The sequence below is a fragment of the Eulemur rufifrons genome, chromosome 29 (assembly GCF_041146395.1).
Source record: "Eulemur rufifrons isolate Redbay chromosome 29, OSU_ERuf_1, whole genome shotgun sequence".
NCBI classification, from domain to species: domain Eukaryota; kingdom Metazoa; phylum Chordata; class Mammalia; order Primates; family Lemuridae; genus Eulemur; species Eulemur rufifrons.
The window spans coordinates 12075882-12364239 of NC_091011.1; the positions used below are offsets into that span (position 1 = coordinate 12075882).

At 43.4% G+C, this 288358-nt stretch overlaps 1 protein-coding gene across 1 annotated transcript; it reads right to left on the bottom strand.

Annotated features, from left to right (window-relative positions):
- Nucleotides 1–1550: 1550 nt before the first annotated feature.
- HECW1 (HECT, C2 and WW domain containing E3 ubiquitin protein ligase 1) lies at nucleotides 1551–220220 on the bottom strand. The gene is made up of 27 exons (XM_069461989.1): nucleotides 219902–220220; nucleotides 208642–208749; nucleotides 180239–180333; nucleotides 148019–148094; nucleotides 139413–139582; nucleotides 118103–118245; nucleotides 113594–113694; nucleotides 110717–112051; nucleotides 105675–105776; nucleotides 99992–100142; nucleotides 93019–93158; nucleotides 83961–84082; nucleotides 81554–81739; nucleotides 70044–70178; nucleotides 63677–63782; nucleotides 62728–62824; nucleotides 56419–56502; nucleotides 55744–55853; nucleotides 51546–51666; nucleotides 50680–50793; nucleotides 49839–49991; nucleotides 20541–20639; nucleotides 19679–19808; nucleotides 12102–12248; nucleotides 10435–10549; nucleotides 8280–8478; nucleotides 1551–1662 (listed from the first exon to the last, which is right to left on the bottom strand). Exons 1-27 carry the CDS (start codon nucleotides 220188–220190, stop codon nucleotides 1551–1553), a joined length of 4740 nt encoding a protein of 1579 aa, XP_069318090.1. The 5' UTR covers nucleotides 220191–220220.
- Between the last annotated feature and the right edge of the window lie 68138 nt (nucleotides 220221–288358).

Here is a 288358-nt window from a genome sequence, read left to right on the forward strand (position 1 = left end):
AAAGCAATGTGACACTTAAATAGTGGGGTCTCTTTAGCTTTTCTTTTCCCAGTGAAGAAAAACACTTTCATTTATGACACATTTCAGACAACATGGATAACAAGGTTAGAAAAATAGCAAATGGCCGTTATGATTGGGTTTATTTCAAATGTAATGAAGAGGTTAGGCTGTCTTTGGAGCCTGCAACTGTTTTTCTGACAACACTGTTTTCTGAGATATGTTTTTACTGAATGCTAAAAGAAACTGGATATTTATTTTGACACAAATCAGTGTGCCTTTGGGGTGTCATGTTTCTGCCCCCGAGGATTGCTACGGATGAAGGAGAAGTACCATGTTGCCCTTGGCCCCTAACAAGCACCATCACTCTCTGCAGCTTCTTATTTAGTGTGGACCCTGTGGACAATCACATGTGAAGGAACTTGAACACCACGATCCAGAAGAGAGAAAAGCACGAAAAAACCAATATCAACGTTAAAACAAACAAACAAAAAAAGAGGTTTGTCTGCAAAGCAAGTAATACCTGGCTTTAACAAAAGTCATGAGATCATCTATACATTTTTTTTCCTTTGTGAAGGAGAACTGTCGCTAGACTAAACAAAACAAAACAGTACAGAACTCAGGTATTCAAACCAACATAACGTGTCCTTCTTCCCTTTCTCCTGTTTTCATCACCACATTCTATACACGCAGTGGGGGCTGAAGCCTCATCCTTCAGGCTACATTAGTCAAGAAGGTTTCCTTCTCGGACACGCACACAAGTGTGTGCTTCCTGTGTGGTGCGTATCACTAGGGTGCTCCCCTCCTAGACTCCTCTGAACTCAGGTTGAGCCCACACTGCCCACAACCACCGGGGTGTACGGTGGTGCATCAGCAGCAGGTGTTTTTCTTGCAGTTGTTAATTGTTGGAAGTGTCATATTTGCACCATATGTCTAGGCTAGTTCCAGCTGAGGGGACTGATGCCACATGTGATTCATGAGTTGAATGTATAAAAATTTCAGGTTTGCCACTGCTGTCCTTTGGATGGAGAGTATGCACAGGGAAAAGTGGAGAGGGAGGAAAACAAAGACTTGATCAGCTCCTAGTTCTGGATTTGGTTGTTGGAAATTATAAAAAATGGTGGCTCTGCTCAGAAGACATGGGTGTATAAAAGCTTGGAATGCTTAATGCTCAAATTTCCCCTTAAATGATAGAAATGGAAGTAAACATTTATTACCATTTGGTCAAGTGTAGCGTAACTTGCATTCATATTTCATTGTTAATAATGGAGGTATGTGGAGATATACACAGACCTTTAGACAGCTGTTTTTTTTTTTTAATATTGCATACAGGCTAGCAGTTCATTGAAAACAGAGGAGAGAAGCCTGAAGGTTAGATCTTAGAAGAAGGCAGTTCTTCATGCACAGCTTTTGTCAATCCTGATTTGGTTTGAAAATAAAAATCATGGAATACCAAAATCAAAGGAGAGTTGATTAAGGGAAAGGGAAGGGTGGATCATCCCAGGAAGGGTGATGTCACTGGCCAGGAAAATGCCAGGCGAGGTTCCATGTCCTCACTCAAGTCCAAAGGTGCTGGTTTCTTCTACTGCTGTTAACAGCTTTTCATACAACATGGAGTATGAGGGATATGGTGGAAGATCCAGTCGGTTGAAGCATGTGTGCGCCCTGAATGGAGGAGAAAGATTGGTAAGAGTGTTAGCTTCAGTGATACAACTGGCTTTGGACATATCTGTGAGTTAGTCTGAAGCTGGGAATCAAAGAGGAATCAAAAATGAGCAGCACCAGGACTTAGGACCCCCATCAAACATTGCAAACTAAGAGCTACAGCCTTCCAGAATGAGTAGACCAGTTGGAAGAATGGAATGACTGGAAATGGGTGGTTTGCCTCTGTAAGCAAACTGCACTGCCCTAGAACTACACTAGCAAACTGATGATAAATGCTATGGTATCAGTCTGATTTTGTACTTGAGATATGAACCTTGATGTGGTTAGCAAAGGAGGCAGAATATAATTAGAGTTAAAGGATTATATTCCTAAGTCTTCTTGTCTGGCTCTGATTTCTGAGCCTCTGTGAACCATGTGTATCTGTTTAGAGGAGCCCAGATGCCCTGGAATTCTGAGACCCAGTTCTCCATTCAAGTCAGATGTGCCCTGGAGACAAGTCTGACTCCCCTATCCCCGCAGAACAAGCACAGCTAAAGCTGAAGGGCTGCATTTCCAAGAAAAGCTGCTCTTGAGACAGGCCGCCCTAGAGCCTGGAGTGTCCTCCTCGAGCCACTGCCCTAGGTTCTGCCCTACTCGTCATGTGCTTCCTCTTGCAGACCCACGCTTGCCAGCATCTGCCTTCGACCAGGAACGTCTTCCCTGCCACACTGCTCACACCCAGGTGGGCCTCCAGCAGGGAGCACACGGAGGCTGGCACATACGGATTCCCTCCTAGGGAGCCTCAAATCACCTGACTAGCTGCTCCCTGCCAGTTCTTTATTTTTATGGAAACTTTTGTTGATGCTGAGTCCTGTACCAAAGTAGGGAGGAAGGTGGGTGGGTGCAGCTGAAAGTTCATTTCATGCCTTTTTCTTCCTGGAAGGAGTGGTGTGTTGAAATGGTGTTTTGAGACACCAACTGGCATAGAAAAGGATGCTCTCAAATCAAATCACAAAGCAAACACACAAAGCTAAACTCCCTTCGTTAGCATTTTATTTGGGAATATTAAACTCTTATTTTACTTAAAATACCCGTACAGGACTTGTGTATTATTTATACCCTTGTTTTGAATTCTATAAGTCGGAGTACCAGATCACTGCCTAGGCTGATGCAGCACTCAGGTTATAGGGGGAAATTACTTTCGGGGTGAGGAAGATGGGAAGAGGGGAGAGGGAAGGTGGACTTTCCTGTACAGGGAGAATCTTGGGAGGCTGCTGGTGTTTTTGTCTGGCAAGAGCCCTCTCATTGCCCTTGGGGAACCATCCCTAACCCAACCTCCTTCTCTCATCCCCTCCCTTCTCAAGCTCCAAGGGTGGGCACGGTACAGCAGGGTGTCTGGTCTTAGACCTTAAAGAACTAACTTGGAAGAAATATAAAAATAGACAGAGATTAGCAGAGTTCTTATATTATTATCTAAGATTCAAAGAGGCCTATATTTACTTCAAAAGCAAATAATTGAAACATTCTACCTAAACATGAGTATTGGTTTGAGTGAAAGGGAACTCAGTACATTGAGTGGGATGATGATTAAAATGACTCTTCTCTATGTTTAGAAAGATGGAAACTAGAACATACGCTGGGCGGTGGCTAATCAAGTTAAGTGGGGCAGAAAAATCCCGAGTGTGCTTTCGAAACGAGCTGAGTTAGCCAGGAGCAAGGTAAGGGCAGACATCATCTTGGTTTTCTTCCTCTGGTCATTTTAACTGGCACTCATGAGTGGAAATATCACAGAAACAAAATCTCATATTTACAAATTAGTTGGAACCAAACTAATTCTGTAAAAGATAATTTCTGGGCACAACCAGAAAGAATGATCAAATAGCACCTAGTCTGGACGCCTACAGTTTCTTCACTAGTTGCTCTCACTGCATTTATCCACAGCCGTGGTTGACTCCCTTAGGTAAATTCCAGTTTGTCACTGGAATGAACGAACACAACCGAATCATGACTTGATCCGGCATTCCTGAGTGCTCGCCACCCTCCAGGTGTGGTTCTGACGGCACAGAGCACCTGCTCACCTCATTCCCTGGGCACCAAACCCGGCGCTGCCAGGTGGTATGGGGCAGCGCAGCAAGCCCAACACGGCCTGGAAGACTCTGTTTTGACCTCAGTCTAGCCACTTACCAGCTTTATGACCCTGGGAAAGTCAGTTAATCTTTCTGAGCCTCAGTTTTCTCACTTGTAAACGGGGATAATAATACATGCCGTGTGCACCTCAGAGGGTTGTTGGGAGGATCAACGCTAGAACACACCAAATGGCTTACGTAACCTGTGACTCACCATTTACACAATAAGATTCTCTTACTGATGCAACCATGATTGCAATAATGATTTTAGGAACCATGTCATACTTGTGGCGACTTAAGTCTCTGGCCGTTTCCGTGTGACCTACTGGCAAATGAGTCACTCTCATCTCATACTTGTGCAACGGATGTTTTGAAATTCTGCAGGGATCTCTTCGACCATGTCAAATTCCGCTCTGTTGGTGTCAATCTAGCATTCCAGCATCTGGAGATAATTTTGGATTTGGATTGTGCCAATCACTGTATCGTGTACCCTTCTAAATTGTGTCATCTACACAGCTGATCTCCCTTTTTTTCAAGTTATTGAATAAAATGTTAACCAATACAATGCCAGAGAAAGAGTCACTCCTCTCCACTACAGACCACGTTAAGGTCGGCACAAAATAAACAAGAGGCAGCCAGTTGTGAAGCCAATTATGTAAGTCAGGTCTTCCCTTCTTGCCGGTCTTCTTCCACTGCCTAACTACAGCCTCGTTCTCTTCAGATGGGCCTTGCTGCCTTCCCTGCCGAATCTACTCTTTTTCAGGTCTGTCAGTAACCTCTCGATCCCCAAACCCAGAAGCGCATGCTCTACCCCCAGCTGCTAGAGCTCTTGAAAGCATTTGACAGCTCTTCCTCTTGGATATCTCCCTCCCTTGGCTTCTCTTTGGTTTCTCAGTGGCTGCCATTTTCACTCCCGAGCTCCCTGAGGGCTCCCTCGAGCCTCCTCTGCAGGTCTTTATCTTCTACGGAGCAGGGTTTCTCACCTTTGCACTGTTGGCATTTTGAACCTGATAATGCTTGGTTGTGGGGGCTGCCCTGTGCATAGTAAGATGTTTAGCAGCACCCTTGGCCTCTACCCAGTAGACACCAGTAGCACCACTTCCCCACAAACAAAAATGTCTCTAGACATTGCCAAATGTCCCCTTCCCCAACCCAACCTTGAAAACCATGGCTAGTGAGTAAGCCAACTGCCACCTTAACAAGGCCTCCCACTCCACCCTGGGCCTGGGCTCTGTTTACATCTGCAGTGAAACACATTCATACCAGAATTTTGTTTGCAACTTTTAGGCCAGTGATTTGCCCACGACCCATAGCTCTGATGTCCTTGGCCCCTGCCCCCAATGTGAACTGCTATGGTTTCCTCCTCTCCTTTATTCTTTCTCCACACTGCCCTGTGCTATGTCTATTCTGACCCGTTCTCCATGCTCCTCTTTCCTTCCAAACCCTTCCTCTGTCCCCTCTTGAGCCCTTGTTCAAAGTAAGGAAACTCTCCCACCGCCTTAAGCTCTTTCCACATGCGGCCTGTGTCCTTGCTCCCTTTTGCAGCCCTCAGGGGTGGAGACCACCCACAGTTCCACGTGCTGCAATGTGAATGAACATTCTTCTCACTGCCCCCGTCTGTTCCAGATCATGACTTTGCAATCCTTGATCAAAAATTTATGTTCCTTTGAATCTCATGCCATTTAGATAATTTTTGAAAACTGTAGGTTTTGCCTGGCATTTCACTTTAATGAAATAGGATAGAGTGAAAACAGATTGTGTTGCAGTTAATAACGGTAAAGTGTTGTTCTGAACAATTTGTGTTTCAGATACACACACACACACATGCAAATGAACACATATGCATGTCCTGGATTGTGACGCAAGGGATATTTCTTTTTATGGGCTATGGTTTAAAAATCTCCTACTGAACCTCTCAACTTCTAGCTAATTGCATTTATTAAAATCTCTAGCTCTTGGCTTAAATCTTCCTTTCCATTTCTAGTCCTCTGTACAGACTGTGTAGCAGCTACATCCACGTGGACAACTGGTTTCACACCTGAGCCCCCCCACCCCCGCCCGTTCCTTGGCCAAGGAGACTTGTCCCAACTCTCATATACTTCAGCAGTGGTGGCAGATGAAGTTTCTTCACTAGGCACTATCAAATTATATCCTGGAGATTTTAGGAACCCTCAGAGTCCTTTTTCATAATCCTCACACATCTTTTAGAAGGCCAGGACTTGGATTGACATAAGGTTTTACTGAGCCTGGGCTATGGCCGGGTTTTGCTGGGACACTATTTGGCACTCTCATTTGGAAAGCCTTTCCTTTCTGTGGAGGGACGATCTGAGCAACGAGTAGCTCCTCAGGGCGTTGGCCATGTGCACCATGGGTCACAGTCCCTGGGAAGCCTGGGCCACCCCGAGCCTGCTTGGTGCTGCTGCCAGCTCAGGGCTGCCTGCCACATGCCGTGGCCTGGCCACGTCTTCCTGAACTGCAGTTCTTGGGAGTCAGAGGTTATTTCTTTCTCTCCACACATAGATGACATTTCCTGGGTTCTTGCATCTTTAGACCCTGCGCAAGGGAGACTGGTCAGGGGTTATAACCCAGGGGGTCATGTTCTCTGTCCTCCCACAGGTGTTTGCTTCTTGGGCCCTCCTGTCCTGGGACGAGGTCCCTGTTGCCCCCAGGGGCTTGCAGAGCAGTGGGCTTTTTAAGGGTGCCTTGGCCCAGATGTGAAGAACCTGTTCATAGGCTCGATGTCTGCCTTATAGCTCACTGTGTGGGTTAATAGCATTAATGTGTCTTTCAAAGCTTCCAAAGCAAATATGTAAATTACACTCAATCTCTGACCCCAGATGACAAAAGCAATGATTCTCATTTCCTAAAGAATCAAGCAGGGTCTCCTTAGTGGGGTCTTTTCTTTGTGGTCTACCAAATTATCCTTCTCAGTCGGATCCCCTGTGATACTGCCCTGGACACACCCTCCTGCCTGCTCGGTGCTCCTTCCTGGATGCGTGCTGGCCGATTCCCATTCCCAGGCTGTGCTCCTGCTGCTGCTTCAGCCTGGAAACCTCCCTATCCGTTGCCTCCCAATGCTCACCTAAACTCCAGTTTCTCTGTGGCATCGTCTCTGAGCAACTCAGTAGGGCTTAACTCTCTGTTCCACATCCTCACAGCACGTTGCTCTTAACCCCTGGTGCTATAGTCAGTCACTGTCAGGCTGCTCCCCCTGGACTGTGGCTCCTACGGGCAGGTACGGGCAGGTGCGAGGCTGCATCCAGCCCCTCTGGAGCTGCGCGCCATAGGGGTAGGCTACCAGCGAGTGATGACTCACTGCATTTCTCCAAAAGAAAAGCAGACTGTTGCCAAATAACTTTATTCTTGAAATCTATCCTTAAACTAGACTAACGGAAGTTCTGTCGTTTTAGTCTTATTTTCTTGCCAGACTTAATTCACTAGGTTCAGCTGATGGTGGGAACACCCAAAGGAGACAGACCCTGCGAGTTGAGGGTCTGCTGAGCTGAATGAAGCCTGCACCAGGGTTTTTGGCCTCTGTCAACCAGCGGGGAAGGCCCACCAATGCCCACCGACACCAGGCCACTGTGTGCAGGACGCTGCGAGCCTGGGGAAGCTAGATGAAAGCTGTGGTCCAGGAAATCCTTCCACAATGAGGATTTAGCAAAGGTAGTTGGGTGGCCACGTAGAAATAGGGCTCAATGAAATGCAAATCTTCCTTTATAATTAGAATACATCGTATTAGAAGAAGATAATAGGGATCAATCTTTTCTTCTGCATGTTGAAGTGTATTTATTACTATAGTCCCGACCCAGAAGTGTCTCTATAGTGCTCCTTGTTTCACCCATCAGGAACCTGCCACCCAACGTGGCATAGAAAGGACCCAGGAAGTGTTGAGGCTAAACTCACAGTGCAGGGAATTTATTCTGCAAAACTGCCTAGAGCCCTGGTGCCTCCTTTTCCACATTTATTCCACAATAATCTCTTGATAAGCTCACTATGTAGAAGTCACTGTAGAGACCCAGAGATACACGTGGTCTCGTCTTCACACGTTTTACAACTTGGTAGGAGAAATATGGCACATGTATAAGTATATGGCGTATGCATCAAGTGGCACGCCGCAGAAGCACAGCCTCCTCGGCCTAGAGGGGTTACTTTGGGCTTCCAGCATCTTCACACCAATATCTTTGCCTCCCTCCTCCCCTGTGTTAGACACTTCTCTTTAAATTAAGTTGGGCTATGTACAGATTGCAAAGCTTCCTGCAACGGACACATGGACCAAGATATCACAGCCCAAGTACCATCAATCATTAAAACCTCTCTAAAAATATAAAATATAGTCTCAGTCCAAGTCACAGAGACACTTCCCCTACACCTTTCACTAGTAATTCAAGGATCAATACTTTGGATGACGGGAAAGAATCCCATCCCAAAGGATGGTCGCCCCAACTCAAACAGCAAAGTATACTTTGCCCCCTTCTGTGGGTTTCCCAAAGGTTGGCAGGAGCTCTGTACCTGGGGAGGGACGTGATCTTCCCCCATTTCTCTATGCAGAAACGCCGAAGCCCATTGCTCCCTCGGAGGGCCGCGAAGCCTTCGTAGGGCACACTGGATGTCCCCGTGACAAACTGAAGCAATCTCAGTCTCTGCTCGTTATTGAAGCGTTCCACCGCGGCCCAGAACCAGCGGATCACAAGGTGCCCATCGTGATAGCCTGAGTGGAGCAAGGGCGGGAGGAAGAGAGGGTGTGGGTGGGCGGGTGATGGAGGGGAGAGAGAGCACACACGTATCAGGATGGTAAGAGCAGAGCAGCTGCTTTTGATCTGCTGGTTTCTCTAACGACGCCCTTTAGATAGGACTAAAAAAATTGTGTCACTAGGTCAAGTTTTAAAGCAATCAGATTTAGAAAATAGTCGTTTTGTAAAAGGACTTTATGTTCTGGGGGATGTCCTCAGAGATATCTGCTTTCTATTTAAACAACTGGGACTCCGCTTGACATATCCCTGCCTCAAATAAATGTCAACAAGGAACAGCAGGCTTGGTAGAGACACAGCCCTCTATGGATACAGTATTTCATCATGTTTTCTTTGCTCTGATGTCTTGGCTCTTGGCAGCCACACACCATGGGCAAGTCGAAGGCTTAAGAAGGGCTGGAGGGAAGCAGTGGGTGTGGTGCACAGCAGGTGCCCTGGGCTGGGACACGCTGGGCCCACGGGAGAAGCCCTGGGTCCCTCTAACTGTAAGTTGGGGAGACCAAGCTTGGATCAATCAGTTAAGGTCAACAATTCAACCACTGACCGCCAATGCAAGAGGTACTAAAAGATGGGAGGAATCTATGTGGGCTGGGGCAGAAACAAAGAAAGCTTCAGGAAAGAAGGAGAGGGTACGTTCAGTATGTGAAGGGTTTGTGCAAGTGGAGGGAAGGAGGAGGACATTTCTGGAAGGAAAAATAAAGAATAACAAGAATGAGGAAAAAATATGCAGGGAACAGTAGGCCAGCAGCATAGAGGGGGTGTCTGGTGAAGATGGAAAGGAAAATTGCTGGGGTGTTAGGGGCCTGAACAGCCAGGCAGAGGCATTTTGACTTGACACATTAGGTTGGTGATTTTCTATGGGGCCAGAGGGCCTGGAGGTCCCACAGGAGCTTCTCAGGACTGAGTGTACTGGGAAGACAAGGAAAGCTGGGGTGGTGCCCCAAGCTCCCTCTCTCCGATGTCCTGATTGGGGTTTCTCTGCAATATTATACACGAAGGAAGAGTTTTAAGGCTAAAAAACCTTTGGGGAAAAAAATCTCTTCTCTAAGTAATAAGGTGCTTGTTTTGTGGGTAGGGAAGTGGCCCAGTGAAAATAATTTTCCAGAAGATGAGTTTGCCAGCTGGCAAGGTGAATAGTTAGCAGGGGTTAGAAATCGGATTAGCAGAGAGCACCGGTAGAACCGTGTGGTGACAACCCAGGATTGAGGCAACGAGGGATCCAATTCCATAGGAAGGAGAGACACTCCCCTGGCAGCGTGCAAGCTGCCCAGGGGCTGGTCCCTGTATGGAGTGTCCCCTGTAAGCCTCTGCACCAAGTCAGGCCAGAGACTCCACCAGTGGGGACGACTGTCATCTGAAGGAAAGTTCAAGTTGGAAGTTGGAGAAAGCACATACAAGTACCTGCTTTGTACTGAAGTAGGACCAAGTTTTACGTAGTCTTCAAAAAGTGATGAGTTATATATACATACAATGGGATATTGTTCAACTATAAAAAGGAATGAAATAGTGAAACACGCTACACCATGGGTGAACCTCAAAACAATATGCGAGGTCAAAGAAGCCAGACCCAAAAGACCACGTTTTGTATGACTCTATTTATATGACACATCCAGCATAGGCCAGTCCATAGAGACAGGACGCAGGCTGGCAGTTGCCAGGGCTTGGGGGAGGGGAGAATGGGGGTCACAGCAGCTGCTTAATGGGCATAGGGTTTCCTTTTGGGGTGATGAGAATATTTTGGAACTAGCTGGAGGTAATGGTCACACAACATTGTGAATGTACTAAATGCCACCAAATCGTTCACTTTAAAACGGGCAATTTTATGTTACATAAATTTCACCTCAACAACAAAATTTTTTAGAAAGTGCTGGATTGTGTTTGTGACAGTTGTATCATCCCGACTCCCGCCAGCTCACCTCCCCGGTACTCGGTGTTGTTCCGCCAGTCATTCAGGTCGATTTCTGCAGTGCCGGCGATCACCAGCTCCAGCTCCCTGGCATCGAACACGGACACCAGCCTTGAGTCTACCACCTGAAACAGAGGTACACGTCCAAAAATGTTCTTTTTTTCAACATGCAATCGTTTTTAAGTTCAAAATTATTGCTATGGTCTGAATGTTTATATCCCTTCCATCCCCCACATTTATATGTTGAAATCTTCACTTCTGAGGTGGTGGCTTTAGGAGGTGGGGTTTTTGGGAGGTGATTTTGTCATGAGGGCCTCATCTTCATGGGACGAGTGCTTTTATTAAAGAGGCCCAAGAGAGACCCTTCGTTCCTTCCGCTGTGTGAGGATACAGTGAGAAGGCGCCAACCAGAGGGTGGCCCTCACCAGATATCAAATCTACTGGTGCCTTGATCTCAGACTTGAAATTTCTGCTGCTTTTGAGCTATCCAGTTTATGGTATTTTGTTAGTAGCCTGAACAGACTAAGATAACCATCAGCTTAAACATTTTAAAACACAACCCTTCATGAGCTGGGAACAGAAATAAGGTCCTATGCTTTTTGCTACCTCTGATGTTCCCTCTCTGAATGATTTTGTAAACAAACCTGGCTTGGCTTTCTGAAGTCGCATGGAAGTTTCCAAACAACATTCCATTTTAAAGACAAAAAGTCCAGATCACTCTGAAGTGACTTAATAGCTACTAGTATTATCATTTCACTTGAACTGTATTCTCTCTTTCACAAATATGACTCATTTCCTAAAATTGAACATTCTATATTAAAACAATTGTATTTTCCTTCCCTTCTCAAACCACAGCCCTAAGATTAAGAGTCCCAAGCTCTGAAGATTGAGCTAGCCAGGCACGAATTTGTATTTTCCTTCCCTTCTCTCTTCACTTCCTTCCTCCCTCCTTCAAAGATCTGGGAGGCCCCATTTTGTCAGGGCCCTGTATTCTGGCTTTACATGTTGTGCCAAATGACCAGGCGCACCTGAGCACCTGAGATGGTACCTCGTCTCATCAAATCAGGGGTGGGCAAGACCATGGCAGACACTGTTCTCCATTATGGCAGGGAAAGGGAACCTTCCAAGACCCAAGACCCAAAACAACATTTACAGCCTCTTGTTTCTGAACTGGAAAAGTTTAAGGACATCATTTTGTGCACAGGAAGTCTAGCAGCTGCCCGTCTTCTCGATTTACCACTTAGCATGGCTCATGTGGCACACAGTGATGTTATAACAAAATAGTGATGCTGCAGAGTGGGCAAGACACCCCCACTGCCTCTACTGCACTTATTATTGTTTCACTGAATGAAAGGAAACACCACCTGCACATATGTTGGCAAGAGATGCTGGATGTTTTCACACCAGGGGCCTGCCAACACCAGTTTTTTTAGAGTACTTTTCACTTACAGCAAGAGTCGGGTTTCCCAGGCAACTCTGACCCCTGGGCCATCCACCCCATTGGGTCCTCGCTGCACCTTGCTCAGTTGTACTTGCGGAGCCCTTTGCCCACCTTGGTTTTTCCACTCTGCTCTCACCACCTGAGATGCTGGTCCCCCGGGGAGCCTCCAGGAGTAGAGGCCCCGTGATGAAGCCCTCGGAAGCCCCCTGGCCTTTCTCGAGCCACCGGTGCCTCACCTCGTAGAAGCCGCGCACCAGCGCCTCCGTCTGCTGCACCACGCCGCGCTCCACCCGCCACTTCACCATCCTCTCGATGTACTCCTTCTTGTTCTTCTCCGTCACCTGCGTGTTGGCTCCTCCAGACTTCAACTCCCTTTCCGTGACCTTGTAGGAGACAGGAAGATCGCGATGCTTGCCAGTTCAGCTTATCCCCCAGAGAGCCGCACTGATTTTAGGAGAGTGATTGTTTGTAAAAGTCCTCTTCACACAGTGCTATTCAGCGTTATTACCTCTTTGGTTCTTTTCCTTTTCCTAAAGGTCACTAAAAAGGCTTTGGGTGTTCTAAGCTGATTCTTATGCACCTTGGAAGGGCTATGTTTTTTGTTTTATAAGGAAGAAACAATTGTCCTTAACTCAAGAGGCATACTAGAAATAAAAGGAAAATGTCCCAGGTTGTCCCTAATGGTGAGGCTGAATGTCCCAACACTACAGTCACATACTTGACGTCCCCAAATCTCAGTTAGACCAAATTCTTAATGGCTGCCAGCTTCCCTCCCACAGCTGACCAGGAGAGGCAAAATGGCAGAGGGTAGGAAGATGGTTTTCACCACCAGGTATAAGAGTGGCTGAAGGGTGACACCCTGGGCAGCAGGAACACGCTGAAGCACACAAAGAAGGGCATTGCCACTTAGTATGGCGAGGCATGTTTGTCAGGACGAGCTTGAGTCATCGGGAAAAGTTATGATCTGTGCACTATCTTTTCAAAGGCAAGAAGGTAAACAACATATCAGACATTTTTATCAAAATGTGTTAGTGTTTGAAGAGGGTAATCCTCAGTTATCTGAAATTCACTTAAGGGTTCAGCTCAATGCTATAAGACAAATGAGGCATTACTGTACTTAGTTACCGGTTTAAAAAATACATAGATATATATTTGGCACTTGTGGACCCAGGTACCTACACAAAACAGTCCACCAGTAATCTAATGGTTGCTTTTTCTCCCATCACTGGGTGATCAGTGTTAATTATAAAATATTGGCCAATTACAAAATACTAGTTGCCACCCAATATCCATATTTTTTGGAACCTCTGATCTTTAGCTGCTCAGTTAAAGACTATATTTCCCAATCTCCCTGCAGCTAAGTGTGGCATAAAACTAAGTTCTGGCCAATGGGCTGTAAGCAGAAATGTTGTATGGCACTTTCAGAGGGTCTGTGTGTTCCTTTGTCCTGATACTTTGAGCACAGTCGTGATGGCTGGCACGCCAGAAGGAGCTGGAAGGAGCTTGGTCCCAGAGAATTCCATCAGAGCTCCCAAACCAGCCTTGGATTGCCCGCCTCCAGACTTTTATGTGAGAAAAAAAAATAAACTTCTATTAACTTCAGCAGGGTCATTTTGGGCTTCTTCACTAGAAGCTGAACCTAATCCTAACTAATACACCTAAGGAAAAAGCCCACAGTGTAGAAAAAGCATCTATCTGCTCTCCACTGCTAATAACTTGCCAAAAGAAGGGCTGCAATTCAATCTTCTAAAACCAAAGTCATTGTTCCTGGTGACCTCCTTTCGAAGAGAAATAGGATAAACTTTAAACAGATACACATTGACTCTTGAAAAACACAGATCTGAACTGTGTGGGTCCACTTATATGCAGAGTTTTTTCAACAAATACATTAGAAATTTTTTTTGAAGATTGCAGTGATTTGAAAAAAATTCAGATAAATTGCATAGCCTAGAAATATTAAGTAAATTAAGAAAAAGTTAGGTATGTCATAAATGCATAAAATATATGTAGATACTAGTCCACTTCATTATTCATTACCATAAAATACACACAAATCTGTTATAAAAAGTTAAAATTTATCAAAACTTATGCACATAAACACTTAGAGACTATACATGGCGCCATTCCCAGTTGAGAGAAATGTGAGCAAACATAAAGATGCAGTACTAAGCCACAGTTAGTATGAAACTAACTGTAGTACGTACTGTACTATGGGAATAATTTTGTAGCCACCTCCTGTCGCTATTGCAGAGAGCTCAAGTGTTGCGAGTGTCAGCTTAAAATGCTGTGTGACGCTCGCTCCTCATCTCCACGTGAGCAGGTCGTCTCTCCAGTAAATGGTGTGTAGGGTTGCAAAGTGATCTCCCTTGGTTCCCGCATAGTTTTCATCGTGTTTAATGCAATACCATAAACCTTGAATAACACCACAGGACCCACATGAAGTGCCACCAGTGAGGCTGGAAGTGCTCCCAAGAAGTAAAGTCACGACATTACAAGAAAAAATTGAATTGCTTGATTTGTACCTAAGACTGAGGTCTGCAGCTGTGGCTGCCCGCCATTTCAAGATAAATGAATCCAGCGTAAGGACCATTGTTAAAAAAAAAGAAAGGAAATTTGTGAGGTCATCGCTGCAGCTATGCCAGCAGGTGCAAAAACCTGGCATTTTTTGGTGAAACATCTTTTCATCTCATGTAGAAAATGCAGCTTTTATTGGGTGCAGGATTGTTGTAAGAAAGGCATAGCTATAGACCTGATTCTGGGAAAAGCAAAGTCATTATATGAAATTTGAAGCAAAAGGAAGGTGAAGGATCTAAAGTTGGGGAATTTAAAGCCAGAAAAGGATGGTTTGATAATTTTAGAAAGAGGTTTGACTTAAAAAATGTCAAGATAACAGAAAAAGCAGCTTCTGCCGACAAGTTCCCAGATACCATCATTGAGGAGAAAGACTATCTGCCTGGACAAGTTTTTAACGCAGAAGGAAGTGCCCTATTCTGGAAAAAAAAAAAAAAATGCCACAAAGGACATTTATTAGTAAGGAAGGGAAGCAAGCACCAGAATTTAAGGCAGGAAGGGATAGGCTAACTCTACTGCTTTGCACAAATGCATTCGGGTTCGTGATCAGGCTGCTCTTATCTATAAAGCCTTGAAAGGAAAAAATAAACTCCAGCTGCCAGTCTTTTGGTTGAAGAACAGGAAGGCCTGGACAACGAGAACCCCTTTTCTGGATTGATTCCACTGATGCTTTGTCCCTGAAGTCAGGAAGCACCTTGCCAGTAAGGGACTGCCTTTGGAAGTTCTTTTGACAATGGAATATACCCCTGGCCACCCAGAAACCCATGAGTTCAACACCGAAGGTGTCAAAGTGGTCTACCTGCCCCCAAACACAATGTCTCCAATTCAGCCTCTAGATCAGGGGTTCCCAAGGACCTGTAAGGGTCGTTACACTTGGTGCTCTCTGGAAAGGACTGTCGACTCCATGGAGAACCCCAACAGAGAGAACATCGTGGAAGTCTGGGAGGATTACATGGTTGAAGATGCCACTGCTGTTATAGAAAAAGCTGTGAAAGCCACCGAGCCTGAAAGAATAAATTCCTGCTGGAGGAAGCTCTCCAGTTGTTGTGCATGACTTCCCGGGATTCACGACAGAGCCGATCAGGGAAATCATGAAGAAGATTGTGGATAAGGCAAAAAAGGTAGGGGATGAAGGGTTTCAAGATACAGATCCTGGAGAAATTCAAGAGCCGACAGACACCACACAAGAGGAATCAACAGAAGACGACTTGATGGGGATGAGAGCTTCCGAACCGGTGCCAGATGAGGAAGGAGACGTAGAAGCCGCAGTGCCAGAAAACAAACTGACATTAGACAATCGGGCAGAAGGGCCCGATTATTCAAGACTGCTTTTGACTTCTTTTGTGACGTGGACCCTTCCATGATATGGGCAGGGAAACGAAAGCAGATGGTGGAAGAAGGACTGGCAGCATATGGAAACATATTTTAGAGAAATAGAAAAGTCAGACCAAAATTATGAAGTATTTCCCTAAAGTTATACCAAGAGTGCCTGCCTCTCCTGCCTGCCCTTCCACCTCCTCCGCCTCTTCTGCCTCTGCCAGCCCCGAGACAGCAAGACCAACCCCTCCTCCTCCTCCTCAGCCTGCTCAATGTGAAGACGACGAGGGTGAACACCTTTATGATGATCCGCTTCCACTTAATGAATTATAACATATTTTCTCTTCCTTATGATTTTCTTAATAACATTTTCTTCTCTCCGGCTTACTTTATGGTAAACATGCAGTACATAATACATACATACAAAATGTATGTTAATTGACAGTTGATGTTATCAGTAAAGCTTCTGGCCAACAGGATATTAGTATTTAAGGTTTTGGGGAGTCAAAAGTTATACTCAGATTTTTGACTGCCCTTAACCCCTACATTGTTCAAGGCTCAACTGTACATTATTCTAGATCGACAACACATACTTATTTCTATCACTGGGAACATTTAAACTTCTGAGTTGTTCAGTTCCTAGTTCCTACACTTTACACACATAAAGGATTGTTCTTTTGTATCTTCAATGTTATTTTGTTCTCTAATGTTATGCATTTGGTTATTTGTTGTTGACTTTATTTTCTTGAATAGATAATATGTGTCTGTGGAATACAATTCAAGTGGCATAAAAGGCCATGAAATGAAAAGTAAATTCCTCTCCCACCTCATCTCCCAGCCATGCATTCTCCCTATCTGCAGAAAGTCACCTCTACTCCCCTCCCAGGGAGATTCTATGCCTAGCCTGGGGAATACGTATATATCATCTCTTTCCCCCACCAAACAGTAACATATTATATACACTGTTCTTCACTATCCTTTTTTTCTCTTAAAAGTAAATCTTAGAAACTGCGTTATACCAATTTAGACCTGCCTTTTTTTCTTTTTCTCTTTTAAGACAGGGTCTTGTTCTGTCACCCAGGGTGGAGTGCAGTGGCCCCATCATAGCTCACTGCAGCCTAGAACACCTGGGTTCAAGCGATCCTTCCACCTCAGCCTCCCAAGTAGCTGGGATAATAGGCACGCACCACCACACCTGGCTCATTTATTTTTTATTTTTTTTGTAGATATGGGTGGGGAGTAGTCTCTCTATGTTGCCCAGGCTGACTATTTTTTGTTGTTGTTAGTGTATCCTTTTTTTTTAAAATACAGAATCTCACTCTGTTGCCTGGGCTAGAGTGTTGTGGCGTCAGCCTAGCTCCAGCAACCTCAAACTCCTGGGCTCAAGCGATCCTCCTGCCTCAGCCTCCTGAGTAGCTGGGACTACAGGCATGCACCACCATGCCCAGCTAATTTTTTCTATATATTTTTAGTTGTTCAGTTAATTTCTTTCTATTTTTAGTAGAGACGGGGTCTCGCTTTTGCTCAGGCTGGTAGTGTATCCTTTTTATTGTTTATGATTTATATGTAAATTGATAGGCTGGAATGTTTCATACTTTTTAATAGCCACATGTGATTTCACTATTCCATTGTGTAAATGCATCATTTATTTAACCAGTGCTCTACTACTGGACACTTAGATTGTTTCAGATATTTTGCAACTATCAACAATACTGCAATGAAGATCCTGATACATTTCATTTCAATAGGTGTGAATATATCTGTAGGACAAATTCCTAGACGTGGATACTGAGTCCAAGGCATGTGATCTGAAATATGGACAGATAACACCAAAGTGCCTTTCACAGACAGTGAACCGAATTTCTGCCTACAATGCACGGGAGGGCCTGTTTCTCACCATTTCCAAATTACGATATTACTACATTTTCTGATTCTCAACATTCAGATATGAGAAAATGGTATTTCATTGTAGCTTTAATTTACATTTTTAAAAATTGTGAATGAGGTTGAGTATCTCCTCATATTTCCTTTTCTGTGACTATCTATTTGTATTCTTTGATAATTTTCTATTGGACTGTTTGATCATTTCTTAGTGATCTGTGGGTCTCTTCTGACATTAAAAGAAATAGCCTTTGTCTGTGTTATGTAGTAAATATTATGTCACTTTCACTTTGTTTATGGTGTATTTTGCTCTGCAGAATTTAAAAATAATTTTATCTGACTATGTCAATCTTTTCTTTTATGACTTTGAGAGTTTGTGCCATATCTACAGCAGCCCTCATTACTGTAAGATTAAAAATAAAAAGTGTTTCTTTTTTCTTTTCTTTTCTTTTTTCTTTTTACACTCAGTTTTTTGATCCAGCTGGAATTTACTTCAGTGTAATGAGTTAGGTTAGGGATCTAACCTAAAATTTTTTAAGATGCCTACACAGTTGTTTTTATACAATTTGTTAAATAATTGTGTATATTTTACAAATTTACCCTCTACAATAGGCAAATGTGAAACCTGGGCTAAAAGTAGGCATGCACAGGAAATAGTGTATTTTACCTGTTCATTTAGAACATGGCAGGACAGTTAAATGGGTGCCATATTTTTGAACATGTTTAAATGTGCTCTCTGTGGTTGTAGGAAGAGATATTTTTTCTCAAATATGTAAGACAGCATTCTTCAGAGGCATGTTTACACAAAGGAAATACAACCGAATAGTGACATTTTCCAGGACCTATCCAAGATTCTTGACTGAGATGTGGATGCTGGATGGTCTGTCGCATTCAGTGGGTGACTCTCGCCCCCGGACTCAGCACACTGTCTACCTTCGTGCAAAGTGCTTGTGAAGTGTTCTAACAAGCCTCACGCCAACCCTGTTACAAATTACCACGTCATGGGCTTTTGGTTCTCTAGTAAATGATGTTCTCAAAACCTTGATGGTTAAATCTGCTCAGGTTGTGGTTATTTTCTGTTAAATCTGTAATCCATTTGCTCAGAAGACTCAACATTATATAAATGCTAGTAGAAAAGCTTTATCTTACTAAATAGTATTGAGATTTATGAATTTTGGAGGAGCAGATAACTAGACGTAATGAAAAGAATTATTTTTGTAGTTGCACACGTAACAGAAATACCTTATATATGTATGTCATACTTTACAAAAATGCTGTCTGATCCAATATCACAATTTATTTTCAATAAATTTTGTAAAGTAGATCCATGTCATAACAAGAAAAAGAGGGAAGAAGACATGGGCTGATTTATTAAAGGAAGTAGTTCCCAAAGAATTATATTTTGAATGAATGATATTCCTTATTCTTTAGTTCAAAACCAAAATCCCATTATCATATGATCTAGCAATCCCACTTCTGGCTATATATCCAAAAGAACTGAAAGCGGGGACTTGAACAGATACTTGTACATTCATGTTAATAGCAGCATTATTTACAGTAGGCAAAAGGTGGAAGAAATCCAAATGTCATCAACAAATGAATGGATGGATGGATAAACAAAATGTGGCAAATGCATATAATGGGATATTATTCAGCCTTAAAAAGGAAGGAAATTCTGACACAGGCTACAATATGGATGAACCTTGAGGACATTATACTAAGTGAAATAAGCCAGACATAAAAAGCAAATATTGTATGATTCCACTTATATGAAGTATCTAGAGCAGTCAAATTCATAGCAACAGAAAGTAGAATGGTGGTTGCTAGGAGCTGGGGGGCTGGAGAAATGAAGAGTATTGTTTAGTGGATAGAGTTTCAGTTTTGCAAGATAAAAAATTTCTGGAGATTGGATGCCCAACAATGTGAATATACTTAACATACTGAAGTGTACACTTAAAAATAACTACAGTGATAAATTTTATGTTATCCACATTTTCCACAGTAAAAAACAAAATCCTTTTCCCAAGTCCCACATCACACAAACCTGTCCAAAAACCTCTTCGTTAACGGTGAAAGTGAGGTCTAGGATATCCGTGATATTGTTGTCCTTCATCCACTGCAAGCTCTGGTGGAATTCCTCGTCTAGATATTCCAGGTCACTCAAGTCACAGGGCCTGGGTGAATTCAAAGGGAGAAAGGCAAACAGAATTACGGAACAAATGGCTGCCCGGACCTCATTCCAAACCTGGTTATGCCGCTCCTCGTTAAAACACTGTAGGCTCATTCTAACAGTTCGACAATTTTGAATACATTGATGAATCAGTTTATTCATTAATTTTAGTTCATTCAATAATTTTCCTTTGAAAAGAAAATGTTAAAATATTTACATTAATAAACAAAATAATTATTGACTCATGGACTCTTTCCTTGGCAATTAAAGTATCACTTTAAAACAATTAAGTGATAAACAATTCTACTTAATAGTTTAATGCCATGTTTGTAATATTATTATAATTTCTTTTTGAGACAGAGACTTGCTAATAATATGTTGCCCAGGTTGGTCTCAAACTCCTGGGCTCAAGTGATCCTCTGGCTTCAGCCTCCCAAGTAGCTGGGATTACAGGCATGGGCTACTGTGTCTGACCTGTAAAACTATTATAATTTTTATATAAACTGATTCATACCTATCATATGACATTTTGACAATAGAGTCTTCCCCTACATCAACATAAAATCCCCAAATGTGCTAAAAGGTGTTTGTGATATCTAAGTACTCAGGACCACCGTAAACCTAACAGGAATGGTTAAGGCAAAACAGGGACAAAAGGGTCAGAGGCGCCAGAGAGGCCAGTGCCCTTGTCCTGCAGACAGGGCTGGGGTGGGCCCACGGTCTGCAAAGCACTTACAGTCTCAGCAGTGCCTTGTAGAAGGGCCTCGTGAAGAAAGCGTCGAGGAGGTACTGGTGGATCAGAGCCAGGCCTAGGATTCGACCACTAAATCTGAACCTGCAACACAGACCAGGCAGAGAAATTTAAGGGTAAGTGGAAATTTGCATTACAAAACATTTCAGTTCGCATTTGTATTGAATGTGTTTCCTTACAGTACTCATCTTAAGCTGCTTAAGGAGTTTGCCCATGGATGGTGTGGGGGAGGCAGTTGTGTTCGCAGCTGGTGGGGAAGAGTTACACGGACTCACAATGTGGTAAGAAGAGAAGCTGAGTGAGCATTACTGTTTAATATTGCCAGCCACATACAAAGACAGAGCAAGGTCACTGCTAGGAAGAACTGGTCAGGTAGACCCGGCCTCCTCCAGATGTAAGTGCTTTTACTGATTTAAATCCTTGTCGGGGCAATTAGCTCCCTGAAATTCTTGCTGGTGACTTGCTTAGCTAAATGCTAGGCTGCCTGGAGCTGGGTCCCATCGTTGTTCTGCTCTTAAAACAGCCTCTTGCCTGCTGGTCTGGCACCCTGCGGTTTCCCCAGCACGTGGGCGTTGCCCATCTCTGGCATCTACCTTCCTAACTGGAGTCTCCCTGGTCTCCTGTCTAACTAGGTTTTCACCTAATCACAGACTTAGTTGTGACTTTTCTTAAATCCTTCCTGCTGGAATTTCTAACTAACCCATCTCTAATGCCTTTTATGAGACTCTTTTTAGACTCAAAGGATTTCCTATTCAGTAACTGTTATAAGAATGGTAAAATGAATAGATGATCTGACCCTACAGAATGAGTGTAATGATATTTATTTATTTATTTATTTATTTTTTTTGAGACAGAGTCTCACTCTGTTGCCCAGGCTAGAATGCAGGTAGCTCACCGCAACCTCAAACTCCTAGGCTCAAGTGATCCTCCTGCCTCAGCCTCCTGAGTAGCTGGGACTATAGGTGCACACCACCATGCCTGGCTAATTTTTTTATTTTTTGTTGAGATGGGGTCTTGCTGTTGTCCAGGCTGGTCTTGAACTCCTGGCCTCAAGTGATTCTCCCACCTCAGCCCCCCAAAGTGCTGGGATTACAGGCATGAGCCACCACACCAGGCCTCAGCAATAGATATATTTAACAGTAAAAATACACAAGGATGCTGGTTATCACCACTCTTTACAATATTCTATCAGTTCTGGTCACTGAAGTTAATTATAAATGAGTTGGAAACAGATTAGAAATAACTTTTATCGAATGCCTACTGGGCCAAAGCCTGTCATTCACAGCCTCCTGCTGACCCTCGCAACACTCTGTTTTATGGTCACGGCCATCTCCATTTCACAGGTTAAAAAACTGAGGGTCAATAAGTAGCCTCGGGCGAGTCCCAGGGGGATGACATGCCACATCTCTTACCCTGGAGAGCAAGGGAGAGGCTACTGGTCTGGACTCTGCCAGGCTGCCTGGTGTGCAGGGGCTTAACCTCCCTAGTCTTCCTTTCCTCTTCTGGAAAACCTCACCCTTTCAATGTTGCCTATTATTAATATTATTAGTAGTCGCATTTTATGGTGGCTATCAACACCTCCTGTGCTAATTAGAAATGTTTTGGTTCAAGTAATCTTCAGTTAGCTTACAACAAAGGGGGAATTCATTATAAGGCCATGGGGGTGTCTCAAGGGACCCAGGGTCAGGAATGCAGCTGGGCCTCAGGAACACAAGGGGCGAGAGTGACGTCACCCTCCTGCACCCAGCCTCTCCCCTTGGCTCCTCTCTGCGCCCTTCTCCTCTCTCAACACCCACTGTGGTTTACATCCTGGAGTTCCAGCACCAGCGTGACCAACCTGACACTCTCTCTGACCTAGGTCCACATTTTCAGCACGATTCACGGACTGTTCTCACTCAGGTTGGGTCAATGATGGGTGACCGGAGAGGAAATCTCAGTCTGGTGTCTTGCTCAGTACTTTGCAGCTAGGACCGCCATTGCTTGCCACCCAAGCAGGGGTGGGATCAGATGGCATGCAGGAGAGGGGTCTTTCCTAGCACCGTAGTGCAGACCACCAACAGAGAATTGTTTATTTGCTTCGAATAGGGTAGACCATAAGATGGAATTTCTAAAGGCAAAATTACACTGGTTTCATTGGCTGACGTGGGCAAAGAATAGGCCCTAGGTATTTTTTCATAACTGTGCAAGTAAGCTATGATAATGTGGTTTGTCCTCATATAAACACAGACAGGATGGCTCTTAGCCAGCCCGGTATATACAGCAAAATATATTCCAGAGCGATGAACTATGATCTGGGATGTGTTTGTATAAAGCACAATACAGAGACTATACAATTCAAATCCAAAACAATAGCTTAAGCAGCACAGATGGGAATGAAAAAGCCTGTATCATTGATGAACTGCTGTAGGGTACAATTCTATGAATGAGAAACCACCTAGCAATTGTGTGTCTCCGGGAAGTTGATTGCATTTGTTGTTAACACAGGTTGAAAATGTGTAGGGAGTCTGACAGAGAAAGAAAACATTTTTCTTTAGTTGCTGGATCTAAGATTAGCATGTCCACATACATAGTAAGGAGATAGCTGAGGAAACTAACCAGATAATTTAAGCAAAAAAGTGCTACATTCTGATCTAAGTTACCTGGCACAAATAAAGAAATCTGAGAATAAATTAAAGTAAGACCCCCCCCACCCCCCCCCAGAAGTAGCAGAGCCCCTCCCCCTGCCTGGGGTGTGCGGGTGTTACTTTCATAGCCAGGCCCCAGGGCCCCAGGTGAGACCTCTGTGTGTGAACTTGCAGGGCCTTGGTCATTTCTTCCTCTGCTGGGGTCCCCAGAGGAGTCTCATCTGATGCTGCAGGCCAGCCCTGCTCCCTTTTTCCTGGCTGTCATTCTTGAGGCCATGCTTGAATGCAGCTTCTATTGTCTCAGCCTCTGCAACTGTGTGGTCCACGTGCCGCAGGCTCCAGGGCCTTTGCTGCCCGCCCAGGCTGCCGTCAGACCCATTCTCCTTCCTCCCTGTGCCCATTTTTCCTTTGCCGTAGGGAAAGCCTCCTGCGTTGACCTGCTGTGTTAGAGGGCCTCACCACGGAGCTGCCTGGCCCTGAGCTTTGAAGTTTCCTCACTGTCCTTTAATCCCTAGGGTGGCAAGTCCTGGTGGGTTTAGGGAACAGCGACCACCACTCATTCACATCTACCCCTCTGGCTGAGTTGGCCACTCCGGCTTCCTGGGCCATTCTTCTGCTTCTCTTGGGCTGTACTGCGCCTGAAGAGCCCCTCCTTGGAATTTGCTTTCTGCCAGCTCCCCACTGCCAGTACATCGGACATGCCCACGTGTGCGTGAATTCCAGCGATGGACACCATTCGACTTCCCTTCACAAGAGTGGCCTCTGTCCCCAGCAGGTGCAAATGCGTACAGCGTGCCGCTGGCCGAGTATAAGAGGAGACAAGGCATGTCACCCCCCTGGAGGTGGACAGTGGGTCTCCATCTTTTCTCCAATCCAGCCGCCTGACATATATGACACCCCGATGTGTCAGGAATGGAGCCTCCCTGGGCAAAGGAGGCGAAGAGAGTTTCTCCTCGGGCTCTGTTTTGGGTGCAATTTAAAACCTCCCAGGAGATTCTGAAATGCCATCACCGTAAGACATATTCCTGACTTTTAAAAAACACATAAATTATATTTTCTCTATTTATTTACCAATTAGATATGTGTTTCCACAGAAACCCATTTAGACCCAAGACACCACAGGAAGATGAACAATATAGAGAAATACCGGGAACCCACATTTACCAGAAAAAAAAAAAAACCTTTCTGCTGAGAGTCAGTCAAGTCCAGGTCTCCTTGGTGAGAATGCATGGGCTGTTTGCCTTCAGGAACAGGTCACAGTTAGATTTCTCAACCTACCCACTGACCACGTGGCTGCGGAAACATCCCTTGGACTCTGACACCGGTTATTTTCCTACCCTGCTTTCAGTATGTTGCAAGGTTTTGTTTTTGGTATCACCAACCCCTTCCCTCCTGCCGAAGGAAAAAAAAGTGGAATTGGGTATTTTTTAGTCTGAAGAAAAATACAACCAGTGTAGAAAATATCAAATAAAAACAATGAGTCCACTCTATCACTGAGGCAACATCTGTGACTCTGAGGGGCCTTTCCCCTTGATGCGAGCACGGTGGGCGCGAGCACGGTGCACGCTGGGCCGTTATGCCCACAGCAGAGCACAGCACAGCATGGATCTGCAAATGGGGGTTTTCGCTGACTTTAACAGACTGCAAAATATTTCATTCTATGAATGCTTTACACTTGGTTTGGCCCTCTCCCCTCTGATGGAAACCTAAGTGTTTTCCATCATTACCCCCCTGGGCCCTGGGGGAGCCCGGATCCAGCACGCAGCCAGTTCACTCTGGAACCATCGGGCAACTCTGGGAACGGGCAGATGCCACTGTCGGAGCACGCACAGGAACGCCTCACCAGATGTCTGGGAGACAAACTGGATCTGCTGCTGAAGAAAGCAGCTACAGCCACTTTGAGCTTTAATAAAGATGTAGAGGGCAATTATGGCAGGAGATCTGAAAGGAGCCAATGTTATTGGCAAGGATTTATCATAGTTCCATCTGGGTTTTGTACATTTCAGTGAGAGTTCAAAAGGTAATGGAGTTTCACACATTTCCCCAAGTGGCTTAAAGTCCCAACAAAGACTTGACCCTCACCCTGAGTATATGACTGAGTATATAACCCTTTGGGCTGCTTGCCAATAATCCAAGAAAGGCAGAGTGGTGTGCAGGATGACATCGCGAGGTCTGATGTCAGGCTGCCCTGACTCCATTTGAATCTTCTGACCTCTGCAACTTTGGGAAAACTGTTTAAGATCCATGGGCCTCAGTTTACTCACCTGTAAAATGGGGTACATAATGGTATCTACTGTATAGGGCAATTGCTAAGATGCTAAAAGACTTTGTACAAGGACTAGTGGAGGTCAGTCCATCTGGGAGTTTAATAGACTACCATCCATAGACTGGCATGTCTGGTTTCTTATACCAGACTCAGAACCCTAGAGCTAAGCACCCATCCTAGGTTGAAGGGTGAGAATGTGGACCGGACCTGCAGTGGCTAGCCTGCAATTTCCTACTGCAAATTTCTGATCTGCTTATGTATCACAGTGCCTGGCACAGGTAAGAGCTCAATCAAGATTTGTTGAATGGGGCCAGGAGTGGTGGCTCACGCCTGTAATCCTAGCACTCTGGGACGCTTGAGCCCAGGACTTTGAGACCAGCCTGAGCAAAAGTGAAAGCCTGTCTCTATTAAAAATAGAAAAAAATTAGCCGGGTGTGGTGGCTTGCACCTGTAGTCCCAGCTACTTGGGAGGTTGAGGCAGGAGGATTGCTTGGGCCCAGGAGTACAAGGTTGCCGTTAGCTATGATGATGCCACTGCAGTCTAGACTCAGTGACAGAGTGGAGACTCTGTCTCAAAAAAAAAAAAAAAAAATTGTTGAATGGAATTAAATTGAAAATTATCAACTGGTTTTATCCCAGGTGAGCACAACGATACAAACATGCTGAAAATGTCTGAAATATCATACACCATTTGAACCCTGTTTGATTAACTAGGTTAATTGCTCAAATTCCCCATATCTATAGTAGGTCTCCATCCAGCAAGATGGATGGAAAGACCAAACTGCAGAGGAGAGTTTTAGGTGCCTGAGTTGATGTGTGGGAAGATGAGGTGGATATTTTGCACCAAGAGGCTGAAATAGCAGGTCTCTCCTTCCCTTCCTCGCTCCCTCTTCAATCTCTCTAGTGAAACTTTGCATGAGAGCATGTTTTAGCAGGAATTAGCATGTCATGATTTCAGTGTATTTTTCAATCGATTCTTTAAAGGAAAGCAGTTTTCTTAATGACAAGAAATGCAGTCGGGAAGCAGGTGAAGGGAATCTCTCACTCCCAGGCCGGCACTTATGCAGGGGAAGCGGCAGGGCTTGCCAAGTGGAGACAATAAAAGACCTAACGATACCCTGGAAGCACATTTTGGATGGTGGAACAAAAGACTTTTAAAAGGCTTCTAGTTAATCCCTTCATATGAAAGTGATACCAAAACAGAGTGAAACTCTCAGTGCAGCAGCCGGGCAATGTGCCAAGTCTGAAAGGCTCTGCTGTGGCGTTTCTGGCAGTTTGATTTCCTGGCATTAAACCTGGGCACCTAAGAATTGTTTCAAGGTGTCTTCTGGTTCTGGTGACCTTCTTGGTCTCTTCCTGACCTGCTGCCTCACGAGGTCAAGGTATTAGTCTCTGTCTGCTTGATTCTCGGCTTCTGCATCTCTTGGTGCATCGCACACAGCTCAGTGAGAGTGCCACTCCCTGCACCAACTTCAGACTTGGGAGACCCAGAGCTGGTCCCAACTCCCGGCCATCCTGTCTGGAAAGGGACCAGACAGTGTACTGGGGCGCGGTAAAGAGGCTGGACATTGGTGATAATGTGCTTGGCTCTTGCTGCCTTTGCAGAGGGCATGGGGCTGAGGCAGATGCAGGAACACCTGGCAGGAGAGGAAGGTCTGCTCAAAACCCTGCACACAGTCCCCAGGCTTAAAAGTCCTCTTCCAACTGCCATGGCATCTTCTGGAGCACAACCATCTGTCGGCACCAGCATGGCACTGGCAAATCCTGGGGGCTCAAAAACACCTTGTTGGATGCTGAAGGAGGCCAGACATGCTGCTGTCACTGTGTCCACTTCCGGATGCCCCCGGGACACCATCATAATGGACTGTCTCCCAAGCCATGATGCTGGTGACCGCACCCACCTATGCATTGCTTACCGCCTGCAGGTTGACAGCCAGATGGTTTGTGTTGGCTGAGTGCTAGAAGATTCTCTCTGTAGCAGTCACATTTTCCATCCCTGATACTTCTTGGATCTTCCCCAGACACTCTTTCCCTGGTAATGGACTGGACCCACCAGGCCTAAGGTCCTTTGCGGTTCTCAAGAGACTACAGCAGGTTCTGCAACCTCGGCACAATTGAGGATTGCTGTTCTGTGCATTACAGGATGTGGCCAGCATCTCTGACCTCCACCCACTAGATGCCAGTCGTTGCCCCAAGTTGTGACAACCCAAACCATCTCCTGACATTGCCAAATGTCCCTGAGTGGTGGGACCAACACCACCTCCCCTGAGAAGCACTGGAATACAGCGTAGAGTTGGGGGGAAGGATATCTAAATAGGTGATTCTATTCTCCTTTCTAACTGACACACTTGCCTTTCCTGAAAACTTGAGGAAGGCCATCTGGGCCCTCGGAGGCAACGGAGGTCATAAACTCCAAGGCTTTGTGCCCCACTCTGCATGTCTGAGCAGTTTTTCATTGCTCCCTGAATCTGTACGTACTCCTTCCTACTCACCAAATATCATTATAAACTCCCACTAAGTACCTGGGCTGTAAGTTCTCTTGGGGAAATGATGGGAGGGGAGAACGAGTTCTCCTGAATACGCCAGGGAGCATCAGCTTTTCGGAGGGGCTGATGTATAATCTGAATTAAGAAACAGAGTGAGCTTCCTGGAGAATGAGCATGGCAAGCTGGGACAACAACCCCCAAGGTAGGAAGATGTATGGTTTGTCCGAACAAGGCAAAGATGCCGATGGGGCTGGACCCCAGACAGAGAAGGGAAGGAGGTAGAACAGGAGTTTAGAGAGATTCCCAGGGGACAGATCATGCAGGGTTGGGCAGGCCCTGGGAAGGACTCCGGGTTTCATGCTAAGTATGATGGGAATTCACTGGAAGTCTCAGGCAGGGTCTATGGAATGAACGGAATGATGTGTTCAAATGGACATGCTGGGTGCTGCACGGACAGAGGCCAGGCTGGCAAGAGTAGGGACAGAGAGACGTCTGGAGGCTCCTGGGCCCACAGGGGAGGGGATGGTGGCTTCCACAAGGGGTGGTAGTGAAGGTCAGAGGGAGCCAAGGGGATTTACTGATGGATTGAAGGGGAGAGGTGAGAAACGAGAGGCACCGAGGACAGTCTCGGGCCAGAGCAATTGGGTAGATGGTGGCACCATTTACTGAGATGAGAAACGCCAGAAGAGAGGGTCTGGAGGAGAAAACTGAGAGTTCTCTTTCAGACAGAGTAGTTTGTGATGCCTAGTGAATATCTGCACGGACTGGTGAGCAGGCAGTTGTCCCCAAGTGTCAGTTCCTCCAGAGCAGGGCAGGCTACAGAGGTCAGCGTGGGGCCGTTGGGATGCAGACGGCATCTGAAGCCGTGCAGCTGGACAAGATCACAAGCAAGTTTGTGAGGATGGAGAGGCGGCCCAAGAGCTGAGCGTTAACTGACACAGCATTCCGGGATCTGGAAGATGGGGGCAGCAGTAAAGTACGTGGAGAAGGCAGTGAGGTAAGGCGGGAACCAGGGGATGGGCATGCGGTTCAGGAAGGAGGCTGAGGCCTGCCAGGTGCCTCAGAGATTGGGTGACAACAGGAGGTCTGAGGGCTGCCTGATGGGTTTGGTGGCAACCCTCTTGAGAGCTCTTTCCGTGGGGTGCAGGGGAGGGGGGGTGCAGGGGGAGGCGGGGAAGGGGAGGCTGGAGGGAATGGGGGAGGGGCAGTGGAGAAAGTGAGCGCAGATAACTCTCTCTTGGAACCACCTGGAAAGGGGAACGGTGAATCTGCGTTGTGAGCGGAGGAGGGTGTGACATCAGAGGCGTTTTGGGGTTTTGGTTTTTCAATGTGAGAGAAACTGCCGTGTGTTCACACATTTTTCAATTTCAACAAACTTACTGAGTGCCTACTATGTAGAGGTGTATACAAAGATCCCAAGGTACCCATTCCTTCTGAGGAGTTTAGGGGACAGGGAGGGGAGAGACACAGCGGTGCAGCGTTTCGTTGCCATGGAGCAGTGCTGCAGAAGACGAGGGCACGGGATGCTGTGAAAACACAGAGGAGGCAGGCGCAGCCTGGCTTGGGAGGGACTGACCCTAGGCAGGGTTTCGGGACCACTGAGGTGAGCCTTAGAATTAGCCTGGAAGAATGAACAGAAACTAGCCTGCTTAAGGAGACAGGCAATGGCCTCTCAAGAAAATAAAATCCTATGAGGAGACAGGCGAGGAACAAACGGGGTGTGTTGAGAACAGCATGCGATGCACGAGTACTGCAGCACAAAGCCTCGTGGCCAGATGCAGGATCAGGCTACAGAGAGAGGAGTGGGCGGTCTGGAAGGTCTTATTTTTCATGCCAACAAATTCAGCCTTCAAACTGGAGATGAGAAGGTCCCCTTGACGAGTCTAAATGAGGGAGTGACATACTTGGTTTGGCAATTTCAGAAAAATCAGTTGCCCATTTTTCAGAAAAATCTGCTCATGTGAAGGGCAGATTTTAGGAGGGGGCAGATTGGAGGATATTACAATATGTCCAGGTGACCGTGAGGAACATTTTGGAGGAAAATCAGCAGGACAGAGAGCTCTGTGTGAGCGGAAGTGAAGGAGGGCGACAAGAAGTGGCTGGTGGGAGAGATTAGACGTTAACTTGCAGGAGGACCAAGGTGGAGAGGTGTCTAGTGGGTATGTGGATAATGAGGTTTGAAGCTCCACAGAGAGGTCAAGGCTAAAAATATAAATATAGAGTTTATAAAACTTTGATTACATTGGTATATTTTATATAAATTTATATTTTATATAAAATTGTATCTACCTTTCCATCCACCCGTGCATCTACCCATCCGTAAAAGAGCATGGGAAAACTTAAGTCAAAATAATGATAGTATTTATTTCTGTGTGGAGATATATTCTTATGTGTATTAAATTTTTTATAATGAGTGTACATGACTGATGTGATAAAACTATGTTTATGTACATACAATAAAAACATAAGGAAAGCTGGGTGACAGTGGCATCTCAGAATCTAGGGGTAGAGTTTCAAACAGGAGTTTGTACCTACAGTAAAGTGTCCACTAAAGTCAAGAGTGGTAACAGCTCACTGGGTTTGTGGATTAGGTGGTCTCTGCTGCTCATGAAAGAGCAGTTCTGGTGATCACAGAATGAGATTTCAGCAGGTGAAGAAGTGAGCGAGGGGCCAGAAGCAGGGAGAGCATCAGGTGTAACGACAGGTGAGAAAGGGGCAACTGCAGGAACAGAGCACGGGGGAGGTGGAGACAGGTGGGTGCAGGGCCTGAGTGGGTGGGTCTGCCTTGAATGGAGGGAGGGACTCAGGGAGGGTGTTGAGGTGGGGTAGGTTTTTGTATTCGGAGTGAGAAATTGAGGGGTCACCTCAGTGTTTCTATTTCAGTAGGGTCCGAAGTCCTCTCACAGCAGAGGAGACTTGGCTGGTAGGGCTTTCAGGACCATGAGATGGAAGATGCCCCAGGAAAAGGACTGGTCACCTTTGCTGTAGAACCTCCTGAGATGGGAGAGTGTGATGCAGAGTTGTACCATCTCTCGGGATTATTTCCTTTTCTCCAAGGCGTGAGGTATAGGAAACCGCTCCCGCATTGAATGTGGGAGCGTGAGTCACAGTATTGATCCACAGCAGCGTTTCGCCCATCAGACAGGGTGCAGCGTGTGGGGGGAGGAATTGTGTGTGCCAGGAAAGGGGAGCTCAGGGGGCCTGGGGCGAGGCAGGCCCTGCCAGACCAGCAGGTGGCAAGTCCATGGTGTGCACGAGCTTGTGAGCAGCTGCGGTGGGGGCAGAAGGGGGGACGCAGGCTGTGGAAGGATTGACAGTGGGATTTTAGAGTTTCAGCCTCTGACATGGCACAGTTCTGGGTGATAATGAGGTCGGGAGGCCATGTGGGAGCAGGTGGCTGGAGTGGAACGTAGGTCCAGGCTGCTGGGGTTGGGTAGGCTCTGTCTATTCTCTATACCCAACTTTATTCAGCTGATGTTTGGGGGGATGTGTAAAGAATCCCCTCCCCTACATGCCACAAAACTTGTTTAAACACTGCAGATGCAAGGCATGATTTGTATTTGGTTTTCATAGCTTCCCTGTGTGTAGAAACAGTTTTGCAAATTAGCTGAGAAAACTTGACGTTTTCTTCATCTGCCATGAAAGAGACTGTGCCAACATGAGATAATGACAGGATATTATCTTCAGATTGCTAATTAGCAACCGAAACGAATGTCTAGCCCTGATGCTGCCAAGTCCCCTCTATTAATATCTGCCCTGCAGGGGACGGAGCGGTGAGAACAGAGTGCCTTTTCCTCCACATGGCGGCCAAGCGTGCCGCTCTCTCCTAGAGAAAGCCCTTCAAGAAGCATTGTGTGGACCCCACCATACGTCTGACTATGCCTGGTTGCAAATAATGTACTTAGTATTGATTGGATTCTAAAACTTCAATTCAAAGGGAAATATAGTTATTAATAGAAGAAAATTGATCATATGAAACTGTGGGTATTTTTGGACCCATCCTTCTGGTTAGCCTGTGTGAAAATTGAATGTGTCAATCATTTCTCGACAGATCATTGTGATTAACTTTGGTTAATGTGGAAAGGGGCTGAGAAGTGAAGGTCTATGAAAATAAACATTCTTACTAATATAAACATAGAAAATATTACCCCCATCTTTGATTCCTGCTGTGTTCAGATGTGTTCAGGTATGTTATCACTCTGACTCTGGTCAGAAAATAATAACAAAGAAACTCAAAGATGCTTTCATTGACCTCTAATGGGTGTTACATCCTCAAACTCCAAGTATTCTTTACTGGGAGAGTCCAAATATCTTGTTCTGCCATATCACGGACGCTCATGACTGAGATTATATCTACAAGTCATCATGTGCTTATTCATTAGGTCAGTCAAACAGCTGAACAGTTTGACTTGGTTCATTTTGGTCCATGAACCAAAATATAATAGCTCAGCTCTCAGTTTAATTTTTTAGCCATTTAACTTTCTTGCTATTTTGCTATTGTCAGAGCCTTGGTCACTAGCTTTTCAGGTTGACTCCTCTGTGAATTTGCCTTGTGAGCTCAGGCAAACTGTTGAAATTTTCCTCATCTCAGCTTCCCTGTTATCCTTGGGGGAATACTGTGGATTTCTTCTTATAGGCCTCCGGGGGTTGCTGGGAGGATTGGCGAATTCTCTGTCAAAATATGGTGGATTCTCCAGATAGACACTCCAAAGGTTCAGAGGGAAATGCAATACTGCACTGTTAAACTTGGAACTTCTCATGATGGAAGGTACATTAATGGGTATCTCTAATGGGTTGAACGCTGGCCCCAAAAAGATATGCCCATGTAACCATGGAACCTGTAAATGTGACCTCATTTGGAAACAGGGTCCGTGAAGATAAGATCATCTTGGATTATCCAGGCAGGCCCTAATCCAATGACAAGTGTCCTAAGAGACAGAGAGGGGAAGACACAGAAACAGATGACAAGGCCACGTGATGACAGAGGCAAAGGGTGGAGTGACACAGCCACAAGTCAAGGAATGCCTGAAACCACCAGAAGCTGGAAGAGACAAGGACGGATTCTCCCCTAGGGCATTCAGAGGGAGTGCAGCCTTGTGACACCTTGATTTTGGACTTTTGGCCTCTAGAACTAAGAATGCCCAGCTCGTGGTAATTTGCAACAGCAGCATCAGGAAAGTAACATATGCCCAACCCAAAGGGTACCCCTCCTCCTTATTTGTCTGGAACACTTTCCACTGAGCATATTCTCTTGCAATTTGTAACTTGTTCCACTAAAGTCGTATATTTAATTTCATGCAGGAAGAGAATTGATCTAGTTTTAGAATGCGACATGGTATTTTGTTCTATGCTTAGAATTATACAGAACATTTGACCAAAAAAGGCTGCTTGCCTGGATAACTAAAGTGCTCTGAAACCCGCTATGTCCTCAGCTAACTGGATAATCTAGGAAGGTAAAGGTTTAGAAGGTTTTAATTATCCGAGCTGCACAGACCAGAGAACACAGGGATGGCAATGTCACTGTGCTCCAGGCAGAACCCACAGTGCCTTACAGACCCTTTAAATGTTGTGTCCCCCCCTTACTGGTGACTCAGTATTCAGTTCACAGTATTTCTCTAAATATGAGTCAGGTTAAAAAAATCAACTTGTTGTAACCCAAACAACTTTTAGAATTTCCATTCATTCATTCAGTCTTTCCACAAGTCATAATGAGGCATCTCCCATAAGCCAGGCACTGTGCTAGCTGCTGGGATACTTAGTGAACATAACAGACAAGGCCCTCAAGGTCCCATGGAGCATACAATCTAGTGACATTATGCTTCAGGAAAATATTAGAATTATTTAAATACGACTTAAGTTTAAACTGAAATGGCATTCTGTAATTTTCACACGAATGGCAAAATAATAGCTTTCCGACAGTGTTGAGTCGCCATGATACACAAAGGTGTATGTACCAAAACCATGAGGCTACCAGAAATACTTGAAGCTATTTAAGTATTTAGTTCTGAGTTAATTGCATTGATGGAGGGAAAATATGGGATGCATAAGCCAAACGATATACTAAATCAACATGATATTGAAGTTTGTGACTATGTTCTGACCAGCTTTGTTGTTTTGAAGATTTATGTACTGATTATATTCTTCGTATATAACAGAATTAATTCATATTTTTTGAGATCAGAATATAAAGAGAAAGTCCCTGGAGGTCTGGATAGCAGGGAGAGCCAATCTTGGAGACTATGTTTGCTATTCCTCGTCTGAAAATGGGAAGCCTTTCCCACCCTTTGTACTCCCAAAGATCCCAAGGCTTAACTGTTCCCAGTCTATGCTGGAGGGTTTATCTCCTGGGTTATATCACATACCTTCCTAGCAGTCTACAGTCATTTCCATTTATATTTCACAATGATATTTCTGATCTTTAGATTTATACCTCTCCATCAATCATCCCCCTTCTCAGATCCTGAGAGTATTTGGATACCTTGATTCTGTTCTCAATTAGATTAAGATTGTACTTCGGTCCCTGGTCCACCTTTGCATATGCTGTTTCCAACACTTTTTTTGCACAGCTCTATTATTCTCGACTTAAAAAAATCCACGCGAGGTGGGTTACATTGATCCCGTCTCTCCTGTTATTCCCATTTCTGTTGCTATCAAACTCTTTTCCCTTCCTTCTTCCCCTCATGAAGTTGAGGCTAAACAGAAAATAATCCTCCATATTTTCACTAATTTGCTTTTTAAACCTCTTTCAATAGACAAAAAGTCTTTCGAAGACAATATGTTGAGCCTATTTGGCATTTTAACCATCAGAAAATGAACAGATTTCCTGGAAAGTGCATCTTTCAGTGACTTAAACAATAGTTCCAATTTTGTTAATTTTTAGACTTAGAGTCAAGCCTAGGGGCTTCTCAGCCCTTCTATTGGCCACATATTCTAACTGATTCTTGTGCTTGATACTGTTACTGGAGTGCTTTCATTTCCTCTCTCCTCAAAGCAAATTTCTAAGGTGGGCAGCATTGATTTTCATTTGTGTAATCAAGCCAAAGGTATTCATCAAAAAGAGTTTGAGTTGACAAGTAAGGCATATTTTTTAATACCCATTTTATGTTAGGATGCTGAAGTAAAGTAATGAAAGAGTCTGCTCAAGTTAATGAACTCTGATTCTTTTGAAACCCTTCCTCAGTTTAAATCCTAACACACCAGGGAAATCTGGAGACTTGTAAATGGCGTGTCCCGCCCCTGTGTAGGACACAAGCTCCTTCCACCCCCCACTGAGGGTTGCTTATGCAAATTTTGCTGTAACTGCTTTTCCAATATTACAAGCACACAGGAAGGCTAAAGGTGAACGAATAGCCTAAAATCCTGGATCTCCAGGGTCCCGAGTAGGAACTTTTAACAAAAGTCCTTTCCATTTTAAGTTTGCATGGGCACATCACAGCCTCGCCACTCTTCTCTTCCCATGTATGAATAAGGGATAATAATGTTGACATTTGCTTACCTGCCTCACAAGAGAATTAAAAGAAAGTGTAATTTAATGTTAATAGGTTCTCTGAAGATGAAAAGCTCTTCATAATTGCTAAGTTCTATTATATTAAAAAAAAACCATCTCAAAGATATTCCTCTTTCCTTATCCTCATAACTTTGATTAATTAAAAATAATTATCCTTTCTTAATCTCATGATTTAAGTATATAAGACCTTCATGATGTTCCCACGTTCTGTATGTTTCCACACTTTACTCAATGTTATTGCTTTCATTTTTGGACCTTTTGTATTTTCTAAATTCTCATGTGTTGGAAAATCTAGTGAAAACCTGTTGTGTCAGCCTGGGGTAGATTTCATTTCTGGGTGTGAAAATTGCATGATTGCAAAGATGTGAACAATTAGCTTTCTTCTCATACTCTTTGAAGGGCTCTGGAAGCTGCCAGCAGCTAAGGCAGTGTTTCTCAAAAGGGGGGCGGTGTGTTGACCTTTCCACTGGCATCTGAATCCCAGGGGTGCTTGTTAGGATATAGATGCCCGGAGTTCAGACTCTATGGCCCTGGTTATGGGAACCTGCATTTAAAGTAGGTTCTGCAGTTTCCGACTAAAGTTTGAAAACCACTGACTCCAAGTCCCGAATCCTGTTTTTATAATGGGAAAAATAGCCTGACGGTCAGAAGTGAAGTTTTTTGCCTTAGGCATCACCCACTGCATTTTCTACATGGAAGCAGGAGAAGGAAGAGGGGACAAAGACTGTCTCTTCTAGCAGCAGAGAGCTGGAAGGGCTCTATGTGGCCTCCTCTCACCCCACCTTCCTGCAGCCACGGCATCCTCACCTCCTCCCACCCACCAAGTAGATGGGAGTCTTCTTTTTGTCTATCCCCTCCATGTGTCACCAGCCTCTCCCTCCCTCTGGTTCTTTGCTTTCTGTGTGTCTGTCATTAACAAGTGTGTCTGCAGTCTGCACTTGTCATTTACTTCTCTCAGTCCCAAGGAAGAAGGGGCTGATCCTTTTCTCAAAGCTAATCTCTCCACTTGGGCTACAAGTCCTCTTTCCCTGCCCCGCTTTGGGCTCTTGTTCCATCAATTTTTTGCTCTTTCTTATAATTCAAGACTTTCCCGCTCTTCTAACATTGTCTCCTCAAAAGCCTTGCGTCCTTCTAGCTGCCCTACACAGTGAGCTCCTAGAAAGAACAGTTCTCAGGGCTATTTGTTGCTAGTGTTAAAAAAAATAAAATCAGAACTACCTTTGGAAGGTGCACGCGCAGTATACATAGTGCTAAGTGCCAACAATAATAATGTCCCCCCGTGGAGCTGCTTTTGGAATAAACATTAGAGAAGTGGAGTTTTGATTCTTCACAGTCCCCTGTCCTCCTTGCAGACTCGCACCTCCCTGCTCCTTGCTTCCATGCCAAGCCGGGCATTGTTTTCATTCCCTCGGCTCAGAGCATACTTGTGGGCTGAGTTCAGGGTTTGGCCCGAGGCTAGTTTCCTATCTCCACAGCTAATAGTGGGTTAGGCTTGGGCTCTGGTATCCCCAGCAGTGGTTAGTGCTGTAATTTTTCCCTCTTGGTCTGCCGGAGGACTGAGGCGTGCTGTCTGGCACCCCTGCACAGCTGCAGGCCTGCGTGGGGGGCAAGGTGGGCAGGTGAGAGCACACAGCGCAGCTAACCTCCTGCCCTCCTGAGCAGCCCACAGCCACTCTGTGGGAAGCCTGCCGGCAGCCCAGTTCCCTGAGAGATGTGGCCTCTGTCTAAGCTTTGCTCTCTGAGGCCAGGAGGCAACTGTCAGGAGAAGCAAATGAATAAAGCAAGTGGGAGATTCTCTTCTAGATGGACTAGAAGGGAATCAGAATATGAGCTCAGTGCACCGACTGCACCGAGGCTCTCGCCTGGTCAGTATTTGAAGGCTCAGCTATACTGGTCCAGTAACCAGAGATGTGTAATATACGAGTGCCTTAGTCCATTCCTGCTGCTGTAACAGGACATCACAGACTGCATAATTTATAAATAATAGAAATTTACTTCTCATAATTCTGAAGGCCAGAAGGTTCAGTGTCTAGTGAGGGCTGGCTGTCTGCTTCCACGATGGCATCTTCTGTGTCCTCAAATGGAGGAAGTGGAGGGAAAGGCCCCTGGGAGCTCCCACCCACCTCTGTCATAAGGGCACTGATCCGCTCAGAAGGGTGGATGAATTTTGGAGGGATACAAACATGTAACCATAGTAATGACTTATTCCAAGGTTGAAAATGTTTTTATAAAAGTATAGGCCTGTAGAAATATTTTCAATTCTGCAAAAATTTTGCTGGATCCTTTTCTTTTTCTAACCTCTTTTCTTATGGGTGTATGAAAACAGTGGCACTCAACAGAGTGATTTTTTTCACCTAGGTGACATGTGGCAATATCTGGAAACATGTTTGATTGTCGCAACGGGGGATGGTGGAGATGGTGCTACTGTACTTAGTGGGCAGAGGCCAGAAATGCTGCTAAACATCTTACAATGCACAGGACAGGTCCCTATGGTAAGGAATTATCTGGCCCCAACCGTCAACAGTGCTGAGGTTGGGAAGCCCTGGATTGAGGGAACCAGTTTAGCTTTTCTCTAACACCTTCAGCTGTCCCTATAAAATACGCATGTCCATTCAAAGGAAGAATGACAACACCTAGCATTTGTTAAATGCCTACTGAGTGCCAGTCACTCTTCTTGTATCTTTACAACCAAGAAGCAGAACAGACGCTGTTATGGGATAAACTGTGTCCCTCAAAATTCATATTTTGAAGTTACCCCCAGCACCTCAGAAAGTGACCATGTTGGTAGACAGGGTCTTTCTTTCTTTTTTTTTTTTTTGAGACAGAGTCTCACTCTGTTGCCCGGACTACAGTGCCATGGCGTCAGCCTAGCTCACGGCAACCTCAAACTCCTGGGCTCAAGCAATCCTCCTGCCTCAGCCTCCTGAGTAGCTGGGACTACAGGCATGTGCCACCATGCCTGGCTAATTTTTTCTATATATATTTTTAGTTGTCTGGTTAATTTCTTTCTATTTTTAGTAGAGACGGGGTCTCGCTCTTGCTCAGGCTGGCCTGGAATTCCTGACCTTGAGGGATCCTCCTGCCTCGGCCTCTCAGAGTGCTAGGATTACAGGCGTGAGCCACCACACCTGGCCTAGACAGGGTCTTTAAAGAGGCAATTAAGTTGTTATGAGGTCATATGGGTAGGTCCTAATCCAATATGACTGGTGTCCTTATTAGAAGAGAAAACTAGGACACATACACATGTGTACAGAGAAAAACCGCGTGAAGACACAGGAAGAAGATGGTCATTTACAAGACAAGGAGAGAGGGTTCAGAAAAAAACTAACCCTGACAACACCTTGATCTTGAACTTCCAGCCCACAGAATTTTACAGAGTAAATATCTGTTGTTTATGCCACCCAGTCATGGGTGCCATGGTACTTTGTTATGGCAACACTAGCAAACTGACACAGGCACTGCCTTAGTATGTTTATGCTGCTATAACAGAATACCCCAGATTGGGTAATTCATAAACAATAAAAACTTATTTCTTACACTTCTGGAGGCTGGGAAGTCCAAGATCAAGGCACCAGCAGGTTGCATATCTGGTGAGGACCTTCTTGCTATCCTCTTCACATAGCAGAAGGGAAGAAAGGTCACAGAAAGGGGAACAAATGCTATGTCTTCACATAGCAGAAGAGCACAAGAGTGAACCCACACCCTCAGCCCTTTTGTAAGGGTCCCCGTCCCATCCATGAGGGCTCCACCCTCATCATTTAATCATCTCTTAAAGACCCACCTCTTCATATTATCACATTGGCGATTAAGTGCCAACCCATGACTTTTGGGGGACACATTATTCAAACCATGGCAGGCACCCTTATCTCCTCTTTATGGACAAAGAGGCTGAGACTCAGATAGGTTAAGAAACCTGCCCAGGGTCACACAGCAACTAAGAGATGGAGCAGAAATTTAAACCCAGGTTTGCCCTTTGCAGTGTGGCACTGTGCCTCCGGAAGGTGCACCTTAGGAGGGTGCTGCCTCCCTGCCAGAAACCATGCTGGCTCCAGAGGGCAAACAAAGACAATCAAATGCTGCCCTGATCCAGTTGCAAAGAGGACACAAATGCTTATAATGTGAAGTAGCCAGGGAGAGAGGGAATGAGAGGTGCAGACAGTAGACTAGAGCAGTGGTTTTTTTCAAACTGTTTTGCACAGCAGCATGGCGATGGGGAGGAGGAAGGAGTTTGAGGGGTCAACTGGTCAGCTGCCCCTCCTTCTTGCGGGAGACCCGCTCCACTCTCCCCTGTTCTAGATATTGGGGTTGAATGCACATTTCACTGGGAAACAAAGTTCCAGCTAAAAGTGTTTGAAAACCATTGTTTCCTAAAAGAAGTCAAAAGAAGATAAACACATTTATCTTGAGAAGAAGGTTCAGGAAAGAAGTCATGAAGAACTCACAGTATTTTAAATGGATTTTCAGGGTGGGTGAAATTTGGGCCCGTGCAAATGAGAGAAGAAACAATCGGGCACGTTTGGGGCACGTTTGGGGCAAAGCCCTGAGGAAGTGAGGGGAGCACAGAGAGGAGCTGACCCAGAGGCAGATGGCGTCTCAAGGCAGGCGGTCTCTGTGCTTTGGCTGTCCCGAGAATCTGAGGAATCAGGACTCCATTTTATAGATAATGAAGAATTATTAAAGATTTTTGTGCTGAGAAAGCGGGGAGGGGCAGCAAATGGGAGAGGAAGGGAAGAGCCCAGAGGTAGGGAGCATGGGAGGTCCGTGCACGTCTGGCATTGACAATGTGCCAGGAGCTCATGTGCAGGGCGGTTCGTAGGACCCGGCAGCAAGTCCTCAGGTGGGTAGAAATAGAGCATTGGGAACTCGTATCTAAGGCATGTTTCCCCCTAACAATTGAGCTAAGGCATTTGTATCGAATCGCATCTTAGCTATTAGAGATTTATTTACTTTTTACATACACATAATTTTTATATAAATTCATACACATGATCATACACGCTTTTTTAGCATCATCGGTTCTGGCTTCTCCAGGTTTGGCTGGCTCTTCTCACCTTGCCTTATCTCCTGTGACCCAGGCCGACAGTCTACGATGTGCCCTTCCATGTTTTCCATCTGAATAATGTCCTCACATGCTAACGTGTTTATATTCGTGTACCTCTATCTATACGCACACGGGTTTGGGTCATTGTTTTTCAGTTTTTGAATCGTATTGTTCACACTTTTCTGCTTCTTTCTTCTCTGAACACTGTCTTGAGGAAATCCCTCTCCACCCTCTGGGAAGGTTCTAATTCAGTCTCTTTATGCCTTGTAGCAGCATGCAGGGTGGATCTGTGTAATGAATGTAATCAGTCTCCTGCTGATGGGCATTTGCATAGCTTCTAGGTTTGTGCCTTTAAAGACAATGCTGAAATAAACACCCTTGTCTATTTTGTCAGGGCTGTACTAAAGCTTTTAAAACCAGACTGCGTGGTTTGATCCCTAGTTCTGCCATTTACTAGCTGTTAGCTTGGGCAAGTTTTAAACCTCTCTGGGTATTGGTTTCCTCATTTGTAAAACAGAGGGATCATTATAGGATGAGTAATTCATGTAGAGCCCTTACAAAGACACCTGCTGCATAAGGGCTCAATAAATATTACCTATTAGAAAAGTCTTTAACACTAGTGCTTTTGTTTTTATGAGATAAAATTGTGGGTTAAAGAGTATATGGGTTTTAAAATTTTAATATGTATAAAAATGCATGTTTCTGCCAGCAATGCTTGAGAGCATCCTTTTCCTTATGTCCCCTCCAATAACAAATAACTTTTTAATTTTTGCCAGTTTGATAGTTACAAAATGATATATAATTGTTACTTTAATTTGTATTTTCCTAATTATTGGCAAAATTGAAATTCTTTTTATGAGTTTGTTGATCATTTGGATTTGTTCTTCTCTAAACAGCTTTTTCATGTTCTTTGCCAATTTTTCTAGGGTTTTTTTCCCAACTCTTCTTTTTCTTCCAAGTTGTAAAAGCTCTTTGAAATCTGTATTACAGATTTTCAATCTCTGATTTTCCTGAGTTGCAAAGATTCATTTTCCAAATCAAAGCTTGTCTTTTGATCTTGTTTATGGTATTTTTGCCATAAAAAGTATTTTAATTTTTATATATTCAAATATGTTTTTCTTTTCTTTTATAGATTCTAGAGTTTCAATGTTGCTTAAAAAGGTCTCTATCACTCAAGGTTTCTTGAGTTTGTTTTATTAATATATTCTCGATAATCTTCTAGAATATGCATAAAATCTCCTAGATTTTCCTAAAGAAATTTTTTTAATATGTTAATTTTTTTAACTTAGAGAGGAATCTAACATAATTTTCTTTTGGTTGCACAGCCACTTACAGTATTGGCAGCATTGACTACATAGTTCATTCTTTTCCTACTGGAAGTTTCTCATGAGTTCTGAAGATAGCAGGGTTCAGAAATGAGCAGAACAGGCAAAGTCCCACTGTGTACATTTATGGTGACTTCTCACCTAATTTTTGCCCCATAGCTTCTCTGGGGCATTGCTAGGAAGGCTACTGAGATTCAGCCAGAGATGGGACCAGCAAAGCTCTCACAGGTGTCCAGAAAAGTACCTGGGAGCTGCTGTTGGGAGTGGGCTGGGGCTGGGGGAGTTTACCTGAGCTAGGCTCAGATCAAAAGTCCACAGTGAGCTCTTCTGTCAGGAAGCCCTTGGAGACTGAAGGGTCATGAGACATCCAGGAGGATCTTATAATATTGTGGTTTCTACCTACTAATTCATGACTCTGCAGATGTAGCAAGGGATATTTAAAGTGTGTTATCCAGGATTTCTTAAGTTCCATAAAACTCTACAATTATACTTAATACCCATTTGGCCAAACTCTAAACATGCTCAAAGGAGCTTCCCTCCTCCCCCACCTCCCCTTGCCAAAGACCTGAAAACAGATTTCTACCACCCAAGTAGTATCTGCTTGGAAAGGAAGAGAGGTCGGGGCTGGGGCGGAAAGCTGGGAGTCTACTTTTCTTGCAGTTAGCAAAGGGTCTTGGGCCCCTCTTGGAAATTTTGGTTTGAGAGGCCCGAAAGTGTCTGGTTGTGACGCTGGTAAGGTTAGATTGCTCCCCACCACTGACACAAAGTAAGCACACAGCCTTTCTGGTGGTTGCACAATAAACGGCATCAGATTTGAAATCTGGCTTCTGAAAATTCTTCTTACACTGACAATTACATAAAGAATGACTCATAACACAGTAACTTCTTAAAATGGTACGTGTCAGTACAGTCATGCGCCTCATAACGACATTTCGGTCACTGACAGACTACATATATGATGGTGGTCTCATAAGATTATAATGGAGCTGCCTTAGACAGGTGTACCATGTTTAAATGTTTTATACCATAGTTTTCTGTACCTTTTCTATGTTTAGCTATGTTTAGTTACACAAATATGTACCATTGTGTTACAACTGCTGACAGTATTCATTGCAGCAACGCGCTGTACCAGACCGCAGCCCAGGAGCAGCAGCCATACCTTACAGCCCAGGTGTGCAGGGGGCTACACCTAGTTGGTGTGTGTAAGTGCACTCCACCATGTTCACACAATGACAAAATCGCTTAATGACGCATTTCTCAGAAGGCATCTCCGTCATTAACTGGCACATAACTGTGCTTAAAACAAACAGAACATGTCTGACACTCCGGTACTCTGCCTAGAAATAGAGAGGGAACTCTCCTATGTCAATTGTTTAGACTTCAGTGCATCTTAGATTTGCTCTGGGAAAAGTGGCATTCAGAATGATTGGGACAACATTTCCAGTGGTGATTTCAGAGAGTACAATTAGTAGGAACTTAAATGACATTCAGCAGCAAGTGAAAAGCTCCAAATTTATTTTTACTGTTTTTCTAAATCCCAAACATTCTGAACTAGAAATTGAAATGAGATTGAAACTCTCATTAAGCAAGAAGTTTTAACTGAGGAGCATCCTATCCATCCATCCATCCTTCCATCTGTCCATCTTCCCTTCTTCCCTCCCTCCTTTCTTTCCTTCCTTCTTTCCTTCCCTCCACTGTGTTTACTGAGTGCCAAGTTTGTGACAAGCTACAGGAAGACTCCAGTCTCACAGGGCTTACATTCTGGCGGAGAAACAATAATGAGTGTTAAACATATCATATAAATACACTTTATTTAGATAATGATAAAAAATTCTGTCACTATAATAAAGTAGGATGTTATGTTGGAATGTTATAAATGGACAAGCTATTTTTAAATTGAGTGCTCAGGGAAGGCCTGTAGAGAAAGGCATGTTTGAACTGTGATGTGAATCTTTCCTATGTAAGCATAATAATTTGAAAATATATATGTATTTTTTCAATATTCATACATTGTATTAGATGTAAAAATAAATTTGGACCTTTTCACATTTCATTTATAGTTTTGTTGTTTATGCCTCCTTTCAAAATATATGAGCATTTTTACCTGGCATTTTCTTATATATCATTTTATAGCAAGTGGAGAATTTTCAATGATATCAAGTTTTAGCAAATATTAAAAACATTGAAATAACACATCTCAAGCATGTGAGGCTGTAGCCACTATGAATCTGGCTCTCTCAGATTATAAAGAAGTGCCATTTAACACAGAGGGTACCACAAAAAGAAGGAATGGTAGATTGATTTAAAAAAGAAGTTGTCTTTGCACTGGTAAGTATTTAGGTAGAATTTCAGGTGATTACTAGTGTCATTTTAAGCTATTTAGCTTTTCATATACTTAATCTCCCACCGTTTATAATCTGTCACCAAATTTTGCTCATTTGCTCATTGTCCTTCCAAAATATCTTTCCATTACCATTGTTTGTGCCTTATTTTGATTCTTTATCCTCTCTTCCATTCAGAACTGTGTCAACAGCCTCTTAAGTGACAGCCATATTGCCCACTCCAATTCATCTTCCACTTGTAAACAGAGTTGACTTTCTGGTTTCAAATACCGATCTGATCAGGCTCTTCCTCTGCTCTGCAGACGTGCCTGGATCCCTGTCACCATCTTCATGATAAAACCTGAACTCCCTGGAATGCCATCAAATGCTCTTCCCTATCTGACACCAGGATGCCTTTCCAGCTTCTTTCTCTATTTTGAGGCCACACAAAACCAACATCTGTTTGCTCTTCCTTCCCTCCTGCTGTGACTGTAGGGGGAGAGGGGGGCCTCTACCTGGAAGTCTCTTCTCCCCTTCTCTGCCAGCCATTTATTTTCACTCATTTTCAAAGCTCCTTGTACCTAATGCTTATTAAAATGCAATGTGACCAGTGCTATAATAGGGGTATGGATAGTACTGATCACATTGTATTGTAATTTGCCCAATCATATACATGATTTTGCCTTAGTAGGGGGGCCAGAGCCTGATGCTAGAGCCAGGATGCCTGGGTTCCAATCCCAGCCTGGTCCATGACTATCTCTGTGACTTTGGTTATGTTTATACCTCATTTTTCTCATCTGTAAAAGTAGGATAACTCAGTATCAGGGTTATAATGTTAGATGGACATGCCTAGAACAGTGCCTGATATATTTAGTAAGTTCTCCATAGATGCTCTATTATTCAGTCTAATTATCAACTTATAGAAGTTAATATCCCAAAGAGAGATATATATATATGTGTGTGTGTGTATATATAGAGAGAAGTTTATATCCTGAAAGGTATAAAATACAATAAATATTAAAAGAATACAAAGAGTAGCATATGAGTACCTCATCAATATGCAAATGACATCATCATAATAAAAGAATGAAGATATGAATTTGGAATAGTATTTCAAGATTTCTGTCACTAAAGACACATAAGTTTAGCAAACAGTGAGACTTCTAGTGGATGAGTTGAATGTTCTGAGTTGTACAGGCTCCTGTGGCTAGTGTCAGCTCCCCCCTCCCCACCCTCCACGGTTCCCCACCTTTTCCTGCCCTGCTCTGTGACCCTGGGGACTGCCACCGTGGGCTGCGATATCTGAGAACCTTTGTCCTCTGGCTTATGGTTGGGTTTGGCCAACGGGACTGGGGTGGAGGAAGAGCACTGAGGTGCTATTTCCTGGCCTCGCCCTGCCTTGGGCAGTCGGGCAGGGGCTGTGTCCACGGGTGTCCCCAGCTCTGGTGGGAGCCCCGTGCAGGCTCCCGCTCTCAAAGAGCTCTTCTGACTCAATCTCCTCTCTCTAATTGGGCCTGAGTGTCACTGCTGATGACTTTGACAGGGTCTTTATGAGTTCAGAAATTCAGTGGTACAAATCAGTAATGAAATATTACTAGCAATTATAGGAAGTCCCTTTAGGCCAAAGGCAAATGAACAACAACAAAAAAAAAGATTTTTGTTTCAGTTTACTTAATGTGTGTAACACAGAATTTTCACTATATGTATTCATACTGGTATCACTCAACACTTGACTGGGAAAAAAAGGGACGTTGGTGGAATCACTATGCCCTGTTCTGGCGGTTGATTCAGCCGGCTGTATCCCATGGATACGAAGCCCCTGGGAGCACAAGGCCCCAGAATTGAAGTACCTCCTCTCAAAGGGACGCTTCCAGGGGAAGGGCACAGTGTCGGGGGTTTCTCCACTGATGTCTTTGGGTGGTGCCTGCAAGCGGCTGTTGTAGAAGCACGTGCAGGGTGAGGAGGAGGAGGCCTTCCCTCCGTCACAGGCAGCATTCCGGCACCCTGCACAGTGCACCCAGGAGTGCAGAGCTCCTAAGGGATGTGAGCATTCAAATATCGCTAACATTGCAGGGGCTTTGGAACCACAGACGATAAAGAAAAGTATGAACTTTGAGCAATGAGTCTGCACGTGGAAGGAAGGAGAGCTCTATTTATTTTAACAGCCCTGGTACAAGGAAGAGACTGGCATGACTTGTGCAAAAACACTCACTTATGCACCAACAGTCAGTGAGAGGTTGTTCTGAACACCTTGAAGTGCCAGGCATTGTGCTAGAGTAAAATAAGACACACCATCTCTGCACCTGCAGAGTTTATCTTCTAGATGGGAGTCAGAAGAAACGAACAAGCGTACAGGACTCAGAAGAAGGTCAGCGGAGTTAGATAAAGAACCAGAATAACAAGGCAAAGAAAGGTAAAGACAACCAGTGCAAAGATGCCTTCTCCCGCCATGGCCAAGTAACGTGTCAATCCCGAGTGGTGTTTGATCCTTGGAAGCTGCCCTATCTCTGCATGTTTATTTCTGGTCTGTGGTCATGTTTATTTCTGTTTCCAGAGTGAAGAGGAGGTGGGCAGGGTGTGGTGTCCATGAACACATCACCCTCCTCTCCCCAGGCTGCGTCCTGCCCTGGCTTGTCCTGTGTCAAGGGACAATCTCCAGCTTTACAAAGTCAGGGCTGTGCCCATGAGAAGCCCTGTCTTCCTTTGGTCTCTCTGTTTCGTCATGAGTGATGTGCAGGTTATGGTGGTTGCCATCTTCCTCGCAGCCCCCATGAATCCGTGACGGACGCCTTGGAGTGAGGGAGGGAAGAGGGCCTGGCCCAGGGATCTGGGATCGGCAGCGTCCACCCTGCTGGTGGCACCAGGCAGCTAGTGGAAGAAAGTCGAGTCTTGGGCAGTGAGACTTGAGAACTCAGGATTCTGGTTTCCTCGGTGTCATGGACCTCCCGCCTGCAGCCGCAGCACCCACTCCCTGCTGGTCTGAGCCCTCCTGGGTGCCCATTGCTCAAATGCTGGCCAAAGAGTTTAAAGAGCACTCGGGGGAACAGGAAAGGCAAAACCTGTGTGTTTTATTGGTTAAACCATTTGCCACAAGGCACAAGGATGGCTTATAGCAGGAAAATAAGCAAAAGGGTAACTGCAGTGTTACGGTTTTGTTAAGACTTCCCAAAGCTCAACAGGGCTTCCTGTTCAAAGCTAGACTCTGCCCAGGCAGCTTAAGTTCACTCGGCCCTGGCTCTGCCTGTGCAAAGACAACCAGTTCCCCTCTCTCAGGAATTCTGAGCCCTGATAACAGAGTGACTCCACATGGAGGTTCCCGATACAATCTGATGGCTGTCCCAGTGGAGGCGTGGGGGCTTGTTCTGCACTCCAGGCTGTGACTCTGGGGACAGAGGTGTTGTGAGCTGGAGCCTTAAATCAGAGGAGAGGTCTCCTGCTCACTTCGTAACAACTCGGCATCCAACCAGTGGCCCTGGAAGGAAGCCTCATCTCCACGAAGCTCGGTTCTGATGGCTAGTTGCTCAGGCAGCCACCTGCAATTTTGTTTCCAGGACGCGTAGCAAACATTCTCAACAAGAGTGGGAACATCAGCAGATGAAAGTCAGCACGTTGCTGCAGGGCCAAGTCCTCGAGCAAAGGACACAGCACTTAACTGGGACTTTGAGGGCAGGAACCTCTGAGCCCTCAGTAGGGATCCACGCAGAGAACTTTGCTAATTCTTACAACACCCCCGCATGCCACAGTTTCCTTCCTCAGTGCGAGAAAGTATATCTGACACATCTACACAGCCTCCCCGGCCCCTCAGTGCAGAGAGCAGTGGAAGGCAGCAAAGCAGGGTGCAGAGGGGGCTGGGCAGCTGGCGAGGCGCCTTCGCCATGGAAAGTGACCGAGGCCACTCCCAGCAGGCTGGCCAGCCGACACGTGGGCCACAAGCCCAGCGTCTTCTATGCTTTCCATGAGGCCTTCACGGGGGCTCTATTTTGTGGCCACACTGAAACACACTCGACTCCATGGTTTCCTTGGGAACATCCCATTCACCTCACTGTGACATTCGTCCGGATGCCCTTTGCCACCCTCCTGTCTTTATGCAGGATGCATGGGCTTCGCTCCCCACTCCCTGGCCCCCTGCCTTGGGCAGGGTGAGAGAGTTTTCCCTGGTGGTTGAATACAATGCCAGCTTATGTATGTATCTCAGGCTGACACACGTGTGTGTATATTTATGTGTGTATATATGTGTGCACAACTTAGCATTTACGCGACAATATTGTAATCATTGATTTACTCATGCGTTCCTCCCACTACTGCTCCTTGGGGGATGAGACCTCGCTCATTTCGTCTTTGTGTCCTCCCAGCACACAGTAGGTGCTTCATTTGTAACTGTTAAATTCGTGAAGGGATTCCCCATAACGCCTAGCAAGTCCCTATAATAATCAGTCTTCATCGACTGCTGGTTCCAATCCGTGACCTCCAAGACACCATCTTAAGTTTCCTGCTCACAAGCTGAGAGAGAACGGAGGGATGACAGCGTGTGGCCCGTGTACCGTCCATTAGGGTGTACGGGAAACAGCACTCGCCACTGCCGGCTGGAGCCTCGAGAATGTGAGCTCAGGGAGCACTCAACTCTCAGGGCCACACACCCCTCCTGTGCAGCCCTGCCTGCTCGGCCCGCCCCTGGCCGTGTGCTTCTGCCTCTCAGGCTTCCTCATCCGCCTGCTGGCAAGTTACAGGAAGAGGAGCGACAGCGGGCAAGTTTTGTTTTATCTTGAGCCAAACACTTGATGTGCACACACTCTGCCTCAAGAACTTCAGAGCTGAGGGTGTGTTTGGAGGGAGAGGGCGTGTGCAACAGCTGGAAGCCTCAGCAGGCTGGCCACACGCATGCTAGATGACCAAACTGTTGAGACTCGCCTTTCAGCCCAGCAGGCCCAGGCATCACCCCAATGCTCCCCTCAACAGCAGCACGGATCGGCTGTGTCAGAGAAGAACCCGTGTTAGCCGGCTCAGGACTCATTTCCCTGTCAACAGCAGGAGCTCCTGCAGTCAGAGCAGGGGTAGTTTTCAAGTCAGGCATGGTGGTGATGCAGCAAGTGCACGCACCCCAAATGTCCCACGCAGCTTTCTGGAGATTCCTAATATCTGCATCTGAGGTACCTTGCCCACAACACTGCACATAATTGACTGATACCTATCTTCTTATGCACATCAGTAAGTGGTAAAAGAATGCCCCGATACCAGACAACCACAGACATATTGGATTTTCCAGTCAGAAGAATGCTTGAGATCATCTGACCCAACGACCCAACAGTGGGATGCACAAGCCAGTGTCCACAGTGCTAACACCATTGGCCCAGGGTCAAAGAATTTCAAACCCATGGATTCCCCCACAAAGCCCCCTCCACTGGAGACCTTTATGATATTAGTAAAATCAACATTCATGGCCTATGTCTACTTATCTTAGTGTCTTCTCAGTAGGCAATTATTCTATCTTACCCCAATTTGCAGCTGATATACTATCAGTGTCTTTAGTAATCTGTCTTGTGTTCTGGGTGAAGACTATCAGAGTCTTCCTTCTAGGGTGCTCTGTTCACTCTCACCACCCCTCATAATGCTTGCCTTTGCTCTGAACACTGTGGCTTTCCAGAAATGCTGCTGACTTCTGACTAAGAAAGAGTAGAACTTTCACATGTAAGAAAGTGAAAAATACAGATCTTACCATTCAAGATGGTTTTCTACAAACGCAGACATGGGGCTGATCTGCACTGTGTAAGTGTCATTTGCGGAGTACTCAAAGAGTCCGTAGTAAGGGTTGAAGAGCTCCTGAGACAAAAGGAAGAAGAACTCTCGGGAAGGGCCGCTGTAGTCCAGGCTGCAAAGGAAGCAGAGGTCCAGGAAGCTCATTCTGTGCCCGGAGCTGGGGGCCTGTTTCTTACCCAGAGCCTAGTGTGCCCTTTCAGAGTCGGGGCTGGGGGAGCAGAGAGCGGCCTCTACTCTTTGGAGTGGATCCCAGTGGAAGCATCAGTTTGCTTTAGAAAATGAGGATGCAGTAATTGGTTTGGAGATGTGTCTTAACCAGATGTCTATGAGTGAACTCTTACGGCAGTTTTCCTTAACCTTTTCTTTTGATCATCTAACATCTATGAGCTAAAACATACAGCTGGCCTAATAAAAACACGGACTTTGCTGTGGGAGACATCAAAGTATTTCCAGCAACAGTACACGTGTGCATGCGTGTGTGTGTGTGTGTGTGTGTGTGTGATGAATTGAAAAGGTTTCCACGTTTATTCCAATATGCCCTCCTAGGTGGGCTTGCCCTCCTAGGTGGGCTTGCCCTCCATGATTGAGGTGGTTTTCCATGAAATCACTGAAATTATATGAAAAGCTTGGTGTGCAGTTGTACACGTGCACTTGAAAGACCTCCTGGGAGGACATGATCAGAGTCACCTGGGGGCAAAGGCTTACGGCCACCCTGCTCCTTCTGGGGAAATATCACCCCAGATCCTGGGGCTCTGGTCTACCCGCACGGAGGCGTCTGTATAAAACTCCTGGTGCCTCACCCCTCTTCTCCAACAAAGGTGACGTAGAGCTTGTTTCTCTGGAGCTCTTTCCGGGAATAGGCCATCACCTGATTGAAGGTTCCCTCCAACAAGTGATCCCGACGAATAATGAGCCTGAGAAGGAGAAGGGGCGGTGAGCACGACCCTGAAGCCAGGATGTGGACCGTGTTCCGTGTGTGTTGAGAGTGCCCGGGTTTAGGGTCTCACTCCCCAGCCTCCCCAACAGAGAGGAAAGAGGAAGATGCAGGTTCTGCCAGTTCAGCAAGGGACTTTCTTAACACTGTTTTCAAAACATTGGGAGCACAAGGAAAACATGGACACTTATCACACATTCCATCATATTGGACAACTTTTCAGATTCTTTTTTGGTCAAGTCATAAGATGTCTCAAGTTGGATTCCTGAGTCTGGGCTTGGCTTTTCAAGATGGAAATAATAAACCCAGAAGTGAAAAAAATAAACATTTTACTTAGACTTCAGTTACAAAGTTACAAAGGGTCCAGGAATTTGACTAATGAGGTAAAATATTCCCCAAGAATAAGTAAAGGGAAATACAAGATTTTTGACTTAGTTTAAGATTCCTTGTTTTCTGAAAACAAGGTCTATCATTAATTTTTCTATATGCCTTTGTCTAAAATCTACTTTTCTTTCTCTTTCTTCTTCCCTCTCTTCCCTTCCCTTCCAATTTCTTAACTTCCTTTCTTGTTTCCTTCCAACTTCCTAACTTCCTTCTTCCCTCCCTTCAGGCCATAACTGCTACCACACCAGGGGATTCAATCTCCAGAAAAAAATCAGAAAGGTATAGTAGGGGAGGAAGGGATAGAAAAATCTGCCACCTGAGTTCAGTGCCAAGCACTGGAGCACTCACTTAATTTTCCCTGGACCCTGACCAAATCCTTTGGCTTCCAGTTTTCTGTAGAAATTGCGGAGCTTGGCCTCGAAGTCTCTCCGGTAGGGGGAAGGGGCTCTTGCACTGGCTCTCTGTAAACCTGCAGAGAGAAGCACACGGCCCGAAGGCCATCACTTTCTACTGAAGAACAAATATGCAGAGGACGGCAGAGCAGGAGCTAACCCGAAGCACATTCGGCCATCTTCATATTTTTCGTCTTCAAGAAGTTCCCCTTGATTTCCAACACTCTTTCAGTTACTTTCATAATAAACAGAAATAATGTACAAAGAGAAAAATGAATTCTAATGGGGATAAATATTTACGTCTTCTACCCACATTATTTTGGGTTGTATTTCTTTTAAAAGTACCTTGATCAGCATTTTTCTTGGTTTAATTGTACTTAGATAACCTAAAATAATTAATATGAACTGAACTAGATTAAGTGTTTCTTGTAAGTTGCTACAAGAAATGATTGAAAATATAATGAGGTAACTAGGACTTTAATATATGCATTTGTCATGCTTCTATATAGATACTGATGCCAAAATAAATATATGTGTACACTAGGGCTCAGAGCATTTAGGGATTTATATTAGAGTACCTTGCATCATAAGAGTAAAGCTTACAATAATTATAATAATTCATTAACTCTATATAGAGGAGAACTTTCATATCATTTAGAGTGCTTTGTAAATGCTTTACCACCTTTAAACACATTTAATGAAAATAAGAGTGGAAAAATAACATTCCTATTCCAGTTTTACAGAGGGCCAGAATCCGCTTGCCCATCCCATAACTATTTAGTGGTTACTGACCATATTCCAGGTATTAAGTTCAGAGTCTAGGGAAGACTGATACCAGGGAACTCACAGACGTGAGTATACAATTACAAGTTGAGATGATTGCTACTCATGAAGGAAGAGAATCCAGTTCTTTGATATTACAGAACACGCTTGCCAAGTCTGGGATCTGTGGGGGAAGATCATGAACTTGGTCTTTGATGGTGAGACCTTCGACTGTTTGATTGGAGAGAGATGTAGTTTGAGGGAGTAGAAAAAAAAGCTGGGATTGAGGCTTCAGGATGGTAGGAAAAGGAGGATGAGGCCGCGGGAGTGGCCACAGAAGTGGACGAGATGCCTAGAGTGGTGTCCCAGAAGCCGACAGAAGAGGCGACGTAGCGGAGGGCAGTCAGTGACACTACATCTGTGGCAGGAACAGGAGGGCTAACCTGAGGGCCTGGCGACCTTAGCGAAGACACCTCCTGTCAGTACAGGCGGGCAGGAGGATGAGATGAGTGAGTTTGGAACCTGGCAGGTCTGGCCGGCTGGCAGGCTGCTGGACAGCCTCAGCCTTCTCTGGGAAGTAAAATGGGACATGATTTGCTGGGAGAGACGAGGCGGTGGGGGCTGGAAGTTTGAGGGAGACATTTGAAATAATAATAGAGAAGACCAAAGAAATGGGCTAGAATTTTCTTTTGGGTGTTCAAGGCTCATGTGAAGTGAGAGATGACTGATTTATAATTAATAATCTGCCTGCCAAGTGAGTTTGCCCCAGAGTGCCTGGCCGCGGATGGGGAGGAAGCGGCTAGGAAGGTTGATCTCGGGGTGAAGTTCTGCAAGAGGGTGCAGGCGCAATGGGGAGACGGCAGCAGGGGAGGGCAGGGCGCTGGCGGGGAGGTTACTGAATGAGGAGCCGCAGAACCTGTGCTGGGTAAGGGGAAGACATTAGACAGGAAAGGAGAGAATTCCTGCGCTGAAGGCCTGAGGAGGCCAAGGGAGGGCAGCAGGGAGAGGAGTTGAACACGCATGTGCGAAGGGAAGGGGACCCTTGAATTAATGATTTTAGATGATGACGTGGTGTGGAATGTGGCTGGGGGTGGGTGTTTGAGGCGGGGGAGGAGAAAGTCACTGCAGACAAGGAAACCCAGGCGCTGGGAGGCCAGGAAACCGAATGGGGGTCCTTGTGGATGTTAAAGTCATCCAGAATGATGGAGGGACCTGCTGGGGAAGGAGAGGAGGACTATGAGACGGGTGCCATCTGCTTTGAGAATGAGAAAATGTTGGTAGGCGACAGCAACAAGGAGAGAGGGAGAGGGGAGATGCAGCTAAGGGTGTGAGTGAGGAAGCGTGGGGGTCCCAGATCCACCCAGACCCCGCCACACCTGCGGTGCAGGGGAACCAATAGCCACCACTTGCAAAGAAGGACACAGACAGAACTAGAATACAAGTCTGTAAGTGCAAGTATGATTTTCTGTCCAGCAGATTACGGTGCATTTTATAACATTATGACTTTCACTACTGTTGGTGCTATCAGTATCCCCATAATCCCTGCTGTACATTGTTTTCTAATAATTTATGCTTTACAAAATACTTTGGTGTAAATGTCTATGATTCACTATCTCTGTAACACCCAGGTAGCTTTCATAAAGGTCTAGGATAATGGGAATTATAAAATTTAAAATCAAAATATTTGGATTGCATTAATCTAGGATTCTGTGGTCAAAGCTGGAGAGCAAAGAATTAAGTCCTTTTGACAAAATGAGTTGGATGATTGCTTAGATTCATGGCATTAGCAATGTGTCTATCAGGAAAGTTGATTCCTTTTAGAAAAGTTATCCTCATAATTTTTATGTAGCAAATACCTCTTTATTCTCTCTTATTTTTTCTATTTGCAATGTGAAACCTCTCTCATATAATAATGTTATTTTCAAGCTCTGCCACCAAAGGGTGAGGACCAAAGCACAGAGGCATTATCAGGCTGGGACAATCTCTTCAACAACGTGACAGAATGTCATGCAGACCAACAGCTCCCCCAGACGGAAGGCTCTGCTCCCCCCAGGTCGGCCTCCCTGTGAAGGCTGAGAATGTCGGATTGTACTGATGTTGGCTCTAACAGGGCTCCTGCTTCTGTTTTCCTTAGGCAGTGGGGTCTCATTTGCGTTTTATGTCAGAGGTAGCCAGCATGGCATTTCCTTAACAGTGCCATTGGTACACTCGTTTGGAGGAACTGACAACAAGGAGATACGATCTTAAAAACAGATTTTAACAACTAGCAAAACTACCTCTAAGAGATAGTTAGAATGACACAACTTGGAGGAACCGCACTAAAAGACATTCTAGTTTTGGAGACTGTGGTGGTACTGAATGACACAAACTCTGAGTGAGACACCCCTTCTGACAGACAGCACATTGCTAAGTTCCGTTCTCTTCTGAATTAATTTCCCCACTGGCTTCAAAATCTCAGCCTGGACCCTGACCCTGAAGGTTGTGAGATAGGAAGTTTTGAGATTTTTCAAACTAACCTCTTTCGCTTTTATAGTGAAACAATGTGAAAATGTGATAATGCAAGCTGACAATGTGATAATGCAAGCCAAATAAAAATGGAAAAATTCTGCAATATCTGGATCCAGTTTGGCGATATGGATTTGATCTAAGCTCTTTATCTCGATGAATCCAAAAAATCTTTTTTTCCCCCACTAAACAGTTCAACATATATTCCCTCATTTGGAATGGAAAATACCTACAGAGTGTTTATATCATAAGTTCATTCTCATACATAAGGAAAACTTAGGGGTAACGATTTCACATTATGTAAGAAAATTCTTTGGGATCTTTGTGGAGATTTAACAATAGCACCTAGTAACCATGTTACCAAAATTGGTGTGCGATGGAGTTCTGACTCATAAGGCAGATCTTTTCAGAAAGGGCGCTTCTCTTTGAAATGCTTGGAGATTGCCTATGGAATGCAACAGCAATTTGGAGCAAGGATGGAAAACTTTTCCTGTAAAGGACCAGATAGTAAATATTTTAGCTTTGGAGGCCCCATGGTTCTGTTACTCATCTCTGCTGCTGTAGTGTGAAAGCTGCCATGGAAAATGCATACATGAACAGGCATGGTTAGGTTCCAGGGACACGGAAATTTGAATACCATATAGTTTTCATGTGTCATGAAATACTGTGTTTAAAAATTTTTTTTCAATCATTAAAAAATGTAAGCCCCGTTCTAGCTTGAGGGCATTACAGAAACTGGCAGCGGTTTGTCAACACCTGATGCGGAGAATGCACTGCCAATCAGGGAGTTGGGAGGGACGAAGGAGAGAGGACACACACAGTCGCTCTTCATTTTCCGCCACTGGTGGAAACACACGTGGCCATTCGCAGGCACCGTCAGCAGTTACCTGGGGAGTTTTGAGGTGAGGAACAGGGTGAACAGCGGGGAGAGAAGCTGTACCCAGGGTGGAAGGCAGCCTGCAGGGGGACGTAGGACATGATCTCTTCTTCAAAGAGACTGCAAATAAAAAAAAAAAAAAAGTTAGTTCTGTGTCCCCGAGAAAATGTTCACAAATTGAGGCTATAGCAGTTACAGTTCTCACAAAGGAACAAAAGCAACTAGATTTAAATGTAGTATACAAAGATAGGCACATCATGCTTGCAAATTATTATTATTATTTTTTGAGACAGGGTTTCCTTCTGTCGCCTGAGCTAGAGTGCAGTGGCGTCATCACAGCAACCTCAAACTCCTGAGCTCAAGCCACCCTCCTGCCTCCGCCTCCAGTGCTGGGATCACAGGTGTGAGCCACCACGCCTGGCCTCAGTGTTTTTGTTAAACCCTGTTTCGTCGTCAACAAAGTCCCCACCAAGTACTTTATGTTGCTCCTGCTACCTCAGTTGTAAATCTAAAGAGGATGACAGACAGCAGGGAGAGGGGTGGAGACCCCACTTTGGTGGCAGCCACTAGAATCCTCTAGAACAGGTGGTCAGTGGCTCAGTCCAGGCCCCTTTCAGGCTGGCTGTGGTGGAGGAGAACTGCCCAGGGGAGCTTTTCCAGAACCACTGCGGGCTCAGCTCCTTACCTCAGCAAAATGACCAGATCTGCGTCACAGGACAACTTTTCCAGCCCGTGGTTACCCTCAGTCCGAATGTAATGGATTTTCTCCCTAGAGTCATGGGGGAAGGAAAAGAAAAATTACACACCAACACATAAGCGAAGGAACAGATCTTTTTCTGATCTCTGTTTGCTCTTCTGATACAGCTGAAAAGCAAAGCCCCCCTGCTCAGTGTGTTTCGCAGCGTTCCAGGCTCGCGTTGCAGGCTTGCACGATGCGCTACACGGGACGGCTGTCCTCGGGCTCGCACAGGAGCAGAAGCCGAGGGCTGCGGCCACGTCAGGTCCTCAGCTAAGACAGGCAGGAGTGGGGCTGGGTGAGCGAGAGCCCCTGACAGACTGTTCTGGTCTCGTGGTGTACCGGAGGCCATGGAGGAAAGGCCGAGTGGTAAGTGAGAAATCTGTGGCTGATGGGAAATTCATGGGAAATTCATGATGCCACACTGGGCACAGAGGGGACCTGGACCCCAAAACCTACGAGTCTCCCAGCACTTTTGTCTCTAGCTACAACTCGCCTATTCTGATGAACCTCTAACTCCAACCTGGAAAATTATTTCAATCAGTGTATGGAGAAGTAGCATTTATTTTGATCAAGTTAACTTTGTAGTGTGCTTCCCTGACATTATTCAAATATTGCAAACACTGTACCCAAGAATCTTTCCATTGCGTGCATGCTTCAATGGAGTTCAATGTTTTGCCTTTCCTGAGGAGATGCAGCAGAAATCTGGGAAAACTTAAGGACTGATTTAAAAAAAAATATTTAACTTTTTTGGTTTAACCATTTTTATTTTGAGACGATTTTAGATTTACAAGTAGTTGTACAAAGTAATACAGGGGGATCTTGTAAACGCTTTGCTCGGTTCCCTCTAATGGTAACATAGGGACGGTATTTTAAAAATCTATTTTCAAAAATAGTGTAGATACAACATTTTCCTTTCTATGATTATATTAATGTGAATCCAAATCTTCATCATAATTTGTATTAAATATATTGTCCGGAAAAAGTAGAATCAACTTGACATTTGGGGTTGGGATTTTTTTTTCCCAACAACCCTTTCCAAATGAGTTGTGGGGACTTTTTCAAAAGGCAAAGGAAGCTTTTTAGCCTCTACAAAGATACACAGAAAGAGATTAAGCAGAGAAAGGCATCGTGATCCAACCTCGCAGGGGTAAAGTAGCACTGCAGTAAATGCCATTCCCAGAACCTGGAGCGGGGGACGGTGTGTGTCCATAGCTGCTTCTCTGACTGAGGATGGAAAAGGGAGCAGGTGGGGGCCCAGCCTGGAGAGCAAGCACTCGCCTCCCCATGTCCCTGCTGCTCCCTCTGCCGGAGTCCTTGGGCCCCTGTCCCTCCATTTCTCCTGTAAATTCTCATACTGCCTCCCAGCCCTCTTGTTTGGAAGATGCTCTGGACGTGCTCCTCTAATTTGCTGACTTCGGCCTCAAGAGCGACTCTCAGATTTATAGGCTCTCCCAGTGATAGTGTCCCCTGTGGCAGGTTATCCTGATGCCCCAAAGGATCCACATCTGGTTACAGCCCTGGCCTCCCTGCCTGGGGGAGAGAGGGACAGCACATTCCAGGGATCACCTTGATGTCCAAGGCCCCCGGGGAAAAGAAGTCCAGAGAGGGCCAACTCCACTAGAGCAGCAACGTGCTGTCTCCAGTCACAGAAAGCAGCACCCAGGACAGTCGCTCTATCACGGCACCACCGTATGGACCACATCCATGTGTCAGGATGCCAAGCAGTTTTCAGAGAGTTTTAGCGGCTCTCCATCAGACATTGTACCGTCTGTCATGTCTATGAACTTCTCACGCAGACTTAGTGGTGTGAGGAACCTCCAAGTGCCCCTGGGGCTCTGTCCCAAGGACACTGAGAACTGGGGCAGATATCTGAGCGTGGGAATGCCATCTGTCTCCTACATATATTTCTTGGCCATCAGGAAAACTCCAGTGCAAACCCTCCTGAGCCCTCAGGACAGTAGAGCCACCTGCCTCCTTGACATTTTGACATCTCCACTGTGGCCTCAAGACCTCAGAATTCAACATCCACAATGAAATCCTTGACACTCTTCCTCTACTGAAGCCACTTTCTCATCCGCTCTTTCCCATCTCAGTAAATATCACCACCATCCACCTACCTGTGCAAGCCCCATACATGACTGTCATTTTTAATTGATCTCCACTCTTCACCCCTCATGTTCAAGCTGTCATCAACTCCTGTGGTTTCTGTATCCATAGTCACCCCAAGCTGCTCCCTCCTCTCCACCCGTGCATTGCCATCATCTTTCAGGTAGATTAATACAGTCGTCTCTTACATGGTGCCCCACTCCACCTCATGCCCCTCCCCCAGCCTATCTGGTCTCCACTGAGCAGCCCAGGTGGTCATTAAAAACACAGGTGCAATCATATCTCTTTCCTGCTGGAAACTCTTTAATTGCTTCCCAAATTAAACTACACCTCACATAAAACCCCAGCTCCTTCCCATTGCTGATAGGGCCTCCCTCTCCAACTTCACCGCGGTCTCTCCTACCTCTCCAATCTACCCCTGAGCCACGCTGGCTTCCCTTCATTCTTCACCCACATTAAGCTTTTCCTGCCTCAGGGCCTTGGCACACTCTGTCTCTCATCCCTACCTCCTATCTCAGGGACAACTCCTCATCCTCGAGGTTTTAGCTTCACTGCCACCTACTGGCAAAGTCAGCCCTGTATTCTGTTTAGGATGTAAGTCCTCTTCCTCTGCACCAGCGTGTTATCCACTATCACTGAATTCTGATCATGTCCTTCATGACACTTACATTATGTAGCTACATATTTGGCTTAAATAAATAAACTCAAGGCTTGTCTATTATCTGTCACCTTCAATAGACTGTAAATTCCATCAGAATAGAACCTATGATTGTTTTGCTTGCTACTGCATGCATAGCCCTAGGACAATCCTCATTCAGAAGAGCTGCAAAAGGAAAGAATGAATGAATCAGGACCACTACCACGCCCCTTAAAGATAACAGATGCCGTCAACTTTTGGGTTCTCTGGCTCCATCCCCTCCCCCAGTGTGGCTTCCTTGTGAGTCACTGCTTGCTGCCTGCTGGGCAGTTTTTTGAGAACTCCAACCCAGCCAGCAACTGGCCTGTGAACCCAAGACAGAGAATCCATGGGTCCCTGAGAATAGCAACTGCTGAACAGGGTCACAGTCTGCACTTGGGGACCCCAGAGGAACCAGTAAGTTCTTCTAGATGGGATCATGGGGACAGATGGTTTTCTTTTCTACTCTTGGATCTTTAAAATGGATCTAATTCATTCTCACACCACACTCAGGGGCAGCTAGAGAGGTGCAGTCACAGAGAGCAGTGCCTGGCTTCCTGGTTCTCTTGCACTTGACCTCCTGAAGAGCAAGTTCTTACCCTTGTCTTTCTGCCTTTTTAATTCCGTGGCCTCACAGTTGGTTTTGGATAGTCATAGCGGGCCTTCTGTTTTTCATGAGATATTTGCATTCTCGAGCTGGGGTCCGTAGTTCTTTAGAGTCCATTAACTGTTTGAAATTATATGCAAAGATTTATCTTTTTTTTTTTTTGAGACAGAGTCTCACTCTGTTGCCCGGGCTAGAGTGAGTGCCGTGGCGTCAGCCTAGCTCACAGCAACCTCAAACTCCTGGGCTTAAGCGATCCTACTGCCTCAGCCTCCCGAGTAGCTGGGACTACAGGCATGTGCCACCATGCCCGGCTAATTTTTTTATATATATATATTTTTAGTTGGCCAGATAATTTCTTTCTATTTTTAGTAGAGACGGGGTCTTGCTCTTGCTCAGGCTGGTCTCGAACTCCTGACCTCAAGGAATCCACCCGCCTCGGCCTCCCAGAGTGCTAGGATTACAGGCATGAGCCACTGCGCCTGGCCCTAAGATTTATCTTAATATGTAGTGGAGAGTCCATAATAGCTTTCGTCAGATTCTCAAAGGAGCCCATAATCTTTAAAAGGTTATTAGTTTCTATACTGGACAATTTCTGAGGCTCTTCCAATTCCAACATGCCCTGATTTCAAGTACCCCCAGCTCTGGAAAATCATAATCACACGATTCCACACTGCAACAAAACCTTTAAGGTTTTCTAGATTTCGTTATAATGTGAAGTAGTGCCGAAAATTGTTTACTTCCCTTTGGAAATACACTCCACTCTTTTACACATGGGATTACTTTTAAAAGTCTTTTCTAACGATTAAAATCGGACTCTAGTGCCTTTGTTGACTTCAAATTCCTCCAAAAAGTAAGCAGTGTGCTCAGGTATTAGCGGCAGAATCACTATTGTAAAGAACGTTCAAGAGCAGCCATGTGTCAGAAACTCTTCAGGTAATGCAACTCCCCTGGAAATCCCTTGAAAATTCCCTGAAGTTGTTAGTCCTGTGAGTCGGACCAACCCACGAATAAATGGCCCAGAGGACAGTATGGCACTGCCGTCCACAGTGGCTCAGTAATGACACTTGGGCAGGTAATTGTTAAGAGCTGAACATAAACGAAAGTGACCATTACTCACGCTAAAGACCTTTCATTCACTCCAGAAGTAATTAGTGTTTTGATGGAAGACCAGGTTCTGGTGGGGCCTAGCGGATACAAAGATAAGGAAGAGAAAGGCCCTGCTCTAAAGAGCTTGTGGTGCTGCAGGGAGACACAAGTCACTGACAGAAAACGAGAGCTCTGAAAATATCTTAGAGGTACAAAAAGCATGCTACTAAAGCAAGACAAAAGAAATATTAAAGTCTGCCTGGATCACTGAACTTTTGCATTTGATCTGGGTCTTTAAAACGAGATGAGATGCCCTTCACAGAGAAGGCATTCCAGGAAAGGCCAAGGCAGGAGAGTACATGGCCTGCGTGGTGGAGGTGGAAGATTCTGGAAGGAAAAACTTAGCACAGGATGGAGCGTTAGGTAAAGGCCAGACTTTGGAGAACAGGAAGATTGTGCTTAGAAACCTTGATTTCATTTCATATATGATGTAAGCCATGGAAGCTTTCTCAAAGGGCAGGAGGGATGTGATTTGATCTGTGCTGTAAGAAGACAGTTCTGGTTATGGCAGGGAGATAGCCGGTATCTTAGGAGAGACCCCTGCAAGTCCAGGAGAGAAACAATGAGCACCCAAGCTTGGGCCATGGCAGGGAGAAGAGAAAAGGAGGGCTGGAAGAGAGAACGTGAGGAGGTGAATGCTTAGATGTGGAGGTGAGGAAGAGGGAGGATGGGGGTTCTAATTCACAGAGTAAAAACACAGGGGAAAGAGGTGTCAGTGAGGGGGCTGGGGAAGAGAAAGAGTAGCGAATGATCAATCTAGCGGGAGTGGCAAAAATCTGAATGGCAATGAGGTGACTTGAAGGTGTCAGGGATTCCCTGAGGAAGTCAGAGTCTCATGGGTGTCATCCAGATTGGAGACTGCCCCATACGGGAAGGGAAGAAATAAAGGCCTTTAGTTGACAGATTCTCACCTGCCTTGCTGAATCCTTTACACACATCCTCATTTGAGCGTCTTGGCCGTGCCCACATTGTGACCCCATGTCAGGGATGAGGAGGGTAGGGGATTGAATCCCATGCCGCCATCATGAGTCCCTGAGTGCTGGAGCAAGAACTCAAACTCCAAGGGGGCTCACTCTTAACCACCATGCATCTGCAGCTTTTGAAAGTTGGGTAGCAAACTGAAGGGGAGAGATGTCTGAATATTCGGGGGCGGCGGGGGGGGGGGGCGGGATTTAAGTACCAGGGACACTTTATCTTTTTATCACTTTAGGTGGCTATTCCTTCCAAATGAAGTGATTCAGAGCTTCAGAGGCACTTGTTCAAAAATGACCCTAACGAACAGCAGGAGTTAAGTAGTTAGAGCATATATGATACTTTTTTGTTTGCTTGTTTATTTTTGAATATGGGCACTCAATATTTGCTTCACCAGTAAACAATTATATTTCAAAATTAAAAATAATTTATGTGGCACTTTACATACATAATTTTTGAATAAATACTACTTGTTCCCTTTCTGTGCTTTCCTCCAAATCAATGGACATCATTTCAGCATCACATAAATAATATGCAACCTGATAAGACGACTATCTCAGATTGTGCTATTTCCCAGAACACTGGAACCTCCTGAACCCTTTATTTTGAGGATTTGAGCTATTAATATAATTTAAATGCAGGAGTAAAATGCACCATAAGCTTCTGCTCTCTCTGCACAGAGGTGTTTTCCCACCAGGAAAAATAGCTGGACAGACCTGGAGTTCCAGGGGTGAGGGATGAGTCCTACCTGAGTGTGTGGTTTCTTGCCAAGCTTGGCTGACGCTCTTGCAGCATTTCAAAAATGTTTGGCTGGCGAAGAAATGCCACAATCTTGTCATTATATGCTGAAACAGACAAAAGCACAGGGTTGTGGTTGAGTCTGCAGCCCAGAGATCATTTCTCTGATGATTGGAAAATGGCCGCTTGATACCGGGATTAATGTAGGAGTTTGAAGGGCAGGCAGCATACTCATCAAAAACATGTACGATCTTGAGGGTTTTAAAAAATGTGACATAATAGCATTATTATTTTTAAAAGATCAAACTAGAAGTGAACCAGATCTAAGTTAATCACCCTTAGTACTTCAGGAGCTCTGCTGGGTGTTAACGCACATCCGTGTGGACAGCTGAAGCAGACTACAGTAGCTCACCCTGAGAGAGTTCTCTCTTCCTTCTAACTTTCCTTGGTCATTTTGCCACAGTTAGGGTAAAAGATTCTTTATGAATTCAAAGACACCCATGCATCGATCTCCCGGTCGTGATAATGGAAATGCCCCAATCCATCCAGACTCTCTCACCTCATTTCCCTCCATACAAGTGGCGTGTGTTTTGGAAAGAGGTAGCAGAGGTTAGGAGTGAAGACTGTGCAAACATTTCCCATATACACATGGAAAGAAAGGTGTACGTTAAATACTGTATTGAGCAGCAATAAAATCCACCACTTCATTTAAACTATGCTCTTCCCGACTGAGTTAACAAATCAATGAGTGGAATACAGAAGAAGGGGCGGGGGCTCGGGAGAGAGTAGGGAAGAGAGAAGTGGGGAGGAAGGGAAGTGGGGGGAGTAGACCATACCATAAAAGAAAGGAAAGAAAACACAGAATCTTGCATATTAAAGGAGTCATGATAAAAAAAAAAAAAAAAAAAAAGAAGGCTAAGTATCAGGTAGCCGGGAATTCAAAGCAGCGTGATACATACCCAGTGGCAATGACTCATGTTGATGTTGGCTCCGAATAGCAGCTACTAGGCTGTGTCCTGGCCTGGCCAGTAAAGAGGCTCCTCTGTTTCTAGAGACTTCTGAAGCCTAATTTTAAAATAAAAGTGTAAGCATTGGAAATCTGTCATCAATTTCAGATGGTCTTTTGATACCAAGTTTTCAACATAAGAGGCAAAAGATCCTGATGTGACCTAAGTTAAAAAAAGTAATACAGTTATGACCTTCAAAATGATGGAAAATAAGAAAGTTTTAAAAAATGACTAAGTAGAGTGGTTGATGTTATTATGGATGGTTTTTAAGAAACTGATTGTGCCAAATGTCATGAGTGTTAATCAAATTAATACACAGAATAGCCTAAGACACATATCTCATCCTGAATATGCTAAAGAGGGATAAATTCTAGATAAATATTATCAGTAAGGTAGACTTATAACCCTCCTTTCCAAGAGGCAGCATTGAACTTCAGTACTGAACGTGCAATGGACTTGTTCTCTTAGACAGTATTGATTACACTCAGGGCCAGTCTCTGTTGAGTGCCTTTTATTCCATTCACTGTGCTGGCTTCTCTTCAAGTAGTATCTTGTATCCTAACAAATTCTGCAAGATAAGCATTATTAGCTTCCATGTACAAAATAGGGAATCTGAAGATCTGAGAAAAATAAATTTTCCCCCAATTTTCAACTGTTAAGAGAGAGAACCAAGATTCTAACTATAATAATACTTGACTGTAAAGCACTTGTTTACTCCTCCCATGCTAGCAACCTGCTTCCAATATCTTGGTTGGCATTTTGAAAAAACTTCACGGGATAAATAACTTGAGAGAGAGAGAGAGAGAGAGAGAGACAAGAGAGAGTCCCTGGTGGCCTCCCTTTCCCCAGACATTCTCTTATGATTGGGTAAAACCCAGTTGCAGTAGTGACTACTTTCAGGATTTCTTTTTCTTTTGATGTTGATAGCTTTAATCATAATTGTAAATGTGAAAACTCCAAACATTTAGCTCTCCAGACAAAACAAAATAGATATCCTCAGAAAATAGTTTTCAGTACTGGTAAACAAGCTTCTCTTCAGCATTGCAATTTGGAAATGTACACTGGTGGGTTTTCTTAAAGCTGTGATTGAAAATTGCATGTTTTACACGCATTTGGGTTAATAATCAGCTAACGCTTTCTCTGAAGATGCTGGAGACTTGATGATAAAAAAAATTAGCAAGTTCATAGGAAAAGCCCAAAGGATGAATTTACATTTATCTCTAGATTTCTTTTGTGTTCTAAAAATAGATCATTAACAAAGTTTTTAGAATTACAGTAAGGAAACAAAAGAAAGATGTTTGTTCAATGTTTCTATAATAGTAAAAAGCGGGCAACAAACATAATGTGCAAGAAAGGCTTGAGTTAAATGATGGTAGATCCACATGACAAAAGATGATAGAAGAATTTTAATGATGTGGGAGTTGTGAACAAGGTACTGTAATGGTAACGTAGAACACAAACCATAGACAACATGACCCAATTTTTTACTTCCATGTGTACCACTGTCTCCAGATGGGAAATCATGCTTTTCCATCTGTGTCTGTGTTTTCTCCACTCATTCCATGTTGTCAACACAGTCATGCGCCACTTAACGATGTTTTGGTCAACAACGGACTGCATACAAAGTGGTGGTCCTGTACGATTATAACGGAGCTGAAAACTTCCTATTACCTAGTGATGCCGTAGCTGTTCTAACATCGTGGTACATCTGCATTTTTTTAAAAATAATAAATTTAGTGTGGCCTAAGTGTCCAGTGTTTCTAAAGTCTACGGCTGTGTACAGTGATGTCCTAGGCTTCACATTCACTCACCACTCGCTGACTCACCCAGAGCAACTTCCAGTTCTGTAAGTGCCCTATACAGGTGGACCTTTTTTTATCTTTTATACTTTATTTTTACTGTACCTTTATGTCATCAGAGCCAATGAAGTGACTTTTGCAACCAAAGAAGCTCACTCCAAAGAATGACTAAGAGTGACTTCTGCTTCTAGAATGAGAAGTTTCTCTTCCCGGCCAGACAGTTGCCCTTTCCTGAGGCCATCACTGTTAAGCCTTTTTGTGCGTACCTTCCAGAATGTTCTATGACCAATGATTTTTTCTAATCTGACCAAGGTAAGGTGGTAAAAGCAAGAAAAATATGTGCTCTGCTTATCCTTTCTTATTAATGCTAATTATATACTAATTGCAGTATAAATAAACAAGGCAAATTTGTTAACCTTTAGTGATTCCCATACTGATACGGAGATGGGAGCCAATATTCATAGCCCTATATGTTCTTTCTGTTTACATCCAATTTCATTTGGATATTAGGAGAAGAGGTAAGTCCTACTTTGTTGGCACTTGAATATATTGCAGATAGATGTGTCACTGCATTAAAATGCAAGTCAAAATGTCAAATAATGATCTTTCTATGTATAAATACTATAACGTGGCATTCAGGAATCTGCCTGAAAAATTTCCAGGTGAGGTAAAAGATAATCCAAAAGATGTTTAACAATATCACTATTTATAATCTATTATTGGGTTTTGAGGGGAAATTTTACCATTTAGGACCCTTAATACAGAAACTCATTTTAATTTTGTCCTTAAGCACAATTTATAAAAAATCAACTGCTAAACAACAGTCAAGAGAATGACTTATGTAGATGAACAGAAAATATCGCTATCTAAAGTTGTGGTCTAAGAAACATCTATAGCTAATTCCCCACTGCCTGTGATATAAGACACAAGAAACAAGGGATTATGAAATAATCCATCAATTATTCCTGAGTCTCATATTTCCCTCTGTTTAACTGCAATTTCTAATCAGAAATCCTGCTGCTGTTACACTCATTGTCAGTTTGTCTAAAGACAAACCTGCCATCCTCCCTACCCGTCCGTCTCTCCTGCTCCCCTTACCTATGTGCTGTCAGCGGGGCTGTGACTCTTAGTCACATGGTCCTGAAGGCTTGGAATCAAGCCTCACAGACTCGAGAATCACAGGACTGGAAAAGTCATTAAGGTCATCTGTTTGCAGATGCAGAAACTGGGGTCCCTAGCAGGGGAGGAGTGCGCAGTGGCCCATAGCTCCCTGTGCCCCGCCGACTGCAGGCCTGGCCACGCTTTCCTCCACACTGCCCGAGTCCCCAGCCCTCTTCCCACAGGCTGTCCTTTGTTTGCTGTCTCTTTGTCACCCGACTGGGGGCCTTATCTCCTTCCATGTGGCCTGGGGCAGTGGTCCCCAACAGGCCTCTCTCTCAAATCCCCCTTTGCCACAGTCCTACCTCTTCTCTTTTTCACCTTCATCGTCTTCTTTTTAAAATACTAGTTTACACCGAGTGGGACTTAGGAAGTCTGAGCTGTGGTCCCGAACTCCCTGCGTGGCGTGAGTTCTTGATATTTCAGTTTCCTGGACTGTAAAATACGATTCCCGACTGCAGTGGCACTGTCATCTGGGGGCGTGTGGAAATGCTTGGGGGCTTTTTGTTTTGTGTTGTTGTAATGAACTAGTGAGGTGGGGACACTCCTGACATTTAAAGGATGGGATCAGGACAAAAATGTCCTGTGATATTACATTACAATTGTACTCATCAGAAAATTGTCCTGCCCCAAAGGCCAGCAGTCTTTCTCTGTTGGGAAACAATGGGTGAAATGATCTTTAAAACTCACTTTTTACATAAAAATCATCATATTACTTTCCTCAAATTCATTCAATGGGTCCTAAAAAAAGTTCCAACTCTTCCACGTAGCATTCAAAGTTTTCCAAAAACCAAGACACAGCAAGTGCGAGCCTGCTACTCTGGCCGCGCTGAACTCTGCGCCGTCTCTCTGTGGACCTGTCTGGGTCCCACCTGCACCTGTGCTTACGCTGCGCTCTGAAGCTGCCCTCCCTCCTCCTTTGCTCCAGCTAGATTCTACCATTTTCAAGTTCTAGGTCAGGTACCTTATTTTAAAAGATAATTTTCCTTGGCCTCTTTTGAACTTCCGTGGCACTTGTCCTAACTTCTCTCTCTTGGCACTCAATCATATTCTGATTTCTCTTGTTACTTAACTCTGTATTTATTTTTGATTTGGTTACAAAAATACAATACAAACCTCTCCAAGGCGGAGATTGCCTCATACTTCTTTGCATTCCATAGCGCTCAAGGCAAGCCATGCACTTGGTCAATGTGTGTTGAGCAAAATCACATCACAGCAAACACAGTCAACATTTCCCACCGCCCGCTCTCTGTTTTTTACACCAGAGTCCCTCCTGTCTCCTTATCCCTAGCTGTGGGCTCTCGCAGCAGGAGGAGCCAGATATTTGTTTTCTTAGAAGCTGAGTCGTTTTTATTTCTGGTGGCTGCCTCTGGACCAGATAGTCTCTGCCTCTCAGCTTCTCTTAATATTGCTTTCCTCGGTTTCCCCTTATGTCAGTCCAAAGCTGCTGGAAGAGAGGATGGGCAGAGGGATGGGAGAGGTCTGAGAGTCAGCTGGGAATGGATGCATTAGGAAGCAGACAGATGCCTGATGTAGATTAATGCCCCTTCATCCTTATGTGTTAGAGTCTTCCAGCTAGTTCCTGGCTGATGCAGGTGGCACTTTACCATGAATGTCGATATTAAATGAGCTGTATTTGGGCTATTCAATCACATCAAACACATACATGCTTTAAAATAGGTAATGCACATGGTACCCATGACCTCAATCTTGTTCTTTCAGTTAGAAAGGTTTTTAATATTTATATTTTCCGGTTGGTTTCTTACAATTATAAGAGCTTTGTATCTTTAGGGAATTCATCTTACATCGGGTAATTGATGTTTTTGTTTTATGGACAGCGAATCTGTCTGCAGTACTCAGCTTCTTTATCATGTGTAGTTACCCTATGTTAATACTAAAATTGTCTTAATAATATCGAAGAGCTTAGACATTTAAAATGGCATAATTCAAATGGATGCAGAAATGTGAACTTATTCACTATAATCATAAGACTAAATATCTCGTGCTTTCTGAAGTGTTATGAAAGTACCACCAGGGAGGGGGACTGTGCATGTTGAGCTGGGAAGTTGGGATGCTGCTTTCTGCAGTCTGTGAACAAGTCTGCATCTAGAAGGCCCTGACACCCACATAGTGCTTGGGGGGTGTGTAACACTCCCTCTCTGCCCGGTCACCCACATTTTATGTATATGCAGAAGGAAATACTTAACACCTTAACACGCTTTTTGCAGTATCCTGAAACAACGATACCTAAATTTATTTTATCACACTGGCATTAAGCCATGTGTGACCTTGGTTGGAGACAGTTGCGTCCTCAGAGTACACAAGTACACAGAGGATTACTCCTGAAAAAGTGGTAAATGACTGGTCCCATATGCCAACAACAGGCTCTTCCCCTGAGACTCATGTTTGCTGTCTGGAAGAGACGCTGTCAGTGGTTCATTATCTTCCCAGTCTTCTGAGGTGTCCACTGTGGCTCTTCCTGGGGGCTCACACATGTATATTCCTTTCCTTCCTGTATCACTGTTTGGATTTTTTTGACCTCATTTTAATACAATTGTATAAGCTGTTTTTTATGGGAAATGGTTCTCAGAAGCCACATCTCTTGAGACCCTAGTAGTTTCCCTGAAAAGAAGGCACAGGTACTTGGGAAATGTCAGTCAGGGCATAAAAAAGGATTTGCTCCTAATACTGTCAGGAATGAACTAGAAGTAGTAAAAAGCTATGTTTTGAGTTTTGGCATGAGGAGAAAAGACAGGAAAGGGTATGGGATATCGAGGCCGTAATTCAGAAAGGCAGAAAGTGGCAGCCTTCATGCTGTAAAGAGCTGCCGTCTTTCTCATGGAAGAAGACACAAAACCAGGGAAGAGCACGTGGCAGGAAGGGAACGGAACGTTCACGTGGCCTGGTTACTTTCCCCCGGTTTCTAGTCCAGGAGTACTTTACTGCATTCTTCTCCAGGATCGTGTGGAGAGGTAGAAGTTTAAAGGCAGTCATACGCTGTGCAGCAGTTCCATGGTCTTTCCAGTGTTCACACGTGCCTGGCAGGCCTTGGGAAGCACCGCTCCAGCCACAGGTGTAGGGATCACCTGTACTGCGTTTTCCGTCTCCTTTAAACTAGACAGGTGTTCAGTGGTGGTGATCGTGATGGACAAACGTGAAGGCAAAGGAAAGTCATCTGAAGGCAAGTCTAGGGAGGTAAGTGAGCAGCCCAGAGTCGTCACTCATTCTCCTACGGAGCAGTAGACGTATGGCTTTGTCTCTTCCAGAGCAGGTGACCCTAGATCCCAGCCACCCCCACCCCCCACGGAAGAGGCAGGGACTGTGCACCTGTGAGCAGCGGAGGAGGGGGGTGCGGGGGTTACCTCTCCTGCGCTGTAGCTGCGGAGCCGCTGGAGGTGCTGCCGGTGAGTCAGATGGTTGGGAAGACGACCGTTCTGAAGAGGGATTCGGGGGTCAATGAAAGTGGTAGCCCGGCTGTTGTGGTCCACGAAAAAAGACTGCAGACAGACCAGTGAAAGAAAGCACCTGTGAGCACGGGCGGAACGGAGGGACTAACATAAGGGACGGCTGCGGGGCTCAGGGCTGTTCCTGCCCAGCTTCCCCCGCCCCAGTCCACCTTTTTCAATCTACTCAAAAGTCACCTAGCTCCACGGGGCACAGGGACACTGTGCCTCTGTCTGCTCAGCAGCTGAATGAAACGATATCAGTCACTGATAAACACTTTCCATTGTTTGTGGAGTTTATAGAGTAGCGGTTGTAATACTCTATTCAACATGGAAAATAAGAGAAATAGAGCCTCCGATGGATAAATCACCAAATAAATAATTTTGGTGATTTTTTTTCCCCAGTGTTGTCTTTTCCTGTACAAACACATACATATTTTCTCCACATCAGGATCTACAATTCGATTATGGAATTTTTCGCTTATTTTATGAGCATTTCTCTAAGTTATTAAATACTCTTCTAACAGAGAATTTTAATGAGTGTATGATATTAAGTTTGATGGATATGCAATAAATAAATAATAATTTCAGTTGCCTTCATTGTTGGACATTTGACTTTCTTATTGTTTTAAAATAATGCTTCAATAAACACTCTTGTACATAAATCCTTGAGCCATGTCTGATTACTGTATATGTTCCAATATATTGCAAAAGTTGTTCTTTAAACTTAAAATGACCTCTTATAAAAGAGATGGTTATTACTGTTTTCCCCAAAACCTTTGTACTATAGAACAATCTTTCAATTACTCTCTTTTGAACAAATGTAACATTTGGTGAAGATGTGTTAGCCTTAAATGATCTTAGTCAATGCTAATTTTAGATATTTTTAGACTCACCTGAGAGAAGCAAAGAAATTTCATACAGATTTAGAAGGTAGGAGCTTGTAATTTCAAGTATCTGATGCCATTGTAAACAAGCATTTTAAAGAGCTCTATAAAAAGTCATACAGTGGTTTCATTATTGAGATAAAAAATATCCCCCCTTAGGACAAAAGTAAACACCAACTCTCCTAATACCACGTGCATCAGTATTTGTGGCTTGTGAAATTTCCCCAGATAGCATCCCACACAGATTCAAAAGGGGCTATGTCCACCTGGACGTGAAGATGACATGCCCTGAAAAACTGTTAGATAACTGAAAAAGCGACACCAGTGATGTCAAAAATATGAATAAAGAATCTGAATAAGACTGAAACTCGAGTGGAAGAAAACCCCAAATTTATCAACAGATTTACCTGAGATTTTCAATATACAAGTATAAGGTGCATTAATTAGTATTAAAAGTAGATTTTTTATTATTCAAATACATGCCTAGAGGTTTATAAATTAAATATATTCCTTATGTTTGAGCATATATGGTGATTTTTTAATATAAATTCCTAGAAGTTGAATTAATTATTGGGTCAAAAGAAAAATATTTATGATTATTGATCCATATTAACATGCTACCTTCATGACAGTTGTGCAGATTTCCCATAATATCATTAGTCCATGAATCCGTCTCTGTGTAATGCTATCGCAAATGCTGAGTAATTTTGAAAGAACTCTTAGAATTGTTAAATGGCAAAAAATGTTTAATTATAATTTGCCATGGAATTTACAAGAGGAAAACATTTTCTCATAGGCTTATTGGTCAACTTTTTCCTTAGAGTATTGTCCAGTATGTATGTTCCCTTTTTCGTTGTTGTTGTTGGGATGTTAAAGTTTTCTTATTTATTTATACATCTGCTTAGTTACACATCTGCCTTTAAATCTGCTTTTGACTTTTGTTTGCTTTGTTTTTTAATACACAGAATTTTTAATATTCCTGTGTATTTAAATCTCTTAATCATTTCTCTCTCGAGGTCAGTTAAATATTTATATTTTTCTAGCTTTATTTTTGGTGACTTAATTGTTAACATTAAATCTTTAATCTTTCTGAAACTTTTTTTGGTGTAATGTCAAGTTGTAGTTTGATATTTTTCTCAAAGAGCCCATTTTTCCAAATCATCCATTCTCTATTGTTTTATTACATACAAATGTCTTATAAATACTACTATCTATTTGAGGAATATTTTATCTGTCCCAGTGGTTTGTGGGCTTTTCAGTGGTATCACGCTATTCCAGTTATTAATGTCTGTAGGGCAAGTTTCCTCTTTATATTTTCCAAGATTTTCTTAGGTATTCTTGTCTGCTCATTTTTATTTTTACAGATGGACTGATTTTAATTTTATTATGTTCCAAAATAGTTCTACTGGGATTTTGTTTGGAATCATCTTAAGACTATAAACGATTATGGAGAGAATTCATTCTTTATGATAGTCAGTGTACCTGTTTCCCATTTCTGAACATGTCTGTTAAAGATTTTTTTCCTTAGTAAAGTTCTGTAATTGTCTTCTTGAAAGACACGTATTTCTGGTTAAGATGGTTTATAGGTATTTAATATTGTCTATTGCTCTTCTGAGTGCTTATTTCCCTATAATATCTTTTTGATTTAATCATAATCTATTATTTATAATTTATTTAAAATCATTTCTTATTTAATCCTTATTAAACTTTCTTTAAATCACAGAGGGCAGCAGCATATGAGTGACAAATGTACGGTCCAGACTCTAAGGCTAGGGAAGCCCAGAGAATTGGATGACGGGTTCTGTGGAGATGTACATAGTGCTTTTATTTATTTATTTGTGATTTTTTTATTCATATGCTGTAAAACAAACCATATGATTCAGTAGTTTTTAGTGTATTCACAAGGTTGTGTAACCATTACCAGTCCTTTCTTTTTTTTTTTTTTTTTAATCTTATTTCAGCATATTGTGTTATTTCCCTGTAATATCTTATAACCCATCATTGATGGTACCTAGGAAAGCTATTATTTGTGTGTTTATTTTTTGTCTGCTAATTATGTTAAAGGCTTCTGCCAAATAAATTACTCTTTTAAATATATTCTCTTTGACTTTTATGTGCAAATAATGTTAATTTTGTCTCCTTCTTTACAAGGGCTTTTTCTTTTTACTTCCTTTTCTGTAATATTGGTAAGAACTTCTAGAACAATGTTAAATAAGAAGTGGCATTTGCAATTTTTTTTGTTCTTGATTTTGATGGGAAAACTACCAGGGTTCAATTGTGAAATATATGATGTTGTTCATTGTTTTAAGAGAGCCTTTAATTAGGTCATGAAAACATATTTATATTCCTACTTTACTAGGAGTACCTGTTTGTTTTTAAAATATAAACCTGAATTTAAATTTTTTTTTTAAGACAGAGTCTCACTCTGTTGCCCCGGCTAGAGTGCCGTGGTGTCAGCCTAGCTCACAGCAACCTCAAACTCTTGGGCTCAAGCAATCCTCCTGCCTCAGCCTTCTGAGTAGCTGGGAGTACAGGCATGTGCCACCATGCCCGCCTAATTTTTTCTGCATATATTTTTAGTTGTCCACATAATTTCTTTCTATTTTCAGTAGACACAGGGTCTTGCTCTTGCTCAGGCTGGTCTCGAACTCCTGAGCTCAAACAACCCACCCGCCTCGGCCTCCCAGAATGCTAGGATTACAGGCGTGAGCCACCACGCCTGGCCTTGAATTTAATTTTTATCAAGCACTTCTCTAGCATTTCTTAAAACCATCAACTGAAATTCCTCAATGGTTTACATACTATTGGTTAAAATACCAGTGATCACAGATTTATTAGTAGTAAATGATCCTGCATGTTTGGGAGAAAATCTATTTAATTGTGGTGGGTCATTCTTTTAATATACTGTCCAATTTAACATTTCATTTTTTAATAGGAGCTTTTTGGAATGCAAGTGAGTTTTGCCTACAGTTTTTTTTAAATATTCCAAATTCCTTATACTTTATTTATACTTGTGTGTGTGTGTTTAGTGCTACACAATTTTATCACGTGTAGGTTCTTATATCCACCACCATAGTCAAGATACAGAAAAGTTTCCCTAACACAAGGATCCGTCACGTTGCCCTTGTGTAATCACATTCACTTCCCTCCCACCCCCTTCCCGCCCCTAATTCCTGGATAGACACTAATCTGTTCTCCATACCTGTAATTTTATCATTTCAAGAATGTCATATAAATGGAATCATACACTGTGTAATCTCCTGGGATTGGCTTTTTCACTCAGCATAATTCCTTGAGATTCATCCAAGTTATTACATTTACCCTTTTTTTTAAAAATTGCTGAGTAATATTCTATGGTATGAATGTATCAGTTTGTGCTAGTAGTTTTTACTTTTTTTCTGGTTTTATTAGCAAAGTTATGATTGCTCCATAAAATAAACCATGCAGTTTCCATTTTTTCCTACTTCTGGAGTACATCATAAAGCTATCTGGGATGGGGCAAGTAAATTTATTGATGCATTTTTCAACTTATTCCATGACTACAGGTCTATTCAATTTTTAATTTTTTCCAAGTCAATTTTTAAAAAAATAATTAAGATACTTTATTTTTGTTATTTTATCTCTCGAGTCTCTCTTAAAATTTTTTTTTTTTTTTTTTTTTGTAGAGATGAGGTCTTGCTATATTGTTGAGGATAGTCTTGAGCCCCTGGCCTCAAGCGATCCTCACACCTCAGCCTCCCAAAGTGCTGGGATGGGTGTGAGCCATCAAATCCAGCCTCCAAGTCAATTTATAAAATCATTGATATATTTTTTAAAAGTTATCCATTTCTTCCAGATTTTCTAACACTGATGTCAAACATTTATATAAATATGTATGCATTTTCTTCTTTTAAAAAAAAATTCTCCTATATCTGTTATACGTCATTTCTCATTTCATGGTTTTATTTATCATTTTCCCTAGATTAATTTATTACTCTTTTAAAACAACTCTTAAATTATTTCTTTTCTTTTTTTTTTTTTTTTTTTTGAGACAGAGTCTCACTTTGTTGCCCAGGCTGGAGTGAGTGCCGTGGCGTCAGCCTAGCTCACAGCAACCTCAAACTCCTGGGCTCAAGCGATCCTCCTGCCTCAGCCTCCCGAGTAGCTGGGACTACAGGCATGCGCCACTATGCCCGGCTAATTTTTCTATATATATATTTTTAGTTGTCCATATAATTTCTTTCTATTTTTAGTAGAGACGGGGTCTCGCTCTTGCTCAGGCTGGTCTCGAACTCCTGGCCTTGAGCGATCCACCCGCCTCGGCCTCCCAGAGTGCTAGGATTACAGGCGTGAGCCACCGCGCCCGGCCTAAATTATTTCTTATGTGATTTTTTTAATTCATAGATTTTTGAGTTTTGAACAATTATTTCCAATAAATTTTGAAATAAATTTCTGCTATAATTGTTGCATTTTATTTTTTCTCTAAGTTCTTGATTTGTAAGCTTATATTTTGTATTTATTTTTCTGGTTCCATACTAAAAACATTTAATGCTACTAAATCTTTAAGTACATCCTTTCCATTTTTTTTAAAGTATTGCTCACGTGTATTTTCAATAATTTCTCAATGGTTTCTAAGTCTTTATTTTAAATCCAATAGTCATCTAAAACATTGTTTTGAATCTCCAATTGGCAAAATTTTTTGTTTTTATCATTGTGCTTAAATTTGTTATTTAAAATTTAACTTTATTGCTTTGTGGCCATAGGATGCCACCTGATTATTTTCTGCTTTTTTGTTTTCTTTGTGGCATGGAATGTTACCACTTAGGATCTTGAAAAAAAATTGTAAGCACTATTTTATTGGACTTTTTTCCTTTTTATTATGGTAAGATATACATAACATAAAATTTATCATTTTTACCGTTTTTTAAGTGTCCCGTTCAGTAGCATTAAATAAATTCTCATTGTCACGCAACCATCAGCACTATCTCCAGAACTTTTTCATCTTTCCAAACTGAAACACTGTATCCATTAAACAGTAACTCCTCGTTCCCTCCTCCTCCAAGCCTCTGGTAACTTCTGCTCTACTTTCTATCTCTATAAATTTGACTGTTCTACGTACCTCATATAAGTGGAATCATATAATTCTTGTTCGTTTGTATCTAGCTTTTTTCACTTAGTATAATGTCTTCAAGGTTCATCCACATTGTAGCATGTTTCAGAATTTCTTAACTTTTTAAGGCCAAATAATATTTCATTGTATTATATACTACATTTTGCTTATCTGTTCAGGTAAGCTCTATTTTTAACATAAGAATTCATGTTTCATTAACACAAAATTGTATCATTCAAATCCTGACTTATTTTGTCTATTTAATCTGTCAAATTGATGGATACGAAACATCTTCTTATGACTATATTTCTTTCATTTCCTTTTATATTTCTCCTTGATTTTTCTTTCATATATGTTTTATAATACAGGTAATATTATTTGGCTCATAAGGTATATAAATATATCTTTATCTTAATTGTGCCATTGATTAATATAAAATCTTTCTTTGACCCCATTTAATGATTATGGATTTGAACTCTCCTTTGTATTATATTAATACACCACCACTGGTTTTTTTTGGTATTGTCTTCATATTATATTAATATTTATTCTTTTATTTTTAAACTTTCTGAATCATTTCTTAGGCATGTCTTTTTATAAGATGGATCTATTTGTTACCAAATCTGAAAATGTTTTCTTTTTGGTATGTGAGTTTATCCCGTTTCTACTGATTGCCATAACTATTATGGTTGGCTTTATTTTTGTTATCTTATTTTTATTATTTCCATTTCCTTTGTGACTTTTTTTGTGTTTTGCTATATATACTCTATTTTGTTTGATTTTATCTTTTGGAGGAATTTGGAAAAGAAAAATCTTGTTTTAAATGGTATAAGGAGTTGTCTTTTAAGTTTGTCAGATAACTATACTTAACCTTTGTTTTTCAACTTACCTAGTTGGACTCCCCTTGCACCCAGCTAGTAACTTAGCACAACTTTCCCTCCCCTGCTCACCTTCTCTCTTTTCACTTTCTCATCATTTTTATTCCAGTCTGGGGATATTAATCCAGATTGTTATTGTACAACTATTCCATTTTTATCTTTTCCCATATTTTTTTAGGCTTTTCTAATATATTGTAAAGCATTTTACAGCAATTATTTTTATTTATATTTATGTATTTGATTGATTTAAATACTCACTGTCAGTCCTTCTTATACTATGATTTCCCCACTATTAATGTCCTGTTTTGCTTCAGTAGTGATCCCTCTGGAGAATGGCTCTCGGTGTTTGACCAGGGCGGTAAAAGGGCAGGGAACCCTGATCTTGCACAGGAAGTTGTTTTTCTGTCTTCACACATGAATGACAATTTGTCTCTACATAAGAACATTGGGCTGCAACCTTTTCTCATCAATATCTTGGAGTCATTGCTCTGTGGATTTCCCTAATATTTTTAGATGGGAAATTTGAAGATTGTCTGATTTTTATTCATTTGTAGGTAACTTACATTATCATGCCTGCATAATAAGATTTTTAAAAATCTCTGTTTAAAGATATTCCAGAACATGTGTGGATATAGCATTTATTTTAATTACCTTTACTGTAACTCAATGAGCCCAATTAATCTGCCCATCTGAATAATTTATTTTAGATCAGCAAAGTTTCATTTTTAATATTTAATTAAAATTAATTTAATTTAATTAATATTAATATTTAATTATTGCTGCTGTACCTATTATCCTGGTTTCTTCTTCAGGAACCTCTATAAGTCATTCATCCAACAGAGATTTATTGAGTGTCAACTATATACCAGGCACTATTCTTGGCCCTTGGGGTTTCATCAATGAGCAAGAGAACGACCCCTGTTCTCAAGGAGCTTAAATTCCTGCCAGGAGAAACAGACAATAAGCCATAAACCTAATAAATATGTAAATTATATGAGGAAGCACATGGGTTAGTGATGTGGGGAAGGTTGCGGTACTAAATTGGAAGGTTAGGCGGTTAGGGCAGCCCTTATGGAGAAGATACGTTTTTTTCCTTTTTTCAGTTTTTGCACTTTTTTTAACTTCACTGATTGAAATCTGGTTCCTTCCTTCTGCTTTAGGGGCTGTTTCCAAGTTCATATGCTCTATCGGTGATTTGATTTTAGCGTCAGTTCTGCTCTGTTTATCCCTGTGCTATTACCTTTTTTGCTTTTCCCTGCAATTGTTTTTTTTGAGACAGAGTCTCACTCCGTTGCCCAGGCTAGAGTGCCCTGGCGTCAGCCTAGCTCACAGCAACCTCAAACTCCTGGGCTCAAGGGATCCTCCTCCCTCAGCCTCCCCAGTAGCTGGGACTACAAGTGTGCACCACCGTGCCTGGCTACTGTTTTCTACTTTTAGTAGAGATGGGCTCTCGCTGTTGCTCAGGCTGGTCTCGAACTCCTGACCTCAAGTGATCCTCCTGCCTCAGCCTCCCAGAGTGCTAGGATTACAGGTGTGAGCCACCACCCCGTCCCCCCTGCAATCTTAAACGTCTGCTTTCAACTTGCTGTCTTATGTCTGCTTCGTCTCAGCTTGTTTTCTGTTTGTGGCTCCTTCCTTCTGCTTAGTAGAAGTCATGTGCCCCTGTACCGTTTTGTGGATGATGAATAGATATCTTTTAAACATTTCTTTCTGTTTTCTGAAGAAAATTACACTTCCTGAGAAAAAAATATGCTTTTCTGTTTCCTTCACGTAGCAGCGCCTCTTCACAGGCCCCTTCTCATTTTATTCGTTCATTCCTTCATAGAAGCCACCTCAGTCTCATTCATGCCATAAGATAGGACCCCGGTCCTGTAGCCCCACCACCTCTCCGATAGTCCCCGCCCCGGCTCAGGCTGGGAGCCAGGTGTGAGGCACACGTGCTGTTTCCTCCAAAGTTGGGCAGGAGGCTCCGTCCTCCTTCCTCAGACTCTGAAGAGGACAGGTGAGCCAGGGGCCACTTTGCTGTTTGCTCCAGTCTTCCTAAAGTGGCACAGCTCTGAGCCCCTTGCCTCTGTCCCCACATTCGAAGACAGCAAACAAACAGCTCTGCCTCAGCCCTTCTCCTCCCTACCATGGTGCATCAAGCAAAGATTGTCACCTTTGAGAGTGCAGATAAAGCAAGAAGCAGATTGGCCATGGGAGGGGTGAGGAGATGATCTTGGTATTCTGGATCCTGCTCCGGCCAGCTATGCAGGTGGCTTTTGCACAGTGAGCTAAGGTCACAGCGATCTTCGGTGCGCTGTGTTCCTAACCCTCCGTCTCCTGTGTGGCACATTCTCTCCAAGTTAGGGTGCTAAGCCTGTAAGTTATAGTCCAGCAATATACTTCTCAGTAGATTCCCATCATTCCTAGGCTTTCACACTCAGATAGTCTTTTATTTCTGCCATGTGCCAGTCTTGATCTTGAGTTATTTCCACAGACATTAAGAGGAAGAATGGTAGAGATTACTAATCTGTCATGATATTATCAAGGATTTCCTGATTAACTTATTTATTTTCACATCTGGTTATAAAATAGGCAAGGTAGGCATTCTTATGACATTTTAAGGCTCAGAGAGGTGGAGTGACTGGCACAGGGTCATGTGTTTAGACAGAGGGACCAGTCCCTGCATTTTTTCCATTATCCTCCATTGATCCTCTCTGACCACCCTGTGGATTGTGATAATACATTTCAAATTTAAGGCTACTTTCCCCAGCAATTCACAGTATGGTCTGCCTCTCAGAAATTCTGTCAACTTTGTGTTTGTGTGTGTGGTTTCAATTAGTAAGAAATCAGTGAGACCATTTGTGTGTGTGTGTGTGTGTGTGTGTGTGTGATGGGGTAGTTACACAGCTCATTTGTGTCTTAACTGAAAGTAGAACTCAAATCTTCCCATTTCAAATTCAGACATTTTTCTTCATTATATCTGATACCATCTCACTAAACAGAATTAGGAGAAAGTTTCTCTTGCCAGAAATTCCCTATTACGCATCCAAAATGGAATAAAACCCTCAGTGTCTGTCTCAGCCGCTGTGCTTGTCCGTTATTGTGATGACCAGGATGCAACATATCACCTGCCATGGGTACCATGGAGAAAAAGGGCTTATTACATTTGGGGGCCTCCCTGTCATTCCACGGGGCTCCCTGTTGTCTATATCCTCCCTCGAGAGCTGCAGTCATGGAAATCCAAGGTAATGAGCTGTTCACATTAGCGTGTGCTATCTGCACAATAAACATAGCCTTTCTGCTCACTGATTCGTGGTGGCGTCCTTGTGGCATCTTGGTTAAGCAACCAATGTAAACGTGGATTGCCAACAACCAGCAGGTGCACCCCTGCTCTGGTAAGATGCTCCTTTCTTTCTGTTCCGCCTCAGGCTTTATTTCCCACCCTAATACATATCAGCAAGTCCCCACCATACAAATCATCGTCATTCTCCCCAGAAAGGCCACATCCAGTCAATGGGGAGGTCCCAGGGGGCAGACTCTGGGTGTGGTGGCTTTGCTATGACATAAGGCATGCTGTCCCCTCTCCCCCGAATCACATCTGACCACTGAGGAGCAGGTCCTAGAGACTCATTTTGTGGATGGATGGGCATTAATGGGCACATTCTTTTCCCACATGCTCCAGAGAGTCCAGGTTCTGAGGGGTCCATGGGAGAGAGATTCATGGCTCTCAGGAGACACCCCATCAGCTCCCGTTGGGGAACTGAGGCTTTGCAGTTCACAGTCACAGAGGAAAGGAGCCGTGTAATGCGGCTTCCCACTCAGAGACGTGTCTGCCAGCAAAGCTGCTGCTTCCTTTGACCGTGAAAGTGGGAGGGACTCTCTCTAGCAAAATTCATAAAGGATTACACAGGGACAGTTCCTTAGTAAATTACTCGGCCTGTCCTATAAATACCTTGCGATGAGTGATGAAGATTAAGAACAAACATTCTCACTTCAGCACTTAGCCAGGCTTCTGGAGCATTTCTAGGAAGGATCAGTGTGGGTTAAGGTCACAAAGAGGCAAAAAGTAGGCCAGGAAGATGGCACAGGCCCAGCGCACCCAGCCCTGCTTGTCAGGCTGTTTTAAGGATAAATGAAGGCTTATTAGGGAAATCACAATAAGTAGTCTAATAGTGTCGGCCCTGTTTAACCAATATGTTCATCCCCTGAGAATTAGCTGTCTAAGGAGGCAAAACAATAGAAAGGTCACTGAACAGTGAACACTGAACTGCTTCCACGTTCCAAACCTAAATTTGAAAAGATACAGACAGTAGTTCTGAACTGGGGCGGGGGTGCTGTTGGCATCTGGTGGGCAGAGGCTAGGGATGGTGCTAAACATCCCATAATGCACAGAACGTTCTCCCTGCCCCTATCCCCCCACAACAGTGCTGAGGTTGAGAACCCCTGACGTGGACAGTCATTGGCACCCCTCCTCCCGGCAGCGGACCGCACATCTCGGAGACACGAGCCCCCTCCCCTCCCACCTAGTCCTCACTGGTCTTCTCCTAGGTGACGGGCCCATTTGATGAAAGCCCCCGGGGTCACACTCACCTTTCCCTGCTGGTCCGTTTTGATCTCCCAGCCTCGGGGCAGTTCCAGCCGAGTGTCTGCGAACATGTTGATGAAATTCACCAGGTCCCGGTTGTGCTGGTAGCGTTCGAAATTGCGGGCGTCCCGGCGGACTTTCAGGATCATGTGCTTTAAGCAGGTGCTACTGGTGAAGACTCGGTAGGCACTCTGGGAGGGGGGACGGGGAAGGGAGGGGCAGTTAGGGAAATCACAGACCAAGTGCGCTGTGAGCACCTTAACATGGCCAAATGTGATCGCAACACAGAGATTTCTTGAGAGCTGGAGATAGAGGCCTCAGGAGCAGAGATCTTGCTCAAGCAGTAAACTTGGGTCATCAACACACATGGACCTATTTGTGATCCCAATTCTACCTGACTGCCCGACAGCCCTGGACACCGTGGCCCTCCCTGTGCACCTCGGCAACCTCCTCCCACTGTCTCTGCGCGCAGCCCTCTCTCTCCTCCACGGTGCCTTCTCTGACTGCGAGCACTGCCTTTGGTCCCTTATCTGCCTAAAACAGGGTGAATTAATTTAGGGGCCCTGGGGATTTAGGCCTGGACTTCAGACGCCTGCCATTCCTTTGAGTCCCATGTAAAAACCTGTGTGTGTGGAGAGGCTGGCGGATGAGAAGGAATGAAGAAAGTTTCAGGAGTTTCTAAATGTGCCAAATGACAATTTTATGGTACACGAGCCTGGGGGTGTGTGTGTGTTTGTGAGTGTGTATGTGCTGAAAGGACAGACTGCACGTAGCCGGAGAGCACTGGCCCCGTGGCTCCCGCAGGTGCAGGGCCCACCTGGTGCCTGGTGCTGGGGGCGTCAATATCTGCCCCGCTTGTTCCCCTGGGAGGCTGCTCTGGATGTAGCCACTGGACGTCCCACAGGAAATAACCTGCTAGAAACTCATCTCCTCCTCCCCCAGCCACACCCTTTGTCACCTAATCCAACTGCTGCACCTGCCTGACTGACCGAATCGTGCCCAAGGCAGAAACTACTCAGTGTTTCCTGAGTCCTCGTCATCCGCCCACCTGTGATCACAGGGGACCCCAATGCTACTGACTGCATGAGAAATGTCCCTGAATTGAGCTGCTCCTTGCCGTGCTCCTGCCCCTCCTTAGGTCAGGCCGGCTCATCTTTCACTGGAGCGGCTGAATCAGCCTCTGTCTCGGCCTCCTCAGTCTCTCCCACACTCTGCCAGAGGAAATGCTCCATCAACCCCCTGCTGGGCAGCCTGTGCCTAAGACTCCTGCGGGTTCCTGCTGCCGTGGAAACAGCCCCAGGATCCTTCCTCCCCCCCACCTCCCCCTACTCTCTGCTGTGCTGCCCTGCTGCTGATCCTTCAGCGCTTTCCCGCCTCCTGCCTGCCACCTGCACTCAGCCCCAGGCCTGCTCATAGCAATGTCCTGTCCTTTCTAAAGGGCTGTCCCTCTGCCTGGACTTCTTCCTGTCCACTCTCAGCCTTCGGGGCTCTCTTCGGCCCTTCCCCCAGGCCCACCCCACCCCTGTGCTCCCTGGAGGCCCCAGAACGCCTCATCCTCCCTCAGTTCAGGCCTGGTCCTGTCCCATTGGGCCGATCTTTTTATAAATCGTCGCTCCGCAAAACAGGGAGTGCCTACTGCTTAGGTGTCACCCTAATCTGTCTCCGTGACTCCAGCACCCGAATCTCAGCTGGAACCACAGAACATGTTTATCGAATGGAAGGATTAATGAATATAGCGATATCATGCCACTGCTTTCTTGAAAGTACCAAAAACATGCAATGAAAAAAACCCTACATATGTAAAATCACATAAAATCTAACTTCAGCATGATATTTGAAAAACGTATATCAAAAAGAAACCTAGTTATTTATCTAGGGGAAATCTGCTTTGAAATTTCTTTGGTGAAAATGATTTTATAAAATATTCCAAACATTTTATAAAATGTTCCTTGAGTGCGGCCTTTTGACTGAATCCAAATTTTATTAAAAGAAGTTCTGTGAAGTCTGGATTCAGTCGAGGGGCCACACTTGGGGATCTGGAGGGCCACATGTGGCTTTGAGGACACAGGTTCCCCACTCCTGGTTCGGCTAAAGGAAATCTGGCTACTTCATAATCTTGCTTCTTTAAAATTTTAACAATAATAAAAACACACATTTGTTCCCAAAGCTCTTCCACTGACATTAACACATTTGAGTCTAACAGAAACCCCAAAGAGGCAACAGCATTTCCAGGTCCAGCCTTCTTCCTTCTTGGGTGATTCACATATAGTTAAAAGAGTGGACTGAGCTGTCTTTTTTTTCTTCCTTGCCTGGGATAAAATTCTACCCTCTTTGAGCTATCAAACGACTTTACAAAGCTGTATTGGGTCTTGAGGAGCCAGGCCAGTCCCCTTTGTATTCTGGAGCACTCACATAATTGGCATGCAGCACAGTGAAGAACTCGGGGTTCGTGATGAACTTGACCGCTGGGGACTGCAGCAGCAAGGTGATTTTCTGTGAGTTCACCGGAGAAAGTGACCCGTCTCTCCTCAGATCTAAAAAAAGTGAAGCAAAGTCATTTCAAACTCAGTACTTCTCTCTCCACAGCAGCGGCACACAAGCCTTCACCCACACAGCGGGCTGCTGTTTTTAATAGTGATATAACCAGGTGTCATACGTCATATGTATGTGGGTTAAGAATCACTGTTTTCTAATAGTGTTTGTGCAAACTTCAGTTAGGCTCAAGTCCTCTAACATCACCTCCCTTTTATCCCAATGACTTTTTTCTTATTTTCTTTACAAGTTGCTAACCACAATATGGTAGATTTGTTTGCAGAAAGGGCCACAATTCTTCCCCTCTTCATAGCCACATCCAGTTGCAATGGGACTTTGCAACTCCTCCCCTTGGTGAATTGCAGCTGGCCTTGTACCTTGTTTCAATCAATAGAAATGGCAATGGGTCAGTTCTGAGTCAAGGTTTCAAGAGATCTGTGTATTGATTTAGGCAGAGCAAGATGGCCAAATAGAAACCTCCAGCAATCATCCTTCCACAAGAACACCTAATTCAACAACTTATCCATGAAAGCAAGCACCTTCAGAAGAAACAAAAGTCGATCATACTACCTGGTTTTAACATTATATCAAGAAAAGAGGCTCTGAAGAGGGCCGAAAAGACAGTCTGGCATTGCCTACGCCACCCCGCCCCCATCCCCCAGCAGTGCTGCCTCAGCACATAGAGTGGAGAGAGAATCTGTGTGCTGGGAGGGAAAGTGAAGGGACTGTGGGGCTTCTAATGGAAACTCAGGGCCACCCTGGCACAGGGGAACACAGCACAGGACAGAATTCTGCTGGCGCCCACGGGGACCAGGAGGAAATCCTCTGTCCCAAAGCCCAGGTTCCAGCTAGCCCCACCACTTGCAGAACAGCCTGGGGCCTGGGCTAAATTCCTAGGGCAGTTGGGCCACAAGGGCTGCAGTCCGTGGGCAATTCCTGTGGCTGTGCTGACTCAGAGCCAGCGGACTTGGGGTACACATGGTCCAGTGAGAAACCAGCAGCTGTGGCCAAGCTGGTGCCTATGTCACCAACTATAGGCAGTGTGGCTTACATAGGAAGTCTTCTTCCATTTGAGGAAAGGAAAGGGAAGAGCTCAGAGGACTTTTATTTTGCAACTTGGGTACCAGCTCAGCCACAGTAAAATAAAGTACCAAGCTGACTCTTGAGGCCCCTGAGTCCAGGCCTCAGTTCCTGGACAGCATTTCTGGACCCCCCCTGGGCCAGAAGGAAACATAATGCCCTGAAGGGAAGGACCCAGTTCTGGCAGGATTCACCACCTGCTGACTCAAGAGCCCTTGGCCTTAGAATAAACATCAGAGGTAGCCAGGCAACAGTCACCACTGGCTTTGGATAAGACTGGGCTGGCTCTAGGTGTGACCTGGTGCTGGTGCCCACAAGGGAGTGCCCACGTCACTTCTCCCCCAACTCCAGCAGCCCAGCACAGAGAGTGAGGGAAGAGAGTGGGAGACTTTGCCTGGTAATCTAGGGAATTCTCTTGTATCTTGCCCAAGCTCACCAAGTTGGTACCACCAGGAATCTGCAAGAGTCACAGCATTATTGGGCTTGGGGCATCCCCAGTGCTGATATAGCTGCAGTGACCAGAGACTTAGATCACAACATTCAATTCCATTTGAGTTATCTGGAAAGTCTTCACAAGAAGGACAGGTTCAAACAAGCCCAGACTGTGAAGATTAAAATAAATACCTAACTCTTCAGTGCCCAGATATCAGTGAACATCTACAAGCATTAAGAACATCCAAGAAGACATGACCTCACCAAATGAACTAAATAAGGTACTAGTGAGCAATCCTGGAGCAGTGGAGATAGGTGACCTTGCAGGCAAAGAATTCAAAATAGCTGTCCTGAAGAAGCTCAATGAACTTCAAGACAACACAGAGAAGGAATTCAGAAGCCTATCAGAGAAATTTAACAGAGATTGAAATAATAAAAAAGATCAAACAGAAATTCCAGAGCTTAAGAATTCAGTTGACAAACTGAGAATGAGAAGAGAGTCTCTCAACAGCCAAATTGACCAAGCAGAAGAGAGGATTAGTGAGCTTGAAGACTAGCTATTTGAACATATACAATCAGGAGGGAAGGAAGGAGAGAGGGAGAGAGAGAAAGGATAATAAGAATGATGCACACTTACAAGATCTAGAAAACAGCCCCTAACGAGCAAATCTAGGAGTCATTGGCCTTAAGAGGAGGTAGAGAAAGATTGGGGTAGAAAGTTTATTTAAAGAAATAATAAAAGAGAACTTTCCAAAACTAGAGAAAGATATCAATATTCAGGTACAAGAAGGTCATAGAACACCAACATATTTACCCAAACAAGGCTACCTCAAAGCATTTAATAATCAAGCACTCAAAGGTCGCAGATAAAGAAAAGATCCTAAAAGAAGCAGGAAAAAGAAAAAAGTAACATATAAAGGAGCTCCAATACATCTGGCAGCAGACTTCTCAATGGAAACATAATAGGCTAGGAGAGAGTGGCATGACATATTCAAAGTGCTGAAGGAAAAAAAACCTTAACCCTTGAATATTATATCCTGAAAAAATATCCTTCAACCATGAAGAAATAAAGACTTTCCCAGACAAACAAAAGCTGAGGGATTTCATCAACACCAGACCTGTCCTACAAGAAATGCCAAAAAGGAGTTCTTCAACCTGAAAGAAAAGGATGTTAATGAACAATAAGAAATCTTCTGAAGGTGTACTACTCACTGGTAACAGTAAAGACACAAATACAGAATACTCTATTGCTATAATTGCAGTGTATAAACCATTTATATCTAGAGTAGGAAGACTAAAGACAAACCTATCAAAAATACCAACAACTGTTTGAGAGATAGATAGTATAAAAAGATATGGATGCAAACAACAAAAAGTTAAAAAGTGGGAATGGATGGAATTAAAGGGCAGGATTTCTGTTAGATTTCTCTTTGCTTGTTTATTTGTTTTTTTGTAAGCTGAAATGTCATATGTTTAAAATAATTGGTTATAAAATCTGTCTTGGAAGCCTCATGGTAACCTCAAATCACAAAATCAATAGATACACACACACACACAAAATAGAAAAACAAGAAATTAAAACAAATTACCAGAGAAAATCACTTTTAACAAAGGAAGATGGGAAGGCAGTAAGAAAAAAGAGAGGACCATAGACTAACCAGAAATCAAATAACAACATGGCAGTAGTAAGTCCTTACCTATCGATAATGACATTGAATGTTAATGGACTAAACTCTCCAATCAAAACGCATAGAGTGGCTACATGGATTAAAAAGACAAGAAACAACTGTATGTTGTCTGCAAAAAATACACTTCACCTGTAAAGACATACACATAGACTAAAAATAAAGGGATGAAAAAAGATATTCTATGCAATTGGAAACCAAAAAAGAGCAGGAGTAGCTATACTTCTATGAGATAAAATAGATTTCAAGACAAAAACTGTAAAAAGAGACAAAGAAGGTCATTATAAAAGGATAAAGGGTCAACTCAGGAAGAGGATATAACAATTCTAAATATATATGTACCCAACACTGGAGCACCCAGATATAGGAAGGAAATATTATCAGAGCTAAAGAGAGAGATAGACCCCAACACAATAATAATTGGTGATCTCAACAACCCACTTTCAGCATTGGACAGATCATCCAGAAAGAAATTTAGAAACATTGGACTTAATCTGCAGTATAGAACAAATAGATATTAATATTTACAGAATATTTTATCCAACAGCTGAAGAATTCACATTCTTCTCCTAAGCTCGTGGACCATTTTCAAGGATAGACAATATGTTAGGCCACAAGACAAGTATCAAAAAATTAAAAAAAATTGATATCATACCAAGTATTTTCTCTGACAATGATGGGATAAAACTAGAAATCAATAACAAGAAGAACATTGGAAACTATACAAACACATGAAATTTTTTTTTTTTTTTGAGACAGAGTCTCACTCTGTTGCCGGGGCTAGAGTGAGTGCCGTGGCTTCAGCCTAGCTCACAGCAACCTCAAACTCCTGGGCTCAACTGATCCTACTGCCTCAGCCTCCCGAGTAGCTGGGACTAAAGGCATGCTCCATCATGCCCGGCTAATTTTTTCTATATATATATTTTAGTTGGCCAGATAGTTTCTTTCTATTTTTTTAGTAGAGACGGGGTCTCGCTCTTGCTCAGGCTGGTCTCGAACTCCTGACCTTGAGCGATCCATCCGCCTCGGCCTCCCAGAGTGCTAGGATTACAGGCGTGAGCCACCGCGCCCGGCCATGAAAATTAAACAATATGCTCCTGAATGACCAGTGGGCCAATGAAGAGATTAAGAAGAAAATTAAAAAGTTTCTTGAAACAAATGAAAATGAAAACACAACATATCAAAACCTAGGGGATACAGCAAAAGCTGTAATAAGAGGAAAGTTTATAGCAACAAGTGTCTGCATCAAAAAAGTAGAAAAGCTTTAAACAAACAACTTAACAATGAATCTCAAAGAAGTATAAAAATAAGAGCAAACCAAACCCAAAATTAGTAGAAGAAAAGAAATAATAAAGTTCTGAGCAGAAATAAATGAATTTGAAACAAAAATACAAAAGGTCAATGAAACAAAAAGTTTTTTTTTTAAAAAGATAAACAAAATAGACACACCTTTAGCCAGACTAAGAAAAAAAGGAGAAGACCCAAATAAATAAAATCAGAGGTGAAAAAGAAGACAGTACAGCTGATACTGCAGAAATTCAAGGGATCATTGGAGACTAATATGAGCAACTCTATGCCAATAAATTGGAAAACCCTGGAAGAAATGGATAAATTCTTAGACACTTATAACCTACCAAGATTGAACCAGGAAGAAATCCAAAACATGAATAAACCAATAACAAGTACCGAGATAGAAGCAGTAATAAAAAGTCTCCCATTAAAAAAAAAAAAAGCCCAGGACCTGATGGCTTCACTGCTGAATTCTACCAAGCATTCAAAGAAGAACTAATACCAATCCTACTTAAACTATTCCAAAAAATTGCGGAGGAAGGGATATTCCTAAACTCATTCTATGAGGCCTGTATCACCCAGATACCAAAACCAGACAAAGACAGAACAAAAAAAGAAAACCATAGGCCAATATCTCTGATGAGCTTAAATGCAAAAATCCTCAACAAAATACTGGCAAACCAAATTAAAAAATACATTAAAGATATTATTCACAATGATCAGGTGGGATTCATCTCAGGGATTTAGGGATGGTTTAGTATATGCAAATCAATCAGTATGATACATTATATCGACAGAATGAAGGACAAAAATCATAAGATCATTTCAATTGATGTTGAAAAAGCATTTGACAAAATTCAACATCCCTTCATGGTAAAAACTCTCAAAACAACTGGGTATAGAAAGAACTTACCTCAACACAATAAAAGCCACATATAACAGACCCACAGCTTGTATCATACTGAATGGGGAAAAAGTGAAAGCCTTTCCTCTAAGATCTGGAACAAGACAAGGATGCCCATTTTCACCACTGTTATTCAACATAGTACTGGAAGTTCTAGCTAGTGCAATCAGATAAGAGAAAGAAATAAAGCATTGCTTTGGGTAATATGGACATTTTAACAATATTGATTCTTCCAATCCATAAGCATGGACTATCTTTCCATTTTTTTTGTGTCCTCTTCAACTTCTTTCATTAATGTTTTATAGTTTTCATTATAGAGATCTTTCACTTCTTTGGTTAAGTTTATTCCCAGGTATTTTATTTTATTTGTAGCTGTTGTATATGGGAGGTAAGTTCCTTCTATACCCAGTTTTTTGAGAGTTTTCCCATGAAGGGATGTTGAATTTTATCAAATGATTTTTCAATGTCAATTGAAATGATTTTATGACTTTTGTCCTTCATTCTGTTGATTCAATGTAATCCCCATCAAATTACCAATGATATTTTTCACAGAAATAGAAAAAAATAACCCTAAAATTTATATGGAAACACAAATAGCCAAAGCTATCCTGACAAAAAAGAGCAAAACTGGAGGAATCGCATCACTTGACTTCAAATTATGCTACAAAGCTGTAGTGACCAAAACAGCATGGTACTGGCATAAAAACAGACACATAGACCAATGGAACAGAATAGAGAACTTAGAAATAAATCCACACATGTATAGTGAACTTATCTTTGAAAAAGGCACCAAGAACATATAGTGGGGAAAGGACAGTCTCTTCAAAAAATGGTGCTGGGAAAACTGGATATCCACATGTAGAAGAATGAAACTAGATCCTTATCTCTCACCGTATACAAAAATCAAACCAAAATGGATTAAAGAGTTAAATATAAGACCTGAAACTATGAAATTACTAAAAGAAAACATTGGGACATTTATCTGGGCAAGGACTTCATGAGTAACACCCCTAGGACACAAGCAACCAAAGCAAAATTGGACAAATGGGATCACATCAAGCTAAAAAGCTTTTGCACAGCAAAGGAAACAATCAACAAAGTGAAGAGACAACCCACAGAATGGGAGGAAATATTTGCAAACTACCTGTCTGACAAGGGATTAATAACTAGAATAAATAAGGAGCTAAAACAACTCACTAGAAAAAAACCAAATAATCCAATTAAAAAGTGGGCAAAGATCTGAAAAGACATTTCTCAAAAGAAGACATACAAGTGGCCAACAGGTATATGAAAAATGCTCAACCTCATTAGTTGTCAGAGAAATGCAAATCAAAACTACAATGAGATATCATCTCACCCCAGTTAAAATGGCTTTTATCAAAAAGGCAATAACAAATGCTGGTGAGGATGTGGAGATAGGGAAACCCTTGTACACTGTTGCTGGGAATGCAAATTAGTGCAACCACTATGGAAAAGAGTATGTAAGTTCCTCAAAAAAATGAAGGGTAGAACTATCATATGACCCAGCAATCCCACTGCTAGGTATGTATCCAAAGAATGGGAATTCAGTATATTGAAAAGATACCTGCACTCCCATGTTTATTGCAGCACTATTCATAATAGCAAAGATATGCAATCAACCTAAGCGTCCATTAATGAATGAATGGATAAAGAAATTGTGGTACATATATATGATGGAATATTATATAGCCACAAAAAGAATAAAATCCTGCCATTTGAATCAACATGGATGAAACTGGAGAACATTATATTAAGTGAAATAAACCAAGCACAGAAAGACAAATCTTGCATGTTCTCACTCGTATGTGGGAGCTAAATATTAAAAACAATTGATCTCAGAGACAGAGAGTAGAATGATGATGAAGCAGGGAGGGGGGATAAAATGAGGGTGGTTAATGGGTCCAAAAACATGGTTAGATAGAATGAACAACATTTGATAGCACAACAAAGTGACTATAATCAACAAGTTATCGTATACTTTAAAATAGCTAAAAGAGTAAAATTGGAATGTTCCTAATACAAATAAATATTAAATGTCTGATCTGATGGATAGCCCCATTACTCTGATTTGATTAATTCACATTGTATGCCTGTATCAAAACATCACACGTACCCTATAAAATATACAACTATTATGTAACCATAATAATAAAAATAAAAAAATTTTCAAAAAATAATAAAAAAAGAGATGTGTGCCTCCATTTTCCCTCTTGTATCCCTGCCACCACTGTGAGGGATGAGCTTGGGCTAGCCCACTGCAAGATGAGAAGCCCCGGGGAGCAGGGACAAGCCACCCTAGCGGAAGCCATCTCAGAGACGCCAGCCCACAGCTGATGCGACAGGTGACAAGGACGGACACGTGAGCCCAGCAGCGCCCTGAGGAACCACCCAGCTGAGCTCAGCTCAAATTGCCAACCAGTAGGACTGTGGGAGAAAGGAATGGTTGTGAGTTTCAGGCGCTAAATTTTGGGATGGTTTGTTACTCGGTAAATGCCAACCGATCCAATACAAACCCAGAAATAAATTTTCTGTTTCTTTTTCCTCATGATTCTAATGACTTGATCATTGTACCACAACTCTCTGAGAAGCTTGAACAAAGAAATTATTTATGGAAAAACCTAAACTAGTCAGTTTAGTTAGTATACCTAGCAAAATAAATAGAATAGAGGCAATCAAAACCATCGGTGTGTACGTGCATTCATAAAATCCCACAAAAACGTTCAATAGTTGGCACTGCCATAGACAGCTGCAACCTGGTAGGATTGGAATCCCAGGGCTGCGTGCCCAGACTGTCCTCTGAGCCTTCTTTTGTCAAATAAATCTGTCATAATTTACTGAATTTAAAAAGAAAGTAGATTATTAGAATGTTACTGTGATAATCTTATATCATTATAGGTACAAAAAGTGACAGCCGGTCTCATGCCTTTTGAATATCCTTGTCTGAGTTCCACTCGGGCAGATTCAAAGCAACGAAAACTAGGAAAACCAGGCCCAGGGTGGATGCCTACTGTGCACTCTCAGATGTGAGCACAACGGAAACCTCTTCGCCCTCAGGCTCCTCCCTCGGGGGAATTGGATTTTATTCTAAATGCAAACAAGTAATTATTCCTAGTGTTGTCACCTGGCTCCTTGAAATAGACTGAACTTTTATTGCATGTTTTATTTATAAGTGGAAAATCCTTAGGACACCAACAAATACATTTACTCAACAACAGTTGATTAAGCCACTGATGAAGTTGTCTTGCCGCACAATTACCACAGCAAACAGCCCCATCCCAGATCCAGCTGCTTCCCTGCTTCCAGACCCCGTGCCACCGTGGTGGCTCCCTTCCCTGTTAACCCCCTTCCGAGTCCCCTGGTGGGAAGCTCTGTCCCCTCTGCTTTACCCTGTGGTCACCAAGATGCCTCTTTCTCCTGCACCCTGGTCCTCTGCATCGCCACCAGGAGGCAGGGTGAGGGACTTGCACACCTTGTCACACAGCCACGGGATGCCACCCCAGGTGTCTGGGGACCCCTCTTCCGATACCTAAGCTCGACTGGGAAGATTCGGCTTCTGAGTCACTCCCTCCACCTCCACCTCCTCCTGCCGGGACTTGCTCGCAGATTTGGCTGCCAGAATCTTCCTCAGGCCTCTCTGTTGCAATGGTTCGCTGGATGTTTTGATACCTTTCATTAGAAAACAGAGAGGCAGGAGTTAACTTTTGTTTGTTTGCTTGTTAGGGGCCGATGCTCTGAGTCAGAAAATTGGAGAAATCTGTAAAGAACTGTCTTGAGTGTCGGGAAAGAAATGCTTAAAATTCGCACAAGATAGCGGACAACAATTAGCAAGACAAGTATCTCTAGATGATTTGACTCCTTTTTGTTTTGTAAGCTATGATGAGTTTCAAGCATGGTGACTTTGAAAAAATCAGCACAAATAATAGCTAATCATGCAAAACAGCTTGTGCCCGTAGTAAACAAAATCAGGCTAAGTCTAAAATAAAGGTGTGGGAAGTAAATTAAAATGTTACAGCTAAGATAACAAATTACCTCTACATTATTGCAATAAGTCTACGAACTGGAATAATAGTTCTGTCACTTATTTTTATTTGACAGGTACTCGATCCGGCTGGGCAGAGGTTGTGGAAATATTACATCTAAAAGCATGCTGGCAAACAAATAAATGTTTTCTGCTTATCTGAAGGCTCATTTTATTTTTCTTCTGAAGTTGGAGATTTAGTCAGTGGGCTGGCCAGCTAGCCACCTTGTCAAGTACCGAGTTCCTATCAACCCTTCCAGTGTGCGCAGGCTGTGTGGGGCTTTCAGAGCAAAGAGAGGATTTGAACACACTGTCGAGATGCAATGAAGCAATGAAGGGGGACTGGCGCAGAGACCATAACTCCAGCAACCTGAAAGGCTGTCTCGGACAAGGCAGAGATGTAGGGGGACACAGACAACGAGACTCCTAAGGTTTATAAACTTTGAAGTTGGAGTATGATCTTGTCAGGCAGCTTGTTGGGAAAGAACATTTTCAGAAGAGAAACAAGCTGTGCAAAAGCAGGGCACCAGTGAAGAGCCCTGAGGAGCTTGGTGGTGGCGTCAGGACCTGTGGGTGCTGCACGGAGACCAGCGACCAGTGGAGAGGGAGACGGGGTGTCCCTACAGGGCACCCAGCGACAGTCTGGATATTATTCTTCTCCGAGGCCACAGGTCCCCCAGCCTGAGCTGCTGCAGCCTGTAGGACTTGTTAAAACACACACTAATTTGGTCTCTGATTCAGTAGGTCTGGGGTAGGGCCCAAGAATTTGCATTTCTGACAAGTTCCCAGGTGATGCCGATGCTGCTGGCCCAGGGACCAACTTTGAGAACCACTGCTCTCTGCGACAAGTAGCTGCTAAACAGAGAGGCAGGGCCTGATGGACACTAAGAACGACCACCTGGAGTTGCAGAGAGCAGCTGGGGGCTCCTGCAACAGTCCAGGCCGGAGATGCTCTGGCCTGGCCTGAGCAGGCACGGCCGGCCAGGCTGCCTTTCCAAGCATCTGCCAGTGGTGGGGGTAGCCACAGCCTGTAGGGAACAAGATCAGCTCTACCTGCCGGCAGAATACTCACAGACATTTCCTCAACCTGCCTGCCCTTGACAGCTTGCTCTAATTCCCTATTCACCGGCAGATATCCAGCTGCCTAGCTCCTCTTTGCTCCGCTGCACTCTCTTCTCCCTCCAGGCAGCTCCTGTGTCCCCTCCCCAGCGACTTCTGTTCGCCCATGTCTCTCAGCCTACCCGATGACTAGATGACAAGGGGCCAACTTCCCTCTTCCTCAGGGCACACAGCCTGGAAGGAAGAAGGGGCCGAATTCAGGAGCTATTTAGCAGCAGAATATGTGATAACTTTGCAAGTAGACTCCTCGGGATTTGGGGCCTGACTGGATAGGGAGGTTGATGAATAGGGAGGAGACCATTATGAAGTTCAAGGTTTCTGCTGAGACCAGGTAGGCAGAGCTGCCGACCCTGAAGAAGAGCAGGTAGAAGGTGGGTAGCGTGGGTGCTGATGTGGGTTTGGACGTGCTGAGCTGCAGGTCCTGAAGGTCATGTGAGCCCCACTGTCCAGGGGAATTATATGGGTCTGGTGCCCAGGAAAGCAAGGACGGGGCAGGGTGACGGGGGTGAAGAGGAGGAGGATGAGGGCGAGACTCCAAGCAGCAGGGAATAGCCAGGTCTCCAAGTACAACCCAAGAGGGCACGAGGGGATGCAGTGTGGCACAGGTGAGGTTCCCCTGCGGCAGGGCTTCCGCAGACCAGCGCCCCATTCTTTCCTTGACCCAACAGCGGAAGGTTTTCTCAGCGAGGTCTCCAGACCGTTTGCAAGAGGATCATCAGAATGATTGGTAAAATTATAGAAACTGAAGCAACACTGAAAGCTGCATGTCTGACGAGTCCTTCAGGTTGTACTGCCAACGTCTAGGCTTGAGGCGCTAGGGGCTTTCTGTAAGCCTGACTTTACCTGGACTCCTGTCAGAAGCGGTTACTGGGAGGCATTTCCTGAGGGGGCCTCTTACCACCAAGTGTGGAAGGGGGCGGGATGAGTGGCGTGAGGCTGGAATCGCAGCAGGAAAGATTTGTGTTAATTTGCCACCTCCACAGGTCTGTGGCAAGGAGGTGGTGGAGAAGGTGGAGGTGGCCCTCAGCGACCGTCTCCCTGCTGGAATATGGGTAACGGCCATGGCAGGAGGGTGGGGGGGGGGGCCCAGTGAGAAGCTGCCTAGTATGTAACCTTGACCGGGGAGAAATGGGGCCTGCCAAAGACCAAGGAAGCTGCTACTGGGAGGATTCCCTAAATGACTATGGCAGATTGCATTTTCCCAAAATTGACTACCTTTTTAGATCTACATGTTCTTGTAGAAGCTTATCACTCTTCTTCTAAGAGGTAGAATCCATGTTCTCGCCCCTTGGGCCTGGGAGGTCTGAGATACCTGAGACAGAGCTGCCTAGCTGGGCCCAGCCAAACCAGACCCATGAAAAATAGTGGTAATTATAATAATAAATGATTATTGTTTTATGCCACTACATTTGGGGTAGTTTGTTCAGCAATGGATACCAGGAACAGGACTTAGATAAATATCAAAATGTCAAGTTTGTAGCCTTTCTTTTCCTTCCAAAGTGCAGTGACCATGACAGAGAATTTTTATCTTAATTGACGATGAAAATGTCAAGTCATATCTTAAATGACGATGAAAATGTCCCAAGATAATTCACATTCCTCAGGTGGACCTTGATTATCTCACGCCTTCCTGGGTCAGCAGCCTGCAATTCCAGGTGTCCCCCACCCCGACCTTTGCTAAAGGGCAGGGGCTGTTTGGGGAAGCAGGACACATAGCCCTTGGAGGAGGGACCTCTCAGCGAGGGCAGGACTGCGGTCTCAGAGCCTCGCCCTGCTTCAAAGAGGACAGAGAAGGTCGGAAAGCCGGCTCCCTTCTACTCCATCAAGAATTATCCATCAATGTCTGCTGGTACTTATTTTTTTTGGTAGTAAAAGGGTAAATATTTATAGCATATAAAGGGTTCATGGAAATTAGTAAGAAAATCAGCTAGAATATCTAATTTGTAAATGGACACACACATACACACACACAGTCACAAAACCAAACAAGGAAAAAAAGCTTTCCAAAACCAAGCCAAACCACCCAACCAAACAGAAAAACAAAAAGCCCAAGAACCGACAATTCACACGGGAGAAACTACAATTACTAAAGAAAAATTTATGGAAAAAGAGTTGAGCCACAAGTATTATAAAATGTGTCACCAAAGTACTTGGAGCACCTCTTAAATGACAAAAACAAATCAAAAGATGAGATGGAGGTGAAGGTGTTGGTGTTGGTGAACCTGGAGGACCACAACGCCTAATTTAGGAAACAGTCAGCCATTAATATCAAATACCCAAACCACATTTATCTCCCTTGACCTGCTCTTTTGGGAACAGAACCCTAACAAAATACAAGACAAGGTGATACAGGTCCTTGGTGGCTGTATCGAAAATAGTGATAAAAGCCATAAGCAAATCATTCAACAGCATGAGAAATGAAGTTAATCAAAATACAGCCATTCAATGGAATACTACACATGCATTTAAATGTTAACCTGAAGACTATGCAGCAATATGAAAATGCTTACAGTGTAGTAAGTAAAAAACGAATGTGAAACTAACTATATATTACCCTTATAACTGCGTACGAATTATGCATGCATATGGAAATTGAAGAGGGGTACATTATTTTAAAAAGCTAAATCCTTGAGGTAATAAGACTGTATGTAGGTCACTTTTTTCCTATTTAAAACTTCTATTTCCCTTAATATTATAATAATTTTATACAAATAACTAAAAAAATCAAATTTTAGTTGATTATTTAAAGTAAGAATACATATGTATATTTTCTGCTTGGTCAATAAATATTTGTGAAAGTAGAATTAATTGCTTCTGGATATTCTTAAAGTACAGATGTTAACTCAGGAAACAATCTTGTACTGAGTCCTGTGAAACTGCTAGCATCACACCAGGTGCTGGCAGGGAGAGGGGTGCCAAGAAGAAGTTAAGAACTGTGACGGAGGCACATTCGTGAGGTTTGGGGCAGGAAGCTGCTGGCTCTGGGGGAGGATTCTGGGAAGGCATCGTGGGTACGTGACGTTGAGTTAGGCCTATAGGATGAGGAGGTCTGTTTCAGGTGGGAGCAGGCAGCGAGGACTGCCCTGCAGCGGGAGCACGTGGCCAGGCCACAGAGGCCTGGCAGAGTGTGTGGTGTTCAGGGAGTGGCCGAGTTTGAACATGGTCCGTCCAGCCTAGCACACAGCTTACGTGTTGCTATTGTGCACTCTGCATTTCAACATATGTCTCCTTACACAAACACGTTTGCTCTTTCTTTTTAAGCCAGTCAAATTTAGCAGTGGCCAGAGTTAAGGGAAACTCCTTGCAACACTGAGAAATATTTCCCTATTTCTGTGGGCCAGTGATCATTGTAAATTTCTCCTGATAACTGCAGGTTATCAAAAACTGACCCTTGCGTGTGGTGCCATGGGAGACAGATAAAAGGCTGGTAGTCTACTTTCTGTGGCTGCTGTTACCACGTCAAATCACAGAAAACTTTAAATGCTTGAAAGCAATAGGTTAAGGTTAAGTATTGAAAAGCCTGGATACTGATCTGAACGTTACCTGACCTTCCCTAAGTAGGCTTTTTCACAAGAAATAAGCACTTTCTAAAATCGCTAAATTCCTTTTCTTTTTATCTGTCCAGATGGATGCGGCAAAAGCAACTTCCTCCTCTGCAAAGTCCAGCTGCCTCTCCCAGCGTGTTCAGCTCCACTGGAGGGCACAGGAATTTACATATCAAAGGCTGCAAAACTGCTTTAGAGGCCCGGATCCAGGTGGATTTGGCATAATGTTGATATTATGCAAGCTGACCACCACCATAAACTTACATGGACATTTAGGCCATAGGTCAAGGTCCTTCTGCTTCAGATTTATTGCTTGTTTTGTTTAGTGCTCCAACAGCACGTCTTGTAGATACAGCCTGATGATCCTCTCCCCTGCTCTCAGTCTGCTGAACAGTTTCAGCGCATCTGTTCTGGCAAGACAGACCTAGAAGCTAATTTGTGCCTGTGGAATCGCAACAGGATCTCTGTGTAAAATGAGCAGCTGTGGCCTTTACATTTTCAGTTATTGGAGTTTTGCTGCAATCACCATGAAAGGTCTGTCCCATGGATTTTTGGTGCATTCATGTCTAAAAATAACTGGGTTATCAAAAGTTCTTCCTTGTAATATGCTCGTTTTGGTGGGAATGCATGTAGAGAAGTATGCTACCGATGAAAGTCCTTTATGGTTCTTGTTAATGACTTAAACACAGCTGCTGATGGGGGAAAAGTGGAGAGCAAATGCTTTCCAAATGTTCAAGTAATAAAAGCATGATTTTCACCTAAAGCATACTTCTCTGTGTACAACAGTAACCAGAAGTTCAATTTTTTGTTTCCATATGTTTTTAATAGGACTAAATTGCCCACTTTTTTTTTTCTTGGCTGGTACAGTTAAGTTTCAAAGGTGTTTGCTATCAATAGGTATGTTCCCCAAACCCAGTTCTTTCTTCCTTTTAATCCCTTGCAACTTTTCCTTCACCTTCACAGGGACACAAAAACAAGATGCATGTGGGTGCAGTTACAACTGAAGGAAGTCTCGGTCTGCATTCCTGGCAACTAAAAGTATCTCGAAGCCACTGCCCTGGCCTTAAAGAACAAGATGTTGGACGTGATGCTTTGGACTAGCTTAACACACATGCGGTAGGCTGTTTGGGCTTCATTTGTAGGTTCAAAAACAAAACAACATCTTTAGAAGTTCGATAGTTAGGGTCTAGTTTTTAAATGAAACAATTCTCAGAAAAATGTTTTTAAGCATTTCCTTTTCTAAGACGAAGGCTTTCTAAGAATTATTATTTATGAGCATATAGCAATTATGGGACCAGGGTAGAAATGCATATGGTGATTTATGGGACAGTTTTTTCTCCAGGCGGAGTTTAGTATTCTTTTGGAACCTAGCCTTGGAATGTTCTTAACTGTTTGAGTTCTGTACCCTTTTGAGAATCCTGTGATGGATATGGACCAATCTGCCAGAAAAATATGCATACATGTATACATTTGCATATAATGTCTGGAGAGTTCATGGAACACTGACTTCCTTGGTGAGTATCTTGAGGGGCTGTGGGTACATGGGCCCTGCTTAAGAACTCCTGATTTCGAGCCCGGGCCATTAAGAAGTTAAGAGGATTTCCCATCTTTAAATGACAATCCAACTTAACTTGTCACTTGCCACCAAACTCTAAATCTAGCTTTCCAAGTACCTAGTATGAATGGGTTTCTTAAGATACTTAATTACTTTCCAGTCTCCTCATATAATCTGAGCAGAAAAATGCAAGAGAAGTTTCTTTAGCTGCTGCTCTCCTTGCACTGTGGTTAGAGGAGCTCATTGCACACTGATCACCAACCGCCTGTTGAGTTGCTCCATCTGCTGGATGGACCCCGATCTCCGCATCCCATCCGGGGTGGCTGCTGCCGTTGGACGCTGCCAGGTGGTTGTGCGGTTCACGTGGTCCACATAAAAGACCCGCCCATGGCTGTCAATTCGAGCTTCCCAGTCTAGTGTTTAATAAAAAGGCAAAAAGAAAAATCAAGGACAAACTACTGACCCATGTGAAACACATACCACTCCCAGGTCTTCTGCAGGTAGAACTCACCGTTGGTTTGTGGCTGAAGGCCAGACACTGTCCACAGCACCTGCCATGGCTTCTGGGGCATTGGCATGGTATCAGGCATTCCGGAAAAGAGTTTAATGAACTTAGATTCTCTGCTGGGCCATTTTAATTTTTTAAAATTCACTTGTATTGTTACTGCTCTGTTGCCCAGGCTAGAGTGCAATAGCACAATCATAGCTCATTATAACCTTGAACTCCTGGCCCCAAGTGATTCTCCTAACTCGGCCTCCCAAAGTGTTGGGATTACAGGCGTGAGCCGCCATGCTGGATCCTCTAGGCCATTTTAAACAGTAAATGTGGTTCCCTGACCATGACCTAAGTTAAAATTCTAATAACTTCTAATGAGGCTAATGCTTAATTAATTTATTTCTTAAAAGATTTTCTTCTTCTCTGTCAATCTTTTTGTCTACTCAAGTGACAGCTGTGGAAGACTGAAAACATCCCCCAGCGGGAGCTGACACTGTGATGCTGGAGGATCTTTTCCTTGCCAAATCTAACAGAGGGTGACTAGGTTCAGTGGAGAGAATAATGGCCTTTGTATTAAAACCAGCGTTACCTACAGTCCTAAAATACTGTACCTGCTACTTTAGATGACCTCTATCTAACGGTCAGCAAGCTTAATCGAGTGCCATTCCTCTTGAGAGGGCCAGTGGAAGGATTTGGTATCTAGGGTTTCACAACATTCTTTTACTAGGTGGTAAATTAACAGTGCATATTCACCTACCTGCCGCTGCCAAGTATCTCTGACCAAACCAAACCAAACCTGTACCAACTAGGAAATACCCCTTTGTTGATAAATCACCATCCCAAACAGTAGAGGGAGCCCAAGATAAAGAAGAGTTCAGTTCCTTTGCTTCCTAAATTAGAAACAACAAAACAAAACCACAAACTAAAAGGTGGAAGCAGAGATGACACACTACATCGTACATGTAGGGGCTGAGGTGGGGTGAGGTGGATGGAAAAGCCCTCAAAACCGAAAGAGCTGGAGGTAATGTGTTCACGTCTGAGCTTCACGTAGAAGAGCAATGTCTGCTGTGCAGAAACGGGCAAAGCTTTCAGAGTCCACACATCAAATTGTGATGGAAATAGCAGCAGCGTGATTAAAATTATGCTGAGGATGCATTAGCCTAAAGAAGAAAAAGCAGAAATGGCTGCAGAGGGAGGGAAACTATCCAGCCTTTTCAGAGAGAAAAGCCATAGCTTTTGGGAGTAGTCAGATATTAACAATTCTGTTGAAAACGTATCATTCAGGTAATGACATAGCAACTCTCAATTTTTTTCAATGAAAAAATATATTTGGCATATTTATAGTTTTATATGTATATGGTATATCTGTTTGTGAACATTACGTTGACCTGAGGGATTGCTGAATATTGTCCAGTGAAAACCAAAATACCAGGAAACACCAAATTTAGCTCATAGGACAAATTGAAGGGAAAATGTAGGCAGTTTGTATTAATAAGTTCTAGGGGATTTTGAATACAATCAACGATTCAGTAATGCAGCTGTCAAGTATTAGTTGTATATGGTAATTAGCTCATTGATAAAATTGTGTGTACATGTGATTACTAGGTAATTAATCTTTGATCCAAAAATTTTTAAATTTTAATGGGTCACAGACTAATGTTAGTTAAAGCCATTGGACAATTCTTTTTCTTGAATCTAACATGACTATCATCCAACAGAGAATGAACATTAATCTTTGAAGAGCATCGCGCTATTTATTTTTATTTATTTATTTATTTATTTTTTGAGACAGAGTCTCACTCTGTTGCCCGGTCTAGAGTGAGTGCCGTGGCTTCAGCCTAGCTCACAGCAACCTCAAACTCCTGGGCTCAAGCGATCCTCCTGCCTCAGCCTCCCGAGTAGCTGGGACTACAGGCATGCACCACCATGCCCGGCTAATTTTTTGTATATATATATTTTAGTTGTCCATATAATTTCTTTCTATTTTTAGTAGAGACGGGGGTCTCACTCTTGCTCAGGCTGGTCTCGAACTCCTGACCTCGAGCGATCCACCCGCCTCGGCCTCCCAGAGTGCTAGGATTACAGGCGTGAGCCACCGCGCCCGGCCAACATCGTGCTATTTAATTCAACTGAACAAACTCCGTTTAGCACTCACTATGAACTAGAAACTATGCCAGGTCCTGAGGACACAGAGCTGAGTGACACATGTCCCTGTCCTCCAGGCACCCACATTAAAGGAAGGATTCTGTTACAGACAAAGCTTGGCTCTCATATATTAAGGAGAAAAACTAGAAAATGAAGTAGCAATAATGATAATTTATCACCACAAGTTTCAAGATTTCCAAATCACTCATGGAAAAAGGTGATAAGCTAGACAGATGATCTTTTTTTATCAATATATTAAATATCTGGAATGTATAGTGCTAATGACATACTCATAAATAGAAAATAATAGCTAAGTGTAGTTAGAAATTATGAGTATGTTTTCTGGGTTGTTTTGTAAAGAATTTACTTTCACATATTTTATAAACAAGGAAAAATATTCCAAACGAAACTGCAGGCCTCAGCAAGACTTGGAGGGGTCAGTACTGTGATGCCGTGAGTTTGGCTAAAGGGACACCTGAAACACACCCTGCTGGGGCAGGTTATAGTAGTACAGGTCAGGTCAATTCATTTGTGACTGAAGGACCTACCAAATACTAAATTACATGTTTTCCACAAAGCCTAAGAACAATGTAGAGACTAAAAATGTGTCATCTTTAGTTATTATATTAACAAAAACCTGTCAAATTGCACATTTAAAAAAATTTTAACAAATGCAGTACCATATTTATAGCCTAGACCTTTCTCTTAGACTTTAGAGCCACACATCCAATTGCCTCATTGATGGCACTGTCTGTATGACATTGCAAGCACAACATGATCCAAACTAAGCCCAGATCTTTCCCACCAAAACCTGCTCTAGCTGCAGCCTTCCCTTCCCATTTCAGTTGAAGGCAACTCTATCCATCTAGGTTAAAACTCTTAGGCCATTCTTGACTCCTGTCTTTCTCTGACATCCATATACAATCTGTCATCAAATCAGGGACTCGGACTACTCCTCCCCACCTCTACTGCTCCCCTGTTGGTCCAAGCCTCCATCCTTTCTCACCTGGGTCGCTGTCACCTAATGGACGCAATACTATGTTGGATCTCATGCTTCCATTCTTGCTCCTCACAATTTATTCCTTATATAGCATCCAGGGAAAACTGTTCAAAACCTAAGTCAGGCAATGGCCTATCTCTGCTCAAAACCCTACAATGTCCCCCTTTCATCCAGAGTAAAAGCCAAAGCCCTTAGTGGTCTCTGAGGCCCTTTGTAATCTGGGGTCCACTAGCTGCCTGCTGCTTTCTCCCTCCCTCAGTCTGCTCCAGACGCACTGGTCTCCTGTTCCGTAAACCCACTGAGGTGTTTCCACCTGGGGACTGGCAGTGGCCGTTCCCTTTGCCTGCAAAGCTCTTTCTCCCCCCACTGGCAGGGATAACTCCCTTATCGCCTCAGTGTGGTCTTCTCAATGAAGCCTACCCCTAGGCTTAGAACCACTTGGTTTAAAATTGCAAACCAGTCACCACCACATATTCAGAGGTCCCTCAGCCTGGTCTACTCTTGCTTTTCCATAGCACGTATCACCAACTAATATGCTATGCTAGGGCCTTTTTATTATTTTATTATTTGTTACCTGTCTTCCCGACTAGACTGTAAGCTCCATGAGGGTGGGGATCTTTGTCCGTTTTCCTTACCAATAACAGGACCTAGCACAAAGTCAGCATTCAATAAACATTTGTTGAATGAATGACTAACAGCAATGAAGTCATTCAGGGACTATTTGAGTTTATCTAAGAAAATTCAGTTGGTAGAATTCTCTAACAACTTTTCTAATATTTTTCAATGTTTCATGGATAGAAAATTGAAACCTATCTGGAGAAATTTGTTTTCATTATTGAAAGCAGCTTATGTAAGGTAATTCTTTTAAAATGGATTTATATTCAATTATTTATAATATCTGCATGTAAAACTAGTCATTACTATTGCATGGGTTCTAAGTTAATTCATACATATATGCATTTAAAGGTTTTGTTGTGGAGAAAGTATCTTTTTTTCTAGAGAGAATATTTTACAGATATTTTTCAGGTAAGTGCCAAGTAGGAGGTATTTATAGTGACACTGAACTTTTACTATGCATTTATGGAATGTCCATAAATTAGTGTATAAAGAAAGAAAGAAATCAGGGATCAAAAGTTAAAGGACATCTATTTGGCTTGGCCCCGAAAAACAAATATCGATCGTGTTCCTTTAAGTTAGTCCACATATTAAAGATGTTTCTTGTTCTCTCACTGATAAATTATAATTGAATAGGGAGAAGAGTGGTGTCCGTGCAAAATACATCCCAATACTAAGAAAAGATGAATTAAGAAATAAGCACTTCTCCTTTTGAAAACTGTAACTGCTTAATGGAAGCACAGGCAAAAGAATATAAAGAAACTCTGGTTCCTGCATCCTGAAAGATTTTGCAGTTGTAAAATCTATCAAATATTAAAGATTATCTTTGCTTGAAAAATAAGCCTAAATCAAAACAGAGATGTTTTAGAATTCATGAATATTTGTGATACTAAATGAATATATAATGTCTGGGGTATTAATTCCTTCTTATAAATTTATTAAATAGAGTATTATAAGCTTAGAGTTCAAATGATATGTAGAGACTACCTAGTTCAAACTTTGCATTTAGCAGATGAAGACATTCAAACTTTATTTTACAAATGAGAAAACTAAGTCTCTGAGAGATTAAATGAATTTCCAAGTTGAGATGACTAGGTAGATAATTATGAATTACATACTACAGTTACCAGGAGAAAATGATGTTGAATTCTAACCTGAAGAGGATATTTTCCCTGGCAACCTCTAAGAACTGAGGAAGAAATCTGGAGCTGTTGCCTATGAGTGCCAGTCACAGTAGGAAAAGTGCAAGGTCATGTGCCCTGAGGGGTTGAAGTTGCTTTATTATAGGGAGATGCCTGTGACATAACAAAGCCAATGGAAACAATAGGATTATTCTATTTGAATTGCAAATTTTAAATGTAAAATAATAAAATTTGGGACTTAAAGGTCATGAACCATTTGCAAGGACTAGTCAAGTCTTTTAAAGAAACACTCTTTGTGTCAGAAGTGGAGGGACACTGAAAACACTGGGTTATCTTTTCAAGATCACATGCTGAAACAACTAGTCAAAGAAAACAAAAACAAAAACAAACCAACACCGGTTTTTACAGCAGGTGCCACATTGGTTTTGACAACAGCATAAGGTGTGGAGTTGGGGAAGAGCTTAGATGTTTAGGTACAAATTCATACTGACCTGTTTAGACTTGATAGGAAGAGTTAAGACATAGGTTTTTAAAAACTAAAGCTTACTTGGTGGAAGAGGCTCATCGATTGTTGGGTAGTGGTGATGTTCAGGCCTCAAGGAAGGAAGCTGGCTTACTGGCTGGGAATTATGGAGTATAGGACATTCACCTACGGACAAGATAGTCAAGACATTCAGATTCATTCATTGTTGTGGCAACGTCATCAAAAAAGCATGATTGTAAAGCTAACTACTACAAGAAATAACCCCCAAAGAATGGGCAATCTATTTTTTTGTGTCAGTTTGCTACATTTCACAGTCACTCTTAAGAGAGGGAATTATTGTGAAAAAAAAAACCACAAAGAAAAATCCAAATACTTCATGACTAATGATCTGTGCCATGCAGTCCAATATGCAGGATCCAAGTCTGATTCTGTAATGACTTGAATTTTCTTGATCTGAAGGTGGCATCAGAAAGGAACACAAGAGAAAATTAGCAGAGCCCGATTTTAGCCCAGCGAAGGAAATAGGTCTGTTTGAGGGGAGTGGAGCATTTATTAGGTCCCATAAAACCTTGGTGGGTTTGTGCAAAATTACATCTCTTTATCTGGACAAGTTTCATCAGAGGGCTGCCTGCCGAGAGGCTGTTTCTCAGATCTTACGTGGAATGAAATTCTCAGATGGTGCCTTTCCAAGACAGGTCAAGGAGCTGGTGGACTGAGAGGGCAAGTTTCTGTAGTAGGGCAGCTAGGGGCCAGTGGCTGGGGGGAGCCGGGGTGCTGTGGGATCTCGGGACTGTTCCAGATTATTTGGGGGAGGAATCAGACAAGCCAGGGTGCTCTGGAAAGAGGAAAGGACAAGAGACAAAGGAAGTAGATAAAAAGCAGGAAGACTGAGACAGGAAAGCTCAAAACACAGAAGTGGGATAGAAGGAGAAAGAAAGACAAACACAAAGAAATTTTAGAAATAAACATTATATCCACAGAATGCATGTCTCAGATTATTATAGACATTGCTTAGATTGTGTCAGTTCAGACATAATGAGCTGAACAGTGCTCTAAAATGGTGTTCCTATTTCATGACGTCCTCAGGCGTGTCGAGTGGCCATGTGGATAGGAGGCCTGCAGCACCAGCTGTGTGGGTCACAGAATCAGAGGCCATTGCTCTTGCTCTTTGGAGAGCTAGAAGGGCCCAGGACGAAGGACAGCCTCCACTCAGACTGGTTCCTCCTGCCTCACACCAAGCTGGTTTTCTTTCAATAGCCCCTACTGGCCAGAGAACAAAGGTCAGGTCTTTTCCTTTCTCCGCCCTCCATGGCTAATGCAAATAGCAAGTGTTCAATTATCCCTTGGCTCAAAAAGAAACAGATTGTGAAAAACGGTGGTCGAGATCTGTGTAGAATCTCAAATGCTGAATATTTCCCAGAATGTCCATACATGGGAAGGATGATTATTTCTTTTCATTCTAGTTCCAGAGAACCAATTGAAAATAAAAATAAATTAATTAGGAAGAAAGTTAGGTGGGTTTAATTTAGTGATTTAATCCCTAGAGCTAAATGGCAAAAGAAAATAGAGATATGTTCAGAAACAAAAGATCTTTTTAAATGTTAAATACATAATGGTATTTCTTGTGCTGATTTTGGTCTGTTACTCTGATCCTCTGGGTTTTTTCCTCAGAGACTCTAATGGAAATCAAGGAAGGTCCCCTCGAGCCAGTACCCAGTTCAGTGTGGATGGACTGCTGTTTCAAAGATGGGTTCTGTGTTTGAGTGGATACCACACTCATGTTTGTTTTTGTGTTTAGTGTCAGAAATTAAAACAATGGTACAGTTGTTATGTCATCAGCTGCTGCGTTTTTAATTTGGTTTCTTTAAAAACAACAACAAACTTACCTCTTATAATTAATTCAACCAATCAGGTTAATTACTCCTCCAAGCTAGTGGAAATACAACATTGTCGACTACCTGGGGTTAATGGAGCTGATCCCACCTGCTTGTGAACCCCAAGCAAATGCAATGGTGTGACCGACATTATCTCAGCCAGTTGAATGGATTGAATGCACTGAAGAAGCAAGCAATTTTGTTCTGCACAGGGGGACTCGATTCCGCATAATCACCCCTGCCTCAAACACAAAGCAAGCGTTGGAACCCACCAGAGCCTCTGAGAAGGAAGCCTATTCCTCAGGTAAAAATAACTAGGGTCCTTTTAAATTCTGTTCTGTTTATAAATAATATGGCCAAATTGTAGAGAAAGATAGGCTGCCTAGAACATTATTTGTAGCAAAGTGATTTACACCTAATAATGTGAAAATTCTCCTGGAATGACAAAGTAGAGGAAGTGTAAATTCAAAGGATTGTTTAGATGCTTTACATAACATGACTTTAAAAGTTAGCCTTGCTGCTCATTTGCCTGGAGTAATCCTTGCTAGGTGAGAGGCAGAGTGCTTTTATAGCATATCATCTCATTTAATTGTTCCTATAACCCTTTTTGGGAGAGTCTATAATATACGCATTTTATACAGGAGGAAACTGAGGCACAGAGCAGTTGGGTAACTTGGTGAGGAAGTGGTGGGACTGAATATAAATCCAGGAGGCCTGCCCCCAGGGCCTAAGCTCACAGCCACAACATTGTAATGCTCTTTTCATTCATCTGCAGAAGGCTTTTTAAGAACTATTTTAAATCGAACTTTTAAAAAAGGAGGTTTTTATAGAGGGAAAAAAAGCAAAAAGCAGACAGAGTACTAGCTTTGTGCTTGTGTAGCTGTCGGTTGAGACTCATAACAGTGTTGCTCCATAAATTGCTGCAGACTCATCTCTGTGGGTCTGTGTGCAGTAAATCCACCTGATCTAATGCAGTTTCTACAGTAAAAGAATTCACAATCTCAGAAGTCACGGCAAAGGTGCAGTGGTGATACTTGTGGGAGCAGCGGGCACCCGCCCATGGATGATCAGGCAGGTTGTGCCGAAGCCCTGCTTTCTTTGAGCATCTGCTGGTGTGAAGCCTGATGGGAGTGTGGGACACACCCACAACCCAGTCACTGTGGCTCCAGGACTCACTACTGGGGCGGGGAAGCCTGGCTGTGCGGGACTCACTACTGGGGCGGGGAAGCCTGGCTGTGCGGAAGTCCGTGCAGAGGTATGCACGGCCTCCCTGAGATCAATAGTCCTTCCCAGAAATCTTCGTGTTTCCCTTGTAACCACCATAGTGAGACATATAGGTGCTTTGTAACCTTTTCCGAGTTTATCCTCTGCAGGATTCAGGAATTTAGAAATTTCTGTAGGAACTGTCATGCGAAGACTTCCACTCTGGCCCTGAAACACTTTCCTGCTCTCCCCCCTGCTGAACTGTTAGCCCCTCAAGGGCATGGATAGTGTCTTTTTTTTAAAACAAAACATTCTCTTCTATATATATTTATACTGAGCCAATTTTGAATTAACCACGTATGGACTATCTCCCAGCATGGGGGCCAAAATACAGTATAGGCTAAAACAGAGTTGTATGGCTCTGAGCTAAGAAAATTGTTATTTTCGTGTTATTATATTTTTAAATGTAAAAAAAAAAAGGCCTTTTAATGACAAGACACTTGATTTTGCCTCTTGACCTACAAAGCCTAAAATATTTACTATCTGGCCCTTTATAGAAAAAATTTGCTGATTTCTGCCAGCTCCTATATGTGCGCTTTTATATCCCAAAGCTCCTGAAATTGTATTGTTTTTAATCATGTAGTAATGACTTCCATACTTAACTGATGCCAATCTATCTTCCTGTGCCCAGCACACTGCGTCTGGCCTAGAACAAAGAAGGTCCTAAAAACATCCTTGTTAAAGAAAGGAATGTTCCATCTCCTTCTCCTCATGGAAGGAACTCTCCATCCCACTCCTCTTGGGTGTCCTTCCACACTGTCACCACGGTTTATCTTTCTCTACCATTTTTCTCATGCTTCTCCTATCACACGGGCCACCTTCTCTCACGCTTTTTGTCTCTGAAATGTAGAATTGGGCACTGTCGAATACATAAAATTATTTTTTTATGCTCAGTTTAGTTCCTGTTCAAAAAACTTTGTAGGTGCCAGGCATTTGTTTAGATGCTAAGAATTCAAACATAAAGAAGACACAATTCTGGCCCTCAATGAGCTTACAATCTAGAGGGAATACCACTCCCTTTTCTTTTGGAGGCTAATTTAAACAGCAGAACAGCAAAGTAGCAGAGGCTATATTTTTCTCTTTTTACACAACTGAATTATTTCATATTATGAAACTTTTTAATTTTTTTCTCCCTATGCCTCTGTGACTTGACTGGAAGACGGTTTCCAATCCTGGATAAGGAAATGCAAATTAATTTAACATATGATTCCACAGGCATAACTAAGAAGGAACATCTTTGGTTAAAACACAGAATACATTTTAAAACTAAAGGTGGCAGCTTTTGGATTAGAATCTCATTTGAAACAAAGTGATTTACACATTCATGTTATTCTTCCCTTCCATTAGCCAAAATAGCCAAAAACAACGACAACAACAAAACAAAACCAACAATAATAACGAGAATTAAGCAGACAGAAATAATGACAAATACATGTAGGCTATACATATAAATACATACATGGGCTAGTTGAATTCTAAAACAGAGGTAAAATCTGTGTTCTTCAACTAGTATTAACATTTATTGCTAATCTTCAATGTGTTTTGGAAGTCAGCAGAAATTTACACATTATCCACCTAATGCTGATGAAAGATTATTTCCTGTTTATATTGTTTGATACTAGTCTTGGGGCTCTGGTTGCTGTCAAGACTAGAAAGATAACATGTACACTAACCAGTTCTGGTGATTAAACAGAGAAGCACACATACAAGTAAGTGCACGCTCACAACCTGCTAGTTGTAATTCTTGGTGTGTATCCGAGACCTGGTGGGGTGTCAGCTACTCACAGTCATCTGTACGCATATACACAGATACACACGCACACATATATGTACAAGACAGGCATACATTGCCCCAGCAAACCCACTGGAGACTGATCCCCCCGCCCCCCGCTTGTTTTTAAACATGTTGGTGAGACCTGTGTCCCCCTGGTGGTCCTATTCTCACTCTGATCAGGTTTGAGGTCTAACCTTCTCTCCGAGTGCTTGGACCTGCCACGGGGGATTCCAGACCTTCCGTGGTTCTTGCCACGTGCCCGCCAGGGGCGGCCAGCTCGTCTTGCCACGGCCCAGCGCCATTCGCGGACTCCGGGTCCAGCTCAGGGCTCTGCACCGAGTCCGGCACCGACTCGAACGCGCTGTTCTCCTCCTCCTCGTCGTCTTGCGAGGAGAAGACGGTGCTCTCAGAGATCTTGGCGCTGTCCACGGAGGAGAAGCGCGTGTGGCTGGCGAACCTGTTGCCGTTGTAGCAGGAGGCGCTGTAGCAGGAGCTGCTGTAGCAGGACGTGCTGTAGCACGAGGAGCTGTAGCACGAGGGGCTGCAGCAGGACGCGTCGCAGCCCTCGCAGCTGTGGTCCCCGCCTTGCCGGGGGCTGGAGTCGCTTTCACTCCCAGTGCTGGGGTGCGTGTCGCTATCCGGAACCGCGCCGTTGGCGAAGCTGGGGTAGCGGCCCCCGGCGTGGCCAGGCGGCACTGTGCCCGGAGTAGCCCCCTCGGGCTCGTCCCCATCCTCTTCCAGGACAGGCGGGTCAGCAGCTAACGTGTCCACCTCGCTGAGCCCGTCCTTCTCCGAGGAATCCTTGAGGGTGGACTCCTCCTCCGCGCCGTCCTCCTCTTCCGGGCCGCCCCCGCCCCGGGCCGAGGGCATGCTGTGCAGCAGGGTGTGGATGCGGATGTAGTGTGTCCGCGGGGTCTCGGGGTCCCCGCAGGCCGACGCGATCACCGTCTCCAGCTCGGACACAGGCAACGAGCATGGCCTACTTTTTCTCTTCACCGAGCCCCGCAGCTGCAGCCTGCCCCCTCCCTGCTCCAGAGTAGGCACATCGCCCTCCTCCTCCTCCTCCTGGTCCTTCTCCTCCCCTCCAGCCCGAATCTCTGTCGCCGCTTCCTCCTCCATGGGCCCCTCGGTGCTGGCTGGACCTTCCCCGTCTTCCAGCAGCAGAGGTGGCGCCTCCCCACCTAGGTCCAGCTCCTCCGCCAGTTCTTCTGCACTCAGGGCGGGCTGGGTGTCTTTTTGCCCTGGGGCCAGGAGCTCCCTGGCCCCTTCAGGTCCCAACGAGACGATGCCATCATCTCCCCCCTGGGTGGTGCCAGCCGCTTCCTCAGCTGGCCTGGCAAGCTCTAGGCTCTGGTTCCCTGCCCCGTCCAGGGCACAGCCGTCACTCAGCCGCTCTGGCTTCCAGCTCTCGGAGGGCTCTGCCGCATCGCACACGGGCTCCCTACGGCTGCTCTCCACCAGGTTGCTCATGGGGCTGTCCTGAGTTTGTGCCGATTCAGGCTCCGTACTCAGGGACATCTCCTCATCATCTGCTGGCAAGAAGAAAAATATGTCATTCCTTCCAGAAGAGAGCATTGTCGTATTCATATACACTCCTGGACAGGAAGCAATTGCTAAGGGATTTCTACATTAGGATATTGGATGTAGGGGTTGATGAGAGTTTCGCACTGGCCAGAGCTCTGGGGAAAAGGGAATTCATCTTTTGATTAAAATGCTCAAAGCCTAGCACTACTCCAGTTCTGGGCACTTAGTACGTGCTCAACCAATGTTTGCTACATGGAATGATTTCCAGAGATGTGCGTGGTGGTGTTTATAGTTCCTTGATGACCCCTGGAAAAGTTAATTGTATTTGCTCAGAGTGTTTCCTCTGGTTGGGTCCTACAGGGTGGCAGAATGGGTCAACAGGGTTCTTAGGCAACTAGAGAGAAGAAAAAGGCTGGATGATGGATGGGAGCAAACACAGTCACTCAGTAGCTCAGGCTGGAAGGTTTCCAGCGTTTGGAGTTTATTGCAATAAAAAAATAAACAAAGTCTCCACACCAAGCAGCCATTCAAGGAATAGCAATCACTGTTTAACTGTACCTTCCTGCAGCTGTTCTATTGGATTCCTGCCAGATGCGAACTTCCCCATTTCAAATGCACTGGTGCAATTCACTAGTCAAAGAAAAACAGGCCCTTTGGTGAGCTGTAAAGCTGTCCTATGGCTTCACCAAAGAAAGAGTCAGTTTTATTCTCAGTCAGTTTTATTTCTCAGAGAAAAAGGCTGAATTTGAAAAGATAAAACAGTCAAGGTGTTTTCTTACAATCTAAGTAGTATATTGGGCATAGAAAAGTGCAACTGGAGTTTAATGTGTGGGTTGTGCTACACTTCAGACTCTGAGTCCTCAAAACCTTCATTAGCTTTAACAGCAACTCATAAATGTGTCCCAGGAGGCCCTCACAATTCTCAGCATGATCTACACTCAGTATGGGGGTTGTGGGAAAAGAGCAAAAGTGGAATGATGAGGCATCTTATCATTCTTATTTGGAAATATGTTTTGGCATGAAAAACTGAACACTGGATGATTCTGAGGTTTTCTATCCAATTTGTATTTTTCATTTTCTCTGCGATACTAGTATAATCATAGTTCTTCAACAGCATGACATTCTTCAGCAACTGACTAGTCTATATCTAGTTACTAGGTAGAAGAAGATGTTTCACATTTATTCCTCGCTTTGTTCATTCATGCGTGCAATGATTAAACATCTACTGAGCACCTCCTTTGTGGGTGCTGAGAGTAGGATGACCAATAAGACAGGGCTCCATATCCACACTGGCCTCATTGTCAACCCCCATTCCACTGTGTAACCCTCTACCTTTGGGTCACCAGAGTGAAGAGGAGCCTCTCAATCAAGGGGACAGCAACCTGGCTTCCAGACTAGATCTCTGTCTTCTGGGCCTCAAATGGAGAAGATAGAGAACTACAAAACCTAGGACATGTCTGGAGAGAACCATGGTTATTGTATTTTGGAGAAGGAACCACACTATGACACTACCCTAGGACAAGATGTGAAGTTCATGCTGAAAATACCTGGGTGGATGGAGGAAGTGATCTCAAACCGGAATTGCAGCTGTCCACTCACATGATCTGTTGGAAGCCTGCGGCCAAGTGTGTAGCTGACCACCCTATCCCTGGAAGGAAATAAGTACCATCACAGATCTGCTCAATACTTGTCCCCTTAATGACCACACAGTGTGCTTTCTATGCCAGTGGCGGAGGCAGGCAAGCCCCGGGAGGTCCTGAGATCAGGAGGTGATGATCGGCTCAGGTACATAGGAGACCATCCTAAGGTGGAGACGGGAAATCACACGTGCTCAGCAGCAATACAAAACGGTAAGGAAATCCTTATTGAATACAGATGCTCCTAGAGCTACGGTGGGGTTACATTCTGACAAACCCATGGTAGACTGAAAATATTGTTAAGTCAAAAATGCACTTGACACACATAATCTACTGATTATCATAGCTTAGCCTAACCTACCCTAAACGTGCTTGGAACACTTACATTAGCCTATATGTGGGCAAAGTCATCCAACACAAAGCCTGTCTTATAACAAAGTGCTCAATATCTCATGCAGTTTATTGAATATAGTACACTGTAGAGTATGGTGTCAGCGTTTATCCTCGTGATCGCGTGGCTGGCTGCGAGCTGTGGGTCTCTGCTGCTGCCCAGCATCACAGGACAGCATGGCACAGCATAATGTTAGCCCAGGAAAAGATCTAAATTCAAAATTTGAAGTATGGTTTCTACTGGATTCATATCACTTGTGTACCATTGTGAAGTAAAAAAATTCTTAAGTCGAACCATTGTAAGTCAGGGACTGTCTGTGTTCTAAAGTGGTAGTAGGCAAACTCCAGCCCATGGGCCAAATCCAGCCCACCCACCACCTGTTTTTGTATGGCTGCGAACTTTTTACATTTTTAAATGTTTGGAAAAAGAAACAAAAGAAGAGTCATACTTTGTGTCATGTAAAAATTATATAAAATTCAAATTTCAGTGTCCATAAATAAAGTTTTATTGGAGCGCAGCCTGCTTATTAGCTCCCATATTGTCTGTGGCTACTTTCATTCCACAATGGCAGAGGTGAGTCATTTGGACAGAGACTGTGTGGCCTGAAAACCTAAAATATATACTACCTGGCCCTTTATAGAAAGTTTGCCAACAGAGTTTGCCAACCTGTGTTCTAAAGCACAGAGAGAGAGAGAGAGAGTAAATAAAGACATAGATGTCCTTTGCTTGCTTCTTGTGTGTAGATTGCCATTTTCCAAATATGCCCTTAACAATGGACAGTGCCAGCAGATGCATATCTGTGGTACCCACGTCATGTCTAAGAAAGGACGCTGTCATGGTTACTGGAGGGCCAGTGGGTGCTATGGAAAAGGCATCTGCTGCAGGATGGAGCAGAGCAAGACTCGTGGGCTGGCTTCTCTAGCCTGTGACTTCCAATCAACACCGATTGCAGGGCTCCCACACATGAAGACCCTGAGGCTTCACCCTGGACACTGGTGTCATCCCCTCTACTCACTCAAAGCAATTGTTTTTTCTTTTTTGTAGAGACAGGGTCACTTTGTTGCCAAGGCAGGTCTTGAACTCCTGGCCTCAAGTGAACCTCCTGCCTCGGCCTCCTAAAATGCTGGGATTACAGGTGTGAGCAACTGCTTTTGGCCTCAAAGCAATTTCTTAATTACTAAAAAGAAAACTATCCAGGGAGCATCAACCTGAAGCTTTGTGGTTACATTTTTATCAATAACATAGCTTCAGCAGAGTAAAGTGCCCCCTATGCCTTGGCCTAATTAGGAGCGACTACCTTGGGCTTTTCCGGAATTAATAAATCCAGTATACCCAATAATAGCAAAAACATATCCCCAAACCAGTTTTTACTCAAATGACTCTATTTATTCCATTTAGTAAGATGTAACATTCAAACTAAAAGATAAATCACTGGCTGGTAGTGTTTTAAAGTTTCTTTCTAGAGAACGCTGGCATCGTGAAACAAACAAAATTATATTCCAATGACCCACTAACATAATACAGGGTGTCCTGAAAAGTCGTCCGACTTTTCGGGATGCCCTGTATTGTTCTTTGATAAGCCATGATTCAGTGTTTGGAGTTTCCCTGAAGGCCGTTAAGTAAAGCATTATATGAGGAAGGCATTCTGTCCATTGAGAGAGGGCCTGGCTCAGTATTGTGAAGTAGGCCTGCTATGACCATAAGAAAGATATCCTGAACCCCAAACTTGATTGAAACCAGGGGAGGCCTAGAGAGGATCAGCTAGTTAAAGAAAAACTAAATTTATTATGCTTTGTATTGTTTTCCAGGCTTTTCTTTCCTTTGCTTTTCACTCACTTAATCAACAAATATTTTGGGGGCCCCTGCTAGGTAAAAGGTGCTGCGGTGGGTGAAGTCAGGGTCAGAGGCAGAGAGCCAGCTGAAGGCTGGGATGTTACAGGCAAAGGAATGGAGGCAGCACTGGGAACGAGAGTGCGTGTGTGTCTGCAGAGGAAAGGCGCAGACATCTGAGGGTGGAGAGGCGCCCGCTGCAGCGGGTTTGCAAAGCAATGGATGCAGGGCGCTGTATGGGGAGTGCACTTGCCGAGGGCAGAGGGAAGCTGGATTTGCACTCTGGGGTTCTGCCATGGCCCAGGCTGCATGGCCACTGCTTCCATGGCCATCACCCCAACACCCTGCTCCTGCTTGTGTTGTGACACCTCCAGAAGGGGCAGCATTGCCAAAGTGGCCTCCAGGGGGCGCGGGAAGCAGCAAGCTTTGGAGGAGCCACCCTGCCCCGCCACCAGCGGGCTGTCTGTCATTCCACGGGGGAAACGGAGAGGAGACACCCCAATGGTTTGCTGTTCGTTCCTCTTAGAGAGGTTGAAGCTCAACACACTCCATCTGTGCTCTCCATTTCCCTGGGTGTTCAGAACACTGGGAGAATCATAGCTGACCTTCTGGTAGGGGACACCTCTTCGACCTCAGTTACTTGCTTTCGCCACCTGTGGATGTGCCTTTCCACAGGAGGCGGCTGGGAGGGTGGGAAATTACAGGAAGAAACGAGCCAGCAGCTTCGGCTTGAGAACAGTTCTCAACATGGGAGAGCAGACGGCTTCTCTCTGAGGCCGTGGCGAGCAGGAGAGCACCGAATGTCTAGCCCGCAGTGGGCAGCAGTGTGCTCGGTGCGGGGGTGCACGGAACCCCGCCCAGCCCCTCTTTTTGTCCTCCAGCCCACCGCCTGGCAGAGGTGTTAACAGCCGTGAGAGTGGAGGAGTGGAAAGGGAGAGAGTCAGTCCCAGGAACCCTGCGAGGAGCCTGTAGTTCGGGGGGTGGGGTGGGGGGGCAGCACTCGGCTTTGGAGGGAGGCAGGTGTGCGTCTGAACTCTGGCTGCAAAGGTAATTATCCTTTCTAAGCCTTGTTTCTTCATAGGGAGGCGCGGAGATAACGCTGAGTTGCAGAAGTGTCGTGAGGACTAAATGAAATAACAAAGGTCATGTCACAAGGAATACCATTTATTCGCTTTTGAGTTCCTACTACGTGCCAACGACTGTGCCAGGTTGTTTATGGACACTTTTTGTCTGTTTGTTGAATCCTCACAACCATGAATGGACAGTGCAAACACTGAGTTTGACACACGGCTGTAGCACCATAAACGTCAGCTCCCTTTGGCTCAAGAGTTAATGGCTTGTCTACGTGCACACAGTGGCACCTATGCTATAAGGTCTCCATTAAATGTCCTTATGATAATCATTAGCGATTCTAAAGTCCTTCTGAAAATTCAAAGAACTTTAAGACACTTGGAAATTCTGCATAATTTTTCTCATTCCTTTGATATCATTCTAAGGGTTAGATTGTCTGGAAGCATATGTTTATGAACAGAGAGCTATACCTAGTGTTTTCAAATATAGGTTGCTGTTTCCGAAGGAAAAATGTATTATTCGTAAGAATTTTATCTGGTCATAGTCCACTTGAATGAGAACCGTGAGTGGACATGAATGTAAAAGAGACAAAATGCAGAAACATATTCTCATACACAGTTGAATTATGTGGGCAACATAACTGCTGTTGTTCCATGAGAATTTATGCTTTCAAATTTTCGTCCATATTATCTAGCATTTTCTGTAAATACTAGCGTCTTTGAAGATACTCTACCCTAGTAACCCAGCATTTCATCTTGTTAGGGAAATGTTGAATATGATTAAATCCTACGTATGAGACAGGAATATGAATGAAATAATATTCTTCATAGTAAAACAAACCTTAATTTCTACACATACAGAAAAATATAGCACTGAGGGCTTCTTTTAATACTGTCTTAAGATTTTTTACTGTCTTGCCTAAGTAACCGGTTTATACACAAACAAGGGGAAAGGGAAGGTTTGTTTAGTTGAATGCTGTGGCTTGGGCAACGTCATTAATGGGAGAAGCCAAGGAAACGTAACAACACCATTTTTGTTTGACTGTCTGTGAGACTACACTACCGCAGCCTCCCCTGAGCATGGTTGGCTGAAACCTAGCGATCGTGGGATCTCGGGCACAGCTTTACCCTATGGCGTGTCTCTCCAGGAGTCTCTGAACAGGCATCGACAGCTTTCCCAAGAAGCGCTTGATGATGGGACGGCTCTTGGCGAACTTGTCCTTCACCTCAATTTCCAGCACGTCAGTGGGCAAAGACACAAAACTGAATTGCTGCAATGAAAGAATATGTGACATCAATTAACTGACAGGTGCGAGAGCTGCCCAATTCCCAGTCCATCCGCCTTCATGATGTCACTGCAAGACACCCCAGCTGCGTGCGCTCGCGCTCTCTCCCTCTCTCCCTCTCTCCCTCTCAAGGTCTTAGAAACGCTGCAAGTCCTTGTTTATTCTGTAAATGAGGGGCAATGACAAGATGCTTCCTTAGGGCTTAAAAATAGGGTTACTCTTTGAGATTTAAACAATAAAATCAGAATAACTTACAGAGAAAGAATGCCACCCAGGCCTCACCATAGTTGACTAAAGTTTTTTCATACTGAGAACAAGCACAAACTCACCTATAATTAATGAATGCACTTTCAATCAACAATGCAATATATTCTTTCCTTATGATAATGGCAGACATTTTTAAAAGTTTGATAATGTTCTTCAGAGTGGGAATAGACAAGAACTGTCACACTGTATTGGCAGGAACGTAATTTGATTTGACCTTTGGGAAGGGAATTAGCAATATTTATTGGCATTTAAACTGCAAATTCTCTTCAACCCAGAATTCTACTTCTAGGAATTTTCCTTCTGGATTAACTTGTACAAATGTGCAAAAGATATGTTTTACAAGGATGTTCATTGGAGCAAAAGAATGGAGAAAAGCAAACCTGTCTATCAATAGGAAACCGGTTAAATGAAGGATGGTAAGTCTTTGAAACAGAACTCTGCCATCGTTAAAAAGAAAGCGGTAAGTCAGTATGCACCAACATGAAAAGATACCTGATAAATTAAGTGAAAAAGCAAAGCACAGAAGACTACGAAGAGTGGGATTTCATCTGTGCCCCAAACTGCAGAGAAAGAGGCTGGAGGGACCCACTCCAAACTCTGAACTCCAGGGAGTGGGCTGCTAGGGGAGGGGAGAAAGCAGGTCTTTTACATTTTATTTCATTTGGTTCTAAACCACTCATTGATTTGTTAAATAGCACATGGTGTGACTTTTAAAATAAAAGCAGCAATAATTAACATTAAAGGAGGACTGTGACCATCAGAAGTTGGCTTGGTCAACAATAAAAGTGTAAAAATGAGACCCAGGAAGGTAAATGTTGGCATTGCCCAGCCTAGACTATCTGGAAGGAAGAAGTCTTAATTAACATTGAACATCACAATACCCTTAATTAAGGGCTGTGAAACAGCTAAAATATATAAATATTTTCTTTTTATTTAGATTAATTGCTAACAGCAAGCTTTTAGCTTTAGTTGATTTCTCTTTACAGAGATTAAATATGTTGGGCATGCAAATGTCAGTATCTCCTCTGTACCAGTCAGGATGCAGGGGTCCCCAACTTTTTGGCACTAGGGACCTGTTTCTTGGAAGACAATTTTTCCATGGTGGGCGTGGGGGTGGGGGTGGGGCAGTGGGTGGGGTTGGTGGGGGCATTGAGGGGAGTGCGGAGCTCAGGCTGTGATGCCATTGATGGGGAGCAGCTGTAAATTCAGACCTGGCTTTTATGTCAAGCCTCTGAAGGACCTTTGGAGTGTGGTGAACCTGGCTTTATTGCTAGCTCTGCACATTTCAAGTTCCTGACTCTATCATTCACAACCTCTCTGAACCTCGGCATCTTCATCTGTAGAATGGGAAAATTAGGCCTGTGCCAGAGCTTGGACTTATCCCAAAGCCCTTTGGGAGCAATTGGAAGATCTGAATCATGCAAATGAAACATTCAGATTTGCATTTCAGAGAAGCTACTGTGGCAGAGCTGAGGAGGTGGGCCCTGGAAGGGTCAGGCCTGGATGAGGCAGATGGGGTGAAACAAGTGGGACATGAGGAGGAAGCCTGGCAGGCAAAGAGAAAAGGGTGGCAGACCTGTGGGCTGCCGAAATGGCAGCAAGGGCTGTGTTGTGTGGGCGAGGAAGAGGTCACAAATTCCCTAGACTGGATTCCCAAGATTGAGAGCACATGGGAGGACTGAGATAGCCAGAAATGAAGAGGCGGTGATGACTGAAAGCCCCAAAGCAATCCAGGGACAGAGTGGTAGAAATGGCGGCTCGGGTCTGGGAGGATGGAAGGCTGTACGGAGAGAGCTGGCGCTTGTGACGTCAGTGTGGGATGGTGCTGGTGGTGGACAGAAGCGAGGTCAGTGGGATTGGGAGGGCAAGGAAACTGTCAGACATTCACAGGGTCCTTGATCATCCAGAGCATTGTAGGTTTTGGGTGTTGTTAGGGAAAAATAAAAATGGGGAACACAGTTTAGATATAGCCCAAGGCCAACTGCCCATAACCATTAACCAAAACTTAAGTCATCCTAATTTCCTTGAAAGGCTATTTCTAATCACACATACAAAATGAAAGCTTTACATCCATGTCCACATGATTCAATGAAATTAAACCAGTCAGCTGTGGAAAAGTCAGCTTTAATAGCTCTGTTTTCCCTGAAAAAAAAAAACATGATAATGTATAATAGCCCAACATGAAAAAAGTCAAAATACTGCCTGCTGTATGCTTTGTAAACTGTGTTGCAACTGCTGTTAAGGGAGCTTCTTACCACTTGAAGTCTCCCAGATCGAGATCTGTATTTTTTGTATGACAATAAACTTTAAAATTTTTCCTAACTTGATCTGATTTTATTTTTGATATCATAAAGGGATGCCGTAGGTCTGTGGTCCCCAAGCCCCACGCCACAACCTGGTACTGGTCCGTGGCCTGTTAGGAACCGGGCCGTGCATCACTGCCTGAGCTCCACACCCTCTTCCCCCACCCCTCCCTGTCGGTGGAAAAATTGTCTTCCATGACACTTAGGAACCCTGCTGCACAGCAGGAGGTGAGTGGCAGGTGAGCCAGAAAAGTTTCATCTGCATTTACAGCTGCTCCCCATCACTCGCATCACTGCCTGAGCTCCACCTCCCCCTCCCCGCCCGGTCCCTGGTGCCAAAAGGGTTGGGGACTACTGCCATAGGTAGAAAGGTCTTTACTGGTTGTGACAGAGTAAATAATGGGACCCATTATTGCCTCAAAGTAGCTAAGACAAGGAGGACATCAATGTGATGGTGATACTGTAATCAAAAAGGAGAACATGGGTGTGGGCAATTCAGGGACATGTTCAACATGAGTTAGAAAGAATTTTCACTTAGGCATTTAGGGAGGGGCGTGAGAGAAGACAACTCCAGTCTGAGAGAGTGGAAGTATAATGATTCATTTATGCTCATTTGAAAATTTATGAAAGTCAGGAAAGGTTCAGAATTGAAAAATGGTAGGGGTAGTTAATTTGGTTTGGGTCGTGTTGAGTTTGAGGGGGTAGAGGATATTCAGCAGTAAGGCAGGAGTACCAACTAGAAGCCGAGATTAAATGCCTTCGCATGCGGATTGAGTGGTCTTAACGGTCACGTGACATAGGCCATGACATGTAATTCGAGCGGCATCTAGTTTTGTCTTTCCTCTCTTGCTGCCAGACATAAGGGGGAAAATAAAGCACTAGTTTCATTCACAAGAGGCTGCCCGGTACCATTCAGCCAACATCATTATCTGCTACTAATGAAAGGTAAACGGAGCGGGCTTGGTGCTTTCTTTGTAAAAGTTCTCCAAGGCGGAGGAAGAGCAGGAAAGAAGCAAACGGAGCATGAAAACTGCAGCTCCTCTCCCTTAGGACCTTGCAGTGTCCGAGATTTTCAATTTCGGGTGGCAGTGTTCCTTAAGTTTAAAAATGACACGCAAAAACAGTGCTGCCCGAAGTCAAGGACGGCAAAAGACAGACAACTCCATTAATAGAGCAGTAATTGAATCAGGAGCAATTTTTTTTTCTCTCACTAGCAACATAACAGCGTTTTATATTAGGCAGTGGTGCCCTCGGAGACTGGGCGTAGGAGAAGACCTGCCCCTCCAAGGGTTTTGCTGCTTGACTTTATCTGGGAAGGCAGCGCCACAGTCCGTCCTGCTGAGACGGGAGCCTCGCAACTGCGGCGAATCTAACTGCTTTGAGGAGTAAAGCTGGCTCTTACAAACTCGTGACACATGGGAAGTTATGCTTCTTTTGTGCATTAGAGCAAATAAACTGGATCTGGACGAGGCTTCCACTGTCTCCATATAAGGCTCTGAGAATCCTCAGCAATAGAGGATATTACTGATTTTATGTATAGGTGCTGCTATGGCAAAGTTAGGCCAATATTTTCTTGTGGCTTGGCAGAATGGAAAGGAAGGTCTGTATGTGTATGTGTTTAAATATGTAATATGTGTATAACTGTATATTCTACATAAATGTATAAAATATAAAAGTATATATTGTACATATATGTATTCTGTCTATATCTATATCACCATCCACATCCATGTCTACGTCTTTAATCTTTTGCTTCTTTTACTTAAACACCTGTAAGGAAGGCATGGGATTAGGTTAATAGACTGGAAACCAAGAAGAACAAAATTTGCTGTGTAATCATAAACATTTTAACTGATCTTTTTGTGCCTATTTTAGAGTACTCCAAAAAGAGAAGGAAGAAAAGAACTGTTTTCTAACTTTGCCTTCTGCATGTGCCTTGTTGATAAATTGTCATCTTCGTTGGTGGCATTCCTCATCTGCACACCTTGGTCAACCCCGATTGTTGTTCTAACCATCAGGAGCCCAGGTACAACCAGTCACTGAGTCTAAACTGTCCTCCTCTCTCTGGAGTCTGTTCTCTTTACTTTCACTGTCACCAGCTTAGAATGGCCCTTGTCATTCCTTGCCCTTGTAGTAACCTCCTAAAGTGTCTCCCTGTCTTCAAATTCTTTGTAACAGTTGCCAATAAAGTTTATGTCTCTGAAACACAGATTTGATCATTTCATTCTGTTGTATAAGAACTTCCTCTGATTTCTCATTACTTCCAGAATGGAATCTAAATTTCCTAATCACGTGTCTGGCTCCTGCTTACCTTTCTAGCTTGACTTATGATAGTCATTCTCCGAAGACCTCATTTTATTTCATACATTTCCACATACTTACTATTTGCCTAGAAGTTGGTCTTTCCCACTTCTTTGCCATGCCAAACTCCTACTCATCCTTCAAAAACCCATTCAAATAAAATTTCTTCTGTGGAGCCTTTTCTGACTTTGGCAACCACCAACAGAGACAGCTGTTCTTTCTTCTGCTTCAATATCTATCTCCTCTATAGTTCTTATCACATTATTTACTTTCCTGTGGGCCATGAGGATGCACATGTAGTAGAGCTCTTTGCACACAGAAACCAAAGATGACATGTGTATTGAGCACATTGATAAATGAGGGAATGAATGAACGGCTACTTCCTGAGGAAACTCCATATATCAGGCAATAATACTGCAAAAGTGGGATATAATCCAAGGTGTGGGGCAGCTTAAATATACTCCTTTGTCTATGCTAGACTGCATATTCAGTGCCCAAGCCACACCAGTTATTGTTCTGGCAGAAAATCTAAGGATTATATTGCAGGGATGGGCTTCTCTTAAAAGAAAGCAAAGTAGAACTCTTCATCTGGGTGTGTGGAGTGACCACCCACACAGGCTACCACTGAAGGTTAATAAACATGGTAGACAGGGTTCTGAGATAGCCCTCAAGATTCCTGCCCCCTGGATAATCCGTGTCTGTTGAGTGTGCAGGGCCTGTGCATGTGTTGGACATCCCACTATGATTAGGTCACTAAGCCATTGTTTTTGAGTTAATGAAAGGGGGGAGTATCGGTGCGGACCTTACCTAATCAGATGAGCCTTTTACAAAAAGTCCTTTCTGAAGTCAGAGAGACAGTGTAAGAGAGGGATTTGATGCAAGGGAGGATCTCCATGCTGGCTTTGATGATGGAGAGGGCCAGGCAGCAAGGACCCACTGAGGTGCTCCAGCCAATGACCAGCAAGGATCTGAATTCTGCCAACAACCTGAGTGATCCTGGAACAATCTCTTTAGGAGACAAGCCCCTAGATGAGAATGCAGGTTGACTGACACCTTGATTTCAGGCTCTGAGATCCTGAGCAGAGAACTCAGGTTGTGCTCAGATTTCTGACCTACAGAATTAGGGGGTTATAAATGGCTATTCTTTTAAGTCACTAAATTTGTGGCAATTGGTTATGTAGTGATAGAAACCTAATACAATAGTCTAAATTAGAATAACAGCACAATGAGGATACCTTCTGAGCAAGTATATCGAGTTACTTTTTTATTTATTTATTTATTTATTTTTTTGAGACAGAGTCTCACTCTGTTGCCCGGGCTAGAGTGAGTGCCGTGGCGTCAGCCTAGCTCACAGCAACCTCAAACTCCTGGGCTCAAGCGATCCTACTGCCTCAGCCTCCCGAGTAGCTGGGACTACAGGCATGCACCACCATGCCCGGCTAATTTTTTGTATATATATATTTTAGTTGTCCATATAATTTTTCTATTTTTAGTAGAGACGGGGTCTCACTCTTGCTCAGGCTGGTCTTGAACTCCTGACCTCGAGCGATCCACCCGCCTCGGCCTCCCAGAGTGCTAGGATTACAGGCGTGAGCCACCGCGCCCGGCCTTCGAGTTACTTTTTGATGGCTAATGTTTAAATTAGTGTGGTGTGGCATCTCTGAAATTGGTTTCTATGTGATGTTGACAAATCTAAGAAAAGAGAGTTCTGATGAGAAGTTCTAGGTTAAACAAAGTGAAATAGATTTCTTTACTATTAGGGGACTCAAAGGCTTTAATTATATAAATGTGCATCGTGAATCTGCAAGGTAGTTTGCAGTGTTCCATATTTGACCATGGAACATTGGTCAAATATGTGTGTGTGTGTGTGTGTGTGTGTGTGTGTAGTGATGTTATGTAGATCACAGTTTGGGAAAATTTTGTTTTGTGTCCGGTTATACTTTAAAGTACTGAGGGAAAAATAACTATGAACTTAGAGACTTATGCCCACTAAACTCTCATTCAAGAGTGAAGTAAAACTAAAGATATTTTCAAATATACAAATACCTGGAGAGTTTATCATCCACAAACTTTCAGGGCCTTTTTTCAAAATTATAATCACAAACCAAGGCATCAGATTAATAAAAAGAGATACAGTAAATATATCAAAAACCATGGTTCTTCTCCTTATATACTTTTTGGAGGTACAGCTTCCATATTTTGTGCATATTTTAGGTACGTTATTATGAAAAATTTTGAAACTAGGTAGAAAACATATCTGCTGCATCTAGAAGATACAAGTTTTAAAATTCATTCAAGAGAAAATAGAAAACCTGAATAAACTGATAAGCATTAAAGAACTGAATTGAGTGCTCTGTGCTGGGACCGCACTGGGTGGTGGAGGGACTGGTTTGAGCGGTCGCTTCCTGCAACCACCACCATGTGTGGGAGTTTGGAGACAGGCATCTCACCCCTGGAGGTCACACAATTCAGAGACATTGCTATATGCCAATAACAATCAAGCTGAAAATCAAATAAAAAATGCAGTACCTTTTACAATAGCCTCAAAGAAAATTAAATATCTAGGAATATATTTAACAAAAGAGGTGAGAGACATATACAGGGAGAAACACTAAGAAAATAAATTGTAGAAGATGCAAACAGATGGAAAAAATCTACCTTGCTCATGGATTGGCAGAATCAACATTGTTAAAATGTCCATACTACCCAAAGTAATCTACAGAATTAATGCAATCCCTATAAAAATACCATCATCATTCTTTGCAGATCTAGAAAAAATAATTCTATGCTCTGTATGGAACCAGAGAAGACCTCGTATAGCCAAAGCAATCTTAAGCAAAAAGAACAAATTGGGAGGCATCAGTCTACCAGACTACAAGGCTATAGTAACTAAAATAGTGTGGTACTGGCACAAGAACAGATATATAGACCTTTGGAACAGGACTGAGAACCCAGATATAAAATAATACTTATATTGTCATCTAATCTTTGACAAAGCAGACAAAAATATACACTGAGGAAAAGAATCTCTATTCAATAAATGGTGCTGGGAAAATTGGATAGCCACATGTAGAAGACTGAAACAGGATCTGCACCTCTCACTTCTCACAAAAATCAACTCACAATGGATAACAGATTTAAAACTAAGATGTGAAACCTTAAGAATTCTAGAAGAAAATGTTGGGAAAACTCTTATAGACACTGGCCTAGGGAAAGAATTTATGAAGAAGGCCCCCAAAGCAATCACAGCAGCAACAAAAATAAATAAATGGGACCTAATCAAATTAAAAAGCTTCTGCACAGCCAAGGAAACTATCGTCAGAGTGAAGACAACCTATAGAATGGGAGAAAATATTCACATGCTACACATCCAATAAAGGGCTATAACAAGAATCTATATAGAACTTAAGAAAATTAACAAGAAAAAATCAGACAACCCTATTAAAAAGTAGGCAAAAGACATGAACAGAAACTTTTCAAAAGAAGACAGAATAATGGCCAGCAAACGTATAAAAATGTGTTCAATATCTCTAATCATCAGGTAAATGCAAATCAAAACCACCATGAGATATCACCTAACTCCAGTGAGAATGGCTTTTATCAAAAAGTCCCAAAACAACAAATGCTGGCATGGATGTGGAGAGATAGGAACAGTCTTACACTGTTGGTGGGACTGCAAATTAGTATAACCTCTGTGGAAAGTAATTTGGAGATATCTCAAAGAACTAAAGATAGAAATTCCATTTGATCCAGCAATTCTACTACTAGGCATCTACCCAAAAGAAAAAAAGACATTTTACAATAAAGACATCTGCACTCGAATGTTTATGGAATCATAATTCACAATTGCAAAGATGTGGAAACAACCCAAGTGCTCATCAATACATGAGTGGATTAATAAAATGTGTTATATGTGTACCATGGAATACTGCTCAGCCACAAAAAACAATGGTGATCTAGCACCTCTTATATTATCCTGGTTGGAGCTAGAGCCCATCCTTTGAAGTGAAGTATCACAAGAATGGAAAAGCAAGCACCACATGTACTCCCCATCAAATTGGTACTAACTGATCAACACTTAGGTGCTTACATGGAGGTAATATTCATCGGGTGCCAGGTGAGTGGGAGGGAGTGGTGGGGGTGGGTAAACTCACAACTAATGGATGCAGAGCACACTGTATGGGGGATGGGCATGCTTGTAGCTCTGGCTTGGGTGAGGCAAAGGCATTATATGTAACCAAAATGTTTGTAGCCCATAATAATCTGAAATTAAAAAAAAGAATTGAATCGATAATCAAACATCTTGTGATCAGATTACCTTACAAGTAAATTTCACCAAAAATTCTTGGAACAGATAATCTCTGTATTTCATAAACTTTTCAATAAATTTTTTAAAAAGGACAGCTGCTCAAATCATTTTCTAAGGAAAGACATCTTTCATTCAAACTGGACAAAGATATTATAGGAAAAGAAGTTAAAAACATCATATTAACATACTATAGTTAGTTGCAAAAAATCCTAAATAAAATTAGCTGTAAATGAAAACCAGTATTTGTATGAAAAATACTAGAATCTATCTTCCAGGCTGAGTGCTATCCTTATGACTCCTCCTCTGCAGTCAAGAGATCCTTCCCCTTGATTGTTTCTAATGACTTTCAGAAAGGAATACAAAACTTTTGACATTCACTTTATGTACTAGCTGTACTTCACCTTACTTTTTATGAAAATTTTCCCCTAGTTTCATGTTTTTTACTTATATTTAAATATGTTTTATCTCACTGTATTACATGCATTTTGTATGTTTTCAGGTACAAGAAAGGTTGTAAATATTTGAAAGGTTATTTGTGTATGAACATGAATCTAACAGGATGCTCTGTGGCTTCAGATTTGGCACCTGTGTGCTCATAGAAAAACTCAGGTCACTAAGTGCCCCACACCTAAAGGGATTGGTCAGCAATTGGGGCTAGACACCCTCTTGTCTACACCATCAGGCAGCCTGTTAAGTAAGAAAATCTCAGACTCCATTTTTTCCTCATCCCCACCCCCGAAATGGGGCTGTAATCTTTGCAGAGAAAAGATGAGGGAGGATCTCCAGGTCTCTTCCTTGGCTCCATTTCTCTCAAAGCTGTTAGATGCGGAGAAAGGAACAAAAGAACAGAGCATGTCCTCTTTCTTCTCTGATATGGGCTGAATATCCCTGCCAAAACTCATATTGAAAGTTAATTGCCTTTGTAACAGTATTAGAGGTGAGACCTTTGAGAGGTGATTAGGTCGTAAGGGCTCTGCCCTCATACGTGGATTAATGCCATTGTTGAGGGAGTGGCTTCCTGATAAAAAGGAGGAGGTTGGCTGATTTCCTCTCTCTGTCTCCTGTTGCTTCCACCCTTCCACCATGCTCTCATCAGATACCAGCACCATGCTCTTGGACTTCCCAGCCTCCAGAACTGTGAGCTGAAAACACTTCCTTTCTTTATAAACTACTCAGTCTGTGGTATTCCCTTACAGCAACAGAAAATAGACTAAGACACTTCCCAGAACCATCAAACCACAATCCTAATCTGCAGCGGATGGGGGGAGAAGAGATGCAAGCCAAATATAAAATTAGACTTGGATTATTTATAACTAAAAGTGACCAGGAGGTTATGGAATGTACCCAAGACATCATTAAGAGACTCTTGAGCGTGGCTAAATGCAGTGAGTGGAAAAAATTAGAACAGATTATGGCATTCTCTACTGAACTGAGGCTGCTCAATTAAGCAGATTATCTATCCATCCATCTATCTATCCATCCTGCACATAAACGCATGCATGTGTGCTTTAGTAAATATATAAAATATCTCCTTCTACTCAGATGTTCTCTTGGTTATATTAACTGGGTTTGAAAGCTTTTTGCTAACTCCATTACTATGGATTTGCCATTGTACCATTTCACATTATCTGTGGGCTGCATAGTATCCCCTTTCAATCACTCTGTCAATCACTGGACTTGTGCAATATTATCTATTTGTATGTCTCTCTCACAAATACACTAAGTTATACCAAACCCAGTAAGCCTCCTGTAAATATAATGTTCTTTTAGTCAGGATAGATGAGTTAATAACCTAAATGTTTTCCATAACCTTTTACAAGATACATAATATCTTCTCTGTTCCCATTCTGTGTTTAAAATAAAAAAATTCCTGGAACATGTGAGAGGTTAGCCAATTAATCATGGTATTACTATAGAGATAATTTGGTAATACATGCAATCGATAGCCCAAACACAGTAGTTCAGTTATAAAATTGCAATTTAAAGTAATTTATTATATAATATGACAAGAACTCTATTGATTTTTCCTGGTATTTTTAACTTTGAAAAGACTGTTGTTTATATTTGACCTTGTTCATATGTCTTTATTAACTTTTTTCCAGGCTAACAGCCCCTGGCACTGCAGAAAGCTGAGAAAGCTAAGTGCAGCAAAGCCCGTCAGGACCTGGGGCCTGTCACTGCAGCACAGCCTCCGCCTCCTGGGAGACCAGCCTGGTGGAGACAAGGACAGGACCTGCTACCGGGGCCCCCAAAAGGGTAGAATCTCAGTCAGAGATGAGCCTGGCTGAAGTTGAACTTCTGCTGAATCAGTAGGGAGAGAGAACCCACAGACTTGGCCATTCGTATGATTTAGTCCCATTTTTCAATCTTTAAAATAAATATGGCCATTTTATGTAAATAAGTGAAAGACAACCACACACCACGTCTGAGATTTCTTGGGTTCTCTCGAACCTGCCTGCTCCACCATTCCTGATTCTTGTCTTTCCTGCTTCCTAGATCCTCCTTTGGCTCTGTCTCTACCTGGTTTCTGTTCTTCTCAAGCCTTCATGCTTAGAGATCCACTTGGATCTACTCTTCGCTGCCTCTAGCTCCACCTTTGATTTTTGGTATCAGTCTTACTGGATGTCGCTTTTAGTGTTAGTCTTTAGCTTAAAAAATTCCGATCATTATTTGTATCCCCTTAATATTTTGAAATAAAAAAATTCCGATCAATGAATGAGACACTCAGTCCCAGATCTGACTTGTAGAGTTTGCCAATTTTCTTGGTGTAAATACTCCTGCCATGGCTGATTTCAGTAAACGTGGAGTTGGGAAGACATGTGCACAGTTGGCTCCCGTGAACTCACATGAACTGGCTCCAGCCCACCACCGACCCCCACGGATGGATGTGCCAAGCTAACCCTCACCCAGCTCACTCTATTCCTCCACAGAAAATTAGGAATGGTTTTCAAAGAATGTGCCCTCTGTTAGACACTGGGTTTTACTGCTGCTCTCAAAACCTCTATTCCTACCTTATTTCCTCAGAAGTTGAAAAATGATGCTCACAGACAAGTACAAGGAGTACTGTTTAGCAAGTGAACATCATCAGACTGTGTGTCTATGAATCCTAGGTTCAGTGACTGGGCCTCAGGTATCACCGTGGGACAAGAGGCAATACCTCTGGGTCTTCCACCCCATGTAAACTGGAGTAGTGTCCCTTATGTTTCTATGTTAGTGATCCATTCATGAGGCCCTTTCATTAAATGGTTCACCAGGAGGTTTAACCAATAAAAGAACTGATTTTGTTCTTAGATGATGGTTGTCTATGTCAGGGAACTTAAAAAAGTCTTTTTTCCTGGAGAAATAATGCTATGATTAGGGCTTCTCACACACTCACCACCAGCACCAGCTTTGTATTCTAGAGAATGCTTTTCTTCCATAAACATGATTTTTCAGTTTATGACACTATGTTTACCTTATCCAGGTCAAAAGTACAATTTAATTTCTGATTAAATTATCTCCTAATCGCTAATCAGGGCTGAGGTTAATAATCTATTTTAAACCAATCAGAGCTTGGTTAAAACTCTTTGGGGCTGGCTGATAACAGTAAGCATTTAGCAACTGTGCTCTCCTCCCAGAGATCATGGGCCTCAGCCTGGCACCTTTATTTCTCTCTAGGGGATGGGGCTATTAGCCTAACCTGGCTGCTTGTTCTGCTCTGTCAATCAGGTTTTGGCAATTTCCCTGCCCAGAAAAATTCCCAAATTTGAAAATTAAACTAATTTCAGAATAAGCCATGGGTCAAAGAAGGGATATTAAAAAATATTTTTAACTGAATGATGATAAAAGTAGAAAATGTAAAAATATGTGAAATGTAGTAAAACAGTGCTTAGAAAAAAATGTACTGCTTTAAATGATTATATTAGAGAAGAAAAATATGTCTAAAATCAAGACATAAATTTCAACTTAAGGAACTAAAAAAAGAAGAGCAAAACAAGCCAAAAGTAAGAAAGAAGGCAGCAAAGGAGAGAAATAAATAAAAATAAATAAGGGCAGATATAAAAAGCAATAGAAAGGATTTGAATCAGAATATGTAAAGGACATACAAAGAATCAGAATATATATAAAGAACCCTTAAAACTCAAGAGTAAGTTAAACAGCTCCCCAAATGTTTCACAAAAGAATACATACAAATGGCCGATGAGCACATGAGAAGATGCTCAATATCATTAATCATCAGGGAAATGTAAATTAAAACCACAATAAGTTACCACTTCACCTCTACTAGAACAGCTTAACATTTAAAAAATGGCAATGCCAAGTGTTCATGAGGGTGTGGAACAACTGGGACGCTACCCTCCCATACACTACTGGCACTACTGGTGGAGCCACAGTGGAAACTTTTCGGCAGTTTCTTAAGTATATACCTACCAATATAACCCAGCCATTCCACTCCTAGGTATTTTACCTGAGAGAAATGAATAGAGGAGACTTGTACCTAAATCTTCATAGAAGCCTTGTTCACAATAGCTAATATCTGGAAACAACCTAAATGTCCCTTAACAGGTGAGTGGATATAGACCATATGTGGTACCTCCATACAACTGAATGTTATTCAGCAGTAAAAGAATGAACTACTAATGTATGCAACACTATAGCCAAATCTCAAAAACACTATGCTGAGAGGTCAGAAACAAGAGTATATACTGTAAGATTCCATGGATATAAAATGCAAACTAATCTATAGTGACAGAAAACAGTTCAGAATTTTCCTGGGGCCAGAAATGGAGTCAGATCTGAACTGCAAAGGGGCAGTGGTAATCTTTTGGGGGTGATTGAAAGGTTCTGTGTCTTTAATCTGGGGATGATTTCATGGGCATATAAGATTGTCGAAGCTCATCAAGTTGTTTGCTTTAAATGAAAGCAGTTTATTCATTGGTTGTATGTGTAAATTGTATACACGTATATAAGTTATCGTTTGATAAAAGGTGATAAGGATAAAAATAGAAGTGGAAATTCAGTAAGCTTTCTGTTAATATTAGCATACTCTTATGAACAGGTTTTGTATCTGATTGCTTTCTGAGTGTTTTACCATTGGTGGATTTGTAGAAGTCAGCCTGCTACAAGCCGTAGCATGGAGAACGCCTTGCTCCCTTTATTTTAGCTCAATCCCTGCAAGTGATGGGCACACTGGTGTGAGAGGAAAACTGCCGCATGGATTAATTTTTATAACGTTTATCTTGCATTCTTGGAACAAACACAATTTGGTGAAGTATTAGCCTTTTTATGTTGCTGGATTCAATTAGCTAGTATTTTATTTAGGATATTTGCATACATTTTCATCAAAGAACTTAGGCTGTAATTTATCTTTCTTGTACTGTTCTTGTCAGATTTGGGCATCAAAGTTTTGTTGGTCTCATAAAACAAGTTTGTCTCATAAAACAAGTTTCTTTTCCATAGAAGAATTTGTATAAGATTATTGTTATTTTCTCATTAAATGTTCAGGAGAATTCAACAGTGACAACATCTGAGCCTAGGGATTTCTTTGTGGAAAGGTTTTAAGTTATAGATATGATTTTCTTAAAACATATAGAACTATTCAGCATTTCTATTTATTTTTGTGTCAGTTTAGTAAGATATGTTGTTCTAGGAATTTTCCATTTCATCTAAATTTTCAAATTTATTAGCATAAACGTGTCTATAATATTCTCTTATCACCTTTTCATGTGTGTAAGATCATTATATTTTTTAGCTTTGTTAATTTTCACTTTTATGAATCTGTTTTCTAATTCATTGATATCTTTTTATTTATCTTCTTCATTATACTATTAATAGCATACTTCCCTCTGCTCTTTTTGTGTTTGATTTGCTGTTAATTTTTTAGCTTGTTTATATGGAAATTCAGGTCACTGATTTTGTCTTTCTTATTTTCTAATTTAGCTGCATTCCACAAGTTTAGATATGCCATATATTCCTTATTATTTAGTTCAAAATGTTTTCTAGTTTTTGTTGTGATTTCTTTTTTGATCCATAGATTTAAAAAAAAACAGTGTTTTGCTTAATTTTCAAGAATGTTGGGCATATTCTAATTATCTTTTTATTGTTTATGTCTAGCTTAAGATTAAAAACATAAAACAGTATTTAAAATCTATTTCTGATAACTCTGATAATAAGCCCTCCATGGGTCTGTTTCTGTTGTCACTGGGGTCAGATAATTTTAATTAACCAGGGACTGACCGAGCTGTCTAAGCTGTCTTGTTTGTCACATCAGTTTGCGCTGATCCTACATTGCAGCCACTAGGGGGGCCACCTGGGAGCCTGGGGCTGTGCTCGGGAACCTTCCCCGTGGAGGACCAGAGCTTCAGGTTTTGTCTGTTCAGCACTGTGAGATTGCAGCAAACTCTTCTTTATTCTTCAGCGCTTTCTGTTGACATTCTTAGCTCTCTTACAAGAAGCCTGAAATTCCTTTCTGTTCAGGAGCAGGTCAGGTTCTAGTTACCTTGACCGTTCTTCTCTGACATCACCACAATGCTTTTTTCTTTTTGTATTCTGCCCAGCATTTCCAGTTGCTTTTGAGTTAGTGCACCATGCGCCGCTCCACCAAAGCCAGGAGCAGAAACCAACTGCTTCCATTCTTGATTCTTTGTAATTCATCCCACACATAGCAGTAGGAAAGTTTTTATAAAATTTTAATCAGACCATGATGTCCCCTACTAAAAATACTCTAACAGCATCTTATCACTCTTCAAATAAGATCCCAGTGTAACGAGTAGTCACCACTCCTCCCATCGACATGGAAGGGAAATAGTGAGAGTGGGGAATATGTAATTGAGGGAATGGCCTGGGAAAAAATGGCAAAAATAGTTTCTGTCTCTTTAAAACATCCTTCACTCCTTTTTGAGAACTAAAGCCTGCGTCCCTACCTCAGGCCAGTGGTTGGGGGGGGACAGGGTAAATCTTTTGTTTATTTGTGCAACAGGAGATGGCCTAGCCTGGACCTGGTAAAGAGAGGTCCTGGGCGGAGGTCATGAGATTATCTTCAGCAGGAGATAGGATGATCAGAATCATCAAATGTAGTTGAACAGCAATTGCCTGAAGCTGAGAACCCATCCTTTAAAAGCTCTGAATTTCTGTGGATGTTCAGGAAATTTGGATTTTGAGATGAGAAGGTCTACCATTTTTCCTCATTTGCCAGCAAAGTAATAAAACTTCTCTTTCCTCCTCCCTAAACCAGTTGACCTTGTACTTCTGATTTGGCCTCATGGACAAGTGCTGAGTTTTCAGTAACACCAACTCCTCTCCACGCTTACAAGGTGCTGGCCTCTCCTCTCCCCAGCATCATCTCCTACTCTACCTCCACCCCTCACACTCACTGTACTCGAGCCACGATGACCTTCTTGCTTGTTTAAACATGCCACGCTTCTTACACTCAGGGCTTCACACAGCTGCACCCTGTCTGAAACACAGATCTTAGCAGGTCTTTGAAAGTCTGGCTTCTTAGTTTATGTGGCAGCAGCTCAGAAAGACCTCCCTGGACTACCGTTGTCCAAGGGAGCCCACTCAGTCATGCATATCCTATAGCAATGTGAGGTTTCCTTCGTAACACTTGTTTTCCATTGAGATTATATTGTTAATTTATTTGTTTCATTTTGCTTTCTCACATTAGAGTATAAGCTCCATGAGCAAGGCCCTATCTATCTAATCTTCTGGCCTTGTGACCAGTGGGAGATAGCGCATGCATGGGGATTAATCCATGCAGTGTGGAAGGCAAAGGCAGAGGCAGAGAGCATGTGGCAGAGGCTGACACACACCATGGCCCCAGGCTAGAGTGCTGTGTTTGCTCAATCCACCTGATATTTCTGAGAATCTGATTCTAGGAGTTCCTTGTTTTATTTAGAGCTCTAAATATACTTTCTACATGAACACTTTCATTATACAACCTAAGACTCTAGTCACTGCTGTTTCTGTTTATCTTCTCTGTGTAACCATAATCTTAAAAGTGCTAATTATATCCATCTGGAAAAGTAAACAGACTTGAAAATCAAAGAGAGTGTTCCCTGGTTGAAAAGAATTTCTAATTAAAGTAATAATAAAGAGGAGATTGATCAATCAGTGTGGAAGTCTCTTACATATTTTAATTTGCATTGCCTTTCATATGTATTTCTCTTAATTTTTCCCTTCTTGTCTTAAAATTCTAATAGAAACTTTAATTTTTCTAAGATTTGACATGTTTTAATCGGCAAACAATGTTAGAAGTTTGAAATTACATGAATTTAAAAAGATTCCCGTGAAACTTTAATGCAACATGAACCATAGAAATAAATTTAGCATTTAAACTACACATCAAGGATATTCTTGCACTTAAGCGAAGGCAACTTTAGTGTTTTCTCACTGAATATCCTTTGTATATTAATCAGTAAATACGGTTTGGTTCAAATTTTCTTACACAGGAATTGGAAGACTTGTGTGAATCCTGTAGGAGCAAGGAGTCACCGTGTCACTCACCAAGGTGCAATGTGGGACCCAAGCCAACATTAGCTTCTATTTGTAAGGAACAAGGGAACTACACTAAATGGTGTGCACCTGGAGTAAGCCCAGCCCCGTCAACGTCACTTGTCCATGCATACCACAGCTCCAACCACACGACAGTTCTAAACAGTACCCTAAATGTTTGTGGGATGCCTTGGAACCTTTGCACAGGCTGTTCCTTCTGCTGGGAATGCCCCCTCCCACCCTGAAAAGTGTGTCATCTCCTGCCAAGACCAAGTCCAGTAGCACATCTTCTGTGAAGTCTTCTCTCAGGCCTATGGTGGTCTCCCTTTTGTATTGTGGCATTTTGTTCATATCTTGATTAGAACATTTATTTTCTCTTATTGTCTCCTTCCACTAACCCAAGGGGTCTTATCTGTCAATCTTCTTTGTGTCCTTCCAGTGGCTTCTATCTCTACTACAGAGTAGATACTCAATAAATGTTTAAGTGAAAAGTGGGGAGGGTGATGATCACTTTGAGTACCTGACATAAGCTATGGATACTTTCTCCAGAATTTATTCACAGCCACCTACAAACAAAACTGGTCAGCATCAGGCTCTGAAGGCAGACTCCCTTGTTCAAAGTCCAGTTTTGCCATTTACCAGCTGTGTGACTTTGGGAAAATTACTCGACTGTGCCCTGGTTTCCTCATCTTTAAACAAGGATAGTAATAGTGCATCCCTCATAGGGGTGTTGTGAGAATTCCGAGTTGATTCTGTAAAATGTGTAGAACACCACTGGGCACAGTAAGCCCTCTGTAAGCCCCATGTAGCCTATTACTAGTAGGTTCCAGGAACTGGAGATACCAAGATGAATTAGATGTGATTTCCTTTTCTTGAGGAGTTCAAATTCTCGTGGGGAAGACAGAAGTGCAAATAAAAAGCCACCTGGCAACACTATTGTGGAGTCTGAGCAAGGAAGCACTTTCCTCCTGAGGCCTGGACTGGACAGTCAAGGACCCCCATGGACACGGTATTTTAGCTGAGACCTGATGGATGAGGGGGCCTGCTAGGTGGAATAGTTGCGATGTAGATTTTAGACAGACATAAGCAAAGACAAAATATATGCAAAGACTTGGCTGTGTGGAAGCATGAGGACATTTGGGAACAGCAGCCACAGAGAGTGGCTTTAGCATAAGGTCTGAGGTTAAAGGCCTTGAGGAGAGAAGCTGGAGGACGTCACAGACACCATAAACACGATTACTCAACACCTATGTTCAAGCACCTTCTCCCCTGCCTTCCCCTACCAGCGTCAGGGAAGCGAAACACTAAATTTTCCTATCCAGGTGAGGTCAAATGGCAGCTAATAGGGTATCAGCTGGGAAAGGCTTTTCTCCTAGAATGAAAACACAAAGGCTTGTAAGGAGAAGGCTTCTTTGGCCTGTTTTGCTTTCTTCCTACATGGAACTTGGGCTTGAGGCTTTAAGACAGCAGGATGAGGCCATGTGCTAAGGATGGTGCAACGGGCAGATACAGAGAGCTGGGGACCCTCAGGGGTGACTCGGCAGCTGCTCTGCCTGGATCACCTCCCTTCTGACTTCTGATTTGTGAGGTGCACCAAAGCAGGCCAGGCCTCCCGTGCTTAGAGCCAAATGCTCCCCTGAAACACTGGTAAGCGCTGCCCAATCAAAGAAGGCCCTGCATGCTCCGCAGAGGAGCCATGACTTCGGCATTTGGCCTCTGAGAACTGTAAGTGTAATTTAAGGGCTGCAAGGATAGCTTTGCAGCCCCACGAACCTTGGTTCAAATCTTTGTTATAGTTGTTCAGCTTGAGAAATAAGTTATCCTCAATCTGAGTCTTATCAGGGAGATGTGTACAGAGACTTGTTTTAGATCAACACCTCTAACTGCAGCACGTGTGGTGGAGTGGAGGTGGCCTGGAGCAGAGACTAGCGGGAGTTTGCCAGCATCCTGCCAGAACCAAATCAATCTTCAGCAAACATTCAGAAATAATTTCAGAACTTAAACTGGATTCCAGTTGGTGGTTTTAGCTAAAAAACTTTCTGATGGTGCTAGATTTTACAAATGTTCTCTGAGACTTACATCTCTTTTATGACTAAATGTCTTAGAACAAGTTTCTCTAAAGGTTTTCAAAAGAGAGAAGCCTTTTTTCCCCATCTAACGCAAATTCCTGTGGCATCTTGTATTATCCCCAGGAACGCAGTAAGGAGTCCAGAAATAACTGGTAAGAATGATCAGGACTGAAGAAATAAATAATTTAAGATTCATTCTTCCACGCGAGCGGTGCTAGCAGTGCTTCGGAATCTGTCGATACCTAAAGCTAGCAGATGTTCAAGTACAACTCTATTTCCTTAATGTTTACTTCAAAGCTCTAGTGGAGCTCCTCTGCGAAGCCTGGGAGAGGGTTAATCAAGCCTAGGAGAGGTGGTGTAATTTAAGAGACAATAAAAAATTTTTGTTCTGAAATATCTAATTACATTGCCTTACCAAAGATGCTGGAAAGTTCTACATCAGAGACATCTACTTTGTGCCTTCGGTGGGGAGCACACTTCCATCAATTACAGGCTGACGAGGGTAATGCAAGGCTCAGACTGAGAATAACCGACCTCTCCGATTTACAGAACTATTAACTGGCCACGGTGGGATTTGAACAAAAGTTTGGTTTGTGTGACTGCAAAACTGTGCTTTTAACCCGTACGTTACTCCATCCATTCTCATGCTCTAGCCTCCCTGCCCCTCCCCACACAGTTCGAGCGGTATGTTCTCACGTGAGCGAGGCAGCCACGTGGGTGGGAACACTTTCTGCGTGTCTCTGGCAGAGGCCTAAGTCACCGTGAGGTAGCGCCTGACATGGCACTTTGTGGAGGACCCTCCTAACTCCTGGCTGGCAGAGGAGACACATTTAGGAGTGGAGAAGGGCCTTTGAGACAACACAGACTGTTCAATACTCTAGCAAGCTGCCCAGCCCATGCAAACCACCACGACAGAGGGGTAAACAATTAGGCTCCATACCTATTTAAATTAAACAATATGTAACACAATCAGGGATATTCTCAGGCTTATTGATTTACCTGTCCCAGGAACAGGGTAGTGTTAGAATCTCTGGAACTGGTCCAGAGAGCCACACTTAACATTCATCACCCTTGCTCAATACCACATGCGTGGGAAGAGCTGTGGGAAGCTGGCTTGCTTGGGTCTCAACGCTTCTCTTCCTTCTCCTGCACGAAGGGCAGAGAGAAAGGCCGTCCTGTGCAGGTTCGGACTCAGAAGAGGCTACCGAGTCCAGCTGCAATGGAAAGTTTCTCAGTACTGTCTGGAGGGACTTGCTCAAGATCCCTGTGGGTTGCAACCAGCAGAGGACATGGCTCCCTTCTGGGACCGTGTGAGCCACGGATTGAGCAGCAGAATTTGGGGCTCCTGGGAAGGAGGGGAAGCACATGGGCTGGTTCACGGTCAGCCAGTTCAATCTGCTACTGGGTCCTTCCAGAGCCCACAGCACTCACCTCGGCCTGCCAGACGGGGTTCACGGTGTTGCCTATGATCTTGGATCGCCTCTCCTGCCCGTGGTGAGGGAGGGCAGGGAAGATGCTGTGCTTCCCAGGCTGGATGGAAATCTTCAGATACGGGTCTGGGTTGAAAAACATCCCTTTCTTCAACCCCATGGCCTGGAAATCTGTAAGAGAAAGGATATTTTGGTTCAAATATGTTTTAGTAAGGTTAACACCTGGCGTTGTGGTAGCTACACTTTTCACGAGAGGCCCATCGGCCGTGACTGGGCTGCACTTCTGGCGTTTCTCAGGCAGGTTAAGATAAGGGGTTGGGCTGAGGGGCTGAGGGTCACCTCAGGAAAGGTGGGGACACAGAGGTAGGAAATCCGGCTTTGGATATTTGACAGGTCCGGTGTAAAATTCCTCTACAAGAAATGTGGACTTCACTGAGTAAGGAGAGAGAGAATTAGCAGAAATAAAGAGAAAGCAGAGGGTTAAAAGGACAGAGAATATGGACACTGGAGGAAAGAACAAAGAAAACATGGCCTCCGTGGGGCTAAGTGTGTGTCAGTGAGGAGAGCTCGTAGAAGCCTGCTGCCCGGGAGGGCAAGACCTGAGAACCCAGCTGTTCCCCTTAATTGAAGGTATCTGATCATGGACAATCTTGTGCTGTATAAAGAGAGAGAGAACAAGACTGTTTGTGACAATGGTTTATAGTTGTTCTGGGATGATCCATAAATATATTTATTGGAAATATATTTATGATGTCAAGGAAGATAATTTTTTTTTTTTTTTTTTTGAGACAGAGTCTCACTCTGTTGCCCAGGCTAGAGTGAGTGCCGTGGCGTCAGCCTAGCTCACAGTAACCTCAAACTCCTGAGCTCAAGCGATCCTTCTGTCTCAGCCTCCCGAGTAGCTGGGACTACAGGCATGCACCACCATGCCCGGCTAATTTTTTTCTATATATATTTTTAGCTGTCCATATAATTTCTTTCTATTTTTAGTAGAGATGGGGTCTCGCTCTTGCTCAGGCTGGTCTTGAACTCCTGAGCTCAAACGATCCGCCCACCTCGGCCTCCCAGAGTGCTAGGATTACAGGCGTGAGCCACCGCGCCCGGCCAAGGAAGATAATTTTTAATTTTTAAAAATTTTTTGAGACAAGGTCTTCCTCTGTAGCCCAGGCTAGGATGCAGTGGTATCATCATAGCTCATTGCAACCTCAAATTCCTGGGCTCAAGCGATCCTTCTGCCTCAACCTCCTGAGCAGCTAGGACTACAGGCATGCACCACCACGCCTGGTTGATTTTTCTATTTTACCGTAGAGACAGGGTCTCACTTGTGCTCAGGCTGGTCTTGAACTCCTGGCCTCAAGCCATCCTCCCACCTTGGCCTCCCCAAGTATTAGGATTACAGCCAAGGAAGATAATTTTTAAAGCTTTTCTATTATTGAAATATTTCCAAACAAAATTATTCACATTTATATACAAGTGAAACAAACTGAGGCATAAAGATACACAGAATCATTGATTCTCAATCACCACGTAAGTTGCGAGGTGTTTACGTAATTTGTTACTGAAGAAAAAGTACAGAGGTTTTCATATGCATTTACTTAAAAGTTATTTTGAGTTGATTCAAGGTTATCTCCATAACGAAATTACTTTTACTCTCTTGCATTAGAATATATTGCCACAAAGAGAAAAAGGGCAGAAAGTACAAGCATCACAGAAATTTGCAACACCCTGGCTATGCCCCCAGGAGTCAGGAATGTGCGGACAAAAGTTAACATAGCAGCCTGAGACTACTTGCCTTAGAAAGTCCTGTTTATAAGGTGGGCTCTTGGCTGTAGTGTCTGGGAAGTTGGATTTCAGGGGGGTTCCTGAACTGTAAGAGTGGCTCGCTGTGCCCAAACTTTGTGCAAACTATGTGGTTTATGATGAACACTGCTTTGCTTCTGGGAGTCTGGAATTTTGGTACATGCTAAGCAGAAGATGGAGACCCTGGGCACTGAATCTCTAGGAAGCTTCCCTGGCAGACGACATTTCATATATGCTGGCACAGTTTGTGCTGGGGGAAGGACACGTGTCCGTGGGCTCCACTGGAGAGCCCCTTGGCAGCTTGCTCCTGGCTTCCTGCAGACTTTGCCCTGTGAACCTTTCCCCTGCGCTGATTTTGCTTTGTGTCCTTTCGCTGTAGTAAATCACAGCCATGAGTACAGCTAGACTCTGAGTCCTGTGAGTTCTCCTAGTAAGTTGTGGAACCTGGGAGTGGTCTTGGGGACCCTGACTTAGAGTGTGAAAGACATATATACTACATCCATCACAAAAGAATGACTACCATCACCTGCCATTTATTGCTAGTTCCTAAATTCTGGAAACCAGTCTTTGCATTTAAGGTACACTAACTGATTTAATCCCAACTACAAACTCCATAAAGTAGAGATTATACCCCCAATTGGAGAAAAAGAAAATGGAAGGCTCACAGGTTTTCAGAGCTGGTCAATGTCAAAGATAAGATTTGAACCTATCTCTTTGATTCCAAAGTCTGTGCTTTTAACCAATATGTTATATTGTCTTTTTATAAAAATGTCAACTTTGGCAAACTTTTTCTATACTCTTTGTTCTATCAAACAATTTGTCTATATCTGCATCTATATATCTTTATCAAATATTAGATACCTGGTAACTCTTCATTATTTTTATTTCTTGAAAAAGATGTCATCTTGATTCACCACTCACACATTTATTCTTCCAGATAAATGTTACTAAGTTTTAATAACTTCTTTCAAAAAATTGGGATTTTGATTGGAACGGCATTGAATTTACACATTACTTTTGGGAGAATTAGTAGCATTACAAAACTGAGACTTCCCACCCAGGGGAAGTCTTCTTTCATGTTCTTCAGTAAACTTTCATGCTTTTTTCTATAAGGGCTTACACATTTAAGTTCAATCTGGATACTTTACTGAAATATATGTTTCATGGAGTAAGAGTATTTGAAAACTGCTGCAATAAGAGGTACAAATAAAAAGTGCACTGGACTGGGAGTCATTTTACCTAGATTTTAGTTCTGGAGCCCTCACTATTGAACTTTGTAACTTTGAGTAAGTCAATTTAACTCTTTCAGGTCTTAATTACTTCAACTGTGAGATTGTTGGGAGGGATGTCTGTAAAAGCACAAGAGTTCGGCCGGGCGCGGTGGCTCACGCCTGTAATCCTAGCACTCTGGGAGGCCGAGGTGGGTGGATCGCTCAAGGTCAGGAGTTCGAGACCAGCCTGAGCGAGACCCCGTCTCTACTAAAAATAGAAAGACATTATGTGGACAACTAAAAATCTATATAGAAAAAATTAGCCGGGCATGGTGGCACATGCCTGTAGTCCCAGCTACTCGGGAGGCTGAGGCAGTAGGATCGCTTAAGCCGAGGAATCTGAGGTTGCTGTGAGCTAAGCTGACGCCACGGCACTCACTCTAGCCTGGGCAACAAAGTGAGACTCTGTCTCAACAACAACAAAAAAAAAAGCACAAGAGTTCTACGATTTTCCAAAAATAAATGACACTTAATTTTCTCCCACTTTTGCCTGTATTGTTTTTTGTTCTGATGAGGAACATGTGCACATTTATTATAACGTTTTTAAATATAGAAGGAAAAGAAACAGAATTTTAAAATTATTTTAAATTGTATCCTCCAGTGGCAACCCTGGCCAAACTTCTTCCTTATTTTCTTTGCACATTTGTGATCATACTATATATTCAATAATGCATCCTATATTTTTTCTTTTGCCTTGAAGTATATATGTAGAGGACCAGAATATGTCACCCCATTAAATGTAAAAGACCAGAATCCAATATCTCAAAATATGCCACTTTGGCATAAGGATCATTTTGCACTGAAGGGAATTGAGAAGAAGCAGATACAAGAAAAGCTCTCTGTCCTCTCCCTATTTGCCTAAAGGCAGGGCACACATTTATGAAGGTGTCCCTCCTCCTCTCTCTACCAGGGGGCATGAAGGTTGATCACCAGAGATGACTTCAGACTCTCACCAACCAGGAGACAGCACCAAGAAATATGCATAATAAACTTTACCAACAGGCATTTATCTACCACAGATTTCCCACAACTTGCTGTCCCTAGAGATTCAAGGTCTTCTTCCTTTGTCTGGTCACTTCTCCAAAATTGTATTGTTCTTTTAAAAGATGCTATATAAGCCAGAATTTTAAGCCACCTCTTAGATATTTATTTATTTTTCCTCCCATGTATACATGAGATACACACGTTAAACTTCTGCTTGTTATTTTCTTGTTAATTTGTCTTTTAAAGTCACAGGGAGCCCCCAGCTAAGAACTCATGAAGGGTAGATGAAAAATTATTTTCCCTCACCTACAATATCATAAGGATGTTCTCATGCCTTTTAGAGCATTTTGCATGTGTAATTCTTAAGAGTATATAGTATTTAATCATTTGGCTCAATGGTAATTTATTAAGTGAGTCCCTAATATTGAGTGTTTAAATTGTCTCCAATATGTCTGTGATTAAATCTCTATTTGCATTTAACTTACAGTACTAAAGGTGTAATTCATTGGAAATTAAAGGAATAATACCTGGGAAATTTATTACCTCCAAGAAGTGGTAAAAACAGAAAATATGAATAGATTTGGAAGTAAAGCATTTGTATAAACAATCTTGCTTTGATACATTCATTGCACTCTTGAAGCTTTCTAGAGAAGGCAATTCCATCATCTACCTTTCTGGTTATTTTAAGCCCTAAATAGAAAATCAGTCCTTTTATATTGAAGAGTCTCCAATTCTTGAATTTTGTTGGATTTTCTCTCTGTATGCTATTGTACATGCTCACATATTACTTTCAGGTGAGATGCAAGGGTAGTATTCTTTGAGCCCTTGCAAACCTAAGAATATGTTCCTCTTGCCTTCCCACATAAATGACAAGCTGGTGGACACAGCAATCTTGGGTTAAAACATGCCATGTTCAAAATTCTATAGGCTGTGCTTCATTATTCTGCCATCTGCAAGTCTGATACTAGCAAGGGGTTTATTCTTTCGTCAGTATCATGCTTTTTCAGCCCAGATGTCTATGGTGGCTATATTTGAAAAAATTTTTAAAAGATTTGTCTGGGTGTTGGTCTCTTTACATACGTTATTTTTTCTTAGCCTCTGATGGTCTTCTTTAAGTTAAAGACTCAAAATTATCTTCAGCCCAAAGTTTTCTTCTATTATTGTCTCTGTTCAATTTGTTCTGATTTCTTCATCAAAAAACAGAGACTGATCATATGTTGGCTTGCAGGTATCATCCATCCTTTCTCCCCCCATCCTCTCTGTGTCTGGCCCTTCATCTGTGCCTTCTGGGAGGACTCTCAAGGCAGCCTGCCAGGTCACTGGTTCCAGTTCTGTAGTGGTGATTGTGCTCTATGCTGCTTTCTGATGCTCATTTTTAATTCTATGATTGCACCATTTAAAGTTTATTTCAAATCTCTCCTTGACTGTGGTAGACAGAATAATGGCCCCACAAAGATGTTCATGTCCTAATCCCTGGAACTTGTGAATATGTTGCCTTACATGGTAAAAGGGGCTTTGCAGATGTATTGAGTTAAGGAGCATGAGATGGGGAGATTATCCTGGACTATGGGTGGGCCCAGTGTAAACACACGGTCCTTATAAGGTGGAGGCAGGAAGGGCAAAGTGAGGAGAAGGCAGTATGACGACAGGAGCAGAGACAGGAGTAATGTAGCCACAAGCCAAAGAATGCTGGCAGCCTTTAGAAGCTGAAAGAGGCAGGGAGTGGATTCGCACTGGAGCTCCCAGGAGGAACCAGCCACGGTGACGTCTTGATTTTAGTCCCTTAAGTTTCGTTATGGACTTCTGACCTCCAGATCAGTAAGAGTATATTTGTATTGCTTTAAGCCACTACGTTTGTGATAATTTGTTGCAGCAGGAATAGGAAACAAATAGATTTGACTTTCTAAGTTTTTATTTTTGGTAGCTTAAAGAACTCCCTTATCATCATTTCTCATCTCAGATCTCTTAATATGTCCTGTACTTTCCTGTATTTTATTGAGGGTACAAGCAGATGAGTGACAAACACCTTATTTCTCTTTAGTAGATATCTGTCAACAGGATATTTTCTTTTTCTCTTGAGTGTTATGTTCTTCAACTTTTTAATAGGGTAGAATCTTTTCTCCGCGCATACTTCAAGTCCAAATTTCTATTATTTATCCACGAACAGGTCTTGTAGTCCCAGGGTTTGTCCATCTTTAGTTAGTTCGGTTGTCCAGCTGCTCGCTGTTGGAACCCTGCCCCTGCTTTTACACTCAGAGCTGACCAGCACCGAGTCAATTTTTGATACTTTGTGGGCTTTGCTTCGGTATAGACTTGATCTTTCTGTCTTGTCTTTCTTTGAAGCATGGAACTTATTTTGATATTTTCAGCAGTATTTACTTTTTTTTTCCCCCCTAGACAGACACAGTGAATTAAATACACATATACACATCCAACTACTAAGTATTATACTTCCATGACCATTCCAGGCTTGCTCCTTTAGCTGCTAACTTTACATCCCTGGTCACGTTCTGTTGCTGGGAATTGTTGTCTTAGAATAAGCATAAGAAAAATGATTTACTGGGAGACTATAGGAGACGAACCAACCCCGATCACCTTAGGAAGTAGCTTTGTGAGCCAAGTTGGGGCGGGGGTGAAATTCTCTATATTAGAATAATGTAGAACCATAAAGTATAAATAGTAATCAAAGTCTGATTTTTATAAAAGTATAGATATAGCCAGAAGTTAACCAGCCATTGTTCCCTGCTGTAACTGGTTACTGCTTAGTGGTGTGTTTGCTTCCTGACAGGTGCAAGATGTGTGACTTCCCCACCACTTCTACAGATAACATTGCTGTTGTAAAGCCCAAAGACTTGTGCTTCTCTAGATACCATTGCTACTATAAAGGCTAAGCCTGGTCTTTGAAGTATTTTTCAGACTCTGAATTCTAGGATGAATCACTGATGCCAACCAGACCCGTGGTAGGCGTGAGAACGGACCCAACAGCCTAGAGACCAGGGGGTCTCAACTGAAAAGATAATTTCTGTTTCCCAACCCTTTGAGTTCATCCCCAGTCAATCAGCAGACCCAATTCCCTGGCCCTTCAACCACCAGACTATCTTTAAAAACCCTTTCTCCCAAATTCTTGGTGAGACAGATTTGAGAACTTCCACCCATCTCCTTGCATGGCACCTGTGATATTAAACTCTTTCTCTGCTGTGACCGCTGCTGTCTCAGTGTATTGGCTTCCTCTTGAGCAGTGGGCAACGAACCTGGTTGGGCTGCAACAGGGGAAGTTTCCTTTCCTCTGGAAGGTCTGTGAGCGCGTGTCTACATGGCAGAGGCAAAACAGGGCCCAAGGAATAGAGACTTTGTCCCTTCCCCTGTCCTGTTCCGCCTACCCTGAACTTAGCACTCCTCTTAGGCTTTGGGACTTCACTGGAGCTTTGGTTAGTGAACACGTAGTTGTGTAATACTCCTGTTTCTACTGTTGTTGAAGTTGGTACTAATAAATGTTATTTCTCCAGGAACATGAGAAGGGCAAAGCAGCAGTTGTTAGCTTTTGCCCTGGTAATACAAATCATTGCGTTTCTTTTTTTCTTTCAACATAGACATATGCTAAAGTTGTCAATGGATCTTATATACACATTTGCTTCACTGGGCTCACTGAGGCTTGAAAAGCCCCAGTTGACTGTCATCCCCCAGGGAGGCTTGTGCACTTCACGCCTGTGAGCTCTGATCCCGGCACGGCACTCGCACTCGAGGCGGACAGCATTTGCTGGTTTGACTAAGGTAGCAGTTCTCACGTGCTCAACAGAGCCCTCAGGCTTCACGCCTTTGCGTTCTCCCAAAGACCACTTAGGGTGGGACTGAGTGTGTCAAGCTCTGAGCTTTGTATATCACTTTAGCCAAAGCTGCTCAGTTTTTCTTTTAGACTTTTAATTTTGAAGTAATTTTAGATTTACAGAAGAATTTCAAGGATAGTACAAAGATTTTCCACATACCCTTGACCCCATTTTCCCCGTGGTTAATATATTACAGAACCATGGTACATTCATGAAAACAAAAACTTTTACTTACTCTTAACTGGTAAACTAAAATACTGTTAATTAACAGACAGTAATTGGATTCCAATTAACAGACAGTAATTGGATTCCACTGATTTTCTTTTCCATGAATGTGCTTTTTGAGCAGCTCAGTTTTTAATCTGTTGGGCTCCATGTGAAGGTTTCTTTTGACAAAGGGTTGGGTAACTGCTTCTCTCCCCACCTTCCCCAGCCTTTCCTGTATATACTCTAACTTGCTGCCACGTGGCTCTGCAGGAAAAGTAGGGTAGCAGCCTCTCTTCCCATCATCTCAAAGGGCTTTTGCATCTATGACTTACTAAATTCTCTATTACCCTTATGAGGTCAAGAGGAATTGAGATTTTTGGAACGTTTGCTTTACAGATGGAGAAACTGAGGCATGGAGAGATTGAGTAACTTGCAGTTAAGAGTCAAATTGAAGCAGGTCTTCTCACTCTTAGTTGAAATTCTTATTCTCTCCACAAGGCCTCTAGGTGACCAGAACATACCTGAGAGAGAAAAGCTGATCAGCCTCCGACGTCCTTGCCCTGGGACAGCCTCATCAGAGCCAATGCTTTTAAAAATCTGTAAGAACAAGGAAAATGGGAGACAAGCAAAACAAGCATTGAAATGGGTATTCACACTCCAACACAAACATGCTTAATCACAGTTATTTCTCCAGCTACAGGGAAGGAAGACAGTGATTTCACTGGGCAACGATTGATTAAAAGATGCTTCTAGCAACCTAATGCTTTCCCAATAATAGAGGATCTGCTAGTGGGTGGGAGAGGTGCTTTTCAGAAAACTGGAAATCAACAAACACAATTAGTTGAACATTAAAGGCGCTTTGTAACTATGTATGCAAACAATGCCTTTTTACACTCAAATTTGCAAAAGGTATTTATTTATTAAAGCAGGGCCCAAGGCAATAGAATGATAGGTCAGTAGATGTTTACTGTAGTAATTACAATGTGTTTCCATTTAGCAAAGTGTAGTGTTGAACTGCTATATCTCTGCTTGTTATTATAATTTAAGGATTTCCAGGAAACTGTTTATTAAGTAGGAGTTTGAACATGGCATTAAGAAGCTACTCCAAGGTCTCTCTTAATTAATTGATTGCCTTCCTGGGAAATTTCAGAGCACCATTGTTACATGGATTACCTGTAGTCTAGTAGGTATTTGTAAACCAGGCTGTCAAGACATTTTATTTTTCAGTATTGCTCAATATATGTTAATGGGTTAATCAAACTGCTGGAGTCCTGCCTTCCATTCTCTTTTAGGAGAGTTTTATTATGAAATGATTTTGAGGATTTATTTGAAGGCAGAATAACTCTTCCTGTTTACCTTTGCATGTGTTATATGATTGAAGAAAATAATATTTAAAATCTCAGTGTTAAAGCAAATCCACACAATGTCCACTTTTTAGAAGATACTATGTACTGAGGAAGAGAAAAATGGAAAACTCCATAATCCCTTGTTCAAAGGCTCTTTGTAGATTGTAGTTTCTTTCTTCTCTCGGTATTTTTGATGCTCTGAGTCGTGATTGGATATTCCCATCAACCTGCCTCATATGAGACCAGGAAGAATGACTCAGGCATCACTAGGGCTCACAGCCTCAGCCCCAGGGAGTACAAAGGAATTATTGCATTGTCTCATGTTGAAGCAGGTGCCCCTGGTACCTCTGTGAGCTTGGCTGCAGCTTGCCAGCAAATCTTGGTACGTCTGCCCTGACGCCCAAGTGTGAGTACGTTTCAGGGACACTGGCTGCTCAAACCAACATAGGTGACACATGGAATGGGATAAGAGATGGCCAAACTCTTTGACAGGTTTCTGTCCCTTAGAGTTTCATTCCATAGTAAAGAACCAGAGTGAGACAAGGCTGGGATTGGTGAGCTGGCTGGGCCCAAGCTTTTTCCCATTGGAGAGCCTGTAACAAAGGGAAGGGCCTGAAGGAAAAAAAAAAAAGATTTTCTGCCTCTTTAAAACTTCCCGCACTCTTTTTGGGAACTACAGCCTGGCCTGCATCCCTCAGGCAGGTTAAGTCCTTTGTTGAAAGAGATAACTCCATCCCAGGAGTTCACAGGCTTTGTCTTTGGCAGAGATGGGGTTATTAGAATAGTTAACCACAATAGCCTAGAACCAAAGGCCCTCCCTTTAAAAGCTCTGTATTTCTGCGTATCTTCAGGAAATTTGGATTTTGAGATGAGAAGGTCTGCCATTCTTCCTCCTTTGCCGGCAAAGTAATCTCTTTCCTCCTCCTGATAATATTTGTTCTCATTCTTCTGATTCAGCCTCGTGGACAAGTGCCGAGTTTTCGGTAACAAAACTAACCCAAGGTGCAAGTTCCATTTCTACCTCTGAATCTCTGCAATGTTCACACAAGCAAATAGTAAACAAATAAACACATCTTACACATGTTTACAGAGCACTTTTGAACATGTTTCCCTCATGAGAGCTTCATACTGTGACTACCAGGTGGGAAGGCAGCTGATTTCAAGTTCTCCTACAGAAAGGCCTGTAAATGGAAAGGGCAAAGCCATCTGTAGGGGCCTAAAAAAACGAAACATAAAACTCCGAGTCAACTGCATCCCAAGGGAATCTCCCCAACCGCTGAGACACCTGAGAGAGAAGACAGGAGAAGGCACATCAAAGGGGCTAGAAAACATGTAACACAGATGAGTGCCGATGATGTGTCAAGCACAGAGCCTGTTCTATACACACTTTTTTTAAACTGTTTAAAAAATTAGGCATTATTTACTTCCACCTCCCATTTACAAATGTGAAAGCTGAACTGAGAACAATTCAATGACATCTTAAAATTCACCTGGGATGAATCAATGTCTGGTCTGAAAGACTTAAATAAAACAAGAGTTGAAGAACTCACTACACACAGCCCATAGAGTTCATTAATCCCCTTTGGACATAAGATCCAGCCTGGCTGGTTGTCTTTCTTTTGCTTATATTTTGTTCATATTCTGCCTGCTCCTCTCTGCTTTTTGATGCTGCTATCACCAAACCAGCTTCCAGAGTCTTCACAACTCCTGCTTTCTTTATGGCCTTGAAGGCAAGGCATGGGCTTCCCAATTTTAGGGCACTTCTGTTAAACATTATGGGGAAAAAGAGAAGGGTTGGAAAAATGAGACATTTCTCCTACATTTTTCATGGCGTGAATTGGAAATAATGTGTTAATTAATTAGGAGTGATTTTCTTTTCTATGACTGCTTTTGACCATATAAGACTGCATATTTTAGCACCAGGAGTAAATCTTCGTCAGGCAAAGGACTGCTGTGTTTGAGAGGCTCAGCGTTTGGCTTATTAAAAAGAAGGTAATGAGAATGCACAAAAGTGCTGTGTGAATGAGCATGCTAGCTGGGATTAATCAAACACTGGATCTTCCCTGATGATTTTTAGGCTATAAAGCTATGCTTCTTTAACATAGTTTCTTGTGTAGTGCAGATTGTTCTAAAAGTGGGAACACGATAGATTATGCCAAGTCCTAAGAAATAACTGGGTCATGTTTGCTCTAGAGCAGAAGTTCTCCAACGTTAGTGTCCTTCAGAATCACCTGCAGGCTTGATAAAACACAGATTGCTGCGACCACCCCTAGAAGGCCTGATTTTGTAGGTCTGGGGAGGGCCCCGAGTCTGCTTTTCTAACAAGTTCCCAGGTGATACTACTGCTGCTGGGGAACAACATTTTGAGAAGCACCAGTCTCAAGTGTCTTAAATGGTAATGGAAAGATCGGTGTCGTAAAGTCCCTAACTAAACCTCAGCAACCCTCAAAACTGCCTTGACCCTGGTTTTGAGTGTAAGAATCAGCTTCTGGTGACCTTGGCCCATGGTGGCCCCTGTTCCAAGTGCTCAGGCCTGTACCTTCTATCATGGACAAATAGCCCATTTCTTTGTATCCCCACTGATGGAAGCTTGGGTTTTTTTTTTTTTTTTTTTTTTGAGACAGGGTCTCACTCTGTCACCAAGGTTAGAGTGCAGTGGTGTCATTACAGCTCACTGAAACCTCAAACTCCTGAGCTCAAGTAATTCTCCTGCCTCAGCCTTCCAAGTGGCCGAGACTACAAGCATGTGCCACTATGCTTGCCTAACTTTTCTATTTTTTGTAGAGACAGGGTCTTGCCCTTGCTCAGGCTGGTCTCAAACTCCTGGCCTCAAGCCATCCTCCCGCCTTGGCCTCCCGAAGTGCTAGAGTTACAGGCATGAGCCACCATGCCCAGTGAGGTCCACTTACTTTCTTGTCTGGACTATTACCCAATCAACAACTGGTCCCTTGGTCTGTGAGTAGGAGTTGTTATTCCACTCTCTATGGGCTGATCATTCTCACCTGATTCAAACCCATCAAAGGCACACACTGGGCACAGATAAGGCTGCAGGCTATATGGTCCATGGTCTAAAATTGCTATTTTTTCTTTGACCTGTGGAGTATTTGAGTTTTTAAAAAATTAGTTCTCAATATATCCTTTTAAATCAGAAGATTCACTTAAATGTTCTACTCAATGAACAACACATACACATCCTTGGGAAAACATTTCTTCCCTATGAAAGCAATTTCAAAAAATGGGAAGAATTGATTGCTACACCAGACGTGCAGATATCAATGGAAAGACACAGGAAACATGAAAAACTAAGGAAATATGACACAACCATAGGACCCCAACAATTTTCCAGCAACAGATCCAATAAAAAAAATTCCTCCAAGTGTCAGATAAAGAATTCAAAATATTGATTTTAAAGAAGGTAAATGAGATGCAAGAGAAATTTGCAAACTAATACAAAGATATCAGAAAATCAATTCAGGATATGAATGAGAAATTTACCAAGGAGATAGATATCTTTAAAAAAAAAAACACTAAACATAAATTCTGGAAGTGAAAAATGCACTGAAGGAAATACAAAATAAATCTGAAAGCTTAAATAATAAACTAGACCAAGCAGAAGAAAAAAAATCTTAGAACTTGAAGAGAGGTCTTTGAAATAATCCAGTAAGACAAACATAAGGAAAAAAGAATAAAAAAGAATGAATAAAGCCTTTGACACATCTGGGACTGCATAAAGTGACTGACCTTATGAATTATCAGTATTCTTGAGGGGGAAGAGAGATCAAAAAGTTTAGAAAACCTATTTAAGGAAACAATTGATAAAAACTTCCTAAGTATAGCAAGAGAGTGAGACATCCAGATACAGGAGGCCCAGCAATCCCCAGGAAAATACATTGCAAAAAGGACTTCACCATGGCATATTATTAATATATTCAGAATGCCGAAAGTCAACGTAAAAGAAAGAATTTTAAAATTAGCAAGAGAAAAGTGTCTAGTCACCTATAAAGCAAATCTCATCAAACTAACAGCAGACTTCTCAGCAGAAACCTTACATGCAGAAGAGAATGGGATGGCATTTTCAAAGTGCTGAAAGAAAGAAACTGTCAGCCTAGAATTTTATATACTGCCAGAATAAGCTTCATAAAGGAAGGATAAATAGTCTTTTGCAGATAAGCAAATGCTGAGGGAATTCATCACCACTAGACTGGCCTTACAGGAAATGCCCAAAGAAGTCTTAAACATGGAAATGAAAGGTCTATATTCACCGTCACTAAAACACATGAAAATATAAAACTCACAGGTTTTATAAAACAGTTACATAAAGGAGGAAGAGAAGGGATCAAATGGCAACATGACAGCATTTCATCAAATCACAAAGACAAAAAGAGAAAAAGAAAGAAACAAAGAACTTATAAAACAACTAGAAAACAATTAACAGTAGGACAGGAATAAAGCCTCACATATCAGTATTAACCGTGAATATAAATGGGTTAAATATTCCACTTAAGTGATATAGATTGGCAGAATGGAGGGAAAAAAACCCATGATAGAACTATGTGCTGCTTACAAGAAACTCACCTGTAAAGAAATATATAGACAAAAAGTAAAGAGGTGGAAAAAGATATTCCATGCAGAGACCAAGAGAGAGCATCACACCTTCCCAGGCATCCTGTAACTGTGTTTCATAAATTCTAAGACACCCATTGCTTCACATTTTACATCTCTGAAATCAGGATGTACCTAATCACTGATGTTGCTTGTAATTATAATTGGAAACTTTTTTCTAGTTTGGTGATATGAAAATCGATGACTGATCTTAACATCCATGGCACCTTAGATTTGATGGTATGTAACCCTGACCTGGTTCCTTGGAAGCTTCTGAATTTGCAATCCTTGCTGTGGCATTTAACCCCAAAATTTGATGTTGGCCATTGGTTTAAAGTAGATTTTATATAGCATAATAATCAAGTAATGTTTTATTCCTTCTTTCAAAGAGATTAAAAATTTAGGAACTGATGTTGAATTCCCTGGATATGAAGTGGGTGGCTGCTCAGGGGACATTTATGGAGGTGGTCACAGGTAGGCAGGTGACAATATGGTGTTGGGAGATGGCAGGGCTGAAGCCAGCACTTCCCTCTCTCTGCCAGCTCCTGCTCATGCTGTGTGGTCTAGGGCAAGGCAATCAATTTCCCTAATGCTCAGTTTTCTTTCCCACCAAATGAAGACCATAATAGAACCTACCTCACTGAGTTCTCTTAAGAACAGGATGACAAAATGGCTGTAAAACGCTTAGCCAAAGGCTGGCACATAATAAATGCTCTAAGTCAGGCCAATGTTGTTATTTATATTGTTATGTTTTTTAACTGATGATGTTTTATTGTTAAGAATTATATTAGCAGATTGCCTAATATCTGATTCCTTACTTTACAGATGAGGAATTGAACAGGTCAATCAAGGGCTCTGCCTGAGGTCACATAACTATAGCACCAGACTAACCAGGGCCCAGAGCCCTGAATTCAGTGTAGAGGGTAAATCTGTTTCCATTCGTTAGATCATTTGGTGGAGCTTAGGAGAGTTATAAATATCCCATATACTCAAAACCAACAAAAACACTGATTTGTGTCTAACACCTATGAGTTATCAGGATAGTACATTTGTATCCTTTTAAAAACGCTTCCTACTTAAGATATCTTGCTGCTGTTAATACTTTCTGCATGTCTTCAAGTCTATAAAAGATCTAAAGATGGTCCTGTTGCTCTAGTCGGTTGTGGAATGAGGTAAATATGTAGGCAGAAGCAAGAGGGTAAGTTTCCTTTGTGAAAGTATTTAAAATCCACTTTCTCCTTCAAACTTGAGGAACCTCAGAGAGTCCTTTAAACAGACAGACACCAACACTGTAGTAGTTTTGATGAATAAAGACCACAGGGAAAGACCTCAGTCCTCCAAGACTCAGAAAAAGGTAGGACAGGAAGACTGATGATGAATCAGTACCCACAACCTTGACCCACTGGACGTCCACCCAAGGGAGGTGTTGAGAACAGGGTCGAGAATGGGGGCTGATGGCTTCATTGCAAGAAAAAGTTGCTGTGAGAAAAAGATGTGACTAAAAGGCAGTTCTGGAAGCTGCCTCGGCACCTTCCATATGGCTGGATGATGTTTCTGCTCATTCAGACGCTATTACAAATACATACCTCAGGAAGACAAATGCGTTGTCTGGCATGCCACACTCAACTGGATTGAGTTAATATATTTTTCTATCCCCAATGTTCCAGGGAATTCATGTCAAGCTGCTATTTTAATTATTTTGTAAACAAAACCTGCCCCTATGTGAAATAAAAAATAAAAGCAACAGTACAGTGAGCTTATGTTAGCTTCTGCACCCTTCGGTTGGCCCAGATGGGAGAGCTGGCGGGCATTCCTCCCTCATCTGGGAGCTGATTTGAGAGCCCGTGGACCTGGGATGAGGGAGCCCAGCTCGAGATTAGGGGTAACAGGGCTGAAGCAGGTGGGAATGTGGGGGTGGGAGGAACTTCTGGAAGGGTTTCATTTGAAGGTAGGAGAAACATACAGGGAGTAGAGAGCCCCAGGGGGAAGCTGTTTGAGCCGTGGCAGCACTGCTGCCTCAGGGCGGACGCACATCCCTGGGAGTCATGTGGCAGTTAGGAACTCTGGGCTGGGCTGGCATGGCCTGGTGCCTCTCTTCCCTGAGGGGACCTTTCTGAGCTCTTGTGGCAGGCAGAATCCTAAGATGGCCCCAAAACTTCCTGCCCCTGTGGTGTATGTGCTTTGAAAATCCCGGGGACTGTGAATTACTCCTGTGATTGGGTTATATTATGTGTCACAGTTGACTTTAAGAAAGGGAGATTGTATGGGTGGGCCTGACCTATTCATATAAGCCTTTAAATCTGGAGAGAGAGTTTCCACGCACCATTGTGGGCTTGAAGTTGGAGGGGACTGTGTGGTGAGGAATTTGGGCATCCCCTAGGACCCGAGAGTGGCCCCTGGCTGAGCCACCAAGGAAATGGGTACTTGAGCCCTACAACCCCAGGAACTGAATTCTGCCAACAACAAGAATGGGCTTAAAAGCAGGCTTTCCCTAGAACTTCCAGATGAGAGGTCAGCCTGGCTGACACACTGATTATCAAGTATTTACCTGGCGATAGACTGAGCAGAGAATCCAGCCATGCTGTGCTCACCTACAGAACTATCAGATAACTTTGTGAAATTTGTCAGACCAGTGGTCTTGGCACAGGGACTGGTTTCATGGAAGACAGTTTTTTCCATGGACCGGGGGAGTGAGGGATGATTGAAGGGCATTGCATTTATTGTGCAGTCAAACCTCTCTGCTAATGATAATTATATTTGCAGCTGCTCCCCAGAGCTAGCATCACTACCTCAGCTCCACCTCAGATCACCAGGCATTAGGTTCTCATAAGGAGCACACAACCTAGATCCCTCACATGCGCAGTTTACAGCAGGGTTCGTGCTCCTATGAGAATCTAATGCCTCCGTTGATCTGACAGGAGGTGGAGCTTATAGGGTGGTGTGAGTGATGGGGAGTGGCTGTAAATACAGACGAGGCTTCGCCCGCTTGCCTGCTGCTCACCTCCTGTTGTGTTGCCCGGTTCCTAACAGGCCACGGACTGGTACCAGTCTGCAGCCTGGAGGTTGGGGACTGCAGTGTTAGACAACAATAGGAAAGAATACCACCTTCTTTAACTGATTTCCTTTATGACCAAGAGCTCATTTTCAACATATTCTTTTTCCTTGGTGGAAATATCTGCCTGACTGTAGAACCAACGACATTTGTATTTCTCCTGAGCAACTGTGTCCAATTTTCATCCCCTGGAAACCATGTGCTGTACAAATGGCCTTGCTCATCTGTTAGCAAAGGCTACATGAACACAGAGATCGGACCCTCTTCCTCACCAGCCCCAGGCTGCGTGTGCCCCCAGTGGTCAGAGGGCCTTCACCAAATCCTGGAGCCCCACTCTTTATTGGCTAAAAGTACATGCTCCTGTATTCCGTGAGTAGCCTGAAATACTTTTTGGAGCACACAAGGAACACACACACAATTTCCTTTGCATTTCCAGACTTTTAGGACACTTTGTAGAGGCAGAAAATTGGAAGCTCCTGATTAACAACTGGGCCCATTGCTTTAAATTTAAAACACCTGGAAAGGTATTTTGATGGTAAAGAAAAATACATTAACCACATTATTTGGAAATGTAGCTAATTGTCTTAAAATAATTTTATCTTGTTTCCCAACTTTTTGAAAATGTGTCTGTGTATAACACACATCATAGTTTATAGAATAATTTATGGTGTATTTTTATATACATAAAACTTACCCCTCTAGCCTCCTTGAAGGTAAACCCCCCTTAAGTGAGAATCCTTGTATGTCCCCATATCCCATATTGTAACCACACTGTGGACTCATGCACCAACAGATTATTCTTTTGCTAAAGTCAAACCACGCCCAAATATATCCCAAAAGCCTGGGGAGAGAAGTTGAGGGACGGTGCCACAAAAGCACATGGAGAAGAGCAGTTAGAGAGGTGGGGGCCGGGGCTGCTCTGAGTGTCACAGAGGGAGCTCACCCACTGCCATCTCTACCGAGGCCCTGGGAATGCCATGGGGAATGCGGCATCTTCCCTTAAGGAACTGATCTTTACCGACAGGGCACCTGATTGCTTCAGTCCGAGCAGTGGCAGGTATGGCCGAGGTTTGCTCGGAGGCTGTGGAAATCCAGTGGGGAGGAGAGTCAGCTCAGCCCAGGGGGTGGAGGGGACCAGCGGGAGGGGGGGGGGATGTATCAGCCCAGGGTTCTCCAGAGAAACAGAACCCGTAGGATATATATAGACATACAGAAAGAGATTTATTTTGGGAATTGGCTCATACAATTATGGAGGCTGAGAAGTCCCAAGATCTGCCGTCTTAAACCTGGAGGCCCAGAAAGGCTGGTGGTGTAGTTCCAGTCCAAGCCTGAAGGCCCAAGAACTAGAGGAGCCCACAGGGTAAGTCCCAGTCCTGGTCTGAAGGTCTGAGAAGATAGATGTCCCAGCTCAAGCAGGCAGAGCACATTCATCCTTCCTTTCTTTTCTCTTCAGGCCCTCAACGACTGCATGATGCCACCTTCAATGTTGGGGTGACCTTTACTCAGTCTACAGATTCAAATGCTAATCTCTTCCAGAGACGCCCTCACAGACACACCCAGACATAGTGTTTTACCTGCTGTCAGGGCATCCCTTGGCCCAGTCACGTTGACAAGTAACATTAACCACCACGGAGGGGAAGTGTGGGGCTGGCAGAAGTTGGCAGTGATCGTAGAAGCCTTCTAGAGGGAGAAGATTCCTGAACTGGATATCTGGATGAGAGGAACGAGCCAGGTGAGGAAGTGGAGGAGGGAGGCTGCAGGCCCAGGGAACCACCGCAGAAAGAGCAGAGAAGTGCAGACCCATCCCCGGTGTCTGGGAGCCACAGCCCCGCCAAATCCTGGGCTGGAGTGTGCAGTGAGGCTGCGTAGGGGACAGGAAATAGAAGCTTGCTCTGCCATGCCTGGGACATTTTAGTTTATTTATCTTTTATTTTTACTGTATTTGTTTTTATTATAGTATATGTTTAGGAATTTGAACTTTACCCTCTAGGCAAGAGAGAACCATTGATGGTTGGGTTTAGTTTTTTTGGGAGGTTTTGGTAAATAATGTTTTTATTTAAATCATAAAAATTACTTTAAAAAGGCATATGGTAATACTCATTGTAAATGATTGGAGGTGATTTGGAGAGAGGAGTGTAATGCTTCGATTTGCATGATTGCTCTGCCACGGGACAGAGGCCACATGAGTCAGTCCCTGGGGGAGGGGGTACCTGGGCATCTGCCCCTTTTAAAGCTCCCAGGGGAATCCAGTGTGCACTCAAGGATGAGGATCACGAAGTTAGAAGTTACAAGACAGTGGCAGGAGACTGATTCGGAGACAGCTGCACAGCCTAGATGAGCGATGGCGAGAGCCCTAGCGGTCAGCGCGCACGAGGAAGGAGGCGGGGACAGGAGGGCCAAGTGCCGCTCAGCGGTCAGTGGCGGAACTTGGTGGCCGCCCGGGAGGTGGAGTTGAGGGAAAGAGAAGCCCCTTTGGCCAAATCCCTTTTCTTGAATTCAGAATCTTCTTACAAATTATGAAATTCCTCAAAATTATTGTCCTTCCAGACCTGGGTCTTGTCCTTTACCAGCGGGTCCAGTTAAGGATGCAGGAGTGACGAGAATGAGCTCTTTGCAGAGATGGAACAGCAACCAACATACTTCCTATGACTTAGTTTACCTAAACAAAGGCTTTGCAGTCAATTAATAGCTGTTTTAAAACGTAAAATTAAAGGAGTTTTTCTCTCCGCAACAGTCTGTTTAGTGAAAGAAAAGCGCTGTGTTTTGCAGAGAGCTCTTTCCCGCCAGCGCTTCCCTCTCACCAGACAGATGATCGACTCTGAGGGATAATGCAAAGAAGGAGGTATGTGGTTCATTCACTTGAGTGTAATGGTGAAAATATGATATCTGCTCCTCACTAAATGAAAAGATGCCTATAAAATGATTTTGTTTTTACAGAAAATCCCTTTTCCCCCTCACTGACTCGCTTTAAAATTTCTAAGTTGTATTCCCATGTAAAAACCTATGTAAGTTTCAGAGAAAGGTGTTTTTCTTGCTAATGCAGCATCTTTTGTTCCATGACATGCCACAGGGATGCTGGCCTCCTGAGAGAAACTAGGAAGAGCTGACTCAGGTCCAAGGACAGGCTTGCTATTGGCCCAGGCACACGACCCCTGTCTCCCTGCAGCAGCTGCCGTGTTCCCTACTGACGTGTCTGCAGGGGCCTCCTGCTGCCCAGGGGCTGCTGCATCATGTGAAGAGTTGGTGCTTCCCCGTCTCTCACCTGTGCAGGAAAGTTCTAATTCTCTTATTAAAAACTGGTCAGAGTCTAAGAACCTCACACCTCCTGCCTTCTGCATCTTCAGTGGCCATATGGAAGGCTCAGGCCCACTCTTGCGTTGCCTACGTTTGGTTTTCGAAGACAAGATATTTATTTATTTTTTATTTTTTTAGTAAAAGATAGATTTCTAAAATATTATTTTATTTATTTTTTAAATTTTTTATTGATATATAATAATTGTACATATTCATGGAGTACATGTTACATTTTGATACAAGCATATAATATATAATGATCAAATCAGGGTAATTGGGACATGATTCACCTGAAACATTTATTATTGTTTTATGTTGGGAACATTTGAAAACTTCTAGCTATTCTGAAATATAATAAATTATTATTAACTATGGTTGCCCTATTGCACTATTGAACACTAGAACTTTTTCCTTCTATGTAACAGAATTACCCCTTCCCACCACCCTTACCAATCTCTAGTAGCCACCATTCTATTCACTACCTCCTTGAGATCAATTTTTTTTTAGGTCCCATATATGAGTGTGAAAATGCAATATTTGTCTTTCTGTGCCTGGTTTATTTCACTTAAAATAATGTCCTCCAGATCCATCCATGTTTCTGCAAATGACAAAATTTCCTTCTTTTTCATGGCTAAATAAAATTCCATTGTGTACACTTAAGCTGATTCCACATTTTAGCCATTGTGAATAATGCTGCAATAAACACTGAAGTGCAAATATCTTCTGGTTACATTTTATGTCTTTGCCTCACCCAAGCGAGGTTTAGAGGCTTGCCCTTCCCCTCTACAATGCTCACTGTGTCTATGACCATTAGTTGTGAGTTTTAACTAACAAGACTCACTTGTGCTCTCTGATCAAATTACAGGTAATGCTTGAACAACCTGGGTTTGAACTATGTGGGTCCAGTTATACGTGAATTTTTTTCAGTAAATATATTGGAAAATGTTTTGGAGATTTGGGACAATTTGAAAAAAACTTGCAGATGAAGTGCCACCCCTGAGACAGCAAGACCCCACCCCTTTTTTTCTTTCTCCTCCTCCTCCTCCTCAGACTACTTAACGTGAAGATGATGAAGACCTTTATGATGATCCACTTTCACTTATTGAATAGTAAATATAGTTTCTCTTCCTTATTATTTTCTTTTCTCTAGCCTATTTTATTGTAAGAATATAGTATATGAAACACACAACATAGAAAATATGTGTTAGTTGACTGTTTATGTTATTGGTAAGGCTTCCAGGCAACAGTAGGTTATTAGTTAAGTTTCTTGGGAGTCAAAAGTCATATGTGGATTTTTGACTGGGGGTGGGGTTGGTGCCCCTAAGCCCTGTGTTGTTCAAGGCTTAACTGTATTTTCTTAGAAATATTTGCTAAAATGCAACCCACACTTCAGTCATTTTGAACTACTTCTCATCCTCCCACCCACCCATCTACCTACCCATTTCACAGGGACTATCCTAGGGTCAGTGAGTTCCCTTAAAGAAAACATCTTGAATGTAGGGAGTAAGCTCTTGCATATACGAAGTAACTCATTACTTTTTGAACTTTCAAACTTTCTGAATATTGTCCAAGTATGCATTATCTTCTCTATGATATTGAAATCCATGAGTTTTGCAGCCAGAGAGCTTAAGTAGTCCCACAGAGAAACCATGGAATTATAAGGCTGGTGGCGGGCACCCCTCCCCTCCCTAATGGAAAAAGAAGAAGCCCCTCCTATTCCTCGATACCTGCCCTAAAGCTGAAACAAAGAAATTCCTCACTTTTCCCGCCAAAACCTTCCCTCCAGAGAAACTCCCATCCGCCAGCCCTAAAAACCTATATAAACCCACTCAGACTTCTGAGCCGGGTGACTTCTCTGGTCCCACTCCGTGGGTCCCCTGAAGCTCGCCCGGGTCCCTCTCTTGGGACTTGTTACCCCCACCAGGGAGCGCCCCAATAAAGCCTCTTTACTTATCCCTTTCAACTCTACTCGTCTTTCTTTCTCTGGCGCCAGCCACTCCAAAAAACCTTACATTTGGTGCCGAAACCCGGGAGGGTGCTTTGACTTTCAGCTGTGCCGCTCCTCCCGTTGACTCTGGTCTTAAAACCTTACAGCAATCAGCTCACAAAACTCTAATACTGATTGACTTTTGCTGTGTCTTTACTGCACCGTGGGCAAGTGCTGCCAGCATCACAGCATTATTTCATCTCATCCTCAGGCAACCTTTCCACGGTCCTGTGGAGAGGGCCGTACTTTTATCACCTATCTGTATCGCTATAGATTCAGAAATTGAGGCTCACAGAAGTTACATCACTTGCCCAAGGCCACCAAGTTACGAAGTGGCCGAGCCAGGGCTTGAACCCATGGCCACCGGACACAAATGTGTTAGGGAACGTCCACCACGTGCCGGACACTGCTCTCGTGGGTGCTGGGGACCCTCCCCGGGCAGGACAGTCAGGCCCATCCCTGCCCCGGAGCCTGCGCTTTAGCAGGGGCAGCAGACACAGCCAAGGACAACATGGGCACCGTGAAGGAAAATGGTGACTGGAGGTGCGCAGAGAATATTTTGGATGGAGCGGTTATGAGGAGGTGGCATTTAAGAAAAAACCCTAAATGGAGGGAGGGAGGAATCATTTAAACATTTGGAGAGCAACGTGAAGTGCGACGTAGCTGAGGGAAGAACCAGCTTGCTGCGTTCGGGGGTCACAGAGGGCTGTCGCGGCCGGAATACAGCGGGAAGGGAGGAGGAAGCGGCGGGTCATAAGAGCCCCTGGGGAGTGTCGGGCAGGGGTGTGACCCGATGCGATGGGAAGGATCGAGTGCAGAGGAGAGCTGGCTGTGAACGAGCAAGAGGAGCTAATTTCAGGATCAAGGTTTTTCAGAAGCGAGATGGGACAGGACCCTGCGCGCGAATGCGGAGGCTGGCCTGAGACAGCTGTCACGGCAGGGGACATAGCAGGCGAGTCCCCGGCGGGCAGGCACACGTGGGGGCTGGAAGGCAAGCTGGGTGTGTTCTGCCCGCCTCTGCTTTCCCAGTGAAAGAAGGCAGGTCCCCAAGTGACGGCAGAGATGGGCAGGTGTGTAGGTTTGAAGAAAAAGAAGACAGGGTGAAGCAGCCTCCTCTCGATGAGGGACAGGTTAGGCAGCCAGTTCTAAAGGGCACCTGAGGTTTGTGGTCAGAAGATTAAAGAAAGACCCTTCTGCTGCCTGGAAGCAAGTAACGAGCAGGCGGAGAATTGGGTTTAATCGGGGTGGGGCTTTGCCAGGTGAGCGTGCGAGAGGATTACAGGAACCCGCAATGGATTGCAGTGACATACGACGGAACCGTAGCTAGGAGGGAGCGAAGACACCAGAGAGATCACGCAGTTTGGATCAGCAGACTGGAGGCAGGAGGTGGGCTGCAAAGGCGGGAGATGGTGGCCCGAGAGCCGGGTACCCGAGCTGAGTTTGGAAGTGGTGAGGCTACTGGCGTCGTGGAGACCTAGAGGAGACCCTCAGGAGTGGGTGGCAGAGGTAGGGTGGCAGTGGGAACCAGGAGCCAGGGTGTGGGATGGTCATCTATTTTACATGAATATAAAAGCACACAACAGAATCCTCTTTAAGCACCGTATTACCCAGCAATTCTGGATAATAAGAACTGTGGTCATTGATTTTTGTCTGTGCTCATGTGGGATCAGACTCACAGAGGGCAGGACTCAGCACCCACAGCTCCCACTTCTGGGCCCTGACTCTACATGAACAACCCCGACGGCCAGGAGCTGTAACAGCCCGTTTCAGGTTTTTGGCATTCCTGGCTATAGTTTGGGAATAATATTTGGCAATAAATGAGGAAAGCATTAGTCCAACTTTACTTTGCACAACCTAAGAAGAATAATTGTGACAAATGGAAGAATCCATTTTTTTTTATTCCATTCTTTCCCTGTGTTATTCCAGAAAGGATTTTAAGAGTATGAACTAAATGTAATGAAGATTAAAGCAAAAATTACCTACATAACTGTTGGGTTGGGTGTCCTACTAACCCGAAAGGGTGCCTTTACTCTCTTCGAACAGCTGGAGAGCAGGGATTTGAATCCACTTTTGCTTGACTTCCGTGTGTTCTTAACTTCCCACGCCTGTGAGTACAACCAGGTGCCGGTGCGGGCGAGGGCGCTCACTCACACGCAGGCAGCGTAAGCAGTACCTACCCCCACGTCCTACAACCAAGTGTAGGTTGTCCATATTTTCTTCCCTGTTCGAAATGTAAAGGATTTCAACAATGCCTGGTTGGGGTGTCCGAGGGAACAACACAGAATCTTCCTAAGGCAGGTTATCTGAGAGAGCTCGTCCAATAAGCCATGTGGCTGTTCCAGGCGGTAAGTTGTTCTTTGATAAGTTAGAGGCTCCCACTCTTGAATAAACATACTCCCAATAAGTCTCCCCCCACAACCTGGTCGTCACTGTGCACACAGGAAAGCAAGATCACCTCGTATGGGCTCTTAAGTCCTTAATAAAAAACAAACTAAAGAGACTTAGAAATTTCTAGAAATGAAAGGTCTTGAAAGAAAAAAAAGTGATTCCAAGTAACTGTTTTTAAAAACTTAGATTAATGTTGACAGTTTTAAGCAAGGAAAATTTTCTTAAAAATCTGAAAGTGTAACACACATATATACATATTGTATACTTCACCAATAAAATTAAATAGGCTCTGATTAAACTCAAAACTCTTTAAAACAGTGACTAAAAATTAGCGACTATGTGCAAGTGTGTAAATTTGTATGTGTAACTATGTACCCATAGTTGTACCCGTAAACTGAGTGTTAATGCTAGGGGTTTACTAACCTGGTCGGAAATGCAGTCCTCTCTGGGTCCTGACAGAGCAGCCATGTTTCATAAAAGACAGCTGTGGTCAAGAGCGCAAGGCCAGGAAATTATCCATAGCCCCAGGGGAGGGATAAGAGAATCCCGAGGATCAGCCTTCCCTTTGATCCAAGGGCCGCTTGCTGAGCCTGGCTTCCCTTTGGCAGTGAGCTCAGATAAGGGCCTTTATACCCTGGCATCGCACCCGGGAACTTGATTAATTTAAGGGCTTCTGCCACCTTTGCTAAAAGTAACATAGGAAACATTCAAAAGAAGAAAAACTGTTATCTCTGTGCATTAAAATGCAGGGATTTGATACTAATATTTTGGATTCTTTCACAAGACAACACTGGAGAAGACCCCTGACCTCAAAGCGCTGGTCCTGTCTCTCTGGTCAGCTACAGGACCTTAAATCCGGGGACAGCTTCACCCAGTTCAGATGGTGGAAGGAAGATCTAATGATCTACCAGGACCTGAGATTAATTATTGTGAGGGGGCAGGGTGAGGTTGCAGAGTGAACAGCTTGAACTCTTGAGTAAGCGCATTTTGAGAGCTTCGCTCCTTAGGTTAGTCTTGCTGTGCATTTTGGAGTAAAGAAATAGATCAGAGTGAGTTTACTTATTCATCAACCTGAACTTCACTTTCCTCAAAGAGCCAAAAGGTAAAAAGCACCTTCGGAACAGTTAGTGAGGTTTGAGAATGCAGTTGGCCTGAGGGAAGGGTGGCCGTGGGAGTGGGGAGTTGGGCCTGCATCTCAACACCTGGGGCCAGGGTTATTTTTCTGCGGGGGTGGGAGGAGCCCAGTCCCAGGTATCCCCGACCTCCCAGAATTCGTCATATCCTGCATTCGTTCTCCCTGCTGACAGGCCAGACGGCATTTACTCATGACAGCTCTGCGAGATCCTTAGGAAGTAAGAATTTACTTTCAAGACTTTTCTCTGAAGGAATTTTTCTTCCCCTCAGAGTCCACATGGCCCAGATGCTGGCTGGTCCCCCCCCTCCCAGGGAGACTTGCTACACTGATTCCAAATGCTGGCTCGGGGGCCAGAGATAATGGAAAACCCTTCATTTTTGTGAGTTCTGGAAGCTCCTTGGGTGGTGAGATTATGGGTGATGTTTTTCTTTTTGTCTGTGTGCATTTCCAAGGAGCATATACTACCCATTCACTTTCTAAGTGTGAGAAATGGTGACGTCCCATATATTTTATTCCTATATACTTATTTTGGTCCTGATTTTAATTTTAGAAACCTGTAGTGTTTCATGGTTAAGTGTTGTAACGGATGAGTACATATTTGGTTTATTGGATTGTGTGGCAATGATCAAACTATGTAAATAAAAATAAAATAAAGTTGTGTGTATACATATCATTATATATACGAGCCTCAACAAGTAGTGCTACCGCCTCATTGGTTTAATTAAGTCATCTTTACCATGGCAAGTCTTGATTTTTAAAGAGTTTTTTTTCTTCCCAGTCTTTAAGAATATTTCTTTGATTATTGAAGTATTTTTTTTTTTGTTTAGCTGATTGGTGCACTAAATCATACAATATATATTCAAATAATAAAATAATAATGCATGCTTGCGATATTTCCCTTATCTCTTTAAAGCTAACTAGTTTTCTTACCACTACCAGTTTCTTCCATCCACAATTTTCTGAAGCCTGAAATTGTATCTTTGACATGTGGGTAGTTTCTATATTTTTATATGCTTGAGAATTTCTGTATTCTGTACAGTCACACATCAAAGACAACTGGTACAGCAGAGAACAAATTTTTTTTCCTTTAAACAGTCATCAGACCAAGCAACCTGAGTGCTGTGGAGAGAATGGTCAAAGTTTCTTGGCCTTTGTTATTTTCCAGGTATCCTGACAGTTTCTCCTGCTTGTTTGTAGAATTCTTCACTTTGAAAATTCTTCCTTCAGAAATCCCTGACTGAGTAGTTCCAGAGGCTTGCTGTGTATGGGATTATTATTATTTCTTCTTATATATGTGTTTACTTAATTTTCTACCATAAACATACATATGTATGTATTTTATTATATAAAGACCAGCTTCATCATATCTGAAATATGATGAAGACTTTCCATTTTAATCCTAAAGTGTATTTTTAGGATCAGAAAACCTTTTCATCTTTTATTACATTGGTTATTATGTTTCTCTTTTTTGGAAACATCTATTGCTCATAGATTGGATCTCTGGGTTTATAAAAATTCTCTCTCCATTTTCATCTCCTTTTTTCACTGGGTTTGAGATGAATTTTTTTTAGTTTGTCTTCTAATTCAATACTTCCTTTTCCTAGTCTCTAAGTCATGCACCCGTGACAGCTGGTGAAAGGTGAAAAGGGCCCCATTATCTCCTCACCGTCCTTCTTGTCATTCATCACTCTCTTAAGACGTTTCAAAGAGACAATGTTCTTTTGAATCATCTTGCAAACAATGTGGAATTTTCTAGAATTTCCTCCAGTTTATTGCATTGACTTTATTTCAAAAGGAGCCAACCTCTATGAATTTTTTTAATGTTTCTCCTTATTTGAACCACAGAATACTTTTTAAATATAATGAGTGATGATAACATCATTCAATGCAAAGAATGCAACAACAAATAATTTTTCTGCCCAAATTACCAGTGGGGTCTCCTCTAAGAGACCCCACTTGGTATTCACACAAAGCAACTCATGTATCCACCATCAGAGGAACGGATAAACAAATCGTGGCATATACATACTATGGAATAGTATTCAACCTCAAGAAGGGAAGAAGTGCAGGCACATGCTACAACATGCGTGAACCTTGAAGACATTAAGCTAAGTAAAATAAGCCAGTCGCCAAAGGACAAATACTGTGTGATTCCACTTACATGAGGTACCTAGAGTAGTCAAATTCATAGAGACAGAAAGTAGAATGGTGGTTGCCAGGAGCTGGGGGAGAGGGAAATGGGGAGTTATGTTTAATGGGTACAGAGTTTCAGTTTGGGAGGATGAAAAAGTTCTGGAGATGGAGGGTGGTGACAGGTGCACAACGATGTGTATGTGCTGAATGCACTGAGCTAGAAGCTTAAAAATGGTTATGATGGTGAATTTTGTTATGTATATTTTACTACAAAAAAAAAAATTAAAAAAGTGATACACCAGCTGTTAAAAAGAACACTTTACTCAAATTTGTATTTTTATGTACAAGCAAAGAAAAAATAAGCTTAAAAAAGAAAGGGGAGGAAGAAAGGAAGAAAGGCCGAGTGACACCAAGGTGCATGAGTAGCGGCACAGAGCTCGTCCACTGTGTGTGGGTGTGAGGCCCACGAGTGCCCCCGGTGCCCCCAACCTGCTTTGTCCCTGGCTCTTCCCACTCCAAGCTTGGGGCTTCCTGATGATATTGTAATCCCGGGGAATCCCTCTCAATTTCTGGCCTGAGCACTTTCTTCATCTATGGTTTAAGTTAAATCATGGGTTTCAGTATTGATCCCATTTCTTTTGTCTTTTTTCCTGTTTATCATTCCCATGGGAATGGACGTGGGGGTGGATGGGTAGACAAAACGGGCATCTGATCACTTGACAGCCGATCCTGGCTCCGGAAGGGAGGGGCTTTGGCAATTGGTTTTAGCCTCTGACATGTGCCGGGAGACCTGCTTTCCTTCCGTGTCATCGGTTAAGCTGTGACAGTACACGTTACTGAAGCATCTAGAACGATGTAGCCAGACCAGTCGTGAGAAGAGAGGAAAGGGAACATTTAAAAAAAAAAATGTAATTGGCTTTGTTCCTTGCAAAAACCATTGTTGATGCTAAAATAGTAAAACAACAAAGAAAACGTAAAAACGCCACAATCCCACTATTTTGATAACTCCTGTTGATTTTTAAAAAAGAAATCTATTGTTAGAAAACATAAACAGGCTAAGGAAAAGGAAAATAACCCATTGTTAGAAAATATACAGGTTTTAAAAACAGGTACAAAATAAGTGAAATCCTTCCCACGAGGCCGTGCACCTGCCCTCCGCACAATCCTCAAAGGAGCCACTATTATGCATTTCTTGTTATGCTTTCCTGCAAATAAGTTAATTTTTATCTTTGTAACCATTAATTAAAAAATTATGCAAAAGGGGTAATGTTAAAAGCACGATTCTCTGCCTTGCTTTTCCCCTTCATAAAACATAATCACGATCAGATCCCCCCACTCTGCCCTGAGGCTGCATCATCCAGTCTCCCCCCTGTGGACACTTTGGTCTTCCCTGTCGCTGCTATTCCTGCAAAGCAGCCGATGAATACTCTTGTCTATATATCTCAAATATCTTTTGCAAACGTGCCTAAGAGAAGTTTTGATAAATTTGATAAATCTTGCCAAACTGCTTTGAGAAAAATGGACGCAATAGTGTGCACATGCTTCTTTCACACCCTCATCATCCCTGGGCACCATCAGACTTTTGAAGTTTTGCTATCTGATTGTAGCATCTTTTTAAAAAAAAATAGACTTTATTTATTTATTTTTTTACAGCAGTTTTAGGTTCACAGCAAAAAGGAACTGAAAATAGAGTTCCCGTACAGCCCCTGGCCCACACATGCAGAGCCTCCCCACTGTGGGCATCTCGCACGGGAATGGTGCACTTGCTACAGCTGAGGAACCTGCACTGACACATCATTATTACCCAAAGTCCATCATTTACATTGGGGGTCACTTTTGGTGCTGTGTATTATATGGATATTGACAAACGTATGGTAACATGTACCCACCATCACAGTGTCATACAGAATGGGTTCACTGCCCTAAAACCCCACTGTGTTCCTCCTATGCATCCCTCCCTCTTGACAACCACTGATCTTTGTATGGTCTCTATGATTTTGCCCTTTCCAGAAGGTTATTTAGATGGAATTTTAACATACATAACTTTTTCACATTGGCTTCTTTCACTTAGTAATATGCATTTATTATTTCTCTATGTCTTTTCATAGCTTGGTAGCTCATTTCTTTTTAGTGCTGAATAATACTCCATTGTTTGGATGTACCACAATTTATTTATGCACTTGTCTGCTGAAGGACATCTTGGTTGCTTCAAAGTTTTGGCAATTATAAATAAGCTGAGTGCAGGTTTTTGTACAGACATATGTTTTCAACTCCTTTGGGTAAATACCACGTGACTGCTGGATCATAGGGTAGGGGTATGCTTAGTTTTGTAAGAAACTGCCAAACTGTTTTCCAAAGTGGCTGTACCATTTTGCATTTCCTCCAGGAACGAATGAGAGTTCCTACTGCTCTGCATCCTTGCCAGTATTTTGTGTTATCAGTGTTTTGGATTTGGCTATTCTCATAGGTGTGTATTGGCATCTCATTATTGTTTTAAATTTGCAATTCTCTAATGACATATGATGTTGAGCATTTTTTCATTTGCTAATTTGCCATTGGTATATTTTCTTTGGTGAGAAGTCTGTTCAGGTCTTTTGCCCATTTTTAAGTTGGTTTGTTTGTTTTCTTATTGTTGACTTTTGTGAGTTCTTGGTTTATTTTGAATAACAGTCCTTCATCAGATATATCTTTTACAAATATTTTCTTCCAGTCTGTAACTTGTCTTGTCATTCTCTTGATGGAACATCTTTTTGTGTGTTTATTGGCCATTGCATTTTCCCCCCTAAAAACTGATTTTAGATTCTTTGCCCATTTTTCAAATGGTTTAATTGTCTTTTCTTTAAATGAATTCTGTGTAAGTTGAGGAAATTAGCATTTTGCCTGGTTCTTTTTTCATCAGTTTGCTTTCTTCTTTTTACTTTTTGCTATTTACTTTTTAGGAATATTTTTTCCACTCTGACGTTTTTGTGTTATGTAATGAAACTTGCTGGTACTTTTTCTTTCTGGCTTTGGGTTTTGTGTTCTGCTTAGAAGGGATTATTCCTCTCCGGGATTATAAATTATTTACCCATGCTTTTTTCTAGAATTTTATGGTTTCTTTACATTTAAATCTTCTATCCATCTATAATTTGTACATAAAGAATCAGAAATGATAAGAGGGTTTGATGTACATATATATTTTCAATTGTTTGTTCAATTGCCATAGTATCATTTATAGGAAAAGATTTGAAATATACCTTAATTATTAACTAAAGTTCCCAATATACTGGGGTCTATTTCCTGACTCTCTACTTTTCTGTTGTTCTATTAGTCTATTTTTTCTCTGTTTTAATTATTATAGCTTCATAGTATGTTTTAATTCCTGGCAAGCTAGTCTTTCTTCATTATTCTCATTTCCCAAAAACTTTCCGTCTTTTCTCACATATCAGTTCTGATGAACTTAGAGTTACTCTGCTACCAAAAGCATTTATATTTCAGTTGTAGTTGTGTTGAATTATAAATTAACTTAGGGAAAATTTATTTAGTTTAAATACTGAGCTTCTGAAACAGGGACACATTTTATCTTTGCATATATTCAATCTTCTCTTTCAATAGTTTTAAAGTTTTTTTCACATCAGTCCTGTACATTTCTTATTAAGATATTTTATTTTTCTCGGTTAACATTAAAAGTGGGGCCTTTTTCGTTATGTTTTCTAATTGGTTTTTCTTTGTGTATAGTAGAGTCATTAATTCTTACATATTAGAGATAATTTATTGTTTCTAATAGTTTCAATCAACTATTTTGGGTTTTGTAAAAATATTATCAGTTTATGTATAAGTGATGGTACTTTTGTAGGCTTCTTTCCAATATTGAATTTTCATTTCTTCCTCTCACCCAATGCCACTGGGTTGTATTCCAGAACAATGTTATATAATAGCGGTGTAGTAACCTCCTCATCTAGTTTCCAACTTTAATGTTTCAACAGAAAATACGATACTGGTATTTGAATTGACATGTACATAAATATATGTCGGGTTAAGGAAGTAACTCATATGTTACTGAAGCATGAACTTGTACTTGTCAGATGCTTTTTTTTGTATCTACAGATAGGATTGTGTGGTTTTTTAATTAATATAGTTTATTATATTAATAGCTTCCTGAATATTGAGCCAACTTACAGTCTGGGTACACGCTTCATATAGTCAATTATTTTAATATACTTTTGCAATCTCTTTGCTGATATTTAACTTTCTATATTTCCATTCATAAATAGGATTGGCCTATAGTTTTCCATTTTAGTGATATCTTTGGCAGTTCTGGCTTCAGTGTTATGGTGGCAAAAGAGAATTATTTTGGAAGTTTTTCTTCTTCCTTTTTGCTCTAGAAAATTTAAGTTGTATCAGACTTATCTATGCCTCAATCATTTGAAAGACTTCACCTGTGAATTCATCCATTTTGTTTTATGTTAGGGAAAATAAAGATTTTTTTGTTTGTCTGCTCTGTGCCAAGCTCCTTGCCTCTAATCCCTGAGAAATCAACATTTGGGTCCTGTGGCAGAAAAGGAATAAAAAAGCCTTTTGTTTAAGAGTCTTTCCCTTAATTTTCACATTCTCCCATATCTGCGTCATTGGATGGCAAGATTCATCAGACTAATATATTCATTTTGATATAGTCATTCAAGATTTCTAGGTCTGGGTCTCTTATCCAGGTATTTACAATCTGTTTCCTTCCATTAAGGACATTCCCAGAGTTCATAGTGCTGCTAAGACGAGGGTGTTTTCTCCAATAAAGGCAAAGGTAGACTTTTCATGGTACAAAGACTGTCAAATTAGCTCCCTGTATCAGCAAAGAGTGACACTGATGTTTCCTATGATGGTGGCCCATAATCTTCCTGGGACCATGAACCCTGTTCAGAATCTGACGAATGCCTTGGATCCACTCCCTAGGAGCTTGTGCAAACATGCCCGTATAACGTCAGGGCTTCATAGATATCCTGACCTCAATTTAAGAATGTGGCTCTTATAAACATAAAACTGATTTCTATTTTCCATTAATGATTTGTTTCTATTATAATTTTTTTTCTAACATACTATCTTTAGAAAATTCAACTTGAGGATAAAGTTTCAATCTAACCACTGGCAATCACAGAATGTGAGTTGGTGTTTTGCTTCCCAGACTCCAGAAAGGAAGGATGTAAACTACCCCTGTGCTGGGGCAGCTGCACCACGGCGGGTGGGAAAGGTGTCTCAGAAAACAGCAGCTCCAGACTTGACACCCCAAAATACCTCTTTGGAGTGAGCTCTGAACCTCTTTCCCTAAAAGTGAACAAATTCTCTAATGTTGGGACAGGACAGAATCTGAGCATCCAGGTGCCTCTCAGGGAGGTGAGAGATTGTGGGCAGAGCCTGGGAAAGAGGATGCCTGACCCATTCCCCTCCTTTGTCTTCTAGAAAAACAAGTCCAACTGATGCATTAACCAAAAAACAAATGTTCAAATATCCCCCTGCTTTATTCTGATCAAGATTTGAAAGGACATTTGCAGAAGACACATATGTGAAAAACATGCCCTTACCTTCTGGCTTAGGTTAGCACAGGGAAAATAAAGGGCTTGATCGGGACTCGTGGCTGCATGGTGCAAATATGTCAGTGTACTCCATCTGGAAAACCCTTCATCACACTCTGGCCCTGCCCATCCTGGTCCTCCCACAGTGCTCTGTGTGCCCACTGCCAGAGGCTTGGAATAGGTCTTTCCTAGTGCCTGTTTGCTTGTCTGTCTTCCTTTACCACTTACCCCCATCCATCCCAACCACCCCTAGGTGGTTTCATGAGAACGGGGATTTGTCTTGTTCAGTGTTATATCACCAGTGGTTATATTACCAGTGGTTGCTCACTGGCAAATATTTACTGAGTATATCAATGAGTTATAGGCTCACTGAATAGGCTACACAAAGATGCACAGAATACTGTGTTCTGAGCAGACCTCCCAGGTTGAGGGGTCAGAGTCCTGCGAGTACTGTTTGGGTGGGAGCAGGAGGGCTGAGGAGGTAGAAGCAGGTTCTGGGGAGAGAGGATTAGCAGCAAGAGGCTTTGAGCATCATAAATCAATTTGCCAGGTTAGGAGTGAGACAAAATGTGACTGTGGATTCTCAGCTGGAAGGAATTATATGTTATGTCAGTATCTAACCATCAACTCTCTATCACCCTTAGAAACTCCCTTCCTATTCACACTTGACTTTGTGGAATGGAGACAGAATTTAAAATTACAATAGACAGAAGATCTTGTAAAATACACCCGTTAAAATCATTCTAACCTCACCTAGAAAATGTCTGGGTAACACTGATCCTTTGTATGTAAATAAATCATGTGTGCAATTCTATAAAACTACAAACAAATATTACAAAGCTCAAGCACTGAACTTTACATTTATTGTGTTTTATCTGTAGCATTTGATTTACAGCTTCTCCAAATCAAAATGATTTCTTCAATTCTCCTCTAAGAAAAGAATAACAAATATTTATGAAGGAAGAAAATAAAGAATTAGATTATACTGTATAACTACTTCAGATTTCTTGCTTCCCTAGAATAACTGGAATTATTTCATTTAGAAGCTGATTTTTAGAACATTAGGGATGAAGTTTTGAAATTCTGTCTCATTATAGGACTGTTAATGAAGTTTCTTTTTAGCGATGGTTAGATAAGTACCGGTGACATGTTGCAAAAATTAATTTATGGACTTGTTAGTGAGGCAACAGGAAGACAATGAATTCACAAAAGGCTCTTATTGTGATTATAAAATCCAGGTTGAAAAATAAATGTCATGTCACCTTGCCAAAATGTCATGGAGCCAGGCTTCCAGAACAGGAATGGAAATGAGGGCAGGTCTGAGAACATTGCTGTAGTGGCATGAATCTGGTGAGATCATGAAAGCCAGAATTTTGACTAAGTCATTAGAAGGTCCTATTTTCTTATGATTTGAGGAAAATGGCTCTGAACTTTCCCCAAGTCCCTCTTTGCTTCTGTAGAGGCAATTCTTTACATAGCACAACTGGTGGAAAACTACAATGAAGAAAAAATAGCATGTTGGGGAATCCTGCTGTTCTGAGGTCTATTTAAGGTGTCCCGTGGCTGGTGGCTGTGAAAACCCACTGCCTGCTCTCTCCAGGATTCCAGTGGGGGGGGGGCCCACCTCACCGGAGCAGTGCAAACTGTCCTAATTAAATAGAGAGGGTAGGCCGGGTGCAGAGGTGCACGCCTGAAGTCCCAGCACTTTGGGGGGCTGAGGCAGGAGGATCGCTTGAACCCAGGAGCTTGAGGTTGCTGTGAGCTATCATCGCACCACTGCACTCTAGCCTGGATGACAATGAGAGATTCTGTCTCTAAAAATTCATAAAATAAAATAAAAGAGAGGATAAACTCTCTACTTCTCCATTAGTTTTTTTATACATTCCTTCTTGACACATTTTGAGAGTGAAATAGACTCCATCTGGACACCGTGGATGAAGGGGACCTTTTGGCAACTTTGAAGACCTTCACCCCAAATTGATGATATGTTGCAATGGACACTTGTCAGAAGCAGCTTCAATCAGCAATTGATCTTGCCATTTAATCTCTCCCAAACACAAGGGCACAAGATCATTTATTATAAAACCAAGATGTCTTCCAAAGTAATGGGTTTATGTCTAACAATTCTAGATAGCGGGTCACGTAAGTCAGGTACCTGCAGATTCATTTTGTGACTAATTTGATGAAGTATTTTCCAGGAGGTTTCACAACCTCATAGTAGCTGGTCCATGGTTGCTTCATTACGATTTAAAATATTTTTTGAAACATCTACTTTTAAAATTCCCAAGACAAATATTACTGTTGCCAAACTTAATGACTTCAAATTTGGAAGGCAGGCATCACCCATCTGTCTGCTGTAGGAGACCCAGACTGGCTGTGGAGGAAAATCTTGACCCTATTTTAGAATGTGAATTTAGCCCGTATTCCCAGGGAAATGTCCTGTTGAGTTGCTTTTTTTTTTAAATCGGAGAATGTCAAGCTTACCTCTGCTCAGGGGTCTGACAAAGTAAATCAATCTGTAAACATGAACTAATGGAAAGATATTTCAAGTTTGTTCCTTGTCCTTTGGCAAAGAACTTTACTTTGAACTTTACACTATTCAGTTATTATCGAATGTTCAGTTGCAGAGACACTGGATTAAGGTGGAGGGAGAAGAAAAGGACCCTGATATTTTCACTTCCAATTTCTCATAGAAAGAGCCAGAAGACATAGAATATGTATAAATAAACAAACAATAGCAATCTGAAGTAGGGATAAGGATCATCCAGTAGAACATAATTCTGGTGAGATTTCTGCAAATTTTAATGTTGAGGAAGACAACATAAGAAATACATTGTTGGACACATGGTCCAGCCTCTAAGCCTGGGGAGCCCTCTACTCCAGGTGGGTGGCTCCAAATAAGGCAAGAATATGACGTTCTCTGCCACCCTCTCACTCTGGCAGCCTTTTCCCAATTGCCTGGACTCCGCCAGCACTATTTCTCAAGCAGCTGCCTACTTTCTCTATCCAGAGGCTGCCGTCTGCGTGGGGGTGAGGCAAACGCTCCTCAGGGAGGGTCCGTAAACTAGGCAGGTCTCGCTCACCTGGTGCACACCAAGAACAGCTGCAGGCTGTGTCAGAGTCTGCAGCACTGTAGGGAGCCCGAAGGCGGAGGAAGAGCTCTCAGCCCTTCAGCAGACCCCGCAGACAATGCCTGCTGGGTCCCAGAAGGTGGGAAGGGTGGGTGTGAAAACCTGCTGTCTGGGCACAGACCTAACAGAGAAGCCTGGAAGTTCTCAGTGGACAGCCTGGTGGCTGAGGACAGTTTACCTGCACTGTCTTTGGCAAATTGTAGGTATGCGTAGACTTCTGTCCTTTGATGTATAATCAGGGAGAAAAAACATCACAAGGCTTATTAAGAAAGACTGTGACGCACGAGGGGACGGAAGCAAGGGCAAGAATACGACTGAGAGGAAGAGCTTGCCTTTGAAAGCGATTTTCTACAGAAAATAAAAAAGAAATATAAAACATGTGGCACGTGCTCCCTATAAGATACATAAAACATGAAAAACAAGGTGAAGTGGGATATGGAGAGGCGATCAAGTACGTCCCATGTTCCTCACACCTAACAAACGCAGACCTCCCTTCCTGCCAGGCCTGTGCCACCATCCACACCCCCGGGCCTTTGCACACACCGGCCCTCCGTCAGCCTTGCCTGCCTTCCCGACTAGGCCTGGCAAAGTCCCATTCTCGTCACCTGCCTCAGCCCACACTCCCTCATCTGACCCCCAGCGCAGCTGCCGTGGGGACCTCGTCATGGCTCTCTCTACACGCCGGCACAGTGGACCTCGCACTCCAGGACTGGAGACTTTAAATACAGTATTCTAATTTATAGTAGAGTAACTGAGTGCTCAGCGACAGGGCTTAGATTTCATTTATCTCTGCAACCCCTACCCACCATGGTTTCTGATGTACAATTAAGACTAATAAATAAATGAGAGCCCCAGAAGGATAAGAATAGATGACAACTCCTTTGCAGTGCAAGGACTGCAATAGCTGCCCATGGGACAAAGACACAGATGAGGGGGAATGAGGAAGTGAGAACAAGAACTGATGCCTGTCGAGAACCTACTATGCTCAGAACATTAAAGCCCTGATTACTGGAGCACTGACAACTTGGTCCTTCTTTTCAAAGAATTACAAGTTTATTACACATTTAGTGTATTGTCACTAACTAACTCAGTGACTTTTGGGACATGATATAATGGCTAGAGACAGCAACTTTTCCTGAGAGATTAGTGCAGCACCAACCAGCCTCAATTTAAAAGCAGATACCCAAAGTTTATTGGCAAATTGATTTGGGGAAACTTTATAGCATTTCCCCTCAGAAACAGTGTGCTTAAGTCCCCAGACCAGACTGCAAAGGCTTATTTAACCCAGGAGATTTTGAGATTATGCCAATAACTGAACAGCAAAAAGTGTAAGCTAGGTGTGGTTCTGCTCCATCACCACGTGGCCAAAGGATCACTTAACCAAAATGATGGTTTCCACCTGTCTCACAGACGTGCTGGGAATAGACTAGAGTAATGCAAGAGGAACTACTTTGAAAAGTGTGCCATGTAGTCACACAACCATAAAACCTAACTGCACGTTAAAATACAGTTTTGCAGGAAAGTGTGTGCTCCCTTCTGCCCCAGGACTACTCCAAGGGCTCATTTTCTGTTCTATTCTTTTTTTTTTTTTTTTTTTTTTAAGAGATGAGGGTCTTGCTCTGTTGCCCAGGCTGGAGTGCAGGGGGGCAATCATAGTTCACTGCAGCCTCGAACTCCTGGACTCAAGGGATCTTCCCTCCTCAGCCTCCTGCACAGCTGGGATTACAGATGTGCCGCCACGCCTGGCTAATTTTTTTATTTTTTGTAGAAATGAGGTCTCACTGTTTTGCCCAGGCTGGTCTTGAACTCCTGGGCTCAAGCGATCCTCTCGCCTTGGCCTCCCTAAATGCTGGGATTATGGGTGTGATTCACTGTGTGAGACCTCAAGGGCTCATTGTCAACGTGGCAGCGGGAGCTCAGGTTTTCTCTCTGTTCCAGCATCACATGGACTTTGCCATTGGACTCTCACATGCTTGGAGAACAAAAGTTGTCTGTAGGACGTACATTCAAGTGTCAACCCAAGTGTCCGCTGATTTGTGTGAGAAAATCATTAAGGAGATACAATCAGGACAATGGCCACATGTTAAAATATTTCAGGATGTGTGAGTTTGAAGTATGAGCAGCAATAGCACTTGTAGAATGACAAAGATGAGGTCAGGGCTGAAACAGAATCGGTACAATCTCTTGAACCTTTATGTTGCTAGTATGATGGGAGCACCTCGCCGCCTCTCCTCAGATGTAACCCCTTGTTTCTGGTGACGGCAGCCCCTGGAAGGTGTATGCTTGTGACAGTTTATCCCACTGTGGAGGCCGTTTTCTGGGTAGTTGGTGTCTTGCTTCACTTGAAGGTTACCTTGCCTGTCACTGTGATGATATCTGTCACACTTTGCATTGGTCTGACTGCAGGTGAACTTCTGGAGTTGCCGGTGGGCTGAGTTCAGAGAAGCCAAATGCTCTAGGGAGCTTTCTTTAAATAAAAAGTGCTTCAGATAAGAATTTCTGTGAATTCCAGGGCTGGCCAGCACTCACCCACTGTATCACTCCTGAGCAGGTGAGGAGCTCTCCTCTGCCTCACCTGAGCCAGCAGGCTGGTCCCTTCAGCGGCAAGGCCCCATCCTTGCTAAGGCAAGAACTAGCTCTTCAGTGACCTGCTGTCGCTGGCAGAGGCCTGACCTGCACGCAGAGGCTTTTCCTGAATCGACTTCCTTCCACTTTGCGCCTCCTTCCCTCTGTGCTGTGTGTTCGAGGCCTTCCTGCTTTGACCACCTGGCCTCGGTTCAATCTTTTTTCAGCCTTAGTTTAGCTGTCCTCCAGACTTAATGATTTAACATGTATCAGGACCTGTTGGCTTTTTGGGGTACCCTCTTTCGAGGACTGCCCATATAAACGGGCCTGGAAGAGGGGGCCTGGCACTCTGAGGATACTTCCCCAGATCCCACGCTTAAATTCCTGTCCTGAGCAGGAAAGGGACAGACATCATGTTTCAATCTGCATGGACAGCGTAGGGAACAATGACAGAGCCCCCAACAGTGCGTGTGGCCCTCCCTCTCCTCGCGCTGCGGCCTGCCGTCCTGCCGGACCCCTCGGGATGGAGGCGCCAGGCCTCGCGCCCTGCGGTCTCTTCTCTTACTGCTCATTGCCACGGCCGCGATCAGCCATCGATAGGATGCTGCAGCAGTGATTTACAAAACGGCAAAACAGGGTTTTTTTTTTGGAGTCAGAGCCCTTTCTGAGTCACTCATTTTTCATTTCAAACACTTTTGGTTTTTTACATGGAAAAAAAATGAATCTTAAAAAAGTAAAAACTCTTAGTAGCATGACAAAGTCCTCACTAAGTTTTGTCCTGCTTCCCCCAGTTGGTCATTTTTAATTTAAGCGAAAAGGAAAAGGAATGCCCTTTCTAAGTAGATTTCAGTCTAATGAGATGTACTGAGAACTAATTAAGAAGCACCACAAAGATACAAATTAGGTTGCAATTTAGGAAAAGTATTGCCTGAAAGTATTAGGCAAGTATTACCATAGAGGTGAGCAAAACCATAAAGCAGGAAAAAAAAAGATGTGATTTAAATTTATATTTGCAACTAGCTGACCGGGTGCCCCGAGATACACCATGTAGGCTCTTTGGGCACAGGGCCCTCAGTTACACACAGAAAACAAGGTCAGGAGAGTCTAGTCCTTCTAGGCCTACCATTTTATAATTCTGTGACTAAAATCTATCTGAGACAATAAATTCTACTCTATCAATTTATTTATAAGCCTAAAAAGAAATTAAAACTTAAGAAAATATAAATATTTAAAACCAAGAAATTAAAAAAATGTGCTCTAAAGAAAGGCATATTCACTGGCAGTAACCATAGCTCTATTAGAAACATTCGGCTACCTGGGGAAAGGAGCGAAGTTTGGCGCTTCTCACACCAACAGGTGCCGTGCACTTGGACAAGGCTGCCTTTGGGTCTCATTCCCCTTCCCTACTTTGAGATGTGTCTGTCTGCTCATAATGCATCTGTCAGTACATCTCCACATGTGTGCAGGAACATGTGCACACACACACACAGACACCCAAGGACAAAATAAGAAAGTGAAGAAGCACCAGAGTTAGGTCTGACCAAAAAGGAAGACACGAGACTTACAGGAGCTGCCGAGTTCTTGACCGTGACACTGGGGGTGGTAGCTCGCAGGGCTCCGCTCACTCCGTGGTAGTATTTGAAGCAGATCTTAGTTTCAGCTGAAAGATAAAAACAAAATGGGACTGAGAGCTAGAGAATAAGCCAGGAGGAGACAGCCATGGCCAGAGAGGACGTCTCCAGGAGCAGCACCTAATTCCTGCCCTGACCCAGCCAGGCCACACCTGACAATGACGATCTACATGTGGCCTCATGAGCAAGTCTGACTTCTTTCCAAAATGTGTCATGAAAAATTGTTTTGGCCTTAACAATTTTTTACCCAAGTTAGATGTATTATTTAGACTTAGCCGCATCCATTCCATCCCATTAGAGGTTTTAAACCCTTAGTCCTTTTTTTTTTTTTTTTTTTTGAGCCAGAGTCTCACTCTGTGCCGTGGTGTCAACCTAGCTCACAGCAACTTCAAACTCCTGGGCTCAAGTGATCCTCCTGCCTCTGCCTCCAGAGTAGCTTGGACTACAGGCACGCGCCACCATGCCCGGCTAATTTTTCTATTTTTTAGTAGAGATGGGTCTCACTCTTGCTTAGGTTAATCTTGAACTCCTGAGCTCAAGCTATCCTTCCGTCTCAGCCTCCCAGAGTGCTAAGATTGAAGGTGTGAGCCACGCCTGGCTAAACCCTTAGTTCTAAGATTTGAGGTATTTGGATGCCTCCCACCAGTCTATTTCTTCTGTGATTTGCTATTATTTAATTCATTGCAATTAATATCTTGGTAATTTGAAGGAAGACTTTAAGAAGTTATTGAAATACATGGATGGATGGCATGTTTTCTAAACTCCTGAACACATCAGTGATAACCCCTTTGCCTCATAACTTGTTTTTCTTCAAGTTCTATAGATGATTAAGCAGACAAGATATGGTTTGGGCGGGATCATTACACCTGGGTTTGAATTTTAGTTCCATTACTCACAATCTGTGAGACAATGAGCGAGTCACTTAACCTCCCTGGACCCCATGCTAAAATAGGACTTCTGACAACACCTACCTCATAAGATGTTGGTTAAGCAAGTGAAAGCGCTTAGAGTTCATTTCAGTGCTTAGGAAATGTTAGTGATGATGGTGACACGATGACTAATCGACAGTGGCGTGACTCCACTGCCCTGTGGCATTTGGTTCTGTGGAAGATGAAATCTTAAAAGTGACCTGCTTTTCCCAATTCACTGTTAATAGAATTTTTTTTTCTTAAAATTTGAAAAATTTACCAGGCTATGTTTTGGTCCCTTGTATTGATTTCATTTGGAACAATATGAGAAATCTCCAATTTAAGATCCTTTTCTCAAATAGGGAAATTTGTCTTTAATTATTATATTTAAAAAAATAATGTCTATAATTTTTTAGCATGCTCTTAAAATATGCTCCCTATGGAAAACATGGAAAATGAAGAAAACTATAAATAAAGGGGGAGGTTCAAAACTAGAGACATTGATCACCAGGTCTCCCCAGAAAGAAGAAAAAGTTGCAGGTGAAAAAACATAGCCCAGGTGGAATGTTGAGGGAAGAGTGCCAGAACCTAACAGAGATCCCATGGCAAGAAGTTGTGGAGCAGAACAAGAAGGAGCACGATTTTGGCAGAGATCAATCCCCTAGGAATCTGGAGTCTCACAGAAAGGGTAGGTGGGGGTGTTTATTTTTCCACTCCTCACATCCATGGCAGACTTCTGGCTCCCAAACTCTCAGAGAGCCCCTGTACCCTCATGAGGGGCCACTGCCCTTGACTAACTGAGAGCTTAAGGGCAGGGCACGAGGCTGCTAACCTCCCAGGGTCACTTTCTCCGCCACAGACCTCAGCCAAGGTGGCAGGCACCGTGCCGCTTGTGCACCCACCTGCCCAGGGAGTCTTGCTCAGCTCCCTCTCGAATACCAGTAATTCTTAGATTTGGTGTTTTGAGATAATTTTCTCTATCTCATAGGCAATCTTCATTCCTTTTCATTCTTTTTTCTTTTTTCTCCTCTGTGTATTTTCATATAGCCTGTCTTTGAGCTCACTGATTCTTTCCTATGCTTGATCCAGTCTGCTGTTGAGAACCTCTAATGAATTTTTCAGTTCAACAAATGTATTTCTTAGTTCCAAGATAACTGATTTTTTGTTTTATTATTTTAATATCTTTATAAAATTTATCTGATACATTTTTAAATTGCTTTTTTCATGTTATCTTGTAGTTCACCGAGTTTCCTCAAAACTGGTATTTTGAATTCTTGGTCAGAGAGTTCACATATTGCTACCTCATTAGGGTCAGTTAGTGGTTCCTTGCTTTGTTCATTCAAGGAGGTCATGCTTCCCTGTTTGCTATTGTTTCTTGTGGATGCACATCTATATTGTTGCATTGAAAGATTAGTTATTTATTCCAGTCTTCTCTGTCTGGCTTGTTTTGGTTTTTATTGGATATGTTTGCTTGGAGATTATTTTTAATTTACTTGTTCATTTTCTTTCTTTTTTTCTTCCTTCCTCCCTCCCTTCCTTTCTCTCTCTCTCTCTCTCTTTTCTTTCTTTTTACTAGGTTGCTGCCTCCTTTTTGGCACTAGATGGCAACTTAAGCCCAGGTTTGCCTCCATTCTAGTAAGCAATCAGAATGCCACTCATCCTGCATAGCAGGTCCCAAAGAGAGTGTCTTAGTAGTGTGGAGAAGCTGGCTAGGGGTTCGTGCCCAGGGGATCTGTGTAATGAACCCCCCACAGTGTAGTACTACTGAACCGCCACCCTGATTTGGCATCTCCTTTGGCTGAGTTACAGAGTAGAGTTTCCAGGTCTCGGGGATGGTAGTCTCACCTCCTCCCTTTGTCTATAGTGGTAGTCTCACCTCCTCCCTGTGTCTATAGCTGTCCTCAGGTATATTTATCCCTTCAGGCACTCCTGATGCTTCTGATGGGTTGAGGCAGGGACAGGTCTCTTGCCAGGGAATCCAAGATGGTTGGGAAGCTGTTTGTTCACCTTGATCTCACTTTTTCTCGTGTAGAAACTGTGAGTTGGGGGAAATTTTCCATGACTGGTGCCAGTTTGTGGGGAGGGGCATGGTGGATATGGAAGTCCAATTCTCTTATCACATGCTTGGAGTTTTTTTCATTTCTCTGTGGCCCTGAAAGCTGTCTCATCTTCACATTTGAGTTCTGAAATATTGTGGGTGATAATCTCAACATTGCATATTTGCTTTTGGTTTTCTGTATGTGTGTGGGTGAAGCCAACTTGCTTCTATGCCACAATTTTGGAACCAGAAGTCGTGGTACTCTTCTTCTGATAAGTTGTTGGCAAAGATTATTTTTCCTTTTTCTTAAAAAGTATTTTAATAATATATTCAGGTATTTAGAAACTTGATTATTAATGTATATTCTTTTTATTTAACCTAAATACCTCCTGTAATTTAAAATGATCTCCCATTACATCTTGAAAGAGATATTAAATAATTTAAAATTTCTTCTTATTTTAGAATGGTCTGTGAAGGGAAGCCACCCACAAAAGTTAAAACTCATGCAGTAATATAATATATATAAATGATTTGTTGTAAGGCTTTAAAAAAATCATTTCATTCCACAAAATTCAATACTACTATGCACTTACTATGGTGACAGTTACATTAAATTGATCTGTTTAATTAACTTGATGCTGAGTTTTTTCAGGATAGTGGCTGGGTGCTATTTATCTTTATATCTTCAGTGTCATGTAATGTAGGGGTCCTCCATAAATACCTGTTTAAGAATGACTAATGAATTATTGGTTTCATTTGATTGACTTCACTGCCATTTTATTATTAACCCAGGAGCAAATACTGGTGGGTCCCAATTCTTCATGGAGAATACACACCTCTCTATAGCCTAATATTATATGACTTTTGGAGTCAATTCAAATGTAGACAAAGAAATTGCCACTGTTAGCCATTATTGCGCTCTCTGAGAAAAATAACAAGGCTCAAAGGCCATGAAATATTAGAGGGTTCTTGGTTATTATTTTAGATACTTTGTCTATGGAGACCCAGAGTAGTTCTATCTTTCTCTGCTTTTCTAGGTAAAATTATAATAATTAAAAAATCCCAAATGCAAAGCATCTCTGCTATAGTAGTTTCATTGTTTATCTGTAGCAGTTATGTATGTAGTTATTGAAGTTATGGCAGGCAAATGATCTAAGGAAAGAGGAGGACTGTGGGATTGAATAGATGTAAAGTCCAATTCTTGACTCACTTCTCATTAGTGGTATGGGTTACATAGACTCTCTGAGCCTTGGTCTTAATATAGAATGATGATGTCACTGCCTATTTTGTAGATATTGCTGCATGTATAATTGTTATGCAGAGCAAATGTACACAGTACAAAGTACTCAGCACATGTATTCAGAAAGTACAGATTGTTTCACTTCAGTCATAGTATCACTTACATAAAAAGTAGAAGAAAAGAAAAGAAGAAAAGAAAATTGTTTTTCTTTTCTTCCTACACTATTGAGGAATTAGTAGGCCTGCTGTAGCATTTGAGACATCAGTATACAATAATGCTAGTAGACCTGGAGTAGGCAAAATGTTCAATTAATTTTAAAAGTTATGACTGAAATTGGTCTTAAGTTAGTTAGCACTTAATATATACCACATCATGAATAATATTTTCTAATTTGATCTTCACAAGAAACTTATGGAGTATAGGCAAATACTATTAGCCTTTTTGTTTTATATGCTTAGCACAATGCTTGACATATAATCAGACCTCAATAAATGTCACCTATCATTTCTATTTTACATCTAAGGAAAATGAGGCTAACATTTAAGACCACTTATACAAGGTCACACATATCATTCATGGCAGACTTTTGATTTAGGCAAACATATTAACTCTTCATTTGGTGATTTGTCTTTCAAAAATTTTTAATAACTCAAGTTTGTTGGCCAGCTAGCAAAAGTAAACTTCCACTTCCAGTAACAATGTACTAGGTAATTCAGCGAAAATTTAGAAAAGCTGGGAAAATATACAAATAAATCAACCTAAAGTACGATTGTCAAATGAAATATAGAACACCCAGTTAAAATTGAGTTTCAGATAGACAGGGAATAAATTTTTAGTATAAGCATGTCTCAATTATTGCAAGGGATATATATAAACATTATTCATTGTTTATCTTAAATTGGGTGTCCTGTCATTTTTCCTCCAGATCTGGAAACCCTAGCCTGAAGGCATCAGAGACTTAGCAAGGGAGTGGAAAATAAAATAAGGAGGTCGAGATCTAGAGGAAAACTCAGAGTAAAGCCCAGGACTGGGATTCTTGCTTCCCTAGGGATGCTTGTGTGGATTTCAGAAGAGCCATCTGGGAGGCTGGAAAGCTGAAAAGAATTTTTGACAGACTTTTAGGGCTGAGGGGATAAAACTTAAGAATCCAGAGCCTACCAAAGAGAAAAACTCTGGCCAATCCCTCATGATTCAAGTTGAGCCCCTGAAGAGCTGAAGAATATACCAGCCTTAGCCCTCCAAATCATCTCAAGCCTTGAAATTTGATTAAAGTTATTCTGGATTGCTAGACATTGGTAAGAAGAAAATATAAAATGTCTCAGGAGAAAAATAACATCATTTTAAACCTTAAATTATTTCTATAAGTTTTCATTTACAATGTACAGTTATCAATTAAAATTGACCAAGCACATGCAGAGACAAGGCAATGTAAACAAACAAACAAACAAACAAAACACTAAAAGAAACAGCAGACCATACAAACAGATGCATAGAGCTTTCAGGTATCAGAGTTATCAGACACAGGCTTTACTGAAGATATACTTAAGACAGTCAAGGAAATAAAAGTCAAGATTGAAAATATCAGCAAAGAATGAAGCCTATAAAGAGAGCCAAACAAATTTTGAATCAATTGAAAAACTATAATTTTGATATAGTGAACTCAGTGAATGGGTTTAATAGCAGATTAAATAACATAGAGAGGAAAATTTAGGGAACAGGAACATAGGTCAGAAAAAAAAAATCCAGAATGAAGCATGCATAGTAAAAGAATGAAAACTATAGAAGAGAGAGTATGAAACACACAGGATACTAGCAAGTGGTCTAAAATATATGTAATTGAAATCTAAAAAGAGAGAAGAGACAGTGGTGCTACATCTAGAAAGACATCAGGCTATGGGCTCAAAAAGCCCTATGAATCCAAAAAGAACAAAGCAACCGGATGTCACAGTAAAACTTGGGGGAAGAAATAGAGAAAAACATCACCAGCTAATGAAGAAAAAAGCTAGATTACCTTCAAAGGAGCAACGATTTTACTGACAGACAACTTCTCAGTATAAGCAGAAACAATGGAAGACAAAGAAATGGTAACTTCAAAGTGCTGGAAGAAAATAATTGTCAACACAGAATTATGCAACCAATAAAAACGTTCTTTAAGAACATTTTTAAGAGTATTGCTGCCCTGACATTGTACAGGTTGCCAGAATAATTAATACCTGAATTTCATGGCAAGTTTTTAGCAACCCATATGTTATGATATCTGCAATGCAGAAATAACCACATCTTATGAACCAAAGTACAGTCAGAGTTGGTGTTAGACAGACATAGATCAGCACAGCCTTCCATTGTGAAGTCACTTATTTTGCAGAAAGAACCAAATTATGTCTGCAATAATGTTTTTTAGCATCTACAATGAACTTAAACCTAGTAGTATTTCATTTACAAAATAGATGTGAGACAGATATAAATCATATCCTTAGAATCCAGGAAAAGCAATTTTAACTCAAAAAGCTATAATCACTATGAGTCAGCCTCAATAGTTATCTAGAAGGAGTAATAGGAAGTACAAATATATTCAAAGGCTCAAAAAAATCAAGAAACAACAGAATAATAAGATATAAATTAATTTGAAACTGAAGAAGAATTTAGTTTCAGCAAGAAGAAATAGAAAGAACAGTGCTTTTGGAGAAATAATCAATGTATAAAACCATAAGTCCTTCCAGTCTGTCCTAGAAGGCAATATGTTCATTTGTATTTCTTTTTATAAAATAAATATGAATTAAATGTATTTTAAGAAATAGCAGCTTAGAGAAAGGCTGTGACTTTTTTAAAAATTTTTTTTATTTCAGCTTATTATGGGGGTACAGAAGTTTAGGTTATGTATATTGCCCATGCCCCGCCACCCCCCCAAGTCAGGGCTTCAAGCGTGTCCATTCCCCAGACAGTGCGCATCTCACTCATTATGTAGGTATACACCCATCGCCCCCAACATCTGCCCAACACCCAATTGGTGTTATTCCCAAATGTGTACTTAGGTGATGATCAGGGAAACCAATTTGCTGGTGAGTACATGTGGTGCTTATTTTTCCATTCTTGAGATACTTCACTTAGCAGAATGGGTTCCAACTCTATCCAGGAGAACATAAGAGATTCTATATCACCGTTATTTCTTATAGCTGAGTAATACTCCATGGTATACGTATACCACATTTTACTAATCCACTTATGTATTGATGGGCATTTGGGTTGTTTCCACATCTTTGCAATTGTGAATTATGCTGCTATAAACATTCAGGTGCAGATGTCTTTGTTATAGAATGTCTTTTATTCTTTTGGGTAGATGCCCAATAATGGGATTGCTGGATCAAATGGTAGGTCTACTTGTATCTGTTTAAGATATCTCCATATTGCTTTCCACAGGGGTTGCACTAGTTTGCAGTCCCACCAGCAGTGTATGAATGTTCCTGTCTGTTCCGCATCCACGTCAACATGTATTGTTTTGGGAGTTTTTGATAAAGGCCGTTCTCACTGGAGTTAAGTGATATCTCATTGTGGTTTTGATTTGCATTTCCCTGATGATTAGAGATGTGGAGCGGTTTTTCATATGTTTGTTGAAGGCTGTGACTTTTGATCAAAACAAAAGGAAGGGTGAAGAGTTTCCAAATAAAATGGGGATAAATGGCATTAATGTCCATTGATGAGGCATCTAACATTGACAATTCTGCTATAAATGTAAATAGTTAATGTTGGAAAATTTATTTTCATTTTAAAACCGATACTGCATGTTGGATCTCCTTAAGGTAGAATTTTAAAGCTTATCACACATGGGGCTCTGGCTTTGTAACAGAGTAGTAACTCCTTTTTCCATAGATATGGAAGGGATATATTGAGAGTGGGGAATATGTAATAGAGGGAATGGCTTGAAAAAAAAAATGGCAAAAATATTTTCTGTCTCTTTAAAACATCCTCTACCCTTTTTTAGAACTAAAACCTGCATCCTCGCCCCAGGCAGTGGTTGGGAGGGGCAGGGTAAGTCTTTTGTTATTTGTGAAACAGGAGATGGCTCAGCCTGGACCTGGCAGAGGGAGGTCCTGGGTGGAGGTCACGGAATTGTCTTCAGCAGAGATGGGATGGTCGGAATCATCAATAGTAGTTGAACAACAATTGCCTGAAGCTGAATGAACTCCCTTAACAGCTCTGTATTTCTGCTTATTATCAGGATGATGGCATTTCAGACAGGAGTCTCTATCCTTCTTTGTCAGCAAAGTAATAAACTTCTCTTTTCTTCTCTCCAAACCATTTATTCTCATTCTGATGCAGTCTTAAGGACCAGTGCTGAGCTTTTGGTAACAGCTTTGGACCAACACCAGAACAAAGCAGAGTCACCTTTTGTACATTCTTGTCCTGCTGCATTTAATTTTAGCAGATTGTATCCAAGATCTCATTCAAAAGGAGAAAAATCATATAAGTTTAAAAGCTATATTAAGTTGTACCAAAACAACAACCACTACCAAATAAACCCTTCCTCTATTATAATAGCCCTGAAAAGACATGGTGTTTTTATTGGTTACTCAAATATTTTGGCAGTAAAATTGTTATTAAAGTAATCTATGACTCTAACAAAAAATAACTTATATTACAGAATATTATATTGAATTGTCAAAATTTTGTAATTTGGTAAAGGTATCATCTTACTTGAATTTGCACTTCCAAAAGTCATTATGATTTAGAGTTCTGTATTGTGGATTAGTTATATTAATTTAAATTTAAATTAAATTAGAAAATAACTGGAAAAATAAAGTCATAAATTTTGAATAAACAGAGAAGATGCTTGCATCATTAAGTATTTCATATAACATAAAAATTGTCATGTGATAAAGTCATGTTTCTCTAATAGCTAAATTATGAGCTAGCTGGTTATTTGAATGAAAAATAGTTAACTGCAAATTCTTTTTGAAGTAATCGTGACAACTGATATTTTTTCACATGAAGAACTATGTATTACTTGGCTAATTTCCTATTTAGAATAGAAGAATAAATCCCCCGTTAATGTTTTTAAATATGGTACCACAGCAAAAGTGATCAAAAGGAACCATTATGTGAAATGACACTGGAACTTTTATTTATGAGAAATACTCATTTCTGGTGCCAGAAGGCCAACTCCAAACTCAAAAACAATCTAAGAAATGCATTTTGTTTCCATTTCAGTGCTGAGTTTCTGATCTCTGGGGCCACTGCATGCAGAGTTAAAAGGTAATTAGAGACTTCCTCTTCCATAGAGTAGCGGCAGCAGACTGATGCTTGTGCAGCTATCTAGATAAGCTGATTTTATAACAGTGTTTAAAGGCACTGCAGAGCACTGGAAGAGACAAAAAGATGAGCTGATAACCTACGGCCCCCTTTCCCTGGTGGCCGACCACGAGGGGCTAGAGTGACAGTGCTGGACATCTCAAACACACAGCTGGTTCCCTCTCAGACGTTTCCCAAATCCTAAAGCTTTGAGGGCAAGAGACTAAAAATCTAATGATGAAAACATTTAAAAAGTAGAGACAGAATTTTCCATCTCTTGGTAGCGAGGAGATCTGGCAGGGAGATCCTGGCTGATCGCCCTGGAGAGGGGTCCCGAGGAACACAGGTGAGCCAGAGGGAGGCCACAGCTTACCAGAAATGAACCAAACTCCACTTAGCCTGCCCCCTCACTGGGCTAAGGCCACCACGCCCCACTGCTTAGCTGAGGGGAAGATGCCATCATCTAAAGCACCCACACTATTTCACACCCCATGTATGGCAATTGATAGAAAATTCCCAAGAATACGAACAGACAGCAGCAAGAAAGAAAATGGGAAGAGGACCTGATGTTGAAGTCATCTGGCTAAGACTTTAAAGATTTATATATAAATGATTTATATAGAACATGGATAACTTAGGGCAGACTTTGTGAGAAAATGAGAACCAACAGAAAAGAATCAAATGGGGATTTTATTACTGAAAAACAGGAATAGCTGAAACTGAGAACTTGATACATGTGTTTAGCAGAAGATGAGATAGAGTGGAAAGAGGGTTAGTAAGCTGGAAGATGGGTCAGGAGAAAACATCCAGATGGAAGGAAGAGAGAAAAAAAGGGGGGAAAGTAGAGAGGAGAGGAAAAGGGACAGAGGAACACAAAGGAATGATCCATCGGCTGTATGTGCCTGGAGTTCCAGAGAATGGGTAAAGGCAACTTTTGAGGAGATAATAGCTTATCATTAAGACTCCAGATAAGCCTCAGATAAAAACAAAACCCACTCCTGCACACATCACAGCTAAACTGCTGAAATCCAAAGACAAAGATCAAAGTCTCAAAAGCATCAGAGAGGGGGAAAAAAGAACAGTTATCTTCAAAGGAATCACAAAAACACTAACCATTGGCTTCCTGGAAGATAGAGAAATGACATTCCCAAGTGCTGAAGAAAATAACCGTTAACCTAGACTTCTATATATCTCATGAAATTTTCTTCAAAAGGTTAAGTGAAATAGTGATGTTTCAGACAAACAAAAACTGAGAGGGTTTATCACCAGTAGGCTTGTGCTAAGAGAAATACTAAAGGGAGTGCTTTCCTCTTAAAAGGAAAATGATCCCAGACAGAAACACAGATGTGTGAGAAGGATGAGGAGAAACAGAATGGATTAAAATGTGAGTAAAGCTCTGCTTCTTGATTTGGGTGCTGTTTACATGAAAGAATTCCCTTTCTGAAAATTCATAAGCTCTGCACTTAAATGTGTGCACTTTTCTATGTGTGTGTTGTGCTTCAGTAAGAATTTTACCAAAATAAAGCAAAATAAAAACTGCTTAGAGGAAAATTGACAGTCTCATTGCATACATTACAGAAAACAGAACGGCTAGAACCCAACAAGCTAAGTAGCAATCTCAAGAAATTAGAAAAAGAACAACAAATTAAACCCAAGGAAAGTAGAAAGAAGGAAAGAAAAAAATAAGAATAAGAGCAGAAAGTAATTATACAGAAAACAAACATATATAGAGGATCAAGAAAACAAAAAGTTGGGTCTTTGAAAAGGCTAACATGATAAAAAATCCCTGGAGAGGGATATAGAAGGCATAAATAAGGGGTATGACGTGCAAAAGGGGCAGCACACAGCACTGACACTGCAGTCCCCTGTCCTCTCTGAGCCTCCCACAGCACTCAGGCTGAAGCTAGGGGACCCAGTAGCCTCTCTAAGGCCAAGGACAGGAGCAGTAGTGATACCATCACAAAGTCTAGTGCCTTCTGGGCCACCAAAGTCCCTAATCCTGTATTGCTGGAGTGAGTCTCTGCATTTCAGTCCAAGTGAAGGGAAGGGTCTTGGCTGGTCAGATGGTGGAGGACTGAGTTGCCTGGAATTGATAGAGGACACATATACCAGAAGGCCATGGGACTGACAGACTCTAGCATATTGAAGAGCTCCGGAAAGTAGAAAACTACAGAAAGTTGAAAGTACAGCTCCTGGCATGAAGGGAGATGGGCTAGATGGAGACACTTCCCCACATGCTGTGCTAATTGATTGCAAATGTCTTGAGCCAGCTGTTGATCTGCTGGAGGGCATTCCAGATGTCTTTCTGGGAAGTATATACTTTCTTAAATACTAACCAGCTTTTTCCAGATTAGTGGTGCCAAGAAGTGCAAGGATACACTGGGACAAAGGTGTAATGTATGAATGGCAGTATTTTTGAGTGTTTTATTGTTAGAGAGAGGCCTTTGAATACTACAACCCCCCTGTAACTGAAATCTCAGCACTTGTCCACGAGGCTGAATCAGAAGAACGAGGATAAGTGGTTTGGGGAGGAGGAAAGAGATTTACTTTTGCTGGCAAAGGAGGAAAAATGGCAGACCTCATTTCAGAATCCAAATTTCCTCCAAATAGGTAGAAATACAGAGCTTCTAAAGGGAGGGCTTCTCAGTTCTAGGCTATGGTGGTTAACTACTTTGATTGTCCCATCTCTGCCAAAGACAAAGCCTGTGAACTCCGCCACAGGCTGGCACCACCTGGGATAAGAACAAGTGTGTTTCTCCTTGCTTCTCCCCACCACTGGTCTGAGGCAGAGATGCCGGTTTCTGTTAAAAAGAGTGGCAGAAGTTTCAAAGAGACAGAAAATATTTTTGCCATTTTTTTCCAGGCCATTCCCTGTTACACCCCTATCCTTGGTTTGCTTTCCATAGTTTCAGTTACCCATGGTCAACCACACAGTCCAAAAATATTAAATAGAAAATTCCAGAAATAAATAATTCATAAGTTGTAAACAATTTTTATCACAGTATATTGTTATAATTCTATTTTATTATTTATTGTGGTTAATCTCTTACTGTGTCTAATTTACAAAGTAAACTTTATCATAGGTATGTTTATATTGGAAAAAACATAATATATACACAGTTTGGTACCATCCACAGTTTCATGCATCCGAAGAACATCTTACAATGTGTCCCCCACAGAGAAGAGGGAACTAGTATTGCCTTCTAAAGCTGTATCAAAAGGAGAACCACGATAGAAAGTCAGGTGGCTACTTCAGAAGATCTAACTGGTAAACAGGTTTCAGGTGAAGGTCAGAGCTCAGATCCGTGACTACTCAGGAGATTGAGAAGGTTACAATAGTCCTTTGGGCTACGTGGGTATGTCCTTGACCACACACAGGTCTTAGCAGTGGTAGCACAAGGCAGGGTATCGTTTCTGAGATGTGGTCACCAGACATTCTTGTGACCTCATTTAACAGGGCGGATGTGTTACCAGCTCCAAAGGCACTGCCCACACAGAAGTCCCGGGGAACGGCTCTCCTCGAGGTGTGTGACACAGGGAAGCACGTTTGAATCTCGTGAATGGGCTGCAATCCCCTGGGGTGGGCTTCTCTGGCAAGGAGCTGCAGGAATCCAGCCTAGTGGAAAAGGCTTCTCTAACCCTCGACTCCCCTTTTCGTCTCAGGCCACCTCTCCTCTTCCCCTGCCCAGTGCTCCCCTGGACTATAGCAGACACAGCTAAACTTTCTCATCCATTTGATGCTCAGTCAGGACTAACTTGGTCAGCAGCAGCAGGTGGGGCCAAATAGTTTTCTGGAAAGAAGATCTTGCTGGCAAGGGACTCTTAGGCCTGCAGCTCCCAATTTTGGGAGAGCCCACCCGCCAGGTTTGGCTCGCTAGCACAGAGGAGGAGGCGACTCAAAGCACGTGTGTACATGCCAGGCCACCTGGCATCTGCGTTCCACAGAACTGGCAGCTGCTTTTCCCCAGTTGCAGTCAATGCAGACCCACGCGACGGTAACTGAATGCTGGGTCCCTCCAGGGGGCCCGACACCGAAAATGCAGCCTTTACAGCAGGCAAGTCTGTTTCCTAAAAAAGGAATATTGTGCTCCATTGGTGTGGGATTTCATGAAAAAAAAAAAAGTGAGGTTTGGAATCTGCTGGAATTGTTGTGTCTTGGGAGGCTTGATCGTGACTATTCATATCTGGCTGAGCTGGGAGGCCGCTGGGGAAGAGGGGCTGCAGACACTGCGAGGCTGGGATGCAGCAGGTTGTGTCAGACTGTCAGAGGAAGAAGGCGAGAAACGAGGCGCACGCACACGCCATCCCATAAAAAGCGAGAAACAGCGTGTGCCTTTCCACCACATGTTGTCTGGCATGCGCAGGCTGCTTGGCTGAAGGGAGGTGTCGTCGTGGGGCTCTCCAACACATCTCTTTCTGGGTAGGCTCAGAGATGAGTCTCTAGCCGATGACCAAGCACTGGGCGCGCGGAGGTGGAAGAGGGAGAAGACTTGCGTGAGTGGGCGGTGTTGGCAGGGGTTCTTCAGTCCCAGCAAGGGGAACGTAATTAACTAGAAAGCAGTTCTGGTCAGCCATGCACACCCCAGTGTTAACTCCTTCCTTACCTCTACTTTGCCTTTAAGCAGCAGGAACCATGGGCTTTAAGAAACGCTTCCTGTCATGTGTTCAGCCATGCTTGGTGTCGCTCACCTTTTCCTCTCCTACGGGGTCTTAGAGCTCTGCCAGCCAATGGAGCCACCAGCTGTGCAGACAGACAGTGCCGCGGGGGCCGAACCCTCCAGAAGCTGCAGCCAGGAGCCGAGCTGGCGACTGAAGACAAAGTCTTGCCCTGCGCTGGGAAGGAGGCTGGGTCTTCTTTCAAGAGTCCATTTGCTTCGTGGGTGTCTAAGCCAGTCTGGGTTGCTATAAAAGCTACCACGGACGGGGCAGCTTCAACAACACCTATTTCTCACAGTTCTGGGGACTGAGAAGCCCAAGATCACGGTGCGGGCGGGTGGGCATGGTTTCTAGCAAGAGCTGTCTTCCTGGTTGGCGGATGGCCACGTTCCTGTGTGTCCTCACAGGGCAGAGAGAAAGATCATGTGTCTCTCCCTCTTTTTATAAAGGCATTAATTCCATTATGAGGACCCACTCTCACCACCTAATTCAACCCTAGTTATGTCACAAAGGCCCCTTCTCCAAATACCATTACACTGGGGATTAGGACTTCCACATGCGAATTGGCGGGGGGTTTTGTGAGGGGACACAAGCATCAGTCTGTAGAAGTGAAGTTGTAATGTCACCATAGTCACTTCATCTGTGTCAAGTACCCAGACTCCCATTTAACTGGTTCTAATATTTTAATGTTCATTTTTCATACTGAGTTTGCCTAAAATGTATTTTTCTCCAATTTGGGAACTGCCTGTGATTAGGCTACCTTTAATAGTAAAGGTAAGGCCAATTGTCGATTATTTTGACGACTATTTTTCCCATTTTCCCATACTCTTTTTGCATTTTCCTTCTATTGATTGTTTAAAAAGAATTGACGTAATCTACTCTTCCCCCCTGAGAAATATTTCATATTCTTTTAATACTTATCCTTTCCGTTTATAGAGAATTAATTTTCACTAGAAATTCATGTTTGGTGTTATAAAAAACTCACACTGTAAAATAAGCCTCTGTTTTTTTTTTTTTTTCCAGAGGTAAATACTAATGGGAAGGAGGAGAGAAAGAGAAAGAGCGAGAGAGGGAGGGAGGGGGGAGGAAGAGAGAGAGGTCTACTAAGAGGTTTTAGATATGAAGAATAGAAGTCCCAAGAAAAGGCTGAGTCTATCGGGTCAAATTTCTAGACTATGAATAAACAGGAGTGTTTCACACGCCATTCTCTGGTAGAGGGGGCAGTAGTTATAAGTGCATTTCCCCCAAGGGCATGGGAGGCGTAATGACACAACATGTCCTTTATAAGGTGAGGTCTCTGGTTGGAGTTTTAGGCTCATGGGCCTTGAGTAACCTGGAAAAGACTGGCATTCATTCTGGTGACGCTGAAACAAGATGATTTTCTCCTTTTTCTTTCCTGCTTTTTGGCTGCCCATTTCCCTCAGGTACCACAGCTGGCAACAGCAATGTAGGCTTAAACATGGACCAGGCTCTGCAAACTCTGATTTTGCTTGAAAAGAGGGAAACGGGGCTTAGATTAGCAGCTACTGCAATGGATGAGGAGCTGCTTGTGCATAGATTTTGTTGGTGTTGACAAGTTTTGCAATATTCTTAAAATATTTTTTTTTTCTGTTTGGAAATAGGGTCTCATTATGTCACCCAGGCTGGAATGCAGTGGTGTGATTACAGCTCAGTGTAACCTCAAACTCCTGGGCTCAAGTGATCCTCCTACCTCAGCCTCCTGAGTAGCTGGGACTACAGGAATGAACCACCATGCCCAGCTAATTTTTTTTTTTTTTTTTTTTTAGAGATGGGGTCTTGCTACATTGCCCAGGCTGGGCTCAAATTCCTGGCATGAAGTGACCCTCCCACCTTGACCTCCCAAAGCACTGGGATGACCCACGACGCCTGGCCAAGGGTTTTGCAATATTCCTGGGTACCATATTGACTCTGGAAATTTGGGAAAGTGGGATACGTGAGACAGTGAAGTCTGGATTAACGAGATTTTGGGAGAGGTTTGTACATTTTTATATTTATTTGGACTCCAAACTCCTTTCTGGTTGTCCAAAGCTGGTGGGACAATGTGGCTGGCATCATTTGAAAATGGCCTTTTAATTGGCTAGAAACCTGTCTTAGCTAGCTGACGTGAGAGAGTCCCGGGGCAACCTCTGAACTGGCCGTAGGTAGATAAGGTGCGCAGGAGCAGTGCCAAGTACCCAGGAAGGCACACATGGCCTGTGAGCAGGACTCCTGAAGCTCCGAGGATCTCCGCCCTCACCAAGAACAGCTGCAGCTGTGCACAGTCACCCACGGGCTGAGAGGCTCAGCAGGTCAAAAGAGAGAAGTACAGTCTGCCCTCCCCACCGAGGGTTTCCACATCTGTGGAATCAACCAACTGCGGATCTAAAATATTTTTTAAAGATAAAAAATAACACAACAATAAAAATAGTACAAATAAAAAACAGTACAGCATAACAACTAATTACACAGTATCAACATTGTATTAGGTATTCTAAGTAATCTAGAGATGATTTAAAATATATAGGACAATGTGTGTACGTTATATGCAAATACTACACCATTTTATACAGGACACTTGGGCATCCATGGATTTTGGTATCCTCCGGGGTCCTAGAAACAACCCCCGTGGATACTCAGGGATGATTGTACAAATTAGGAATGAAATGGAAGAAGGGAAAATTCCCCCTTTGCACTACTCTTCTAGCATCCACTTCCCGGCCCCAAGGGATGGGGAGGAGTGGCTAAGCTGGGTGGCCAGATGCCCGTGTTTAGCAGAGGGCAGAGTCCTCGTGTCAAAGGTGATACCTTGCTGCACCTCCTTATTACAAGAAGTTAGATAGGTCAGTTGACGCCATTCTTGCCCCATGGCACATTCTTGCCATGAGTCTGACCCAGAGACCATCTGTCCCCCTCTCTTTGCCATATTTCTCTGCCTCTTCCTCTAGAAGGGACACTCAGCTTTTTAGGCTCAGGGGCCATCTGTGGGAAAGATAAGACTTCATGGCTGTTGTCCTTGGGCATGAGTCTCATGCTTCCTGCACTGGGATACAGAGTACCAGCTTAATTAATTCGCTAATTAATTGAATATATATTTATTAAGCCCTCTAAGGGGATATGCTAGTAGCCATAAAAAAATCTTTTAACATGTTATCTAGGTATTGAAATTATGGGTGATTTTTGCTTTGATCTTTTCCTCAAATTTTCTAAAGGGAATGAGTTATACTTTTATAAATGCATATATAAATGGAATCCATGCATACATAACAAATACATCAAAATGCAGGGGACTCTGGATTTATGTGCAAGGATGTGATTGAAACCCTGGGTTTCCTCTGTCTTTTAATGTGACTTTCTCTACAGCTTGTTAAGGTGGGGCATTCTGAGCTCCTACTTGGAACCGTCTGGCTGGGAGGAAGGCTGTATGTTAACCATCTTCACCTTCCCTTGAAATCTCCTTTTTTTGGTAGAGTTTGGTATTAAATCTATTTTTTTTTTTTTTTTTTTTTTTTTTTGAGACAGAGTCTCACTCTGTTGCCCAGGCTAGAGTGAGTGCCGTGGCGTCAGCCTAGCTCACAGCAACCTCAAACTCCTGGGCTTAAGTGATCCTACCGCCTCAGCCTCCCGAGTAGCTGGGACTACAGGCATGCGCCACCATGCCCGGCTAATTTTTTGTATATATATATTTTAGTTGTCCATATAATTTCTTTCTATTTTTAGTAGAGACGGGGTCTCGCTCTTGCTCAGGCTGGTCTCGAACTCCTGACCTCGAGCGATCCACCCGCCTCGGCCTCCCAGAGTGCTAGGATTACAGGCGTGAGCCACCGAGCCCTGCCTCAAATCTATTTTTATCACCATCCTCTCATCATGGATTTGGTAGCCCAGGGATGCCTGTGTTCTCACTCCGATGCCCAAAGAATCCCCTTGCCAGTCACACAGGGGGGTAAAGCCCCCAGGAATGACTCCTACTGTCCAGTGTGTAAGTCCGTACCCCAGCCCTCCATGGGGCCAGGAGTTGGCACAGAACTCCCACCTTAGTAGTGGGAGCCCTACTGCCTACTCTGGTCTTGTCGGGACATCAAGGTGGCTAAAGGGAAGGCTCTGAAGTTGGACAGCCCAGATTCAAATCCTGGTCCCGTCATTTGCTACCTGTGAAGATTGCACCGGCTGCATTTTCTTCCTGTGCCTCAGGTTCCTCATTAACAAAAAGGACAAAGGGTAATATCTGCCATCTAGGGTTTTCATGAGGATTAAATGGGGCAATATATTTCAAGTGCTCAGAGTGATGCCTGGCACATCGGGAGAGCTCAGACAAGTTTAGCTGCTGGTATTGCTATTATTGTTCCTCTGCTCGGGACAATGGCCTTACCCCAGACGGTGGCCCAGGGGTTGGATCTTGTAGCTCATATACAGATCCCCTGGGGCGAGCGCGGCAGCCACCTTCACTCCCTTCCGCTGCGTCTGTCTGTCTAATTGGACACCGCGGAGATCAGCTGGCCGTGCCCTTCAGACGCTGCCTCACCCACCTGGCTGCAGGTGCGGCACAGCGTCCTAGTTAGGTCAGTGTCCCTTGTCTGCCCCACTTTCTCACCTGCCACACTTGGCCTCTCACCACCCTCCCCTGCCACAGGCCTTTGGAGAAAGCCGTCATGTGTGCACAGCGGTCCCTTCCTCATGTCGAAGCCCCGTCTGAGAACAGAGATTGGGGGGCCCCAGCAAACCTGGCTGAGGGCTCGAGCTCCACGTGTCTGTGATTTTGAGCAACAGAGACCCATTTTGTGTGTAGGGTGGTTTGGAGGGGGAAGAAGAGAAGCTATATTTCTATGAGTTCTGATTTTACTCTGCCACGTCTGTAGGGGGGAAAATCACTCCCGAGTTCTTCCAGCTTATTTTCCCCATTTCCCCTCTTATTAGGAAAAGCAGCGCTGTCGCGTGGTCAGCAGAAACGCACTTCTTCCTGTCTCCGCACCCCGCCTGCACCTGCCGCCTGCCCGCCCACACTGCTGGCCACCCCACCCCGCAGTGGTCAAGGGCTTCTGGGAAAGGGTCCTCTCGTCTGCTGTCGTCAGGATCCTGCTCCCTCTGCCTGCTCCCGGGCCTCAACCCAGCAAACTGCCCTTCTACCTCCCGCGTCCCTTTCTCCGTGCTGACAGGCACAGCAGGTAGCCCTGGGCTCAGCTCCCAGCTCCGCCCCCACCAGCCCTGAAACCCAGGCAAGTCAAGCCACTGCGCCGCTCACAGAGTAAATTTTCTCATCAGATACAGTAGTGATGACAGCCACCACATGCTGCTCTTGTCAACATGAAACAAAAGGATGTAACAACCTGGCCAAGGAGTTGGACACCTGTAAGCACCAATAGATGAGAGTTCTTATTTTTGTGTCTCCTTCCACTGTGATCTGTCCAAGCCCCACCCTGACCTATAAAAGACCTCCCTTTGGGCCTATTCCTGGTGCTGCCGCCTTCCCAGGGCCACTCTAACTGCAGCTGTCCCACGCCTCTCCTCTATCAGAGTCACCAGCCACTCCAGTGCACCCAGGCCTGAGCAGGTTCCCGGGACGCAGGACGTGTAGGGCCAAACCAGGAGAGCGCCAGCAAACCAGGAAGAACTGAGCACCCTACCCTTTGGCCTGCAGTTTTTCTTACCAACTTCCTGAATTATTTTGACAAAGACCACAGCCCCCCGGGTGGCCGCCCTCGGCAGGCGCGCTCTGGCCACATCGCCCTGATCCCTCCGCGGCGCCCAGCAGGTCGTGCCGACCACAACCCTTGATGGTTTCTCCTCCCTTACTTCCAGGGCCTTCTCTTTTTGGTTTCCCACATGTTCTGGTTACTTAACAGTTTACAACAGCACTTTATTGTCATTTCTCCAAGTTCTGTGAGGTGTGGGCTCAGCTGGGCAGCCCTCTTGGGGTCTCACATGCTGTTGATTGACAGCAGCTAGGGCTCGGCCTCTGCTGTGGCCTCTGGCCTGGGTGGGGACGGCTGGAACCTCCAGGCACGCTCCTCCCACTCACCCCTGCACAGGATAGCCTGGGCTACCTCCAGTATGGCTGTCCTGGGGCTCTGAGAGCGAGTGTCCCAAGAGGTAGGAAGTGGAAACTTCCAGTGTATTGTGGCTTGGACTGGAAGCTGGCACCACATCACTGCAGTGTGGGAGCCAGCCCGGGGTCACAGAGCCCACCCAGGATCAAGCAGGGGGGACGTGGACCCGCCTAGCAACGGGAGGAGTATCAAGGGATTTGTGGCCATCCTCCACCGGCCACACTCAGTGATCTCTCTTTCCGCTCTTCCTCCTCCTCCCCCTCCTCCCTGGGAGTCATCCTCAGCTCTCCTCTCCCCACAGTCGGTATCAGTCGCCTTCACATTCAGGGTCTAGCAGAATAACACGGATGTTCATCGAAAACGAAGGCTCTTGCCTGTAGAATCTGCACTTCCAACAACTGCCCCGGCGACTCTCCTGCAGTTTTCTGCAGGCCACACTTAGAGAAACACTTCACATTCTCCTTCCCACCCCCATTCCCAACACCACTTGCCTGCCCCTTCCCAACTGTTTTGAAGCCAGGACTTTCTCCTGAGCACTGTGCCCAGGTTTCTCGCCCCACAGACGCTTCGGCCTGGGCGTGCTGTCTCCACCCCTGCGTTAGCCCCGCTGTGTTCTCAGTCTGAGGATGCGCTGCAGAGGCAGGGGGGTCCCCCTCCATCCCGTCCTGTCCCCGAGTGCACAACCGGCCCCTCACAAACGCACCGATCTTACCTCCAGGCTGCTTTCTACTGCAATCGCTTCCATTTTTCTCATTCCAGGTGTTCCTTATCTCTTCTTGCTTTTATGCCATAGGTTCTTGGTGGTCTCAGGCCTCCAGCATCAGCACCCTATGGTCTGTACTCTAACTGCTGCCAGGATGAAACTGCCAGAATGCAAGTCTAACCGGGGTGCTTCTTCTACTCAAAGCATTTTGATTGCTCTGCATGCTCTGTATCCCACGTCTAAACTACCTGGAACCTCTGACCCCAGGCTCCTTCCCCGGAATTTTTCTTTCTCAATTCTGTCTCACTCAATTCAGCCTCAGTGCCCACTGCCTGCCCCCACCCCAGCCATCTCCTGCTCATCTTTGTCCTTTGCAAGAGTTTTCCCTGCCACCTGGCCCCTGGGCCAGTCCTTCGTTACCACTGGCCAAGTTCCTACCTTGGTGGTGATTAAGTCCTCGCCCCAAAGCTGGGCTAGGGTTTCTTTTCATACCGTTTCACATGAGGCACAGGAAGAAGTATGCACTTGTCTCCCCCAGTGTAATGCCAGGGCCTTGGCTTCTAGATCCGAGTCCCTGGAGACCAGCGCAGGCCCCAGCAGGCCTCCAGCACGGTGTGGTTAAGAGAAGCAGGTGTGTCTGTTCTCGCACTGACCTGGCAACTCAAGCTTAATCCAGAAAAGTCTAAGTTTGGGTTAGTAGGGCCTTGGCCATTTATTTGTGTTGACTAAGAGTTTTCATCTCCTTAGGAGAATCTGACATATTAGTATATCCAAGTAGAAGCTGGCACTATCCTTTTGTACTGCTGTGAACCTGAATTGAATGGTCTGGTTATATCTTTCCGGCTATTTTCTATAATAATGACTGGTCAATCTTTGTTATTTAATCTGAGAGACTGAGACCCCCATGGACTGCAGGTCAGTTTTGAGGCCCCCAGAGGTAATGAAGTCCTTGACGTGGTGAGAAGTGACTGTGTCCCACAGTTCAGCTCCTCCTGCTGGCTGGGCCAGGACGAACCGGCCGTGTCTCCTCACTCTGCGTCCTGTGTGCCCACCTGGGCCCCTGTCCCCCACTGTCTCATTGGCCATGTCTCGTCAGAACCGCTGCACCTGCAGGTGGGCCCCCGGCCCCTCTCAGTCCCTGGCCTGCACTCTGTCCACACTGCAGACCCAGCTGGGGTGGCTGAGGCTGGTATGTTTCCTGTAAGTTGCCTCGCGTGAATAGTCCCCCAATCCATTTTTATCATGCCATCCTAAAACTCTTAGTTTTAGAAAACGTTTAGAAAAAGTAATAAATGATTTCTCAGCCTACATAAAGTCTAAGCGCCTCGCTCTTTCACAGACTTCTCAGCTCTGTCCTGAATTCCAGCCGCAGCGCCCGACCTGCCCTCCCTGCTGCACCCCTCCGTCCTGCTCTTTAATCACTGTGACGTCCTTTCTACACGCCATTAACATGCAAGGTGTGTACCAAATATGTGATATCACATAATAGCATCAAAGGGACAAAGTTATTACTGTCTGACTGTTTCCAGCCCTCTCACTCTGGGTTGCTAAAGAGGGAGGATTATGGATTGGACAGCTTGGGCGCCTTCCTCTACCTCCCAGGGGCTTCTGGCTCGTGAGATTACTTCTTTTAGACTTTTAAAGCGAAATTGGAAGGAAATGGGGAAGGGAAGAGCAGCATGAGTCTGAGCGAGGACCAGAGGTGGGTTTATGGGGAGGCTGAGGTGGGAGGGACACAGATGGAAGAGGAAGAATCTCAGGAGTGTTTCTGTGAACTGTACATTCTGTTCTCGAAATTAAGAAGCACAAGAACATAAGCAACGCTGAAATTACTGTATGACTGCTACATGGTGCAGTTTTAACCGTGATTTCACTGCAGCATAGTATTGCACTGGGTGGGCAGTTGGGGGGAGTCATGGTTTCCATGGAGTTAGATGCTGAAAATAAGATGACACGATAATATAAATGCCCATCATCCTGCAGATATGTGTGCAGAGCCAACTTGTTCCTATGAGAAAACCTGTGAAGCAGTGTCACTGTCACCGCTTTATGGTGCTCAGGTTTGTGGTCAGTCACCCCAGACTTAACCTTCTTACGGGCTCAGGGCCCTCAGAGCCCCAGTGTTTACTGTGGCACAAATCTAGCACCTCCTTGGAAATAGCAAAATAGAGGTTGAAAATGGCAGCCCACGGTGCAGTCTTTAGCCACACGGCGCTAAAGGCAGAGCAGTCCCGGTGAAATCACACCCAAATTCTAATAAAAAGCTCTAACGACATGTCACCTTACCTATCTGAACTGTGGCCTGACCAAGCCCTGTGTCTAGTCACGGAGCCAGTTTCTCTGGCCCCAGCAAGCTCGCCCTGGCTCTGGCTGCATCGCCGCAGGGGCACGGCACGCCCAGAATGCTAAGGAAGGAAGTCAGAGAGCTCCCTGGAGTCCTGCTTTTCCTCCCGTGTCCTTTGGTCTGCCAAGGATTTCCCCACAGAAAACTCTCGGCATACAGCCATTCAAGTCACAGTTGTCACCAAGAAGCCAACTTGTCCGTTTCCAGAGCAGAAATTGAAGCTGAACGCACATTCCCGCCCTGACTCCTCTCGCTGCGCCACCTGCAACCCTAATTCAAAGCCCTCTGTTCACTGGGTGCCTGCTGTCCCAGACTCACGGCTGGGCATGTCACCTGTGCTCCCAGTTCATCTTCATGGGACCACCTTGTGGGAACATACCACCTTACTTTCATTTCATAGATGACGAAACAGAATCTCAGAGTCCAAAGGGCCACGCTGGGAGTGGGGGGTGTGGAGCCCACAGCCACTGCGGTCACGATGCTATATGTCACTTGGGAGCCACCTGCTGCAGCTCAGTGAGGAGGCGGATTCCGACCGCCCCACCCGTGTAAAGCTCACCTGGCCGTACTAAATGAGGTGTCATTACAAATGTTCAGCAGGACCAGTTGCTTAGATTTTCTGTTACGTATAATTGGGGCCACTGTGTGTTTTCTAAGTTTGGGATGATGATTTGAAGGGGATTAACACCTTTGGCCCCTTCCACTACGTGCAGACCCAGCAAAAGGCGCCACCTTTGAAGCCGAGTGGGCCGTCACTAGACACCAGATCTGTTGGTGCCTTGAGATGGACGTCCCCACCTCCAGAACTGTCTTCATAAATTACTCAGTCTGGAGTGTTTTGTTATAGCAGCCCGAACAGACTAGACAGAAGAAGTGATGGGAAAGGATTTGGAGCTGATGTGTGGAAAAGGGATTTGAGGGACATTCTTCTGACCAGTGCGAGGAATTATGAAATCAGAGCAGGCAGCCATCTGGGTGTGAACCCAAGTCAGATTTCCACACTCAGAAGTGAGGGTGGACATGGGCTGAATCTGGGAGACTGACCCGAGACAGACCGTCCCTGGGGACCGGTGGTGCTGACCAGGGGACAGGACTCTAAAGCAAGACACAGAAGTCGAAAAGGACTCCAGATTCCTCATCTGTCTGGACAGCTGTGAGCAGACAGGGCTCACGACAGTGATGAGAAACAAGAGTAGGTGGAGAAGGGACGCCCCTTTGAGCGTGGTCTTGTTTTGCTGTAATCAAAGGCCATTCTGGGTGGCTGCTCAGTTCTTCTTACTAAAATCTGATGACCAGGGAGATGCACAGAGCAGATCTGGGCCATGGATCAAGACAAAGATGTCTTCTTTTCAGGATCACCCCATTTCCCCAGTGTTTCTGGGCAACCCCAGCCCTGATTTTGAGGGACTTCCAGTAGGAGTATGCAATGAACAAGGACTGTGGCAACTCCTTCTGAAGGTGTGAGGCTTGCCAGCTGAGCCCAGCTGCATGTATTAAAAAGTAATAATTGAGTTGCTACAATAATACAGTATTGTAAGATTTGATCAGGGTGGGTAAAGTTAAAATTTCACCAGCTCTATCTTTTGCCAGGGTTAAAATTTGCATCTTTCCAGTTTTTATGTTACAGCAATTATTACTATAGTCCAATAGCCAGGTGCCCACTAGAGAAAAATCATACCAGAGAACAGGAAATGATTCAGGCCTTATTTTCTTTTGTATTTTATCAAGCATGTAACTCCTTGGAGAGTGCAGAAAACATTTGTTTAGAATACTCCTTATTTGGTAGTACTTTCAAAATCTGATTTAGTCAGACCATTAAAAAAATTGTATAAATCAATAACAATTACCTACTTCTAAATTGAATCATTACCCCAAAGGAAATGTGCTATTAGAACGTTATAGACTCCAGGTCATCTGAAATATACCTCCACTCTCATTAAAAAAATAATAAAAAGAAAACATAAAGAGACAAATAGAAAACAAAAATAAAAGGGAAAGTTCATTCTATTTCATTATTTTAATTTAATCTCCAGGTAGAAAGAATGCCCTTCTGTCATACTTTCATATTGAAAATCTAGCCAATGTTTAATGCCTGCAAAATTATTTTTAATTTAAAGAGAGTATAACACACCAGCTAGATTAATGCGTTTACTACTACTGCAAGACTGCAAAGAGTCTTATTTGCGATTCAGAGCAAAAACTTTTGTAGCCTTCTGGACAACGGGTTGGATTCTGCATTTTTATTAAAGCAAGAAGACCTTTGATGCTTTGATGTGTTAATGCAGAGTAGTCAGACCAGAACGTTTTGTACACCCATCTCTCCCTACGTGTTAATCTGGCACCTTCTCAAGCATACATTTTTGAAAATGCAAATTATTTCACATAAAATACACAAATTTATATAGCATATGATATACAATTTTAATATATTCAAACTCCAAAAGCTATAATTCACCATAGAATTTTAATTTATTTAATTTATAAGTGTGCCCTGGTTAATATTCTAATCATTTGCAAACTCAATGAAACTTTGGCTTGATAAACTTTTACTTTTTTGATACATTATGTTATATTAATATTGAATCATTCAGTCTTAATATATTGATTACTCATTTGATATGTTTGCAAAATGTAAATATCTGCCCTTTCCATTTCACGTTTATACATTTTCCCAAAACACTGGAACATTGCTAGTCCAATAGGAATATTGAAGACCAGAATTTTCTCCAATTTGCACAAGAACATTTTTATAATGTCATTTTTCTAAAGTGTTCAACTTTCAGTTATTTTGAACATGCTCTTTGCAAGCCATTTGTCTTTCATAGGACACTGCTATTGACCAAGTGTGAATATGCTTTCACTCAATTATGCCAATGCTTATATAGTATGAAAAGCTGATTTTATATTACAGTGTCTAATTGATAATACTTAAGGTATATTTTCAAACTTCCAGTGAAGACAATTATATGAAATGGTTTGTTATTTGAGATAAATATACAGGAAATGTTCTATGTATGTCACAGAAATTTTAAAACCTGCTTTGAAGGGAATGGCACTATTGCTGGATTAATTTATGACACAAATTCCCCATTTTTTGTGTGTTGGCTCATGCAAATGAAGAAACAGTCAGGAGATCTCACACTATGAAAGTGTAGAGGGGACATGACCTTACGGAATAGGGTCACTGGCTCTTGGCTTTGAGTTAGGTATAGTGAAATTCCCACCCTGAGGTTTCCCTTTTCTTAATATGTATCTCCCTTCCTTTAAAAAGATAAAAACTTGCAAGTTGTGCTTATGCACCATTGAGAGCTGCTACTGTACTTTGGCCCTAAATTGCGTCCTGGTGTCTATTTCTCATTTAGAACCCAAGGGAAGAAAATAGGTGCATAGTAAGAAAGGAAAAACTCTCCTGTGAAACTTCAAATGTAGACCGGTGCGTACAGTCTATTATTACATCAAACAATCATTGCTAAGGTGAGTTTTTATCATTTCTGTTCTTATTGGAATTTAGGGAGTTTATATTAGGTACCACTTGTTGGAACCATCCTTACACCCCCAAAGCCCATGTTTCTTATGCTCAGTGATGCTATTTGTGGGGTTGGAGAGAGATCAGGACGGGCAGGGTGGAGGGAGTCTGCAGGGGAGGATGGAGAAGGAGGGCTGAGGGCCGACAGTGAGTTTGTGCTGCGGCCTGGCAGCCAGGCACAGAGATTTTAACTGATATGACGGGAAAGAGGGAACATGAAGATTTGGGGGAGATGGTAGCAGAATTGGGTTTAAGGCATTTTGTCTGCTATCAGTGTGCAGGATGGATTAGAGAGGAGAAAAGCCAGAATCAGGGAGATAAATATGAAGGGAACAAAATTCTCTCGTTGGGAATTTTATTCTGCCTATCTATTAATATCTCAAAGCCAACGGCCAGCAACCACATCTCATAAAATCATGTCCCCTCTGCACTCTGATAGCATAAAATGTCCTCTTTGTCTATTCATTCTGCACGAGCCAACACAAAAAGGAGGTATTGATATCATTGCTGGGAGCAAAGATACCATAAGTTTGGAAAGACAGACACCAGGCCTTTCATCGTCACTTCTATAGTTCTTGGAGTATAGTAAGTCTTGCAAAGTATCAAGTGAATGAATGAAAATAAGAGCAAATGAAAATGCTTAAGGATATAGATTTTTCTGGATCACAAGGCAAATGGCAATGGGTAACTTCAGATGCCTAGCCTTGTACCTTTTCCTCTGAGAGCTGGACAGCTGCAATAACAGATTATCCATTTCCTTTCAGACACACTACATTGAACGAATACCTGCCAAGAACCAGAGAGTGGCTGAAGGGGTTTGTCCATGACAGCACTCTATCATACCCAGTGGACATGAGAAGGAGTTATGGACTAAAAGTAATCTGCATTCCTCCAGCAGGCAAATATGAAGCCCAGACAGGTATGCCCTCATGCAATGAGACATACGCCAATGGGGGACCCTTAGAAGAAATCTTGTCATAACTCTGAAAATGCTTTATTTTCAAAGACAGGAGGAAATTTGAGAAAATATCTCAATAAGATACATGATAACAAGTTTATACATCCAGAAATGCCAGTAGATCAAAAACCAAAGAAACAGGTTGGCGGTGCTAAGGTGCCATCCCCTCCTGAGGCGCTGTAGCCAGAGCCAACGGTCGGGGGAAAATGTGGAGCATCGCCAGCTTGCTGGGGCCATGGGCGGGGAGTCTGGAAGGATTGGCTCAAACAAAGGCAAACTGGAAGACAGGCTACCTGTTGAGAAGACAGGTCTAACTACGGCAAAGTGGAGACCACCCCAAGGAGCCCTGGAGTGAGTTAAGGGCCATGAGCCACAGGGTCCCGAGTCCAGGGGCTTCTGAATATGAACCAAACTTTTTCTTGGTATTAAAGGAGTGGCCCTCTGCCTGGCTGTCGTCCAATTGCTCTAGACCTCACTACTTACAACTGAAAATATTTTTAAGGATCTCGTTCTATCCACATCTCTCTTTTACACAGCACATTTGCCAGCGGAGGCAGTGCGATAGAACAAAGAACAAAGCAGTCGAATTCTGCTTCAGCCAAGTTTGCCAAGCAACAAGAATGATGAAAGTACTCACGTTCCACAAAGTAAGAGCTGGCATCGATCTTCCAGATGATCTGGCCCCGGTGAGAACCATTGACTCCACGGTTCTTATAGTCCAGAAAGTTTTCGGACAAGACCTCATCTATATCCCCGGAAGAAGAAAGCAGAGTAGAGAAATAGATCAGTCAACAGCATACTTAGCACAAAGAAAGAAAAAAGCAAAGGATATGAATGCTGCCTCCAGCTCAACAGAAGAAAAAGCTGGAAGCAGCTGGGCACGGTGGCTCACATCTGTAACCCTAGCACTTTAGGAGACCAAGTCAGGAGGATCATTTGAGGCCAGGAGTTTGAGACCAGCCTAAGCAATACAACAAGACCATCTCTACAAAACAAAGAAAAGTTAGCCAGGCGTGGTTGTATGCAGCCTGTAGTCCCAGCTACTCGGGAGGCTGAGGCAGGAAGATCACTTGAGCCCAGAAGTTTGAGATTGCAGTGAACTATTATGATGCCACTGAACACTAGGTCTGGGCTACAAAACAAGACCCTGTTTCAAAACAAACAAAGAAACAAAGAAATAAACAAACAAAAGAGAGCTGGAAGCATCTTAAGACAGCAAAGAAATAACAGTGATACGACATCTCTTTGGTTCTCCTGGAAAGAGCTGGAACTCATTATATTAAGTGAAGTATCCCAGACCAAACTCTTTTTAGTGAAGGATTCTCCTCCCCACCCACAACACTTCTGGCAAGAGATTATCCAGGTGGTTCTTGAACACCTCCAGAAACAGAAATAATTACCGCTACAGCAGTTCATTACACTTTTGAATAGCTCTCACATGTGTGAAATCTCAGTGTAAAAATCTTCCTTCTAAAGCTTCTACAAGCTGATCCCTATTTGAGACTGAGGATGAGACATAAAGAAAATGTCCAATCATGCTTTCCATTTGGTGTCCAGTTCTCACAGACGCCACCCCACGCCATCTCCTCTCCCACCCGGGCATCACAATCACCCTATACATGAGACTCGGCCATAAACTTAGCCATCCCTCCCTTCATGCACTCACACCTTCACTTGTTCATTCCACAGACACTGGGGAAGGTGCAGGGACCACGGTGTTGGGTAAAACCAACATGGTCTCTTCTGAGTTAAAGCTTCTCGAAAACAATTGAGAAGACAGACTTTAAACACTGAGAGAAGAAATAAATGTATGACTGTAACTTGTGATAAGAGACATGGAGGAGAAGAACAGAGTGCTGTGACAGAGAGTAACAAGGAAGGAGTCCGGCAGGGCAGTCAGGGAGCACCGAGGGATGGGCAGAGACATGGTGGAGGACAAGGGTGAGTGTGTGGAAGGCCGGGTGAGCGCCTGACGCAGGGTTCAAGGCCGAGATGGGGTGCATGTGTGTGGGGGCTCTGGGAGGAGCTAGAGGGTGATCCTCGCTCTCATCACCTGCTGTTTCTCTGCTCTTCACATTGCGACCCACTGATGTCCTCTAAAGCCAGTACCCGGTGAGGAACGCAGCATTCTCGGTGAGGACACATCCAAGAAGACCAAGCTGCCTGTCACCTCCTGGCTCCAGACCCCACATTTTCAGTGCAGACTCAACTAGGGATATGAATTTTACCTTGATCTCCTATGGGGCCCTTGCAGTTTCCACTTCACCAGGAAGTAATCTGAGCTAGGTGGGCCTGAAGCCATGGGGAAAACCACATTTTGAGAGTCTAAATCCACTGCAGGGGCTGGAGGGACAACCTGGACCAGGGCTCTTGAGGGCAGCCCAGAGCCCTGGCTCTGCAGAGAGGGAAACAGGTCATAGTTTCCCTTTTTGCTCCATCTTACGGGGAGGATTAAACGAGATCACTGGTAAATGCCCTGGAACCGGCTACGTGGATTGCACATTTTCGGCTGCCCCTTCTTTGGCAGAGATGACTGGTGCAGAGCTGACTGCTTCATTAACGGCAAGAACTGTTTGTATCCTTTGGAAAATGACTTGTTTGCAAAATTTGCCTGTCTTTATATTCACAGTGTGTGTTCACAGCCCTGTTTGGGTTACTAAGATGATTGCACAATACGTCTTTTACAGTAATTGCCTCATTTCTGCAAAAAGGCATAATATTTTCCTAGCTCCCTGGGTCTTTAGTACAGATATAACGAGTCTCACACCCAGGTAGAAATTTGCCTCATTATAACAGTTCTCCAAGGGGTAGTATTTACCTGAATTTACCCACTCTGGTCACTGGAATATTCACTTTAGTCGTCATGGTCAGGTATTCATATGCAATAACACCTGGAAGGGCGACGTTCATTCACGCATTAGATGATGTGTATCGAGCACTTTGCTACATTCCAGGCATCGTGCTAAACCCAGGGGGTACCCTGGTGAACAAGACACGGTCTGTGTTCTCAGGGAGTTTCTGACGTATTTGGGGATTTGTTCAAGAAAACAGAGAGTTTGACTGGGATGTAGAAAGTGTAAGAATGAGTTAAGTACAAGGAACCACAGAAGCACAAATGAGAAAAGGATGGGGGTGGGGTAGAAAGAATTAGAAGAGGTTGATGAAGATGGCAAAATAACACACATGTTAAAGGGAAAAAGATATATTTTGCTGTACACATGTAAACACGACACACTTTAAGGGACTTGCATTTGGTTCTGGTAAGTATCTCCTTTCCTCGCACTAATAATGACACTAAAAAACAGACAGCACAAAAGAAAATAGAATAGTCTGTATTCTTGCCTGGACCATCTGTGCTGAGAGGTCAACCCCTTCCCCAAAGGCACTTAACACCAATTGTGAGAAGGGTCACTAGGCTTTGCTTAGGAATCCAAGTGTATTGGCAGGTCAGCTGCAGAAAAACAGAATCGGTGTACGTATTTTACACAGAAAGGGATTAAATACAGGGAATTCAGTGTTGGAGAAACGGACTCTAGGCTAGGCCCCCAGAATAACATTGCCTATCAGGTCCCCAATAAGGTTGCTGCCTTTGCTTCACTCAGGAAGGCCATCCTGGGACCTGCTGAGTACAAGAACTCGGTACAGTAGCTGCAAGCCAGAGAGCAGGAGGCTGTCGTCCACCCACAAAGACAGTGACCAGCCAGAGACAAGCAGAGTAGGTTACTGCCGCCATCACCCCACTGCCTGTTGATGCCCAGGAAACTAGAGAGTGGTCATTAGGGCATCGCTGTAGAAAAGCTTGATTTCTCAAGGTCGTGCTTATAGCAGCCACGGGCCATAGAGCAGGAAGATCCCTACACTTCCCACTTCCCAATCCTGCATGGGGGCAGCTAAATGAAGGGACCAAGCGTGCATCCAGAGCGCGGTTGCACAGGGGTCTGGAAACATCATTTTCAGCAGCCCAGACTCCGCACTGGAAGGTGACACTGGAGAAGACACGAGGACAGGCCCGGACACGGGGGCCAAGCCACACTCTCCACCGCAGTGAGGAGGGGCTGCTCCCGGGCACTCCACCTGGAGGCTCTTCCTTCTGCTTTCTCTGTCAGGGCAGAAGCCTTTCTGTGGGAGCAATATTCACAGCCCCCTGGAGGCAGAAGCGTTACTCTAAGATCTCAGTCAGTTTATTTAACCCTTCATTACAAACTGGGGATAGTATTAGTACCTGTCTCAACGTTTTGTTGTGAGGATTACATGTACTAATACAGGTAGTGGTCTTAGAACAGTGTCAGACATTTATTAACAATAAGTAGCTATTTCTGTTTAGAATCTGGGCTTAAAATAGGGCCCCCTATTGCAAAGCCCTATGATATTAACATGTAAAACCATTAATAACAACTTGAAACATTAGCTTATGTCAGTACTATTTAAAATTTTGTCATTACACATTTTATACAGAACATGTAGAGATGTATTAAGTTCCTCAAAAAAGATTCTATTTGCTGGACACTTCTGGTGCTTAGAATCCTACCTCCTGCTCCACAGTTTATAATCGATAAAGGATTTTTGCAGGTTATTAAAATTTTAATCAGAAAGTCCTAAAGAAGCTTACAGAAACAAACATGCCTAAGAAACAAGAAATTTATGTTCTCTTGATTTGTCTTTAAAATAAAAACTGTAGCTATAGTTTCCACACCATCATCTAAAATAGAAGAGGGGACAACAAAAATGCTATTGCTATTAAGAGCTGAATGGGTAAGGGAATCCATAATTGATTAAAAAGGAGAATCAATCCCCTACCCAGGTCTAAACCCATCAGAAAAAATGCAATATGGCTTCCATTTCTCAGAGTAACTCATTCCTTCTGACAACCAAATCTTGGAAAAATCTCCAAGGATTCTCCCGCTATGGCTGGACTATAACTTTACTAAATAATGGGACAGAAGACATGGGGAAAATCTACTTGCCTTTCATACCACTAAGCTGATGATGTAGAAGCTCCATTCTCTTGTACTAGGAAAGGACTCCACGGATAAAGTCCCAGAGGAGCTCCTTAAACTCATTGCCCCTTTCTCCTCCTCTGTGGCTTTTCCTTCGTATTGTTTCTTTGGACACAAAAATTCTGTTTGTACCTTAACTAAGAAATATAGCTTCAGCTCTTCTAGATTCTAATAGAGTGAGTGATATAAAGGAAAGACTTTAATTCTTCAAGAGTTGGTGGGTGTAGTTCTGGAAGTTTCTGCGTGCAGGTATCTAGCCATAAAGCCAATTTTAGCTTTTGTCCTAAAACATTAAATTTTAAGGTTCTGTACGTTAAATATTTTTTTTAAGAGCAGGAGTTGAGTTCTGTACTTAGTTTATGATTTCCCATAAGTTCTAGTGTGTGGTTTCCCAAACTGGAGCAAATATTGGGAAATAAAGTGTTTCTTGCTCAAGAAAGTGCAGGTAATGCTGGGTTAAACTAAATAAAGTGGGTTGCTCTACTCCAGGCTTCTCAAAGCTTTAATGTAAGTTGTGAGTTTCTAAGACAACGTAGGCAGAGTTTTCCATCCTTATCCAACCACAGAGCTGTCTTCCCACGGAACTACTGTGTGGGATGCAGCTCGTCAGCGCTACTCATCTGGATATAGTATCAAGCTTACGTCTATCACTGCTCTGTACTGCGTGCGTTCTGGCGAAAACTCCCAGAAGATAGCAAGAAAAAGGATAGAAAATATGCAAGAAAGGCTATGGAGTATAAAGCATACAAGGAAACTCAAGTCTGAAAAATGAGAAAGTCCTGGAAAACCGAAAGAATATTAAAACATGCTGGCTGAACTATGGGTCTATTGGAAGAAGAGATATTGATACAATGACAAATAAATATGAGTATGGTCTAGTGTTTCTCATCCTTAGCAGTATTGATATCTTGGGCTAGGTAACTGTCAGTTATGATGAGGCTCTTCTGAGCAATGCAGAATGTTTAGTGTCATCCGTGGCCTCTCTGCATTCAGTAGATGCCAGTAGCACCTCCTACAACGTGCCAACCAAAAATGTCTTTGGATATTACCAAATGTTGCATAACTGCCCTTGGTTGAGAACCACTGGTCTAGGATTAAAAGCAATTACCATAAGAATAATAAGAGATTATAACAGATCTATCCAGTGGAAGACACAAAAGAGAAACAAAACACATTGAATAAAGAATATAAAGAAAGGCAGCAAAAATAAGTCCTAATATAACAATAAGTATAATAAATGTAAATATGCTATATTAACCAATTAAAAGAGACTTCCAGAGCAGAATTAAAAGAAGACAGAGAAAGACTGAAAATAAAGGAAGGAAGAAAAATGATAGATCAAGCAAATATGAAGCAGAAGAAAACAGATACTGGCAATCCTAATGGTTAAAAAAATAGAATTCAAGGCAAAAAGTAACATAAGGGACATAGACATATCTGTAACAATTAACTGTAATAAACCATAGAGGAAAAAGATATAATCATCACAAACATTTATGCACCTAAGAAACAGCATCAGCATCTACAAGTGTACAATTTACAAAAGTGAAGGTAGCTATAGATTAATTAAAAATTATTTTTCAAGCTACCTTGTCTAAGATAACATGAAAAAATAATTTTTTTGCTAGAGATTTTTAACACACTCCATCCAAAAAATGGAAGAACAAAGACAAAAAAATCAGAATATATAACATATAAATAATATAATAAGTAAGAGTAAACTTTATATATACATATACGCTTATGTAAATTACACACACACACACACACACACACACATAGATTGAGGTGGGGAGAAAGGCAATCCTTGCTTTGTGCAGTGCTATGTTAACTGAAACTTGTTCATAACAGAATTCTGTCCTCACTTTGTAGGTTCTGTGCTAACTGTTACCACTATTATCTCAGTTGCTGTGGACCTGTGCAAAGTGAAGACACAGTTTTAGTATGTGCACATTTCAGTTAGCATGGTACTATGCACACACACACACACCCCTGAGCACGTACAGATCACATCAAAAAGTTACAAAGAATCGATTTGATACAGACCATCATGTCTAACCTTACACAAGTGGTACAATCCAGAGGTATGGAAGAGAATATATGTCCCCAGGCACCAGTCTATGAGAGCACTTCAAAGATGTAATTTCAGAGAATTTTTAATTCTAATTTTGCTCTGAGTTATCATCTCTTGATATATTGAATTTTAAATGCATGAATGTACTCTAGTTTCATTATGTTTTAAATTACTGGGAAAATTCTGGCATAGTATTGGGATAACATGGTATAGCATAGAATAATAATGAATAGGATTTCTTAAAATTATAAATTAATAAGAAAGCTAGTTTTGTAACTTATGAGAATATTATGCCTACTTTACCTATTCAATTATATTTTCATAATTTTATTTGAATATTGATTTTATATTTAAGCAGTTTCAATAGTGGCTACTTTCAAAAGAGTCAAAGGAATGGCTATTTTTAAAAATTGATAACCCAAATTAGCTGGGCATAGTGGCGCATGCCTGTAGTCCCAGCTACTCGGGAGGCTGAGGCAGGAGGATCGCTTGAGCCCAGGAGTTTGAGGTTGCTGTGAGCTAGGCTGACGCCACGGCACTCACTCTAGCCTGGGCAACAAAGTGAGACTCTGTCTCAAAAAAAAAAAAAAAAAAAATTGATAACCCACAAAAAGATTGAAAGATATTAGACATATTTTTAAAATAATGGAATGGGGAATGAAGAGGTGAAAAACACACACACACACACACACTCATTAATTTGCAATTTAATGATTGGAAGTATCAATAGTATTCCTCAGATTATGTATCCTAACCCAATTATACAATGCTGTTCCCTTAGCATGAGGAAGCCATGGGCATTGCTGAATCTTTAACCGTAAGGATAGGACTAATAAACAATTAGATTTTATTTGTCAAAGTCGAGCAGGCATTACTGAATCAATAATTGCAAGACGATTTATCGGAAATGCTGATTTCTAACAAATCTATCTCTATGTGCTTGTTTTTGACCAAATGATAAGCCTCTGCCCATTTACTCATGTTTAAAAATAATTCTCCAGGTCCCTGCTGGTTTGGGCAGAAGCCTTTGTCTATAATGTGCAACTAAAACAACTGATTATGTGTCTAAGGACCCAGGCTGGGCTGGATGAAGCCTGGGAATCAGGTTACTTGCCACGATGCATCCAGAGACTAAAGCTGCTTGACAAGGTAAATCGAGAAGTGATGTACTGATCACCAGGCAGTAAACTCACGGACCTCATCAATTCCCCTTACTGATCCTGAGAAGGAAGTTATCATTTTTTTCTCCATTTTGGAGATAAAGAATGTGAAGCTCAGATGACAGTTCCTGGCCGAGGCCACACATCTGGCCAGTGGCTGAGTACGATTCTAAACCAGGTCTACCTGTCACTGAAACCACATGATCTTTCCCCATTCTGTGCCACTAAGAGAGGGAGACAGTGGTCACTCTCATCCAGCACATCATGAGCCACTCTGTACCTGAGGGCAACCACCTGTGATTTCACTTTATAATAACGGTAATGCTAGTGTCATTGTCCCACTACTGGGTCCCTATGGTTCTGGGTAAGGACACCATTGGTGGCTTGGTGACAGTGTCCTTGAGCAGGGCCACACATCACCCTCCACATCCAGACATCTTCACCTTCTTACAGCAGAAGTCATGTTTGCCTGGAGAACTCTCGAGGTCATACTCTGCTGAAAGCACCACAAACCTGGCCTCCATTGGACATCTCGATGGCCCACTGATGTGGAGTGGCCCATACTGATGTTGCACCAGGGTGCGGAGATGTTCCTGTGGTCAGAACCCCAGGAGTTCTGCTCCAGGGGAGGCAGCTGTGTGGCTGTGGGAGCCATTGAATTGGCATCTCCTCATTTGTGAAATTACAGGTTAGATGGAATCACTGCCTCTAAATTTCTAGGCCTAGATCTCTGATTTGATCTTTGGCAAGGCACTGCAAATCTGAGAGATAAGTTACTAAGGATTTACAAATTATGAACTTTTAAGATTCACAGATAATTTTGGATTTGGAAATTATTTTTGAAATGCTATGCTGTTGCAAGCGTTGGCATTTTGCATTAAATAACTTCACAGTTATATATGTGTAGCCACAATGGGAATAACAAACTGTCAAATTAAGATTCTAAGATGATGAGTTGTGGTTACTTTTGTCTCAGTCAAAATGTCATGTTAACATCAGATCTTATTCATTCACAGAGTTTCGTGATACTCGATACAGCTGACCGCCCCTTCCTTCTTCTACCCCCCTCTTCTTTTTCCTCTCCAGTGTGGTCTCCTAGTTGTCCTGCCTCTTCACCACCTCCTCCACCTTGTGTGTGAGTTCCTCCTCTGCTCCTCTCTCTGACAGCTACTTCCTGGTGCACCTTCTCTACACACAGTACATGAGTGACTTTCTGCACTCCCAGGGTGCCAATCACCTCAGATCTACGATCCTAACCTGGATCTCTGGCCGAGCTTCAGACCCAGCCATTCATTACTGTGGATCCAGGTCCCTCGGGTGTCCCACGCTTAAGTGGGTTCCACACTGAGCTCATTACCTTTTCCCCAAACATGCTTCTCTTCCAGTTGGTCCCTAACTCAAGGGATGACATCAACACTCACCAGCTACAGGAAGGCACCCCCACAAAGAGTAGATTAAAACCTAGATCGGGAGCCAAAAGCCTACTTGCCTCAGGTGCTAAACAAGACACATTCCTAAGTAAAGTCGGGTGGGTGGGAAGGGGCTGTGGCCACACTGAAGGTCTCAGGCCAGTCTGCAGGGGCAGCAGATGTCTCACCCCAGTTGATGACAGCCTCGCGGTGCTTTGGGCTCCGGCTGTCAAAGTGGGGGCTTTTGTGAAAGAAGCTAGAAAGTTGTGTCAGGGTTCATTTTTAGAGGATGTTGTCCCGGTTCTTTGACTCCTGGCTTGGAAGAATCACAAGCAGGGCCAGTGCGGTGGAGTGATGACAGACACTAGTATTTCCACCCAAGCAGCTTTTATTTCAGCTTGTCACCATAGAATGGAAAGCAAAAGTACATTTCCTGAGGGGAAACAGGTCTGTCTCCACAAGTGGAGGAGATGCCGGGTCTTACTACATTTCTACTTTTTTGTCTATGCCTTATGATATGCTAAATAGTGGGTGGAATAGTCATTACTGTCCCGGGAAAAGGGTGGAGAGTTCTTAGAGCTAAGGGCCCTCCTCAATTTTGTCCTTATAGGGTAACTTCCAAGGGTTGCCAGGGCATGTGCAAACTGTCATGGCGCTAGTCGGTATGGTTTTTACTATGCTAATGTATGCTGATGGGGAAAAGGTCATTTGTGGACATGAGCTCCTAGTTTCTGTGCATGCTTCTGGCCAGGAAAATTTCCTAACCACAAGTTCTTGCTGTTGTGGTTAGGTTCGAAATGCTCATTGGCCTCCTCATTTTTGCCCCCCTCTTCTTTTCCTGTGGTTAAAGCTGCCCACCTACACCTGTCCCCAACAATTGGACTTCAACATGAAATTTTTACATTTTTAAATGTTGATAATTAATCAGATTTAGAACAAAACAATGTGGACTAAACAAAATATGCATGGTGGGCTGTTATTTTGCAATCTGTGTTCTAAATCAGTGGTATCTACTTTTATTCAACAACTATTTTTTAAAAACAAGTGAAATTTTTAACTGTTTGGAAATCCAATTCAGCTAGTCGTGACTATTTGTGTAAAAATTTCAAAAATTACATTGCTTCACCTCTACAATAATGTGTGTATTGTAAATACATTAACCAAGCTGATGGCAAAACGTTTAAGAGACCCAAAATATTTCCCTGCAAGAAAATGGTACGACGGGCTATAAACTACTCATGAGAATCCATTACTTCCTGTGATATCGAGGGTGTTAAATCTGCTGTTTCGTGTCCAAATGGACATAAAACTGTACTGCATGGACTGAAGGCAGAAAGCCTAGTCTCAGTTGTACTTGCTGTTGAGTCTGTATACAGAATTCTGTGGTTCCCCAGCAATTACACCTTGGCTTTCAGGTCAATTTCCACCACACCTGATTCTATCACATAAAAATAGATGAAATATATTTTTCATGTAAATTTATTTTCACAATTTCAAATTTGTAAGATTTATTTTCAAAAGCAATCAATGAGAATAGTAAAACCTTTATTGTCTTGGCATCCAATTTATTTCCATAATTTGGTTTGTTTGCACTGAAAAATTCTTCTAAGAAGTTGTCAACTTTGGAACTTTCAAAAAATTTTAATAAAGCTCCAGCTAACGCAAAGCAAGTCATCTTTCTCCAACACCATGACCGTATGTGCAATCCCAGCATGTCTTTTGAATACAAAGCAGTAAGAATGTTGAAAGAACTGGTGAATTGTGTTGGAAACAAAAGTGAAATTACCTCCACATAGATGTATATACACTGGTTGAGTATATAGTGTTACCTAGGCCTTCTAAACACCTGGATTTAAAAACAGGCATTTGATATTAACTTATTCATAAGTATTATAGAAGAGCTACTGTAGTTGCAAACATCTGTTTGACCACACCTCACCCTGCTAGCTCATGCTTTTCTTCCATTGGACAGAGATAGCAAGAGAGGCCTCATTGTCTGTTCTGCAGAAAAGCAAGGTCATGCATGGTGGTCTTCAGTGTGTTAGAATCTGGCATACAACACAATTCATTGTGCATTTTAATTATATTACAGAGTTTATGAAAATATTAAGGCATATGTAAATGTGAATTATGAATAATAGACTCGTTGAATGCCTAAACAACATTTATAAAGCCGTTATTTCTGCAGCAAACTGTCAGTGGGTCTGGTTAAGGCAATGGCCCAGCTGGGCAGGGCTGAAGGTGACATGCTACTCACCAATGAGGTACATGCCAATCCAGTCGCCAGCGTCCACCTCCTCCTTTATGTCCCAGTGGATCACCAGGTCCTGCGAATGCCCTATGGAGTAGTAGGAGCTGCTGACCATGAGCGTGGAGCGGCTGTCTGAGGTGACCAGGTCGGTGTCGCTGGTGGAGCGGGGAATGGTGACGCCGTCATGGGGGCCACCCCTGATGTCCATGTTGTGGAACTGGTCGGGGTTGTAGCTGTAGCGGAGCGGCTCCTTGCACCGGCGTCGGCTCTGGGAGTTTCGAGATGGAGACGCCATGGCGGCCAGGCCTAGAAACCTGTTCTGGTACAGATTCTGCGGGAGCAAAGAGAGTGAGCGGGGTCAGGACATGCGGCAGCTCAGCCACTGTCTTCACACGAAACAAAAGCTGTGCTGGGAAACGAACTGTGAGTGAGCTGCCCTGCTGGGCAGATTGGAAACACAACACAGAGCATCTTCTTCCTGCCGAAGGCTGCAGCTCTGGGTTCACACAGGGACGGCAAGAACAAACATACGGGCGCACCAGGGTGCCTGCGTCTCCACGCCCTGCTGGCCCTGCTGGAGTCGCTGCCTCTCCCAGCTGCCTCTAACCTACAGGGCACCAGAAAGACCGGCATGTGTAGAATGGCCCTGGCAATGTGACTGCCCCCAAAGTGCCATCGCTTGAGGGCTCCGACATCAGTTAGACTGGATCTGATTCTATCCTTCTTTCGGGCAAAGGATCGTCATTAACCTTGTAGTGATCCACACAGCACTCAGGTCCCTACGCACCCCAGGATAGAGGTGGCTCCTGCTGGGGGAGTGGGCGCTCCTCCTCCACGCACAACCCTTGCGCTGGACTGAATGACTCCAGGCCGTCTGGAATTTCTATTAAGGATTTCAGACATCCTAATAATCTAACAGCGCAATTTTCAATAAAATCCAATCATCAGAGGACTGTGTCTCCCTCGATGCCAATGTTATTGTAGAAAATGTTGCATCTGATGAGGGCAAAAATGAGTATCTTTATTGCTTACAACTTTGAGCACTTAAAATGAGCTGAGAGAATGCTTAGCAATAACCTGCTTTGGGTACAGATAACTTTGAAAACATGGAAGGGAAGGCATCACATAGAACTCATACAAGGGATTCATTTTTGAAACAAACAAGGCTGATTCGGGCTTCATCACTAAAATTGAGATCGATTTATTTATTTATTAATTAGAGACAGGGTCTTGTTCTGTTGTCCAGGCTGGAGTGCAGTGGTATGGTCATAGCTCACTGCAGCTTCGAACTCCTGGGCCCAAGCGATCTTCCTGCCTCAGCCTCCCGAATAGCTGGGACTACAGGCATGAATCACCATGCCTGGCTAATTTTTTTCTTAAATTTTTTGTAGAGATGGGGTCTTGCTATGTTGCCCAAGCTGGTCTTGTACTCCTGGCCTCAAGCAATCCTCCCGGCTCAGCCTCCAGAGTAGTTGGGATTACAGGCATGAAGCACTGTGCTGGCTGAAAATTGGGATTTAAATGGACATTTTTGGGGTCCCTGGCTATTAAAGTACATGCTGTTCTACAACTAGTTTTCAAGAAGAGAAAATTAAGACCTAAAAAAGTATTGAATCATGCAGTTTAGATCCCAAGGACTGTAACTTATGAAATCAATCAAATGCAAGTAATTGACTTTTTGTTTACCAGCCATGAGGACCAGACCCCAGCAAGAGTCTACTCTTTAAATTATATGTCTATTTAGCAGTGATTTAGGCCTGCACTTTTTCTACCCTCCAAGAAAAAGTCTACCATTAACCTGATTAAGCACACAGTGTTGGCATTCTGAGCCTCAGTCCTTAATGGCCATGGGTCAGGCCTTTTCATTCATTATTTGTGTCTCTTGTTAGGAATTCATCTGGCCCTACTGCAGGTAGCTGTAGAATTACTACAGGCAGAAAAGCCAGACTCCAAAAAGCATCTTATCACACTATTGGGGCCATATTTCCTAGTTTTTCAAAAATGCTCGTCACTACAACAGTATGAAAATAGACGGACCATGGTGTTGCCTGGAAACCAGGCCTCCTCCCAGGGAGACAGGCAAAGCACTGAAACCCAGGGAGGCATGAGCCACCCACCCACCTCAAGTCCCTGCAGCTATTCTGGGCAGTTCAGGGAGGAGCTCAGTAAACTGACGATCCTCCGGGAGGCTCTGTCCAGAGACCTTTGTAAAATCTCTCAAACAGAGAGGCTGCTGCCAGAGCATAAAGTTTCCTCAGCTCACACATACTTTAAGTGGACTAGTAACATTTCATAGTATTATAGAGATTAAAAACTACTTGGAATTAAATGAAATAGTCAATATATAGTTATGAGTTAGACCAAACCATGATCAAAGCAGGTGCAGCATCTACCAGCTTCCCAGCCATGCACCTGTCCCTGGACAACTTATTCTTTCTGGACCCCAGTTTCCCCATTTGTAAATTGATTGTCATTAAGATTTAAGGAGACAGTGCAAATCAAGTTCTTAGTGTGGTAAGTGCTCAATAAATAAAAATATACTACTAAAATACTACCGGTATTGCTTTAGGAAGGAAGCCTCACTGAAACCTAGGGCCTGGGCAGTCAGCCAGGCTCAGTTACTGAGCAGATATCCTTCATGTCATCCCAGAGACCTCACTCTTTTTTTTTTTTAGTGAGACAGTGTCTCACTCTCTTGCCTGGGCTAGAGTGCCGTGGCATCAGCCTAGCTCACAGCAACCTCAAACTCCCGGGCTCAAGCGATCCTCCTGCCTCAGCCTCTTGAGTAGCTGGGACTACACGCATGCACCACCATGTCCGGCTAATTTTTTCTATATGTATTTTTAGTTGTCCATATAATTTCTTTCTATTTTTAGTAGAGACAAGTTCTTGCTCTTGCTCAGGCTGGTCTCGAACTCCTGAGCTCAAGTAATCCTCCCGCCTCGGCCTCCCAGAGTGCTAGGATTACAGGCATGAGCCACCGAGCCCGGCCCAGAGTCCTCACTCTTAAATTCCTACATTAAATTCAAGAAACTCTCCAGGTTTTCTTACAAAATCGAAATCGCAAGTGTTAAATGGTCTAGTGTATTTGTAAAGGTGCTTCAAATGCCAACTTTTGGTGGAGGGGCTCCTTATAATATTTGTAAAGTTTGTGATTGAACAGGATAATTTTGCATTAATGTTGAGGAGACTGAGAGAAAGATTTTTATCCATGTGGTTTTGATCGGGGCTCCAAAAAGATTATAGAGTGTTTCTCGTTTGTTGAAGACGACAATTCTGCTGTTGTATTTTTACCAAAATTCCCTGGAAACCAGGCACCTCTCCTGAAACTGTTAATCACACCAGTGATCACTGTCCACATAGTGACAACAGAGGTTTAGAAGGAAACATGAGTCAAAGAGGACATTTGTCAGAAATTGCTAGATTGGAATGGTGACATTTGCCTGGGATAAGCAGGGCAGCCTCAAAGCGGTGCCTTGACGACCACACTCACCCACCCACCCTGTCTTCCCACACATCCTCCTCATTCATACTTGCAGGCAGGACTGGTACTTAAGCTTCAGAATTATGCTCCAACACCAGCTCTGCTGGAACCTCTCCTCGCCTCCATCCCGTTCCCAAGATAGTGGGACTTTCTGCCCTGTGAGCCACAGGAATCCCATCCCCCTGCAAGGATTCTTGTGGCATTATTGCTAGTTGTCCTGTCCACGTTCACTCCCACACTGTGAAATTTTCTCCTCTTTATATCCCCGGCGCCTGGCAGAATTCCTGGCACGAAAAGGCCCTCAAAACTTTGATTCATAGAATTTATTTTATGCAATGCTATCCTTTCTTGTTCCAGAAAGGGTTTAAGATAGCTTATAAAACAGATAAAATACCGAAACATGATAATTTAGTAGTAGATGGTACAGAGAGAGAAGATAAAGATAGGAACAAAAAGTTATGTAATAAAACTCTATTCCATCATGTCAACAGGAGTTTTTGTTAAAGACTCACAACAGTGGCTTCATTTTATTTTTAATTTCCCAGCTTTATTGAGGTATAATTGACAAATAGAAATTGAATGATTTTTAAGGTATACGATGTGATGATTGATATACACATATTTGTGAAACGATTACCACAATCAAGTTAGTTAACACCTCTATCACCTCACCTAGTTACCCTGTTTTTAAATTTTGTTTTGTTTTGTGGTGAGAACGTTCAGGCAGAATTTCAGCAGTTGCTCTTCACAGCAGCAGGTGGACAGGGTCTCTGGCTCTCCACGTGGTTTCTTTGCGGCCCTGTTTGTCCCGGGCGTTCCCAAGTGTTCCCGGCATACACTCTAGACTCATCGGGCTGGAAGAAGCAATTTAATCATTCTCTCTTCATGTCTGAACCGTGGGAGATAGATGAAGATCTGTCCTGGTTTTAAATAGCCCTGGATAAAAGGCCACTCTCTTCCAATGTTTTACAAGCCCGTCATTCTTCCTAATCTCTAAGGCAAATCTCATCCGACAGAAGACCTCCTCTCTTTCTTCTCTGCAAAGGGGAGGGCCGGCCCTTCCAACTCTCCATGTGAAGGGGAAGCCACGGGCATCAGTAAATTGCTCCCAGCCTTTTCTCCATCCCACGAAGTAACTGAAGTGTCTTTTACCTTCCCTTCCCTTTGGCGATGGGCAATATGAACTGGTAAGAGGACCACAGGAATATCATCAGTGGTTTGAATAACGCTGTAATTTTCCAGTTATTGGTTGTAACCACGGGGCCCTAGTTATGAGCTATGTTATGCACAGATTTTAATTGACCCTTGAAAAAGTGGGTCTGATGAGTGAGCCCTTGAAAACAATCTAAACACGTTGTACAAAGAGCCCCATTTTACAGGGAGTAAAATGCCATCTGCTGGGTTTTTTCCTATTTGTAGTAGAGGATACAACAATGCTTTGTTTACTTGTTTTGCTTCCCAACTTAAATAACATCGTAATTGTTGAAATGTTTTGAATTAAGTGATATGTTCTTAGTTTGTTGTTGTTTTTTTTAAATCTTGGAACAGGCCTTATGTGTTTAATATGTTTTAAGATACTAGTATAGCACATTAGCAAAAACAAAATCTTCTGTAAGAACATAGAATCTTAAAAGCAGAAAATCATCACGTCTAGGGAGGGAACTTGTTATTATGCATGGATTTTTTTTTTTTAAGAACCCAGAGACAAAAGATTCTGCTCTGTCAGTTTCTATCTGACAAAGTCATTAATAGCTTTCTGTTTTGGAATACAAAGCCGTGAGTAAGTGCCATCTCAGAAATGAAAAGAAAGCAGACAAAGGCATACATATAATAGAGAAAATGATTCTTAAAAATTGCCTCTACACAAAGAAATAAAAAATTGTAAGTGAAAAACATAGGCCTTTATTAAAGGAAACTTCATTAAAGTATTCAAGATGAGGTTATAGAAACTAGCATTATTTAGTGGGAAGAAAGAGTATGATAGTTTTTGAGTCCATGAGCAGATTTTATTTTGATCAAGTAGATGCCTGAAGCTGTTCTGCTCTGTACTCAGCTCTGGTTATGTCACCAGGGGGGTAATGGAACTTAAAAAAAACCAAAAAACTTGTCTTTCTACAAAGGATTTGAGAAAATTTACAACAAAAGAAATGTACAATGAAGTAGAGAAATATAAAACAGACAGAAATAAGAAAGTAGCACCAGAAAGAGGATGATGATTATGAGCATTTATTCTCTGCTGGGGACTTTGTACATTATCTCATTAAAACCCTGTCAAGTATCATTACTCCCAGGTTGGTGGGAAGCCCAGCTGAGAATGGCTAATAAAAATTCCAAGGTCGTACGTATTGTAGCAGGACGTGGGCCTACACATGTGTGCTTAGAAGTGGGCACTCTTACCATTCTTAAACATTCTCTCCAAACTATGAAATGGACAGCTAGAGCTGCAGTAATTGAGATTCACATCCTTCTCTGAGCTTCCTGGCAGCCAAGAAAATAAAAGAAAAGCTTGGTTCTTGTGATCAGAAGACTGGAATTTTTTTCTTTCTCCAAGTTTTTAATAAACTGCTTCGTCTTAGACTTGCTACAGTGAACATGATACAATGTAGCAAACAGTATCTTTAAAAAAGTTTTAAAAATTACAAATACAGTGGCAGATTCCTTGTAGCTTTGACAGCACCTGAAGTCAACATGTGAAGAGAGCTTAGGAGGGGCTGAACGATCGTGTTTAGCTGTGTTGCCTTCTAACCACATTCTAGAAGTCTACCTGAAGCTTCTGCTCTCCACTCAGTGACTGTCCTCAATCCTGCTTCTTCCTTTCTGGCCTTGATATAGGTACAACCAGAGTCTGAATGACATGTTCTACCTAAAACTGTCTTACTTGGTAACGTATTTCCCATCACTGTCCTTCTTCTAGAAGACAGGTACCAAGAGAGCAGGGGCCTTGCCTAGCTCCTCTAGGGGTGCACTTCCAGCTGAAGTAGTGCCTGGCAAGAATGGAGAGGATGCTCAGCAAATACTTTGCTGGATGAATGAATGCATGAACACGTGGGTGACGTGTGGGCTGGGGAGCATCGGCCCCCTGTGTCTCAGAGCCAGGACATGAGGCTCTACTCCTGGAGCTCAGGAACCCATCTAAGGGCGTATTGACTTCAGCACGAGGCTTGGTGCCCAGAATCCCTGAGTTCCTGGTTCTTGAATTACACTGGTGTGGATCAGGTGTCCTGGTGGCGGGACCCGCAGAAGTCCAGAAGAACCCCTGGAGGCAGTGCAGGACAAGTGGGGTGGCTTGAGCTGGATGGTGCAGAAACAAGGCCAGGACAGCTTTGTCCACAGCCCCAGTCATTGCTGGCCCTGCTGGTCTTGACAGTCTAAAAACAGGAACCTCCCACCTGGCCCTATGGCCTGTCCTTCCAGGCAGAAGTGCAAGAGAACACAAAAGTCACTATTGCGCATGCAAACATTTCGGATGAGTCACCATTGTTAAAGGAAACAATTCATTAGGTGAAAAAGAAAGGACTTTAACTCGCTGGGAGTTGCCTTCCTCACCTGTCAAATAAGAAGGAGTGTTGGGGACCAGATTAAATACTGCTCTTGTGGCCCCTTCTGCCTCTCAAACCCTGAAATTTGAATCCTGCCTACACATTTGTACTTCTGCTTGGAGACTGCTGTGTATGGGGGGGGGGGCAGAGGTGGCCGTGGGCGCTGAGGCGGCCCTGACCCCGTCGGATGTTGGAGCACTTCGGAGGAGGAAAGAGGGAGGTGGCTGCCCAATCCCCATCTCCATCTAACTCCTCAGCTCCCAGACACCTGTTCCGGAAACTTGTGCCTCAAATTGTGTTTTCAGCCTCAAAGCCATGTGTTGAAAAAGCCTTCTTTTGTGCTGGACATTGTGTAGAAGAATATCACAGAATTACATAAACTAAATTGTGTAGGCTCCTTTTCTTTGAAAAAGACATAAAATCCCACACATTGCTGGCTGAAAGGGAACATTAAGCGGAGAAAATTTTAATAAGCAAACCAAGCCAAGTCAGAGGATAGCCACGTAAGAAGTCATGATTTAAAAAAAAAAAAACTAAGGGACTTGTTAAAATGACGGTCAGACATATTACTTTAGGAACATATAAGACTTATCACTCATGAAAAAAAATCCAACAATAAGTTTAAGAGAGTTGAAGAGCCCCTCCCTCTTCCTCCTCTGGAGCCCCGAAAGGGTGGCATGGGTGGGGTGGGGGGTTGGATCTTTACTCCTGGGCACTCACATGCCATTCTCACGCGCGTGAGGGAAGCAAGCCGGGCGCCGGGCCAGGCATCCCTGGGAGTGTATGCGCCTTTCACTGCTTTGGTCAAGTCTGGAATTTCTTGTGCAGCTCTGGGTCACTTTGGAGGTTATGGATCGGAGGTGTTCAACAGTGAAGTTGTCGAAACCTGGATGGTTTGCATGGCCAGAGCCATGGGCAGGCCCGTTTCTTCCTCAGGAGGGCACCAGCCTGATGGGAAGTTGGAAAAGTTCCCTCTTTACCTACTGGCACATGCAGGAGACAAGGATGTGCTTTCATCTCCCGGAACCACAGTGACGCTGCAGAAGCCCAAGGTACCAAGCTCCGGGGATGCTGCTGACCTCGCAGGAGCCGCCTGGTGAGGTCTGGGGATTGGAGCTGGCTGCGAGGCGGCTGTGTCATGCTCCAGGGCCGGCCAGCACCAGGCATTTGTGAGGTGTCCCTGTGACGACCTCAGCTCCACTCCGCCTTGAGCCCAGCAGGAGTGTGCTGTGCCGAGAGGGGTGATGGTGTCTCTTCCCATCACCAGGGCACCACCTGCTTGGCGACAGTCCAGTCTCCAAAAACCAACCCATAAAACCACGACCCACACAGGACCCCAGAGTGAGAACCACGTGAGGGAGGGTCCTGGTCCAGCCCCCTCCCCTCATTCACTGGGAAGTCAAGGCCCGAGAAGAGGGGCTTCCTGCCCTGACCACATGCGAGGGAGTGGCAGGGCCTTGAGCCTCCCTGCGGCCTGTTAGCTGCTGGTCCATTGCCCGGCTGCCTCACCTGGGAGGGAGCTTCAGGCTTGTTGAGGACCGGAGCTGACCTGCGTTTTCCTCCTCGATCTGCAATCGTGTTCACTTTTGCCTGCTAATGGGCAACGTGGCCAGGCGATGGTTATGGTTCTAGGAAGTACATTTTAGTAAGCTTTCAAATGAGGTGCTGAGTTCGCAGACACATTGAAGTTAATACTCCAAAGTATGTTGTTATTTGTTATGGAGGTTCAAGGTACTGTACCGATACTCTCTTTTAAATTCTTACACCCCCTGGGAGTTGGACCCAGCATAGTTGGGTGGATTTTTAAGTAGATCCTTCCTTCCCTATGCCATTCAGTTAGCAAACAGTTATGGAGTCTTCAGTATGTGCCAGACCTTGTGCTGAGTATTGAGCACGGGCACGGAGATGACTTAAGCAGTGTTGCTACCCTCCGAGGGGCTGGTGTGGGAGGCAGACATTTAAGCAGCCAACTACGACACAATGCTGGGGGTAGAGGGCAAAGTCCCTTGTGGGAGGGAGAGCGATGCTTAAAATACCTTTCCAGGTGGACTCAGAAGCTGGACTTGGAGGGAGGAGGAGGAAGGCTACGGCTGGAAAGGGCAGGGGGAATCCAGTCTAAGCCGAAGGGGCTCTGTGTGTGAAACCCTGGCTTTATGAGAATCACACCCTGCTTCCAGATTTAGCAGAGCTCCTCTCAGACGCCTGCCAGAGAGTGTCAGGGGCAGCTAGAAGCATGAGGGGGTCTCCCACACCACTCTAGGAAACAAGACTTTCCCTGTTAGAGAGTGGGGAGCCACAGAAGTTTTTAATCTGGGAAGTGATACAGTACGTTCACTTGAGAAACATCATACAGTGAGGAGCGGGGCAAGGAGGATGGAGCCACTGTGTGCTGGAAAACCCAACACAGTTCTCCTGAAAGCCAAGGTCGAAGTGCAGAAGGCAGCTTCATCCAGCAGGTGGTCCCTCTCCAGCCAGGTTGCTCGGCTTCATTACGGCAGGGGGCAGGGGGACAGTGAAGCAGTAAGGGCTGAGCTGGGTCCTTGCAGGGGTGTGAAATGAAGGGACTATCCACAGGCACACTCGTACAGTGCCACAAAGGGCACCACAAGCCGCCTGTTTTCACTGGGCTCTCACAGCTGCGGTGTTCGTCCAGCAATACGGCAGGGAGTCACGCACCACACAGCACGTTCTGAGCCAAACAGGACTTGTGCTTAATTTTATTGTCAGGGGACTTTGCATCACTTAAGAACACGTGCCCCAGAACACTTGGATCCTCAGAACCAATCAGGAGAAGAAAATTTCAGGACTTTTGCATCCTTTATTTGCAAATCTTGGCCCACTTACATCAACGTGGACTGAAGGAGACTGGCTTTCTGCAACACATTGTAACTGTGATCGTATCTTGCCATAGCATGTGGTACAAAGTCCATCCTGCATTGTTATATAGCAAAGTAGTGTTGCCAACAGTGTACTAGAGTTAATTAACATGCAGATTAAACATATGAGCACGTACCATGTGATCTGTACTTTGGTAGCTGATGGTGCAATGGGCTGGATACTATTTACTAGGTGAGAAAGATAAATAAGCAAATAATTCCAATATAGCAAGTCCTTGAATAACATCATTTCATTCAACTTTGTTTTGTTATAAAGTTGATGAGAAAAAAATTGCTTCTCGGCCAGGGCACTGGCTGTGTGGAGTCTGCACATTCTCCCCATGTCTGCGTGGGTTTGCTCTAGGTCCCCTGGGTTCCTCCCACATGCGCAAGGTGTCACGTTAGGCGCCTCGGTGTGTCTAAGTTGTCCCAGTCGCAGTGAGTGTGGGCGTGTGTGAGTGTGCCCCGTGCTGGGAGGGGGTACTGCCCCGGTTGGTTCCCATCTTGTGCCCTGAGCTCCCGGGATAAGCTCGGTCATTCAAGACCCTGAACTAGAATAAGGAGATGGGAAAAGAGATGAATGAATGATAGTGTAAAATATAAATTCTCCAAGTCTGTGATAATCATACAAATGTGTGACGATAAACGATGTGGCACAAAAGTGCCCAGCGAGCCTGCCAGGTTGTGATTGTGTTTGAGCTGTGCTATGGTAGGAAGTGCTCTTACAACTCCCACTCTGCAAACATTCCCCGATGTAACCCGTCACCGCCCTCACTCACCGACGCACTAAAAATGGCATAAATAATTATCTTGCTTGCTTTTATTAGTCTTTCTTAAATGAATGTATAGCTCACATTTATTTCAATATTTAATATTAGAAGTGTTTGGGGTCTTTATTTAGGAGTTGGGTATTGTTTTTGTGACCAGAAATATGCTGTAGGAAATTAACTCTTGTTTATATCAATTAGCTTACAGGAAAATTGGTTTTGTTATATGTTGTTTCCGTTAAAGTTGTAGTTTTCAAGAACCTACTGGTGATGTCAGGGAGGACTTGCTGTACAGGATGACAGACAAACAAGTTTAGAGGGATTTAGAGGATAGAGAGGTAACTGCTGGGTTTGTCTGATGGAGAGGAAACAAGACTTAGGGGAGAGGTGGGGAAGGTATACGTTAGGCAGAAGGAACATACACAAAGGCACAGAGTTGTAAAGGCTGCCCTAGTGTGTTCAGGGGACAGGAAGACCAGAGTGTCCAAAGCACGGGGTACACGGCATGGGAGCAGCTGGGCAGCTGGGGCTGGGGCAGACACATGACCAAAGCTAAAGGCCAAGTGTGCCAAGGTAAGGAGAGACAGGTTTCTGTTGACGACAGGGAAAGATCTAGTGGTGGCCTCCCGGATGCTGCGCTTTCAACAAAATCTGTGCTGCCGAACATCTTCTTTCAGGAGCAACTTGCCAGAAGTTACTGCCGAAGGACCAGGGGACACCGCTGAGCAAGTGTGGGACAGTGCATAGCTCTCACCTCAGTGGTATGTCATCAGCACCTGCTTTTTCAGGGCTCCTCTCTGGCCAGAGGAAGGCCCACCTTGGACCACAGCTCTGACAAGGGTGCCAGCTGCTAGGAACATGAACCGCGTGCCTGCCATCGGGGCACAGCAGGGCTGAACCAGCCGCAGCAGCACTTCCTTTTTGTGATCAAAGTGCCCTGCTGCACACAGCCATGTCTGAAGTGGATTCAGTGCTCATGCCCGAGACCGTTTTTGGAAGGGAACTCAGAGCAATGATGAAGAGCAGAGCATAAATAGCAGTTGGCAACATAAAAGCATCTGATCTCTCTCTCTCTCTTTGGTGTTTCATATCTATCCTTCTTCCTCCCTTGAAAGATGACAGAGCCAGTTCATATCCCAGATGGGGATACAGGTGAAACATTCCTCCCCTCTCGTCACTGCGCCCTGCCTGTGATATTCCCAGCCCACGGCACTCAGTTCCGGTTCTGGCTGCCCCTTGCCTTAGCCACGGCGGGCTGCACCATCCCGGCACCAGGCTGTGGTAGGAGCCTGGCAGACATGGTTTAAATGATGAGATTTCTGTTGGAAGAAGGAGGAAATAAGAAAGAACTGGTGCTGTTAAATTAGGCCTGCCTGTAGTGATTTAGGATAAAATGATGCAGTTGAAAGGACAAGAGCAAAACCAACCCACCAGCATCTCCATCAAGCTCTTAACGTCGATGGAAGAAAGAAATGACACAAGAGCAAAGACACACTTGGGAGACTGAGGCAGGAGGGTGGCTTGGGCCCAGAGTATGAGCCCAACCTGGGCAACACAGCAAGACCCTGTCTCTTAAAAACAAATAAACAACAACAAAAGCCACACACACACACACACACACACACACTGCACACACACACACCCCAAAGAGCAAAGACAAAGCATTGCTTTTTAAGTGAGCCATAGCCAAATGAACATGTGCCTAAGAGTGTGAGAGTCCCTTGAGGAAAATTCCAACAGCATCAAGATATCCCTGTGGTCAAAACCAGCAAATCAGGTGACCTAGATGGGTGGCATATTGCTTTGTTATCAATTATTCATGGGAATGGTAAAAGGAAGGAACAATTCTATTTTGAAAACAAATGGAATTTGTTATTCAGCTCTGAGAGCGTTGGGAAATTATCACTTAGATTCTGTGAAGGTGGGTTGGGAGTGTGTAGGAACCGTAGCAGTCCACAATTTTGCTTGGTTCTAGAACATGAAAAGAAAGGGAACACTTAGCTACTACTGCTTAAACATGTCTTGCATGCTGCTTACTGCTGAACATCTTTAACATATTTAACAGAAAGTCCCTTCTGACATTTTTCACAGCAACTAATCTTTGATTTTTCAGAACTAATGGGACGGGCTAAACAATTGAGGCAGCTTGGGACCTTTGAACTCATGGGCAAAAGCTATAGTCTGCTGTGGGATTTTAGACCATATTTCCAATTTTACAGACTAGGGAAGAGGAATGGTTCCCATGCAGTCCATCTCTTCTGCTTGGATACCTGCAACCATCACCTGAGCCTGCGTGTGATACACAAAAGATGCAGCTGCCACTAGGAATGTACAAGCCCCACTGCTTCTTTCACCAATTCCCAGCCACGTGGAATCTGCTCAGTCATGCGGTATAGGTTTATGTGAAATTCAACGAGAATGCAGTTTAATTGGTGCTATCTTCTTGACTCTCCGTAGCAATCACCAGAAGGCAAACTGGATGATTATCATCTCACGAAGACACTTCTCACTCTTAAGCTGATGTCTAGACACCTTGGGCCTCAATGACATCCTAATGCATTCAAGGGCACTCACTGCCATTTCAACTGGTTACAAGACAAGCTGCCTATATCCAGTCAAATAGAAACGGAGAAGTCTCAATGATCCCGATATTTTAGAATTTTTCTTTTCATTTGAGGCTTGAATTAATTATTCAGATAACATCTCTAATTTTCTGTTTTACCTTGCATGCAGAAAAAACAGCAGAGATGAAAGTTTCCCATCCTTCCAGAGAATAATGGCTGCTCGAGGAGCCACGGAGGAGGGAGCGGCAGACACAGCTCTCAGCCCTGGGAGGCACCTGGGCTGCCACTCACACTGCTCCCCAGGCTTCTCCTCACAGCCCCACGAGACAGACGTATTAAAAGGAAAATGAGAAAATGAAAGTAACTTGGGTCTTTTTTTGAGAAGAAACATTACTTCTGAGGCAGCGAAAGCCACAGGTGCATGCTGATGAGTCTTAAGGGCCTGCATATTCCAAGACTTTGGCTCTGTTCTCTGCAAAGGACCCGTCTCATCCCACCAGCCATCAGAAGACAAAGTGTTCCACGTCAGCATCTCAATCATGATCCACCGTTGGAGGCTGGCGCGCTACTACTGCTTTGTTAATATTACTCCAAGGGAGTTAGACCCATGTGTCAGGATGGCTTTAAACTGCTAAGGGTGCACTTTTCAGCCATTCTTCATTTATTTATTCATTCAGCCAACCAATGCACATGCCAAACACCGGAATATAAACTATGGCATCTGCCCTGGAGACTCGGGACACGATAGTGCGAAATAGTAATAACCCCGGACATTCTATGGAGTTTTACATACTCAGTTGCCAAAATAGATTATTAGAAGAAAACGCAAATGCGGGGAGAGAGTGGGGTGGGTATTTCCGACTGAAAGAATGGTGCACAACCAACCAGAATATAAAGGTCCTATCCAATTTAGGTTTTTTAGAAAATGACTATATTGTTTTCTAGCGACTCTACTGCATATGTGTTTAAACTGACATATAAACACACTGAAAAAGAAGCCTTAGAGCCAGACCCAATGTGGCTATATTTCTCAGTCTTGGCATGTCCACCAAAATCTGGGCAGCAATTTGCATTGCTATAGGAGAAGAGGAGGCATGAAGGATCCTTGCTGTGACTGGTAACTGGAAATCCCTGCACACCACCTCGGAGAGTGGCTCCTTCTGAGTGTCCCTGAACCATCCTCCTCTGAGGCCACCACTCTGAGCACCACCCCTAGAGTAACTGCCACACGTATCCACAGTCTCTGCTTTGCAGGATGCTAAAACAATCTGTAAGATGATAAAAAGCAATCTCCATAATTAACAAATTCCCATCTGCTTATTAGGAAGTGTTAGAAATGAACAAACAAACAAAAGTAATTGTGGCATTTTGGCTAGGACTCCAACTCAAGGACTGAAATGTGCTCTCGCTCTGGTTGTATATAATTCAGTTCAGTTGAACAAATATCCATAAAATACCTACTGTTTGTAAAGCTCTGAGCTAGCTGTTGTTCACGATATGATCCTTGTTCTCAGGTCAACTGAAGCAGAAAAAGCTGAATGCATGAGATGAAAAGGAAATTAAAAATAAAACAAATGGCCTCTTCCCTGAAGATTCTAATTCAGTGGGCTGAGGAGGGGACCAGGCAGTTATATTTTTAAGAGCATCAGCTCAGTCTCGTTCTGACCTGCAAGGAAGCACTCAAACGGGGGCCATCATTGTCTCTAATTGGTGGTTGTCACAAAAAGCTGCAAAGAGGAGGTATGGTCACCTTGAGATATTTCAACAACAACTGCATGTTAAGTGCCTTGAAGGCACAGGTCAGACTTGGGCAAGCGCAGGATAGGGAAGGGGGATGTTCCCAGCTAAGAGCAGAGCTATGGGGGCAGCAAAGCTCACCCTGAATGCTGGCCCTCTGGAGAGATGCCAAGAAGAACCTTGGAACAGTTCATTGCTAAATGGATTCATCAGTCTTATTTTGTTTCCATTAGTTCACATTTGGGCTCATTTCTCAATCTAGAATGGTGCAAAGCAGCCATAACCTGAACTGAGACATTCTTCAGGAAGGGTGGAGAGTAACTGGACGAAATGGGCTTCTGTCCGACAAAAGAGGGTAGGTGAAAATAACCAGGAAGCTTTTGCACAGCGTTTCCCAGTTTACCAGAAGCTTCCTCGACTACTGTGTCTTCTCCGTCCCTGGGAGGCAGAGGCACACCCCATTCAGACAACGAGCCTGGGGTCACATAGCAAGTGAGTGCAAAGCAGGGCCTCAGACCTCAGTCTTGCGACCCTGGTCTTTGGTCTGTGTATTTCCCTTTCCCAGCAAGAACTGTATTGACCCCAAACCCCTTGCATGTTTTCTTTCTGATGAGGACTTGAAAATCGGGAAAGCCTTACTACAATATTCATAGAAAAATGTCAAGAGGGAGGAATCCTATCAGAATTGTCTGGGGATTTTTTTTTTCTAAGTACACACAACCACCCTCCTCCTTCCTTCCCTGCTCCCAGCTTCTGACAACATCACCTGATGCATCACATTTGCAAGAGCTCGGTCACTGCTGTCCCTCAGCCTGCACTGCAGCAGGCGGCAAATCCCCCTCCTCCCCTCACTGGTGGTTTGGGCTGCGTGTTCAATCGCAGAAGTCCCAGAGACAGAGCTGTTAATATGACATTCTTGATGAAAAAAGACATTGGGAATATGTCTGACGCTTGTAACATGCAGAAAATCCTATGATTAGTGCTGGTGGGTTTTCTCCCCCTGCTGTCTCCATCTACGTGGATAGCCAATGTACATCTCAAGCACACCCCCCAAAACAAGTTCTTGGTCACTCCAGCCCTAAGTGTGCTCTCCCCCATCTCAGGAGAGGGTAACTCCATTCTCCCAGGTTGCCCAAGTGCACACCCGGAGGCATCCCCGACGCTTCCTCTCCCAAGGTCAAGGCTGAAATGCAAACCATGTCTACATCCACACAACCTGCCTTGCCTCTGGCAACTTCTCAGTCCCCCACTGCTGTCTTCCTAAGCTCAGCCACCAGTAGCTCTTACCTGGGCTAAAGAGTTTCCTGACTTCTAGGCTACACTCTATGCTCCACACCGCAGCCAGAGCAACCTTTAAAAAACCTAAACCAGATCCTATCCTCTTCTGCCAAACCCTCTGTGGTTCCTTCTCACACAGTGCAAGTCCAAGGCAGTTCCAGTGGCTGCAAGGTGTCTGTGCTCTATCCTCTGGCCCCCGTGTCCCTGACGTCAGCTCTCACATCTGCCTCCTCGCCACTTGGCTCCAGCAGCCCTGGCTTCCTACTGTTCCTGCAGCCCACCTACCACAGCCATGCCCCAGGGCCTTTGTACTCCCTGTTCCCACTGCCAGGAATGCTCTTCCTCCACATGTGTCCAGGCCTCTGCTCTGCTGGCATTTCCTCATCACCTGCTCACCTACTCATCACCCGCTCACCTCCTCATCCCAAATCCCCCTACATGAAGTGACATCCTTTGCCAAGCTCACACTCTGTCCCCTTTCCCTGCATTACTTCTCTTCACAGCATTTAACACCACTGAAAACAGCATATACTCATTAGATTGTCTGTCTTCTCCTATGACAAGGCATGTTTCATGAACATCAGGACTTTATTTTGTTCACCACCATATCCCTCCAGCACCGGAAACAGTGCACAGATGCAGCAAATCACTCAGTGACTTCTGAGTGGATGAATAAGTGAATGTTACTGCTATCGTTGTATGCAAATCCTTCAAATCCATTGACTTTCCCATTTAATTAGCATGGAGAAGTCAAATGACCACCCATGAAGTTCAGGGTACTTTGGTAAGAGGCAGCAGCCATGTAGCCTATGGGGCTTCCTGAGCTCTGTCCATGACTTTCAAAGTCTAAGGGGTATGGGGACCATGACTTTGCAGCAGTTATAAGGTGTGATTGCAGGTTGGAGATGTCCCTCCTCCCAAGCACTCTTAAGATGTATGGCAGTTTGGACTTCTACTGGACACAAAAAACATTTGAAAAGCGGCAAACAGAAGCTGTGCATTTGCCAATAGAAGTAGTAAAAAAAGAATTAATAATAGCTACCATTTTTGAGAGCCTACCACTTGCCAGCACTTTTGCTAAATATTCCTTTAAATATTTACTATAATGAAACAGGCATTAAACTTGCTTTCCTAGAGCACACACTGAGCAGTGATCAATTGAACAATCAGGAGAGAGGAAGAGGGGGCAGAACACACAGCAGCCCTCCTGCTCGTGCTGCACCTCTGAAGGCTCAAGGACCTGCCCTAGCTTGAGAATCAAGGCGGGTGGCATAAGGGCCCCCTGGAGGCTTCGGTGCTGCTCAGTCTTGACGGCACTATCACGGGGCTTCATGCTTTGTGCTTCCCGTGCTCTCAGTAGTTGGATCTCTGAGGCCTGCTGCGCTCTCTCTTCTTCAAGGGAAATTTGCTTATTTGGACCGTGCTGATTTCTCATCCCGCCTCTCCAAGTCACCCCAGCCCTCAGGGGCCTGAGCGCCTCTGTTGAAACCAAGGGCAAGGGTGTGCTTGCCCTCTGGCCTGTCTTTTCAGTCTTGAACATGGTTCCAAGGCCTCTATCTCTGCTGTCTCTCTGATTAATCTGCAGAACATAAGTATAGACTTAGAGACCACAGACTAAGAGATCTCTGACTAGTTCCCATGTTTAGATCACTGGCCTTTGCCCAAACTTGCATTCCTGGTGCTTTTAGTATAATATATTCCTCCACGTATAAGCATTTTTCTGGGATTAAAAAGATAACAGCTTGCTGTCTATTTCATTTTTTCGCTTACTCAGCTTCTTTATTTTCTATGACTCTGGGCAAGCTCATTCCTGACTGTACTCCTAATGGGTAGTTGGGGTCCAAGTGGCAGATGCTTCATGAACTTCAGAGATCCTCATTGACCTTTGCAGGCTGTTTGCTGATTTTCTAGTCCAGTGGCTGCAACCTGGGTGCACACTGAAGTAGTTTGAGGAGCTTTAACACATGTAGATGGCTGGGTTCCACCTGCTCCCCCCCAACCCCTGCCCCGCCCCAGCCCCAGGGATCTGACTCATCTAGGCAGCGGTATGGCCTGTATATTAGGGTTTTTCAAAGCTCTACAGGTGAGACCCTGTTTCTGTATGTCTAACTCAAGCAAGCTCTCACAACAACCTAGTCCATTCCCCCCTTTTGTCTTATCTGCTTTTATACTGAAGGCTCAAAGAATTACACTGTGCCCGTAAATATTCTCCTAGCAAGCCCCAGTTACTGGTAAGACCTGTTCTTTTTAAAAAGAGCCAGCCCATTTGATGATGAAAAGTTAGACTAAGTTTATGTAACTACATTTAATAAATTTAAACATAAACTAGAATCTTAAAGCAAGGAAAAAATTCACATGGAAAGCACACAAATGCGAATAAATCACAAAGTAAATAAAATCAGAGCCCTTCGAGACTGTGAACCATAAGACTCGCGGGAGTCCTGGCTCTGCCCCCTCCCAGATCTGCAGTTTTGGGCAAGTCCCTTGACATTTTTCCTCCTCAGTTTCCTCATGAGTAACATCAAAATGTAAATACTATGACTCCCTGGCTCTGTTGTGGAAAGAAAATGAAATAGTGCTGGTGAATGTATCTCATAAGGTGATTATTTGATTAAGAATAGAATGAAAATTATTTCAGGGGAGGGAGGTTGGGTAGAAGTGGGTCAGAGGCTACAACATTTCAGTTAGAGGAGGAATAAGTTCAAGGGAGCTATTGTACAACGTGGCCACTCTAGATAATAACTATGTGTTGTATTCTTGGAAATTGCTAAGAGAATAGATTTCAAGTGTTCTCACCACAAAAAATGGTAAGTATGTGAGGTAATGCATATGTTCATGAACTTGATTTAGCCATTCCACAATGTATACATATTTCAAAACAACATGTGATATGCAATAAATATATACAAGTTTTATTTGTGAATTTTAAAAATGTTAAAAAAAATTAATTCAGATCTGGGAGAGACAGTCCTGTCATTTTTTGTAGGATGACCTGTCACTAGAAGAGCCTGCAGACCAAGTGAGGAGGCTCCCGGCCCTGTGGCCCTGCCGTAGAGAAGTCGCATGTCTCAAACACAGGAGGCCCCCGCTGCTGGAGACCCCATTATTAATATCACCCGGCCCTGGACACGCTTCCCCACCTCCACCCCCATGCCCTGGCACCAAGGGGCAGCTGCGTCCTGGGAGGGGGTGTGCTTGTTCCACCACCGATGCTAAAGGCAGCCTGGGCTTTGGGGAAGAGTCAAGAGATGAAGCGCTCAGGTAAGAGAAAAGACAATTTAATTGACTTGTCAAGTGTTTCTCTCTGAGAACGTGAATGAAATAGATTGTTGCATTAAAAAGCATCCTTTCCCAGGGGTGTCCAGCTCTCATGTCCCTTCCTGTTCCAATTCAAGGTCCTACTTTTGCCCATGACCTAGAGCAATGGAGGCTGAGGGACATGTCACAATTTTGAACAATACATATTACTCTTACATTAATATTCCTGTAGGTCAGAATCAGTGCTTCTTAAACATTTTGGTTTCAGAACTTTTTACACTTTTAAATATCACTGAGGATTCTAAAGAACCTTTGTTTAGGTGGGTTACATTATTAATATTATATCATAAATTAGGATAGAAATGTAAAATAAGTGTATTAATTCATTTAAAAACAACAATCACAAACTCATAACATATTAACATGGATAACATATTTTATACAAAATAACTATATTTTCCAAAATAATAAAAAGTGGAAATTGTGGCATTGTTTTATGTTTTTACAAATCTCTTTAAAGTCTGGCTTAACAGAAGACAATTGGATTCTCGTACCCGCTTCTGACTTCCATCGGTGGTGACATTATAGGAGCTTCTGAAAAACTCCAGTGTATAGTCATGAGACAATGAGAGTGAAAAAATCAAATAAAATCTTAATATTACCATGAAATTAGTTTTGACCTTACAGACCCACTAAAAGGCTCTCAGAGACCCCCAGGAGTCCCCAGACCATGCACTGGGAATTTCTGTTCTGGATACAGCATCTGTGAAGCAGGGTGCTGATTTTGTATGCTGGCAATTAGGTGACCACTGGAGGCTAGAATTGTAAGGCTGGTGGCAGGCACCCCTCCTTTCCCTAATGAAAAAAGAGGCGGCTCCTCCTGTCCCTCAATACCCGCCCCAAAGCTGAAACAAAGAAATTCCTCACTCCTCACACCGACATCTCCTGGCTGAAGAAACTCCCATCCCCCAGCCCTAAAAACCTATATAAACCCACTCAGACTTCTGGGCGGCACAGCTTCTCTGGGTCCCGTGGGTCCCGTGAGGCTCGCCCGGGTCCCTTTCTCAGGGACTCGTTACCCCCACCCGGGAACACCCCAATAAAGCCTCTTTACTTATCCCTTTCAACTCTGCTCGTCTTTCTTTCTCTGGTGCTGGCTACTTCAAAGAAACCTTACAAGAATGGCAGATGGTCTTACAATATTTAATAAAATGTAATTAATTTTTTGAAAGTGTTTAAAAATCAGCTGTATTTAGACAACTTTGATATTTTATTTAACAAAAGATATACTTAATGATATCTATTCATCTTATTTTATTGACCCCTTTGTGGCTTGCTTTACACCTTCCAAATGTTTAATCCTGTGGTTTGTGGGTCTCCTTTATCATGCGTGCTCTGCTCTGGGGCTGCCAAGTGTTGGGATGTGAGATGGGCTGTGAACACTAAACACCAGGCAAGAAACACGCCCGTGGGGACTGAAAACAACTTTAAGACAGGCAGATGTGACCTTGTAGACAGCTCCCGAAGTCTTGCCGGCACCACAGGGAAGGGAGCGCTCAGCAGATGGGTGAAGTCAGCCAGAAAGCGTGCGACTACGCAGCCCTTCCTGCAGCAGCTCCGACCTGTCCTGCCACCTTGCCCTGCCCCCTGCGCCCCGTCCTGCGCTGCTGGCTAAGGTGCTGGGCTCCTGGGTTTGGCCGTCAGGCGTCCTGGCTAGAGGGGCAGGAGTGACCCCTGCAAACGTCCGTAAGAGGCATGCAGGGTGACCTAAGCTGAGTCAGCCATTGCTCCTGCTGCAAATCAACATCCTTCAATCCAGCAGTAGAAATTAAACCTGCCTCTAAACAGCTACGCAACTGTAATGTGAGGCAGAGGGCAGCAGAAGTCACGGTGTTCCTTGACACCTGGAAAGGAAAGACTGAATTAGGCTGCATGAGGAGGGACTCAGAGAAGGCGTGAGAGGGGGTGTCACCCATGAAGGGCCTTGGAGGATGGACAGAGGTAGTGGGGCAGGGCTCTGAGACTGCACACGCAGGATGGGATAAGAACCCACTTCTGGAGGTGGAGCGAGCAGAGGCTTGGCAGGCAGTCTGGCCGTTAGCCGCGGTGTGTTTGAGGGAGTGTGGAGAGCTGAGATTGGAAAGGCGGTTGTGGACTTGAAGAGTTTGTGTTTGGAGTCAGATCTGGATTTAAATTCCAGCTTCCCACTTGCTGTTGCTAGGACATCGCACAATCTCTGCATAACACGTTTTCTATCTGTACAACACGTTTGCTATCTGTACATGAGGAATAATTCTATTTCCCTGATAGGGCTGTTTGAAAATCAGGGCTAATGCATGCTTGGCACACAGCAGGCATCCACCCCCTGTCCGCGATGGTGGGACACAGGCTGTGGGGAGCCTGGAGGAACAAGCCTCAGAGAGGGGCCCAGTCTGTAGGGAACAGAAGCCACTTGAGTTGGAGAACAAGAGATGCCACACCATGGTCAGAGCTGAGCCTGAGACAGCGATGCCGTGATGCGGTTGGTTCGGGGACAGCTTTCTGCAGCGGCAGGTCAAAGTCTGGGGATGAGGCTCCCGGCATCGCTCTTAGCTGCCTGCCTTGGTGAGGTGCGGAGTGCAGAACTGCTGTGCAAGAGAAGCAGCCGAATGTGCTCCAGCAATCACCTCTCCTGGAAGCCTCAGCATTTGGGTTAAAGTGCCAGTCTTCCCCTGTCGGGAGACGTCCCCTCTCTTAACTGCCTTCTCCCTGGTCCTCACACTCATTTACTCCTAGGGACCCGGAGTGTTATCGCCACTTTAGGGAAACAGGTGGCTGGGGCTCTTTTCCCAAGACTTTGGCAGTGTCTTGAGGGCCTCTGTGTGTCTGTTCTCTGTCTGACAACACAGTTGTAAAGGGAACGAAGTGAGACCTCGCGTTGAGTGAAATGACCCCTTTCAGATGCCAAAGAGGGGTGCTGGCTTCTCATTTGACTAGAATTATCATAATTATTCATCCTTCTCCCAAAAGTGTCCTAAGTGTGTTATTATACTACTTGTTCAAATTTATAAAGCTCTTCTCCTTGTATTTCTGCTCACCAGGAACCATAACTCGTCAGATGGAAGAGAAACTGGCAGAACTTGCCGTAAGTCCCAGGGGCCTGAGACTGAGGTAACAGGTTCTAGGTGTCCTTGTGCAATTAACCAGCCATGTGACTCTGGGCATGTTAACCACCCTTCTGGGGAGTGGGTCTCCCTTTTCCTAAAGTGGATTTGGACTAGATCCACAAGGTTCTGTCTGTCCCTGACACATGCTGTGGAAGGTCACAGATGTTCAGTTGTGGAGCGGGGCATCTACCATTGATCTCTACACTCCTGTGCCGTGCTATTTCCACAGGGACCCTGGATGGGACCCAAGTGCAGATGGGCTTTGTCATCACCGGTGTCAGCTAGTGGAGGTGCTCTCTCCTTGGAGCATCTGACTCCTCTGGGAAGAGGTGTTAAGAATTCCTAGTACTGACCCCAACATCTGGGACAGAGACTATTACAGGATCCTGAGTCTTTGCACTCAACGCTCCCTTTCTGTGCTCAGTCCGCCCCAGTCCTGCTCTGACCTCCTCCTCTTCTGCATCCCAGATAGGCTGGGCAGACCCCAGTGGAGGGAGCTCTTGCTGACTCTCGACCAAGGGGAAGCACCCAGTGAGCCTGCAGTGCGATAGTCGTGGGGCTGCTGGTTTATATGTTAGACAAGACAGGCAGGGTCCCTGTCCTCAGGCAACATGCAGTTTCAGGGAGACTTAGGAAGCCATGAAGGAAAAAAGTAAGGCACTATAAGAGAATCAAGATGGGAGATACTGTGGAGAAGGTGGCAGAGAAGTCCTCTGCAGGGGTGACACATCAGCGGAGACCTGGGAACAAATGAACCAGGAATAAGGGGAAACTTTTCTAGGCAGAAGCAGGGCGTGTGCAAAGATGTCGAGATGGGCATTCTCGACTGGTTCAAGGAACTGAATGAAGATCGGTGAGGCTGCAGCACAGTGAAAAAGAAGAGATGGTGGACAGGGTGGAGGGGGGTTGCGGGGGGGGGGGCAGGCGGGAAGGGGCTGGATGGGGCAGAGCCTCACAGACCACAGGATGGTTTGTAGTTTGGTCTAAATGCGGTGGGATGCCTTTGAGGGCGACATGATCTGATGGAAGTTCAGGGGCTCTGGTTTATAAACAAATAACATTTTGTTTAAAATATTTCTTTTCACTTAATTGAAATTGTGAGGTAATCCCTCCCATATCCTAAAAAAAAGGACGCAGAGAAGCATTTTGCTTCAAGACCATCCTTTGTCTGCTACTTGTTTAATTTGAGTTCAAGACAATAAAACTTAGTTCATCATCTCAGAGTCCCCGCAGCTGTCCCCGTACAGATAACACAAATCAAATACCCCCACCTAGACCCCATGCTGAACGTTGCATCTGAGATCAATGGGCAGGAAACGCAATCCAGACCCAACTCAAAGGAATAAAAACTATGCATCTACACAGTGGCTTCATTTTTAATTACTGAAAACCACTGGATTTCTTCATTTATGCAACTGGTTTTTGCTGTGTGCCTACTGTATGCCAGGAACTGTACTAGGCACCCTAGTTACAGCAGCAAACAACAGACAGAAATCTCCGTCCTCAAAGAGCTTGAATCCTAATGGGGGAGAAACCACAAACCAGACAAGTAAATTATAAGCTGTTAGGAAGGGATGAAGGCTGTGAAGTAAACTGAGGCAGGAAAGGGAGGTGTGGAGCAGGGGTAGCTGCGATTTTAAATGGGGTGGTCAGGGAAGGCCTCTGGGAGGTGATATAGAAGGAGGAGAAGCCGCGATTTAGATCTTGGGGGAAAGAGCACGGGAGCAGAAGGAAGACCTAGCCCAAGACCCCCAAGCAGGAGCGCCTGTGGCCGAGGGGCAGCAGGGAGGCCCACCTGGAGCAGAGAGAGCAAGGAGGGTGCGGCAAAGAGCTTGCCAGAGGCACAGGGTGGGGACCACATCCCGTAGGGCCTTGTAGGCCTCGACTAGGCTTTGGGAGCCCTCGGAGGTTCAGAACAGGGAAATGACGTGTTCCAGGTTAGGTCTGAGAAGGCTCACGCTGGGAGTGTGGCAAGAACAGGCCACACGTGTGGAAACAGGAGGAGCAGGTGGGAAGCTGCCACAGTGACAGGAGCTGCTGACAGCGAGAGCCAGGTGAGAACTGTGCACACACCCGGGAACGACCAGATTCAGGGGCTATTTTTGAGGATAGAGGTTTGGGTGTGGGGTGCAGAGAAAGGATGAGTCAACGATGACTCCACAGGTTTCGGCTTGAGAAACAGGAAGGAAGGGACTGCCGCTAACTGGCACAGGGAAAGACCGAGCGTGGAGGGGGCTGGCGGGCAGGCGAAGACGCTGGCTGGGCACCTCGAGTTTGAATAGCAGACGTCCAATTGAAGACCTCAAGCAGAAGCTCAATATTCAACCTCAGAGTTCAGGGTAAAGGTCTGAATTAGGCGTATAAATTTGGGAATCACCAGCCTATAGATGTTATTTCAAGTCATGAGGGTGGATGGGACCGCCCGGGAGCAGGTGTGCGTGGATAGCAGGAGAGGGCCACGGTTGGACCCCAGGGGCAGCCCATGGCTAAAGTTTGGGGACAAAAAGGGAAGAGCCTGAAAGGAGCAGCCAGGGAATTGGGGAAAAATGGGAAGGAATGCTGTCCTGGGGGTGGACAGAGCCGCGTTTCACGGAAGGTGCCGTCAACTGTGCCGAGTGCAGGAAGGTGAGAACTGAGAATGGACCAAGGGGCTTTCCAAAGTGGAGATCTTGGTGACGGTGACCAGAGCAGCTGTGGTGAAGGAGTGGGGAGACGCTTGATCAGGGAACGAGAGGGGAGGAGCCGGAGGCGGTGCCGATGCCTCTGGAAGAAGCCTGCTGTGAGGGGCAAGGGGGTGGTGGGCAGACAGGGCAGCTGTGGTGAGAAGAGCCGGGAGAAACAGCCGCTGGGTGCTTAGGGGGCTGCTCTGACAGGGAGAGAGGGGCTGCTGGAGAGACATCGGCAGCAAGAGGTAGAGGGCAGGGCCCAGGACACAGGTGGGCTTAGAGGGAGGCACAGGCAGGTCACCTGTCAAAGGCAGAAAGGCAGAGTCACGGCAGCAGGTGGCAGTGGGAGTCTGTGGGTGCTCTTTTAAGATCCCTGCAATTGTCCCAACAAAGCGTGAAGCAGCATCCTCCACCACCCGAGGAGGAGGAGGGGAGGGAGGTGACTGAGGTTTTTTCATCGTCACATTTTAATTAATTAGCAGACTGATTTGTCTTTCACATATATGATAATATCTGTTCCTATATTAGATGAAGAATGTAGAGAGACAGGACTAGCGGAAGGAGAATCCTGAAAACCCAGGAGAAGCCCCAGATGAGGCTTCAGGCAAACACTGAGACAATGTAATAAATATTTTCTGAGCCCACATGTCACCTGGCAGGGTGGACGAGAGGCATTTGCATCTCTGCCGAATATACTTTCTATTCCTTGAGCGAAGGAGGGTTGCAGAGCGGTCTGTGTGACTCAGTTCACTGACTTCACCTGAGAGAAAGCAAAACTAAGAGAACAGAAACGCTGGAGCATGTGCCAAATACAGAAGCTGCTCCTCGGGAGACAGCGAAGCTGAGCTAATTTTGTACGCACTATACAACATCAGCCGGCTTCGGTCTCAGGTCTATTTTCAAACCTAGACTGTGCCAGTGGACAGGGAAGGCTGCCTTTGGCTTAAGGCATTTAGCTTTGCAAAAATAAATAGGATCATCAAAGAAATAAAACACATTTTCCCATGATTAGTCCTAATTCATAATGACATAAAGATGCTGGAATTCCACGTAACATAGGAAATGACTAAGTATCACAGTTTTTAAAAGTAAGCATAATGTGAATTTCTACCTATGATTTATTTTGCATAGTACCTTATTACTTATTATTTTAAAAAATGTAATCTCTACTTAAATCCCACAAACCACTGCGTGAGATGCTTTCATTCTTTGAGAATCAAGGACAAACTGGGCACGGCACCACGGGAGGTCTCTAGTCACCTGCTGGGACACAAGGGGAATTCCCAGGGGACCCTCAGGCCTGGGCAGTGAGTCTTGACCTGGAAATCCACACTGCCGGCCTTTTGATAACGCTAAAGAACAGGCTAGTCAGTCTGCTCGATTGATCCAAAACAAACTGTCTCTTTGCATGGCTTTTATGTAACATGATTTCCCACCGTTTCTGGTGGCCCTTACACAGACAAGAAAATAAATAAAAGGGTCACTTCTTTCCACGGGGCCTCCATCAACAGGAACTAGACCTTGGCCCTTTGATGAGGGGCTTTCTGCACAATCCATTCTTGAAACCTTGTTCTTTAAACCCCTCCCTCCGCCGCCTCCCAGCACCAGTATTTAATGCCATCCCCCTATAATAGATCTCAATGTACAAAACAATTTTAACAACAAAAATCTAGAAGGAAATTTAATCAGAGCCGATACTATAAAATACCATAAATCACCAGAGGAAATGGCCTGTGGTTCAATAAGCAGGATACTGGCAAAACTCTGTAAAGCATTTGATTGAATAAACCTGCAGCCACCTAGCCAGCAAATGCATAATGACTGGATTCGTTGCAGGTGTGTGTGTGTGGGTGTACACATGCAGGCAAGGGAGAGCGTGCATAAGAACAGACTATTTTGTTGAGTAAATAGTGCATGGATTCATGACCAGGCTGCAAGGCAGCTCCCTAATTTGGGCGGATGATTTCTGCATATACATTACTCCCTCACACTAACCTTTCCAAAACTTAATGCCAATTCCTCCATAGTCACAGTTTTTATGGTAAAAACAGTGTTTGCTAAGTATAGGTAGCTTATAAAATAAAAAAAAGCATCCAGAGAAAAACCACCTCGAGCCTCATCACCCCAAGATAAGCACTATTATCATATCAGAGATTTCCTCCTAATCGATTTTCAATGCATGCATGAGTGTTTTTAGCCAACAAATACTATGCTGCATATACTATTAATATTGTGCTTTACTTATGTAGCACTATGTTATGAGCAATTTTTATCTCATTTTATAGCTTTAGGAGATTTATTTTATAAAGGCTACACCTTATTCCACATTATGGAGTTACTAAAATAGTATTTTAAGTAATCTTTTTGTGGGAGTCTGTAAGATAGTTCCAATTTTTTACTATCATAAGTATGGTGCTACAAATAAACATCTTTATAGCTTTTTCCTTGTACCAATTTCTGAGTATTTTGTTATGTTAGTCTCGGAGGACGCTGGTAACTCTGTGATACTATCTGTGCTTGGTGCCAAGCTGCTTGCAAAGCACAAGTGCCAGACTCCTACGCTCTTCCCTCTGCATTGTTTCAGACTGCCCGTCTCAGCACATCTTCAACAGCACTGAGTTGTATGGCTTTTTAAATTTTTAATTTGATGGGCAAAATGGCAGAGTATTTTTCATTAATTTGTATTTTGTTTTCAAATGTAAATAAATATCTTCTCATTGATTTAATAATCGCTTACATTTTATTTTAGGGTTTTATGTGTCCTTATGTGTGACTCACATCTACGACAGTGGCTGGTATGTCACAGGTGCTCAGTAAATGTGTATCACATGAATAATAAATGGAGAGATGGCTCATATCACATGAATAATAAATGGAGAGATGGCTCATGTCTTTGTGATAGAGTTTTACTACTTTTCTTATTTTCATAAAGCCATACTTTGCTACTTCTCTTATATATTAAGGATATCCACCTTTTTCTGTAAATATGACAAAATTTCCCAATATTTGCTTGTCTTTCTTTTTATTTTGCTTATGATTTTTTTAACTTAGAGAAAATTCAACATTACATATTGTCAAATATCTTGATTTCTTTTCCATTATCATTCTGTTATTTTATGCTTAAAAGATTTCTAACTCTAACTTAAGATAAGATAATACACTTCCATATTTTCTTCTGACTTTTTATAGTTTCCTGTTCTATATTCCACTCAAATCTATCAGAAAGTGAGGTATGGCTACAGGGGTAATTGTATCTTAAGTTTTTTCAAAGTAGCTAACTAATTGTATGAATAACATTTATTGTATAATATATTCTTTATTTGAAGGTTTTTTATTCCATCACCATTATTTACAAAATTTATATTAGGGTTGATTTCTGTCCTGCTTATACAGTTCCACTATTATTTTATTATATTGCTGTACTAATACCACATGTTAATTACTTTATAACATATTAATGTTAAATTGGACATCCACACTTCTTTTCCCAAAGTATTTTGGTTATGTGTTCCATTCATTCTTCCAGATAATTTCTGGAGTTGTTGGATGAAACACATAAACACACAACATATGTACATAAAATTATATTTATATAAATCTATCCCCTTGGAATTTTTAGATTTGCATTCAACTTGTATATTAATTTGTGAAGAAGTAAACTTATGTAAAGTTCAGTGTTTCTATCTAGCTACATGATGTACCTCTCAATTATTCCAGTCTTTTATGTCCCTTAGTGAAATTTTATATTTTCCTTCAGGGTGTCCATATACTTCTTTTTGAAGTTATCTCTAGGTACTTTATAAATGTATTCTTTCCCTTATATTTACCAACCTGATATCACTGGTTTAGAGGAAATCTATTGATATTGATTATATTTATTTCTGTCACATTACTTAATTCTGTTTAATGCCTATAATATTTCAGTTAAATCACTGTGGTTTTAAATTCACTAATTGGACATCTGCAATGCAATGCTGATTTATTCTAATATCTTTGCTTGTTGTAGATTTTTAGCCAGCCTCAGAGATGGCTCTCACTGATCCGCTTCTCCCCAGTGTTCACGCCATTATGACATGCCCTTCCACACTGAGCCAGAGCTGGTCAGTGTGAGCAACAGAATTCGGCAGGAGTGAGAGTGTGTGACTTCTCAGGCTAAGTCATACAGGCATTGCAGCTTCCAGTTTGGTCTCCTGGCTCCCTTCCTGTGGGGGAAGCCAGCTGCCATCCTGTGAGGAGGCACACACAGTCCTGTGGAGTGGCCCAAGTTGCTGGCTGATCCCTCCATCTGACAGTTCCCAGCTTGCCAGCCACACCAGTGAACCACTGGTCCTCCTGCCCCAGTCCAGCCTTCAGATGACTGCAGCCCCCTGAGAGATTCCAAGCCTGAACCCATCAGCCAAGATGCTGCTGAATTTGACTCACAGAAACCATGGGAGACTATTTCATGATTATTGTTTTAAGTCAGTAAGTTTTGGGGATGATTTATTATGCACCAATAAATAACTAGTACAATTTCAAAAGAATGCAAGTGAAAAAAATAGCCAATAATTGTTGAGTAGTTACTATGTTCTAGTTAACAGTACTATGTATTTTCCATACCTTATTTTAAATGATGCTCACAAGAACCCTAATGTAGACATTCCCATTTCAGAAATGAAGATATTGAGGCTGAGAAATGTTACGTTAAAGCAAAGTTTCTTGACCTTATTTTACATTTTGAGCCAGAAAATTCTTTGTGGTGGGGCTGTTCCGTGCATTGTAGGACTTCTAGTCCCCATACACCACATTCCAGTAGTAACCACCCAACTGTGAAAACCAAAATATGTCTCCAGACATTGCCAGTTGTCTTCTTGGGGGCAACCCTACCTCTCACCCCCCAGTCAAGAACCCCTGCCTTGTTTTTTTGGATACATTAGACAACCTGTGTGTTATCAGACAGACTAGACTCTTGTCAGCAATTGAAACTGCTCTAGGAATGCCCGTTTTCCATTTCCTGCTTATTCCCCGGACTCTGAGGCTGATGTATTCCCACATGGGTGCTCTTGCTCCTTCTGTTCATTCATTCCCTCTCACTCTCTGAGTCTCCTCTCTAGTCTCCTCTGCCTTTACTCATACATTGAAAATGATTGTCGTCCTAACCCAAATCAGTTTCAAGTGTGAATTTCGGCTGTGTCTTCCTGGTCCCTATAGCACAATGTTGTTCTACGTTAGTGAAGTGCCATGGGAGAGGATTAGAGGAGTGCCCAGGCCTCGTCCCATAGAAAGCCTCCTGGAATGAGCTCATTGGTGAAGTGTGTGTCTGGGAAAGGGATTGCAGGCAAATTCAAACCATTGCAGACAAAAAGAGCAGAATATGCCAGGGCTCTGTGGCCAGTGCAAGCCTGGCACACGCCAGCTGTACTGTGTCCACTATAACTAAAACATAGGATGTTTCTAGCATGCTTGTTACAGTAGGGGACAAGGAAAGTGAATGGCAAGAAGACTGAAGGAGTAAACAGAGGCTTGGCAAAGAAGAGCAGTAGATGAATTCAAGAGATATTCAAGAGGTAGATTGTCAGAATTTTATTAAAGATGGTATTTCAATGATGAGGGAAAGAATGACTCAAGGATGACACTCAGAGTTCTGATGTAAGCAGTGGGCAGATGGTGGTGTCCTTTACTTAAAACAATGAACACAGGAGGGGCAAGGTTTTCAGGAGAAGATGACACATTTTGAGTTTAAAATGCCTGTGGAATGTCAAGTGGAAAAGCCCAGAGAATAATAAGATATGTGGCTCTGACTCCCAGGAGCCCCCAGTGCAGAAACAGATTTGGGATTCATCATCATGTAGACTAGAATTTCTCAACCTTGGCACCATTGACATTTTGGGCTAGATAATTCTTTGCTGTAAGGCTGCAGTCCCCAACCCCTGGGCCACAGAACAGTACTGGTCCACGGCCTGTTAGGAACTGGGCTGCACAGCAGGAGGTGAGCAGCAGGTGAGCAAGCAAGTGAAGCTTCATCTGTATTTACAGCCGCTCCTCATCACTGGCATCACCGACATCACCGAGTAGGCTCCGCCTCCTGTCAGATCAGCGGGGGGTGGGGGGGGTGGGGGGGGTTAGATTCTCACAGGAGTGGGAACCCTACTGTAAACTGCACATGTGGGGGATCTAGATGGTGTGTTCCCTGTGAGAATCTAATGCCTGATGATCTGAGGTGGAGCTGAGGTGGTGATGCTAGCTCTGGGAAATGGCTGCAAATACAGATTATCATTGGCAGAGAGGTTTGACTGCACAATAAATGTAATGCGCTTGAATCATTCCGAAACCATCCCCTCACCAACCACCATCCATGGAAAAATTGTCTTCCATGAAGCCAGTCCCTGGTGCCAAAAAGGCTGGGGACTGGTGTTAGGGGATGTCCAGCGAGCGGCATCCCTGGCCTCTGCCCACTAGAGCCCAGTAGCCCATCCCCCAAGTCATTATAAGGAAACAGGTCTCCAGACATTGCCAAATGTCTCCTGGGGTCAAAATCACTCCCTGTTGAGAACCACTGGTTCAAGGTTGTACGAGGAATAAAGCAGCAGTTCATTGATTCCAATCCTGGTGGTCTGAGTCTAAACTACAGCTCTTCACCACTGAGTCCAGACACCAGTGTCCCCATATGCACTGTCACCACTGTCACAGAACATTGCGGGTCTCCTTCTAGCATTTGTCTCCATCAGTTACGTGATTAATTCTGTAGTTGGGTGTGTCTGTTCTCCCCAGGAGAAAGTAATCTCCCTGAGGGCAGGACCCTGCACACAGGTGCCTAGTGGGGTGTCTTGCACATTAGGGACTTGATAAATACTTTAAAATAAAGGAATACATTATAGATTGTTGATTTTGATTTACTCATAATTTAAGGGGATTTTAGCACCTGTATAAACTGGCAAGTGTTCTACCTTTACTTGTCTTTGATAACTATCATGTGAATTGTGTATTGCTCAAAAGTTTATTGCTATTCATTTGTAAAATGGTGTGGTTTTGGAAACTTTATTAAAAATTCTCTGGCAAGTTTTACAGTTTCTTTCATAACTTTGGTGTTTTGAAATTTTCTACTTCTTAAGTATGGTAATTTTATGAGGAAATTAACTCAAGTCTTTCCAATATATTATTAAAATTCTGAACATAAAAATTTTTATTAATAATTCTCTTTGAACCATATGTAATTTCATATTCCTTTTCTGATTCTAAGCATGGATTTTTGCTTTCTCTTAATTAGATATGCCACAGTGTTGGCGCCCCAACTAAATACTTTTAGATTTATTTATCAATGCCACTATTTTTCTGTTTTGTTTTTAGTTCATTAATTTCTTCTTATATTTTAATTATTAATTTTTTTAGGTTACTTTGGTTAAGAGTTTTCTAATTTTTTTCATTTAAGTGCTTAATTGTTTTATTTTCCTTCATTTTAGCAATAAAAACATACAAAACTGTACGTTTTTACCTATAAATAATTTTAGTCATACCTGGTAAGTTTTAATGTTTAATAATCATATTGACATTATTTTTGAAGTAGTCAAAATTATAGCTTTAATTTCTTCTTAGGTAAATAGTTGTTTTTCAATTTGAAAATGTTTGGGATTTTTAAAAACAATGTCTAATTGCATTGTGATCAGAAAATGTGGCTTCACTAATTTCTCCTTTTTGGAATTTATTGAGGTAATCCTCATGGCCTAGTAGTATATTGTTAGTTTGTATAGATGTTCTAGTAATACATGGGTGCTTTGCAATGATGACATATTCCATTTCGTGGCAAAATGGTCAGTACAATTGTTAATTTATGTATTTGATTTTTATGTAGTGTTATCTCTTTTTTATATGCTAAATAATGAGTTTAAACACCCAAGAGAAGTACATTTCTGTCCATTTCTGCTCACTTCTAGTGGTTTTTGCTTTACCTACTTCAATTCTACATTATTAGGAGCCTAGAGGGTCATGGCCTTTTGTCACTATGGATTATAACTGCATCAATATAAAATTATCATCTTTGTCCCATTAAGGACTTTCCCCCATAAAACCTTACTTGATTTGATATTAAGCTGACTCATATTTTATTTTTTTACTTTTATGTCAAGCTTTTCACTCTTAATAATATATATATTTTTTTCTTTAGACACTGCTGTTGCCAGTGCTAGAGTGCGTCAATGTAACTCACTGCAACCTCAAACCCCTGGGCTCAAGTGATCCTCCTGCCTCAGCCTCCCAAGTAACTGAGACTACAGACACGCACCACCACACCTGGCTAATGTTTTTACTTTTTGCAAAGACAGGGTCTTGCAAAGATGTTTTATCTTATCAATGTGAGGCTTATGAAATTGACATTTTTTAAGGTCAAAATGTAGAATATTAGTAACATATACATAATAATTTATACATTTCAACATAAGCTTATGTTGTCTGATATTATGGTTTCTCTTTTTTATGCTTCCTTTCTGTGATAAAACTTGTGCTTTTCTCCGAGCCTGTCTGCTCTCAGCTATCCGGAACATGGTGGGACGGCACTTCCTGGGCCCCTGTGGTTAGGAGGCCGTGGGACCAATTTTGGCCAAGGAGCTGCACGCAGAAATGACAAGTGTGGCTTCCATTTGAAGGTGTTTTAAAGGCTGTGCAAAGCCCTTCAGAACCCTTGTTCCCTCTGAGACTGAAACTGGCAACATCAGAGATGGTGGGTGTTTGTCACTAGGACCTAGAGTTGCGGGAATGAGCAGCGCCATCCTGCCGACCCCCCGACCCATGCACTAGGGCAGTGAGCAAAACATAACCACTTGCTTAAGCCACTAAGATTGTGGTTATTTGTTCCTACGATATAAGCTGGTGTATTCTGACTCACTTTCTGTCCACGTTGTTTTCTTGTATGAACATTATGCTTTTGTGTCCATGTGCCTAAGCTTTCATGGTAAATAAAAAGAAATGGAGGAGCAAATTTAACATACCAAGTCATGTAGACTAATTAGCTTCATATATTTTGGAAGGGAAAGCAGATCATAGATACTATTTCTTGATAATAGTAATTTATTGCTTACAGAAGACAGATGCTGTATTGAAGAAAAGCAAGCGTAAGAGCAAAATTTAGAGATTTATGGATAAAGCCAATGTGGTATATGTATACAATGGAGTACTATTTAGTCTAAAAAAGGAAGGGAATTCTGCTATTTGCAACAACATGGATGAACCTGGAGGACATTATACAAAGGGAAATAAATCAGGCACACAAAGACAAATACTGCATGATCTCACTTATAGGTGAAATCTAAAAAAGTCAAATTCGTAGATGCAGAGAGTAGAATGGTGGTTACCAGAGGCTGGGGGGAGGGGGGAAGATGTTGACCAAAGGGTATAAAGTCTCCGTTAGACAGGGGGAACAAGTTTTTGAGATCTATTGCCCAGCAGGGCGACTATAGTTAATGATAATGTATTGTGTGTTTCAAAATTGCTTAGAGAATAGATTTTAAATGTTCTCACCACATAAAAATAAACATGTGAGGTAATGGATATGTTAATTAGCTTCTCTTAATTTTTCCACAAAGTAAAAATATTTCAAAACCTAACATTTTACCTTAATAAATATATACAATTATTTGTCAATTAAAAATTAGGAATTTATGCCTTTTATTATTTATTTGTGATTTGTGTATGGTCCACAATGAAAATTTTAAAAAAGAGCTGGAAAAATATGAGCTTAAGTTTAAAAAAATAATTATGCCAGAAAGAATAAAGCAAATCCTGGGGCCTCTTTCTTCCCCTCCTTCTTCAGCCGTCCCTCCCTCCCTCCTCCCTCCGGCCCCCTCCATGCCCTGGCGTTTCCCTCCTGTTCCATCACTGGTAACAGAGCTCAGAGAGCTTCGGCAATTAGACGGCTGCTCTGTGGGGCTATGTCTGTCAAGAATATTCGTAATTTTCTAGAATTATTTGTATTTATTAATAAATTAATGAGAATCCTCACCTATATGTCTGTCACAGGCAAATCTCTCTTTGAAGTTTTTAGATGCCTCAATAAAATTGCGATTTCCTCTCTGAGAAAAATAACACTCAATTTTTCTCTGTTTAGAATGTGGAAATTAAACTGCGCTCTTTTCTTTTTATCCCGTAGGCAAGTGATCCTGAGAAACACAGATGAGAAATATTATTCAAAATCCAGCCATCACAGCCACTCTTGTCACTTTGATATCTATTCTTTTAAATGTCACTGTAACGTGCAGAGGTGCAACCTGCTCATCTCAACAGACACACAATGTGACTGCTCGTAAACGTGTGGCAGCGACTCCCTCTTACTCAGGTCAAACCACGTGTGTGTCGGGTAAGAGTCTGCATGTGTGCTCGGATGGCAGGAGGGCCGGCGCCGGGCAGAGGGGAGAAGGTGGATATACAGGTGAACGAGGACAACGGTCCAGGGCTGTAATTGATTTATGTCTCTGCTCTATTTATAGCAGCTGTTCACAGGAAACAAAGGAGGACATGGTATTAACTGTAAGGTTATTATTTTAATAGCTTGTTTCCCCTGAAGAATGCACGTCAACCTCATCACTACCTTGAAGTCTCTTCGAAAGAGAAAACTACTTTTCATAGCTCAGTTCTTGTAAGATAATTGCTAAGTAAGTAATTACAGATTCACTGGAAGACATCCTAACACTGGGGAAAGAATGTAAGTCTTGGAATCACAAAGACAGGGTCTGAATCTTACCTCTGCAAATAGCTATGGGGTCCTGGGAAAGTCCAACGAATTATCTGAGCCTCAGTTTCCTCACATGTGAAATAATGGTAGGGTCAATATCTTGCAAGTTGCTATGAATTTTATATCAGATAAAATACATAAAGTAGCTGGCATACAGGTATTATTCAATGAATGTTAGCTATTGTTTTCTTTCTGACTTTCTTTCTTTCTTTTTTTTTTTTTTGAGACAGAGTCTTGCTCTGTTGCCTGGGCTAGAGTCCCGTGGCGTCAGCCTAGCTCACAGCAACCTCAGACTCCTGGGCTTAAGCGATCCTCCTGTCTCAGCCTCCCAAGTAGGTGGGACTACAGGTATGGGCCACCATGCCTGGCTAATTTTTTCTATATATATTTTTAGTTGGCCAGATAATTTATTTTTATTTTTAGTAGAGACGGAGTCTTGCTTTTGCTCAGGCTGGTCTTGAACTCCTGACCTCGAGCGATCCACCCACCTAAGCCTCCCAGAGTGCTAGGATTATAGGCATGAGCCACTGTGCCCGGCCTCTTTCTGACTTTCTTGTAGCTTCAAATATTTATCAATTTCTTTAGGTTTGTAATTTTTTACAGACTCACTTGGTTAGGCAAGGCATAAGCAAAGAACACTGAAAAATTAAAAACTGCCAGTAGCCATTTGTTATGGAACAGAAGCACTCAGTAGTGATGGGCCCTTCACTATCATAATGCAGATATGATTGGTACAGCCAAGCCCTGAAATCTGAATGTTCACTCTGTCGGTAGCCACTTGCTAAAAAAATACTTCATTGGCACAGAACAAAACACTTTCTGGCTTGTCTCCCTGCCGATGTGGTGACCCCTTACGTTTAACTGCGGGTACCGTGTAATGAGGGTGGAGTCGGTGCCAGGTGTTCCGGGGGTCCAGAGCTGCCGGGTCCCGACTCCCTACCAGGGGCAGGCAGGCCACTCTGGGCCACCTGCACTTAACCCACAGGGATTTAAACTGCGTTGCATGTGCGGCAGAGCTTCCGGGGGGCACTGGGGAGTAGCAAACAGGTGGGAAAGAGCAGATGGACGACAGATTTGATGACTAGGACATACAAGTAATGCTCCTCAGGAAAAGGGTTCTGCCTCCTTCAAAGAACTTGCTTGGGATGCTACACAGAACACAGAGACAGAGCTGGTACTCTAGACATAAGGCTCATTTTTAAGGAGAAAAGGCAATTTCATCCACATCAAGACTTAATCTACCTTTTCAATGCCAACAACTATTCCACCCTACCCCTAACTTCTGTTTTTAATTCCAGGTCTCCCTAGCCACTTGAATGCCTCGGGTTCCCAAAAGCCATCTTTGGTAGACTTCCTTGTAGGCAACCTAGCATAGTGGTCCAGAACTTGTTCCCTGGAGCCAGACTGCCTGGGTTCCTACTGCAACATTTACATAAAATAACCAATGCTTTGGGCAAGTTACTTAATTTCTCAGTTTCCTTGTCTGTAAAATTGGGACAAAAATAGTGCCAACCTCTCACTCTTGTGAAAGGGGTTAGTGTTGTAAACCTTCTTAGAACAGAGCTTGGCACATAATGGGCACTATATGAGTGTTTGTTAAATAAAAATAAATTATATTATACTTAGTCTCCTTCAGAGTTTCCTTCATCAGTAAAGGGCAGCTTCATCCACCCAACTAGATGAAACCTGCAAGTCATTCTTGATACCTCTGTCTCCCTCATCTCCCATATTCAACCAATAATTAAGTGCTATCATTTTCGTCTACTAAATTGTTATTAAATCTTCCCACTTCTCCCCATCTTCACTGCTACTATCCTACTCCAAGCCACCATCATTTCTCACCTGAATCACTACTGTGGCTTCTGGTCTCTCCTCAGTGACCCTGGTGTCTCTATGCTTTATCCAGACATTTAAGAGTTTTTCAAAACACAAATCTGCTGCTTTGTGACAGCAGAAATGATCCTTGCTGCTTAAAACACAAATGATCCCTGCTGCTTAAAACTCTAGAAAAATCTTGTTTTCCTTAGAATGAAAAAAAATCCATTTTGTGTCCTACAATGGCAAGTCTGGCTCCTACCTCTTCCTTGGTCTCTGTGTTCCATCTACCTTGGCACAATTCATTTTTCCCATGTGACATATTTTCTCTTGGCACAGAGGCTTTCCACATACCCGGAATGTCTTCCTTTCCCTGTGCCTACTTAACATCTCACCCTTCAGTTTTTAGCTCAGATGGTCCTTTCTTAAGAAAGCCTTTCCTAACTCTCTGACTAGGTCATCACTAGAGCATGATGTACTCTGCCTTCACAGATTCATTCTCAAGTGAAGATGCCTTTCTACTGCTTTTCAACTTTCATTGTTCTGATAAGAAGTCAGCCGTCATTTTTGGTGTTGTTCCTCTGTATGTAATTTGGCATCTTTGTCCTGTGGTTGCTTTCATGATATTTTCTTTACCTTTGGTTTTCAGAAGTTTGACTGTGGTGTGCCTAAGTGTGGCTTTATTTGTGTCTCTACTACTTAGAATTCACTGAGACTGCCGGATCTGTAGATTGACATTTTTCCATCATATCAGAAAAATTTCAGCTGTTATTTCTTTAAATATGCTTTCTGGCCCATTTTCTCTCTTTTCATTCTGGGATTGCAACTACTCATATTTTAGACCACTTGAAAGGTCACTGATGATCTGTAGAGTGCTTTTCAATATTTGTTTTTGTGCTTTAGCTTGAACAATTTCTATTAACCAGTCTTCAGGTTCATTGATCCTTTTTTTCAGTTTCTATTCTGCTGTTAAGCCCATCCCATATGTTATTTATTTCAGATGTTTTATTTTTACTCTAGGATTCCTAATTGGTTCTTTTTTGTGGTTTCCATTTCTCTGCTGAGATTCCACATCTATTTGTCCATTCAGGCCATCATTTTCTGAAAATACTCAAACGTATTTACAATAGTTGTTTTAAAATCTTTCTCTGCTAGTTTGAATATCTGGTTTATCTGTGGACCTACTTCTATTGATAGTATTATTATTTTTCCAATTGATTTATCACATTTCTTCCTTCTTTGCATGTTTCATAATTTTAGAAATTATATATTGGAAATTATTTATGGAAGAACAAAAGTATACTACTGTTTGTTTTGTTTTTCCTAGAGAGTGCTAACGTTTCCCTATATCCGGAGGCTAAGGTGAAGACATGATCATTCATATTACTAAGAGCTGAGTTGGCTAAAAACTGGCTGCACCTCCCACTGCTGGACGTGGGGATTTTCTATCCTAGTTTTTATCCTACAGAAGCCATTCCCCACTTTCAGCAATTTAACTGCTGCCCAGATTACAAAATTTGCTTCTGTTAGCTCCAACACATAAAAATATGTCTCTTTTTGCTGTCCAGTTATGCCAGGGCCAATGACAACTCTACAAGCAGTTTAACTCTATAAGGCAGTTTAACAAGCAAATTTTCAATTAATGTCATTTTCATCCTATTTAGCTTCTGTTAGATCAAGTGGAGCATTTCTAGCTTTCCTGGGACAGCACATCAAAAAGAGTCTAAATCTGTCCTTGTTGTCTATATTCCCATTTAACTATACTAGCTTAGCCCAATTTTGGAGACATTCCTGACCAAGATCTACCTGCAAACAAAGTCTATAATTAGCTCCATAATCTGGTATCTGTATGTCCCTGAGTTTCATTGGTGGCATGCTACCCTAGGAAAAATGTGGGGTTTGGAGTTAAACTAACCTGGGTTTGAATGCTAGCTCCCCTACTTTTTAAATGTGTGACTCTGGCATCTTATTACACTTTCTGAATTTCAGTTTTATTATCTACAAAATAGAAAAGACAATATCTGATTCATACAAATGGGAGGATTAGTGAGCATTTATTAATTAATGAGACTTAATGAAAACCTGTCATGTTCCGAGAATGTAATAAGTGCTTCACCCATGTTATCCCCTTTGATGCTCACATTATTCTTTGCAGTGAGTTCTACTATTACTATTATTACTTGCATTTGCATATAAATAAATTAAGGCTTAGACAGGCAAAAGTAACTTGCCTCAAGCCATATAAGTCAGCAATGGTAAACCGTGAATACAAACCTAAAAAATCTGAGATGAGAGCCTGTAGTCTTTATCCACTGTGCTGAAATTCCTGGTACTTATTGACCCTCAACATAATACTTTTGTTACTAATAATTAATATTATTAAAATTAAAATTACAGGTAAAATAGGTAGCTATCAAGTTTGCTTGGTCTGTATGACTGTGCCCTGTCTTGGTTTTTTCATCTCCTCCCATAGAGGTTTGCTGCTGCTCCACCGACAGAGTGAGAAAATCTGGGCTGAACCCCTCTCCTCTTGCTCTGGACCCTACACTATCTTGCTAATATCAGCCTTCTCACCCTAAAGGCAGAATCCTGTTCTAGACTAGTGATGCCCAGGGTGTACCTCAGGGATCATGAGTTAATGATAGATTAAAAAATTTATTATATAAATACTGTGTTTGTAAATCCCCCTCTTACCACATATTAAACACTCAGCAAGGTCCTGCAGCAAAGAAATCAGATCAATTTTATTTAACCTAATGTTTCCCAAACTTACTTGACCACAGAACCCTTTTATGAACAGCTAGTAATATCTCACCTTAGCATATTAACACATACAATGTATTTGTGTAGACATGTTTGCAGCTTGTTCGTTTGGGTAGCCCCACAGCCCTTCATGCAGTGGTCAGTTAAGGCTCACAGAGTGAATGAATGACGGAAAGGAAGGGTGAGTATCTAATGATAATCATTGTAACACTGTCTGTTAATTCTGGAACAGGAAGAGAATAGGCATTTTTCCTTTTTGCTTCTTGATTTCTGTATCAATATTTTAAATATTTAGTTCTCAGATTGCTATTAAGTCTTGATTGGCATAAACATAACCAAATAAATGTAACCAATAAACCAAACTCAATGCATTACATACATTTCTTTCTTTCTTTTGTGGGAGTGGGGTGGGGGTCGGGGAGGGGAAGCCATACGCAGAGAAAGGGGGAAAAGAACAGAAGGTTCTGTTCCAGGAAATGTTGCTTTTAGTGCAGAAGCTTTTATTTAACTTGTCATTCCCTTGGTGCACATTAAGTTAATGTACTACTTATTAATTATTCCAACATTTCATCATGATATTATTAATCAGGAGAAAAATACTTTGGTGTTCATCTTTTACTCTACTATGTTTTTACTTGGATTGAACTGTAATTCTTCCCTTTCACACTGCTCAGTAAGATCTTTAACACCAAACATAGCTTTATGACCCATATACTAACTTTTCACATTTACTATTTGGGTAGTTTGATAAAGCAAATAGTAAATCATTATTCTTTTCCCTGAAGACTCTCAACATATTTATGAGGGCCTACTATGGACCTAGAGTGTGCTGTAACTCAAAGAGCCGTTGGCCATAGAAAAGAGTCAAAATTCACCTATCTAATAATAGGAGATGATGTGCAAGGTAATGAGCAGGACACTTGAAATATTAAAAAGACAGTTTTAGAAAGGACAGACATCAGCTTGTTTTATTTTTCATAACTCTTTATATTAAATAATGAGGTCAGGTTTTCTTGGAAGCAGATGACATCACTTTTTATAATAAGGAAAAGATATCCTTCTCTCTCACCTAATTAACTACGACTCACATTTCCATTCCTTAACTCCAGTCCAAGTAAAGTCCTCCCCTCTCCCCACCACGCATGCTCCTCGAGCTGTGTTCTTTTCCATCATAAAACCTATGTTGGCTATGATTTGGTGACTTTTCTCCTTCACCAAACTGGAAGCCTCTGAAGTCAGGGCTGGCTCGGCTCACCGTGTCACCCCTGCACCCAGCACAGTGCCAGGCCCACAGTAGCCATTCCACAAATATTTTTGAATAAATAATATGTGTTGTATAACATGCATTTGTTGAATAAATCTTATTTTAGGTAATGGTGACTAAAGTTATCAAAATAAGATAATATAGTACCTGAAACAGTACTTGACTTGACCAAATTGTTTTTATTTCCAACTCTTTTTCTTGGGAGTAGAATTCCAGATGAGGAATCAGTATAGGTGGGTTAGTGCCTTGGATCATACTGAGCTCACCTGAGATGCCCTGATTCTTAAATAACATAGAGTTGGGGCTCTAACTGCTAATTTATTGTATTAATTGGCTAGGACATTGTGTTTCCTCTTCTAAACTTGTCATGGGGCTTTTTCATATTTGAGCACCATAAAGGAATGGGGAGTGGATACTGGACTGAGTATACCATAGGCTACGCTGCATTCCTCACTCCATGACGAATGACTGAGTGACCCCAGTCAGCAACAGGACATGTGGTAGGGCACAGTGAACCAAGCTGCTGACCACTAAGAGAATAATTGAACACCGCTTCTTCTGGTGACACCAAAAGGTTTCAGGGGTATAAGTGACCCCGATGGAGAGAAGTTTAGATAGGTAGCAGTTACAGTTGGTTCTGCGGTTTTCAAGAAAGTGGAGAGCGGCCGTCTCCTTGGGTGTTAAGACCAGTGCTGGAGGAGAGGGGAGGTGAAAATTCAACTGAGGTGGGGCCGAGAGGAAACTCCTGGGTCCTCACACACTTTCTTATGTCATGTTGCAAGGCAGCTGAAGGGCTGAACCTCTGCAGAAACAGTGGTGGGGGAGGCAGGGTGGTTTTTGTAGAGGTTCCTGTGAGTACACTGTCAGTAGATGGCATATTGAGTTAATGTTTTTTGTGTGTACTTTCTGGTACATTCTGCTAAACTCATTGACGTAACTTTCCAGTAAGAGTGCTTACTTGTCTAGTACGTCCGATATTTCCAGGAGCGCTGGGGAAGTGGAAACGTGCCACCTGGCACTATTTCATAAAATTAATTACCTGGGGGAATTCATGAAAAATTGCAGATACAAGTGCTACAGTATAGGGTTAGTGGACCGTGTCATATTTTCTTTCTAACAGTTACCTACATTATGTTAATTTCAGTTAAATGGAGCTTCATTATTTTGCTCTCGGTGGTCATTGATTCTCCAATGACAAAAAGGATCCAATGCATTCGGTCTCCCTAGATTTGAAAAGGCCTAAAGGTAAGACTAAATTGGAGCCCAACTCAGGAAACAAAGATGCTTCCTGGGCAATTGTTAATCTAATCTGGGAAGATTCATTAGCAGTCAATCAGGGAGATTTGTTTGGAAAATTCCCCTATATATGAGCTTTTCGTAGAAAGACCAGCCATCAGCACAGACTCAGAGTCCAAAGACCTGAACCCCATTCCAGGTTGCTCAGGCAGTGGCTTTAAACAAGCCCCTCACTTTTAAGTCTGTTTCCCCAGTTACAAAACGAAGTTAAATTCACGTCATAGTGCTGCACATCTCTTAAGATTGTAAGGAATGTCAAAGGACGTGACGTACATTAAAGCACTTGGAAATCTGAAAGCACTGAACAAACGTGAGTCAGAATTATTAAAACGGGGAAATCAAGCCTGGTACAGAGCTACTGGCAGCCACAATAAAATAACCTGATTTATTTTGACATTATATGTTTGTGGGCTTCTAAACAGACCTGTATTTATAACATAAAGCTCATATTTGAGAAAAAAGGAGGTTAGACTTGGGCTTATCCAATGGGTGCGAATGGAGCCTTGTCTTAGCACCATTGTCATCACTACAGAGGGGTGAGCAGCAACTACGTGTCAGGCAAGTGGCAGGATCTTGCCCTTCATGCCACCATTTAATTCTCTCCAAAACTCAAGAGGCTGCTCTGCTATCGTCCTCATGCAAGAAAAGGGGGATTCGAGGCTGCATGAGGTTACCAACGGTCCCCAAACTCAGCTGGGCATCAAAATAACTGGAGGATTTTTTAAAAAATGCAGTGACTTGAGCCTTGCCAGAAGGCTACTGAGCCAGGGTCTCTATTGGTAAATGCCAGACAACTGAGAATTTATTTCTAAGCTCTGCAGAGGATGTTGGTGAGCAGGCAGGCTTACGAATGGCTGGGCTAAGTAACTTCCCAAGGTTGCACAGCCAGAAGCAGAGCTGAACTCTAACCCAGGTTGGCCGCTGGACTCCTGTGTCAGCTCTTAAGCGCTTTTCCGTCTTGTCTGACTGGCGATTAACAGTTTATTCAATTTAACAACTGTCTTTTATTGACTTTAATTGGTTTTTCCACATTCTACATCCACTGTTAAACTACACTGCAGGATTACTTTTCCTCTAAGGATTGTTTAGGTGTTTATGACAAATGACTTAGCTCCCTAAAATATTTTATATTCTTGCTGACTGCTAGTGATACGGTAGCCTCTTACCTATAGCTGAATAATCTAAGGACCAAAGATTAAGATTACAAAGTGCATGCATATGTGTTTGACTATGGGAACTCATAAATAATGATCAGAGACATCTACACATTGGTGGGTGGATTTCTCCATGAGAGGGGGAGATCAAAGGAAGCAGACAGGCCCAGAGGCAGTGGGGAAAGCACGTGCACAGCTTGGGCCATGAGATAAGCCAGTGCTCTCCCAACTTAATGTCTACATGAATTTCCTGAACATCTTATTAAAATGCAGAGATTGTTTCAGCATTTCTAGAATGGGTTTCAGAGTCTACTTTTCTAAGGTCCCAGGTGATGCTAAAGGCACCGGTTGTTGAGTACAGGTAAGTGTGGCTCTTGGGCACCACTCTCAGAAGAATAAGCACAAACCTGGGGTGGAGCTCAGACAGCCTCTCGTGGACAGGGACGCTGACTGGGACAGAAAGCTGTGGAGGGCACTCAGAGCTTCTGAAACGAAGAAGGACCACGTGGCAAGGGGAAGGCTTTGCCCAGCAAAGGATCTATTATCTATTGTGGAGTAGGAAAGGTGAGCAGTGTAAGTCAGAAGTACACTCAAACACTGAGGCCAGGGCTTGCAAGCATATGGTTACGATAGGGATGCACACTTGGAGAGATGCCGTGTGCTAAGTCAAGGGAGTGAATTCTAGGCCAACGCTGGTGGAACTGGCTGATACAGAAGGAGAACACTGCTGGATGCTGACACTCCTGTGAAGTGAGCCAAGGAGCCCGTGGAATGGACCCTGTGGAGCATCGGGGTGTAGCTCAGACAACACTGCCACTTGCGATCGCTGTGGTCATACTCCTGCCTGTCAGGTAATGGCATTTTGCTCTGAAAAGCCACATGGAAATAAACAGTAATTGGAGCAAAATAACATGTGTTTTGGCTAAGTCTATTTGGGGGAGAAAGAGTCTGAGAAGAACTTTGTGGGTAGAATTGATGAAATAACCAGAGAATGGGCTTGAGTTTTAATCAGGCAGGAGTGTAATGAACCCATAACTCCAAGAGCATCTTAGCTATTTAGACCTGTGACTGTAATGAGTAAAAATAAACTAGACTTTGTATATCCCCACCCAGTCCCCTGCCCCACTGGGCTAGGTGAAAGCAATCTGGGAATGCAGTCGGCTCACTCTTCAACCGGATGGCCGCTGTGACTCAGCCTGGGACTATGACAGCTTGGCACAGAAACTGCCCCTTGCAGCACTCAAGGAGAGGCAAGCTCCACAGCATGACTGGGAGAGAAGGCTGAAAGAGAAAGATTCCACGGGGCCTATGGAGTACGGAAGGGTCCCTGACACTAGACGCATTGCTGTCCTCGGAGAGGAAATGAGTGATTGCAGGGCTGCCTCTGGAGCCAGGAGGGAGGTGAGCTAAGGGGGAACTATGACGATCTGAAGGTCATCTGCCCCTCTGACCCAACAGGGCCCTCCTCACTCAGCTCTGTGGCCGAGCAGAAAGTGGGCCCAGGGCTACAAGAGCTTTTGGTATTTTTCAAGAGAAGCTAAGACTCTAAATTTTTATATAAAATTGTCTTCTTTTTAATAAAGTCATCAACGAAATCAAATCTTAAAAAATAAAACAAAAAACACCGGCAGCCAAATAAAATGACCTCGTAAGGGAGCACAGAGTTGGTGACCTCTGGGCTGTATTTTTATGCAAGTTCAGAGGACAGCTTGGGTTTTTAGAGCCTGTACCCAGAGGTAGGGGGTTCAAGGCAGAGCAGGTGAACACGGGGTGTCCCTGGGCTCTCTCTTCTCCACCCTCCTTGCCCTGCTCTCTTCTTAGCACTTCCTAGTGCCTGACATCATGTTCTACCCTGATTTGAGTTTTTCATTTCATGACACCTCCCCCGACTAGAATGAAGCCTCCATGAGGGCAGAGACCCGTTTGTTAACAGCTGTATCCTCAGCACCGCGACTGTGTCTGGTACATAGTAGGTGCTCCGTAACTAGTTGTCAAGTGAAACAAGAATGACTGGTCCCTGCCTTCGTCTCAAACATCCAAGCCAGGCTGAGCTTATGTCAGGGGGCCCTTATTTCAGGCCTTGCTATCGAATTCCTAGCAGTTCAAGAGGCTGCTTTGGGTCAGGGTGACCCAGGATAATCTCAATCCAAACATTTTAAGGAGAATAAAATACACTCAGATCTACTTTTACTTTGCATTTTTAGCTTTAGTTTTTTTCTTCGTAAAAAAAAAAAAAATCTGCAAGAGGGGAAGGAAAATACACATCCATCATGGTGTACATTCAGCTGCGATCATGAAAATACTGACTTATTGTCTGAAATCATGTAAAGCAAGAACCTGCATTAAGAAAGCAGAGCTAAGCAAACAGAGCCGGGACCCAGATCTGCTGACACCCAGCGCTATCCTGAGCGCGCCGCAGAACATTAGCCAAGCCGTGTTCTCTAAGAATTCTGCACAATGCAAATGGGCATGAGGGGAAAAAATACTACTGGGAAACTTCTAGTTCTTGCTGAAAAAGAAAATTTTGAGCTCTAAATCCAGCACTCCCAAGCAAGAGAGGCATCTGCGGCTGCATATAAAGCTGGTACTCCTTTGCGTGAACAAAATCACTCAGTATACAGTACTTAAAATAAACAAAGCTCAAAACAGTCAGCCACACACGCATGTTTTCTGCCACATGCTGTCTGAAGAAAATAGCTATGCAGTGTGCACGCCCTAGTTTAAGCCGAGCCTGCAACACTGCACAGTCTCCTTCTTCTACCCGGCTCCTTTTCTAGACAGAAATACATTTCCCTTTAATGTAGAAGTGAGAAAGAAATATGTTTAAAAGACAGTCCAGGCCCTTTATAAAAGCACTTACTTTGAAAGAACAGGACAAATTGTGTATTCAAAACAAAAGCACCTTCTTAAAGAGCAGGCTCAGAAGTTGTTCAGTGGCCAGGGCCTTGGTTTGTGCTGGCGGCGCCGGTCCCGCCGGGCACGGTTACCGGGAAGGCTCGCAGCCTGCCCGGCGCGGTCCTCAAGGGGTGCTGCGTCAGGATGACGCTCCGGAACCGTTATTGGGACAGGCTGCGAGCAAGTCAGCAGGACAGTTTTATTTCTGTGCTGAGACTGCTGCTTCCTGCCGGGAAAATACTGGTGGCAGAATTACACCCAGGGATCGGCAGGAGCCAGGCTCTCAGATGACTCTGCTCCGGGGGGTGGGGACGGGGTGGTGTCCCGCACCTGCGGGGCAAAGGGCATGCGGCCCCCCCCCACCCCCAAGGAGACTCGCCCGGCTATTGGTCTCCTCCTACTGGCTCCTTGGCCTGCCAAGGGCATGACTCAGCTCGCCCATGGCAGCGCCGGGCCACACTGTTTATCTGCTCAAGTCCGGGGAAGCCGTCCAGGCAGCGGCTGGGGAGACCTGAGGGAGGCCATGGCGGCCCCTAACTCAGTGGGGTCTGGACTCATGGCTCGCACGCAGGGAGGCCCATCGCCTGTCTCTCCGGGGGTCATCGGGACACAGTGGGTCAGGACCTGGGAACCTGAACACTATGAGGAGGGGGAGGGGAGGCAGGAGGAGGAAAGCAATCAGTCTTTTAACTGAGGTCCCCAATCAATAAATGTAGGAGATTAATGATGTTCTGATCTTCTGTGGTGTCAGGATAACAAATTGTGGAGTTAGTTTAAAGGCTTCTGATGACCGTATTAATTTATGTCTTGATGCCACTGTAACCAAAAAGCAAAGCAGAGGGATGGTTGGATGTTCAGTGAAGCCAGCTGTGGGCTTCAGATACCCAGGGCTCCGAACCTCTATCTGCTAATACATTTCAGACACAGGCCGCAGCTAGACTAAGGGCGTGCCACGTGGGGTAAGGTGTGGGAAAACCTTGGGATCATTTCAGTTTGGAAGATTTAGGCAGGAACACAGATGTTCTGGAGCCATAGACTTCCTTCATTGGGTAGGGTTTGGGGTCAAGGGGAACAAAGTGACAAGGCCTATTCTGCCTCGGCAGAGGGGTGTGCAGGCGCGAGCAGACACGAAGCTTAGCGCAGTCCCGGGCATCGCCTGAGCCCCGCCACTGCTGGGTGACCTCAGTTAACACACAACCTCTCTGGGCTTCACTCTCTACATGGGAAGATTTTCGAATCCCTCAAATCTTAGTGCCGTATTCTTCCCAGTCCCACCACCTAACACAGGCTCCAAACAGAAAGAAATCAAACAAGCCAAGCTTCTCTCCCTGTTTCTTCCATTCCCCTCCCTTCATCCCTCTACCTAAGGCACTGAGCCCCTGCCACGACCACAGCTTGGTGCTACCTCCCTGCTCCAGCTGCTGCTGGGCAAACTCCGAAAGGCCCAGTGGAACTGATTTTCTTTAGTCCTTGGAGAGTGTAGCAGACGTGAGCTGAGCTGCTTAGATTCCCGTTTAAGAAAGACTCCCTGCCCAGCTGCGAGGAAGCTGGCAGCTGACAGCCCCCAGCCACCAAGTCCTCCAGGTCCACCTCCGTTTGGAGTGGTGTTCACGGTCTTCTCAGGGTGCCCTGGCCTAAGACTGAGCCGGGTGGGGGGTGGGGGGTGTCTCTGAACAGGCAGTCTTTGCTCCTGAGGGCCCCGTGGGCCGGCAGAGGTTCTTCCAGGCTGCAGCCTTTGCACAATTCTCCTTCCTCCATTTCTCTTTCACAGGCATTACTCCTCTATTGCCATCCCAGGGACCCGGCGCAGACACAGAGATGCTATTCATTGTAACGCATATGCTCTAATGTTTTGGGTTTTTTTTTCCTCCATGAAGGACCTTTGACAGGCTTCAGAAAACCATATTTGAGCAACAAGGTACTTGTCTTTGTGGCATAAAGATCTGCTGCACAGATCTCTTTTCCATTCTCTTATTCACAGACACAGGGTGGTTTAGTTCCATGAGTTTTAGCCAGTGGTCTTCAACCAGGGGAGCATCTCAGAATCACCTTGTTCCATGTGTTGAGTGCCCAGGCTTCACGTGCAAACCTGGACTTGGTGGCTTGAGATGCACCCATGGGTGAGAACCAGTGGTTGTAGCATGAAATCTCCCATTTGGGCCTCTTTCAGAGGTGAGCATTCATCCTGCTGATGTTCATTCCAGAAGCTGAAAAGTATACATACATTACATACATTAAATGGTCTATTAAATAATCCCTAGTTTATCTCTAGATATTTTTATAAGCCCAGCTAGTAATGCTGCAGACTCATTTCGGAGCATGGTGAATCTTCTTAGAAAACGTTATAGGAATATGTAGGATTGTTTGGGATTGTTTACAATTATGAAGATTTAAGCAAAAACACAAAAGTTATGGGACCATAGATTTCCATTACCGTGTAGGGTTTGGGGCAAGAAGTTTTGCATTTACCTTCCATAGAAACTAGAGATAAGGTTGTGATAACCTGTCCTTTTAGGTGTCCAGTGTCATTGTGCAGGAGGCTAAGGTCATGCTCCTTTCAGTTGGGCTCCTAGTCTTCTCTCTCGTGTCACTTGGTGAGAGCTCACTCGCATGAGCGACAAGGGAGCACAGTCAGCCACCGTGTTTCCTGGATCCTGGAACAGATCCCCTGTGATGATCTGTGTGCACACCAGGCTTTGCTGTCAAGTTCCAGCAGTTTTATTTCAAGACAAACTTTGCATCTGAAGTTGCCATGAGCTGAGATTCTCTAGGACCAAGAAGCCCTAACTTCTCAAGCACACTAGTTTTGGAAAGAAGAAAGGGGGAACCATTCTCCTTGAATGTGAAATGCACCCAGAAGGAAATATTGGAATTTAAAAGAGACTTCTCACTGTATTATTACAGCTAAAGAGAAAACACAGAAGTCCAAGGGGAAGGTAGAGAGTTTGAAGTGCTATGATAACTTCCTCTTAGTAAAAGTTAAGCCTTCCCCAAAGGGGGATGACTGGAGGGTGGAGTAGCGGAATGAGCTAGAAATACAGGCTGTTGCTGAGCTCTGACACGTGAACATGTTCTAGGGTAAGCGGCCCCTGAGAGCACCGCAAACTGGGTGCTCAGTGAGAAAGAGGAATTTAAAGTTAGTATCCCCTCTGCTGAGACTGTCCTGGACATCTGCCCGCACAGGATTAAGTACTGATTTAACGCTTCCTGAATCCAACACGTAATATGCTCATTCTTTAAGTGCGTTACTCAGAACTTGCTAATTAAGAGGGTTTCCCTCTGCATGACCATGTGGCAGAGGAGAAGCGGCCTCTGCAGGTGAACACGTGGCCCCCGCGTCCTGCCTGTCGGCCAGTACCGAGACGCTCATTGAACATCTTGGGGCTTCTCTCTCCTTCCTGCAGGGTCATTTCAAGGATTAGCTGAATATGCACGTGGAGGTGCTTCGTAAATTTGAGAAGCATTATGCCAATGTGAGCTTTGATTTATTTTTTAAAATCAAATCCTCTCTTAAGGATTTGCTGAGTGAATGTTACCAGAGCAGCACAGGGCCCCGTGGATGGAGGCTGCAGCTCAGACAGGCAGACCTCGGTCAGAGTCTCTGCTCCCCACTTACCTACCGGGAGACTTTGGAGCAATTACTCAACCTTCTCTGATCTAGTTCCCTCATACACCAAATGGGGACAATGATCATACCTACCTCTCGGGAGAGGGGCTCACGCAGGAGAAGCATTCAGCAGAAACCACGACACACAGTGCCCAGTAAACGTGAACTGTGATTACTGTAAACCAGGGCTGTCACCAACAGTGGTGAAACCATGAAACAGAGGGAGGAGGGGACTTGGCAGGAAGTCTGAGGGGGGCTGGTAGAAAGCTCTTCCAAGGAGGGCCACCCCGCTGTAAGAGGCCCGTTCTAATGACGGCAACCTCCCAGAGGACTGGCCCGACTCTGAGGCAGGAGGAGCAATCGTTGCTCCGGTCTCAAGGTGTATTTCCATGTGCCCACATTAACTGGGAGGTAATTACCCGCAGCCCAGCGGGGCTCTCGGCTGTCATTTTGGAAGTATCATCACAGCGTGTTTGTTTCCAGGTACAAATTCACTTGTGACAACGGTACAATCACATCACACAAGAGGCACTTGACATGCAAAGAACATATCTCAAAATGGAGCACAGTCGGGTTCTGGGGTGGATGCAGGTGGTAGGGAGGGGAGGGTGATGGGTCTCAAATGTCTGGACAGCACTTGAGAAAATTCGTGGGCTGGGCAACGCTCTGGGCCGAGGAACATTCCATTATGAGTGGAGAGGGTTATAATGGAATGACACGGATGGTTTCTTATAATCAGAAAAGCACACTGACCTTCACACTACACAGGTGCAGCAGCATAATGACCCACCACGTGTGCGCGCATCAATTCCTGGGGAAAAGTCCAACGAGGTTAACTCAGCGTGCATCCCAAGCAAACAGAATCAGTGACATTACCCACACAGAGAACGCTGCTCCCCCACCCCCACCGGGATGCCCGGCTTCGGAAGGGAAACACTACACAAGACTCATACTCATTTTGATAAAGGGCATGAAGTGTAGCAGCAACATGATTCTGCGCCATAAATAATTTGATTTGGATTTTAAAATTTAACTTTTAAGGAGTGAGAATCGTGGGCCTAGAAAAAAATGTTTTTTTTTTTTTTTTTTTTTCCTTTTCAAGAAATAAGGATTTGATGTCAGGGGTGTGGGGCGGAAAGGGAAGTTCTGCTCCCCCAGCCATCTGAGGAAACTCCCTAAAAGCATCCTCAGATATGCTCCACTCATAAGACCCCTCACCCCAAAGGAAGGGGATCCGCAATGAAGCTGCTGAAAACATCACAGCTCCTTTCCTCACTGGTGCATTTACTCAGAAGGGAAAGATACGAGGGGGTGCCATCTCCTTGTATGTGTTGTCCAGAAGAGATGCTGTTGCCCCCAAAGGTAATCAACCTGGCACCATTGGTCACACCATTGGCACTTTAGTCTAGAACTGCCATGTCCAAAATTAGCATAAAGGACTAGAACGGAGAGATGCCAGGTATAGGAAAATTGCAGATGGCATCTCTCAGGGCCCTCTGGATCTGGGTATTGTTTTGACACAAGAGTCTTTATTCTGATTTTATGACCTCATCTTCCTCTGAAGTTAAAGTTGCCATGAAAGTAATCAATATGGCTTTATTCCAGAAAAAAGCAGTGTATGATGTCAGCATTCCCAAACCCCGATGCAACCTGAAGCTTTGCTGACAAATGAGTTCATGGAAGAAACAAGTAGCAAGCTTGCATTCTGGGTGCATAGATTATGTTCTCAGCCCCGGTTGGAGCAGATTTGAATAGGAGAGAGAGAGAGAATTCAGTATCCACACACTAAGATCCTGCTCCGAGTCCAACACTGTGCTGGGAGCGCCCGGACTTCTCAGCAGTGATGGATGCTGAACAGCACTCCCCTCCTCCCCTCTCCCTGTCCTGGCCACTGGTTTCCCAGCTGTTTCTGGGCTGCCTCACTCTGCTGCCTCTGCAGGTGCCTCTGCACTTGCCTTTTCCACGTTGGAGGTCCTCAGATGCTCATATAGTCACACGAGGGGCCAGGATTCCTGCCCATGGCTTCAATTACCATCTAAACATTGACACCTCCCAAACTTCTGTGATCACTCAGAGCGCTCATCTGAATCAGTCCAATCCCAGTCCTCATCTATTGGGACATCTCACTGCCACCCCAAACAGGGTGCAAACTAACCTGGGATCTTTCTCCTCAAACCTGATCCTCTCTCCAAAAGCCCAGCCTCAGTCATGGCTCCTGCGCCCACCCAGAGCTCCCTGTCAGGAACCTGGAAATCCTGCTCAATCCTCTTTCTCCCTGAGACCAGCCTTTGTGTCCAACCGAGCACCAAGTTCACTGGCTCCTTCCTCTTAACGGTTCTACAATTCATCTGCTTCCTGCCATTTCTACCTCCCCCACCATGGCTGAAGCCTCTCTCTCCTACTCAACTTCAGTAGATCCTAACTAGTCTCCCCACCCCCATCCTTTCCCCAAATACATTCTCTACAATGAACAGAACGCTTTATTTTAAAAAAGGGGGGAAAAAGATGAAACCATCTTGACAGGCCATATTGATTACTTTCATGGCAACTTTAACTTCAGAGGAAGATGAGGTCATAAAATCAGAATAAAGACTCTTGTGTCAAAACAATACCCAGATCCAGAGGGCCCTGAGAGATGCCATCGGCAGTTTTCCTATACCTGGCATCCCTCTGTTCAAGTTCTTGCGTTAGTGGCGCCACACTTCCTTTAGGCTAAAGGTCTAAGTATCAGTTTGAGACTTATTTCAAACAAACTTGCAGAATGGATCTGGCCTCTCTCCTCCCCCACCTCACTGATGCCTCCTCCTCCCCGCTGTGACACTCGGGCCACTCCAGCATCTTACAGTCTGCACAGACCCTCGCCTCTCCCTTCCCTGGGGACTTCAGCACACTGTTCCCTTCCCCTGTGCTCCCTCCACCCCTGCAACAGAGACCCCAAGAATAGGACCCTGTAGTTATTCTGACAGTTTTAAAAATAAGTCTAAAGAACTATTTCTGTGATTATTTGTCTAATGTCTGTTTTGCAAAACTGACTCAGAGTTTCCTGGAGGCGGGGGCTGTCATCCTCAGCACTTAGCACAGAGCCTGGTACAAGGGCACGCTCACTAAGTTCTGTGAGAATTTGATGGATGATCAGGACTGTGTAAGTCCCAAGGAACTCATAGTCTAGACTTTAGAAGATATAACAGAAGACCTTTTTTTTGCATCTGGTCTCTGCCAAATGTTGACCTAATTAATCAACCCTCCCCCAACACACATGGAGAGTAAGCAAAAGAGACAAAAAAGACCATTCAAATTCAACATTATCTATTTAGCACTTAGCACTGGGGATCCTGGTGTATTTCACTTTACAGTTTACTGTAATTTTTTTTTCTTTTTTTACAGTTTACTAATTGTTTAGCTGCAAAACTTGTCTCTGGAAAAGAAAAGGAATGAGAGCAGAAGTGGAGACTTTGTAAAGAAAGTGAACAGGGATCCTACAGGATCCAGCTATAGGTCCTGGAAGCTCACAGCACCCTACCAGGGAGGACCCAGACAGAACCCTCCTCCAGCAGGAATAAACTGGAGCCCAAGGAGATTAAGGAATCTGATGGAGACCAAGTGACCTGTCTACATGAAAGCCACCAGATAAGTGCTTCCGCTCCCTGTGTTCAGCCTGTCTTCAGCTTCACAGATCTGCACGGTCCTCATTTCTGTCATCCGTCCGGATGGCAGTGAATGAGTGCAGAGATTTCAAGTAGAGAAGTCCCCAACAAGAGATGACAAGGGACAGTATCAGGGATCAACAAAGTTTTACTTTGTAAATAACCTGAGATTGGATAATTCTTCATTCACAGGCACAAGTGGCCCTTCTACACAACTATATTTCCAGTTCCTCTATTGGACTCAAGTGGCTGTGACCCTTGGGGAGCCACTCCTGGAGCCCACTGCATAGGGCAGCTGGAAGTCACGTGGGGAGGACACTTCCACAGACCCTGCAGCGCAGCGATAGGATGGCAGGACAGCACAGGGGGCCCAGCGTCTCACAAGGCCGCTGCTTCGTAGGTCCTGGCTGTTGCACCCTGCGTCAGCCCTGTGAGCCCCTGGCATCCTCTCTAGAGCCCTGTCAATCAACCCTCGGACCCAGCCTGTCACCATTAGTCAGTGTGAAGGGCAGCAACACTACCTCTGTGGCTGGATGCTCTGCTGCCGCTGCTAGGTCACCTGGGTAGAGTTATGATTTTAAAAACCAAGTAAACCAGACAAGATATGACTCCTGGGGCAATATTGATCAGCCCCTTCCCAAATGAACTTAGGTTAAAACCAAATAACAGAAAGCACCACATCAGCCTTTAGATCATGTGGCAATTTATTACGTGTCTAAAAAGGTTTTATTTTATTTTATTTTATTTTTGCCTCCCTCCTTTTCCATTCAGTGTGCCACCTGTCAAATGCAGACATTTTGAAGAAGAGATCAAGATCACACATGGGTGGAATATAAATGCTAGCAATAGAAAAGATGACCGAGTTTTAAAAGCTTTTTTCCTAATTACAGAAACAATGTACATTTGGTTTAAAAAGCCATACAGACAACAAGCGATACAATGAGAATTCACTCATAAGTCCACCCCTGAAGAAAGCCAGGGGTCCTGGTTGGGGGTGAGTTTCTCTTTCCTAAGGGGTGGTTTGAGGGAAGCCCAGCCAAGACGATGTTTTCTGGTTGGGACATGACCCTGCGGGTCCCACTGGCCTGGAAGTGGGCATTGCAGCGAAGGAGCCTGGAGTGGCTGGTTCTCAAAGCGGGGTTGTAATATTTGAAAAGTACTTACACTTACTTTAAGTGGATGTATCTAAAATCCCCAGAAAGCCAGTCAGCTAGTGCAATCACCCTGCCCAAAAGACCATAATCGTGACTATCACTTATTTTAAGTTGTCCTAAGTAGCGATAATTGACATTTAGGATCTGTTGCGTTCCAGCAGAAGATGCCAAGTTGCAGACATATTTAAAGATACACGATTTCTATTTCAGTGACCCCAACCCCTCAAGGAGATTTAATGCCCTCCTCTTGCTCAGATGCAAAGACCCAAGCCCCGTGCTCACCGCCTCATCAATATTTGCTGACGGACTGACCAACTGGATACATGGAAGAAGAAATAACCCACAAGCACATTCCTGTAGATATGGGTAATTCCAAATACCCCAAACCAGACTCCCTTGAAAAGACAAATTAAGCTCAGTTGCACAAGATTTGAAAGGGATTTTTTAAAAACTTTCTTCTCTGAGACCAGAAAATCACATTTGCTAATTTAATAACCATAACTATTCTTGTTATGAGATCCCAAGAGTTCTTGGTGGTTTGCAAGCTATTTCCTAGGTCAAGTGTTCATCAGCTGTCAGCCAGCGTGGGTGGCCTGCTGACAACATGACAGTGTGGTTGGAAGTCCTGGTTTCAACTTTGTGACTGTGACTCTGTCAGCATTACTTGGGGTTTGACTGGTTTTGTTTTGTCCTAATCTATCTTCTTTCAGTCCCTTGTCTTCATCCCATTCCAATTTTCAGGAGATATAAAATTTACTGTCACATAACCTTATGATATTATCATCATTGAATTAGTTTTCCTAGGAGGAGGCGTCTCTGCGATCCAGTACCCGATAGCATCATTTCGTGTCCGCAGTGACTCGCAATGCCTTCCAAAGTCTCAGGCACCACCACTCTACCCACCATCTCTCTTAAAACAAAAAATTAGGCTTTGACAAACAGGCCAGGCTTTTCTTGAAGAGTATGAACTTATCAGCATAGCCAGTGGGCTATTCCTTTTTAAAAATATTTATTTTACTCATATATTTTTAAGTTTTATTCATTTGTATATTTCTCCAATTCTCCAGCATATCTGTGACTAAACAATGATACACTGGGGGAAGATAAAGATGGCTTGACTTTAAAATTCCAAGTTCCCTAAACTTCCCATGTGACATTTTCTTCCCAACCTGTTGCACCCATGTTCGTTCTAAGAAAGATCGGTTCCCGAGATGACCATTTTGTCCTTAGAGGGATGGTTCTGGCTCCATGACCGGCAGCATACACACGACCACCTGTGGGGGTGGCCTCCCTCTCCCCTGTGCATGATTTCTCAGACTCCAACGCTGAGCACCAGAACGGTGAGGACAGGGGTTGGGGCAGCCCCTGGGCAGCACCCATTCTGGGCCAGTGTCACAGCATGAACTGGGACCTTCTACACAAGTCCCATCTCTCCAGCTCTGTGCTTTATTGCAGCTGAGCCTGGGGCTGTTGGCTTTTCCCCTAACCCTCCTGTTCCAGCCCAAGTACTTCTGTGATGGGGAAACACTCATAATAGAACTTCGTACATGACTGACTCCACAACAGAGCTGTCTTCTAAGAATAATAGCTGATCCCAAGGTGTTTTCATTAAAAACAGGTTTCAATGACATATGATCAAAACATTTTACTTGTACAATAAGCAATAGGTTGGGGCAGAATTATACAAAACCTGCAGGCTTAACTCTGCCCTCAGCACCTAGGGGCTTGCTCCCACTGGCTTCAGCATCTCATTTAGCTTTGCCATCATGGATGTGCAAACGGGCTCAGTCCTACTCAGCGCTTTTTCAGGGTCCAAGTGGAAGAAAAAAGAAGATCTGTGTGTGAACTGCCTTCTTGCCTCTATTTTCAAAATCTGTCACCAGTTACCTTTGAGTGGTGGGATTGGGTGTAGTCTCAGGGAGTTGGAGAGCTGTTGCACAGCAAAGCAGGCTCAGGGCGGTCCAACATTTCCTAACCATTTCCCCAAACCTGGCATTGTTTGGGGGCATGAGAAATACAGTGGTGAAAGCTAACACGCAGCATATATATTGTTTCCTGTGTGCCGGGCACCGTTCTAGGTTACTCATACTAACCCATTTGATCCTCACAACAATCTCGAGAGGCAAGTGCTATTACTGTCTACATTATCCAGATGAGGAAGCTGAAGCATGGAGAGGCTCTGTCACATGCTCAGTGTCACATAAATAGCAAGGAGCAGAGGCAGATGCAGCGCACATGCCCTGTAGGAGCCGAGTTCTGAGGGGAGACTGACCAGGCGAACTGCACACACAGCAGGACGGGAGAGCCTTCCCTTTAAGAGCTCAGCAGGTCTCTAGGCAGTTCCTGACCAGTGATTTAAAATTTATTTTGGTCAGAAATACCTTTAAGATGTTGGTGGCCATGTCCCTTCTCCCCAGAGCCTCGGACGCGCCAGCTTCCCGTCAGGCAAACTGTCATACTTCTCTGTGTTTCCCTCCCTCCTGCCTCGCCTCAGTGTTCACTTTGCATTTACGGTCTAGGTCTATTCTTTCTGGAATTTATCTGTTTGTATAGTTTGTTTTTATTATCTATTTCATTCTAGCATTGCCCCCACAGAGTTTTATTAATTACTTAGTAAGCTCTAAATTTCTTATAAACTCATGTTTATAATTACAGGACTTTACTTCCATTGCTCTTTTTATTCATATGCTTTCTACTAATACTCTCTATTGTTCTTTCCATTCATGGGCTAATGCATAAAGTTTTAATGTTTGCGTGTGTGTGTGTGTCTGTACACAGACTAAAGCATACAAACATATTTACTATGCGTTTATAATATATATCACGTCGGGCAGTACAAATGCCTCGCTCGTGAGCTAGCTGTGCCTGTGTTCTTATCGGTCTAGAAGCCGACTGTGGGCCCAGGGAGCATGCTGTGTGTGCCGGAGGAAGCCACCAAACCCACAGGGGATCCCTCACCCAAGATGCGAGTAGAGCCCAATACTTAAACCCGCCTGGCCATGTTCCAGAACATAAAATCCTACAGGTCTTGTCAGCAGGATTAAATTAAACTAGGAAGTGAATACGAGTTGTTTTGTACATTAAGTTACCCAATCCGGGAGCACGATCTGTTTCTCTACTTATTAAATTTCTGTTTTGAGTTTTTAAATTAATATTCATCGCTTTCTTCACATGCGTCCTTTCTGTTTTGTAGTTCATGTTTCTTTTCTTTTTCTTAAGCATTCAAAATGTTCTCTAAAATTATCACGGGTGTGGGCCAAGGATGCCTTTCTTATTCTGCATTTTTTAAGAATAGTGGTCCCTTCTCTTGTCTTTCAGAATCTTTTTATCAGCCTGGTATTCGTCCTGAAGTATCCTGCTGTCTGGGGTTCCTGCGTGGCGGGCAGTGTCCCCCCTATGCTCTCAAGGGGGCGCCAGATCTCCTCCCCTGCAACCTCTCTACTCTGCAGAGTCCACCCAGCAAGGAGCGCGGGGGGTGGGCTCCACCTTCTCCTGCAGAGTTCTGGGGACAGAGCTCTGGGCAGTTCCAGGTCAGGACTCTCTAGACCCTGGTCGCCCCAGGTGTCACTGTAGGTATGCTGCGGCCAGGCTTCCAAGGGACTAGTGTGGTCAAGACTTGGATCTGGACCCGGGGTGTGGCAGGGGACCGGCCTAATTTGCTGGTGATTAGCCAATCTGAGGAGAGAAGATTAGGTGGACAGGCCTGCACAGGGCCCCAGATAGTCATAGAGTGTGACCCAACTTGGTTTGTAATTGAGTCTCATTTGCTGTGCACATATTTCCTTCTAGGACCTCTGGTGGAGGCGGCTTTTCATTCATTCATACACTGAACAAATGTTTGTTGAGGGCCAACCACGCACCAGGCACTGCAGAGCAGGCAACATGCTAGTGACAACACAGGCCACAAGCCCTGGCTGTGGAGCTCATGTTTGGAGGGAGAGAGCAACGAAAAACAATAAATAAGTAAAATGCTCATGTCAGTGGGAAATTTTAAGAAGAAACAACAAATGAGAAATGAAATGTTAAGATGTAGGAAGGAGATGAATTTTTTTCTTGGTCTCTAGGGACAGCTTCAAAGATAAAGAGACTTTGAGTAAAGACCTAAAGGAAGAAGAGGAGGTGTGCACGCGTGTGCAAGGAAAGAGCGTCCAGGCAGTGGGAAGAGCAGGTGCAAAGGTCCCAAGGTGGGAGAGCATCTGAGTTTCCTGAGAAACAGCAGAGGCCAGTGTGGCCACAGTGAAGAGAAGGGAGGGGAGAATAGAAAGAAAGAAAACTGGAGACATACTGAGGGGCTGGATGGTGTTAAGTCTCTAGTCCACTGGAAGGACTCTGGTGTTCACATGTTGCAAGGTGGGAAGTCACTGGAGGGCTCTCAGTGGGAAGGTGACAAGACCTGGCTGGCATTGGGTGGGGGATCTCTGGCTGCCGCTTTAAGAACACACTGAAGGGAAGGGGAGGGGGGAAGCTGGAAGACCTTGCAAGAACCCAGGCCGGACACGAAGGTGACAAAGGTGACGTGAATGGTGCTGGAATAGTGCAGGTGGTGAGGATTTGGTCAGAAGTGTAGACGGGAGACAGCTGTCACTTGGCAAGGCTGTATTGCACGTGCTTTGTGAAGCCTCTGGCTAAACTTTTGCTTGTTTAGCAACCCCTCAAATCACAGGCAGCCCTGCGGACTGCTTGTAGGCTGCTCGCTGCTCCTCACCTGTCATCTCGCTACGGGGCGATGAAGCTTCTCTCCGGATGGTGTGAAGCCCTTATCTTTCCCGTGCCAGGACTATAATGTGTTTTCATGTCTGTCTGTCTGTCTCTCTCGCTCTGATTCTTCCTTTTTCTATCATGGGCATCACAGCTTCTATTAAAAGTCCTGGGGACTAAATAAGTATGTTACTCAGTGATAAGATGTTGAGGGCTGATAGGGCAAGAACAATGATAGTGTCCAAATTGTGGTTTCTTTAGTAATTCTACTGTTTCCACATCGAAGGTGTATGAAAACGTAAAGAGCTCCCAGATAAAACATGGAACACAGAAGTGGAGGTTCTGGGAAGTAATGTCCACCAGCTGAGGAGAGGGAGCGAAGTGTCAGATTTTGGATCTAGTCTCAATGTATCAGAAGAGAATATGTACCCACGGAGAACTGTGAACTGGAGGGGCGTTCATTTCCACAACTCTGAAAATTTGGGCCTCTACAATTAAACAACAATCATCAGATTAAGAGCATGAGTGTCAGGAAACGATGCCACATGAATGTTTCCATGTTTCTGAGGTTAACGATTTCTGAGCAAAGGCACCTGGGTTAAAGGATACCCTAAAGATAGGGACTTCTGGAAAGAAACAAAGTCTTACCTCCTCTGGAGATGGCTGTACGCCCAGAGTGTCTGGCTCCCTCTCCCCAGAGGGGATTACTTTACATTCCAGAGCAGAGGTCTGGCTTTGGCCAATTAAATGTGATATTCACTGTAAGCAAGACATTTTATTAACAAGAGGCATCATGAGTTTTCACCATCCCTCTTGCTCTGTCCCCTTTCCCACAAGGACAGCATGTTCTAGTTCTAGATTGGGCTGTGCCTTCCGCCTACACTTCAGAAGCACATCTGAGCCCAACCCACGAGGTAAAAGAGCTGACCCGCAGCCTAAATGTGATGTGAGTGAGAAATAGACCTGTGTTGTGGAAGCCATCGAGGTTGTGTGGATGTTTGGTTCATAGCATAACCAGCAAAAACAAACTAATACATTTGCACCCCAGCCTCCATTTCTACCCCGCTTCTGAGTTAAATTCCGCTGCTTAGGGCCAGGTGGCACGTCCTGACTCTTTTATGCCAAACAGCACTTGGCCTTTCCCCAAACTGCCCTACTTTGAAGGAGAGGGCTTATAGTTCACGAGTGGAGGAGAGGTTTAAGCACAAATAGAGACTTGCAAGGTAGCACTGCAAGGCATCTTTCCTCTCTCTCACATCTCATTCAAACTATCCCTATCAACGAAGTCTTCTACTTTTTCGTTTTATATTTGCTGGTCTCTCTCTCTCTTTCACTGAAATTCCAAGCTCTTTCTTTGTGATCAATTTTCCCTTTCCCCACTTCCTGTCAATTTTTAGATCACATTCCTCCCAGAAGTTGCCATGTCAGAACACATTTTGTGTGCCCTCCTCAGTGGTGCTACAAGGACTTGATTCCCTGATGACAACAGAGGAGAAGGTTGACTCCACTCTGCAGCTGCAGCGCCATGTTGCTGGTGAGGGCCCACAGCTGACTTCCTGTGTCTGCACTAGATCTTTCTCTCAAAGCATAGAAAACCAGGGGAAGTAAGTCTCCAGCACCATCTGAGGGCTCCATCTCCTTCTTGAATCTACTATCTTGGGTCCTTTCAACCTCTTTAGCTGGCAAGCGGTGAGTGTGTCTCTATTAAGGCACTAACACAATTATGATGTTTGAGTTTAGCAGCCTTAAACCGGGTCCTCCTGGGAGCATTTATGTTTTAGAATAAGAGCTATCTTACATAGTAGCAGCTGGAATGAGGAGAAAGGAGGAGGAAGATCTGCCAAGGGAGGTTATCATCTTGTTTCTTTTCACTGTTTACCATGGCCAGGAGGGGATTCTGACAAACAGGACCGAGGGTATGATAGAGATTGCTCGTATTAAGCCAAAGAGCTTAAAGGATCTCAAATTTACAGACTTAATGAAATAGCTCGCTGCTTCATTTTCCCTAACCAGAATCCAATAGTTTGAGGGATTATAGGGTAGAACAACCTGATTTTAACAGGCAGCACATTGAGCAAGGTGAGATAACATACCTTCGGGCAAATCAATACTGTGAATCCATGTCGTGTGAAAAGACCAAGGGGATGCTTTTAGATTTGTAAATACTCAGAAAAAAAAGAGCTACATTCAAAGAGTTGTAATGGGAGACACGTATGATTTCCAGTCGTGGAACAGACAGAAAATCTGAGGGGTAGGGTGGGGAGTGGAGAAGCCTGAGTTCAAGTCTCATTCTGTAGTTTCTGGCTCTGGGATCTTAAGCGAGTTACTTAACCTCTCTAAATGTTAGTTTCTTACTTGTCAATGAGGATTATAATTGTGTCAATTCTGTAGTGCTGTCAACAGATTTCAATGGGAAAATATATGGAAAGGCCTTAAGAACAGCACCAGACATGAGGCGTCTATTGCCTACAGAACAGAGAGTGAGCTCAGTGTTCAAAAAGGTGCGTCCAATAGCAAAGATGTGGAAACAACCCAAATGCCCATCAATACATGATTGGATTAGTAAGCTGTGGTATATGTATACCATGGAATATTACTCAGCTATAAGAAATAATGAAGATACGACATCTCTATGGTTCTCCTGGAGAGAGTTGGAACCCATTATATTAAGTGAAGTATCCCAAGAACGGAAAAACAAGCATCACATGTACTCACCAGAAAATTGGTTTCCCTGATCATCACCTAAATACACATCTGGGAACGATACCAATCGGATATCAGACTGAGGTGGGGGGTGGGGGAGGGGATGGGGGTATGCCTACACAATGAGTGCATTGCGCACCGTTTGGGGAATGGTCACGCTGGAAGGTGCTGACTCGGGAAGGGGGGGTGGGGAGGGGAGGGATATATACCTACATGATGGGTGCAACACGCACTGTCTGGGGAACAGACACGCCTAGAGCTCTGACTTGGGGGGACAGGCGGTACATGGGCAACTTATGTAACCTGAAATTCTGTATCCCCCATAATAATAAGATGAAATAAAAACAAAAACAAAAACAAAAACAAAAAGGTGCGTCCAGTTCAGGAGATGCAGGGCCCTAATGACGTGCTAGTGCTTGGTGGAGGCTTGGTGGAGCTGCAACCATTGGCCCCTTTCTGCTTTAATTTGTTTTCTAAATTTTAGCATACTTTCAGATTTGCAGAGAAGTGGCAAGAATACCAAAGTGAATTCCCTAATATATTTCACACGGATTCTCCAAATGTTATTATTTTGCTGTTTTTTTGTTTTTCCTTTTCTCTCACTGTCTCTGTGTTGACATATAATTTATATATTTATATGTACATCTATGTGTGTGCATGTGTATGTATAATTTTTTCTGAACTATTCAAGAGTAATCTGTACAGGATTCTCCCTGACTCCTAAATACTTTGATGTGTATTTCCTAAAAACAAGAAATTCTCTCGCACAACTACAGTATAATTGTAAAAGTCAGGAAATTAACATTGACACAGTACTATTACCTAATCTGTAGACCTAACTTAGATCTCTGCAATTTTCTCAGTCATGTTCTTTATGGCACAGAAAAATGCAATATTCAAGATCATGTGTTGCACTCAGTTTAGTTGTCTTTTATTTGTTATTTCATGATGCTGATGGTTTTTTAAGAGTATAGGCCTGTTATTTTGTATGATGCTCCTCACGTGAAGTTTGTCTCATGTTTCCTTGTGATCAGACTCAGGCTACGTGCTTTGGGCAGGGACGCCACAGAAGACATGCTGAGCTCTTCCCAGAGCCTCATATCAGGAGGCATGTGCTGCGCTGGTGGTAACTGGGAACACTTGGTTAAGGAGCTGCCCGCCAGATGTCTCCAGTGTAAAGTTACTATTTTATCCATTGCAGGTAATAAGTATCTTGTGGAAAAATACTTTGAGATTATGTAAATATATTATTACTCCTTAAACTTTCACCCATTTGCTTTAGCAACCATTAATTATTTTTGCCTGAATCATAGGCCCCTTTTTAAACAGAAGTATTGAGTTCTATCTTTTGAGGAATATTTTCCATGGCAACAGATTTTGTAATGAGACTTACTGATGCCACTATGTTGTACAGCATCTTTCCAGAAAGTGGCTCCTACTTGGTATCAGCCAGTTGCAAAGACTTCAACGTAGGGAAGGTGGAGAAAGATCAACACTGGAAACACATCTTATTTACCAGAAAGTAAACAAAAATTAAATTTCTCTTTAAGTTACAGTAGCCATTTCAGATCTGGTTTCAACATAGCATTGATAGTTCTTCCTTTTTTAAAAAAATTATAAAAATAACTCATTCTTACTGTGGAAAATCTGAAAGCTATAAAAAGCAGAAAACAGAAGAAAAAAGACACCCATAATCCAGAATCTACCACTGTTCACCAATTTGGTAGATTCTTGTAGACATTTGTTTTCTTTTGTCTTAAGACATATTGTATATGCAATTTTGTATTCCAATTTTAAATGAAATAGAAGCATTTCCGATGTTAAGAATTTTTCATAAATAAATACACTGTAATTTAGTTTTTTGGTCCTATTTTGGATGCTTAGATTCTTTTATATTTTGCTATTTAATAATGGTAGGACAAACATCTTTGCACACACAAAAAATATTGTCTGCATTTTGCTTTTTTTCCTTAGGAAATATGGCCTGAGTGAGTGTACTGAGTGAAAGGGTACAGATACGTAGCCAAGTGGCCTTACAAACGCGCCTGGCCAATTTATACCCAAGTAGTGTTCCAGGCAGTGTCTCCCCGCCCCCAACCGCAACGCACGGAGTGTTCTTGCACTTCTCTGCATAGCCACGTGTACTGCCCTTTTGTGAACTGTCTGATCTTGTTCTTTAAATGATCATCTACTCAAGCTTGGCATTATATTTCACTTAAGGATATGAGCTCTGTGAACCCTAAAATACCAAGCTCTTGTCTGATATACTTATTACAGATATTTCTCAGGGGGTTATTTGGTTTTTAATTGTCTGTATTTGGTTATTAATGGAAGATTTCCAATTTTATGTAGTCAAAACTCTTCTTTCTGATTCTTTCTAACACTTAGAAGCTCCACTCACTCCCCTTCCCCACCCAGATGGAGATAAACATTATTTCTGCACCCATCTAGTATGCTATAGCACTATTTTGAAAAAATCAGCTCTTAAATCCATTTGTAATTTATTTGGGGGCATGTGAATAACACACCTCTTCCTTACTGATACCTGCTTTCCCCGTACCGTGTATCAGACTTTTCCACATGCTGGAATTTACTTTGAGTCATACAGTTTCGTGGGTCTATTGTGTTTTCTGGAGTCAAGACCACATTTTGTTCATTATTATAGATTTAAAATATGGTAGTGTTAATCTTCTTTCATTCCTCTTCTTTTGCTCTCTTGAAATATACCTCTTCTGGACTATTCAGAATATTTTAAAATAATTTTATTAACTTCAACTAATAAAAAAGTCACAGAAAAGGGGTGTATGACACTATTTTATGTATAACATTAATTAACATGAAACATAACAACTCTACAATATTCAGTTTTCTTGTGAAAAAACATGGAATGTCTGTAGATTAATTTTAATCATTTATGTTTCTCAGTAAAGTTTTGTGGTTCTATTTGCATACTTTCTGCACTTAATGATTAAAGTATGGATATTTTATGTTTTCACTACCCTTGGGAATCAGATGCTTTTTAAATGACTTTTTAATTTTATATTTGAATATTGTTAACTTTGTAAACTGTCTTTTAAATTCAAATAACTGGATATTTTCCTTACATTTTATAGGTATACGGTCATATCCCTGAAAATAATGGCCATTGTTCTCATTACAACAGCTATCCTGTAGCTTTTGCTTTACATCTCATTTCAGGAAGCCAGAACTCCAAGATTAATGTTAAATAATCACTAAAAATGATGGTCAGTTTTATATTGTTTCTGACAGTGACAGGAACGTATTTAACATAAAGCAGGACACTGCCCCTTAAGTAGTGAAATAGTTAAAATTAATAGTGAAATACTGATAATAAAATAGGGATAAATTTCCATATCATATTATTTAGATGAGCATATTCTTTAAAAAATCATTTTGTGAAAAACAGTGGTAGTGACGGCGGTCGAAATACGACAGGTATTAGTTTTCATGATGTGGCAGCCGAGAGAATGTGGCGCTTAGACTTCTGATGGCTGGAGACGGCCCGGGGCCTGTGCCCTGGAGCCCACGGCACCACGGCCACCCTCGGCAGGCTGCTCTACCCAGTGACAGGAGTATGGCAGCGATGCCAGGGAGGCCCCTTCCTGGGAGGTGCCAGACTCTTGGGAAGGGCAGCATTTCAGAATCAAATCGCCCCCGCCCCAGGGCTTCCACGCAGCCTTCCTCCTCCCCTCTCCGGCACAAGGGTCAGACCTGCCCGGGCTCTCAGCCCACCTGCCTCCTTGCCCACTCGCCCTCACGGGCTGTCTCCCCATCAATCTCTCGGTACCTACTTCTAATCTCATCTTGGCACCTGCTTCTCAGAGGCCCTGGAATAACACGGACCCTACGTGGTTTGGTCTGTGAATAGAAAAGCCAGCCTGTTTCCCTGTCCTTTCAGACCTGTCAGTTGAGGGACAATGTTATTTTGAAATCTATTACTTCAGCAAGATGAGAAAAGCAAAGCATTTGGACAGTGAATTAATAGCAGCAAGCACTGGACGGCGCACACGTGGACAGCCCCTCTCCCTGGCGCTGTCTCGTTGGATCCTCACCCTCACGCACCCCTGGGCCGGCCGGGCAGACACTGCTGACCTCAATTCAAGACAAACTACCAACAATAGAAGTCTCAGGGAGTTTAAGTGACATGAGCAAAGTTACAGAAATAAGAAGGGCAGAACCAGAGCTATGCTTATACCTTTTGAACTTTTATCTAAATTCTTTCCATTTTAACCCCATGTTCCCTAACTTCCTATAAAACATGTTATGTGGTTTATAAAAGAACATATGGTATTTAGTAGTATTTTGACTCTTCATGTAGATATCTAAAAGTAAAATAATAAAATGCAAATCAAAGGCCTATCAATTAGTGATCATCGCATCCTGTGCATCTCATGGAAAATTGACAGCATTTTCTATTATTGCTCACGGTTTTTATCTAATCTTTTATCTAACCTATCTAATCATGGTAGCCTGAATGATTTTATATTAGTATAAAACAAGTTCCTCACACTCCAGAAATAAAATTTTATGTCTGGGGTATTTACCTACATTAATACAAGTAGCTCTAGTTTTCTAGTTTAAGCATTCTATATTATTTTACTGATGTGTATTCCAAGTTTTATTTATTTATTCTCCTACAGATGAGCATTTGTTTCCGATTTTTTTCCTTTTGCTGTTTCAAGCAAAATGACTTCCTTACCTGCCACCAGCTACGCAGGTGTGCGAGTGGTCCCCAGGGCGAGGAGACACAGGTTTGCTGGAGCAGTAAGTCAGCTCACCCTCCACTTTGCCGGACGGGGCCACAGTGCTCGCCAAAGGGAAGGGACCTGCTCATTCTGCCCCCATCGCTGCAGTTCCTGCGCTTCTATATTCTTGCCAGTACCTGCTCTCGTCAGCCTTCTTTGTTTTTAACTCGACGGGTGTGAAATGGTACGTCATTGTGGGTTTAATTTATTTTCCCCTTATTACTAGCGCCTATGATTTCATTCCCCAGTCATGGCTTCAACTGGTAAAAATAGGCCAGTTACCCTTTTATGTCTCTGCAAGTCCCTTGATCCTGCTCGGTGCATGGCCAGGCCCTAGACAAGCTTCCAACGTGTCAGCAGCTGGCTTCATCCTCCTGCGTCCCCCCAGGCTTCTGCTAGAGGTCTTTACCTGCCGTCAATTCCGTCATGTTATTTCTTTGCTTAAAACATTTAATGGTCCCCCATTGCCCACAGGATAAAAATCCGAATTTGCTAGCACTGCAAACTCAGCCTCCACAAGCTGACCTTCATCCCTTCCCTTTCCAGGCGTAACCCGGCCACTCCCTCCGCTGTACCCACATCCCTCCTGGGGACAGTGATCCCACAGACACCTCTTCCCTGGGCCCCTTTTCACGTGGTGAGGCCTTTGTCTAAGCTGCTGTCCTTTTCTTTGCCTGGGACTCCCACTCT

Coding starts and splice junctions, on each gene's coding strand:
- HECW1 (XM_069461989.1), bottom strand. CDS start 220,190: ATGGCGTCTCCATCTCGAAACTCCCAGAGCCGACGCCGGTGCAAGGAG. Junction 112,052..113,593: donor CACTTCCTCCATCCACCCAG/GTATTTTCAGCA, acceptor TCTTGCCAGCAG/ATGATGAGGAGATGTCCCTG. Junction 81,740..83,960: donor CTGTGCTGCATGCCAATTAT/GTGAGTGCTCCA, acceptor CCCCCCTCCCAG/AGTGCCTACCGAGTCTTCAC.